The 288358-nt window shown below is 40.8% G+C and overlaps 4 protein-coding genes across 7 annotated transcripts; 1 reads left to right on the top strand and 3 right to left on the bottom strand.

Annotated features, from left to right (window-relative positions):
* Window positions 1–38304: 38304 nt before the first annotated feature.
* On the bottom strand, window positions 38305–69112 carry tent5c (terminal nucleotidyltransferase 5C). Of its 2 annotated transcripts, XM_048541366.2 has the most exons (3): window positions 68860–69112; window positions 55262–55356; window positions 38305–42537 (listed from the first exon to the last, which is right to left on the bottom strand). In XM_048541366.2, exon 3 carries the CDS (start codon window positions 42511–42513, stop codon window positions 41359–41361), a length of 1155 nt encoding a protein of 384 aa, XP_048397323.1. In that variant the 5' UTR covers window positions 42514–42537; window positions 55262–55356; window positions 68860–69112; the 3' UTR covers window positions 38305–41358. The 2 variants fall into 2 exon arrangements, with proteins under 2 accessions (XP_048397323.1, XP_048397321.1); XM_048541364.2 differs by lacking the exon at window positions 55262–55356.
* A 16080-nt stretch (window positions 69113–85192) lies between these two features.
* gdap2 (ganglioside induced differentiation associated protein 2) lies at window positions 85193–147012 on the bottom strand. Of its 2 annotated transcripts, XM_048540953.2 has the most exons (13): window positions 146656–147012; window positions 127043–127182; window positions 122937–123090; window positions 120259–120347; window positions 118314–118390; window positions 112888–113047; window positions 110817–110967; window positions 110089–110165; window positions 107148–107224; window positions 104606–104745; window positions 97334–97388; window positions 96968–97111; window positions 85193–95431 (listed from the first exon to the last, which is right to left on the bottom strand). In XM_048540953.2, the coding sequence occupies exons 1-13, from the start codon at window positions 146826–146828 to the stop codon at window positions 95384–95386; spliced, it is 1485 nt and encodes a 494-aa protein (XP_048396910.1). In that variant the 5' UTR covers window positions 146829–147012; the 3' UTR covers window positions 85193–95383. The 2 variants fall into 2 exon arrangements, with proteins under 2 accessions (XP_048396910.1, XP_048396911.1); XM_048540954.2 differs by lacking the exons at window positions 120259–120347; window positions 122937–123090.
* A 5126-nt stretch (window positions 147013–152138) lies between these two features.
* On the top strand, window positions 152139–221079 carry wdr3 (WD repeat domain 3). 2 transcript variants are annotated; one of them, XM_048541321.2, is made up of 27 exons: window positions 152139–152292; window positions 165998–166205; window positions 166864–167073; window positions 168372–168490; window positions 169869–169947; window positions 171904–171999; window positions 177659–177754; window positions 178867–178968; window positions 183278–183375; window positions 190694–190804; window positions 191928–192158; window positions 196012–196105; window positions 197211–197312; window positions 198189–198274; window positions 200195–200330; window positions 201883–201939; window positions 202918–203018; window positions 205991–206102; window positions 210769–210903; window positions 213802–213852; window positions 214515–214580; window positions 214691–214783; window positions 215956–216003; window positions 217127–217170; window positions 219365–219493; window positions 219696–219789; window positions 220636–221079. In XM_048541321.2, exons 2-27 carry the CDS (start codon window positions 166035–166037, stop codon window positions 220789–220791), a joined length of 2817 nt encoding a protein of 938 aa, XP_048397278.1. In that variant the 5' UTR covers window positions 152139–152292; window positions 165998–166034; the 3' UTR covers window positions 220792–221079. The 2 variants fall into 2 exon arrangements, with proteins under 2 accessions (XP_048397278.1, XP_048397277.1); XM_048541320.2 differs by having other exon boundaries at window positions 165995–166205.
* Window positions 221080–232648: 11569 nt separating this feature from the next.
* si:rp71-68n21.9 (kelch-like protein 13) lies at window positions 232649–260990 on the bottom strand. Its single transcript, XM_048540896.2, has 7 exons — window positions 260730–260990; window positions 247100–247244; window positions 246584–246716; window positions 245080–245276; window positions 243036–243831; window positions 235128–235241; window positions 232649–233711 (listed from the first exon to the last, which is right to left on the bottom strand). The coding sequence occupies exons 1-7, from the start codon at window positions 260828–260830 to the stop codon at window positions 233212–233214; spliced, it is 1986 nt and encodes a 661-aa protein (XP_048396853.2). The 5' UTR covers window positions 260831–260990; the 3' UTR covers window positions 232649–233211.
* Window positions 260991–288358: the final 27368 nt, after the last annotated feature.

Below are 288358 nucleotides of genomic sequence, written 5' to 3'. Positions count from 1 at the left end.
TTAAATTGAGATGCTGGACAGTCCTGAGCAGTAGCCCACAAAGCAGCTGTTACTTTCAACCTTGCTTATCAAGAACATTAGGCCTTGAGTTGCTATATTCAGCAACTTTTAAAAACATTTTGCAGCAAATTGTATTTGTTTTTCCGTATGAATGCTAGTATCAACTCATTATACACACATCTGTGGTAACACTGCACGTATTATAGATGATTAAGTAGTGAAATAATGTCACAGATATTCTCAGTCCATTTCAGCTGTCAAAAAAATAGCAAATCTGCTATTTTAGCTGAAGTGTTGTATCATTTAAAGTGGATTAACACCTGTATTGAAATAAGAGGCAAAACAAACATCATATAAATGTGTTGGTATAGTCAATATCAACACTAGCATAAATTTGTACCACTTCATCTACCAATAAAATGAAGATTCTGCAATGACACTGCATCAAACTCAAGGTTTGTCTCTAAGCTATAAGGAAACAATGCTGCGCCATTAACTCAAAAGAAAACTGAAATCCATATTCAGAAAGATGGGGCCCTGGTGTATTGGGTGCGAATTAAGGAGAACATTAGACTGGAAACATCCATGAAGTCTTGTGCTTCTAGTTAGGTCTATTAGCTGCACATTGAGACACCAGTCTGGAGTATCTGTGGGCTGTGAGTGTTGCACATTGTCCTGGAGGGAACTGGTTCGTTATCTTGAATTAAAAATTGTCAACTTCTTTTCTAGTGTAGCACTCTTTTATTTATATTTCACATAGTAGGTTCTCAAGTTCAGTCTCTAGTGTAGTGCCTAAGGCCTCTCTCTTCACTTTTCATTTGAGATTGCTACCTTCTTGCTGATAGATGTCAGGGTCATGCGATCCATTACACGATCATGATTTATCTGAATCTCATTTCACCGCACAATGACCCATGGTCAGACCCACAAAGCAGCAACAAAGGCTGTGCCTGTTACATCAACCAGTGTTCGAGGGACTTTCCCTCAGATTGTCCGGCTTGCCTGCTAGGTTCTGGCAAACATCTTCTGACACCAAACCTATCAGTGTGCTTATTTAACTGAAGCATTATCCTCTTAGTCAAAATAGCTTAATGTATCTGCTAAAATAACAGACAAAATAATTTCCCAGTGCACGTTATGGTGTGAAGATCATACTTCAGCACTTCAGTGCTGCATGGATGATGTGTCTTGGTAACATCGCCTAAATTAAGCACTAAGCAGGGCACTGCTCCACTAGAAGTGGGAAGACTAGAAGGCTCCAGCAACCCTTGTCCTCCGCTCACTGACCTTATCGTGAGGTACTGTTAACGGTATCAGACTAAGTCACTGGTCAATGGGAGTATTATGAGTCTGTGATTCTAGAACTGTCCCCCTAGATTGAAGAATGCAGGGATTTAACTCCTTAACTACAGCAGGATCAGCATAATAACGTTCAGTTATGAACAATGTTATCAAGAGAAAGGCAGGGTAAATATTAAAGGTAAAGCGCAGGCAGCAATTTACTGAACATGAGAGATATGCTTTCCATATCATACCTGGCTGGCAGAGTGCATTCCTTTCTCTGGTTTTTGGTTTACATTATTTTCCAGCTTCCTTTATCTTGTTTCTCGCTCATTTGACATTCCTTGCTTAGGAATGTCAATTAATGACTCATCAGTCTTCTCTAGATCATCAACCATGTAATTGAAGATATCATCCACAGTGCTAATTCACAGCTCCTATACAGCAACAACCTCCTCACTGGTGCTCAGTTTGGCTTCTGCCAGGACCATTTAACTCCTGACCTCATTACAGTTTTGTTCCAAATATGGATATAAGATCTAAACTCCAGGAATAAAGCAAGATGACTGTCCTTAGCATCAATGCAACATTTGATTGATATGGCATCAGAGATCCATAGTGAAATTAAAGTCTATGGAAGAAAATTTCAGGTTTGGATTGGTAAGTGGAATGTAACAATTATGCAACAGAAATGGCAGATGTGGCCATCTCCAACAAAAGAGCATCTAAGCATTTCTCTTTGATATTCAAGTATTCCTGAAACCTACCTGCTATCAACATGCTAGGGATTAACATTGATCAGAAACTGAGCTGGACAAGCCACATAATACTACAGTTGCAAAAGGTGGTCAGAGACTGGGAACTCTTCAGTAACTAACTCACCTTCTGTCTCGTCAATCTTCCCATCATTTGCAAGGCACAAAGTCTAAATACCATTCCATTCTCCCCTCTGCACTGCTCCCACAACAATCAAGAAATTCATAACCATCAATGATAAAGCAGCCTGATTGATGGGCATGGTTTTTAGCAATCTACGATCTGATGGCACCAGATTGAAGGTAAAAGAAAATACGACAATAATCCACTGAATGTGGAGTCTGATGTGACCTTTGTGGTGGCTCTGTGGGGCAGGTAAAAGGGATGGAAGCGGAAGTACAGGCAAGGGGATGCAGGGCACTTTAATCATGATGGGAGGGGGGGTCCCTCAACTCAGGAAAATGGGAAACATAGCACAGAACTAATATGGAAGGTACCGTCCTCAGAGTGGATGCAATGGAAACTAATAAATCCTGGAAGCACCATTGTAAAGTGCATTGTAATCATAATAGCCACCGGAGTTCAAGGAGTCAGTTAAAAGCCGGTTTGCTCAACATCAGCACTTTCAGCCCCTGTTTCAGGTTACAACAGTTGTTTAGTACAAGTGGGAAATTGTTTCCCCTGTGCGCTATCACATGACAAGGAATTTCCATCAATAATATGCAACATCAGTCACCCAGAGCAGGTTTAGAAACAGCACCAGGCAGGAACTGGAAAGAACAGTGAAAGGAAGATTTTCTAGTGAAAACAGTTCCACAAGAAAAATCTTGGCTGTTGTGGTCTATTTGTTCTGAGCTTTGTTTAAAACTGGAATTGCCAATGGCAACAAGCAATCCATTGTCAACTAATTACACGCAGTGATCCTGGGGAATTGCGAAAATTGGAAGATATTACTGTCGTGGCAGAGGAATTGTGGAGAAACTTTTTGGGAAAGTTTTTACCTGCTTTTCTCATTGTGATGTAATGTGGGTACAGCTAGGTGGCAGTGATTTAAAGTAGCAGAAATACAAATTATCAGAAAAGGTAAACAAAGTTAGTTTGACTTCTTTAGTTTTCCTGAAATCATGAAGTAATCAGAGAATGTCGGGCTTTTCAAATTTGCATATATTTTGATAGGAAGAAAAGTAGAGCCAATATAAAATAAAATGAAGGAGCTTCAGAAACAAAGGGCAGAATCCTATAGAAGCCTGAGTAACACGGGCAATTGCAAGATGTGCGGCAGAATTGAACAAGAACAAGGCCCACTTGTCTGGCAAGGTCCAAATCAGCGTAGAGGTCATCTCAAGAGATAATGGGAACTGCAGATGCTGGAGAATCCAAGATAACAAAGTGTGGGACTTGATGAATGCAGCAGGCCAAGCAGCATCTTAGGAGCACAAAGGCTGACGTTTCAGAATCCTCTGCCCATCCCCCTTTTCTGATGAAGGGTCTAGGCCCGAAACGTCAGCTTTTGTGCTCCTGAGATGCTGCTTGGCCTGCTGTGTTCATCCAGCTCCACACTTTGTTATCTAGAGATCATCTCAATCCATCTTTTATGCTTTTCAAAAAGCATAAGTGAGATTCTTACTGGGCAGTAGTAAGATGCCAACTGATGGAGATTAATGTTTTTTAACCAGCTTGGAAAACCATAACTTATCTCATTGAGGTCTATAAGAGCAGCAGGAGGATCAATAACAGAATGACTGATGGTATGAGAACTGGCAGGGAAGCAAAGGCATTTGTAACAGTTGGGATGAAGATGGTGACAGGCGATTCAAACTGAGTAGAGAGAATTTGGAACAGTTTCAGAGAGCATAGTAAGCTATGGGGGTAGGGGTGTAATGTTATTGACTGTGACATCCATCATGGCCTCCATAAGAGGAGTGTGAAGGACTAGGGTGGGCATCAGCAAGATGTAATGTTGGAGTTTGGGAGACAGGGAAGACTGTTGTAGGGGAAGCTCACAGTGGTGGGCCTCCAAAACTTGGGCCTTGAGTGGAAATTTTCTGTTGGGGTAATACGAGGGAAATGGGAACCTTGGGCTGGGGTACCTGGATACCAGGCAGTGCCAGATGCTGACATTGCCCTGTGCAATCTGAATTCTCAACCATCACTTCCCCTTCTCTAAATGCAATGTGCTACTTAGAATAGATGGAACAATGACCAGGGTGGACAACTAAGTGCAAGCGTAATGGCCAATAACGCAGGATCCATGTTTGCTGGGTGCTAGGACATTGTAGTGACAAAAACGTGAAGTGACCATTTGCAAAGCACAGCTACATTGGATTTGCAATAACTGGGTCACTCATTCTATATACGTTCAGTGTAGGGATGTTTAGTGGTCAGAAGCTGGTCAAAGACCATTTGTTGCATGCCATTCATACTTGTAAATTGAAGCTGGGCACCTTGATAATATTATGGTTGGAACTACTCCTCACAGCAACGGGATTCTGGGTTTGATTACAGCCTTGAGAGACCATCTGTGTGAGGTTTGCACATTCTCTCTGTGTCTGCATGGGTTTCCTCTGGGTGCTCTGGTTTCCTCCCACAGGTGGGTTGGTCACGCTAAATTGCCCATAGAGTCCAGGGATGTGTAGGCTAGGTGGTTTAGCCATGGGAAATTCAGGATTACAGGGAGTGGGTAGGGGGTTGGGTCTGGGTGGGATGCTGTGTAGACAGTCGGCATGAATTCGATGGGCTGATTGGCTTGCTTCCACACTGTAGGGATTCTATGACTCTATGAAAGTTAGCAGCAATGATGGTACAAAGTGATGCTGCTGAAGTGCAACTTCCTGTGTGAGCCGCACCAAGTTTGAGACGTCATTCATCATGAAGTATAACGGTGGCCAGAGCAGAATGCAGAGTAAGGTTCAGTGTTCTACATGGGTGCAGAGTTTGGAGGCTGTTATTATGCTGCAGGTACTCTCTTTTCTCTGACGTGTTATGGTCTCTCAGTTAGTGCAGCACCTTCAGCAAGTTGCTGTGCATTCTAAGGCAAGCTCCACCACACACTGAGACGTGCTCCATTGTTTGCATGCAGCGTGTCTCACTGCAGGACATGCCGCAATGACAGTTATGAGATATAAGAATCTCCCTTGTTCCTTCTGTGTCCACTTTAAATCTGTTCCATGGAGAGTGCTGGGCCCTGCAATTGGTGACGTCTGGGTCGTTCTGGCTGCCTATCTAAGAAGATGAAAAGAGATACAGGAGGGAATGGAGCTGATTGCAGACCTAAGAGGAGCAACAGAATGACACAGAGGCTGAGGAGCGCTCAGCTCAGCTCGAGGTCACTATCGCAGAGCCCCTCAGAATGCATAGGGTATGTAAATGGCCTGGAGATTTCTGGTCATCAGACCATTTCCTGAGCATGAATAAAGTCTGGTTCTGTGTGTCCTGGATTTAATGATGTCTTTCAAAAGGGAATTAGATAAGCACCTGAAAGGAAATAAAATCTTGGGCAATGGATAAGTGTGAGGGAATGGTATGAGCTAAGCAGGGCTTTTAGTCTTTGAAGTCTTGAAGGTTACTTTCATTCTGCAATTCAGCAATTCTACAGGCAGGATTTTCTGTCCCCTACTGACATGTTTAAAAGTGGGGAGGCTCCTGGTCTTTCCACAGCTCACATCTAGCACTGCTGCTATTTCAGAGTTGCCAGCTAATCATATTAGCCAGCGGCTCTCTAGGGTAGGACCTCTTTCTCAGATAAGGAAGAAATATCAACCTTAGGTGACGAACACTGCTTTGGCATAAAATGACTGCAGGGCAGCTCATTTTATTTGGGCTCGCAAAAGATTTTTAGTTCAATGAGTTGAACAGAGGAACATGGTAATGTGATGGAACTGAACATTCAGTTATATGAAGTTTGGCCTCTCAAATATCCTTGATTTTCATTTGTCCACCACTAGCAGGCAGCCCTTTAGCTGCCTAAGTGCTAACTTCCGAGTGGCTGTCAAAATGCATCTCTACGTCTTCACATCTAACTCCGCCTTTAAGATTTTCCTTAAGGAATCAAATGTTTGGCCACCTATCCCTTTGTAGCTTGGTGTCACCTTTATGAAGGATCCTGCACTGTTTTCTCTAAGTCAAATGATTTATATAAATATAAATCGTTATCGTTCAGAAACCTATGGAAGAGGAAAAGGCTTACTCAGTTCTAAAACTACCCCTGTTACTACCTTTCACTCATTATTTTACGTCCCAACCTCCATAGTTTAAATGTGATTATGAAGCTGAGGGACTGAATGGCTGAAACTAAACATATCCCACTCTCCTTTTGCCATAAACATGCATTATCATTTAAATCCTGTTTCAATAGGAAAGAAATTTGGCCTTCTCTGAGCAACATCAGATAGGTTTATCAACCCCATAGGTCAAAGGTGAGAAATCTCAACAAAGTGACAGGTATGCTTCAAATAATTTGAGAAAAGAAATTACTTACAGAATCTGAAAACAAACCAATTTTTTATGTCTCAAAGATACACTGTCTATATATAGATTTATGTTTAAGAATGTATTATATTTCAAACCAATGTCTGTTCAGACTTAAAATGCTCGTCCAGAAAGGCAGTTTGCCAATTTCATTATAGCATTCTGGGCCCCAGGTAATCAGGTTTAATCATGAACAGAACTGATCCTGCTCTTGAGTCCTACATGGATGTTATGACCGCAAATTATTATAATATTTCGTACTTATTATGGTGAAAGATGATATTGTTTTGTTTTTGAGTCACCATAGTCAAGGATTAAGTGCTTACCATGCAACACCAAAAACAGTTAAAATAAAAGTTAAATCAAGATGCAGTGATTAGATGGTACTCAGTTTGAGTTTCAAAAGCCTAGAAGCTGTCAGAGAAAGGGGATTCAGGGAAAACCAAATCTGTACAGAGCTGAAGCCCTGTGAAATAATGGGGATAATCGTTAAAGTCTTGTTGGCAACATGGCATGGTCCATTAATGACACCACAACTAATTCCCCCAAAGCTTGCTAGATTTCATTTATTTTAAATAGAATGAAAATTAGATAGAATTAACAATGGACAGGTCTCTCCTTTCCTGAACTACTGCTTAGATGGTGAAGTATTTTTATCTTGGCAAGTTGTGGCAAAATTTCTTTGATGGTTGGTATCGGGCAGTGAGATCTCTTCACAGATCTATTGAAATCCTTGGATCTATGCATATTCCCAGCTTTCCTTTTTTTTCCACTGATGCTATACTACTAATCCATTCTATAGACATTATTACTTTCTTGATTACTCCACACTTTCCCTGCTCCTTTATCCTGTCTTTCAAGCTGGACTTGAAGCAGCTGAAATTTCCTCAGTAGATGCTGAAATGGTCTCATAATCTCATCTACTTCGGACGTTATGCATCAAGAAGTCATCAAAGCTATAAAGTAATCTTTGTGATCTTTAGGGTCTGTTGAGCAGTCAACAGCTTAGTTGCCTGAGAAATCCTATAAATCTCTTCTAGAATGTGCAGAGTTACCAGGCCAAGTTTTAGATTTATTTCATCTGAGAAAAATTGATATGTTTAACTACTACCATCTAGATCTTCTTTCGTTCCATTTCACTGTGCTCCCAGCTTCATTTGTCCTCTTGGGGTGAGTGTTTTTCCATCATAGGCTTTTGAGGGATTTACATTCAGGCCACCACTTTGAGACGTTTTGGAAAGGCCTACAAAGCTGACAATATTGCACCAAGCACCAGTGACTATCTGGTACTTCACATTCTCTTCATGTTCCATTTCTGCAGTCATCATTATAACAGTTACGAACCATTTATCACCTTTAGACCAGAAAATGCCAATTTGCTCTAGAGTGAACCATCAGAATCATCATCATTGCATCGCTCTAGCAACCATTTTTATTGGCTTGGTTCGGTTGTTTCTAGGTAAAGTTTAGGTGCAAAGTGATACTGCTTCTTGCAGTTAGAGCACTGTTTTCGCTTCACTGAACGTGGTACCTTTTCTTGTACATGATATTTTCCACAATGTTTACGTCCTGTACTCTGACCTTGATTTTTCCGTTGGCCTTTCTGCCAATATTTATTCTTTTTTTTCCTCCCAATATGTTGTTCTTGATCAGCCTGGAATGACTCCCAGAATAATGGAAAGCCTCAACTGTTCTCCTATTAATACTTGCTAACTTTCCTGAGAGAGCATCTCTCTTCTCGCAGCAGACATGCTGTCATGCTGGGACTTCTTAAGCCTAAAACAATCTTATCTCTGATGAGTGATAATGGGAACTGCAGATGCTGAAGAATCCAAGATAACAAAGTGTGGAGCTGGATGAACACAGCAGGCCAAGCAGCATCTCAGGAGCACAAAAGCTGACGTTTCGGGCCTAGACCCTTATCACTGATGAGGTCATCTTCAAGTCGTTCAATATCACAGGTATCAGCTAAATGTTTAAATGTTATTACAAATTGATTTTAATACATACTATTCACAGGTAACACTAACAGAAGGTTCAGGATGTTCCTTAATGGCCTTCAAAACGTCTCCAGTCTGATTTCGCTAATCCACAGTCAGATCTAAGATGCAATATAGTTTATAACACTCTCTACCCAGCACCGGTAGGAAATTTGCAAATCATATTTGTGCAATTCTTTTTTAATAAAAATAATTCCACAGCTACTTCAAAACATTGCTACTCAGACTGGAAGAAATTCCAATATTACCTCAAATACCTTCCCTTTCTACAACAGCACTGAGTGGAAAATTCACAGCCATTCAAAATCATCCAGTAATTCAAAGTTGTAAACTGTCATTTGAGTTCTTCCTTGCTGTTTCTCATGGGAGCTGGCTATACACAATTTTAGTTCACCACTTCCAATGCCATTTTGTATTGTAATGTGGTTTAATGGATACGCAATTCAATAAATCACGTATCATTCTGACTTGGAACTATATGGCTGTTTCTCCATTGTCACTGGGTCAAAATTCTGGAGTGTTCTTTCTGACAGCACTGCAGCTGTTCTTATAAACTAGGAACTGCTGCAGTTCAAGACGATACTCACCATTACGTTTACCAGAGCATTTGGGGTGGGCAATAAGTGGTGACCTAGCCAGCAATCCTTTATTCAATTATTCATTAAGGGGATGAGAACGTCATTGGCCAGGCAGTATTTATTGTCCATCCCTAATTGCCCAGAGGGCAGTTCAGAGTCAACAACATTGCTGTGGGTCTGGAGTCACATGAAGGCCAGACCAGGTAAGGATGGCAGCTTCCTCCCCCAAAGGACAATAGTGAACCAGATGGCAATTGACAATGGGCTCATCATTAGATTCTTAATTCCAGATATTTTATTCAATTCAAATTCCACCATCTGCCATGGTGAGATCCAAACCCCAACCTGGGTCTCTGGATTAACAGTCCAGCGATAATACCACTAGGCCACTGCCTCCCCTAATATCCACATCCCATCAGCAAACAAAATCCAAAGTGAAGGAAGCTTACAGCTAAAATCACATGACCAACAAGTTATAAAATACATAATATTTCTCCAAACACTAACCTTATGTTATTTTGAATTTTTGGGTTTCTGGCAGACCATACAATACTCTGGCAACATGCAAAGGTCACTGGTGGAATATAATAGCACTCATAGCTCTGAAAGGACAGATAATCACTCTGAAACTGGCCTGGTTCCAAAAATTACAACTGAGGTAAAACTGCAATGGCCCAACTTGCCATTTTAGAGGTGCTTACTTGTCACAAGACACTCTTTCACATGGCTTACATCTTCGCATCACAGAGTTTCAAAACCACAGATAAAAGCTTTATCTGGTACATAAGGTAACTGTCCCCCACTTTTAGGAACTAGATTTCTAGCAATAAAGAGTCAAGATTTTTATCATGAACAATAGCCTAACTGTTTAATTAAAAGCTAATAATAAAAGAGTTACTGATTATCCAGTGATAGCAACCTTGGAAACACTTATGGAAATCTATTCAAGTACACAAGAGGCACTTGAAGGTGATCAACAGAATGAACTTCACCCTGTGAAAACTGGTTGATGAGAGGCATCCATTTCAGTTACTTCTGGGCCAACCACAAACTGAACATTCCAAATCAAAGAGCAGACTACTTCCTTTGATTCTCTGCTGGTTCTTGGTGCAATCCATACTTTTCGTGAAAAATTGTTAGTTCCGAGATAGACATTGGCTGAACGAGTGAATAAGAGTGTGCGAATCAGCAAAACGTAAGAATGAATGAGACACAATGAATGTGGCAGAGTATTGACCAGATTATTTCAGAGTTGTAGGGTCTCTCTGCCTTATCAACAATTGAATTGGAGGCTTGGATTCATAATTCAAGTAGGGAAAATGGAAAGTGAAGTGATACACGCATGGAGAACTCAAACTCGGTAGAACAGTCAATTTGTCAAGCTATTTAAAATCCCTGACGTTTAAATTTTGGAAAAAGGAAATACCTGCTATGTCTAAATGTGAAAAGAAAAATTAATGCCAGCTGTTTCAATGGTTGTTGATTGATATAATCCTATTTTTGACTGCTTCTACAGCTCTCATTATCACATTATGGGGGTTAGAAGTTCACAGCTTTAGTTGAAAGCTCCAAGAGATATTTAAAAGATTATCAATGCGATCAGTGGATCATACAATACAGAAGGGGCCTTTCACTTGTCAAGAATGTACAACCAAAAAATCCCACTAGAGACATTAGTCCCACTTACCTGGGCTAGGCCAATAGCCTTGAATGTTATGACATTTCAAGGGCTCATCCAATTACTTTTTAAAGGCTGTGAGATTTTCTACCTCAACTATCTTTACCAAGCAGCGCATTCCAGGCACCCACCATCCTCTAAGCAAAAGTGTTTTTTTTCTTCAAATTCTCTCCAAATCTCCTGCTTTTCATTTTAAAATTATGCTCCTTTGTTATTGACCTTTCAACTAAGGGGAACAACTGCTTTCTATTCACTCTATCTATGGCTCTCATAATCTTATACAACTCCATTAGGTCCCACCTCAAACTTATCTGCTCCAAAGAAAACAACCTGAGCCTCTCTTCATCACTGAAATGCTCCCTCCCATCCTGGTGAATCTCCTCTGCACTCCCTCCAGTACAATCATGTGCTTCCTACATTGCACTGACCAGAACTACACACTGTACTGCAGCTGTGGCCTAACTAAAGTCCTGTGCAGCTTCAACATAACCTTCCCACTCTAATAATCTATGCTTTAACTAAAAAAAGCCAAAACTCACACGACACCAGGTTATAGACCAACAGATTTATTTGAAAACACAAGCTTTCAGAGCACAGCTCCTTCCTTAGGTTGATAAAGGCAAGCATCCTGTATGCCTTCTTAACTACACAATTTATCTTTTCTGTTATCTTCAGGGATCTCTGGACAATCAGCCCAAGGCCCTTCTGTTCCTTTGAGCTTCCTAGCACCTTGCCATGTATTGAGTGTTCATATGTCTTATTCCTTCTTTCAAAGTGGATCACCTCACACTTACTAGTCTTAAGTTCCTTCTGCCACAAATCTACCCATCTGACCAATCCATCTGTATCCTTCCATAACCTAAAACCTTTCTCCTCACCATCAAACACCCTGTCAGTCTTTGTATCACTCGCAAACTTACTTGTCATCCCAATATTGTAAACAAAAGAGGCCCAGCACTGATCCTTGTGGTATAACAGGGCACATTGGACATCAGTCACACAAACAGGCTTCTGTCACCACCCTACCACTTAAGCCACTTGTGAATCCACATTACCAAGTTACTTTGAATCCCATGAGCTTTTACCATGTTATCATTTCCCCATCCAAGACCTTGTGAACAGCCTTGCTGAAATCCATACAAATTACATCAATTGCCCTACCCTCATCCAAACACTTGGTCATGTCCTTGAACAATTCCACCAGGTTTGTTAGGTGTGTGGAGTAATAAATACACAGATTTGTTTTATAACTGATTAAAGGACTTTAAATGTATTAAATGAGTTTTTATCCAATAGTATCTTAATATACATATAGTAAAGGTTGAAATAGATACTTTTGACCTCAGTATTTTCAGCTCAGCATGGATCCTACAGTGTGTTCATGGTGGATATTGCAAGAGTTTGTACAGAGAGTGTAAAGACAAAGCTTTGTGGTTGGAGTGCATGGGTTTGCATGAGTTAGTATAGGGGCAATAAGGTCTATGGAATGAATTTGTGAAATAAGTTTGCGTGAAGTGTATGAGCTGCCACCAGGCATTTGTTGAGGACATGGGATGACATTAATGGGGCATAGCTTGGGGGGGTGGTGAGATGAGGTCTTTGAAGTGGATGATGGGGTGAATGTGAGAGTGCCCACTATTCTACAAAACAGCTGTGATGAAGTCACTTGAACACCAAAGCAGGCCCTATTAACCAACCAACTTACAACTCAGCTGGCCTGTTTTACAGTTAGTGGCACAACCCTAACTTGGACCTATGCCCCTTCCCCCAGCCTACCAAAGCAAAAAAAAATCCTGTTATCTGCGACATTTGTTCCCAAGATGGATGGGATGAGTTGGGAAATTTCCTGCATTTGTTCACCCATTCTGCACACCCTTCAATTTCCCAGACTCCATAAATGTTTAAAACTCTGCAGCCAGGATCCTAACACTCTGACCTGTACTGTACACCTCTCTGACTTTACAACTCTATGAGTCTATGAATGGTAATATTTTTCAAGTAAGGATGATGAGAGGCTTGGAGAAGAATGTGCATGTGGTGGTTTTCCCACATATCTGCTGCCCTCATCCTTCTAGATGGTGGTGGCCCTGGATTGGGAAGGTGCTGAGGAGCTTTGGTGAATTTCTGCAGTGAATCTTGTGGATAGTACACACTGCTGCTACTCAGCATCAGTGATGGAGGGACTGGATGCTTGTGGGCTTGGTGTCGATCAAATGTGCTGTTTGGTCTGGGTGGTGTTCTTCTTGAGTGTTGTTGGAGCTGCACCCTGCCAGGCAAGTGGGATGTATTCCATCATTTTGCTGACGTGTGCCTTGTAGATGGTTAAAAGGTTTTGGAGAGTCAGGAAATGTGTTACTTACTGCAAGATTCCTAGCCTCTTATCTGTTTTTATAGCCACCGTACTTACATGGCTGACCTACATTAATTTTTAGTCAATGAATAGACCCAGTATGTTGATAGTTGGAGATTCAGTGATAGTAAAGCCGTTGAATGAAGAGGGGCGATGGTTAGGTTCTCTCATGTTTGAAATGGCCATTGCCTTGTGCTTCTATGGCAAGAAGGGAATTCATCACTTAACAATCTAAACCTAAATATTGTCATGCCTTGCTGCAAAAATTTGGAGATGAACACATTCTGCATCTGAGGAGTTGTGAATAGTACTGAACAGTGTGCCATCATGAGTAAATATCCCCATTCCTGACCTTATCATGGAGGGAAGATAATAAATGAAGATGTTGGGCCTAGTTCAGTGCCCTGTGGAATTCCTGCAGTGATATCCTGAAGCTGAGATGATTGACTTCCAACGACCACAACCATCTTGCTTTAGTCTAGGTATAACTTCAAAACAACAAAGAAATAACCCCGAACACAGTTTTGATTCCAGTTTTGCTAGGGTTCCTTGATGCCACATTGGGTCAAATACAGCCTTGATGTCAAGGGCTGTCACTGTCACTCTCATCTCACCTCTGAAATTCAGCTGTTTTGTCCATGTTTGAACAAAGGCAGTAATGAGATCAGGAGCTGAGTGGCCCTAGTGGAACTCAAACTGCGCATGAACAGTTAATTAGTAAGCAAGTGCTGCTTGAGCAGCACAGTCAATGACACCATCCATCTCTTTACTAATGATTGAAGGTAGACTGATAGGCAGTAATTTCTGGGTTAGGTTTGCCCTGCTGTTCATATATAGGATATGCCAGGGCAGTTTTCCACATTGTTGGATGGATTCCAATGTTATAGCTGTATTGGAACAGGCTGGCCATGGGAAAGACAAGTTCTGTTGTACAAGTCTTTATTACTACTGCCTGAATATTGTTAAGGCTCATAGCCTTTGTAGCATTCAATGTTGTCAGTTGTTTCGTGACATCACATGGAGTGACTCAAGTTGGTTGAAGACTGGCATCTGTGATGCAGTGAACATGTTAGGGAAGCCAAAATGAACCATCCACTCAGTCCTTTTCATTGAAGGTTATTGCAAATGCTTCAGCCTTTTATTTTTTGCACTGATTCCCTTCAAGATTTGTCCCTCCACATGTCCACAAATTCCTCCAGCCCTGAAATTCTCTAAGTTCTTAGGCATTGATTTTCTTTGCCCCAGCCACCTTTCCATTAGTAATTACATCTTCAGCTATCTAATCCTTAAACTCTGGTTCTCCCTTCCCAAAATCATCTTCCTTTTCATTCTTCTCTACTCCTTTCAGACTCTGTTGGAAACTATCTCTTTCACCAAGTTTTTGGTCACATATACCAATTATTCCTTATGTGGCTTGGTGTCAAATCTTGTTTGATACTGCTGTTGTGAAACATCAGATGTTTTATTATGTTAAATGATCTATGCAATTCCACCTTATTGCTGAATAATAATTGAGTTGTCATCTCGGAGACTATCATCAGATTCTGATCTCAGTGCTATCCTTCTCCCTTGTCTACTCTCCCATTGCCGTTACTGAGGGAGACAAAGGTTACAGATGACATTCAATTCTTAAAAATTCCAAATCTCACTTGACTACCTTGAGACTTTATTGCAGCTGAAGCATAGAAGTTTGTTTCAGAGTTTTCACATGGTTCACATTTTAAATGTCAAGCTGTATATAATCTTTTGATATCATTTGCTCTTGCACTATCCAACTGTTATCATTTTGTAAACTGCTTTGATATTGCATATTACAAACATGACTTTTCACAATCTAATGTGTGTAAATACGAACTAGATTAAATAAGTTGTGTTAGATATAATTTTATAAAAATGCTACACCCGTCCTCATTTCGTACTGTTTTGCACAGTTGTGGAGTATGGCCCTGAACTATCAAGAAAAGGAAGTTGCAGATTAGATTCCTGGTCAACTATAGAGGGGTGTTAAAAAACTGAAGCTTAAGGCAGCTGTAAAAACTATTTTCCGACCAGCCTGTTCAGAGATGTTATTACACACCTCTGGGAAAAGAAGGACTTGATCCCAGGCCTCCTAGGCTCAAGTTGCTGATCATTTAATGACCTACCAACGTTCTAATCTTCATCCCAATAACATTTTGTTTTTAACTTCCTTAAAGCAGTACCTATGCTCACTCTTTGTGCAGTGTGGAGTGCAGGAAGAGTCAAAAATAATAAAGACTATTATAACTGGGAAACAATAAATGTAAAGTTGGAGGATTATCTACAAAACAACTAATGCTGAAGGAAAAGGAGCGAAAAAAAAGCAAAAGCCACCCTTGATCCAACCTGAAGAGGTGTATTCAAGTAGGTTATACCTGACAAATGCTCACTTTTGATTGGAGCAGTTCAAGTTGTCTAAGAACCTAGCAAGAAGTCATAGTGCTGGGTTTTACAGATGTGGCTCAGTCCTGCTGCTTGGGCTAAAAGAGAAATGGGCTGTCAGGGTGGAGATTGTGGGGTGGAGTAGGAACTAGAAATGTGGAGTGGGGTGACCTGGATCTAACACTTTACTACCTGCAGCCAATTAAGTCCCTATTAAAACTGATCACAAGTGCCCAGGAGCACCCAGACCAATTGGATGCGACAAGCTTGGCGAAACTACCACAAATGATGTCCTGGAAGAAAATGCTGTACTCATGGTCAACCTTTCAAAGAGGGTTTAGCAAGATTGAGTGTAGCTCTGACCCATCTGGAACAGTCTCAGTAGACAGGCAGTACTATTGCTGTGGGGTTGACCATTGATCCTGGGGAGGTAGAGGAGGGTGTGGCATCTGGGGAGCCTTCCATGGGCCAAAGAGTGTGTCAAATAGAAGGATTTCCACCAGCCTGTTTCACTGGACAGTCTCCCATGTGGCATCAAGATCTAAAGAAAATGTCTGCAAGAAAATAAGAAATGGCCCTTAGCTGGTCACTTAAATGGCTCAGATGGGCATTGGTAGGTGGTTTTTCTGCCATCTTGATCTACGTACAGGCAAAATGGAACAGCAGCTCGAATATATCCGTCATACCACTACATCCCTCCCTGTGCTATTTTCCTAGCCTTCCTGCTTCCTGCTCTACCTTTAAAAGTCTCATAAAATTCAGTTTAAAAAATTATTGCATTTTAGCAGGAGTTAATGATCAAGGCACATTTTAAATGATAACAAGGCAAAAGCTTGAGTTTAAGATGGCTGGCAAAGTTACAGAAGCACAAACTCCAGTATTTAAATATTAACTGTGAAGGAAAATATGTTGTCATATCCTTGCTCTGACCTCATTCTAATTGACTGAACGGCCTCAGGTGACAACCCACGGAAATGAAAGTGCATCATAGTTGTCAAATCAAACACAGCAGTGGCAGGAATTGATCCTCACAAGCGCCAGTCATATCATGCACGCTGCTGACTGCACCAGATAATGTCAGCCAGGGGATAGGGATTCCCCTACTCTGGGCAAAATGGAAATTTGTCGTCAAGTTTCAACTCACAGTCACAGTTTTCTGCAGCGTTCCACACCTCCTTAAGTGGAATTCATTCCTATTCTATGTGATCATAAAAGAAAAACCTTTTCTTCAGTCAATCGGATTCTCCCACTCTCCCACGTAGAAAGGGGGTTCTGGCATTAATAAGCAATATTTCCAAATCCAGGTTTGCGATCTGCACAGGGAATCAAGTGCGCGAAGAGCTTTAAATAGCAGTAATGGCTTTTTTGGAGCAATTGCTTTCTGCACACAATTCAGCAATTAGTTACCTCGGGGTGGCCATGGAAACCTAGCACAGCAACAGGAGCCCTGTCTCCTACCATGTATGCCCTTGCAAGGTAACCTTCATGAGTTCATGAACATAATTTGGTTTTAATTTTTTTTATCAATTCAAATAATTGATGATTTTGGGCATAATGTTTCATGTAAGACTGCACACCACTTGTATACAAGTTATTTTTCTCTTAAAACATTGCCCAAAAATTCCGTACAAACTTAAGGCAACCAATGTTAGATAATCTTCAGCCCTGATAGGAGTTATTCAGCTTCAGACAAGGTCATGAAATCAAAGCCCCAGCCCACCCTGCTACTCTTTTAATCATTAAAACTTTAGGAAGTTTACAAGCCTCAAAATATACTTAAACTAATTCTAAACTTTGACAACTCATTCCTTGTCTGCCCAGTTATTGTTTTCTTTCCCAGGGCTACATCTCCACCTCTCTTTTCCTCCTCCCCCTTCACCATCCCATCCTCCGCATATATAACAACCTTTTGCGAGCTACAATCAGTTGTGAAGAAGGGTCACTAGACCCAAACAATAAACTCTGCATTCTCTCCATAGATGCTGCCAGACCTGCTGCATTTTCCCAGCATCTTCTGTTTTTGTTTCTAATTCTCAATTGCTATGAGTTAAGTGGTGGCATTTCAATGGGGTAAAATGTAGAATTTTCTAATGATCATGCCTAAATCATCCTGAATATCCCCAATAGGTTGACTGATAGCCAGATCTCCCCTTTCCAATCTTGAAGGAGATGAAAATGCCAAAAGCAAATGGAGTGAAACTTTAGCATAACTGTGTCTGTCCAAATTGCACCTTCCTCCCACGTCCGGCTCAAAGAATTTTGAGCTAGCTCAGATGAAGTGTTAACTAAATCACCAGGGATATCACTCTTAGCATCATTTCTGAATCAATTCAGTCAGAATTTTGTTCCTGTCATAATACCAAAAATGCCCTTCACAAAATTACATCCTGTACAGAGCTAACAAGGCTAGGCTATTATTCCTCACTCTTCTTGATCTGCCTGCAGCCTTTGACGCAGTTGACTTCGCAATCCTCCTCCCATGCCTCTTCACTGTCATTCAGCACAAATGGGGTTGCTTTCATCATGTTCCACTCTTACCCATCCAATCAAAGAGTACTGGGTTATGAAGGCTTCACTTCCTGCTTCAGCACAGTTACCTCTGGAATCCCGTAAGGAGCTATCCTCAGGCTTTTCTCTTTTTCAACTGCACACTACCTCAGTAACATGCTTTTTAACCACAACGTTAGTTTTCACTTATGCACTGATAAGACCCAGCACAACCAATTCACATGAACGTTCCATATCGTCAACATTGCCTGATTGCTTGTCCAACCTCCAGAAATTTCTTCCAGTTAAATATTGGAGAAAATCAAAGCAATTACCTTCAGCCCCCATTACAGGTTCTGTTCCTTAGCCACTGGCTCAATCCACTACCCTTCTGGGCTGAACAAAATGATTTACAACTTTTTCCCACGTTTAATCTTGAACTTATCCAAGCCACCACTAAGACTGTCAATTTATATCACCATAACACCACTCAACTTTGCCCAGCTCTAACTAGTTTACCATTGAAATCCTCATCCACCTGCCAACATGCCCCTGAATGACTTCTTATAAATCACCTCTCTAAACATAAGGTCATCCGAAACTATGCTGCCTGAATCCTGGCTCTCATCATATCCAGCTTACCCATCACCCCTGTATTCACTGATCTACACTAGCAACAAGTTAAGCAAGGCCATGAATTTAAAATTCTCATCCTTATATCTAAATCTAAATCTCCCTCAGCCCCACAACTGTCAGATATCAGCACTGCTCTCCTTCTGACCTCCTGAGCAGGACTGATTTTGACCTCTCTACCACACAGCTCATGCCTTCAGTTGTTCTGGAATTCATTCCCTGTCCAGAGTGAAAAGCTAGTACAGAAACAGTGATTCTTGGAAATGAATTTTACTGATTGTATTGGAGCACTTTCAGAGCATCTGTTTTTCTTTCTTCTCCACCTTGCATTGCTCCCTTAAGATACTTCCCAGACTTGTATATTTAGCTGAACCTACCTAATTCTTTCTTGAGTGTTCAGTGTTATTTTTCATAACAGCCTTGTGAATGCCTTATGAGAATTTATCACATTAAAGGCACTATACATATACAAGTTGTTGTTGTCCACTTCATCCTGAACTGCACGTATGCTCATATTCTGTCTTGAACTGTATGGGTAAGAATCCTAACTGTTTTCCTTCTTCTCCATTCAAGAAATACTGATTCTAAATGTGGAGACTCTCAGCATTTCTATTTGATTTCAGTTGTTTAACTTGGGAATTATGTTCTGCAGTCTCATTTACTCCAAAAGCTAAAATGGAATTTTGACAATACTGAACCTGAATCAGATCCGTTAACCATTACTCATATGTCCCTTTATGTAGCCTTTCCAATCTCCGATAGATTGTTCTATATAGACCATTTACAGCACTGAAAGGTCAGTTTCATATCGCACTTGTATTACTTTAAAAATCCTTATAAAAATGAAACATCTTTTCCCTACCATTTAAAAAAAAATTCATTGAAATAGGGGCAACTCCTAATAAGCTCCTGTTGGGATATTCAACATTTCACACAGTAGGATCAAAACTGTTCAGTTCAGGTGTGAGGTTGTCAACTTCAAACATTACGCCAGTTTCTCTCCCCTGCAGCAGGCTGAAATTGTTTTTATTCTTCCGAGGGATGTGGGTACTATTGGATAGGCCAGTGTTTATTGCTCATTGCTTATGAGGGGGCGGTAATGAGCTGCCTACTGGAACTGCTGGACTCCATGGGTGGATAGGTATACTGTTAAAAATGGCATTCCAGTAATGTCACCAGCAACACTGAGGGAATTTTCCAAGGCTTTCAAGGAGAGGCAACAGCCTAATGGTTTTATCACTGGAATTTTAACCCACAGGCTCAGTTTATATCCTGGTGACGCTGGTTTGAATCCTGACATAACAGATAGTGGAATTTGAACTCAATTAAAAGCATCTGGAATTAAGAGTCTAACAATGGCTTTAGATCCATTGCTTTTGTCAGGAAAAGCTCATCTGGTTCACTAATGTCCCTATACGGAAGGAAGCCATCATCCTCACCTAGTCTTGCCTACATGTGGCTCCAGATCCACAGCAATGTGATTGACTCTTACTTACCCTAGGGATGGACAAGAAATGCTGACCTCGTAAGTGATGACCTCTGACCACGAATGAATTTTAATAAAGTCAGGTTGGTGAGTAGCTTGGAGGGGAACTTGGGGGTGATGGTTCTCTCATGTATTTGCTGCCCTTGTTCTTTCTAAGCAGTGGATGTTACGAGTTTGAAAGGCACTGATGAAGGGAGCTTGGTGAATTACTACAGTGGATTTTTCAGATGGTACACACTGCAGACACTGCGTGTCAGTGATGAAAGGAATGAATGTTGTGGTGGTAGATTGGGTGACAATCTGATACGCCACTTTAATCTGAATTATGTCAAATGCCTAAGCGATGTTGGAGCTACATTCATTCAGACAACTGTGCCATGTATTATTGCTGTGACAGGAGGTCAGTTTTTGCAGATATATGATTTTCTGACTTGTATTTGTAGTCACCGAAATTATGACTGATCCTATTTAGTTGTTGATCACTGAGCTGATCAACTTATCAGTCCAAGCCTGGATGCTGTCCAGGTCTTTCTACATGTGAGCATAGACTGCTCCAGTCTCTGAGGAATAATGAATGGTACAGAACATTGTGCAATCATCAGTGAGCAATTCAACTTCTGATCTTATGATGGATGAAGCAGCCAAAGACAGTTGAACTGAGAACGCAACTTTGAGAAACCCTTGCAGTGATATCAGGAGCTAAGCTGATTGATTGCATGGCCCTGACCCAAATATCCCAATTTGTGCCCAACTTCAGCAACCCAGAAACTGGAAAATTTGGGCCAATTTTTTCAAGTCTGAGACCTTTCATAAGGACGATGTGATTCTTCTCTTAGCTACAGAGCTGGTGGAACAGAACTTTGATCAGTATTGACCCGTTATCCATTTGTATGTTGGGTTTCCAGTAGGCTTCCCAATTTCAAAGGTAGACTCAGCAGTACCAGAAGAAGAGAAAGACTAGGGGAAGGAAATTCTATTTAGATCAGTAAATATTATTTACCTGTCTGTGTGTCGTTTCAGTTTTGATTTCTTCAAGTGAAATTGTGAAGGAATATCATCCCTGTCTCTTCAGAAACATGTATTGTAAGTGAGTCCTGGTCTCAAGATGCCAGAACTACACTAACTAATTAATCCTTAGATCTCATTCAGCGTCAACTTTCATGGATTTTAATACATCAATATCTCATCCCAGTTTACTTATTCCAGTGCATTAAATCCCAGGAATTGTGGGTCTGCATTTTATTGGTTCTCTCTACTGACCACCTTAGAAGTCACTAAGAAGATGGTAGAAACAGGTTAAGTATCGAAAAAATGTAAGTCACATCTTTTGTTGCTGTAAGGGAACACCTCCAATTGTCATGGATGCATAAATTACCAACAATCAAGTTTAAAACCATTATGAAAAATCTCTAAAGGTTACTAAGCAACAGAATTTGCATTAATTGATATAGTTTGCGCATCCTGTTTGCTGAGTGTAACAGCAGTAATTCATAGATAATGAGAACTGCAGATGCTGGAGAATCCAAGATAATAAAATGTGAGGCTGGATGAACACAGCAGGCCAAGCAGCATCTCAGGAGCACAAAAGCTGACGTTTCAGGCCTAGACCCTTCATCAGAGAGGGGGATGGGGTGAGGCTTCTGGAATAAATAGGGAGAGAGGGGGAGGCGGACCGAAGATGGAGAGAAAAGAAGATAGGTGGAGAGAGTTTAGGTGGGGAGGTAGGGAGGGGATAGGTCAGTCCAGGGAAGACGGATAGGTCAAGGAGGTGGGATGAGGTTAGTAGGTAGATGGGGGTGCGGCTTGGGGTGGGAGGAAGGGATGGGTGAGAGGAAGAACAGGTTAGGGAGGCAAAGACAGGTTGGACTGGTTTTGGGATGCAGTGGGTGGAGGGGAAGAGCTGGGCTGGTTGTGTGGTGCAGTGGGGGGAGGGGACGAACTGGGCTGGTTTAGGGATGCGGTGGGGGAAGGGGAGATTTTGAAGCTGGTGAAGTCCACATTGATACCATTAGGCTGCAGGGTTCCCAGGCGAACTATGAGTTGCTGTTCCTGCAACCTTCGGGTGGCATCATTGTGGCACTGCAGGAGGGCCATGATGGACATGTCATCTAAAGAATGGGAGGGGGAGTTGAAATGGTTTGCGACTGGGAGGTGCAGTTGTTTGTTGCGAACTGAGCGGAGGTGTTCTGCAAAGCGGTCCCCAAGCCTCCGCTTGGTTTCCCCAATGTAGAGGAAGCCACACCGGGTACAGTGGATGCAGTATACCACATTGGCAGTAATTTATAGCCCATTTATGACACCTAAGCTATCACTCCATATTATTTTATGATAATGGGCTCTCTGCACTTAATTAAAATATAACTGATGAAGTTGATATGGCTTAATTATGTTGTTAATGTGCATATGTGTCGAAGGTTGCACAGCAGAAAGACACATAAGGCACTTAGAAGCATTTTCAGCTCGCTAAATTAATTTCTGTGGTTTTTTTGATTCAGGGTAATACAACTCACCTCTGAGAAAGCCATCAAACCTTACTAAAAAACAGAAAGTAAACAACTATCATCATCATGAGATGACAACTTATAGCTTCCATTCTATAAGCTCAGACCTGATCTGACTTTTAAAATGAAAAATAAATGTAAATTGACAAGAGCGCACAACTTGCTAAACTGTGCAAACGTGCATTTGAATGACAATTTCTCGACTGTTTTGTCTCACTGTACTAATTCCTAATCACAATGTGATACCCCCCACCCCTCAGGTTTACAATGTATTCTGCTATTTGCTGCCTCTCACAGTTTTATTGCCAACATCATTCATTCAGCAACTGGTAATGCAATTCCAGAAGCCTGTCACTGTCGATATCCGTTTCAAATATGACTGGCTCAAGAATGTTCTGTCTAATACTGCTTTTTATTTTCTTTTAAATTTTTTATGGAGGCCGTTAAAGGTTGACTGTTATTTTTTGACAGGGCAGTTCTGATACAATGAGATACAAAAGTGCGGGAAAATACCAGGTGGCTCACAGAGCCTGACCAACATCATTATGCTATTTAAATTTTTCCATGGATGTGGGTTTCGCTGGAAAGGCCAGCATTTATAACCCATTCCTAACTGTTCTTGACGATGAGCCACCTTTTTGAAGTCTATATGTAGGTATGACCACAGCACCATGAGAAAGGTATTTCCAGAATTTTGACCCAACAATGTGAAGGAATACATATAGTTCCATGTCAGGGTGGTATGCAACCCGAAGGGAAATTTGCAGATAGTGATGTTACTGTGCACTGCTGCTCTTGCCTTCTAGATATTAGAGATGTTTAAGGTTTTGAAGATGTTATTGAGGGAGACTTGATGATTTGCTACAGTATATCTGGTACATGGTACACAGCATTGGTATTGTTCACCTGTGATAGATGGAACGATGGTTTGTGATGGTGCTTACCTACCCGATCAGGTGGATGTTGAGGTTCTCACGTTCTTGGAATTGCACCATTCTATGAAACACTCCGGACTTGTGCATTGTGGAAGGTGACAGTCCTTGCATGGTCAGAAGGTGAGTTACTCACCACAGAATTCACAGCCTCTGACCTGTTCACAACTTCCATATTCCTGTTTCAATTAAGTTTCTGGTCAATGATAACACTAGAATGTTGATGGTGGGGGTGTCCATTATGATAACGTTGTTGAATGTCAAGGAGAAATGGTTGTATTGTCTCTTATTAGGGAGTCATTGCCTGGCATTCAAGGAGGATGAATATTGTTTACCTTTATTTTCTTGCATGCTGGAATGAGCTACTTCACTAGTTGAGGAGTTGCACTGAATATGGGAAGCCACCACAATCTACATTGAATGTTGCCACTTAAGACCATATGATGAAAGAAATATTCATCAGGTGGTTGGATCTGGACCTACCTCTTGCACAAATATCCTGGAAATGACTTGATTAAATTCTGTCAATCAAAACTACCTTCCTTTGTGCTAGATTTGACACCAACCAGTGGAATGTTCCCCCTGCCCCAAACAACTCCAATTCCCATTCACTTCCATGTTATTAGGGGTCCCCCTTGCCACAATTGGTCAAATGCTCAGATCAAGAGTCATCATTTAGACTTTAGCTCTGGAACTCAACTCATTAGCCCATGTTTGTATAATGGTTGCTTATGGTGTCTGTACTATTGTTCTTGTTCTTTGTTCTATCGAAACTAAGAACAAAGAACAATACAGCACAGGAATGAGCCTTTCAGCCCACTAAGCCTGCACCAACACATTTTGCCCTTCCATACCATAACTGTCTTCAGTTTCAAGATCCATATCCCTCTATTTCCTAATCATGTATTTGTCCAGATGCGCCCTGAATGCTGCTAATATGTCTGCTTCCACCACCACCTCTGATGTGGAGGTGTCAGCGTTGGACTGGGGTGGACAAGGTCAGAAATTGCACAACACCACCTTACAGTCCAACAGGCTCATTTGAAAACACAAACTTTTGGAGATTTGCTCCTTCTTCAAGTGTTAGTGAGACAGGTAGTATCAGACACAGAATTTATAAGTAAATGATCAAAGGTTTACACCACTGATGGGGATGTATTAAACAAACCTAAGATGCTGTGAAATCTTTAATTAGTTAGAAGGTTTTAATTGATTAATCTGTATATGTTAATCCTGGAATTCCTTTCAAGTCACTGTCCTGAGAGAACTAAAGGTTATATCAGTGTGAAGAAGAGGTGACATTTTAGGTCAGACAATGCATGTTAGGAGTGAGGCTTTGTTTAGAATCTGTTTGTGTTTTGGTTTGGAGTCAGACAGGTGTAATTTTTAAAGTAGGAATTTATAAAATGCCATGTTGACTGACTGTCTATAAATTGCATGCTTTATGAACAAAATAGGTTGTTTCTGCAAATACAAATTCACTCCATTGATTTACTTGTGTGTGTGTGTGTGTGTGTGTGTGTGTGTGTAAGAGAATGCACTATTTTAGAAACAAAAGCAATCTGACTCCAACCAAAACATAAACAGATTCTAAACAAAGCCTCACATCTAACATGCATTGTCTGACCTAAAATGCCACCTCTTCTTCACACTGATAAAACCTTTAGTTCTCTCCAGGCAGTGACTGGAAAGGAATTCAGGGATTTACTTTGATCTTTTACTTATAAATTCTGTGTCTGATACTACCTCTCTCACTAACACCTGAAGGAGAGAGGCTATGAAAGCTTGTGTTTTCAAATAAACCTGTTGGACTATAACCTGGTGTCGTGTGATTTCTGACCTTGACCACGCCATCTGGCAGCATGTGACAGACAGTCACCACCCTTTGTGTGAAAAACCTGCCTAACACATCTCTTTTAAACCATCCACCTCCGTCCCCAACCCCCACAATCAACCTGTTGTCCCCTCGTATTGAACCCTCCATCCTGGGAAAAAGCCTCATACTTTTCATTCTATCCATGCCTTTCACAGTCTTATAAACTTCTAAAAACCATAAGAACTGCGGATGCTGTAAATCAGAAACAAAAGCAAAGTTGCTGGAAAAGCTCAGCAGGTCTGGCAGCATCTGGCCTCAGTCCTTCTCTTCCCTCCCGCAACAGCGATAGGGTTCCCCTTATCCTCACCTACCATCCCACCAGCATCCACATGCCATCTGTGTCTTTCCTGGAACAAAGACCTGATCCACCCCACCCACCACCACCCTCCTCTGCTTGGCTGAGCTTGTCCTCACCCTCAACAACTTCTCTTTCAACTCTGCTCATTTTCTTCAGGTAAGAGGGATTGCCATGGGTACCGGCATGGGCCCTAGTTATGCCTGTCTCTTCGTGGGATACGTGGGACATTCCTTGTTCCATTCCTATTCCGGCCCCAACCCACAACTCTTTCTCCGATACATCAATTATATCATCGGTGCTGCTTCCCTCTCTCGTTGAAAATTGGAAAACTTCATCAGTTTCACCTCCAATTTCCACCCTTCCCTCACGTTCACCTGGTCTCTCTCTGACTCCTCCCTACCCTCCCTCAACATTTCTGTTTCCAGTTCTGGGGATAGACTGGCCACTAATATCCATTACAAACCTATCGACTCCCACAGCTACCTGGACCATACATCCTCACACCCTGCTTCCTGTAAAGACTCCATCCTATTCTCTCAGTTCCTCCGTCTCCTTTGCAAATGTTCAGATGAGGCCAACTTCGACAAGGGAGCCTCCAAAATGTTCACATCCTTCCTCAACTGAGGATTCCCCTGCTCTGTTGTCAACAAGGCCCTCAATCGGGTCTGACCCATCTCCTGCACTTCTACCGTCACCCCTTCTCTTCCCTCCCGCAACAGCGATAGGATTCCCCTTATCCTTACCTACCATTCCACCAGCATCCACATCCAGAAGATCATTAGATGCCATTTCCACCACCTCCAGTGAGATGACACCACCACCAGACACATATTCCCCTCCCCTCCCTTATCCACCTTCTGCAGGGACCGTTCCCTCAGGGACCCCTGGCCCATACTCCCTTCAGCCCCAACACCTTCCCACTGCCCTACCGCACTTTCCCCTGTAACCAGTGAAGGTGCATCACCTGCCCATTTACCTCCTCGCTCCCCAGTATCCAAGGGTCCAAGCATACCTTCCAGGTGATGCAACACCTCACCTGCACTTCCAAGAATCTAGTCTACTGCATTCGCTGCTCACAATGTTGTCTCCTCTACATTGGGGAAACAAAGCATAGACTTGGCGACCGCTTTGCAAAACATCTACATTCTGCTCGCAAAAAAGACCCTGAACTACCTGTTGCTTGCCATTTCAATGCACCACCTTGCTCCCTGGCTAACATCTCTGTCTCCGGCTTGCTGCAGTGTTCCAGTGAAGCCCAGCACAAGCTGGAGGAACAACACCTCATTTTCCGCTTAGGGACACTACAGCCCTCCGGACTCAATATTGAGTTCAATAATTTTGGGGCCTAAACTCTCCCATGTCCCAGCCCCCCACCCCACACACCAGGCCTTGTTATCACATAGCCTGTCACTACACACCCCCCTGTTGTTAGCAACCAACAGTCCCCATTAACAACTATTCCCACTCCCAGCCTGATCGTTAGCAACTCCTTTGTCTGTCCAACTGTCTTTCTCTCTCTTTCGGCTCTATCCTATCATTTACTCCCTACCCCACCCACCCCCCATTTTCTGCATGCAAACTGATATTTTCCCAGCCACTATCAGTTCTGAGGAAGGGTCACCGGACCCGAAACGTTAACTCTGTTTTCTCCTTCAGAGATGTTCCCAGACCTGCTGATCTTTTCCAGCAACTTTGTTTTTGTTATAAACTTCTATCAGGTCGCCCCTGAACCTCTTGCGCTCCAGTGAAAAAACGCAGTCTATCCAATCTTTCTTCATAGCTAAAAATCCCCCATGACAGGCAACATCCTGGTAAGCATTTTCTGTACCCCGTCCAAAGCATCTACATCGAACTGCCTACTGTCATTTTCAAGCTGTGTGGAGGAATCCAGCTCCAACCTTACACAGGCTTTAGAACTTAAAACCCATTCAACCAGCATGGAAGCGTTAGCCAACATCAAGGACAATTCTTGTGAACCAATCCAATATGCAGCAAGTAGTAGCCAGTATCTCTGGCAGCAGATGTCCCCTAATATCCCGGTTCTCCAAGATAGTTGAGAATGACATCATGAGAACATTTCCAGTTGCTTATAACAAACTGCCCCACCTTCACCTCAGTTAGAATTGTAGAGAATCAATTATTCCAGTTAACCAGTCAGTTCTGATACCATCCACAGGATTAAATGAGAGGATAACACTCCCCATCAAGGCACACTCAATAAATCGATCATCCGCACATTCCACTACCTGCAGGACCAGAAGGAGCAGAATGGAAACCAAAGACTGTTGCTGCAATATTGACATTTTGAGGTTAATCTTATTAAGACATTTGTATCATTTCTAAGATACAATTATTTGATATTGGAATGAGAAGGTTTCTCCAGCTCTTACAAAACTTAAACTTCTTTGACATTGCATTAATCCAAAAGGTTGAACCTGACAAATAAAGTATAAGTGGCAAATCCAGTTCACAAATTTATTGATATCAACATGGTTAGAATTAGAAATGATTAACTAACCGCAATTTGAAAACTATAAACATTAAAACTTTAAAGGGGACTTCTGGATATTGTTGGAGGTGCAATATGGACTGATATCATGACATCATTTTCATAGATTCAATTTCTTCAAGTAAGATATAAAAGTAATATAAATTGTCACATTCATGAAAATGTACAACCGTTTGTGATAATGATAATAACATATTTGGTGATGTTGCAGGACCCTGCTAATTAAAGGGATTTAAGACCAGGCATTTCTTTCAGAAAGGAAATAAATTTCTGTTATGGAGCAAATCAGGCAGTTTATAAAAATAAATGCCTGTTGCTATTGTACAACAAAAATGTCTCACATGGTTTTAGTACCGCATTGTGCCGTGGTCTATAAAATGTGGGGAAGATTCCCTGTCATGGTTGACAGAAGAACAATCAAAATAGCCTTACTTCAGCCTCTCAACTATACAATGCTCTTCCTTTTGGCACCTAAATCTACAACTGCCATAAGTCAAAAATGTTGCTGCATAAATTCTACCACCACTAAGTGCATTTACTATTGACCTTACATATCTCTCCATTCCCAATGCTGCTTTGCTATTTCTTAAGGGGTCTGCTGGCATTATGCCAAAGTTATAGTAAGAAATCATAGTAAGAAAGTATTTGTGTCTGAAAATGTTAGGACATTGTTGATTTTATTACCATAAATGATGTCTCTAGCTGAGTAAAATCAAAATCATTGCTGGAAATGTAACTCTCCACAATTTGTACAATAATACTTTGGCCTAAATCTTACTTTTATTTCAGTGTCAGTTTCATTGAGTTTTCTGAATGTTTTCTCGCAATGCCGCCTAGAGAATCTCCTCTCTGTATCTTACTAAACTTGCCTGATTGACTACAGAGCCAGCCTTATGATGCCACTCTCATGTGATTCTAGCTACATTTTACCAGTTGTCCTACCTGGAACAATTTGCCATTGCTGGGTTATCCCTGATGGCCTGGCATGCTTGGCACCATAGCTGTCTTTAAAAGGACATTACATCTGGATGTAACAGACAACGGAAAATTGGCACCCAGCTTTGTTAGCAGGCACCAATAGGTCCACTCTACTAACACAAATGTCACCATCTTCTCTCTGATACTTCACACTTGCTCTATCTGTACTACTGTGCCCACCTCCCATTGTGCTCATGCTCTACCACTCACATTATTACCTGCAACATCTTCCCTCAATCGCTGACACCTACCTCACACCCTGACACAACTAACCCTGCACTCCTGTCTACTATCTACTCACTTGCACAGGACAACCCCACCATGTGGAGCAAAAGTAACAGATGCATCTCCTACTTCTATCTCCCTTATTACCTGCCTTTCTCTCATTCCAGGAGGCAAACAGCTCACTTTCGTATAGAAAAACACAAGACTGTCAGTGGTAGGAAGGGGAGTGCGGGGTGGGGTAGGAGGGGATGTGGTAGGCAGGTGTGTGGGTGGTGAACTGCTGGACAATTGACTCCTCCATATTGTTTGGGACTGTACCCCACAACCCTGGGCTGGTGATGGAGACTGCCCTTGACTTACTGTTCTGGGACTCTCTGAGTGAAGGCTATCTCTCTTGCTTGACTGAGGACTGATGACAACCATGATGAGGGTCCTGGCTTTGTACCTGCACTACTGGGCACACTAGTACAGCAGTAATAAGAGCCTGGTGCCTCTCACTGAGGGACAAGGTGGGAAAAAACAAAGCAAGACATGGCAAGACAAGGAAAGATTGGGATGCTGTGAGCACAGGCTCAACGTGAGTGAGCTCCAAAATTGCATGCAAACAGCCTGAAGATGCCGTCTGTTTTAATCCATTTGCTGTGTTCCTAGGCATACACGGCATTACAAAGAGAGTTATTATTTGTCCCAAAGTGCAGCATTGCAATGCAGAAGTGTACTGTAAGTGGATCAGAAGAGTGCCATGAGGGTTCTTAGAGGATGGCACATGATGGAGGCCAAAGCTCTGTAATCCACAAGAACAGCTTCCTGGTTCCAAAAGTCCTCATCCTCCTCCTGCTGGACTGTTTCTGGACCTCAGCTCCTCAGTGTTCAATACATCGCCTGATTATCTGCTCCAATTGTGTGGAGCGTAACATGCTAGGATGATCTGGCATACACTGTCCAAAGTACAATGGAAGGTTACCTCCAGAACCAGGCTTGCTGCAGCCCTATCGCTGGCCAACCATGGTCGCAGCATTTGCCCCAATCAGATAAAAGTACCACACTGGCTGAGTGAACAATGCATAACATCCCAAAAGGTAATGCCCACCGCAGTCTGACCCCAATGGTAAAATCTGCGATATCTGCTGAGTGGTAAAGGTGTGGTGGGAACAGGAAGTCGCAAGATCGGATGGAAATCAGACATGAAAGATGCTAAGGGGGCATGGTAGAGAATTAATGGAATGTGTTTCGTAAGCTACAGTGAGGAAACTTCCTAGGCCTTTCTCCACAAATTTCGCCATAAAGCTCAACACAACACAAACATAACCAAGTAAAATGAGATTCAGCCCATAAAGATTTTTCTTCTTCCAAATCTTACCAAACAATGAAGAGGAAATGTTCATGATGTCTTGATACCACCTGGTGTAAGTTACCCACGAGTAAAGAAATGATCAAAAAGCAGACATATGGATTTTGCACTTGGGCAAATTCTGAATTTTTTGAATGGCGATTAACAATAACAGAAATGCTGCTAATGATTAAATTTTCAGGTTGACCAATAAACAAACTGTTTATTATTCCCGGATTGACTCTGAAATTTATTTTGACAGGCTGGGTCATTTCTTTATAAAGTATTCCCAGGAGAAATGCAAACTGTTCAAAGAAAGATTACAAATCATTATACAGCTCAGAAACAGGATGTTCAGTCCAACTGGTTTATCCCAACTTTTAAGTTCCATTTGAGCTTAGTCTAATCTTTCCTCATTTAACTGTATTAGCATAATTCTTTTTTCTTTCCCCTTATACTTATTTAGCTTCCCCGTGAATGTGTTTGCATCAATAGTATTCTCCGGTGTCAAGTTTCACATTCTCCTCAATTTGCATGGCTAAAGAATTTTCTCCTGCATTCCCCATTCTTGGTGAGTACCCTATTTGATAGTTTTTAGTTTTGCTTTACCTTGCAGGTAGAAACATTCCTTCTGTGTCGACTGAATTGAAACCTTTTAGAATTTTAAAGACCACAATTAGATTGCACCTCAGTCTTCCTTTTGCAGGAGAAGAGTGATCCAGCCTATATTCCTCTTCAGTTAAGTATACTGTCACATTTTAGGTACACGTACAATTTTGTAGTGTCTTGAATACAATTTTATCTTCTTTTATTATGTCCCAAAAGAACCAAAGAATGATACAGGTTTAGCACAACTTCTTGATTCTTCTATTCGGTCTGTCTGGAAATAAACCCTAGTGCTCTGTTTGCTTTATTTTAATGCTTTGTTAAACCTGTGTTACTAGTTCGAGTGATGTATATGCTGTACTTCCAGATCCTTTTGGTCTTCTTCCTCGTGTGGATTTGTACTTTCAAAATAATTTACCACCTCCTTATTTTTCTTGCCAAAATGCAATATCTTACATTTATCAATGTTGAAATGGATTTATCAACTACACATCAGGCTGCAAGGGGTTGGCATGATTCTCAGAGGATTAACACTCCTGTCTCACAGTGTTGGGGACCCGGGTTCAATTCTACTCTCTGGAGACTGTGTGGAGTTTGTGCATTCTGTCTGTGCCTGCATGGGTTTCCGCTGGGTGCTGTGATTTCCTCCCACGGTCCAAAGAGGTGCATGTGAAATTGACTATAGTGTCCAGAGATGTGCAGATTAGCCATGGGAAATGCAAGGTTGCAGAGATTCAGTTGGTCTGGGTGGGATGCTCTTCAGAGGGTCTGTGAGACTTGATAGGCTGAATGATCTACTTCCATACTGTAATGATTCTATGATTCTGAGTTACTTAAAATATTCTTGCAATTTGTCACGATTTTCAGTGTTGGTCATCCCCTACAATATGGTGCAATTTTAAGTACAGAAGTCATTTTCTGATTTGGAAGTCAAATTATTAAAATAAATTGCTTGTGGAGCACCAATGCCTGTGTTCTACCTTTGTAAGTTATCACACTCTACTACCATCTATGCTTTGTATTGGGGTCTAGGCCCGAAACGTCCGCTTTTGTGCTCCTGAGATACTGCTTGGCCTGTTGTGTCCATCCAGCTTCACACTTTGTTATCTTTGTATTCAACCTGGTTAGTTTTCCAATCTGCTTCTTGTCCTCTGACTCCATGTCCTTTGATACTATTCATTAGTCTTTTAGACTATACCTTAATTGATTACCTTTACAGTTCTAATAATTTATGGCTACTGCTTCAGTCACCTCTTCTAACAGTTCCACAGCAGTTCGTCAAATATCATCTTCCCTCTTGAAATCCATGTTGACTGTTTATTGTTAGATTTTTGATTTTTAGATTTAAACTCTCCCTACTAGTAGGCATTTCAATTATCTATTTTCCAATTATTTTCCATTATTTTATCACTTCTTTAAGTGACTCATCTCAGTGTCCTGGACTAACTCTATCTCCTCTGTAGAGCCAATGGGATCCAAGATAAAGGTTGAGAAGCAGGATGCAGAAGATGAACGCATGTTTCTGTGATTGAATGTCTATCTCTTTACTGGAGTTCAGCAGATTTCAGGACTGAGGCTCTTGCTGTTTGTAGTGCACATAAATGATTTGAATTTAAATGTGGGGTTATGATCAAGACATTCACTGAAGATACAAAAATTGACAGAGTGGTAAACAGTGAGGAAGATCCCCATAAAATGTGAGAGGAAACCAATGAACTGGTTAGGTGAACAGAGCAGTGCAGAAGGAATTCAAGCTGGAAAATCTTGAGGTGATGCAATTGGAAAAAGCCAACAATGCAAAGGATTACACAATTAATATAGGCCCCAGGAAAGTACTGTAGATCATGGGACTTTACTAGGCATATTCAAAGATCCCTGAAGATAGCAGGCAGGTGGATAAAGTCATTAAGAAGGTATACAAAATACTTGCCAAGGCACAGATTACTGGATTCCAGCAAGCCATGCTGGAATTATATAAAATACTGGTTAGGCCACCCTGACATATCGTATGCGGTTCTGGTTACGACACTATAAGAAGGCTATGATTGCGCTGGACAGAGTGCAGAGGAGATTTATCGGGATGCTCTCTAAGCTGATTGGCCTAAGCAATGAGGGAAATTTGAATAGACTGTCGTTCTTTTCCTGAGAGCTGTGAAGGTTGAGAGGGAAACTGATAAAGATCTATAAAAATCATGAGAGGCATGGATAATATGGACAGGAAAGCATTTCTTCCATTAGCAGAGAGGTCAATACCCAGAGGCACAGGTTAAAAGGCAATACGAGAGTTGATTTTTTTTTCACACAAAGAATTTTGGGAGTATGGAAGTCAGGGCTTAAAACACTTTGAGTCAGAAACTCTTTCAATATTTGAATAGCATTTAGATATTCACTGGTGTTGCCATTCCCTCCAAGGTTATGGGCAAAGAGCTGGAAAATGGAATGGTGTAATAAGATCTTTGTTGACCAGCATGAACATGATGGGTTGAATGCCCTTCTTTTGTGTTGCAAACGTCTATGCATAAAAGAGAAAGCCAAAGAGGTAACCAGGAGATCCAGCATGCCTCTTGTCCTCTATCTTGGACAGGAAAATGCAAGATCTCATGGTATGCTCCATGGTCAGTGACTGCAAAAATTCCCTATCCACCAAACCCTCCAAAGGGCATTTTATCCCTATTTCATATCTGACCCATTACTACACTTCATAGGTCCAATGCTCCTTCATTTGAGTCTAAATGAGCCTCCCAGCATTCACAAATAGGGCAAACTGCCACTTGTCTGAGTAGCAACCCAATCCTCCATTTATTACTGATGTTCTAACCTAACAAGTCCCTGGATGCACAGCTTAACAGCCATTTTTCTATCCAAGTCACCAATTCTGCAACCTCGGTAGCAAATCCAGCCCTTAAAGTAACATAGGAAGACAGTAACTGGTAAAGCCCTTGAGCCATACAGACTGTTCCACCATTCATTCAAATCATGGATTATCTGTTTCTAATTTCATGTAGTCAGTTTGACTTTACAATTTGTTTTGCATAACAGCCTTGCTGCTTAATCGCCTGTGATAAAATCCTCAATTAACCTAACATGGTACCACTATCCAAGGTCTGAACTGTCCAAACTGCCAGCAGGGCCCTCATCACCAGTTTACACCTCAATCTCTTCCCCTATTAGTCAGCAATGTTTTCTTCTTAAACGACTTAATCTCCAACTTTTAAACCCCTCACCAGTAAAAATAAAGAGACCGATATACAGTTTAAAGCCTAAGAGACAGCACAAGAGTTTACCGAAAAGGAAAGTCTGGGCTCTATATTCAAGTCCACTGGGCCACTGTTGGCCACCACACCTTTTCCTCTCATGGCCCCTGACATCACCATCAATTGCTACCGGCTCTGTCTCACTTCTGGCCTCTATTTAGTAATCTGATAACTGTTCTCCTACTTACATCTCACCCTGTCCATCCCGCACCATGGAATCCTTTAATGACTTATCTGAGGGTCAATGCTGGTAACAGCAGCCTGAACTTCATCTTTTTCTCTGGTGGGCTGCCTATTAATGGGAAGCTTTACAATTTGTTTTGCATAACAGCCTTGCTGCTTAATCGACTGTGATAAAATCCTCAATTAACCTAACATGGTACCACTATCCAAGATCTGAACTGTCCAAACTGCCAGCAGGGCCCTCATCACCAGCTTAACACCTCAATCTCTTCCCCTATTAGACATCTACAGTTTACTGAATGAATAAACTGAGGCCTGGAATTCAATAATGCTTGCACTTTGTACCTTGCCACGTGGATTTACGGCAACACCTACAGCCATTTTTGTTTATATAAATGGGCTTGATTTTCTTTGGCCAAATATGTACTTCAGACCCTAGGGCGTTACATTCTTACACACTCTGGTCCAATAATCATGTTGAAAGACTCAGGGAAATAGGAGTCCAGTTCCACATTCTTTTAAAAAATGTCAGGCTCAAGAAAATGATTGACAACATTGAACTTGCTCCTGTAATACTCTGTTACCTTTGAAGTAAAGGTGAATATTTCAATGGCCTTCCCCGTTATCCTCTGAAAATATATACTAAGTTTTTGTGATTCATGCACAAGGACCCCAAATCATTGTGTTGCTGCACTTTCCAGTCATTCTGCATTTAAATAACACAATTCCTCTTATTTGGATAAGTACATGAATAGAAAAGGTTTAGAGGGATATAGGTCAAACATAGACAAATGGGATTAGTTTAGTTTAGTTTGGGAAATTTGGTCAACATGGATGAGTTGGACCAAAGAGTCTGTTTTCACACTTTATGACTCTTAAGTCTGTGCCAACCTACCTATGACAATCCCACTTCCCAGCTCTTGGCCCATTGTCTTGAATGTTATTACATTTCAGCTGCTCACCCACATTTTTTTAAAATAATGATAATAACTATCCAAGAGCTGCATTCAAAATTTTCACCATCTTCCAGGTGAAAAAAAAAATCCCTCAGATCCCCTGTGAACCTCCTGTTGTTCACCTTAAAATTATTGACCCTTCCACTAAGGGAAACACCTGCTTCCTATCTACCCTGCCCCTGGCCTCTCATAATCTTACACACCTTAAATCAAGTTCCGCCCCTCAGCTTTCTCTGTTCTAGAAAAGATAACCCAGGCCTATCCAACATTTCTTCACAGCTGAAATGCTCCATTCCAGGCAACATTCTGGCGAATTGCACTTACCCACTTTCTAATGCAATCACATCCTTACTATAGTCAGGCAACCCAACTTCTCATGGTACTCCAGCTGTAGCCAAACCTGATATGCCTTCTTATCCACTCTATTGATCCTATGTTTTTACCTTCTTTGTCAACTTCCACGTAAATAGCTCTGATGGATCCCAAACAGAGCGTCACTCAGCAGGCTATTGCTAAGTGAGTGTTGCACCTTTCAAATCACTTTATCGAGTGTAAACTGATCAGGCAGCAATTAGCTGGGTGAGATTTACCCTGCATTGAATACAGGTCTCACCTGAGCAATTTTCTACATGGTCAAGTCGTTGCCAGGGTCATAGCCATACTGGAACTGTCCACAGGATGGGGCTAGTTCCGGAACAACAGTCTTCAATATAACTGCTGGAATGTTGCCAGGACCCATGTCCTATGCAGTATCCAGTGCTTTTGGCCATTTCTCACTCCATTTGGTGGAGTGATCCAAATTGACTGAAGCACGTGAGATGGTGGGGAACCACTTTATAACTCTGTGGCAGAACTGCAGAGAGAAGATCTAATCTCTTGTAGAATTGCTTATCTTTGTCATTTATGCTATCTGATATAAAAACGGTCCTAAATTGTCTCTGCACAAGGCTAACACATCAGAGCTGACACCTGACTTGATTTAAAAAAAGATAAGTATGGGATAGGCCAAGTCATGAGGATGCAAGTTGTTTTGTTATAGCATTGGCAGATGAAGCTGGTGGTCCGTAGCATCTCATGGATTCCTAGTTCTGATGCACTGGGATTTTATAGGCTTGGGGGCTCCAGTTACTGTTAAAGACACCCACTGCAGTTCTCTCCTGTCTATTAGCCACTGTGCAACCCCTTGTTCAGGAACGGCATGGGCATTGTCTGCAACATTTGAAATAATCAAAAGCTGCACTCCCAGCAGCTGTGGGAAAGGGGGACTGAAGGTTGACAGGGCTATGAGTGCCAGTCTTTCCCATAGCCCTGTTGATATCAGGTGATCTGTATGGTCTAATACTTTTTGAAATGTTTGGTACTGAGTGGCCAGGTAAGGACAACAGCTTTGCCTTCTCTGAACAGACATAAATAAAACCCATTTCTGTCACTAACAAATCAAGTTTCAGGGTGATCATTAGAGCTTTAAATTCCAGTGGCTTTTAAAAAAACTGAAAGCAGACCATATCAGCTGCTGGGATGGGCTTAGACTATAGGTGCCCAGACACTAATCCAACAACCAAAGAACTAACGACATCAGTTCCAACAGCTTACTTGCCAAAAATCTCAAACTCAAAGTGATTTTTGCATTATACCAACATAAATTTATGAATTTGTCAATTATTCCATAACCAGTCACATTGAAAACTCAGTTAGAAGTAGATGTTGCTTTATGCTTACGATCACAGAATCGATTGGAGGATGCAGGATAATTACTGCTAGTGTGGCTTGTACTCTATGCTGGTGAGTTAGCAAGTTGAGGTTTATCCTTTTGATGTGTGTCCCACTATGATTTTAGACATTTTGTACAATGTTGAAAAGGGAACCGATTCAGCTCAAAAAAAATTGAAGCTTTTTAGTAAAATGTTTTGATTTAGGTAACACCACAGACCTTGAAGATTAGTTTTCAGTCTTGACAGGTCAATTTGACATTTCCCCCAAAAGGCCAAACTGATACCAATAGCGTTTGATTAAATTTATAATACCAATAAAGGTTATCAGGTCAAATAATCCTCAGTTTACTTCTCTGTTGACCAATAGACAGTGTTCCATACCAGCCTGTGAAAGAGCATTGTACTGCATTTGATACAAAGTGTCAGACTTTAACATTAGCTTCAAGCTCCCTATTCATTTACTGAATGCAATTCGACAAAGACATCCCACACAAAAGGTATCATACAGCACTTAATAGCCTGCCTTTCTGATTAATGTCTAAGCAGCATGCTTAAAAGTTATAGCTGGTTAGAGACAAAGAATGTGTGGTTAGAAACTCAATCTTTTAAAAAATTGCATGAAAATTGGAACTAAAAGTTAAAAAAAAAACACGATAGAATTCATGATGATGGCTGAAATTTGTAAACTGACAGAGCAATTCTACGATTTTTTTCTACATGTCATGCAGTGGTTGTTTGACCTGGCACATACATCAAGTTTCTAGATTTTTCAGACAAATAAAAAAGTACAATCAAATTTGTTTAAAAAATAAATTCAGTTGAGTTGACCTTTTATTGGTTAGTCTTTATTGTCAAATAGGGACCAAAGGTCTACATATTCATACAAAGCGTGTACAGCAGCACAATCTGGAAACATTTTTAAATACAAATATTGCCAGTAATAGCTAAGTTAATCTGAAAATAAAAATACAATTTTCATTTCTCACAGGAGTAGAAGTCTCAGTCCCAATCATCTCTATACCTTATCATTTCAACCCAAAACAAAAAAAATTGAATAACATTAGTTGTTTTCTTCTTTTTGATGCCTGTCCCTAGTTACAAGAAAATAACTGAAATCAGGGTACAAAAAACCAAAACAAAAACATATACCAGCAAGAGAATTCCAATGCCTCATACACTCACTATTTACACAATCCTGAACTAAGCATTGAGTATCTGATTTCACTACATTTTGCATCATTAATATGTAGTAGCAAGCACTCAAGACTAGATGCTCAAAAAAAAAGGAAATACAAAAATATCCTTTAGACTTTCCTGCTGGTTGGGTGGGTAAATTTACCATGTGATAAGGCAACAAATCATACACATCAAGAATATCCCAGACTTAATGACTGTCTGTACTTTAGCACCTTTTACCTCCCCACTGTTTGGGAAATTCAACACTCCCATTTCATGTCACTACCTTGTGACTCTGCCAGAAAATGCATATTTAGGTGTCTATTTGAGAACAGAACCAAGTGCAACTGTGAAACCCTATGCAATAGTTGAACAGTTCAATATCATCCAGACTAGAAAATCTCACCAAGTTGTGCAATATATTAAGTTTGCCAATGCCTGTAGAAGAAGTTGCACTGCGATAGAAATCAACACTACAGACTTCTTTGTGCAATAAAAAGGTCTAAGGTACAACTTGAAAACTTATTTCTCCATTTTGCTTGATAAGATAGTTTCAAGACACACTGAGCAAGACTGACTTTCATGCACAATTCTGATCAGGATTCACTGAATTCATCTGAATCTGACCATGACTGACTGTGCAGCAAGATTTGTTCAACACCAAATTTGTTTTAAATCACAGTAACCGGCTTTCAAAAAGATACGCAAGTTCTATTCCTCACACCCTCTTACCAGTATTCTTTAACAAAAACATACACAAGTGTTCAAAAGGAGGTGTGTCAAAAATAAAGCCTTTACACTAGCAAAGTTATACCCTGCTACTTTCAATTCTATATAATTCAAAGCTGGTGTTGTGAAATTCAGTTTACAATTTATTTAAGTTGCAATTTTCAAATGTCCCCTGCACTTAAATGCAGCAATACTATGTTCACACTGAACTGGAATGTGTGCTGGACCAGTACTCATCCTAGATAGACTGCATTTAACACTTTGCATAATGAAATCTCAACAACAAAAAAGGCCTCACCAATAGTACACTGTGTTTTTGTTTATTTAAGTGACAGGAGTTACTCTTTCCCAGTGTTATCATTAATTTAAATACTAAATGGAAACAAGTTATTTGATGTACTTCATTATTGACATTCCCCAGATAAATTCAATTTAAGCTGTTCCTGCCTGCTCTCTCTTACAATATTTTATAAATCAGCTCAAACATTTCTAGGCCTGTGAGGTGTTTCAGGAAATGTTCACACTGTTCCAGTTGCAGAGTTCTATCTATTCACAAACTGCACTCATTGAAGGATGACGCAATCTGGTTCAGAGCAAAATGTGAATAAAAATTTCAATTCACACATCACCTCACTGTGCTTTAATATTGGAAGTCTATATTTTAGCTCAGAACACAAGATACTCAATTCAGGCAAAGCTTAACATTACTGTACAAACAAGTTTCTGCACCTGGAACTTACCAAAATTTGCATTTCTTTCACACCACGAACTACACATTTGACAGCCAGCCTGCCACATATTGGCCAGCTTAGAATTCAGCAAATTCAAATTACACTCTCCTAACTCCAGTGTACTTACTGGAGTGGTAAAGGACACAGTTTAAAAATTGACACTTGTTAGATTTAGACTTTCCTCCAACCCAGTAAAGCTGTGTTTTAAGAGAGTACAATACTTTCAGCACAAACTTCCATTGCCTGGGAATGTGGTTTAGATTAAAAGGCTGATGCTGCAGCCATGAAAGATTATCTATACACCATTATGATGCAGAAGCAAAAATATAGCACATTTTCTGCATCAAAATAATTCAACATTGCAGCTCACTCAACAGAAGACTTTACTGTAACAGCAACTAACTCAGGATAGTGTGCAACTGATCTTGTAAGATCACTCTCAGCTCATTTTCCTGAGCTGTAGCTCTTGTACAAAACCAGGAACTAACCAGTTCTGCATTTTCTAAAATTTTTTTTGCAAATGTAGACTTCCCTTCAAAAATCAATTAACTGTCATTTACTCACGAGGTAGAAATTTCCAGATTACACATTTTCATTTCTTGATAAACTAATGGCCTGCTTGTCTGCAAACTTGTTTTGCAGATGTGTAGTGGACCTTTGCAGCTTTATACACAAGCACACCAATTCTTTCTTCACACCCACTGCCTTCCCCCTACTGAGCCACTACAGGAGCAACTTACAATTTGAAGTGTGAACTATAATCTACATGTTTCTAATTGTGTCTCATTTTAAAAAGAGTCACTGTGCAACCCCTATACTTCTATTTGCAAAATTATCTATTTACTTACTTCTTTAAACAGATTTATTGTGAATTCTTTTGTATGTTTGCTCAAAAATTAACAATTGTTCCTAGTACAGTGTGAAGATAGATAACCCTTTACAGAAAAATCAAAGTTACATTTCCAGAACACTATGACACAGTGTACTATCAGGACTTTTGATAGCATTGTTGGTAATCATAAAATTTATGTACCGTCCATCATTAGTGACTTTTTTGGATTTTCCTATAGCAAAAATTAATGTGTGCATATTATCCTTGTATTTTCATTGCAGTTTAATACGTGCAACATTTACAACAGCCATGGGGTTTGCTCCCTTCTCAGCTAATGTGAATGAAAGAAGCCACAATGGTGAGCTGAGCTGCATCAATCTGCACACAAGTCAACTGTGAACATAGCATTACTTATTAGTTGCAGGGAAGCCAGGTAGGATACGATTGTTGGTATGAGGTGGCAGTGTGCGCTACATAGTAGTTGCTAAAGTTTGCATCACTGACATATGGAGCAGGCTGGTAATAACAAGTGACATTGGTGACATTAGGGATGACGTTTTGCTCTGCCAGCACCTTGAGAGCTAGGAGGCTGATGAGGTTGAGAGTTTGGCGCCTTTCATGTCCCATCAAACAAACAGTGCTCTCATTTACAACATTCCTCAGGATCATCAGGTAATCGTATTTGCTTTTCTCCTCCCCGATGAAATGGTTCTGCAGGTAGACTTCCAGCTTTCTCTGTTGTTCAGTGATGTCTGGGAAATCAATAAAGAAACGAGAGCACATGTACCGCTCTAAGGATTTAATTACTTCTTCACTGGCTGGTTTGAATTCTCTAACCAGAAGATTGCAGTATTTAAGCAGTCCTCCTCCTCTGATTTCTTCTGGAGTCTTGGTTGCAATCAGTGTATTCCTGAGGTGACCTAATGCTTCCTCAAAGTCCCCGTATACACTTTCCCCAATTACTGTTGGATGGAAGTGCTCACTCATTGGGTTCTCAGAGTAATCATAATAAAATAAGAGAGAATCCAAGATGATCTGGAAGGAATCAACACTAAACTCAAACTGTCGGCGGAGGGAGTCCACAAATTTCAACTCTACGTTCTTGCCATTATTGTTGGAAAGGGAGATCAAGCTCCAACGATCTGTATCTGTGCAGACTTTCACCATTTTTTGCACATAGACCTCTTTGAGTGTAAGGGGTGTGATTTTTTCTTTGTTGACTCCTTCCGGAAGGAACTCCAACAGACAGCCCAGCACCACATCTTTTACCAACTGGAATTCAGTTTCCCCTGGGAGATAAACCCCAAAAATTAAGTCCAAATCTTTGTAGTTCAAGCCATTATTCTTTACTAGGACATGGCTGGCTGCTGACCCATTAAGCCGGACGTCTCGTACTAGAATTCCACTTTCAAACAGCCTGGTCCTTACAGTCTTAACCACATCTTTGAGTCTGACCTCTAATGTTGGAAAATTTCCACGGCCATGAATGAGGACCACCTCAGTGAGGACATCATTCAAACTGCTCACTTGATCCCAGCTCAGCACACTAGTGGCTTTACTTTCGGCCATTTTGGGTCTTTGGGCTTCAATTCACTGAAAAAACAAAAACAAATACATTAAATACATGCACTCTCACGCAAAATAAGAACCTCTGAAAAAAGTTTGCAAATAAATGCACCAGGGGAAAAAGTGCCCCAAATATTCAAAAATAATAATTAAGGACTAGTAAATTTCTAAACTGTTTGTTCTGCATCAGGTTACAAAAGTTGTAAACGTCACTTTTGGGATATGCCAACAGTGTAATGAATTATTTGAGATATTTAAAAAAATCTCTGGTTTACAGCACCGTTAGACCAAAATTAACTGAGTAGCAGAATGTTTAGTAAGTGCCAGCTCAGCTGATTCACTTGTTTACAAAGCAGGTTAATTTATTACATGGCACAGTATGGACACAGCAAATAACCAATAAAGGTCACCTAAGCTCATGTCAGGTTATCTTGACAGTAGTTCTTTTATAGCCACAGGTCAAAGAAACTCAACTGACTGTTGCAACTATTCTTGTTTTGTTGTGATTTTTGTCAATTTGTTATTGTGATTATTGCAACTATTCTTCCCATGCTGAAATGAAATGTCAAATATGAAGTCATTATTTTGTTGCATAGAATCTAAAGAACTTCAATGTTTTTCAAAAAAGCTTTTTCAGCAAGACAAGCCATTTGTAGGGTTATGCAAGCATAAGCCCCAAATGTTCAAAAAGATGACTGCATGGTAGCATTTAGGCTAGCAAACTCAGTGTTCTAGTAGGCCCTACAGCTAAACAAATTGTCTTTTAAAGAGAGAGTGATCACTATTATAATGTAGACAGTGCAATAATTTAAGCAATCACCCACAAACACAAGTTCAAGTGACCAGAGATAGATATCAAAGGAAAATGAGACATGAACTTCTAAGATTAAAGCTTTGTAAAAACTCATTTCCTGCACAGTGAAAGTTTATGTATGAGCAGTACAGCTGGTTCAATTTTGAACTGCTCAGTTATAAGCCACTGGCTCTTTGGTACTATCAGCCCAAAGCTACAAATGTGTATTCCACATATGAATTTATTGCAGAAACCTATTGACTTTGCCTCAATGTTGAACTATTGCTCTCATTTACATTTCAAAATTCAAGTTTTCTTTAAAATTATGAGAGAAGTTTAAGTATTAGTTAACAGATCCTGTAGATTGTGTTAGTGTTTTCCCAGACTAATTAAAAACCAAAAGAACTGTAGATGCTGTAAATCAGAAACAAACAAATTACTGCAAAAAGCTCAGTGGATCTGGCAGCATCTGTGGAGAGAAATCAGACAGAACATTTTGGGTTGAGTGACCCTTCCTCAAACTCTTCTCAGGAAGGGTCAATTGATCCAAAACGTTAATGGATTTCGCTTCACAGATGCTGCAGGTTTTCCAGGATTCTCTCTTCAACCCTGTTGCTTCCCATATTTCATATTTAAATGTGTTTCCTTTAAAAAGAGGCACTGTTCCAAGCCAAACTGCTAATTCCACTGCTGAGGGATTTTAAGCTTATGGCCATTCCTCAGTGACTTCCCGCCAGCTTGCAATGACATTACTTTGTTTTTAAAAACGTCACCAGTTTGCAATATCTGCATCAGTGAAGACAGTTCATGACAAGTTCTTCATTCTTTTCCAATCCTAGCATCACCCTCCCCTGGTAAGCTTGTTTTTTTTTTAAAATCAAAAAATATTTTAAAAATGGCATTTACTATTGCATATGCGTGTGTCATTTACATACCCCAAGACGCTGTTTCCTTTTAAAGAAAAGTGTTAAATCTGGTCATAGTCCTGATTATTTGGACTGAGACACTGTTCACATGCATCATTCAGTATTTTTCGTTAATCATTTAGTTCCATTCATTTCCCTCCAATGAAAGGAACTTGAGCTATGTACATTAAGTGTACCCATCATCTTTTCTTTGTCCTTTTGAAAAATTTCATAGCTTTTTCACTTACTATTGTATTGTCACATAATCAAGGTGCTGTTCCTAATTCTGTTTCCACTATACAAAAATGAAACTAAGTTTGAAATACTGCAAGTTACCAACCATAATGCCTCTCCAATCTAACATCCCACCTCCTATTAATTATGTGGCTTCAGTGAATTCACAAATTTGAACTGTTTACCAAGTTTTTGTTTATCACTGAACAACCTCCTGAAAATTGATTAACTCAAACAAACATTTTGCTTATCTTGTGACCTTGTCAAATATTTTATACATTAAAAATTTGTGTTTGATTACCTATGTATTTCTAAATGCATACTAATTGATCTTGAAGTACCAACTACAAGTTAGTCACAAAGGGAAAGTCATTATAATCCTATTGGAATACAGGACTGCCCTCTCATCAGACAGGTGGCCAGTGGTGGCTTACTGGAAGGTCACTATGCCTCAGGTCAGGGAGAAGCAGTTGAAAAGGAGAGCTCTTCATGTTAACTTCAGCTGGTCTGGGAATTGAACCTACACTGTCAGTATCACATTGTAAACCAACCATCCAAACAAACTAACCAACTCTCCAGTCCACAATAAAAATTAAACTAATGAATTCCTTCTTGAGCAGGACCTTATGCTAGCTACTCTGCAGTTCCACAATTTTAATATCCACAAGGATCAGGAAGGAAAACAGGCTTGGAGACTGCTTCGTGGAGCACCTACGCTCAGTTCGTGACAAACAACAATACCTCCCAATCATGAACTACTTCAACTCCAACTCCACCTCCACCTCCACTCCTCAAACGACATGTCTGTCCTGGGCCTCCTGCAGTGCCACTACGATGCTACCCAAAGGCTAGAGGAATAGCAGCTCACATTCTGCCTGGGAACCCTGCAGCCCAACGGTCTCTGGATTTTACAAGCTTCAAAAATCTCCCCTCCCTGACCTCAACCAAGACCAGCCCCCCTCATCCCCACCACCTTGATCTGTCCGTCTTTTCTCCCACCTATCTGTTCCTCCCACCTAACTGACCAACCTTTACCCCGCCCCCCCCACCTCCTACCTACTCACCTCATCCCCACCTTCATGACCTGTCCATCTTCCCTCCCACTGACCCACTCCTTCCTCCTAAAATGACCAGCCCCCATCCCAACTCCCTGCCTACACTCACCTGTACTGGCTTCATCCCTGCCTCCTTGATGTGTCTGTCTTCTCTCCACCTATCAGCTCCTCTTTCCACCTATCATTGCCTCCCCCACAACTCTATTTGTTTCACAGCCCACTTCCCCTCCCCCATTTCTGAAGAGGGTCCAGACCCAAAATGTTAGCTTTTCTGCTCCTCTGATGCTGCCTGGCCAGCTGTGTTCATTCGGCTCCGCATCTTGTCATCTCACATGCCAGCATCAGCAGTTCCTACTATCTCTTAGAAGGAAAGAATAAAACACTACTGGGTTAATTTAAGTCCCTAAGCCAATTAGTTTTGCAAAAACACATCTACTCACAATTAACACAACTGTATCACATCACTAGGCATCTCAGAAATGCAACTAAATTTTAATATCAATTCATAAATTGACAACTTTTTAACTTTCATTTTTTACAGCCACTTAGACAACTTCTTTGCCAACAAGCACATATTTCTGAAATACTGAAAACATTTAAGTAAATCAAAGATGATTCATAACTATTTGCTTGTTGAATAAGCAAATAAATTTGTAATAGCTGCTGCAATTAAGATAGTGACTAAAGCATTTTATTCCAAAGTGAATTTCAAAAATTCAAATCCCAAATCAAATTGCAATCAAATTTAAAAAGAAAATTGTTCTACATAGATACAAAAACTTAAAACTATATATATTGCCCTTACTAAACATAGACAAGTCAATGGGGCCACTTTGGAACTCACCAGAAAGTTGGAGTGCAAACAGACAAGCAAACATTTATATTGCTATTTTATAAGAAAAGTTAAATGGCACATTACATTATTGTAAGGTTGTTAAATTGAATTAATTTCAGTCTTCAAAGTGAAAGAATTAAGAACATCTGATCTGCCCTGAAAGTGCTGAATATAAAAATGTTACTAATAACATTGTTAGTGAAACTGCCAAATATATCTGACCTAATTGGGATTTACATGAAGCATTAGGTGTTTAATACCAGTGAACAAACTTTTTTTTAAAAAAGCTTTATTTTGGTGGGCACAGGGCAGCAAAGTTTTAACTAAAACTTCCTTTTATAGCTCCTATTCCTCAATAATGCAAACATCAACGGACAAAACTGGTAAAACAAACTAATAGCTGTGTATCTTCAAGGTTAAAAGCTAGATTACAATCTAATTAGTTTCTGAAAGTAACTTTTATCGACTGGCAAGACAACAAAAATACAAAACAGAACACCTTGGTGGACTAGAAACACAAATTACAATTTCTCATCTTACAAAATTGTATTTAAACCAAACTATAAAAACAAGAGTTACTGGCACCACCCACATTTCCAAAACTGTTACAATCCAATGAGTACTTCACTGCCTCGGCTGCTGCAATTTATAGATTTCAGACCCCTTCACAGACTAAACATTTGCTGTACCATTCCACCGCACAAACACACCGCAGCTCATACTCGCAAAAGCCAAACCCGATCCACAATAGACAGCCGTTCAACTTTGGTCATGCAGCACTTTTTGTGATATGGACAAAACATTATTAATGCGGTTTAGCTCTTTGTTTGCACTATTTTGTCGCGAAAGGTTCCAGCTAATTGGGATTAATCGGAGTGACCTTTCTGATTGGATGCTAGTTCACGTGCATTAGGGAGAAGCTGAAATGTTAGAGGTCGTTTTGAGCTTGTACTTTTCAAAAGGTATGATGGCAAGTTGAATTATTTCGATCGAACACAATTTCATTTCGTATTGGCGACTACACAGCAACGTTAGGGGCACTTTGCTCAACCAATTACAAAATGCAATAAATAGCAACATTTGCCCGGGGGTAAAAAGTCAGAGTTGGATACATTCTGAGTCTGATATAATGTAAACTCAATAAGATCAGGCCATTTCTGTTATTTCCAAGTTGTACTGGCTTTTCATAAGTTCATATCTTCACTAATCAAACGTCAGCTTTCTTATGTGTAAAACTTTATCTGTACTCCTTTTCAAAACCATATTATGATCTAACAACAGCCCAGTGTGCTTAACATAGAAGGTACTGAAAGAATTAGCCAGGTGGAGTTGAAAGAATGTTTTGCGGGCAAAACTAGAATTAAGGGTCACAGTTTAAAAAATAAGGGGTTGCCGATTTAAAACAGTGGGAGTTGTGAATCTTTGGAATTCTATTCCTCAAAGTGGATGTAGAGTCTTTAAGTAGTCTTAAGGCGAAGCTAAATAGATATTTAATTACCATGGGGATGAAAGATAATTGGGAACAAAAACAGAAGTTGCTGAGAAAGCTCAGCTGGTCTGGCAGCATCTGTGAGGTGAAGTCAGAGTTAGTGTTTCAGGTCCAGTGACCCTTCCTCAGTCACCAGACAGGAAACATTGACTGTGATTTCTCTTCATGGATGGTCAAATTTTCCAACAATTTCTGGGTTTTTTTGTTTCTGATTTAGAGCATCTGCAGTTCTTTTGGTCTTATAAAGATGATTAGGGGTGTGCGGATATGTAGATTGAGGTTAAAATCAGATCAGTCACGATTTTCTAGAATTGCGGAATGGGTTTGAAGAGCTCAACCAACAAAAAGTTTTGAAATGTAGCTATTTTTGTACTGTAAGGAGAGACTTACAGCAGCATGATTTGTTTACATAAAGAAAAGAGTCTTGGCTAGGACACCAGAAGAACTCCTCAACTCTTCTTTGAATAATACCATGTGATTTTAAATCCATCTGCCTCGGTTCATCACCAGTTAAACCGATGGTCCCTTGGACAATCCCTCACTACCTCAATACTGTGTGAGCATGGGTGATGTGATCAAATCCTGGAATGGGAGTTGAATCTACAAGCTTGGGCCAGATCACTACTACTGTTATTGACAACTAATAACACATATTAGATAAACAAAAAGTTGATTCTCGCAGAAATTAAAACACAATTAGGCAACATCTTCAATTTAAAAGGAAAATTGCTTTATTTAGTCTATGACAAATTAATCAGATTTTGGCTACTTTTATTATTGGACAGGTAGAGGTTTATGTAAGCCTGTTGTAATGTGATAAGTCAAATTAATACATCACAAGACCAATCTGAGACTCGAGTCCTGGGAATGCCTTAGACTGGATTTGTTTTAGACTGAAGTGTCTGGAATTAAATAAGGTTATCAATTAGAACTTTGTGTGATAGGATAAGCATGGAATATTCTAGTTCAAGATTGATACCTCCACTGTTATTTAATGTACATATCATCAAGAATGAGAGAACCTGCATTTATACAAACACATTTTACTTTCTCAAAATGTTCCAAAGCACCTTTCAATCAATTAGATATTTAAAGTCTGTTCAATACCTAACACAAAATGCAAATGTCAATTTGCACTTGTCACTTTTCCACAACCACCGTGGTATAACATGACAAGGTGTGTGGTTGGTGGGATTGGTTTGAGGGATAAATTTGGGATCGAGCAGTAAGAGATGGATGGTGTTATACATCATCAGAAAGGTAGCATTACTTCCAATATATTTCATTAACACTGTACGGAAGTGACACCTTAGGTTCCTTTGTTCAAGTACCCACGATGGGGCTTAGGTCCATGACTTTCTGATCAAACAATGATAGATTACCACTGAAGCAAGTGAACACACAAATCCAAATAGAAAGATCAAGTACTGTACTATTGAGAGAAAAAATTGTCATGATACCAAACAACCCTAGTACATGGAGAGAGGGAGAAAGCAAAATAAAACAAGAATTTGTTTGTTGCTGTTGTTCATCTCCAAGATCCTGAAGATGTTGGTTCCTTGCTGGAGAACCATTTCACTGTAATTAGAAATTCTCCAGTACACTGCTGAATAAGGTTTTCTTTATCTTTGAGCTTAGGCAAAGTCAACAGTCTAATTGGCTATGATACCAAAATCAATTGTATTTTCAATCCACATGCAGTCAAACACATGTACAACAGGAATCCTTGAATGGTGATCAGGAGCAGAATGTCAGGCAATACTATACATTGTGGCACTCGCCATCCTCATTCCAATGCAATCAGCTGATTAGCAAAGATTAGCAATTAAACCTCGGACACCTCTTGCATGGCACACTGACTTCAACTAAAGAGTCAAAGATTTAGATGCAGAGGGAGGCTATTTTGGCATGCTGAGTCCAACCTGCTTCTGTGCAAAGCAATCCAGTCAACCTCATTTCTCAATTATAGCTACATCACCCTTCCAACTGCCCATCCATGTTCATTTTGAAGTCACTGATCATAGACTGCAAGTTCCAGTTCATTATCACTGCTGCGTAAAACAGTTCTTTCTTAAATTCCCCATATATCTTGCCCAAAATAACACAAGGATTAGAAGCATAAGTTGGCCATATTGCTGTCTGACTGGCTCCTCTGATTTGGTCTTAGCTCTACTTTCCTATCTGCTCCCAACAACACCCAGCCTAACTCTTGACTCTTCTGCCAATCAAAAATTTACTCAATTCAGTGTTCAAGATATTCAATGATCCAGTCTCCACCACTCTTTGGGGAGAAGAATTCTATAGACTGATGACCCTCTGAGAGAAAACAAAAGCGTAAACCAGTGTCCACGATCCTTGCACCATCAACTAATGGGAACAGTTTTTCGTTATCTGTAATACTGCTGGTATTGGAGCGTTTGTCCCATAGGGAGAGGCTGAATAGGCTTGGTTCTTTCGATGGAGCATTGGAGGCTGAGAAGTGACTTTATAGAGGTTTATAAAATCATGAGGTGCATGCATAGGGTGAACTGTCAAGGTCGTTTCCTGGGGGTAAGGGAGTACAAGAGAGGTAAGAAAGGGCATAGAATTAATGTGAGAGGGGAAAAGTTTTAAAAGGGACCTAAGGGACAACTTTTTCATGCAAAGGGGTGTGCGTGTCTGGAACGAGCTGCCAGAGGAAGTAGTGGAAGCATGTACAATTATGGCAGTCAAAAGGCATCTGGACAGGTACATTAATAGGAAGGGTTGAGAGGGATATGAGCCAAATGCTGGCAAATGGGGCTAGATCAGTTTAGGGTATCTGGTCAGCAAAGGCAAGTTGGACCTAAAGGTCTGTTTCTCTGCTGTATAATTTTATGACTCTGCAACTGTATAAATCTCAACTCAATCTCTTTGTTCTAAGGTGGCTGTCCCAACTTCTCCATATTAACGTTGCACATAAATTCCTAAAAACATGCTGGTATATCTCCTTGGGACTTTCACATTCCTCTCAATGTCTGGTGACTGAATACAATACTGTTGTTGTGGCCTAAATCAAGCTTTATAAAAATTCAGGATAACCTCCCCTATTTTATACTCAATAACTATATGAATGAATTCTAAGATCCCATATATGTTGTCCTGCCATCTCCAAAATTCCAAGCTCATTGGCGTACTAGATTCTCTGAACCCACGCCTTCCTTAAAAATGTGTCATTAAGTTTCCATTGTCTCTTCCCAGCTGTTCTTCTACAGTGCATCATGTCATTACTTTTCTGTATTAAATTCCATCTGCCACATCACTGTCATCCTGCAAGTCTCTTTATGCCATGTTGCAGCTGAATGGTACTATCCTCATTATCACAGCTCCAAGTTTGGTATTGTCAGCAAATTTTGAAATGTTTAAGGTGTATTCCAAAATATATCAAAAAGGCAGTGGACCTAGCTCTGACCCTTGACAACCACCACTATATACCATTCTCCAACCTGACAATATTTCATTTACCACTCATGGATGTTTTCTGTTCTTAAAATAATTTTTCATTGTGTCACATGAGCCTCAATGTTGCTAATCAGCCTTTTACATGTTACTTTATTAAAAACTTATAGTGTAGGTTAGATGGGCTTGAGATCGGTATGACAGGTCGGCACAACATCGAGGACCGAAGGGCCTGTACTGTGCTGTAATGTTCTATGTTCTATGTAAATTTCATTTAGGTAATATCCACTACATTCCGCTCAATAACATTCCCTATTTCTTTATCAAAACATTCAATTAAATTATTCAAGCATGATCTGCCATTACAAATTGAGGTTGGCTGTCCTTAATTAATTCAAAACTCTCCAAGTACCACTGATGTTAAACTGACTGCCTAGATGTTCTTACATCCCTTCTCAAATAAGGATGTCAAATTTACCACTCACCAATCCTTTGGCATGTTCCTGATATCTACTGAAGACAGGAAGAATGGAACATTATGACAAGGCTTTTGCTATCTCCAGCCTCACTTTACTTTGCAAGTTGGGAATGCCAGCCATCTGGATGAGACAATTTCCAGTATATTCTGATCTATCAATTTATCCACATCCATTACCTTCAGCATCTCTGCTTCCAACAACATTTCATCAGCTACCATTTCTCTAATAATCTAACGTAAAGTGTCTTTTAAATATTAAAAACCAAAAGAACTGCAGATGCTGTAAATCAGGAACAAAAACAAAGTTGCTGGAAAAGCTCAGCAGGTCTGGCAGCATCTGTGCAGGAGAAACAGAGTTAACGTTTTGGGTCCAGTGACCCTTCCTCAAAACAGTTCTGAGGAAGGGTCACTGGATCTGAAACGTTAACTTTTTTTCCTTCACAGATGCTGCCAGACCTGGTGAGCTTTTCCAGCAACTTTGTTTTTCTGCCCTTTAAGTATTCTAGCATTGTCCTTTGTCTCTAGGCAGATATCATCTCTTTCCTCAGAAGACCCCAGCCCATCTCTTACCAACCACTTTACATGCTGGCAATGATTTTTGAACGATATTATGAATTACTCAGGTTAAACACTTCAGAAAGTTATATATTTTATATCAAATAAAAAATGTGCCAGTAAAATGCAACAATATTTTTTCCAAGGTTGCTGTTTCATATTTGCAATATGGTACTTTAAATATCATTTTATTAAAAAAATTACAGTGGCTAGAGTTTAGTAACTACTGGGGAAGAATGGATCTCAAACTGACCTGTTTCAATAAACGATTACATTACTGCTTGAAAAGTGAGAATTGGAGCCATTCAGGCGCAGTTTAGTTTTCACACATCTTAAAAAGATGGAAACTCCATACCCTGGATGGTTAAATTACCCTGGTTTTAACACTTAAAAAGAAAGGTAACAGGAGGAATAAAAATATTTCCATAGCAATGACATCACAGCGACATCATAAACCAGTTTTAACTGATTTCATCAGCTACAAAATTATTGATTATATTTTTCCACTTTTCATAAGACATTGGCATGTGTTAGAGATGGAATATGTCATAGATCTCAATATGATGCAAATTACTGACATTTATGAGAACGACAATGATTCACAATTAATTTAAAAATTTACATGTGAGCTTCACTCATGAAGCTATTCATTAAGTAACACTGTCCTTGAGATCATTTACTAAGTACATTTTGGATTGTTCCAATTGATTTTTCAGTGACTTTGTTCATCAAGAAAAGAAAGAAAACAATTTTATGTCTCCCTTTCGGCAACAATCTCGTCAATTCTTCCTATCTCCCTTAAATAATCTTTCTGTTCATTGCCTTCTTTATGCCCACCTTTTTTCCTTTATCTCTTTGGTTCTTAAATGCTTTGTTTCAATGATTTCTTTAACTATCTCCTATAAATATTATACATGTCAGGAAACATTGACATGCCACTCATACACTCTGACCTCATGTGTGTGCAGAACCATTGAGCAATCAGGTCCATTCTGATTTATTTCAGATAAATCACTATTATTGAATAAATATCCTCTCTAATTCCAGTTAAATTCCTTGCATGAAAATCCTACAATTTCTGCATGCAATTGAATAACTTCCTACTAAAATTACATGCTGAAAGTATGCATTCTTTTTTCATTTAACACAGGTTTTATACTAAGCTGTATGCTAAATATTATAAGGTGTAGTTAGTATTATTTCGATTGGAGCCAGATCTTTGTAGAATCCTGGAGTGTCTACCCTCAGTGCATAGAATAAACAGACCTAACTTTTACTTGAGAAGCACTGATTGCCTTTTACCAAGATACCCTCCCCAAGACAAACAGTCTGCATTATTTCCACCTGTTATACATGCCACATGGTGACAGGCCTGCCTACTGCTGCCTCAATACCTGCAGGTCTGCAATGACCTCTTTAAGAGGTCATGAATTAGCAAATTAAGAACCAGTATTGACAGCCAGATGAGAAGATCAGCAATGGACCTTCTCACCTGGAACTTTAATTCTGGTGGAGGTGGGAAAGGCAACAAGATTCATATATGCATCTGGTCTAAATAAATGCTCTTCCTGTCTCCAAACTTGTCATCAGCAACAGCAGAAGTTTCTGTTCTGAGTCTGTAGACCAGCATTGAAGCCTGGTCATCAATGCTCAGTAGACAGCCCAGCTAAGCAACATACTTGAACAAACCATGGTTAGTGCAAAAATCACCATCTTCTCAGAGCAATAAATGCAACCTAGCCATTCCACTATTCCCTACAACACGAATGCCATTTATTTAACGTCAATGGCAATATATCTTTGAGAAGCTTTTGTTTTTCTCCAGCATAGTGACTATTGGCAATATTAAATTCACAGAAGACTCATTTTTCTAAAGCCACTTTTTAGTGAAACACAGTTTGTTTTTGATCGCAAACAAAAAAAGCTGGCATGTAGTCATTGATCTGCCAGGAGCTGATTTACAGAAGCACCAAGTGTAAGATGCCTATATATAAACAAGCTCAGAAGTAATTGCCATTAGACAGTGGATCCCACCAGAAGGCAATGACGTTAGGACAAAAGTTGAGGGTGTGGGGGGGTGGAGAAGAATTTGGAAGGGAATTTGTAATTGAGAACACCTTGATATCGAGAGTGGGTGGACTAAAAGTTAACACTTTGCTGTGACTCAAAGTTTTTTATATTGTTCTTCACACTCGCTCTCAGTATGGAAGTCTTTTGTAATGGTACAACACTGTTCTAAACCTACTGGAATTGGCAATCCAGAAGACTCATGTTTATTGGTACTTACTGATACTTGTTTACTTGGTTCCAGTAACCATGCAGACCCCATTGCAGTGTAATTTCCTTGTCACAGTCTTGTAATGCTACAGTGAACAATTACAATATAGAGGATAACCCCAATGACTGTAATCATTTGTGGTCAGTTGCACTCACTGCAAGCTGGAGCCCATTTACAGCAGTACCTTGAAAATTGATTTATCTTCTCAGACCTCAGCAGCAATCTAAAATAGATTTATTATCCACTATACAAGTAGTCACAAATAAAGAGAAAAACCTTGCAATTCTATGGTGCCTTTCATGTCTTCAGGGCATCGTAGACTGCTTTAAAGCCAAGGAAATACTTCTTACTTTCTGAGGATGGATCACTGGAACCAAAACGTCAACTTTGATTTTCTTCTTCACAGATGCTGCCAGACCTGCTGAGCTTATCCAGCAACTTCTGTTTTTGTATCTTCTTAGATGGTGTAAGGTAGGAAACACAGATCATAAAAAAACACTACAACCAGAATGAAGTCTCACAAATGACCAGTCATCTGCTGAGTGTAAATTGAGGGGTCAGTGTTGACCAAAGACATTTAGAGGGTAACCCCGCCCTTCTTTGAATAGTGCCATGTGATCTTTTACATCTCTCTGAAGAAGCGTATAGAGCTTCAGATTGACAACAGATTTGAAAGATGGCTGCTTACGTATGCATATGCCCGATCACATACCTTTATGTGAGTGTGTGCTTATAACGTGTTACTTCTTACAGTTCAACCTGGAATCAATCCTTAGATCTCTACCTCCTACAATCCACCAAAATGACCTAAATGAAGGATTAAAAGCAGAAATTCTAGGTTTGCTGATGACACAAAATAGCTATGGTTAACAACAGAGCGTCAAGATGAAATCTATAAAAACTCAGCAGGTATGAAAGAACAAGCATGCTCATAGATGGTGCCTATCAATCCTCAGGACATCTCAAAACACTTCTGACTTGCAATCACATTAGCCAGTTAATCATTTTATTTTGTTAGGATTGATTGAGTTTGACACTATGGAAACTTTTTAGCTCTCTGAATAAGGCTACAGAATCTTTAAGGTCCACCAGGATGTAATTAGTTTTATATCTCATGTTAGTTATCCTTTTATGTCTAATTAAATAGAACTGAAGATGTATCAACAAATTCTGTGTACTTTTACTTTGTGGTCAATGCCTAAAATGAAATGAATCATCATTAAAGGATCATAAGTATTCAAGTTAAGGTTGTTTCCATAAGGAAAATAAAACAAGGAATAGTAGTAATATTTGCTATCAAACACATCTATTACACAATAATGAGATAACAAGGTGTAGAGCTGGATGAACACAGCAGGCCAAGAGTATGCTGCTTGGCCTGCTTTGTTCATCCAGCTCTATACCTTATTATCTCAGATTCTCCAGCATCTACAATTCCTATTATCTATATTACACTATAATTTTTTAAAAATAAAAGTTACATTAGCAAATCAGATCTGTAGACAATACATTATTGCTATACCAGACTTTTGCTCCACTTCGATTCTTTGAAGCAAATGCTAGACCCCTGAAATTGAATACAATATTTGAATATGTTATAAGTATCTGTATTGTAGATCAGTTAGTGGCCAGAATGTTTGTACTAGTTGAAAAATTATCACTGAATTGATTCCAACTCAAACTCCTCAATCTGCCATTCTACCTGCCGTGATGCTACTAAAATCCTTTCAGTTTTTTAATTGTATATTTAACTTCTTTCCTTAATACTCTCCATAACATCCTTTCAAGACATGAGGCAAAGGATGTGAACTTTTTGAACTTTTTTCCATGAACTCTATTAACTTTTTAAATGGTGGATCCATATCGTCCTTAATTCTTATGTTCTTATTTTCTTTGTCTATGCATCATAGAGATGCAGATCCAAATAGCTATCAGTAAACCACTTTGAGAGCCACATTTCCTGCTTTCAGTGACTTATAGATGTATATATACCCTGACATGTGGAGACTGCTTCCAGTGAATGGGCTGATCAGATAATTCTAGGTCCAGCATTCTTGAAGATGGATCAGCACTGTGTTATAGAATGCACAGAGCTTGACAAAACACAGAAGATGCCCTTGTCATGCACTGCATCCAGATCTACCTCCAGCATTTGGACTCAGCACCTAACCATGTTATGTTTAATGAGCAAGGCTGATGTTGCACAACTCTCCCTCAATATAACCTAAGTAACAGGCAAGATACGGTCATTATCTGACTGTCATCTTGTCATCCATCTGTCACATGTCCCGTGGAGATTGGTGAGTGATGTAGCAGCAGGTGTGGATTCCCTGGCAGTTGTAGCTGTGAGCCTGTAGAGGAGCAGCTCAGGTCAGAGGGTTGCTTTTTCACTGGGGGGAATTAGAAGTCCTAACCCCCAACACTGTTTCCCACCCCACGAAACTGAGCACTCCTTTTCAGGACCAAACTGCTCATCTCCCTAGTTTTATTGAAACAGACAAGTTTCTAAGTGGGTTTGACAGAGTGGAATGTGGAACAGATGTTGACTCTGAGTGGGAGACATTAGAACATAAGAAAAAGGGAAGGAATAAGAAGACCTCTTTTTTTCTCATTTAGCCGACTCTTAATTATCCTGTGAAAGAAATTACCAAACCATTCAGTTCAAGGGGAATATAGGCCCTGGTCTAATGGTTTATCAACTATTTCCCAGTGCCAGCCAGTCAACAATGCTCAGAGAAAAGCTCAAGTTCTAGAAAGTTGGGCAGAACATTTTGACCAGTCTCAATCAGCCTTCATGCTTCAATGAAGAAGTAACCAACAGTCTGCCAACAAAACTGTTCTCTTAATATCCCTCCTAAACAGTTAGAAATGAAAAAAAAAATCATCGAACTTGTAACCCCGAGCCAATGGATTATCCAAAAAGCATTGCCTGTGGTTTCCCATTGGTTTACAGCAGAACCTTCTGGGCACAAATCAGCCATTTAATAGTTACTTATGTATCCATTGGAAACCTACCAAATATTCCAGGCAATGAACGTAATCATTGGCTTTTTGAGGGACAAACTACATGCACCATAAACTCAAACCTGTGGAAAATTCTGGGTTTTGTATCCACCTATTCCAACAGCATCAATGGGATCATACTCCCCACATGTCAAGTCCCGATCATCATTTGTAAATTTTTAAAATGGCTTTGCCCTATTTTTCTGCAATTTACTTCTGTCATATATTCTATCCTATAAACGTTACTTCCCTTCTATGACATCCTGTGCACCTGTACACCCCTCTCTCCCTTTGCTTTCTCACTTGGCACAGCCTTTAACCATCTTGATACAACTACAACATCTCCTCTGATTATTACCCTCTTCTTCTCAGTTTGAACCTCAGTTAAACTGAGTGTCTACTCATCAGCTTACGTGGATGAAAAAGGTTCCATGACACGACATCAAGAAAGGGTAGGGGTAGGATCTGTGGTATCCCAGCCAATTTTTATCCCTCATTCAAGATTATTCACTGAACAACTCACTCAATAAAAATGGAAATTATCTGATCATTACTGCATTGCTGTTTGAGGAAGTTTGTTCAGCTTAAATTAGTTGCTCTGTTTCCTGCAATGCAACAGTGATTACAAAGCAAAAAGTATTTCATTTTACTGTAAAGTGCTTTCAGAATGAAAGCTTGTGAAAAGCATTACATGAATGCAAAGCTTTTTCTTTAAAAACATTCACAAAATGTAACTCTCTGGGTACTGTATGCATTTTCATGTTTGTTTATGAAGTAGCTCAGGATATTTTTAATGTCAAAGACAGTACATAGTCATACATGATTCATGATTTATTAAAATATAATAGATTTAAAGTGGACATGGCTCCAGGACCGGATGAGATGCACCAGGGATTCTGAAGGAAGTGAAAGTGGAATTTACAGAGGCACTGGCCATAATCTTTCAGGCTTACCTAGACTCAGGGTAGGTGCCAGAAGACAGGAAAATTGTAAACATTACAGATTTGTTCAAGAAAGCTTGTGAAGATAAGCGCGGCAATTACAGACCAGTCAGTTTAACTTCAGAGATAATTATTCAAGATAGAATTAGTAGCTACATGGTAATAGGCAGAGTCAGCATGGATTTCTAAAGGGGAAAGCACATTTAACTAAGTCACTGGAGATGAGGGTAATGCTTATGATGTAGCACAAGTGGGTTTCCATAAGGCACTTGGTATTGTGCCACACAACAGATTTATGAGGAAAGTTATAAGAATAAAAGGGGCACTAGTAATGTAGATACAAAATTGGTGAAGTGACAGGAAACAGAGAGTAACAGTCAATAGATACTTTTTGAGCTGATGGAAAATTTGTGGTAGATTTCCACAAGGTTTAGTACTGGGACCTTTGCTTTTGCTGGTATATATTAATGTTCTGGATGTTGATGCGTAGGGACAGTTTCAAACTTATCAGATGACACAAAACTTGAATGAATTGTAAACCGTGAGGAGGGCAGTGTAGAACTCCAGAAAGACATTGACAAGTCGGTGGAGCTGGCAGATTGGTGGTAGATGGGTTTTAATGCAGAGAAGAGTGATGTGGTATATTTTGGGTAGGAAGAACTTTGAAAGACAATACAAAATAGGAATTACACCTCGAAGGGAGGCAGCAGGAGCAGAGACACCGATGTGTAGATGTACACAGATCATTTAAAGTGACAGGATGGGGTGACAAGAGTAGTAAGTAAAGAATACAACATCCTCAGTTTTCTTAAATAGGGACATAGAGTACAAGAGCATGGATGTGATGTGAACTTGTATTAGACACTTCTTGGACCTCAGCTGCAGTATTGAAAGAACGATATGCCACATTGAAAGAAGGATGTGCACATATTGGAGAAAGTGCAGAAGAAGTCTACAGGAATGGTTCAATGAATGTCGATTTCAGTTATGAGAATAGATTAGTCATTGAGACATAGAGTCATACAGCACCGTAACAGGCCCCCGGTCCAAGCAGTCCATGTGGACCATAAACTAGCCCCACCTGCCTGCACTTGGCGCACATGCCTCCAAGTATTTTTTATTCATGTACTTGTCCAGATTGAAGAAGTTGGGAGTCTCCTTGGAGACAGGAAGTCTTAGAGGATCTCTGATAGAGGTCTTCAAAATCAAGAACAAGCTGGACAGAAGAGAGAAGGAGAAACTGTTCTCTCCTGTAAAAGGGACAAGAGGGCCTCCATTTAAATCGATCAGCTAAAGAAATAAAGGTGAAGAGAGGAAAAACATTTTCACCCAAAAGTAGTTGGGCTACGGAATGCACTGCATGTAAATGTAGTGAAGGCAGGTTCAGTCAAGGTCTTCAAGACAACATTGTTTTCATCCAAATAATCATCCAATGTGCAAGGACATGGGGAGAAACCAGAAAGTAAGGATGCTTATTTAATGATCTAACACAGGCATGATGGACCAAACGGCCTCCTTCTGCACTATAACGATTGTGATGCTTTAATTGGTAATTACTTATAGTAAATTAACTGTCTATAAAAAAGCAAAGTTACAATTGAGAACAATGAAATTCAACTGGACACTTCGGGTAAATTGAAGTAATTAGGTTTAAAGTGTAGGTTATAACGAAAATTAAGATTCAAGATACAAAATGAATGGAAGATGGTTATTATTTCAGCGAAGAGATATAAAATCTATTTAATAATTTAAATTGTGTCAATAAATAGGGATTTTAAATCAGGTTATTGCATAGTTGCTAATTTGTGGAAAGCAAACAGATAAATTTTACCTAGATCGCTGACCAATCCTACTTGTAGCCTACAAGCTTCTGGTTGTCTACTTTAATAATGATCTTCTCACTATCCAGTGCCCTCTCACAAAAAAGATTGCAACTGAGAACTTGCCATCTGGAGAAATCATTGAACAGTGCTGTTATTTGATGATACAGTATAGCTAAAAGCCTTTACAGGCCCTATTTTTCTTTAGATTGTTTATGTCTTTATAAAGTTGTTGTAATATGAATGAAAAACAGTTTCATAGCACAATGTGAATATGTCCTTGCTTCAACTCTGATACACTAGTGAAAACTTGTTGTGGAAGTGCCAGTGGGTGGACAAGGTCAGAAATCACACAATGCTAGGTTATAGTCCAACAGGTTAATTTGAAAACATAAGCTTTGGGAGTCTTACTGTTTTTTCAGGTGTTGGTGAGAGAGGTTGTAACAGTACAATTTATAAGTAAAAGATTAAAGGGTCACACCCCTGCTGAGGATGTGTTAAACAAACCGAAGATGCTGAAAAATCTTTAATCAGTTAGAAGGTTTTAATTGATAAATATGTGTATGTAATTCCCCAAATTCCTTTCAAGTCACTGTCCTGAGAGAACTAAAGGTTTTATTTGTGTAAAGAGGTCTCTCTCTCTCTCTAACACACACACACACACACACACACAATTCTTTCTCTACCCCCCCCCCACAAATATGTGCATACACACCACACTCATTCCTTCTCTCTCCCCGACAAATGCGTGCGCATACACACACACACACACACACACACGACTCTGTGGGGTGAATTGTATATTTTGTTTTGTTTGAAAAGAGCACAGTTTATAGACAATCAGTCAGTGTGGCGTTTCATTAATTCATACTTTAGAAATACAACCAATCTGACTCGGAACCAAAACACAAACAGATTCTAAACAAGGCCTCACTCCTAATATGCATTGTCTGACCTAAAATGTCACGTCTTCTTCACACTGATAAAACCTATAGATCTCAGGACAGTGATTTGAAACGAATTTGGGGAATTACATACACATATTTATCAATTAAAACCTCCTAACTGATTAAAGATTTTTCAGCATCTTCGGTTTGTTTAACACATCCTCAGCAGGGGTGTGACCCTTTGATCATTTACTTATAAATTGCACTGTTACAACCTCTCTCACCAACACCTGAAGAAGGAGGAAGGCTCCGCTTGAGTTTTCAAATAAACCTGTCGGAATCTAACCTGGTGTCAAGAGTTGTTAGCAAATATATTGAAATGACAATATTAATGATAAAACGTGTAACATCGATTTTAGTTTCACGTAGTTATAGTCGAAACAACGTGTGCATCCAGGTGTGTAGTAAATGTTATATTTGCAACTCTGGACGTATTATGCGAATATCATCACATGACCTTCACCTCCCTCCCTCCTTATATGTTTCCGCTGCCATTGGCTGTCTGACCTGTACATCCCTGTATTGTCCAGCCTTATTTAAATAAATCACTTGGAAAGTCAACGGCTTCTGTTACGAGAGATAATGGGGACTGCAGATGCTGGAGAATTCCAAGATAATAAAATGTGAGGCTGGATGAACACAGCAGGCTAAGCAGCATCTCAGGAGCACAAAAGCTGACGTTTCGGGCCTAGACCCTTCATCAGAGAACATGGTTACGAACATGGATAATTCTTGAAACTTTACAAGCTGCAAAACATGTACAAGGAACAGAAGTACATGAAACGAAGCCACATTTTAAACGTCTCAGATTTAATTTCTGGACATACCAACGCCATCCTGCAATATTGGCAATCCTGGGTTACCTACAATAATTCAATTCTTTTTAACCAACCTGCTAGAACATGTACACATTGTTAGAGCAGATGGGACTTGAACCTGGACATAGGAATATTACCACTGCACCACAAGACTCGCTACCAAGGCATTGCTTTGAACTGATCATAAAGAATATTTTGTAATTATGCATATTTACATTTATGTTGTCACTTTAATGTACTAATTATATTAAACATATTTACATTTGCAAATAACTTGTGCAGATAATATGTATAACGTGTTGGAGCGGCTTTAGCTTTTGTTTTCTTTTAGTGAAGCTTTGGTTCTATTTGAGGAAGCCTAAAAATTCAGCTCGGTTTAAAACGCCAATTGTCACATTACTCATTCTCAAAACTTAAACGACTTTGCCCGGATATCCGGGGATCTGGATATGGCAGCTTTGCGCACCTGGATTTATTGGAATACCAGCAATAGCTTTTAAGTTTAAGGCTACAGGGCTGTGCAATAAAACAAAAGCGCTGGTCCGCTCGCAGTGGCGGCGAATAAATACAGGGCGAGACAACAAGCCGGAATCTGAATTCCCCTCGCAGAATGTTGTTGGAACTGAAAGAATTGTTTGTTCCCGTATTTGGCAGATTTCTTTCAAGGTGTTAAAAAAGAGATTTCCAACATTCTTCAGTTCCAAAATAACATTACAGAACTTACTGAATTGCACCTGAAGTGAACAAGTGAGGAGGAGGGTAACACTAAAAAGTCACAAATCTGAACCCAGAGAATGGCTGAGACTAGTGCGGCCGACCCTTCCTCCCGCCCGCTCCCCACCCCCGAGCTTGTGCAAAAAAAGAGACAGCAGGCAGGTTTTTCTGTTCAGAATTGCGGTTAGCATTTTTTCCCCAAGCACCCCAATGTTGAATCATTTTATACGAATGGAGCGAAACTGCATTTTCCCTGCAATCCCGAGTTCTAAAAAAAATACATTCAAGCGCCTCAATCAGTCAGACTAACAGTGCACATCAAGCCAATTCACAGCATTACGGAATTATTATGGAGTAGACGGAGGCCGTTCGGCCCGACGAGTCTGCACCGGCCCTTTTATGCTGCAATGCAAATCATTTTATTTGTTTAAGGAACACACCCTTTATCACTCGAGCCCCCAATGCCCTCTGGCAGTTTTAGGCTGGACTTTGGTAAGTTACTTGGAAATGGAAACTCAAAGGATTCGTTGAATGGAAGAACCAATTAAGATAGGCTCGGAGGGGAAATCCTCTTTTTTTGGATTCGTTTGAGGAAATGGCAACCCATACTATCAGCGGTAAACATTATGTCCCGCCTTGCGTTCACTCAGTTTCTCTATAGGCGGTAACATTAAACTCAAGAGTGGTGGGGATGAGTGAGCTGGACGAAACCTTCGAATGAATAAGAAACTTGCTGAACAGTAAGGTCAAAACTGCTCAATCTCTCTACGTAAGAAAAACTCCTCGTCTCTGGAATCCATCTAGTGAACTTTCTCTGAATTGCCTCGAAAGCTGATATATCCCTCTCTAAGTTAGGGGGACTATAACTACGCAGTGGTCCAGGTACGGACTCACTAATACCTTCTACAGTTACAGTAACACCAATATTTTTATACTCTTATCCCTTGAACAATGTGCTCCTGAGATGCTGCTTGGCCTGCTGTGTTCATCCAGCCTCACATTTTATTATCTTGGAATCTCCAGCATCTGCAGTTCCCATTATCTCTAATACCGAAAGTCCATTTGTTTTCCTTAATATACGATGTACATGCATACTAATTTTCTGCAATTCGTGCCGAGGACACCCATATCTCTCTACCCTGAAACACATGGAGGTTTCTCTCCATTTAGTTAACATTCCGTTGTTCTATTCTTCTGACCGAACTAGACAACACTACATTTATTCATATTTAACTCCATATGCCAAATTTTTGCCCCTTAACCTAACCTAACCATATCCATTTGTAAATTTAAGATAATGAAATGTGAGGCTGGATGAACACAGCAGGCCCAGCAGCATCTCAGGAGCACAAAAGCTGATGTTTCAGGCCTAGACCCTTCATCAGAGAGGGGGATGGAGAGAGGGAACTGGAATAAATAGGGAGAGAGTGGGAGGCGGACCGAAGATGGAGAGAAAAGAAGATAGGTGGAGAGGAGAGTATAGGTGGGAAGGTAGGGAGGGGATAGGTCAGTCCAGGGAAGACGGACAGGTCAAGGAGGTGGGATGAGGTTAGTAGGTAGGAGTTGGAGGTGCGGCTTGGGGTGGGAGGAAAGGATGGGTGAGAGGAAGAACAGGTTAGGGAGGCAAAGACAGGTTGGACTGGTTTTGGGATGCAGTGGGTGGAGGGGAAGAGCTGGGCTGGTTGTGTGGTGCAGTGGGGGGAGGGGAGGAACTGGGCTGGTTTTGGGATGTGGTGGGGGTAGGGGAGATTTTGAAGCTGGTGAAGTCCACATTGATACCATTGGGCTGCAGCGTTCCCAAGCGGAATATGAGTTGCTGTTCCTGCAACCTTCGGGTGGCATCATTGTGGCACTGCAGGAGGCCCATGATGGACATGTCATCTAAAGAATGGGAGGGGGAGTGGAAATGGTTTGTGACTGGGAAGTGCAGTTGTTTATTGCGAACCGAGCGGAGGTGTTCTGCAAAGCGGTCTCCAAGCCTCCGCTTGGTTTCCCCAATGTAGAGGAATGCCACACCGGGTACAGTGGATGCAGTATACCACATTGGCAGATGTGCAGGTGAACCTCTGCTTAATGTGGAAAGTCATCTTGGGGCCTGGGATAGGGGTGAGGGAGGAGGTGTGGGGCAAGTGTAGCATTTCCTGCAGTTGCAGGGGAAGGTGCCGGGTGTGGTGGGGTTGGAGGGCAGTGTGGAGCGAACAAGGGAGTCACGGAGTGAATGGTCTCTCTGGAAAGCAGACGGGGTGGGGATGGAAAAATGTGTTGGGTGGTGGGGTCGGATTGTAGATGGCGGAAGTGTTGGAGGATGATGCGTTGTATCCGGAGGTTGGTGGGGTGGTGTGTGAGAACGAGGGGGGATACTCTTTGGGCAGTTGTGGCGGGGGCCGGGTGTGAGGGATGTGTTGCGGGAGATGCGGTCAAGGGCGTTCTCGATCACTGTGGGGGGAAAGTTGCGGTCCTTGAAGAACTTGGACATCTGGGATGTGCGGGAGTGGAATGCCTCATCGTGGGAGCAGATGCGGCGGAGGCGGAGGAATTGGGAATAGGGGATGGAATTTTTGCAGGAGGGTGGGTGGGAGGAGGTGTATTCTAGGTAGCTGTGGGAGTCGGTGGGCTTGAAATGGACATCAGTTACAAGCTGGTTGCCTGAGATGGAGACTGAGAGGTTCAGGAAGGTGAGGGATGTGCTGGAGATGGCCCAGGTGAACTGAAGGTTGGGGTGGAAGGTGTTGGTGAAGTGGATGAACTATTCGAGCTCCTTTGGGGAGCAAGAGGCGGCGCCGATACAGTCATCAATGTAACGGAGGAAGAGGTGGGGTTTGGGGCCTGTGTAGGTGCGGAAGAGGGACTGTTCCATGTAACCTACAAAGAGGCAGGCATAGTTGAGGCCGATGCGGGTGCCCATGGCCACCCCCTTAGTCTGTAGGAAGAGGGAGGAATTGAAAGAGACTTTTGTAAATTTCTTTTTTATTATTAATTACAACTCATTTTCCCATCTGTTTTAGTATCATCTGTAAATTTGACTATAGTACTTTCCATCCCCACATCCAATTGTATGGATTGGAGCTGAGGACTGAGCACCGTGGCTCCCTACCAGTTATGTCTTCCCAACCTGAAAAAGACATTTATTCTGACTCTATGTTTTCTGTTGGCTAGCCAATCCTCTATCCAAGATAATAAATGACCCACAACCCCATGTGACTTCCCTTGTGTATTAAGCTTTTGTGTGGCATTTTATGAAATGCCTTATGGAAGTCCAGCCTGGGTTCAAGTCCCACCTGCTCCAGAGGTGTGTCATAACATCACTGATCATTGACCCCATTTTTGAAAGATATCCAACTATCTCAGGGTGAAGTTGAAAGAGGCTTTGTTTCTTAATAGGTTCCACTTTATGCAAGTCGAACCAATGTGAGCCAACCATCATCCTGCCATGGGACATAGGTCTGAGGATCAAATTGTGACCTGCTCTATTTCAATCCCCATCTATAATGTTGCATTCAGAGCTGACCGACAAACAAGAAAAATAATCAGGCTCCATAGACAGTTTCAAAAGCAGAAATTGCTGGAAAGGCACAGTAGGTCTCACAGCATCTGTGAAGAGAAATCAGAGGTAATGTTTTGGTTTCAGTGATCTTTCCTCAGAGGAAGGATCTGACAAAGGGTCACTGAACCTGAAACTTTTTTTTCCACCAATGCTACCAGACCTGTTGTGCCTTTCCTGTAATTTCTGCTTTTGTAGACAGTGTTTCTGTGCAATTTGCCTGAACCCCAGTGCCAGGAATCTGAATTGTCAAAGAAATATCAGCTTTTCAAACAAAAATGGAAATCTTGCAGGTGATTATATGGTGTTCTAAAAGCGTGTTAAGGTTACTAAAAGAAAGTTAACCCTTCACATTAAACTGAGAGTAGAGCCAAGGCAAACAAGTCTCATACCTTGGCGTACGTTGACATTTACAGGTTAATGCTCAACCTGTTTGCTTGTGCTATGTGGTATGAATGCATCTTCCTTGACATCAACCCCTGGACTAGGCTTTAAACACAGAGCTCTGGTTCAATGGCACAGACCCTGCCAGCTGTGCCACAAGACTTTCTGGGTATCTAGTAAAATGTAAATGTCGGTGTGATATCGGGAAACTCTTCTTCATAAAAACGATTCAATTTATTTTCATTGATTTAACAACGAAAGAAGTAGTAGACTGAATAATTCAAACTGTTACAAACAATTTGAGGGCATTAGAATATCTTCCTTAGATGAATTATAATCATTAAAGAGAACTTTGTAAATCGTTATCCCGCCATCCTTTGAAGCAATAAACAACAAGAAGTTACACTGAAATACCGTTTCTCTCAAAGAAACGTTGCAAGGCGCTTTACAGGTGCAATACAAAGCAACGTATTGAATTATAAATGCTGCTCTCATTAGTATGGGAGACTATTTTCTCTAACACAAAAATATCTCGGTACAGATACCTCCTTACTATCGTAAAGCGCTCAGGATTTTTTAAAGTTGCTTGTTGATGTAAATTTGGGGATTGTGGCACAGTTGGCAGGGTCTGTGCCATTGAACCAGAGCTCTGTGTTTAAAGCCTAGTCCAGGGGTTGATGTCAAGGAAGATGCATTCATAGCACATAGCACAAGCAAACAGGTTGAGCATTAACCTGTAAATGCCAAAACGTAACATTCACTGCTGTCGCTCGTGTACTGCTGTTCCTTCACAGTGAGAACTTCATAACTCCAGTGCCATGTATTACCACTTCCTGCCACCAGGCTGCACTCCGCCTTCTCAGTTCCAGGATCTAAGTTTAAGTCGTCCAAGACCGTCTGCTGTTACAAAGTGTTCTTGTCTTGTTAATCAGATTTGTAAAGGACCTTGCCTTTTTAAATTTTTTTTACATTTAATACTGTACACACAGATCTCGCCAAAGTACATTCAGTTCGTATTTTTCGCCGAATTACCAATTCCACAGAATGTCTTTGATAGGATTAAAGATATCAATTTTTCTCATTTTTTTTACAGTTTGACGCAAATGTACATGGACTTAGCATGGAACTGTTTCAAACAATCGTTTATTGTGAGGCGGGATGGGGTGTATGTACAAGTGACTGATAATTTACATGTATCATTCCCAATGAGCTGTGTATCGGGTCCAACTGGTCGCTATTTCTAGCCCCGTGGCCCCCCACATCATACGCTATTTTAAAATAAGGATCTTACTCGCAGCCCAAAATACAAAATCGGAACAGACCTCAGATGTGCTTTATTTATATTTCACTTTGAATATGTTGCAGAACGATGTGTTCTTTTAAAAATAAATCCATCACCAGATAGCAATTTGCACATCGTAAAATTTTGAAAGCGACTCTTACTTATTGTGCTCGCTGTTAGTCTCATAATCTGGGCATATGTGTGTCCATACAAAGATAAAGCTTGGTATATGTAATCATCTTAGATTCTTGTAAAAGAGCCTGCTACTTCATATCTTCATAAAATTATCTTTCAAACTATTTCGGACGAAAGTGAACTTTTACAATTTAGCGTTCGCTTTACATCTTAACATTTTTCGGAGAAAAATAAACTTTCGGTGGAATTAAAGGTCAGTGGATAATGCACCAATAAGATTTACCATTCACAAAATTCTTTTTTTAAAAAAAAGACAAGGATTGTGCCTGCAACTGCATCAGAGATCCGTCTTACCTGTTCGTTGGAATGCCATAATTTACACACTTATTACATGATTATATTCTACTTACATTCATACATTTTATCGTAATTTTTTCAAGTTGAAATAGGTGTTGCCTGACACTTATTAGAAAAGGCACACATGCCTTTCGAGGTACACCGCAGTAAAACACATAGCTAGCAATTTTACTGGAAGTTGTTAATTAACGTTCCCTTATTTAAGCATTTCTATTATATATAGACACGCGCTCTGAATGTATAAATTAGGTGTTCGTATCCTTGTCTGACACTGTTTAAAAATAGTATTTGCTGATTCAGGACATTAATGGTGGCGCTGTCTGCGGTGAAATGTGACAGATTACAGCTAGCTCTGCGGTCTTACTCACCCCTGCAAATAGTGCAATGGAATTGCTGACCAAACTTTCTTTGCTGCTCAGAAAGTCAGAGGCAACGCTTCGTAAGTGAACCGAAACATGATGTTTGTTTTAGAATTAAAAGTGTCCTGGGTGCAGTTCCACGTGAAGTCCTTGTCGGGCAACTTGTGAGGATCCTCCTCAGTCTGGGCGCTTCTCTGTCCGCCGCTCAGTACGATCAATGTGTCCGCATCAGCCTGTATAAATGGGATCTCAGCTGCAGACCTCGCCGTGATCTGTACGTAAACATATCTCCATGGAGATAGAATCGTCAGACCTGTGGGCGGAAAGCCAACCTGTCAGCCTGAAGCTAGTAGCAACACCCCCTCTGCTGTCGGCACAAGCAAACAGCAGCAACTCCAGACCCAATGTCACCTTCGCCACCGGATACGGTCCAGCTCCTGCCTCCAATCTTCCCTTCAACAACTTGGCTTCCTCGTCTGCCTATCCTCACTTCAACTCGAGTATTCCACAGGAATGATCACAATTGAAGTTGCTTCGTGCAGGATTTTGGAAACTTTCTATTGAATCCAATAAAATCGGTTGGGTGTGAAAAGGGGGAAGAAATGTAAATTAGAGTCCGTGGCTATCAATCTTTTAGTTTCTAACATAGCAATTCTCACTACTTTTTTTGATGAAACTGATATTTTCCTTCTTTTCCGCGATTGTGTCGTTAAAGTTGCGAAAATTAAAAATAAGGGACGCGCTTTTCTTTTAAAACTGAGATGAGATTATTTTCTTAGAGTCAGAGGTTTGTCAGTGGAAATCGCTTTGAAAGTAGTGGAGGCTGGGCCTTTCAATTTACTCAAGGCAGTGTCAGATAAATCTTTGATAAACAAGGAAGTCAAGGTTTATGGAAAGCAAGCAGGAAAGTACAACCTGATCAACCATTATCCTATTAAGAGGCAAACAGCAGGTTGGAAGTATGAATAGCCTACGCTTGCTCCTGAGTCTGACACTGCTATTTGTATTTGAATTTGTTGTACATTTTCAGCAATATTTCACCTTTCCTGCCAATTCACCGTCTTTAAACCCAGCACCGGAGTTGACATTCCTTCCAGTGTTAGTAAATCAATAGTTGACATGTTGCAGATTTGACGATGATGAAAGCTGTTAGCAGTTGGCTTACTTAGCTGAGAAAAATGTGTTTTTATTTCAAATCAGCTGCACAGGAATGTAAAACTAATTATAAATGAGAAATTGATTCTTTTTCACCAGAACAACTTTGTAGCAGAGAATCTATATTATAAATGGATACAGCACTCACAAATACTGACATTCATGGGGAAATTTAAAATGTGGAAGTTCACTCACTTTTAACATGCGACTACACACCATGAAAACCACCAGATTAGAAACACAGGAATAGACAAGTCAACATCAGACTCTGTGCAAAAGTTTCATTGCTTTAAGTCAAACAAAGCAAAAAAAAATCTGCAGATGGCCAACAACTATTCTGATGGGTTGAGATAACACAATGTGGAGCTAGAGGAACACAGCTGGCCAGGCAGTATCAGAGCAGCAGGAAAGTTGATGTTTCACGTCAATAGATGATTAGAGAACAGAAGAGAGAAACCAAATTGTTTTCATCCAGACCAAGCTACCTGTTGAAAGTGCATCAGTTCATGACAGTCTTACTAGAACTGACTACAGTTCTATAGACAGAGCTACTTCATGGTACAACCAGCAAAACAGAGCTAAGCTCTGCAGTCCTATCATACCCAGTCATGAATGATGGACCATCACGGATTATTTCATGATTTTTAACAGTTTTGGTTTGGAACAGTGAGCTGAAATTGAGAGTTGAACTTTAGACAAGCAGCTTTTTTTAGAAAGAGCAATGAACAAAATTTCTGATATGGAAATTGGCTTTAAAAAATAATTGCAGCTTAGTTATTGTTCTCTGAATACTGAAGATGTTGTGGTACTGGAGATGTATTATGATATTAAAAAGGACAAAGGAAGGCCAGTGCCAGCCAGTCAAACAAAGATAAAATGACAAAAAAAAGCAACTATATATTTAACTGGTTTGGACTGGGTTTTGTATAGAAGGCAGTGTGGCTCTAAAAGCTGCTGGACAGAGTTTTGGTTGCTGTGTAGTCATTCTCTAATAGAATTATTGAAAGTTCTGAGAAAAGAACCCCAGTCTATGAGACTTAAGTAAGTGTCTCCAGCAGTTTGCGGAAGCTGAATAGATTGACTGGTGATTTTGGAATTCAAGTACAATGTACAGTCACGTGCCTGTGAACAACTCATTATTCAGGACTGCATGAAGACTTAGCAACCATTGTTAAAAACTGCTTAAGTGAACTGGCCAGTTACAACACTTTTATTTTCTTTCTAATTTAACCTTAATTGTGTTTGTCTGTCCATGTATGTGTGTGAGTGGGAATATGATCAAAGAAGATTGGGTTTAAATTTTAGACATTAATTAGATTACTTTGTTGTTTAACTGAGCTAAACTTGAGGTACTACTAATAAATTGTTAAACTTTGTTTAAACTATGAATTTAGTGTTCAATACCTGTTATTCATAAAATCTGGTTAGGAGCAATTCTGTGATTTTGAGGGTCATTGAATATTTTAATTTCACTGTGTTGCCATTTCCAATGTTGTTGAGTCTGATTAATCTGACTTATTATCCCTGTATTGTTACAGTGAATAGCTAAATCACTCCATGGAGAAGGAGGCTCCACAGTTTTCCTCATCCTCAATTACTGGGAATTATTGAGCTCATATTAGTGCAAAATACAAGTCTGAAGTATTTGCAACCATCTCAAGCAAAAAGTGCAGAGTGCTTATTCCAACTCAACCTCCTCCTGAAGTTTCCAAGATCTTAAATGCCAGTCCTCAGTTGATTTGATTTATTCCATGTAATGTAAAGGAGTGGTTGAAAGCATTGACTGTTACAAAAGTTATGGGCCCTGACAGCAATCTGGCAATAGTACTGAAAACCTATGCTACAAAACTGGCTGTGCCCCTAGCCAATTTGGTCCAATATATGGACTGCAGTGGGTGAAAAAGGCAGCTTACCACCATCTTCTGAAGGGCTGCTAAGGATGGGAAATAAATTCTGGCCATCCAGTGACTCCTATGTCCTATGAGTGAAAAAAAATAAATAAAGTACAGCACTGGCATCTGCTCAGCAATGTGGGAAAATTTCCCTGGTTAAGACTTGTCCACAAAAAAAAGGATGAAACCAAACCAGTCAATTACTGTTCATTGATCTACTCTCAATCATTAGTATACTGACAGAAGCCACCATCAAGATGCAATGAAGGAGCTTTTTCATCACAATAATCTGCTCATTGGTGCTCTTTTAGATTTAGTCAAGCCCTTTTCAAACATCTCCACACTGTATTCTAGTCTTGATCCAACATGAGCAAAAGAGTCGAAGTCCAGAAATGAGATGTGAGTCACTGTACTTGACAATAGCATTTAACCTAAAATGGTATCAAGGAGCACTTATAAAATTAGGCAATGGCAATCAGGGGAAAACTCTGCACTAGTTTGACTTATACCTAACACAAAGGAAGATGGTGCGATTGTTGGATGTCAACCAGGGAATGGCTATGGATCTCCATAAGGTAGTGTCCTAGACTTAAGCATCGTCAATTACCTTGCTTCCAAAATACTGTTGGGTTGCTTGCTGATGATAGTAATGTTCAGTATCAATTACAACTTGTCAGATACAGAGTAACCTGTACCATATGCAACAACATTTTGGTTTGATCTGATAAGCGGCAAATAATATTCATTCCATACAAATGCCAAGTAATGACCATCCAACAAAAAATGATCGAACCATCTTTCCTTGACATTCAAAAGCATTACTATTGTAGAACTACTTTTAATTATGACACCCTCCCTAATATTGTGTGGAATTATCATTGTTTAAGTGGGTTGGACACCCAACAGATTTAGCATCTCAAAATTAGGCACCCACGTGGTGCAGCAGCTATCATCAGCAGCAAAATTGTATTTTAACACAATCTGTAATGTTAGAGCTCACCAGTACTTTCCGAACTCAACCATAACTATCAAGCAAGGGAATCAACCTCAGTTCAATGAAGAGTGTAAAAGATTGTATCAAGACGAGGTATAACTGAATATGAGTAGCCTCACTGGTGAAGCTACAACCCAATGGAAGCAGCATGCTCTAAACAATGCTGTGCAATCCATATCAATCCCAGCCAGGATAAATAAAAATGAAGAAGAGACTCTGTAAACATGATCACGAAGCCCAGGGAGCATGTGGGAAAGATAAGGCTGAAGGATCTGCAACCATCTTCAGACAGAAGTGCTGAGTAGCTGATCCATTAAAAGCATCCAACTGAAATCCTCAGCATCACAGATGTCAGATTTTACTGAATTCACTTTGGTTCATGTGATATCAAGGAATGGCTGAACGCACCGGAGAGTGCAAAGGTGTTAGGCGCCACCAACATCCCAGCTGCAGTGTTGAAAACAAGTGCTCGAGATGGCTGATCAGAGATAATGGGAACTGCAGATGCTGTAGAATCCAAGATAACAAAGTGTGAAGCTGGATGAACACAGCAGGCCAAGCAGCATCTTAGGAGCACAGAAGCTGACACAGAAGCCCAGACCCTTCCAGGCCCGAAATGTCAGCTTTTGTGCTCCTGAGATGCTGCTTGGCCTGCTGTGTTCATCCAGCTTCACGCTTTGTTATCTTGCTCTAGACGGCTTGTGCCTACCACCAAGCTTTTCCAGTATAGGTGCCACACTAGCATCACACAGAAAGTGGAAACTTGTTCAGGTATATCCTGTTCACAGAAGCTAATTATCACCCCCCATCAGTCTGCTCTCAATTATAAGAACATATAAGCTGCGGTGGGCCACTTAGCTCCTAGAGCCAATTCCAGCATTGAAACCATCTGCAATCTAACTTCATATTACCACCTTCAACCCATAGTTTTGAATATATCTGAAGAGCAGGTGTGCATGCTGGAATGGATAGAGATAGAGGAAGCTGATGTGCTGAAAATTTTGTCAAACATTAAGATTGACAAGTCGCCAGGGCTGGACCAGATTTGTCCTCAGCTGCTTTGGGAAGGATCTTTGCATCCTCGCTCTCCACTGGAGTCGTACCTAAGGACTGGAGAGAGGCAAATGTAATTCCTCTCTTCACGAAAGGAAATAGGGAAATCCCCAGCAATTACAGACCAGTAAGTCTCATGTCTGTCGTCTGCAAGGTGTTAGAAAGGATTCTGAGGGATAGGATTTATGACCATCTGGAAGAGCATGGCTTGATCAAATGCAGTCAACACGGCTTTGTGAGGGACAGGTCATGCCTCACAAACCTTATCGAGTTCTTTGAGGATGTGACTAGAAAAGTTGATGAGGGTCGAGCTGTGGATGTGGTGTATATGGACTTCAGTAAGGCATTTGATAAGGTTCCCCATGGTAGGCTCATTCAGAAGGTCAGGAGGAATGGGATACAGGGGAACTTAGCTGTCTGGATACAGAATTGGCTGGCCAACAGAAGGCAGCGAGTGGTAGTAGAAGGAAAATATTCTGCCTGGAAGTCAGTGGTGAATGGTGTTCCACAGGGCTCTGTCCTTGGGCCTCTACTATTTGTAATTTTTATTAGTGACATGGATGAGGGGATTGAAGGATGGGTCAGCAAGTTTGCAGACGACACAAAGGTTGGAGGTGTCGTTGACAGTATAGAGGGCTGTTGTAGGCTGCAGCGGGACATTGACAGGATGCAGAGATGGGCTGAGAGGTGGCAGATGGAGTTCAACCTGGATAAATGCGAGGTGATGCATTTTGGAAGGTCGAATTTGAAAGCTGAGTACAGGATTAAGGATAGGATTCTTGGCAGTGTGGAGGAACAAAGGGATCTTGGTGTGCTAATACATAGATCCCTTAAAATGGCCACCCAAGTGGACAGGGTTGTTAAGAAAGCACATGGTGTTTTGGCTTTCATTAACAGGGGGATTGAGTTTAAGAGTTGTGAGATCTTGTTGCAGCTCTATAAAACTTTGGTTAGACCGCACTTGGAATACTGCGTGAGTGATAATGGGAACTGCAGATGCTGGAGAATCCAAGATAATAAAATGTGAAGCTGGATGAACACAGCAGGCTCAGCAGCATCTCAGGAGCACAAAAGCTGACGTTTCGGGCCTAGACCCTTCATCAGAGAGGGGGATGGGGTGAGGGTTCTGGAATAAATAGGGAGAGAGGGGGAGGCGGACCGAAGATGGAGAGAAAAGAAGATAGGTGGGGAGGAGAGTATAGGTGGGGAGGTAGGGAGGGGATAGGTCAGTCCAGGGAAGACGGACAGGTCAAGGAGGTGGGATGAGGTTAGTAGGTAGGAGATGGAGGTGCGGCTTGGGGTGGGAGGAAGGGATAGGTGAGAGGAAGAACAGGTTAGGGAGGCAGAGACTGGTTGGACTGGTTTTGGGATGCAGTGGGTTGGGGGGGAAGAGCTGGGCTGGTTGTGTGGTGCAGTGGGGGGAGGGGAGGAACTGGGCTGGTTTTGGGATGTGGTGGGGGAAGGGGAGATTTTGAAGCTGGTGAAGTCCACATTGATACCATTGGGCTGCAGGGTTCCCAAGCGGAATATGAGTTGCTGTTCCTGCTGCTGGAATACTGCGTCCAGTTCTGGTCGCCCTATTATAGGAAAGATGTGGATGCTTTGGAGAGGGTTCAGAGGAGGTTTACCAGGATGCTGCCTGGACTGGAGGGCTTATCTTATGAAGAGCGGTTGACTGAGCTCGGACTTTTTTCATTGGAGAAAAGGAGGAGGAGAGGGGACCTAATTGAGGTATACAAGATAATGAGAGGCATAGATAGAGTTGATAGCCAGAGACTATTTCCCAGGACAGAAATGGCTAACATGAGGGGTCATAGTTTTAAGCTGGTTGGAGGAAAGTATAGAGGGGATGTCAGAGGCGGGTTCTTTGCACAGAGAGTTGTGAGAGCATGGAATGCGTTGCCAGCAGCAGTTGTGGAAGCAAGGTCATTGGGGTCATTTAAGAGACTGCTGGACATGCATATGGCCACTGAAATTTGAGGGTGCATACATGAGGATCAATGGTCGGCACAACATTGTGGGCTGAAGGGCCTGTTCTGTGCTGTACTGTTCTATGTTCTATGTTCTAATAAAATGTATCAATCCATTTTAAAATTAACAGTTGTGCAATTTCTATTGTCATTTGCAGAAGAGAGTTTCAAAATTCTACCACCCTTTTTTTTGGCAATATTAGTTACTGGTGGTGTACTGCAAGGGTCAGTGTTGGGTCCACTGCTGTTTGTCATTTTTATAAATGACCTGGATGAGGGCATAGAAGGATGGGTTAGTAAATTTGCAGACAACACTAAGGTCGGTGGAGTTGTGGATAGTGACGAAGGATGCTGTAGGTTGCAGAGAGACATAGATAAGCTGCAGAGCTGGGCTGAGAGGTGGCAAATGGAGTTTAATGCAGACAAGTGTGAGGTGATGCACTTTGGTAGGAGTAACCAGAAGGCAAAGTACAGGGCTAATGGTAAGATTCTTAGCAGTGTAGATGACCAGAGAGATCTCGGTGTCCATGTACACAGATCTTTGAAAGTTGCCACCCAGGTTGACAGGGTTGTTAAGAAGGCATACAGTGTTTTAGCTTTTATTAATAGAGGGATCGAGTTCCGGAACCAAGAGGTTATGGTGAAGTTGTACAAAACTCTGGTGCGGCCGCACTTGGAGTATTTTGTACAGTTCTGGTCACTGCATTATAAGAAGAATGTGGAAGCTTTGGAAAGGGTGCAGAGGAGATTTACTAGGATGTTGCCTGGTATGGAGGGAGGGTCTTACGAGGAAAGGCTGAGGGACTTGAGGCTGTTTTCATTAGAGAGAAGAAGGTTGAGAGGTGACTTAATTGAAACATATAAAATAATCAGAGTGTTAGATAGGGTGGATAGGGAGAGCCTTTTTCCTAGGATGGCGACGGCGAGCACGAGGGGGCATAGCTTTAAATTGAGGGGTGAAAGATATAGGACAGATGTCAGAGGTAGTTTCTTTACTCAGAGAGTAGTAAGGGAATGGAACGCTTTACCTGCAATGGTAGTAGATTTGTCAACTTTAGGTACATTTAGGTGGTCATTGGATAAGCATATGGACATACATGGAATAGTATAGGTTAGATGGGCTTGAGATCGGTATGACAGGTCGGCACAACATCGAGGGCCGAAGGGCCTGTACTGTGCTGTAATGTTCTATGTTCTATGTTCTATGTTCTATGTAAGCGCTATACTCTGCAACTAGCACAAGTTTTTACCCTTGGTAGACAAACAGGAGGTTGGAAGAGCACAGCAGGCCAGGCAGCATCTGGAGGAAAGGAGCAGCTAATGTTTCAGGTATTCTCCAGAACTCAGAAACTTTTCCCTGCCTGGTTTCGCCTCAATGTCTTGAAAACTTTGATAAAACCACCACTAACCTTCTAAATGTCAGGGAATATAACCACACTTTGTTTAATATTAGCTTGTATCTTAGTCTGAAGAGTCCAGGTGTTATTCTAGTAAATCGACAGTACACTTTGCCAAAGGTCAATATATCCTTTCTGAGGTGCGGGACCCAGAATTATGCATAGTGACCAAGGTCATAGAGTAATACAGCACAGAATGCCAACCAAGTTTTCCAAATTAAACTGGTCCCACCTGCCTGTTATTGGCTCATATCCTTCTAAACATTTCCCATTCAAGTACTTATCCAAACGTCTTTTAAATGTTATAACTGCATTGACCATTTCCTCTGGTAGTTCATTCCGCATACACACCACCCTCTGTGTGAAAAAGTTGCCCATCAGGTCCCTTTTAAAACTTGATCCTCTCACCTTAAAAATATTCCCTCTAGTTTTGAACTCCCCCAACCTCGGGAAAAGACTTTTGCTATTCACCTTATCTCTGCCCTGCATGATTTTATTAACCTCCATAACGTCACCACTCAACCTCCTACGCTCCAGCAAAAGAAGTCCCAGCCTATCCAGCCTCTCGTTATAATTCAAACCCTCCAGTGCTGGCAACGTCCTTGTAATTGTTTTCTGAACCCTCCCCAGTTTAATGATGTGCTTCCTGTAGCAGGCTGATCAGAGCTGTACACATTACTTCAGAAGTAGCCTCACCAACATCACATACAACCTCAACATGATGTCCCAACTCTTGAAGAAAGTTTTTCTGGCTTTTCCAGTGTGGCACTGTTTTGGCCAATTACTTGCATTAGTGGTAAACTCGGATGCAGTCTTCATCTTGCATCTGTGTATGATCAGTTACTATGACTTTTTAAGTGCTTGCCAGCTATTGTTCTGCAATATCCAGAGCATGGCTCAATTTCAATCAATAAACTCATATCCTACTCAGTGGGACTACCCACAGTTACTCTGCTTTATTTGCAGTTTACTTGCTGCTGCTTATAGCATTTCTTTAGCATTTAAATTCTAGTCCAATTGAAGCTTTATATAACAAATACAATCATCAGAGTAATAAAAAATATTGTTGACATTACTGTAAAGCCAGACTTACTCACTTGCTCGGCTGCTGACTAAGGCTCTACTTCAATTCTGCTAGGCACTAGCCTTCATTGCAGCTTTGATCCAAACATGAACAAAACAGTTCTGTGCCAGCGGTGAGGTGCGAATGACTATTCTTCAGAACATTATTACATTTGACCACGTGTCAAAAGGAACCCTTGCAAAATTAAATTCAGAGGGATGAGGAGTGAGGATGGAGGAAATGGCTGATTCTTACCTAGTACAAAGGAAGTTATAGAGTCATGGAGTCGTACGGCGCAGAGACAAGCCCTTTGGCCCAAACTGGTCCACGCTGACCAAAATCTCTATCCACCCTAACTCAACTTCTCTGCACTTGGCCCATATCCTTCTAAACCTTTCCTACCTATGTATTCATCCAAATGCCTTTTAAATGCTTTTAATGTACCTGCCTCAACCACTTCCACTGGCAGTTCATTCAATGTGTGTACCACCCTCTGTGTAAAAACGTTGCCCTCAGGTTCCCAACTATTCTTTCCACTCTTACCTTAAACTGATCCCTTCTATCCTCGAGTCCACAACCTTGGGGAAAAGGACTGAGTGCATTCACCCTATCCATGTTTCTCATAATCTTATACACTTCTATAAGTTTCCCACTTGGTCTCCTACACTCCAAGGAAGAAAGTCCTAGATTGTCCAACTTCTCCCTATAACTCAGTCCCTTGATTCCTGGCAACATTCTTGTAAATGCCTTCTGCACATTTCCAGTTTAATAAAATCCTTCCTACAGCAAGGTGACCAAAACTGAACATAATACGCCAAGTGCAGACCCACTAACGTCCTGTACAACTACAACATAACTTTCCAAGTTCTATACTCAATGCCCTCACTGATGAAGGTCAGTGAAAAGCCTTCTTCACTAACCTGTCTACCTGTGACTCCACTTTCAGCGAACTGTGCACCTGAACTTCAAGATCCCTCTGTTCCACTACAGTCCTTTAGGCACTACTGTTCACCATGAAACTCCTACCTTTATTTGACTTTCCAAAATGCAACCCCTCACACTTAGCTATATTAAACTCTACTTGCCATTTCTCGGCCCACTTCTCCAGCTGATCAAGACCCTGCTGCAATTTCTGATAACCCTCCCGACTATCTTCAATATCGCCTATTTTAGTGTCATCCGCAAACTTACTAATCATGCCTTGTACATTCTCATCCAAATCATTGATATGCATAACAAGGAGCAATGGGCCCAGCACCAACCCCTGAGGCATACTACTAGTCACAGGCTTCCAGCCTAATAAGCTGCTTTCTGTTATTACTCTCTGCTTCCTACCATCAAGCCACTTGTGTGTCCAAGTGGCCAGCTCTCCCTGCATTCCATGTGATCTTACCTTCCAGAGCAGCCTGCCATGCAGAACCTGATCGAAAGCCTTACTGAAACCTATGCAGACTACGTCTACCACCCTACTCTCATCAACCTTCCTGGTTACTTCATCAAAGAACTTTAACAAATTGTAAGGCATGATCTCCCATACACAAAGCCATGATGACTACTCCTAATCAAACCCTGTCTTATAAATCTTATCCCTCAGGATCTTCTCAAGTAATTTACCTACCACGGACGTTAGGCTTACTGGTCTATAATTCCAGGTTTTTCTTTGCAACCCTTCTTGAATAAAGGCACAACATTTGCTACCCTCTAGTCTTCCAGGACTTCACCCATGGCTAACAATGATGCAAATAACAATGGTTTATTCCTTATTGAAATACTTACAGACCAGTTAGTCTGTGGGATTAATGATGTAGCTATGCAAAAGTGCTTACTAGCTAAGGCCCAACTGCACAGTCAGATACAATCAGAGATAATGGGAACCGCAGTGAGTGAAGGATCTAGGCCCGAAACGTAAGCTTTTCTGCTCCTGAGATGCTGCTTGGCCTGCTGTGTTCATCCAGCTGCACACTTTGTTATCTTGCACAGTCAGATTCAACTGGTTTTATCATTGCAAAATGCAGCAAGTGGAACATTTCAGTTGCAAGGTATTCCTATGGAAAAGGGGATACTTTTGCCAATCCAACAGATTTGGGATCACCACATGAGTGCAGGTAATTGCGTAGCCTTACTCAGGACCTATGCTGAACAGAAGGTCCTTCGGTCAGCCCACAGCAAAACTCCAAAACAAAGTCATGCCTCGGCCAAATGTTTAAAATTTCCTTCATGATATGGGCCAGCAAGCGATTGTAGTTGCTGCTGGTATGTGAATTTCAGATGGCAAAATGGTTCTACTGGAACTAAATTGAGAAAGATAACTCATAGGCTGACATCCAAGAGAGTGCACACCCTGGAAAATCCACTACACCTGCATTAGAACATTTGGATTGGTTATGGTTTAGATGTTGCTAAGCAATAAGAATAAACTTCTGGTTAAATGGTCACTCAGTTCTAATGGAGGTCGATACTAATGTGGCTGTTCCCTCTGGACTCCAACCCTTAAGTTTGCAAAAGGTGTTGGCTAGTCTGAGAACTTATACCAGGAAACCATTACCGATTAAGGGTAAAACCTCGATTCTGGTCTCTTATGAGCAGTAGTTGGTACAGTTACCACTCAATGTAGCAAAAGGGTCAGGCCCAAGCTTGAGAGGGTGAAAGATTGGTTGATTCACCTAGATTGACTCTGTGTTGGTCACAGATAATGGGCCATCATTTAACAGCAGGGAATTTCCTAAAGATGAATGGGATTTGACATATAAGGACAGCTCCCTACCATCCAACATCCAATGGCCTGGAAGAAAGAGCAATTGAAACTTTGAAGGCAGGCTTGAAGAAACAACTTACATCCTTGCTAGAAATCAAGCTGTCATGGTCCTTATTTGATTGTAAGACCACACACATGCAACTATAGGGATACCAGTGGCAGAATTGCTAATGGAAAGGAATCTGCACCAGGTTAAATCTCATCTTCCTGCTTGTGGTGGGAGGTTGTAATGGCATCAGAAATGGCAGTGCCAGACCCAAGACTCTGCCAAATGAGAGACAATGTTTACTATGGGGATGAAACTTAACGTAAGAACCATGGAAGTGACTCCGCATGGGTAAGAGATACGGTGGCACAAGGTCAGGACCAGTGATCTATAAACTTCAGGCTGATGCAACAGTCTTGAATAAGCATATGGACCATATGAAAGCCAAGAATCTGCAAGCCGCGTGGGAGCAAAATGTGTCCCACTGTTTGGAATAGAGGGTTTCAAGCCCATGGGATCCCAGTCTCAGTTCAAGTGCTGATGAGACTTCTGAATCCGAGGTGGACATGATGGATATAGCCATATTAATTCCTTTGCCGGCTGAAGAAGAGTGAATTCTTCAGCGTGCGATACACACTGCCCGTATAGGACACTGAGTTGGAGGAACAAAAGAAACAAACAAAGAAACAAAGAAACCTACAGCACAGGAACAGGCCCTTCGGCCCTCCAAGCCTGTGCCGATCGAGATCCTCTGTCTAACCTGTCATCTATTTTCTAACGGTCTGTGTCCATTTGCTCCCTGCCCATCCATGTACCTGTCCAAATATATCTTAAAAGACGCTAACATGTCTGCGTCTACCACCTCCGCTGGCAATGCGTTCCAGGCACCCACCACCCTCTGTGTAAAGAACTTTCCACACATATCTCCCTGATCCAATGCTAAAATAGCCCCAGAGGCTCCCCAAGAAAAAAGGATGGGCTTATGTCCTCAGGCTCAGGGGAGGAGAGATCAAGTAATTACAAGTCAGCCAGCTGAACATCATAGAATTGGAGTCCTCTGAAGGGAGCTGTTAATCTGGTCCAATCAGGGAACCCTGGTTGACAAATATAAAACAGGAGTGTCCGAGATTCTGACACTCAGGGTATTGACTCTGATGGTACTGTGTCAGAGTCAAGGACTTTCAATAAAGGGTGACTTGATGACAGGATACCGGACTCTGCGGAGTTATTTAAGATCTCTTCTCCTTCAAACAAGCTACTGTTTAAAGTTCAACTCTTAACTTCAATTCACAGTTCCAAACCAAAAAAGAAACATAGTGAGGGGGTCTATATAATGCCTAAAAGAAGAGACAAGAAACTGGGTATTTTGTAAAGAGTGACCCACTTCCTGACACCCCCCCCCAACCACCCCCCACCAAAGCCTGTCACCCATCAGCTGGGCATAAATCAGGAGTGAGACGGAATTCTCTTTGTGACCTGGATGAGGCAGCTACAACAGATTCTTGAGAAAACTCAACACAATTCATGACAAAGCAGTCTGCTCAATTTGCAATTTATCTACCATTATAAACATTGACTTTCTCTCCTGCTGCCTACAAGGGCAACACGGTGGCTCAGTGGCTAGGGCTGCTGCCTCCCAGTGTCAGGGACCTTGGTTCAATTCCAGCCTTGGTTGACTGTGGAGTTTGCATGTTCTCCCTGTGTCTGTGTGGGTTTCCTCTGACTGCTCTGCGTTCCTTGCCACAGTCCAAAAATGTGCAGATTAGGTGGATCGGCTGTGCTAAATTGCCCACAGTGCCCAGGGATGTGTAGGTTTAGTGGATTGGCCATACGAAATACAGGAATAGGTTAGGGGGTGAATCTGTGTGGGATACTCTTCAGAGAGTCAGTGTGGACTTGTTGGTCCAAATGGCCTGTTCCCACACCATAGGGATTCTATGAAGCAAGTGGGCAAGGCTTCAAGCTGAACCTCAAAACTCCCAAATTAATTTAAGATTAAATCAATTTTGAGTAGAGTCATTCAGACACAAAATGTGACTGAAAGAACTGCAAATGCTGCCAATCAGAGACAGAAATAGAAATTGATGGAGAAGCTCAGCAGGTCTGCCAGCATCTGTGGGGAGAAATCAGAGTCGAGTTTCAGGTTGAGTGACCCTTCCTCAGAATATAAAATGTGACCATTTGGCACAGAACTCTATGTCAGCTTTCTGAACAGAAACTCAGTTCATGCTATTTTCACGCCCTATCCTCCCAACCATATAAGTTTATTCCTTTCAAAGGCAAGAAGTTCTCGGTCAGTACCGTTCACTGCGTAAACATGTTTTTCCTTACATATTTACTTGCCTAAAACTTTATATCTTGCTCCAATACTTAAAGAATTTCTATTTTCCATTCAGCTCAATCGACAGAAGAAAGTTAATTTGTGAAGCGACGGTTCCACATCAGTTGCATTTTCTGCAAGTATGACACAAGTACAAAATCATTCTACTTTGCGCTGACTTTCCCTTGCCATATCAATTCAGAGTTGGATCTCAGTTCAATTCTAGGATGAAGTAAAGAAAAAAAATGTTTGGAATCACAGGGATAGTCTCACATTTCCTTTCAGCCTAGTTACCAGAAATAACACAGCGGTGGTGCCATGATTTGTTTGTAAAGTTCTCAAACATTAAATGCTATAAAGTGAACTAACACTATTTACAAAGTTGAGTGGAGACTTCCTAGTTTCTTTATATAAATGTTTCGAAGCTTGTGCAAGACAAGTGTGCAATGAACATCTCCAAACATGTGCAGAATTTTCTCTCTCAAGGACATTTACGAGTTCCTGGCCAACAGAAACTGAGCAATTTAAACAAGGCTCTGCCTAACAGAGACAGGCTTCAGATATCTATCGTATAAAGGCATATTCAAATTGAACTAACATTAAAACACAAAACTGAAACAGTTTCTCATGTCCTAAACTGAAACACCAAATTACACTGTAGTGCTGATAGACCGGGCTTATATATCTTATTAGTGATTCTTGGGTTAAAGCTTCTGCCCTAAGTAGAACTCATAAATTATTCATCCAATCCACTTCATTCCAATTTTTCATCACTACCAGTCATTTTGGAAAAAATCAATCTCAAATGTTTAGCTAATTTGCTTCCTCATCCTAATGCAGTCACAGGTTTGATGGGTCGCCTGACTTGCAGTCGAGATGATTCTAGAGTTTCTTGCTGTGTGTCACTAGGAGTCATCTAATGAGCAGCAACTTTAATTGTCCCTTCTATTTTTGCCACATGTGTGGTTAGAACCATGCATTCCCCACTGAATGTGCATGCGTACTTGCCTGCAGCTGGCAGTGTCAGCAAAAACTGCCTTACAAAAGTGGTGCAGACTAGAAAGGAAAGTAAGGGAATGTAAGAGATTTCTCACCTTCCACAATGTGTATTGCTGCCATTGAGATTAGGCTCCATGTGGTACAGTAGTAAAAGTCAGTGAAAGGTCCAAGAATTTATACGCAGCTTACAGAACCAGAAAGGCCTCAGAATTTAGTTAAGATGAAAAAGACCAAAGTTACAGGAATCCAGTGAAATAGTCTAACAAAAGGAAAATCAGAAGAAATTAAAGATTTGAATAGACTCAAACTCAAATTATAATGACACTTCATTGGGTGATTTATAAGGGCCTCAGGCAGATAAACCTTTTTAAAAACGTGTGGAAGTATTGTATATTGGGCAATGAAAGGAGAAATGTTTTCAATTTACCTTGGAAGAAATAGGAGAGCTTCATTTTGGCTACTGAATGTGCAAAAACCCTAAGAGAATTTTGTGCCATCATTTTGATAAATATAAAGTATGAGATAGCCCTAAAAAAGATAGGAAAACCCGTTAAGCAATACAGCAGTACTACAAATAAACAGATTTTAAAAAGCTTGAAAGCAATGAATTACTGCACATCAGGTAATAATACAATGTAAAGTTTTATTGAATAATTTAATAAACTCATAGAGTAATATCAAGTTTTAAAAATCTGGCAAATATAGGGAATTTATGCAGAGAATAGTAAACTCCGTATTTCAAAATGTAAAAAAAGCATTAGTGAATACAATACACATTAAGAAGCAGTGAAATTTAAGCAATTAAGTAGATGTAAATCAGCTTTATTGTAATAAATTAGTCAGAATATTGAGGGACAAAGTGGAAATACATAATCCCAGCAGATTCAAGTCCTGTGAGGGGACTACATAGATTGGACATTAAGGAAGCAACAGTTCTTAAGATTCAGCTATAACTCCAAATCAAACACAAAGTGCAGCAGTTATCAAACACTAAATACACAGAGTTACTAAGCTGCAGAAAAGGGGAAGGTTACACATGGAAAAACGTGATATGGTATTATTGCTTTAGAAAAGATAACAAAGTCTCCATGGGGGAAATTGATAATCTAAATGCATTCACAGAACATGTTTGCATCAATAGATAGCCTCCTGAATTTAAGATTGATACTAATGCCAAGGCCATCATCTTTTCAGACCAGTTATTCTGGTAGAAGAAGCAGGTGGCCCAGCCTACAGATATGATACTTCATGAGGTGAGTGGAGTAACTGTCAGCAGTATAGAAATGCTGCAAGTTATGGTGCAGAACAAGACAGGTGAAAATGAGTATGTAGTTTTCAATCAACATGCCTTACTTTTGAGTCAGCACGCATTTTTAGTCCTTAACTTCCTTAAGAATTCAGTAAGAATTCCATTAATTGTAAGAGAATAACTGATCCAGAATCATATATTTGCCAGATCATTGGTCCAGAAGCAATCAGTGTTCAAAACGCCAGTCCAGCAACAAATCATGATCAACTGACTGATCAAGGGACAGCCAGTAGAAAGGGATAACAAGGTGCAGAGCTGGATGACCACAGCAGGCCAAGCAGCATCAGGGGAGCAGGAAGACTAGACCCTTCTTCAGAATTTCAGGATTTCTGAGGAAAGGTCTTTGCCCGAAATGTCAGCTTTCCTGCTCCTCTGATGCTGCTTGGCCTGCTGTGTTCATCCAGCTCTACACCTTGTTATCTCAGATTCTCCAGCATCTGCAGTTCCTAATATCTCCGCAGCCAGTGGAAAGTTTACGTGGGCTGCCTAGACTCATGGCAGAACTCAAAACAAAGAAATAATCTGTTGAAATTACATCAAATAGATGCTTCGAAGGGCAGTGATCAGACATTGGCAACTGAACCAAAATGCAACTCAACCAAATTGATTAGAGATAGTCAGCATGGTTTTGAATGAGGAAAATCTTGTCTCACAAACTTTTGAGGAAATTACCAATAAGATTGATGATGGCAGAGCTGTAGATGTTGTTTATTTGGATTTTAATAAAGTCTTTGACAAGGTTCTGCATGATAGACTAATTAGACCATAAGACTATAAGACATAGGAGCAGAAATTGGGCCATTCAGCCCATCGAGTCTGCTCCACCATTCAATCATGGCTGATATATTTCTCAACCTCATTCTCCCGCTTTCTTCCCATAACCCTTGATCTCCTTTGACAATCAAGAACTTATCTATTTCTGTCTTACATATACTCAATGACCTGGCCTCCACACCCTTCTGTAACAATGAATTCCATGGATTCACCAATATCTGGTTGAAGAATTTTAAAGGGTCTTCCCTTTACTCTAAGGCTGTGTCCTCAGGTCCTAGTCTCTCCAACCAATGGAAACATCTCCCCAATGTCCACTCTGTTCAGGCCATTCAGTATTCTGTAAGTTTCAATTAGATCTCCTCCTCATCTTTCTAAATTTCATCGAGTATGGACCCAGAGTCCTTAAACTTTCCTCATATCTTAAGCCGTCCTTTCCTTGGATTATTATTCTGAACCTTCTCTTGACCCACTTCAAGGCCAATACATTCTTCCTGAGGTATGGGCCCAAAATTGCTCACAATATTAGTAAAGTTAGGTCACATCTGATTCAGTCTGAACTTGCCAATTGGATACATAATTGACAGAGAGTAACGGTGGAGGGTTGCTTTTTGGAGTGGAGGCCTGTGACCAGTGGTATTCCAGAGGGAATGCTTCTGGGTCCTCTTTTGTTTGTCATTTATGTGAACAATTTGGATGAGTTAATAGGAGGAATGGTTAATAAGTTTGCAGATGACACCAAAATTGGTGGCATAGTAGACAGTTAAGAAGGTTTTCTAAGATTGCAAAAGGATCTTGATCAAATGGGTCAATGGACTGAAAAATGGCAGATGGAGTTCAATCTGGATAAATGCTAGGTGTTGCATTTTGGTAACAAGGATAGGGCTTATACAATTAATGGTAGGGTTTTAGGTAGTCTTGTAGAACAGAGGGACTTAGAATGCAGGTGCATGATTCTTTGAAGTCTGTGTCACACATAGACAGGATGGTTAAAAAAGTGTCTGGCACACTTGCTTTCACTGCTCCGTCCTTTGGCTGTAGGAGTTGGGAAGTTGTGTTGAGGTTCTACAGGAAATTGGTGAGGCCATTTTTGGAACGCTGCGTATAGTTCTGGTCACCTTGTTACAGAAAGAATATTATCAAGCTGGAGAGGGTTCAGAAGAGATTTATCAGGATGTTGCTGGGTATGGAAGGTTTGAGTTATAAAGAAAGGTTGGATATGGTGGGACATTTTTGACTGGAGAATAGAAGGTTGAGCAGCATCCTGATAGAATTGTATAAAATATTAAGGGGTAGAGGTAGAGTTAATGGTAGTTGTCATGTCCCTAGGATGGAGAATTTCAGGACAAGGGGACAGATTTAAAAAAGTCATGAGGGACAGATTTTTTACACTGAGGATGTTTCACTGGAGGAATGAACTTGCTGAGGAAGTGGTGGATATGGGCGCAATTACGATGTTTAAAAGACATTTGGATACATACATGGCTAGGAAAGGTTTGGAGTGAAATGGGCCAGGTGGGATTAGTTTAGTTTAGAACATAGAACAATACGGCACAGAACGGGCCCTTCGGCCCTCGATTTTGGGCCAACCTGTGAGTTAATCTAAGCTATTCCCCCTACACTATCCCATCATCATCCATATGCTTATCCAAAGACTGTTTAAATGCCCCTAATGTGGCTGAGTTAACTACATTGCCAGGCAGAGCGTTCCACGCCCTTACCACTCTCCGAGTAAAGAACCTGCCTCTGACATCTGTCTTAAATCTATCACCCCTCAATTTGTAGCTATGCCCCCTTGTATAAGCTAACGTCGTCATCCTCGGAAAAAGGCTCTCGCTGTCCACCCTATCTAATCCTCTGATCATCTTGTATGTCTCTATTAAATCCCCCTCTTAGCCTTCTTCTCTCCAATGAGAACAGACCCAAGTCCTTCAACCTTTCTTCATAAGGCCTTCGCTCCAGACCAGTCAACAAACTGGTAAATCTCCTCTGCACCTTTTCCAATGTTTCCACATCCTTCCTGTAATGGGGCGATCAGGACTGCACACAATATTCCAAATGAGGCCACACTAGTGTTTTGTACAATTGCATCATGACATCACGGCTCCAGAACTCAATCCCGCTACCAATAAAACCTAACACACCATAAGCCTTCTAAACAGCACTGTCAACCTGGGTGGCAACTTTCAGGGATCTATGTACATGGACACCAAGATCCCTCTGCACATCCACACTAACAAGAATCTTTCCATTGACCCAGTATTCTGCCTTCCTATTATTCTTCGCTAAGTGAATCACCTCACATTTATCCGCATTAAACTCCATTTGCCACCTTTCAGTTCAATGCTGCAGTTTATCCAAGTCTTCCTGCAACATTCTTTCACACTGTCCACCACTCCACCGACTTTAGTGTCATCTGCAAACTTACTAACCCATCCACCTATGCCTGCATCTAGGTCATTTATAAAAATGACAAACAGCAGTGGACCCAAAACAGATCCTTGGGGTACACCACTAGTAACCAGACTCCAGGCTGAATATTTTCCATAAACCACCACTCGTTGCCTTCTTACAGAAAGCCAGTTTCTCATCCAAACTGCTAAATCTCCCTCAATCCCATGCCTCTGTATTTTCTCCAATAGCCTACCATGTGGAACCTGATCAAAGGCTTTACTGAAGCCCATGTACACCACGGCAACTGCCCTACCCTCATCCACATGCTTGGTCACCTTCTCAAAAAACTCAGAGGTTTGTGAGACACGACCTGCCCCTTGACAAATCCATGCTGACTATCTCCAATGAAATTGTTGCTTGCTAGATGATTATAAACACTATCTCTTATAATCCTTTCCAAAATTTTTCCTACAACAGACGTAAGGCTCATAGGTCTATAATTACCTGGGTCATCCCTACTGCCCTTCTTGAACAAAGGCACAACATTTGCAATCCTCCAGTCCTCTGGTACTAAGCCTGTAGACAATGAGGACTCAAAGATCAAGGCCAAAGGCTCCACCACCTCCTCCCTAGCTTCCTAGACAATCCTCTGAAAAATCCCATCCGGCCCAAGGTATTTATCCACCTTTACACCTTCTCGAATTGATAACCCCTCCTCCTTACTAACCTTAATCCTTTCAATTCTAGTAGACCGTAACTCAGTCATCTCCTCTACAATATTTTTCTGTTACTCAGTGAAAACAGATGAGAAATATTTGTTTAGCACCTCTCTGATCTCCACAGGGTCCACACACAACTTCCAACTTCTGTCTTTGACTGGCCCTATTCCTACCCTGGTCATCCTCTTATTCCTCACATACCTATAGGAAGCTATAGGGTTCTCCTTTATTCTACCTGCTAATGTCTGCTCATGTCCCCTCCTTGATCTTCTTCACTCTCTCTTTAATTCCTTCCTAGCTAATCTGTAACTCTCCATCGCCTCATCTGAACCATCTCGTCTCATCGTCACATAAGCCTCCCTCTTCCACTTAACAAGAGATACAATTTCTTTAGTAACCCATGGTTCCCTTATCGCTTCCTCCCTGCCTGACAGGGACAGACCTATCAAGGACACTCAATATCTGTTCATTAAACCAACTCCGCATTTCAATCGTCCCCATCCCCTGCATTTTGCTAATCCATTCTATGCCTCCTACGTCTTGCCTAATTGCATTATAATTGCCCTTCCCCCATCTATAACTCTTGGCCTGTGGCATGTTCCTATCCCTTTCCATTGCTAAAGTAAACATAATCGAATTATGGTCACTCTGTCCAAAGTGTTCACCTACCAGTAAATCAAACACCTGGCCTGGTTCATTACCAAATACCAGATCTAGCGTGGCCTCCCCCCTTGTCACCCCTTCGACATACTGTGTCAGGAAACCCTCCTGCACACATTGGACAAAAACTGATCCATCCAACGTACTAGAGTTATAGCATTTCCAGCCAATGTTGGGGAAGTTAAAGTCTCCCATAATGACCACCCTGTTCTTTTCACTCCTGCCCAGAATAGTTTTGCCGATCCTCTCGCCCCACATCCCTGGAACTTTGCGGAGGCCTATAAAAAACTCCCAGCAGTGTGACCTCTCCTTTCCCGTTTCTGACCTCAGCCCATACCACCTCAGTAGACGAGTCCGCATCAAAAGTTCTTTCAGCCACCGTCATACTGTCCTTGATTAACAAAGCCGCACCTCCCCCTCTCTTACCACCTTCCCTGATCTTAATGAAAGATCTAAACCCTGGAACCTGCAACATCCATTCCTGACCCTGCTCTATCCATGTCTCCGAAATGGCCACAACATTGAAGTCTCAGGTACCTATCCAAGTTGCAAGCTCACCTACCTTATTCCGGATACTCCTGTTGTTGAAGTAGACACACTTCAAACCAGCTTGCTGTCTGCCAGCACACTCCTGTGACAGTGAGATCCTTCCTTCCTACTCTCTTCCTCCTGTGTACTGGAACTACACCTCAGTTTCCCATCCCCTTTCTGAGCTAGTTTAAATCCACCCGAATAGCACTAGCTATTCTTTTGTGAATGTTATGCCAGTAAGGGTATTATTGATGGTCTTGAATGTTTCCTCTAATTTGTTTTGTTTAGTGATGACAAAGGTGTCACCCACATAGCGGACCCAAAGTTTGGGCTGGATGATTGGCAGAGTTGTTTGTTCGAGTCTCTGCATTACTGCCTCTGCTAAGAACCCTGATATCGGAGATCCCGTGGGTGTACCGTTGGTTTTGGGTCGGCTATGTGGATGACATCCCAAACTTTGGGTCCGCTAGAATCTGGATTCAAATTTTTGAAATGATTCATGCGGGACATGCAAATTGAGAATTAATTGGGTAACCAGAAATAGGAAATTGAAAATAAGACAGACTATTGGCCTATTGAACCTGCTTCATTCTTTAATAAGATCATAGGCAATGACCATAACCTCAAGTCCATATTCCTAATTTACCCCAATAACATTTAATTCCCTTGCAGTGAGCACACATCTACATACTTTAAAGAAAAACAACTGTTTATATATGATTGATAAGTGTTTTATTAACTTAAAATAAAACTTTCTGCCCATATAGAACAAGTTTTTAATCTCTAAAATACAAGATGAATGCATTGGTACTTGCCAAAAGAAACATGAAGTGAAACCAATTTTAACACAAATGAAAGCAAAACTAATACACATATACATGAACAATTGTGGGGAGCCATGAGATGTATTAGTGAGTGAGGTTTAACTCCAAGCATTAAATATTTAAACTGACAAATAAAAGGAAGAGGCTTGCATGTGTAAGTACGACTTTGCATATGTAAGTGACCTGGCATCAGTATTGTTCACCATACAACACTGATTGTAGATTCAAACTTTTTGGCACAAACAGCATTTGGCTAGGTCTAAGTAGGTGAACCAGTTCTTTTCCATACTGCTGAACAATTGTCCTCTCCTTCCAAATGAATGCTAAAGAAAGCAGCAAGATGTTTCCAAGTATCATGGGGGAGAAAGTGAAACAGTTCAATCTTGTTAAGCATATCAAGTGAATGACTATTATTTTACAATGCAGAATCAAAGTCAACAATCATATTATGACCAGTGAGAGTATCCTCTTTGAATTTAAGCAGCTCATATTCTGTAACGTTTGCAATGAACAAATTTGCTGCTGAATGTCAGTTGTTTTAGGATACTTTGAATTGCATCAAAATTGTGATAACGACTACAATTTAAACAAACTTCTCTGCTTTTTATTCAAATGCATATTTTGAAGGTGTGCCACTGAAAATAATTTGTATAGTATTTAGAGTTTAAGACATTAAAATATTAGTCTGTACTTTGAACAATTGATTTTTCCCCATTCCTCAAGGCTCACTATTCTCAAAGTAATTGTTCTCTTTGCCCTTTCCTGAAAGGGTGATATCCCATAGTAATATCTTTGACTTTGAAAAGAAATTGGAAATTAATGCTCCTTTGAGGTAATAGCTCCCTCATATAATGCACAAGATAAGATTCTACTTCAGTGTTAGAATATATTTCGATAGTGGTGCAAACACATTAAGTGGAAAAAAAGACATTTCAAATTTGGATAAATGTACAGAGCAATTAACAGTTAGTGTGAAGATTGGCTAAATGAATTAAACTATGAATTTTTTTAAAAAACATGCTGAGCTTTTTGTACATTTTTGTATAAAGGTTGTGCATTAAGCAGTAAGTGATTAAACAAAGAACATCCATCTTTTGGACTTTCCACTGTTTGCAGTTCACTCCTAATTCAGCAAAAATGTTTATATTAAGATTTATATTAAAGGAAAGACCAAGTTCCTCTTAAAATGGGAAAAAAACCTAAAATACATAGAATCACAAACTAGAACTGTCAGGATTTACTGCCAAGAATATTACTGATTATATTACCTCAAAAAAATGCACATTATTTGTGCTTTTCAAATTAGGAGAAACACACTTACTCAAAGCCACAACTGTCAGTACACTTGGAGACATGTTGGCATCAAAATTGTTTACAATTACAAATTAAAATACAAAATTGTCTCAGAGTTGAGAAGGGACCTTTTTTAAAAAAAAAAACTCTTTCCCAGAGAGGCAGGAGGAATTCCACTCAACTGAAAAGTTGATACTGGCCATCATGCAAAATCACATTCATTGGCCTGTTTTATGTTCTTCAATGAAAACGATGAATCACAACCTCAGAGCAACACAATTCATTTTCCAACCCAAAAGAACCAACTACTATTATCTAAAAGAAAGGAACAAGGCCCTCAATTTCAAACTGCTTCAGCACAGAATAGCTTATTTTAAGTTTAAAGCGACCATAAAACAAATGTACGATCTTAAATTAACAAAGTGGAAACATTACCATAACAGAAGTTAAAATATTCAATATACAAAAGATAAAATAAATGCTCTTAATTTACAGTGGTTCACTAATTTTACATATGTATTTGCAGTTGTATTGTAAACAAAGGATATTTACAACATGGATGGGACAAATTTAGCTGTTGATTGGAATAACAAAATAAAACACATTTTCAATCCTCTGAACAGTATGATGCTATTTAAGTTTTAGAAGACTTCCTCTAAATCTTTAGACAAAAAATGTCCTCTGGTCAGAAACAATGCATCTTAAACCTAATTTTATTTGAGCTTCTTGTTGAACAGTGTGAAACTTGCAGAACCATTTTGTTCTGAGTGACTTAAGAAACTAAGCTCCAAAATGAGTACCTAATTTATTTTATGCGACTAAGTTCTGCCCAGTAGTCAGCTGAAAGGATGTAGCATGGACTTTCATCCTACCAGCCAGGAATGAATTCAAACCTGGCACTGAGCATTTAACTTTATGCTCGAAAATCAGTGAACAATTTAAACTATGCAGCATGTTTTGATTATGCTTCATAGTAACTAAACTCCTGAAGATAAAGTACCTGAGGCATTTTAGATTTCTCCTTTCTAAATATGCTGTGAATCAAAGATTTAAAATGAGGCATCATTGTGCAAATAAAAGTTACTGTGCATTGTGTTTAATACAGGTAATAGTGCCTACTGTTAAGCAGCTGCAACTGCAGTTCAATAATTTAAGATTTGAATGCCACTCAAAAACTGTTAAAGTAACTATTTTGAAAGAATTGTAAGACAATACAATAAAAAAGTTGAGTATTAATGTCTTGTTGCACAGCAAAATTATTCAATGCAATTTTATCTAGGAATTGTCTGGGAAACAATCCACAAAGTCAAAACTTACTGACAATCACTCATGAAATAAAGACTATCATATACTAGATTAACTGTTTTGAGCAGGAATGACTAAATATAGATGAAACTTTCCAGTAGTGAAATCTTTATACATTTTCCCAAAAAGTTAATTCTGACTTTGTTTATTTACCAATGTATTAATGTGTCTCAAGGCTGAATAATTGCCTTTGCAATTTGCAGTGTAAAATGTGAGGAAGTGTGAGAAATGGAAGATTACTTTACCACACTAAAACGTTAGCGTACAGATAACTGCTGACCTTAATTTTGCAGGACATTCACTTTAGCTTCAGTTGTTTACATTACAACTGAGCAGAGATATTTATGATTACAGATTAATTCACTTCATTTCTTTTCCAATTCAGGCATAGCTTGATGTGGTTGTTTTAGGCTTCGAATAATTACATATACTTTTAAGTCATTTGTAAGTTATCATTACTAAAAACTGATGAAAAAATATTCTATGTCCTAACAAAATGTCAAAATATTATTTATCCTGCACTCAGATAAATGTTGTATATATCAAAGGTTTATTATATATTTTACACTACCAGGCACAAATTTTAAAAGTAATAAAATGTATAAATTCATAATGATACCGCAAGAACTGCAGATGCTGAAGTCAGAAGTATGGAATGGCGAAACACAGCATGCCAGGCAGTATCAGAGAAACAGGACAGCTGACATTGTGCGTCAGGACCCTTCTTCAGAAAATGAAAAAGGATCCTGATCCCAAACGTCAGCTTTCCTGTTTTTCTGATGCTGTCTGGCCTGCTGTGTTCCCTCAGTTCTACACTTTTATCTCAAATTCACAATGCAAATCCTCAGAACAAAGTTAAGCCTCCACCATACTCTTCCAGGATTTTGACTATATTGACAAGCCTTAGCTAGTGGAATCAATAACACATGTATCAGAATTCAAAACACATGATTCTAAAAATTAAACAAAAATAGTAAAATATTTGCATTCTAAAGGCAACTGCTGTGCAATTGTAAGTTGATTGCTACTCTTCAAAAATTTCGAAAAAATTGAGGAAGAAAGGCCTCCTGAATATCAACATCCATTTAGAACATCCAATTCCTGATACAAACTGGATGTAGAAACCAATGACATGCTGATTTTTCATAGGTCGGGAGAGGACGGGCATGAATATTGGTAAGGTCCATTAACCTGTAAATAAAATGTAGAGATGGTCATTATGACATCCTTCAATTTAGGTAAGAAAGCTGCCCTATTCTACGAGTCCAAGGTTAAATTCTGAGTATCAATTGTATTTTATTCAATAATTTTGAAAATTAGTTAGATTTAAAACAGATGATTTAAAAAGGAACAATGAACTCAATTGGACAAATCGTAGCCAGTTTGCTGATTTGTCCATTAGTGGGTTAATAATTTAATGCTCAAAATTTTGTTCAAACCTTATTTACTTTCAACTCAAGAACAGCATCAAGAGTTTTGGATGTTTTTGGCTTGGAACAATTGGGCTCTCACGAGGCTGTTACATTCGAATCCTTTCCTCAACGCAAAGTATATTCATGTGTTCACAGATAGATTCAAGTTAAACAATTGCATTATGTTTTCTTTTGGGAAAATGGTGTCGAGATGCATAGAAGGAAAGAGAGGTGGTGTGGCGTTTTACATTGCCTACACTACTGGACATACAAATATAGGAGTGAGTTACAGTAAAGACAGTTTTTACAGACTGAAATTAATGCAGGAAATATTCTAATTTAAAATTCAATTTTGGTTCTCTTATACTGAAATTCAATAATGGCACCACTCCAGTTTCTTATAACTTCGCTCAATTATTCACTCATTTATTCCACTAGTGGTGAAATATGACTGTTTTATTACCATTTGCAGTTTCTGATGAGAAAGAGTTAGGTATAAAACAAGCTGTAAAGGAGAAATTAAAATGAACACTTGAAAGTTGGCTTAGGGAATCCATTTACATTTACGAGCAGAGAACCTGCAAATGTTTCTTCACTTAAAGAAATGAAAATCAGACAGGTATGTTGCACTACTACAGTCAGGCTTAATTAAAAAATACAAAATATAAAATGATTAAATTAATAATTGCTTTAATGACTGACATTTATTTTTCACCAATTCGGACCAGTTTTTTGCTATCTATGCATTATAATTGCTCAAAGAATTGAAACTGAATTTCAAAACTATACTCGTTCATGAAGTGAGTGTTATTTGCTTGGCTAACATTTATTGCCCATTCCATGAATTGAATGGCTTTGCTAAAGCCATTTCACAGGTCAGTTGAGGGCCTGGAGTCACATGTAGGCTAGAACTGTTGTCCCTTCACTAAAGGACATTAGCAAACTAGATGGGTTATCAATTGACTGTCATATGATTGTCATTAGGTTAGCTGTTAATTCCAGTTTTTATTGAATTAAAATTTCACCATTGGCCATGGTGGAATTAAACCCATCTCCCAGGGCATTAACTTGGGAATCTGTATCACATTACCACCACCTCCCCTGCCACCAAGCTACAGGCCAAAACTGAAAAGTAAATGCTGAAGGATCTAGAATCTGAACAATCAATTTTCAAATTGTAAAAAGTAAATGAACATTCAAAAGAAATTTAATGTTTGGCATTAAAATGTAACACTACTTTTTTCTCTCTTCCCCCCACTAACCCAAGTTTTTTTTTTAAAAGAAAGTATTAGGACTGAATAACCTGCTCACTTACCCTAGCATCATATTCTAACACGAAGGGTGGAATATCAATCTGTTCTGGGGAAATAAACGTAAACAACTGAGGTAGGCTCTCAACATGATGAACTTTGTCCTTTAACCCAGAGACAGAAAAGGTTGTGAACATCCAGGTCATCACCTAGGTAAGCAAAAATAGAAAATGATGCCATGCATTTGAAATCTGCAATTTTAGTACATTATATTTCAATTAGATTAGCTTTAGATTGAAAACAATGCAGGAATAACATTTTTCTGATTTAACAATTACTCTCTAGAGCTGTATGTAACACTTTAGTGCTGATTGTCAATTTAGTTTTCCTAACATTGCATCAGCACTAAATTTATTAGGTGAAACACATACCTTAGACCGAAATGTTGGGTGCACAAAGTAAAATGCCTTCATGTTTTTCTTGTACCTGGGGAGCAACCAGAGACATTTCACATCAAGAAATTTCCACTGACATCAGTGCCTGCAAAATTGCTCCCTACGAAGGACGTTTTTAATGAAGCATATGGAAGTTTCTGTTGTATATTTCTCCATTAAAGACACTGACGTCACTCTACCCTTCGGATTTAGCACAGAATGACCAGACCAATTTATTCTACAGGATAGGTTAACTGGTGTGTGAATAAAGACTAGTCAAAAGTATGGCATTACAAATGTCAATCATTCAGGCATCTCATTCTCTATGAGAGATTATAAACCACAGTTAAGTCTTTTACAAAAGCTGACAAACTTTACAAGAAAGTGAAGTTCCAAAAAAGACTTCTTGAAACTTCAGGTTGAATGAATTTCTTACTATTACAATTTCCTAAGTTAGAAGAATTAATAAGTAAAGCTTTAAGTCATTTAAATCACAGTTACCTATTTATTGAATCTCCTTTGCAAAATTAGAAAATTGTAATTTTGTCTGAGGCCCCAATGCTGTTTTCAAGTTCTGTTAATTGGTAAAGTTTGCTAATTACTAGTGGTCTATGACAGCGCAAATGGTTGAGTGAAAAAATGAAACAAAGGCAGGAAGTCAGGTATCACTGTGAAATGACTTCAAAAAGTCAAAGTAAAATTGTAAAACATTAGGAGTTTGAGGACTGGCATTAAGCAGATCAAAGACACTTAGCACAGAATTTGAAACTGGGTTATATTCAAATGAGCATTTGTATTTGGTGAAGCTCAAATTATGCGTGTTACTCAATGAGCTACAGATTTGTTAACAGGACAAAATATTTCAAAATAATTGAACACATTAATTTGAATTCTACAATTCAAAATGATTCCTTTAAACTGATTTTATTGTGTGTTAAGATACATTTAAACTGATCTTTTTTGAAAACTTTCCTCACTAAAATTTGGCAATGAAATCAGACATATGGCTCCATTTTAAACTAATTTAAGAATTAGAAAAACTTCACTGCTGAACCATATTAGTTTTACATCTTTTTCCTATGATAAAAGCCCCTGCCTCTTCAAGTTTTTCCCATGTTACACGTGATCATCACAATGCTATTCATCATCCTTCATACGCATTAGTGGTACACTCTTCTGTTACTAACATTTTGTTGTGGGGACTTGAACTCAGGGCCTTTTGGCTGAAATAGCATTAGCATTATTAACTGCATTGCTTTGGATTATTGTTCTTTGCAAAATGAAAAAGGACAAGGAGCATAATTTTGTAAAACAATACCCAATAGTCGAGCCTTGAAAGTCAAATTACAAAACCTAATTAAATATTTCATGAAAATTATTCAGAGATGTAGGTACTTGATCAATAAAACAAATTGACAATAAGACAAATTACTTTCATTTCATATATTAATAGATCTCAATCCCACACCTTTCCCCTATGGTTCTCCAGGTACATTCACTTTAGACAATCACCCAATGCCCACATGAAGCCCACAAGTGCATCTGCCTCGACTACATCCTCAGCAGCACCTCTTGATCTCAATTACTTGTTGCATAAACAATGTGAAGACACCATTTTTGCAATTTCTTTGCTATATCTTAAATTGGTGCTCCCAGATTTGCATCCATTCCCCTAATGGGAATGGTTTCTCCTTATCTGCTCCATACAGATCCCCGATGATGGACTTAATCAAATAATTTCTCAACCTCCCCAAAGGGGAATGGCTAACGTCTCCAACTGATCCACATATCTGAATTTCCTTAACCTAGCAAATAGTCTCATACGTTGAAGTGATCATAACAAGGTCAAACAGGTGAACCTCAAAATAGGAGTTCCCTGACTGGACCAGATTGACAGCCCCAATCAGGGAGCCCTGAGAGATAAAAACAGGACTGTCGGACATTCTCACACTCTGAAAACCAGCTCCAAGGGAGCTGGATCAGTGTCAAGGACTTTTCACGTGCAAATAAAAAGGTGACTTGGTGACAAGATATCAGCCTCTGTGGAGTTATTCCAATGGTGACGAGATTAATGATGTAACGTGCCAAAGCACCTACTAGGTGAAGCCCAAATGAATTTCAAACAGACACCACAATTAGCTTTACTATCAGGAAAATGCACAAAATACAGCATGAGTTCCTGCATATACCAATGGAAATGGATACCCTCACCAGTCTAACTGAGTTTAGAGAATGTCAAGAGTGAATGCATTAGCATAGCCCCACTCAGGGTATTTCCTGAACTTAGGGACTGTAGGTCAGCCAACAGCAGAACTCCAAAACGTAGCTAAGTCTTGGCCAAATGGTTAGAATTGTCTTCAGGATACAGGCTGGCATGCCATTGTAGTTGCTGCTGGCATGCGGATTTGAAACAGCTGAAGAGTCATTTGAGACCCAAACTGAGCAAGAGGCTGGTATCCGGGAGAGTGCATACCCTGGAAAGTCTACTTACATTTGGTGTGGTACGGTTAAATAGCTTAACATCCAAATCAGAGACAAAACAAACATCTAGTTAAAATGGTTACCCAATCCCAATGGAGGTTGATACTGCCACAGCAGTTTGAGATTGTACAACCAGCTTTTACCAAAAAAATTTGCTGTGGACTCCAAAACTTAGGTTTGCACAAGTCCTCGACTAGACTGAGAATTTACTGCAGGGAACTTTTACAGATTAAGTTGAACTTCAGTTCTGGTCTCTTACAAGCAGCTGGTTCAATTTCACTGATTATTCCCCCCCCACCCTCTTCATTTTGTGGGTTGTGGGTGTCGCTGGCTGGCCAGCATTTCTTGCCCATCCCTAGTTGCCCTTGAGAAGGTGGTGCTGAGCTGCCTTCTTCAACCACTGCATTCCTCCTGCTGTGGGTTGACCCACTATGCTTTCAGGGAGGGAATTCCAGGATTTTGACCCAGCGACAGTGAAAGAACAGAGACATATTTCCAAGTCAGGATGGTGAATAACTTGGAGGGGGAGCTTGGAGGTGGTGGTGTTCCCATATGTCTGCTGCCCTTGTCTTTCGAGATGGAAGTGGTTGTGGGTTTGGAAGGTGTAGTTGGAGGACCTTTGGTGAACTTCTGCAGCGCATCTTGTAGATAGTACACACTGCTACTACTGAGCATTGGAGGAGGAGGAAGTGAATGTTTGTCGATGTAGTGTTAATCAGGCAGGCTGTGTCCTGGATGATGTCAAGCTTCGAGTGTCGTTGGGGCAGCACTCATCCAGGCAAATGGGGAGTATTCCGTCACATTTCTGACCTGTGCCTTGTAGATGGTAGACAGGCTTTGAGGAGTCCTACTCTTTAGATTAGATTAGCGAGTTTTGAGAAGATTTGTAGGTCAGGTTGAGGTTCTGGATGGGAGTTTGCTCGCTGAGCTGGAAGGTTAGTTTTCAGACGTTTCGTCACCATTCTAGGTAACATCAGTGAGCCTCCGACGAAGCGCTGGTGTTATGTCCCGCTTTCTATTTATCTGGTTAGGTTTCCTTGGGAAGTGAAGAAACAGCCGTCATCCTTGAAGGTGTTGGTATAATTATCCCAAGCGAGATCTGGTATTTGTCATGTGATGCCTCCGCATACAGTATTGCGGTAGTCCGAGTTTATACGTGGCCCAAAGGGAAGTTACACCCAATAGTGTTTGCATCCTGTACTTTGGTTAATGCAGAGTGTAAATACACCCAGACACAGAAGGAAGGCTTGGCAGTCATATTTGGAAGCAAGAAGTCCATCTATAGCTTTAGAGAGTGGATTTATAACAATAATGAACCACAAACCCTGCTCAGACTAAATGACAATGACGAGGCTGTGCCACCCATAGTTTCAGACTGAATTCAGTGACAGGCTCCAATATTATTTCACACAAAATTACAAGTTGAATAACCGTTCAGGAACTGAAGTAGCATATTCAGAGTGCCTCCCACATGCAGATACACCATCAGCGATATCACCAATGAAAGAGTCTGTATTGGTTCTAAAATTTTCTGGATCCACTTCCAGAAGTCTCAGTTGACAATATCAGTGTGAATGGAAAAAGATCTGATCCTGGAAAAAGTGAAACAACTGGTGATGGGCAAAACCAAAGAGCCATCACAACCAGAACTGAAACCTTTTTGGACCCAGAGAGACCAGATCACAGGGGGAGCAAGTGCGATTGTCCTGAGCAAAGGTTCCCACCAGATGCTGGCTGAATTCCACCAGGATCTGGCAAGACATTATGTCTGGTGGCCAGGTTTGGATGTAGATACAGCCCAAGTTTGTGGGGCAGTGCCCAGAGTGCCAACAAGTCAAAAATTGCCACCAGCAACTCCCACATAATTGTGGGAATAGCAGATAAACGCCGGACTTGGTTACAAGTCAATGATGCAGGCCCTTTCATGGGCTGAATGTCCTTAGTCATTGTGGACACCCATTCAAAGTGGGGATGATAGAAAACTGAGCACATCTTGTGCACAGACTCCTGGAAGCAGTGGTCACAGAGCATGGGCCATCTTTTACCAGAGAATTTGAATATTTCCTAAAGTTGAATGCCACTCAACACCCAAAGACAGCTCCATGCCATCCACCAATCAATGGTGTGGTAAAGTCTAACTTTGAATGCAGGCTTAAAGAAACAGCCTACAGCTTCACTAGATAGCAAACTGCCCTGGTTCCTATTTGATTATACAACCACCTTTCATGCAACTATAAGGATAGCTCCAGCAGAATTGCCAACGGACAGAAGATTCTGCACCAGGTTAAATTTCACTTTGTTAGACCTTGGAGGGGTGTTGAAACAGCATGAGGAACACGGTTTACTTCAGGGGATGAAGTGTAGGAACCATGGGAATGGCCCTGCATGGGTAAGAGGCATGGTTGATGTGCGGTTGGGTATGTTCAAAGTTTAGGTGGGTGCAATAGTCCTGAACAAGCACGTGAACCATACGAGAGCTGCGAATTCACAAAACGCAGGAGCAAAACATAACCCACTCAAAAATGTTGGAAAGACTGGCAGAACCCATGGGTTCTCCCTCAAGCGTTGGAGACCTTGGAATCTGGGATGGGCATAGCAGATATTGCTGCCTCAATAGAATTTCTTCAGATGCTTCAGGTACACGAGGCAAACTACTGTTACACACTGCCTGTATCTAAGGCAGAGTCAGAAGAATCTGATCCTGTGCAAAAACACCTCAAGGGAGCTTAATAAAAGCCAGCTTATGTCCTCAGATTCAGAGGGTGAGGGATACAGAGATGTAATGAGGTCAGTCAAGTGGACATCGGAATATTAATTCATTGATTAGGGCTGTTAATCTGGTCCAATCAGGGAGCCTTGGCTGACAGATAAGAATGAGAATGAGAATGTCAGTTGAAAAGGCGGAAAAAAACAAGATTGTCACATCCTCACACTCAGGCTGGCTTTGTGGGAACTGGATCAGTATCAGGGACTCTCCACATATAAATAAAGGGTAACTTGGTGATGGGATACCAGATTTATTCCATATATGTAAGATTTTAAAAAAAATGCATGTTCTGTCCCACACCTTGAATGCAACATGTTTGAATCTCAGATTGGATTACTACAGCACTAAAAACCTACTGAAAGTTAACACACTTATTCGGTGCACTATACTCATGTAATTTGCATATGATCTTCTGATGCAGCTGAGTAAAACATTCTCAAATATCTTTGTTGTCAAATTCCATGGAATTGCTCTTGCAAGGTTCCATTTTTAGTCAAAGGCAATAAGAATCTAACAATGGTTTCTCTTGCTGCCAAGTTACTTGTCATGCCCCCAAGCAACCATCCTATGTTATTCCATTTCTTCCTCTTGGGTAACTTCTTTGGAGATGGAGCATACCAAATGACACCTCTCCAGGTCTCTTGAACACAGCCACTTCAAATAATGCTGTTGGTATGCTTGTTCAATATCCATTCTTGGAACTGATCATTGGGAAAACCGAAACCATAATCTTTCAGCTTCTCAAACTTCATTTCCTCACATATTCAAAGCCCTTCAGTCACTATTTGACACTTTTGTTCTTGACTTCAGCTACCAATTATGTAATTCGATGAGAAAGCCTACCGATTTCAATCAAGATAACAAAACCTGTGTTTGTCCCACCTCTGCCCATCTTCTGCTGAAACCAGCATCCATGTCTTTGCTACCACCAATGTGGAAGTGCAGGTGTAGGCTTCACATGCACATGGTCAGGAATTAGGTGATATCAGTTAAAGTCCAACAGGGTTATTTGAAATCAAGCTTTGAGTATAGCCCCTTCGGCAGGTGAAGTCACTTCACCTGATGAAGGCGCTATGCTCCAAAAGCTTGGTGATTTCAATTAAACCTTTTGGAATATAATCTGGTGTCATCGGATTCCTGACTTTTGCCATCTTCAATCTTGAATAGTCCAATACTCTTTTGGTTAGATTTTTAATGACATGTAGTCTTTTAACTCATCCAAAATACCACTGACCTGATCATAACCTACATTAAGTTATACTCCCTGTCACCCCGTGCTTGCTGAGCTATATTGGCTCCAATGTTTCAAACATAAAATTCACATCTTATTCAAATGCCATCATACCCTTGAATCATGGTCTCCACATCTGTATGAATCCTTCAAACTTCTATTCTTTGAATATCTGTTTCATTACTTTGGGCGATGTATAAGAAAATCAAATTTTTCCCATTGTTACTAGCTATGTTTTCAACTGTCTCAGTCCTCCATGTCCTCAACTGTCTCAAAACATGTCTGCTACTCCAAATTCCTGTCCTGTTTATACACCCTTCTTAAAGCTCTTTTACTTCTTCCCAAAATCAGACTATATTTTGCAAGTTAATGGCTTCTGGGTATTTATTTTCAACAAAATAACAAAAATAAAAACAGATTCAGAGATAGTAGAAACTGCCGATGCTAGAGAATCTGAGATATCAAGGTGTAGAGCTGGATGAACACAGCATGTCAAGCAGCATCATAAGAGCAGGAAATCTGATGTTTATGGTCTGGACCCAATTTCTGAAGGATCCAGACCCAAAACGTCAGCATTCCTGTTCTTGATCATCCAGCTCTACACCTTGTTATATCAAAAATAAAAAATGGTCATCTTTTCATTTCATTGTTATCAGAAATCAAATAAATTGAATTTGAATGTTCCAATCTGACACATTTACAATGTCAAGAACAGGCAATTATGAGGTAAATTTTTTTGTGGTAATAAGGTGGACTGAGTAAACATGCAAAAATGGGATCATTAACTTACTTTACATCAACAATGTCGTACAATTTCTTGATGAACTCTGAGTCAGGATGGTTGTGTTCACTGGTCAAAGTATGAAAATACACCAAGACAAACTCTCTTGCAGCAATGTGGTCCATAATATGAATAAAATACAGTAGAGCCTAAAAATAATTACAAATCATTACAACTACAGTACATCACTTAATCATGTTTATCTTCACTGCTTTCAAAGGGAATGGAGTGCAAAAACTGAGCTTTTGCTAAAACCACACAAGGTCAGAACACAGCTGGAATACATTAAACAGTTTTAAGCCCTTTAAGGAAAGATATGCTGGCTTCTGAGGCTGTCCAAAGATTCACAAGGCTGAACCCAAATATGGGGGACTCTCTTATGAGGGCAGGATGTGTAGGTTGAGCCTGTACTCATTAGAGTTCAAAAGAAATGAGAGATGACCTCATTGAAACATTTAAGATTCTGAGGGGACTTGACAGGATAGGTGTGGAAAGATCATTTTCCTTTATGGCAGAGTCACAGAATCTCAGTACAGAACAGGCCCTTCCCCCCCATTAGGTCTGTACTGACAAAAACAAAAACATACTACTAGTGCCACTTTGCCCCCACTAATCCCATTAATTAGCCTTGAATGTTGTGACACCTCTGGCGCACATCTAAATATGATTTAAAGGTAGAGAGGTTTCCTGCCTCACCTATCATTCCAGGAAGTATATTCCAAACTCTCACCACCCTCGATGAAAAGATTTTTCTCAAATCCCCTCTAAATGTCCAGCCTTCCACTTTAAAATTATGTTCCCTTGGTACTAACATTGGCTAACGAGAACAGTTTTCTTTTACCCCAACTTTGTGCAGTTCTGGTTACCAAATGGTAAACCAAAGTTCTGTACCTTGCTTCTACTATAATCTACACCACGACTGAAAAAGGCAAGTTTCCCCCTATGCTTTGACTACTGTATTAATCTGTCTTGCCGCCTTCATGAATGTGTGGACAGCACCCCAAGATCCCTCTGAGCTTCTCCGTGCCTTGACATTCACCGGGTACTCCCTTGTCTTACTCCTTCTTCCAAACTGTACCACTGTGACATTTATCAGGGTTAACTTCCATCTGCTACTGATCTGCCCATCTGACTAATCCATTATATCCTCCTTTGATCTACCATCTTTTGGTTTCGGATCAGAGGACATAATGTAAGAGGGGTGGTAGTCACCCATTTAAGACACAGACGAGGAGGAAATTCACTCAAAAGGTCAGCAAATCTGCGGAATTCTTTACTGTTGAATTCTGTTGAGACGAGATCATTAAAAGATATTCAAGACAAAGACAGGCAGATTTTTAATCAGTAAGGGAATCAAGGGTTTTGAGGAAAAGGCAAAGTGTGGTTGGACTTTATTAAAGCAACCACAATCTCAACAAATGGCGGAGCAACCTTGAGGGGCTTAATAATCCCCTTCCACTGCTGTCTTAGGGGTTTCAAAACAAATTTTAAAAACCCTGTCTTCAAATCAAATATATTGTAAACAGGTTTTAGTGAAGAGCGAAATAAACTGTCCCCTAAGCTGGATTTTTACTTACGATTGGAAGTGTTTGGAGAAAACCAGAAGTCAGAATTCCACTGTACATTTGGGGTTTGGGATGGGGAGAGGAAGTAGGATCGGCTGTAAGATCATTAGCTTCTCAGGTGGGAATGCTGGATCTAGCAGATAGGTCTAACAGTATTTATCTGCTGGGAATGGCACCCCCTGTCGTCATGTTGCTGTCAGGAAGCCCAGTTAATTCAAAAAGCTTAAAATTGATGAGGTTTGCAGCTTCAACACCCCATCAGAATGGTTAAAAGCACTATACCACCACCTGGGAGCAAGTTAGTCACCTGCTCAAATTCTTCCATCAATTAAAGCCAACACTGGGTGGACTGGCAGAACAAAGAATGTAAGATAGATTTACATCAGGAACTTTTCCGCCCAATCTGAATCAAACTCCACACTTTGGGTAAAATTTAATTCTCCCTGACAAGTAGCAAGCATGTGAAAACCAATTTAGCAATACACTGAATAACGTGCTGATAAAATGAATTCTCTATGATGGAAACGAAGGAAAGAAATGTATTGCTTTGCTTGGTTGGCTAAATGGCAGATGCACACTAACGAATGGCTTCAATCTCTGTTCCAGATTAGGTAGACCAAAATTTTATTTCATCAGCCTTTTGCAAAACCACAGAATATACTGTGGTTCAGTGACCCTCATTGAGGATGCTGCTTAAAGAATAGAAAAAGACAATGTGAAAGTCACTGATAAACAATGAGGAGGAGATTGAATATTTGATATAATCTGATGAAACAGATCTTACTCAGTAAAAGTACAGTAAGTTGAGGGCACAGTAAAATGTATTTGAATTAATGCAGTGGTCAGCCTGTAATTATGGATTACTTATTTAGGAACTATTCTGAAAGGAAAATTGAGCGCTTTATTTTATGTTTCAAGCTGTTCCTGCAGCAAATATTTGTCCAAAGCAAACAGACAATAATGTCATTTTAAAAATCAAGTCTTACCTTATCTGGGTCTATTAGAGTTACAGGAATATTCCTTCCTACGATCACCACCACTGTACGTCCACATTTATCATATCCTGCCGAAATACAAATTGTTTACACTGTTAGGAGTGCACACTAAGCTTGTTGGAAAATGTTTTCATTTTTAAAACCAAGTAACAGAATTACAGAAATGGAAGTAAAATTGTAAATGCTGAAAATGTAACAACAAAAAATGGTGTTACATTACAGTGTGTTCATCAATACCTGTAGAAATACAGCAAAAAAGTCAATATTTTAGGTGTATCATTTTTCATCAGAAGGGGTTTTTAAAGTGCTCATGTCCCAGACAATTACATGTGAAAAGTTTGTTAGTTGGAGGAGCTTGAGTTGTAGCCTTTGGAGTTTAAGTACAGACTGGTGCTACTCGAGTGATATGCAAGGCTGAGATCAACACAGATAGCACGTTTCTGGTGCAGTCAGCCCACTCCTTAAGGATGTGGAGACAGAGAGGAAATGGGTGACTGCCAGGTAAGCACGAAGGACCAGAGAGGCAGCACAAGAGTCCCAGTGTGCCATCTACTAGATTCGGAATAGTGATGAGTGAGGGCTTCTTTGTGAGGGTAGCCGAAGCCAAGGCCATGGTGCTACAGGTGGCTCAGCAATATGGAGTTCTGAAGGAATGTTTAGAAGAGCAATAGTGATAGGCGATTTCTTAGTTAGGGGAACAGACAGCTTTTCTCCAGTATGAATCAAGATGAAATGTTGCTTTACCAGTACTAGGGTCAAGGATGTTACTAATCACCTGCAGTGCACCCATGCAGGAGGGTGAATAGTCTTTAGTCATGGTTTATATTGGTACCAATGATTTTGATCCACTTTCTACCCAAGTTCTACAGGCAGATTTAAAAGTGAGGGGTTTGGGGGTAGGTGGGTGGGAAGAAATGGTGGTGGATATCGAAGACTAGAAACTAGCTATATAAATACCGTGGCTACAAGTGCAGGCCAGAGGCTAGAAATCCTGTAGAGTAATTAATCTTCTGACTGCCCAAAGCCTGTTCACCATCTACAAAACATGTGTCAGGAATGTGATGGAATATCTCCACTTGATTATTGGGGGTGCACTCATCCAACACTCAAGAAACCTGGCAACATCCAGGAGAAAAGCTTATTGGCACCACATCCACATACATTCTCACTCATCCAAATCAGTACTTCTCAGCAGCAGTGTGTACCATCTACAAAATGCAATGTAAAAATTGCCGAAGGTGACTTAGACAGCATCTGAAAACCCACGACCACTTCACCTCGCAGGACAACTGTAGATACATAGGAAAAACATCAGCTTCAGGTTCCATTCCAAGTTAGTCACCAGCCCGAGTTGCTGCTCCTTCAGTGCCACTGGGTCAATTTCCTGGAAGTCTTCAACAGCTTCATGGGTCTACCTATACCAAACGGACTGCAGTAGTTCAAGGCAGTATCTGGTTACCAGGTTCTCAAGCACAACATAGCAATAAAATGTTGACCCAACCAGCAATGCACCTGTATCACACATGACTAATAAAAGTTCCGCACAGCCAGATGGGGTCAGATTTGGGTTAGAACAGGAGTAGAATAGAGTAGAAACAACGTCCTTGCAGGGTGGATTGTAGTGCTTTTGGAAAAACTTAACCTAACTTTGTGGACAGACGAAGGCTGGAGAATGTGAGCTAGGAGATAAAATTAAAAGCAAAAATGAATTAGAGACAAATTCTGAGTGTCAAATAATAAAAGGCACTGGATGTGAAAAGGAATGAAGCCCAGCCTATATTTAGTATACTGTGCATATACGTGAATGCATGAAGTGTAATAAATCAGTTGCAAGCAGTCAAATGAATGCATGTTCTGATAGTTACATATACCTGGTTCAAAAAAAAATCAGAGGACTGGCTGCTAAATATTTCTGAAAACAAGTCCAGAAAAGATAACTAAGATTTTAAAAAAAGCAAAGGGAGGGAAGAAAGATGAAGGATAAGATTTCACGCTACCAATTAGCAGGGAAGAACAAAATTATAGAAAATTGCAAGATATATGCAGTTAAAATGAGGGCTGTCATAATTAGAATAATAACAGTTTAAAGGGCAGAAAGTGTTGGGGGTGGGGTAGTTTTCCTGTTATTGGGTGCTGTCTAAAATTCCACTGAAATGCACTTGGATTAACAGGTTAGGATAGAATTGGAATTGGGCTCAGTTGCCTTAACCAAAAACTTAACACTTGCTGTTCAGACCTGCACAGAAATAGGAAGAAGGGCCCTTAAAGCAAGTAGCTTTGAATCCTAGGATGGTGGAACCAAATGGAGTTTGAATCGCAAACTTCAAAATTAGTCTCAACACAAAGCATATTTTACCTGTAGGTGGATTACTACTATTAATGGCTGTTACAAGCATGAAATCTAAATGAAAGACTGACTGAACAATCACCCACACCATGAAGTAGCAAACTAGTAGATCTGGGAGATTTTGAAACCCAGATTCATAAGTGTTGAATCTCCCCTCCAAAGGTCCAAACCTATCCTATACAACTCAACTCTGATGCAGAGTGCTAAGATTGGCTAAGTAGCTGATCTCAGACATGCCGTTGTAGGAAGCGGCAAGAAGAGACTGCACTTTTTAAAAAAGATAAATTGCCAAGCCACCATTCTGAGAAGGAAAACTAAGTGCACAGATACGGGTGGAAGGAGAGATGGAGGAAGTATGAGGGATTGAGACAGCAAGAGAAAATTGAGCAGACGTTCTGACTTGTTATTTTGTAGCTTACTAGATCATATTTGGAAAAATAACTTGTAGGCATTAAAAGGAATGTTTTGAGGAATATCTCATGTGATTGCACTGAGCCTTCCAGATTAGGAAATTATAGAATATCTGTTGAGAATAACTGTCTTGTCCTCACTATAGCCTTTCACAGTCTTAAAGCACTTACTTACCAGTTTGATATAATGCTTTTAATGAAGCAACACCCGACAGGTCATCTGCTCTCGCTCTGCACAACCACCGGTTATAGCTAAAAGGAAGTAGTGTAATTCTGTGAGTAATATTGAACAAACAGAATAAACATAAAACATATGGCTACTAGACAATTTCATGATGTGGTTGCCTGGAACTTGCAAGAAATGTAGTGCAATTACAACTTCAGCAACTTAGTACATCTCAGGGTTAACATTGCCAACAAGTTAATAACAAAACTAGCTAAGATAAAATAGGATTCTCTGAAAGCAAACACATTGTGGAAAACCAAAGGTAAAGCTAGTGTGACTGTGCAGACAAATGCTGTTCCTTGCTCTCAATTCCCCATGCTTTGAATGTTAAGTGTGGTATCAAGGAGAATGGCTGTGTACAAGTTTATTTTCTCTCCCAGAAAAAGGAAGAATTCATACAGACGAAATGAATTAAGTAACAGCTTATAGCTACCTTAAACTTGAAAGTGACACTGAAATGATACATACTGCACACCAGTGTTTTATTCAGGGCACATTACCTGCACAAAAATCTGAAAACAGCACAGAGAAATGTTTGGTAATGTATTTGAATGTGGAGAATCGATTGTGACGGAAGTGGGGTTTCTTTTTGCAGCTGTATTCATATCGACCCAAGGCTAAGATAAGAGAATATGGAATATTTGTTTTTATGTTTTATATGCTCAGTCACTACTCACTTTCGTTGATGTGCTTTTTGAACTGCTGCTTCAGACATTTGCCCTTGAAGAATCAGCCGCCTCTGTTTATCAATATCTCCTTCCATCTTAGCAAATGCATGTGTTCCAATATACTCTAGCTCAAGGTGTTCCTCATCAGATTCATCTTCATCTAAAAGAATGACGAAGTGGCATGCCTTAGGCCAAAAAGACTTAAAACTGACAGCATTCAAAAGCAGTTTACATTTTTTGCACTTTTATAAAACATGATCATACTAACATTAACTTTTAACACATCAAGTAACAAGCTCTTTAGCATTTGCTCACAAATCCAAGTTTCAAGGTAGAACATTAAACAGAAAAGGCAATGTTTCTAAAAGAAATTAAACAGGTTAAGCACACGCTACAAAATGGTTGACAGTGGTACTTTCCATTAACAGGATGATGGAATCAGTCCAAAAAGACAGTCTGCTTACCACACAATTGCATTAAGTTCTGTTTGTATTTCAATGCCAGTATGAATGCTAGGTACATATGCTATATGTTCAATGACTGGTTGATTAAATCAAACAATGGCTACTTGCAATAGAGTGTAGTCTGTATCAAACAGCACGTACATGGAGAATGCAAAATAAAACATTCTAAGTCAGACGTGCTTCTGCAATTGGGTAGTGGTTGCTGAATAAAAAATAATCAGGTGAGCTTGTAACATGGCACAGTTGTGCAGTCTGGAAACCAACATGTACACCACACATATACAGGGGTCCACTCTTTACAAATAATGCGCCCTTTTTCAAAGGTTACTCAGGAACTTGGGAAGCCAAAAAACTTTTCCCTCAGCGCTTTCTCTTTGGCAACACCTCTGCCAATTAACATCCCCTTCTTATGTATGGCTGCATTCGTTGACACTTATATATGCAGATCTTGCAGGGGCAAGGTTGATGATAAAGGATCAGGACCTTGAGGGGACAGGGAGGAAGAGCGAGCAGGAATCTCACTTGAGCTTCCACTGACCTCCAGCAGGCAGAATTCCAGAAGATTCACTATTCAGTATGAACAATTTCCTCTTCACTTCAGTCTTAGCTTGAGACTGACCCATAATCTAGACACTGCATCTTTCCTGCACTTACCTTGACAAGACCAGAGAATTCTACCAAGATCTACTTTGAATCCTGTAAAAATTGAATATCTCAATGTGGTTCCTGCTTATTCTTCTAAAGCATGGAGAATAGAAGCCCAGTCATTTTAATCAGCCCTCAGAGGAGAATTCTACCATTCAAGCAATTAGCCTGGAGAACATTGTTGCATTCCTTCTACGGCAAACATAGACTCCTTCAGTTAAAGTGACTAGAAGGGACATAGTTCATCAGATACAGCGTCTCACAAAGACACTGTACAAATATAGCAAGACGTTATTACTCCGGTACTCAAATCCTCTTGCAATAAATGCCAATATATCACTTGCCTTCTGAATTATACCCTTCATGAGTCAATCAACAGTTCGCAATCTCTAACTACATAAAAGAGATACCAAGTTTCTGCTTCTTCACTTACTCTTCAAGGGGTCAGTCAATCCGGACATGATTACCTACATGTTTAAGGTCTGGGTTCCAAACATTAGTGAGGTCTATACACTTTGCCAATCAAGATTAGATGCTAGCAATCTACAAGTTTTAACTGATTAAATTTCTCATGAATTATTGACTAATATCAAAAATGGCAAAAGTAGACAAATAAGCTAGAATTCTACAATTGATGCAAAATTGTAAGGCGAGACTCCAGTTACTTGACAAGGAAACAGAAGAATGCTAAACATTGAAGTTTCATCATCTTATAAAAAAAAATCACACTTCGATCTAATAACCATAGAATAATAAAATATTACTTCCCTGAGCACAGCCTAATCCAGGGAGGAAAAACCTTTGAACATAAAGCAAGATTCAGACTTACTAAAATACCTTTCAAACCAGCCTAATGGAGCAATTATGCTTTTGATCATACAGCTGAAGTATGCAACCTAAGGGATGTGTGTTAACAAGGACATCACTATTTTTCAAGGTTTCTTTCCAAGAAATCATATAGTAACACTCACGAGAAGGAATGCCTGGTTTGTCCAATATACGGATCTGACGTTCGGCAATGACTGGCTCTCCTTCAGCATTCCCTACATCGGCAGGGAGGAATGGTAGAGACCTCTTTTCTTCCTCCAAAGATCGTGGAAAATAAAGAGGCATCAACCTCACGTATGTGGCCTATGGGAAATCATACCAATTGTTACCTGTAGATTCCACTGCCACCTGGTCGCAACAGATCTTGTTTGAGCTTCTATGATTAGAATATTATGGAAGGCATTTCAGAGAATGGTCTAGAATAGGCTCATGCTATCAAAGTAGTCCCACGGCTTCAGAACCCAATGTATCTTAAATATTCTTTAAAATGTATACACTGGTCTGGTAGAATCCTGATCCTTCGTGTCTAAATATGTATTGCTTTTGTGATGCATGATGTGAAATTTTGAACTAGCAGCATGAGTTTTCTGTGACAGGAGAGATTCAATGATTAACTCAAATATTTCTGTAGCCATGCTGTTTTGAAAAATAAACCCTAAGTAGAAAGTTAGGCCAGACTAATGGAAATTAAAAACACATGGGGGGCTTTTACAAGCAAAGTTAAGCACTAGAATTTTAATTCAAAAGATCAGCGAGTGATTTTTTTTTGGTAAATACCTATAGCTTGGGGGGAAAAGCATTTTAGTTTCAGTTTATGTCATATGTTACACCTTCAATTTTAGGTTCATTGCTGAAATCTTGGCTAAAGTTGGATGTATGAAACAGTTGCTCAAAAAAGTAATTTGGGACCGTTAAGAAATCTCAGTGTAAGGAGTTTTGTTTAAATTTCCACACCAGAAGAATTTAGACCTCAGGAAGTTATGTGAACCTTGAGAAAGTCTTAATTCAGTTGTGTGAAGACTCTAGGATGAGGGTCAGATTCTCAAAGTGGGGAATTGTGAAAACATCTGAGCTCTTAAAATAGGATAGAAGGGTGTACTCCTTGGTGTGAATACTATTAAAGGAATGCTTTGGGATTAATAGTTATGTATTTTACCAGGTGTTGCTAACTCTTTAAATTTGTGTTGTAAATAGATTCTATTTTGTTTTTACTACTTTGCATACTAAGCTTAATCATACAGCACAGAAACAGGCTGTTTGGATCAACTCAGCCATACTGACCAGGCTTCCTAAACTGAACTAGCCCCATCTGCCTGCATTTGGCCCAGATCCATTCAAGCATTTCCTATCAATGTAATTGTCCAAATTTCTTTTTAATGCTGTAATTGTACCCTCCTCTGACTTCCTGTGGCAGCTCATCTGACAAATAATGAGAAAAAGTTGCCCCTCAGGTCCCTTTTAAATCTTACCCCTCTCCACTACCCTGGAAAAAGACCTCGCCATCCACTTTGTCTATTCCTCTAATGATTTCATAAACCTCTAAGGTTAACCACCGCTCCCCCACACCGCCCACCACCTCCTATACTCCAGTGAGAAAAGTTCCAGCCTTTCCTTGCAACTCTAATCTTCCAGTCTCAGTAACATCTCAAATCTTTGTTGCGCCTTTTCCAGGGTAATAAATCACTCCTATAGCAGAGCGACCAGGATTGTACACAATTTACCTACTGATTTTTAAATCAAGAAAATACTATGATCTACCAAGCTTTATTTCAGCCTGGGATCGGACTGGTCATAACATCCACAGATTTGAAGACGCCTGATAGTAAATTTACTAACATTACATCTTGTAGCCATTATCCAAGTCCAGAGGGAACAATGCCCCCCACTTCAGCTTGTGAATCTGTTCTTGAAAGCAAAGCATGTCAGCACTGAGGAAAGAAAACATGCAGTCTACACAAAATGATAGGTAGACAAAGGAGCAAACAAATAAATCCCAATCAAGTCTGCAAAAATAAAATGTGCCTTGAATAAATGCTACAAGGTAACAGAGATTAGGAGAAGTTATGTTTTATTTTTCATGGGATGTTTCTCACTGGTAAGACCAGCATTAAATTTTCCAGCCCTGATTGCCCTTGCCATGCTTAGCCGATTCAGAGGGCAGTTACGAGTAAATGACATTGCTAAGAGTCTACACTCTCGTAGGCCAGACCAGGTAAGGACAGCATGTTTCCCTCCCAAAAAGGAAATTAGTAAACCAGATGGATTTTTACTACAATTGATAGTAGTTCCACGTCACTATTACTGAGAGTAGTTTTCAATTCCAGGTTGATTAGTTGAATTTAAATTCCACCAGCTTCCCTATTAGGATTCAAACATGAGGCCTCTAGATTAATAATCCAGTAACACACCGTCTTCCCTGGGTTCATGTCCCACCTGCTCCAGGGGTGTGGAAAAACACCTTCAACCACATTGATTATCAAGTATCTACCCAAGGGCATCCTGCAGAGATGTTCTTGGACTGTGGTGAATGACCTTCAACAATGACAGCCATCTTCCTTTCTGCTAGATATGAGTCCAATCAGTGAAGAGATTTCTCCCCATTCCCCTTTACTCCAATTTTGTTTGGGCTCCTTCATGCCACACACACATGCTATCTTGATGTCCAGGACAGTCACCAACATACTGCTGGAGTGCAGCACCTTTAATCAAAGTTGTAATGAGATCAGACGCTGAGTGGGCCCAGGGGAAACTGAAGTGAGAATCAGTGAGCAGATTATTCCTTTGCAGTTGACAGTTGGTAGCATTGTCAATGACCCCTTCTTTGGTGTCTGTTGTTCTTTTTCTTCCTCTTAGTGCTTTTCTTTCCTTCGTCTCATGTGGTCTCTGGCGAGTGGTAGCCTCCTGGTGTAGTGTGGTGCCAGAGCAGTCTGGAGCCTGGCCCCAGTGAGGATTGGAAGCTAGGTGCCAGCATGGTCTGCTGTGCTGAACTTTTATTTCTGTAATGCTGGGCATTTTATTCTTCTATCATTTAAGACCATGTAAGTAAAGAAGCTGTACCTAACCACTTTTAAGTAAACCAGCACTGTAAATGATAATGTATAAACTTTTCACTGTACTCATTGAGTATGTACGTGACAATAAAAGCTAATGTTGTTACTTTGTTGATGATTGAAAGTAGACTAATTGTTCTGGTTAATTTCTCAAATCACTACCCTGTTTTTTTAGGCACAGAACATGTCTGGACAATTTTACAGATCATTGCATATTACCATTATTACAAATCCACTGGACCAGCTTTATTAGGGGCACAGCTAGGTCTACAGCACAAGTCTTCAACACTATCACTGCAGCATTGTCAGGATCTAGTCTTCAGCTGTTTCTTAGATTGAATTGAATTGATTACGTCTGGCATCCATGATACTGTGGTGCTCAGGGACAGGCAGAGTCAGACGGTCACTTGGCACTCGTGACTGAAGATGAATGCAAAAAACTTTAGCTTCATCTCTTTCAGGCATGCTGGGCTCCTCCAGCATTAAGACTTGATATATGTAGAGTTTTCACATCCTGTTAGTTGTTTAATTTCCACTGCCATTCTTGGCTGGACGTGGCAGGAATGCAGAGCTTAGAACGGATCTATTCATGATAGAAATCATATGTTGCATGCTACCTATGCTGTTGGACATGCAAGTTTGACTTGGAGTAGCTCCCATGTGTTGACAGCTCACTTTTAGGTATACCTGGTATCGTTCCTGCAAGCTTCATTAACTAGGGTTGATCTTCTAATTGAATGGTAGTGGTCGAGTGTGGGATGTGTCAGCCTGAGGTTACAGATTTGGTTGAATATAATTCTGCTGCTGCTGATGCCCACTGTCTCATGGATATCCAGTTCTGATTTAATAGATTAGTTCCAAGTTTGTCCTATTTACCATGGTGGTAGTGCAACATGATGGAGAAGATCTTCAATTTGAATATGGGACTTATCTTGACAAGGACTGTCTGGTGGTCACTCCAACCATCATTTTCATGACAGATGCATCATGACAGGAAGATTGGTACAGATGAGGTCATGTAGATATTTCTCTCTTGTTGGTTCCCTCACCACCTACTACAAACCCAATCCAGTAGCTACATCCTTCTGCCGGTTTGGTCAGCAGTGATGATACCAAGCCATTTGTGGGAACGGATATTGTGTTTGCTCATCCAGAATATATTTTGTGCCCTTACCAGCCTCAGTGCTCTCTAAGTGGTTTTCACCACGGAGGAATATGGATTCATTAGGGTTGAAGGTAGCATTCAGGAGAATTCCTTACCCACATTTGAGCTGATACCATGAGACTTCATGAGGGAGGTCTAGAGTCAATTGTTGATGACACCCCAGGCAACTCCATGGATGATACAGCACTGTGCCACTTGTGGTTTTATGATACAAACATACCAGGATGCTGATGGCAATGCCCATGGTATCATCTGCAAGGTCAATAGGGCTGTGCATGCAGTTGTTGTTTCCAGTATTTAAGTACGTGCCAGATAGCCTGTCCAGTTTTGTTCCTTTGTTAGGCACTGCAGCAGTTTTTATATAAATGAGTGGCTTGTTCGGCCTTCTTAGGCAGTAGTTCAAAATCAACCAGATTTCTGAGTCTAGAGTCACATGTAGGCCAAATCAGTTTAGAATGGCAGGTTTCCTTTGCTGAAGAAAAATAGTGAACCATGGTAACCATTTTTCTAGGTTTTAATTCTATTTAAAATTTCAACACCTCACATGGTTGGATTGAAATCCACGTCTGTGGTCCTGGATGACCAGGCCACTGATATTACCCCTGTGCCCTGACCCCTCCTATTTATTATGATGCAGCAACGACCCTTCTGGTTAGGAATTGCCAAATTCTTGCCACTTTGATGCAGGCAGCCGTGAACTCAGTAGAATATTTCAATTTTTAGCCATCTCAATTGATTGCCTAGCCACTAAATAGTAGATTTTTTAAAAAAAACAAAAAAGTTTGGAAACTTTGTTTTTGTGTCCAGTTATTTTCTGTTCTGCTGGTGAATCTTAACTCAAACCATAACTGTTAAGTGTCCTCCTTCAATGATGTGCATTTTTACATTTAATCTGAAATTGGACACAATGGCAATACAGCGCATGCTGGAAAAATGGCACACTTTACACGTGTTTAAAATTCCCATGTTTTTAAAAGTCTTTTTGTTGAAGACCATTACCTCCACTAGTGCTAGGGACAATCCATAAAGATCAGCTTAAATTAAAGTTTCATCGCCTGCACAAGGCTGCAATAAACAATGGTCCAAAACAACCATAACTGATCACAAATCACTGCAGGAAGAAGTATTGTCAAAGTAGTAGGCTAACACTGCCTCTGCTGTCACCAATGTGTTTGTTGTCATTGACAGAAATGGCAGTTGCTCTTTAAGGCCTTTCTTTCTACACAGATCAACATGCGTAAATGACAACTCATTTCACAGAAAAATGCAGCCAGAAAAATGACTAAGGATATTCCAGTTATTTGAGCTTCACAGTTAAAGTTTAAGACCTCAACTAAAATAATGGATAATTTACCTCTTCTAGATCTGTAACTGCAAAAACAACAGTCTCAATAGTGTCTCCATGTTTCTCCAAAAATCGTCTAACTGTTCCTGAGAATCAAAATATAGGAGAAAAATTATACATGTTGTAAACTTGTACTAAATTTCCACGTTCCTTCAGAGGAAAAAAAATAATTAATTTGGCCTCTCTTTAAACTTTGATGATCTTCTGGTAGCATTGCAATGAAATGTGCCAGATTCAGGTTCATTTGTTTTAGCATAAAACACTTCAATTCCTAAATTTGAAGGTAAGCGTAAAAAGTGGGATAAATGCAAGTACCTTGTAGTCTAATACAATTACCAACTTGGGACCCTGTGTTAATGGCTAGAAAGGCAGAATCCTATAATAGCGGAGATATTGGGAACTGCTGATGCTGGAGAATCTGATATAACAAAGTGTAGAGTTGGACGAACACAGCAGGTCAAACAGCAGAGGAGCAGGAAAGCTGATGTTTCGGGTCTGGACCCTTCTTCAGATTTCTGAAGGGTCCAGACCCGAAACATCAGCTTTCCTGCTCCTCTGATGCTGCTTAGCCTGTGTGCCCGTTCTACATCCTGTTATTGCTATTAAAATGTTTAACTGTTTTTAATAACGAGTCCTAAACACTAACAAATAGTGTCTACTTCAATCACCAAATTCTCATGTTTGCCATTTTTGCTGAATTTGAATTATTGGGTAATTTGAGATCAATACTAAAATTGGTAGTGCTAAAAATCTATGGATAAGTCAACAGTTTGAATGTGACATGAACACTGATAACAAGAACATGAAACAAATGTATCAATAATACAAGCATCTTCAGCTATCTCGCAATTTTAACTACAATAGCTTCCTCATGCTGTATGACTAAACGATCAGGTTTTGCTGAATCTTCAATACCACTAATAGTTAAATAAGCATACATTCTTAAAAATGAAAATGAAGATTGACATGTCAATTATAAAAATCAAAAAGTATTGTAGAACAGGAGATGACCAGCTTATGGTACCTGTACTGGATCTTTGATGCAATTATTAAATTCCTATATGCCAGTCTTTCTTCCTTAACCTTGCGAATTAGCACTCTTACAAGACTGCTGTCCAATTGACTTCTGAAAACGCACAGAGTCTGCTTTGATTGCATTTCAGGTAATGCATCCCATCTTTTGTGATAAAGATTTTCCCATCTTGCAGTTAGGTTAAACCTAGTATCTCTAGTTACTATACTTAACGAAAGTTTCTGCCTATTTGCTGCAAATTTAACATTTTGAAAATCTCTATTGCCCTTTAAATTTCTCTGCTTCAAACAAATTTAACTTCAATAAGCTCACTACATTTCTGAAGACCTTCATCCTCAATCACCCTGATATTCTCTCTCGTGCCTTCTTTTAAGCCTTCCTCCAACATCTTTAGACAAAGTGACAATGGAAGGTCATTTATCCAAGAAATTTTTTCAGAGTTCCTTTCTAATTTTTCTTCTGATAAATCCCATAGTTCTGCAGTTTTAATGAAAACCAGATAAGAATACCGAAAGCAGAAGAGGCTTTTTAAACATGACCTACACTGTGATACATGAAGCGGACATCTAAGCATAGAAGTTAGTTAATCTTTAAGAAAACCATAAATCAATATTTTAAAAATTCAAATATTTAAATGAAGGAAAGCAGGTTAAGGCTTACCAAACCAACAAAATATACCTTAGCAGCAGTAATCCTTAGATACCCTTATTTTAATTCACTATAGTCCCTATAAAGGTTGGTCATTTGAAAAATGATCCACTAAGTTCAAGAGTTTTACGAGTTGAGTAAAACTTGCATGTATCTCACATGGCAGAAAGGAGGCATCACTTTGAAAAACTGGTAAAAAGTTTTGATGCCTTCTCTTAAATTACTTTCGTGAAATAGCAGCAAAAGGTATCACAGATAATAAGCAATACATACTCAAAGCAATATTGGTAGCATCCTCCAAAGGGTAGCCTCTTTTTGGTGTATTAATGACACACAATCCTACTGATGACATTGAATGCTCCCTGCAGCAGATCAGAATAAATAAATCAGGATGGCTCAAATTTCCTGCCATCATTTGCAGGATGAATATGGCCAATTTCACTTTGAATGCACACAAACATGAACAAACATCTAAAATTATAATACACAACACCAGAAGGTGCATAATACAATTGTTACAGCTATGAATTTAAAAAAGGACAGCAATGTTAAGATAACTTGCTATACTACACTGTGAACTGAGTTAGCTTTTAGAAGAATGGGCCACTAATATTTTTTCTGAAGCACATGTCAAATCAGGCACGCATTTACAACACACTTCTAACCAGTTTGCTTTAACATCCAAATAATGGTTTTGCTTAATAGTAATTCTCTGCACAAGTATTGCAGCTCAATTCTCAATAAATTGTCATTGTGCTTTTCTTTCCCGAGTCAGGGTGAGATAGAATGAATACGATTATGTTGTGTAAACCAACATCACTACTTGGCCAGCACATGGAACTAATAGCAACAACTGAATTCTGGAATTGAGAGAAAATGCCTGTCAAATCAGGAGCAAAATAATTAAAGCCCAAAACATACTTTGGGCATTTTACTGCATTCATTTTTGTATTTACTTCATATTGAAGTCTCCAGTGAAAATAAGAAATAGTACAAAGAGTGAAGGGGCATTAAGAGGGAAATCAGGAAGCAAAGAGAGGATATGACAGACTTCGTAGATAAGGTTAAGGATAATGTAAAGAGGTTCTACAAATACATTATGAGCAAAAGAGCAACTGGAGACAGAGCAGGGTTCCTTAAGATTAATAATGTCTTCTTCATGCAGAACCTCAAGAGATGGAAGGGATATTAAATGAATATTTTGTGCCAGTTTCTTTTGTGAAGAAAGAAATGGAGGCTAGAGAACTCGGAAATAAATACTGATGTTTTCAAGACAATTCTCTTCACAGAAAAGGAAGTGCTGGACAAATCTCTGTGACTTGATCAACTGCATTCCAGGAGTTATGGAAGTTAGGGAGGAAGTTGCAGGGCCCCTAACAAATATTTGTATCCTCTATAACCATATCTGACATACCCGAGAACTAGAAAGTGGCCAAACTTATGCCATTAATTAAGAAAGGCAGCAAGGAGAAGCTCGGAAAATACAGGCCAGTGGCCCTGACACTGGTGACTGCTAAGTTGCTGGAGGGGATTCTGGAAGAAACAAATTGTTTACATTGAGAGACAACAAATGATTAGGGACAGTCGGCACAGTTTTGTGCAAGGGAAAGCATGTCTTACAAACTTGATTGAATTTTTTTTGAGGCAGTAACTAAAAAAGATTGATGACAGAGCACCAGTTGTTGTTTAGTTGCACTTTAGTAAAGCCTTTGACGAGGTTCTGTGCGGTAGACTAATTAGTAAAGTTAGATCACAAGATTCTGGGTCAGCTTGCCAATTGGATACAAAACGGGCTTTATAGCAGGAGACAGATGGTGGTGATGGAAGTTGTTTGTCAAACTGGAGGCCGATGACCAACGGTGTTCCACAGGGATCAGGACTGGGCCACTTTTGATTATCATTTATACAAATGATGCAGATGAGACCATAGGAGGTATTCTTACTAAGTTTGTGAATGGCACCACACTTGGTGGTACAGTGGACAATGAAGAAGGTTATTAAGATTACAAAGATCTTGGTTCAACTGGATCAATGGACTGAGGAGTGGCTGACGGAGTTTAATTTGGATAAGTGTAAGGTTTGTTTTACCAAAATGCAATAAAAGATCAGGACTTATACAACTAATGGTAGGGCCTTGAGTAGTGTTGAGAACAGAGACACCTAGGAGGTTCAGCTAGATCATTCTTTGAAATTTGCATCACGGGTAAACGGTGGTTATGAAGGCAGTTTGCATGCTTGACTTCATTGCTCAGACCTTTGAGTACACAGAGTTGGATCATGTTGAGGTTGCACAAGATGTTGGTGAGACTTCTTCTGGAGTACTGCACACAGTTCTGGTCACTGTTACAGGAAGGTTATCACCAGGAGAGGGTTTATAAAAAATTTACCAGGATGTTGCTGGGACTGGAGGGTTTGAGTTGGGACTTTTTTTCCCCCCACTGGAACATAGGAGGTTGAGGGATGACCTTATAGAGGTTTATATTATCATGACAGGAATTGATTAGGTGAGTAGCAATGACCTTTGCCCTAAAGTCGGCAAGTTTAAAACAAGGGTGCATATTTTTAAGACAAGATGAAAAAATTTTTTTAGGAAGGACAAGGGGGTAACTTTTTTCTTACAGAAAGTGGTTTGCATACAGAATGAGCTGCCAGAGGAAATGGTGCATGCAGGTACAATTACAACGCTTAAGAGACATTTCAATAATTAGGTTAATATGAAAGATTGAGGGACACAGGCCAAATGCAGGCAGGTTGGACGAGTTTAATTTGCAAACATGGTCAGTGTGGACTAGTTGAACAGAAGGGATTGCTTCTATGACTATCTCTGTGGATTTCCAGAAAAACAGAATTCAACCCCTGTTCATATATAAGAGAATCGACAGCTGAGACACTAACTTTTCTTCTTCTCCCCTCTGTAGCTACGAAACCAAATAATAATCAAGTCTGTTTACCTGGCTAATAGGAGTACACTCCTGTAGCAGCTATATAAGGAGCTTTCAGCGGCTGTTCTGTACTTCGCATTGTATCGTGGTCCAACTGTATGGATAATAAACCTTGCAGCTAAGTTAAAGCCTTTGGTCATCTTCGCCTCTCCTGTGCGACAACCTTAAAATACAAGTTGTTCTGCATTTCAGATTCCAGAAATACAACAGCAATTGCTCGTGGTACGCAACATTGTCTGAGGTGTCAGCAAGCTGAGCTTCCAACAACTTGTCATCTATTAGATAACATATGTTGATTCATAAGCTCAACTGTAGGTGAAATTGCATTGTGTGCTTACTTTAAAGCTCAATCATGAGCAAACACAAGAATGCTGGCTGCTGAGATGCAGGGTGTGATGAAGTCAAGGGAGGGGTTAGAGATAGCCCTACAGAGACTGATACCACAAGGTAAAACAAAGTAGCCCATGTAAAGACAATTGGAGGAATAACGGTAGGAACGTTTGCACGGATGAAGAATTTAAGGATGACAGCAAAGCTACAAATTTGGAGGGGAGAAAAGGAGAGTCAGGACCGCAATCAAAATCTCAATGTTGCAAATTTTCAAAATCTCAATGTTGCAAATTTTCTCAGCAAAGAAACTGAAAGAGGGAAGAATGATATTTCAAAGAGGAAGGCAGATTGTGGTTTTGGGAGGAAAACAGGGAAAATATTTCTAATTTGAAATGACAAATTTGACAGCTTGAAGGAGAAAGTGCCAGAAGAATAGGAAGAAAGAAGTGTTAGATTTGATGAGAATCGCGTTAACACTGCAGCAAATTAGGAATTAACTAGCAGAACAGAGAAGAGAGAAAGCTTCTGTAATAGACAAACCAAAAATACAAATATAAATTATCCAGCACAAAATAGGACATCAAGTGCATTAATTACAAGTTAATGAACATTTTGGACTGCAAATAAACAGTGTGAATTATTTTGCATACTGGGTTCAATGGAGGGTTGGGTGAGAGAAAGAGAAGATTGCTCTCTAATGAAGGGTCTAGGCCTGAAACATCAGCTTTTGTGCTTCTAAGGTGCTGCTCAGCCTGCTGTGCTCATTCAGCTCCACACTGTTATCTCGGATTCTCCAGCATCTGCAGTTCCCTTTATCTCAGAAGATTGATCATACTAGCTTCTGGTGTACATGCCAGACAGTTTGATGGGGTGATGGAGTGGCGGGGGGGGTCTCAATAAGTGAAGATATGGCCATGAATTTATTCAAGAGTTAATGCTTGTGAGAAGAGCAGTTGAGTAGAAAGACGAAATAGTGCATATGCGAAAGGGATCAGACGGGCAGGGGATAATATAGTACCCAACAGTGAGAAGTGCGAAGTAGTATAGCTGGGTGACAGGAAGATGCCCAACTAGCATTCAACCTAAAAACATAAAAGGACACAGTCTAAAGTAGCAGCCATAGTACAACAATAAATTAATCAGGTTATGGAAGCTTGACATAGCTCAGAGACATGCCAGTCATCAACAGAAGGCAGAAATGAGATTGTATGAAACCGTTCAAAATTAAACTCAAGTGCTTGGATAGGGTGAAGTAGACTGAAAACAGCATGAGAAACACACAAAGCAATTTCCAACAAGATATTAGAAGGTAAAGGGCAAATGCATCAGCTCTGTGCAGTTTCATAGTTAGTCTGAGGAACAGCTGCAGAACAGCAATTGGAGTTGGATTGAAAATAGCAGGAAGAGTTTTGAAGAGTCAATATAACCTAGTGCAGCAAAAGGTGAGGCAGCTGTCAAAAGGATGACCTTTGCAGAAGAGAATCAGCAGCTACAGGAAGCAAGCATTTAACAACCATAGATCATTCAGCATTATTGGAGTAACATGAGAGAAACAGTAGAAACAAGACAGCTGGCTAAATAGTGCCAAAACCACCTTAAAAAAAGAAAGCAACTGGATTAGGTTAAATGCTGGACATAGTGGAATATCATGTATAAGTGACAATGACCGCTGTGCATTAGTTTTCACAATTAAATCTACTCTTTCACTTCAGAAAAAGGACATCGCTATCGCTGAGATAGCAACAACTGCAGATGCTGGAGTCAGAGACACAGTGTGGAGCTAGAGGAACACAGCAGACCAGGCAGCATCAGAGGGGCAGGAAAGCTGACATTTCAGGTCAGGACCCTTTATCTACGTTCAGACTGAACTATCCATTGGCTCTTCAAAGTTTAACTTAATCATTTTCTGCTTGCCTTCCTCTGCAAAGCCACAATTAAATTTAATCGCACTAATGCCTTCCTGGAACTCACTATTTTGCTCTCACTGGACTCAGTATGAGAGATTTGCTGCATTTGGAGCAAATGTTGCATTGATAATCTCTTACATGGCAGGGAGGTGAGGGGGTGCTTTGATACTTTATTTAAAACTCTAGGTCAACCTTTACTGTTATTCTAAGTCTGCATTTATGTTGCTGAAATCAACTGCTACCCATGGTAAGGCAGCTTCAATTCAGGACCCACCATGCTGTCATCCAACTCAATTACAGTTTGTACGCGGGTTATATACTTACTGTTACCCTAATTATGAGGCATACTGAATACTTGCCTCAAACACTTCCCCATTCAATTTTGCAAATATAAATTACTAGACAAGTACTAAATCATTAAAGGCCAATCCTTGAAAACATGACTCTGAAGCTAAAACTAAAGCTGCAAGAGGGAAGAGGGGTTAAAAAAAATTGATTTTTTGCCAGAGGAGGGAAAGAGGGAGTGACAATTCAATTGAGAACCAATGGTCATGTTAATCTGAATACTATGAATCCAATAATACATTTATTTTACAGCCAACATGCATCAACTGTGAACTTAAAAATGACGCATTTTTAATGCAGAAATTCAAATTCTGGGGAGGTATGCTCTGACAGATGAAGAAATGTATATACCAATAAACACAGGAGCAATATTTGAAACAATATATACAATTTTTGATTCTCTGCTCATATCTCCAATTCCAGGATCAAATCATTTTGAAGTAAGAGGGGAATAAAGGCACAAAGTTAAAAGCAAATAAACAATACTTTGACAGAATCATAGAATCCCCAGTGTGGAAACAAGCCCTTCGGCCCAACCAGTCCACACCGAACCTCACAGCATCCCACCAGACCCATTCCCCTTTAAACCACCTAATCTATACATTACTGAAGACTAAGGGCAATTTAGTACAGCCAACCCCCTTAGCCCGTGCAACTTTGGACTGTAGGTGGAAAACAGAGAACCCAGAGGAAACCTTTTGATTCAGCCTTAACTGTCATGTGGCTAAGTATCAAAATTGGTTGAGTATGAGTCAGAGGATATCATGTCAGCTCAGAAGCTGGTCAGATAAGATGAAGAGTATCGAGAGCCCAGTTTTGACCGCAGAGCGGCAGCACAAAAAAAAGCAGCTATTTCAGGACAGCCATGGAGTCAATCTTTAAATCTCTTTCACAGCTCAGTAATTTATTAAGAAATGCAGAAAAACATGGTCTCCACATAGCCAAAAAGAAATTGAAATGGGATGATCAAGGCACACAAGAGAATAAACAGCAGCAGTCAATATAACGTAAAACACTTCAAAATAAACAGACGACATATCAGGGACTGTATGACAGTTCAGTCTGAATACAGAAACTGGTGACTGATACTAGATAATTCTCTATTGCAGAAACTGATAAAACATGTGGAATGAAATCAACATGGTGTTAGGATAATGGGAGTAAACACTGAAATAACTTAACATTTAAATACAATATGGACATAAAATTCCATCAATGGACTAAAGTGGCCGTCACTGCACGTCTTGTGATTTGGAGGAGAAAAATGGCTTCATTAAGATGAATTAAATTTTAAAGCTCACTAATACTCATATGACTTGGGCTGTTAAGCAATTTAAAAATGAAATAAATTAAGGTGAAAATATTATTACATTCAGAATACTAAGAGCATTAAAGGGAACTCCCTGCAAAACTGGGACACATTTATTGTGCGAGTAAATCCAAGTATCCTGGTTTAGAAGTAATTTATGGCATCAAGAAACCCAGAAGGTGCACTTGTATTTTCCAGCTTTAATGATGTTATGTGAACCTTACCTTTCAATTTCTGTAACTCCTCCTTGAGGTCTGGTCCTGCATGTAAGTGGATACTTTCACTAATAGTGTTTTTGTCAGACAGCACTTCATTACTTGTGTTCACAATGGCTGTGCAGTTTAGCAAGGTGACATCTCCCTTCCTAAAAAACAATATTAATAATTGGACATTTTGCTGGTGATTAAAAAAGGACACTGTTCATTCAAACGTAGGCACACACTCAGAACAGCTGTCTAAAAGAGTTGCCCAAAAAAATCAGACCCTTAGTACATGCTATACATTGTCCAAGTAAATTGTTTTAATTTACTCAGACAGTTTGGCTAGGCACTGAACAGGACTTGTCCCCAGTTTTAACATTTAAATGTGAATCTATTTTTGTTCAAGAAATCAAATCAAAGACTCCACCTTACACAGAATAGACTAAATTCCCCACTGACAATTAGCCAGACAAGCACCACTCTAGAATAATCCAAATGGGTTAAAGCCTGTCTTGAAGTTGCCAGTTTTGGGAATATGTGCCACATATTAGCATCCCTAAGTTACAACAAAATTATGCTGACATCATTTTACTTAGTATCAAAATGTTAAATTTTTCAACAGGCTACAGATCACAGGTTTTAAATTATTGCAAGAACAAAAAAAAGGGCATAAAGAAAACAGCAAGACCAGAAAGCTGGGTGACCAAAAGTTGGCTTTAAGAGATAGGGTTGAGAAAGCTTTGTAGGGAGAGTTGTTAAAAGCGATTAGGAATTTCAGCATAAGATGCAAGCAAGGGTTCAGTAACCACCATGGTGCAAGTAATTGTGGATGCAGGAAAATGCAAAGTAAGAAGAATATTTGTGATGTCAATAACTGAAGAGGTACATAATTTCCATTTGAATGAAAGTAGAACACAAGTAGATGTCAGCCTCGAGCTCGTTAGTCATTCTAGATAATAGTCAATCTACTTAAATACCACATTCCTGCATGATTTGTATCTGTTGATATCGATAATAGCAATATATCTGTATTTTGGTCTTAATGACTAATTAAAACAGCCCTTTTTGAGTGCAGAATTCCAAACATTCACTGACTGTACGAAGACGTGCCTCCTCACCTCAGTCCTAAATGGCTTGCATTTTATTGTGGGGTTCTGTCTCAAGGTTCTAGACACCAGTTAGGCAAAACATTTTTGCATCTATATGATCTATTCCTTTAAGAATTTGTAAGTTTCTGTGAGACTGCCTCATTGAGACTTCAGAAAATACACAGCCTGTCTAACCCATTTCTTCTCCTAAGAGTATCCCACCATTCCAGGCATCAATCTGGTGAGGCTCAACTGGACTTCCTCTATGACAAGCACAACCCAAGATAGCAGGACCAAAAGGCAAGACAATATTGCAGGTGCAGTTCCACCAGTACTCAATACAACAGAAGTAAGATCTTTCTGTTCCTGTACTTGAATCCTCTTGCAATGATTGCTAACAATGCCTGTCTCCCAAACTGCCTGCTGCGCCAGAAAGCTAGCTCAGTGATTTACAAACAATGATATCACAAATCCCTTCGGGCATCAGCATTTTTCAGTCTCACATTATTTACAAAACACTCCATCTTTGTTCCTCCCACCAATGTTGATAACCTCATACTATATTCTAATATGGTATTAGAGATACACCCCTGTCAAAATCCTCAAAACCTCTCTTCATCATCCACACAATCTTACCAAGTTTTATATCTTTTGCAATTTCAAAATATTTTAAGTGGCCTTCACATCCAAATTGTTGACATACATTGAGGACAGCTGGGATCCAAGCACTTATCCATGTGGAGCCCCACTGGTTACATCCTGCCAACTTAAGAATTACCCATTTATTTCTACTCTCCGGTTTGCTTGTTAACCGATCCTCAATCCACATTAGTTTATTACCCAATCCCACATACACTGGCTTTGATATTTTAACTCCAAGTGTGGGACTTTATAAAAAGCTTGCTGAAAATCCAAATATACCACATCTACAGTTACCCAATGACTATTACTAACAACCTCAAAAACCGTTTGTCATTTCATTTTTTAAAAAAATAAATCCATGGTGACCCTGTCCGATCAGAATTATTTTCTGAATATCCACTATACATACTTCTAGTATTTCTTCCATGTAGTACTTTCCCTAATGTTTGGTTAATAGGTCTGCAGTTTGCTCACCCTCCTTCATAAAATCGGATGGTTATATCTGCAACTTTCTAATCTGCAGGCACCGTTACATAACTAATTGCATTGATCATCTTTCACTCACTATTTCTGTCACAATGTTTGACCACTAAAAAATAAAGGCCAATGGGTCTAGATGTTTGTCAACCTTCATCCCCATTAATTTCTCCGATACTACATTTTACTGCACCGAATTCTCATTACCACCTGCAGATTGGTGTGTAACACAATAAAAACAGCAGTTTGCACAATATGAATCCTTCATCTAATTATTTCAGGGATCCTTCTGTGTTTCCCTTTGAAACCAGGCACAAAGTAAAATTTAGCTTCTGTCATTTCTTGATTTCCCCATTTTAAATTCTGCTGTCTCTGCAATGCAATGAAGCCACATTTGCAAATCTTTTCCCTTTTACAAAACTATAGTCACTTTTATAGTTCATTTCCGTATTTCACACATTTTACATTCTATTTGTTTCTTCGTTCTTCTTTGCCAATTCTCCCAATCCTCAAGCTTGTGATTTAAGACTCCTCCTCTAATCTAGTACTACTTTTTCACAGCACACTGGCTTTTACTGTTAGGATATTTTTGCTAACGAGGCATTAATTTTTTTAAATACTAGCTATGGTCTATTTGCCAAACATTTTAATCTATTTAAAATCTACCAAGCCAATTTTCTCTTCACATCATAATTGTCCATGTTAGGCTTAAGACCCTTTCAGATTGAACTACATTTTTCAAACTTAATCCTTAAATTCTACCAAACTGTGCTCAGTATTCTCTAAATGTTTTTAGAACAAGATTAATTAGCCCTTTCTCATTACAAAATATAGATCTAAGTACCAAGTGACATAGTTGATTCCTCAGCATACTGTTCCAGAAAACCCTTCTTTTCCCAATTTTAAATGGGGATGTAGGAGTTGCCTATCCCCAGTTGCCACTGAGGGTGGTGATCAGCTGCCTTCCTGAAATCACTTCAAGATATGTGCTTGAGATCGACCCAGAATGCAGTCAGGGAGTGTGTTTCTGGATTTTGATCCAGCAACTGAAGCATATTTCCGGAAACTCTTCCTTCAGAGCACTGGAGCACATAATATTCAGTCTGTGCAGATTGAAGCCATCTATGATTATTACATTTCTTTTGCTACATGCACTTCTAATTTCCTGATTTATACCGTGCCCCACAATACCACTAATACTTGGTTCTTAGTTTCACCCAAACTTCATCCATAACCTATTATGCCCTAGCATATTAAGTGCTCATCCAGATGCTTCAATTTTGGGAGAGTACTTGCCTCCACCACCCATTCAACAGTAGGTTTCATATTTTTACCATCCCCTGGGTGAAATAATTTTTGCCTCAGATCCCCTCTAAATCACTTACTCCTCACCTTAAACTTATGCCCTCTGGTTTTACTACCCTAAAAAGCCTCTCAAACCTTGTACATCTCAATCAGATCTCTCCTTAACCTCCTCTGCTCCAGGGAAACAAATCCATTGCATTGTCTTTCCTCAAAATTAAGACTTTCATATCAGGCAATATCCTGGTGAATCTCCTCCACAACCTCTCCAGTACAATCATGTCCTTCCAGTAGTGTGACAACCAGAACAGCATACGGTATTGCTTCTGCAGCCTAACCAATAAAGTTTCAATAAGATACCTGCTCTAATATTATACAATACAGCTAATGAAGGCAAACATCCCACATGTCTTGCTCAACATAAATTTTCCTACGCTAACACCTTCAAGAATTTACAGATTTGCTCACCTAGGGATCTACCATTCGTTATGGACATCATTCCCTTATTAGGCCTCCCAAAATGCTTTACCTCACACTTATCAGGATTAAATTCCAGTCATTGCTCCGTCCAACTTACCAGCTGATAAATATCAGATTGTAGCCCGAGACCATTCTCCCCACTATCAACAGAACACAAATTTGTCTATGTGCAAATTTACTAACCATGCCTTCAACATTCACATCCAAATCAATAATGTACATTACAAACAGCAAGAATCCCAAAACCAATCCTGGTGGTGCACCAATCATGCACTTCCAATCTCCATACTAATCCTCCACCCTTATCTTTGGCCTCCTACTAGCAAACCAATTTTGGATCCAGTTTGCAAACTTGCTTTGCATCCCATGGGTTTACATTTTGGACCAGCATTCTGTGTGGGAACTTGTCGAAAGCCTTACAGAAGTCCACATAAACCTCAATTACAACAGCCACATCAAAACATGAAGTCATGTACATAAGTTTTACATATATGAACACTGAGTCAGATATGTACCAATAAATCTGTGCTATCCCTGATCAATCCACTCTTGATTCACCCTGCCCCTCAAATCTTTCCAATTTCCCAAGCTGATGTCAGACTACTGGTCTGTAATTACCTAGTCTGTGCATGCTATTCTTGAACACATGAACCACATTAGCTATCCACCAGTCATGTGTCACTCCACCTATGCCTAACAAAGTATTAAATATATCCGCCAGGGCCCCTGCAATATTGTCCCTTGCCTTTCATAGCAGCCTGAGATACATCTCATCAATTCCTGGGAATCTGGAACCTTTATGCCATTAAAGCATCTAAATACTGCCTCCTCTTTAAGCATATCATGGTCTAGAGCCTCATTCTCCCAAATGAAATTTCCAGCTCCCATGATTTTCTCCCTTGTGAATATAAATAGGAAACATTTAAAGAGCTCACCACACCTGCTGACTCCTTCTACAGACTGCCCTTTGTGTCTCTAATAGACCCAACTCATTTCCTAATCATCCCCTTAATATACTTTTAAGACATGTTGGGGTTTTTCTTAACCTTGTCTGCCAAAAACAGACCCCTCTTTGTCTTTCTACTTTAAAGCACACTACCACAATCTAAACATCTGAAGGGCTCCCTGTTTTAATGCTTTGCACCTAACATATGCTTCCTTTTTGCTTCTTGTGGTATCCCTTGACATCCATGGCTTCCTGGCTTTGCTGCACTTGCCTTTCATTTTCAGAGGAAATCTGCTGGCCCTGAACACACACAACACTACTAGAGGAGAGGGAGAACAGTCAAAATAATTGACAAGTCTCACACAGTCAAAGGTAATGTCTTAAAGATGTAAAGCAGCACAGGGAGGCAAAGGTGGAGGAATGCAGAGTTCTTGGAAGTTTGTAGAGCTGAAGGGGGGAGAGGAATAACTTTAACAGATTTAATCACATGGATGTGGTTTAAATTTCAAACATATGTAAAACCAGGAGCTAATGAAGGTCAGCAAGGAAAGATGATTTGGTGCAAGACACCATAATGAATTTCAGCTTATTCAAATTCTGCCAATTATGAAATTAAAGATAGCAGAAAGGCCAGAGATTGTTAAGGGTTTCAGCAAATGAGCTAGGATAGCAGAAAATGCAAGCCAGCTAACCAAGGTGGAAGTACGTCATGTGTGATATGGGCAAAATCTGTTTAAAGGAGGTTTAAGTGCAGAAAGACTGAAATAATGCTGTTTTATTTTATTCACTCATGAGGTGTGGGTACCATTGGCTGGTCCTGTATTTACAGCTCAGCTCTAAATGCTAAGAGATGACCTACTGCAATCTATTTGATTAGATCTACAATGCTATAAGCGAGGGAGTTCCAGAATTTTGACCCGATAACAATGAAGGAACTGCAATATATTTCCAAGTCAAGATGATAAGTGGATCAGAGGGGAAATTGCAGATGATGGTACTCACACATATCTACTGCTATTGCTTCTAGACTGCAGTGGTTGAGAGTTTAGAAGGTACACCACATAAGGAGCCTTAGTGAATTTCTGCATTACATTCTGATGGTGGTACACACTGCTGCTACTGAGTATCAGCGATAGAGGGAGTGGCTGTTTGTAGATATAGTGTAAATCAAGTAGGCTGTCATCTCCTGGACAGTCAAGCTTGAGTATTGTGTGGATGAGTACAGGTTCAACAAGGGGAACAATTCCACCACTTCTGCCTTGTAGATTGTGGACAACCTCTGGGAAAGTAGGTGATGAGTTCGTCCAACATTTCTAGCCTCTGAACTATTGTTGTATTTGTATGACAGTTCAGTTTCTGGTCAATAGTAAACCCAGGATATCAATAGTGATTAGATGGTTAGTTTTTCTCTTGCTAGAGATAGTCATTGCTTGGCGCTTTTGTGCATGCATATTACTTGCCACTGATCAGTCCAAATCTGGATATTGTCTGACATCTTGTTGCATTTGGATATCACACATCACAAAAAGTGCACATCATACAATAATCAGTATACACCCTACTTCAGGTGGGGACACTGTCCCAAGGAGCACAACAGAAATGTCCTGTAGCTGAGATGACCGACCTCCACTAAACACAATCATCTTCCTTTATGCTATGTATGACTCCAACCAGTGAAGGGCAGTTGAGGAGGAAATAGAATCAATTTTCAAACTGCTCTTATGTTTCAGGGACGAAGATAAATACAGTAGCTAATAAAAATTGCAGGTCATCCAAGGTTAGACAACGGAGACAATGGAAATGTTCAGAAAGGTGATGGAAGGATAGCTTAGTTCTCAATGCACACATCAAACCTGACCTCGTGTTTGGATGAGGTACTGAAGTGCCAGCATGGAGGCAAGAAAGGGGAGGGGGTTGGGCAGTGATGGGTAGGTTGTAAAATGACTCCAGATATAACTGAGAAAGAGTGAGAATAAGTGTTAGAATTATATTGAGGAATTTATAAAGAACCACGAAATTATAAGTACAGAAAAGAGGCAGAAACTTAGGTCAAACAAGTTGGTCTTTATAAAGGGAGCAGCTATGGGATCTGAACAGGGTGCCCAGATGTCATCCAAGCAGTTTGTTGTTCAGAGGAGAACTTGGGTAGATGTAGATGTAAAACAAAAAAAAACAACCACTGACAATGGAGCAGTATTTGTCAGCAAAAGCCAGTTATGATGGGCATTTTTTTTTAAAACTTTGAGCTGGAAGCAACACCAAGTTCGAAGCTGAGTTAGTGAAGGCAAGAGGCATCTGTTGACTCCTACAGTTCAACATGTATGGTTTTCAAAACATCTGCAATGATTAGAAATGATCTATGCCTTCAAAAAGACGACATTTTGATCTCAATTGTTTTCAGAGGATTGACTTTCAATGCATTGTTTCATAAAGACTTGAGCTTGTGACCAAATAAAAATTCAATAGTACAGCAAACTTTGTTTTAAGCAGCACCTTATCAACTGGCACAATTGATAAACTGGCAAAAATTTACATACCACAATGATCTACCATGCTGTGAGTATTTATGCTGGAAATAAAGTGTAACTGTGATGTGTATAGCGTCTACGCAATGTTTATATTACTTACGGTGAGTTTATACATTGATTTTAGGAGGTGGGTTAATTATAGATCAATTTTTTGAGGAATGTTGATGTTTCAAAGATTCGCTGACAGAAAGGTTGGGAGAGTCTTTGACGTTGGCGGCCTCTCTGTGGCAACAAGAAGTGCAAATTGAGTCCGTGGATGGAAGGTTGGCTTCTATAATTGTCTAGGCTATGCATGCAACTCTCTATAGTTTAAGGTCCTGGGCAGAGCAGTTGCTGTACCAAGCCAATTTGCACCCAGATAGAATCCTTTCTGTGGCATATCTGTAAAAGTTGGTGACAGTCCTTACGGACATACTGAATCTCCTAAGCCATTTGAGGAAGGCTCATTATCGTGTGTTCTTAACCGTTGCATCTATGTGGTTATCATCACTCCTAGTAATTTGCTGCTCTCCACCTCTGCTCCATTGATGTACATGGGGGTGAGTCCTCCACCTTTCTGAAAGAAATGGTCCGTTCTTTTTCTTTTGCTGACAGAGATTGTTACCATTGCAACACAACAGCAAGTACTATCTCCTTTCTATATTTTGACTCATCGTTTGATATCAGGCCGACAATGGTGGTGTCATCAGCAAACTTGCAGATGGCATTCGTATGGAATTTGGCTACACAGTCCTGGGTGTATACAGCGCTGCAGGGGGCTGGGTACACATCCTTGCAGGGTGCCACTTGACAATTATCGTGGAGGAGCTGTTGTCTATCTTCACTATGGCAGTCTCTGGGTCAGGAAGCTGATTATACAATTGCAGAAGGCAGAACCGAGACCCAAGTCTGTGTTTCGAGATTAGTCTGGTAGGGATTATGGTGCTGTAGTCGATGAATAACAGCCTGATGTGATTTGAAAAGGTACATCCTGATCTAAAGCTCTGACTGTTCATTATCCTCATCCTTGCCCGATTAGATTGGCACCTTATTCTCCATGTGCCAAATTCAAAGACTCCAGGATCAGATTCACATTAAAGAGATGTTAACCTGCACAACTGCTAGTGTGGTATACTGTATCCACTGTTCCCGATGTGGCCTCCTGTACATCACAGAAACCAAGGCTTGGAAGAGACCACTTTGTGGAACACCTGTGCTCAGTTCACAACAAACTGCACCTCCCAGTCATGAACCACTTCAACACCCCGGATGACGTCCATCCTGGGCCTCCTCCAGTGCCACAATGAGGCCACCCAAAGGTTGCAGGAACAGTACCTCATTTCACTTGGGAACCCTGCAGCCCAATGGTATAAACGTGGACTTCACAAGCTTCAAAATCTCCCCAGCCCCGACATCATCCTAAAACCAACCCAACTCGTTGTTGTCTGCCTGACCTGTCCGTCTTTTCTCCCACCTATCCGCTCCTTCCATCTCAACCCCCACTCCGTACCTGGCAGCCTCCCTGCCTCTTGACCTGTCTGTCTTCCTTTTACTGGCCAAACTCCTTCCAACTCCCCACCTACACTCACCTTTATTGGCTCCATCCTCGCCTCTGATCTGTCTCTTCTCCACCTACCTGCTCGTTTATCCATCTTCCATCTGCCTCCCCCCCTCTATTTATTTCAGAATCTCATTCCCCTCCCCCATTTCTGAAGAAGGGTCCAGACCCAAAATAATAAAATGTGAGGCTGGATGAACACAGCAGGCCAAGCAGCATCTCAGGAGCACAAAAGCTGACGTTTCGGGCCTAGACCCTTCATCAGAGAGGGGGATGGGGGGAGGGAACTGGAATAAATAGGGAGAGAGGGGGAGGCGGACCGAAGATGGAGAGCAAAGAAGATAGGTGGAGAGGGTGTAGGTGGGGAGGTAGGGAGGGGATAGGTCAGTCCAGGGAAGACGGACAGGTCAAGGAGGTGGGATGAGGTTAGTAGGTAGCTGGGGGTGCGGCTGGGGGTGGGAGGAAGGGATGGGTGAGAGGAAGAACCTGTTAGGGAGGCAGAGACAGGTTGGACTGGTTTTGGGATGCAGTGGGTGGGGGGGAAGAGCTGGGCTGGTTGTGTGGTGCAGTGGGGGGAGGGGATGAACTGGGCTGGTTTAGGGATGCAGTGGGGGAAGGGGAGATTTTGAAACTGGTGAAGTCCACATTGATACCATATGGCTGCAGGGTTCCCAGGCGGAATATGAGTTGCTGTTCCTGCAACCTTCGGGTGGCATCATTGTGGCAGTGCAGGAGGCCCATGATGGACATGTCATCAAGAGAATGGGAGGGGGAGTGGAAATGATTTGCGACTGGGAGGTGCAGTTGTTTGTTGCGAACTGAGCGGAGGTGTTCTGCAAAGCGGTCCCCAAGCCTCCGCTTGGTTTCCCCAATGTAGAGAAAGCCGCACCGGGTACAGTGGATGCAGTATACCACATTGGCAGATGTGCAGGTGAACCTCTGCTTAATGTGGAATGTCATCTTGGGGCCTGGGATGGGGGTGAGGGAGGAGGTGTGGGGACAAGTGTAGCATTTCCTGCGGTTGCAGGGGAAGGTGCCGGGTGTGGTGGGGTTGGAGGGCAGTGTGGAGCGAACAAGGGAGTCACGGAGAGAGTGGTCTCTCCGGAAAGCAGACAGGGGTGGGGATGGAAAAATGTCTTGGGTGGTGGGGTCGGATTGTAAATGGCGGAAGTGTCGGAGGATAATGCGTTGTATCCGGAGGTTGGTAGGGTGGTGTGTGAGAACGAGGGGGATCCTCTTGGGGCGGTTGTGGCGGGGGCGGGGTGTGAGGGATGTGTCGCGGGAAATGCGGGAGACGCGGTCAAGGGCGTTCTCAATCACCGTGGGGGGGAAGTTGCGGTCCTTAAAGAACTTGGACATCTGGGATGTGCGGGAGTGGAATGTCTTATCGTGGGAGCAGATGCGGCGGAGGCGGAGGAATTGGGAATAGGGGATGGAGTTTTTGCAGGAGGGTGGGTGGGAGGAGGTGTATTCTAGGTAGCTGTGGGAGTCGGTGGGCTTGAAATGGACATCAGTTACAAGCTGGTTGCCTGAGATGGAGACTGAGAGGTCCAGGAAGGTGAGGGATGTGCTGGAGATGGCCCAGGTGAACTGAAGGTTGGGGTGGAAGGTGTTGGTGAAGTGGATGAACTGTTCGAGCTCCTCTGGGGAGCAAGAGGCGGCGCCGATACAGTCATCAATGTACCGGAGGAAGAGGTGGGGTTTGGGGCCTGTGTAGGTGCGGAAGATGGACTGTTCCACGTAACCTACAAAGAGGCAGGCATAGCTGGGGCCCATGCGGGTGCCCATGGCCACCCCCTTAGTCTGTAGGAAGTGGGAGGAGTCAAAAGAGAAGTTGTTGAGTGTGAGGACGAGTTCCGCTAGGCGGATGAGAGTGTCGGTGGAGGGGGCCTGGTCGGGCCTGCGGGACAGGAAGAAGCGGAGGGCCTTGAGGCCATCTCCATGCGGAATGCAGGTGTACAGGGACTGGACGTCCATGGTGAATATGAGGTGTTGGGGGCCAGGGAATTGGAAGTCCTGGAGGAGGTGGAGGGCGTGGGTGGTGTCACGGACATAGGTGGGGAGTTCCTGGACCAAAGGGGAGAAAATGGAGTCCAGATAGGTGGAGATGAGTTTGGTGGGGCAGGAGCAGGCTGAGACGATGGGTCGACCAGGGCAGGCAGGTTTGTGGATTTTGGGAAGGAGATAGAAACGGGCTGTGCGGGGTTGGGGAACAATGAGGTTGGAGGCTGTGGGTGCACCACCCTACCAACCTCCGGATACAACGCATTATCCTCCGACACTTCCGCCATTTACAATCCGACCCCACCACCCAAGACATTTTTCCATCCCCACCCCTGTCTGCTTTCCGGAGAGACCACTCTCTCCGTGACTCCCTTGTTCGCTCCACACTGCCCTCCAACCCCACCACACCCGGCACCTTCCCCTGCAACCGCAGGAAATGCTACACTTGTCCCCACACCTCCTCCCTCACCCCCATCCCAGGCCCCAAGATGACATTCCACATTAAGCAGAGGTTCACCTGCACATCTGCCAATGTGGTATACTGCATCCACTGTACCCGGTGCGGCTTTCTCTACACTGGGGAAACCAAGCGGAGGCTTGGGGACCGCTTTGCAGAACACCTCCGCTCAGTTCGCAACAAACAACTGCACCTCCCAGTCGCAAACCATTTCCACTCCCCCTCCCATTCTCTTGATGACATGTCCATCATGGGCCTCCTGCACAGCCACAATGATGCCACCCGAAGGTTGCAGGAACAGCAACTCATATTCCGCCTGGGAACCCTGCAGCCATATGGTATCAATGTGGACTTCACCAGTTTCAAAATCTCCCCTTCCCCCACTGCATCCCTAAACCAGCCCAGTTCATCCCCTCCCCCCACTGCACCACACAACCAGCCCAGCTCTTCCCCCCCACCCACTGCATCCCAAAACCAGTCCAACCTGTCTCTGCCTCCCTAACCGGTTCTTCCTCTCACCCATCCCTTCCTCCCACCCCCAGCCGCACCCCCAGCTACCTACTAACCTCATCCCACCTCCTTGACCTGTCCGTCTTCCCTGGACTGACCTATCCCCTCCCTACCTCCCCACCTACACCCTCTCCACCTATCTTCTTTGCTCTCCATCTTCGGTCCGCCTCCCCCTCTCTCCCTATTTATTCCAGTTCCCTCCCCCCATCCCCCTCTCTGATGAAGGGTCTAGGCCCGAAACGTCAGCTTTTGTGCTCCTGAGATGCTGCTTGGCCTGCTGTGTTCATCCAGCCTCACATTTTATTATCTTGGAATCTCCAGCATCTGCAGTTCCCATTATCTCCAGACCCAAAATGTCAGCTTTCCTGCTCGGCCTGTGTTCATCCAGGTCTACACCTTATCTAGGATCAGATTCAGCTTGTATTGCAACCTTTTCCAGTCACATGTCCCCAGTTTTCCATTGCTTACAGTCAGATCATTTCTGGGACTTTTGTTCCAAACAACCTCAATTTACATGCCCAGACTTTTAATACTTCGGCCTTCATCTCAAGCACTCTGCCTGTCCATTTTCATCTTTTACCCTAACTTGTATCGCTTAAAAGCTAAAAGCCAAACTATTTAATCATAATAGCAAGTTTTGAGAAGATTTGTAGCTCAGGTTGAGGTTCTGGATGTGAGTTTACTCGCTGAGCTGGAAGGTTCGTTTTCAGACGTTTCGTCACCATTCTAGGTAACATCATCAGTGAGCCTCCGACGAAGCGCTGGTGTTATGTCCCGCTTTCTATTTATCTGGTTAGGTTATTTATCATACTTTTCATTGCTAACCACTGCCACACATGCGTAGAAGAGCCAAGGTTAATCCCTCTCCAGTTCTGAAGCATCCCTTGGATGCTCTTATCACATTAAATGCATTTACTTTATCAACTGTTGAGGGAGAGGAAAAGACCGTTCAAAAAAAGGGGGCAGGCAAAATAAACTAACTACACCTCAGAGTTAACATGAGGCGCAAACTTTGAAAATACACAGCAGACATGAAGGCCTGTCTATCGTGCCTACGCTGGCCGAATAAAAGCTATCCAGTTTAGTTCAACCTTTTGACTCTTCGTTTATAGCTATCTGCTTGACGTGGGAATCTATGGACTAAGTTTTTTTTTAAAAGCATCATAAGGATTTCTCGCTCTATCACAATTTCAAACAAGATCCGGACCCCATTACCCTCGGTTGAAAACTCTCAACTCTCTTGTAAGCATTCCACTGATTTCTTTAAACATATTGCCTCTGGTTACTGACCTCTGCTTCCTTTCCACTGTATCTAAGCACTTTATGATTTTATGGACCTTAATTCTCCCCTTAGCTTTCTTTGTTCCAAGGAAAATCTTAGAACCCATTTTTCCGCATCATTAAAATTCCTCATTCTTGGCAACACTCTCAAATCTCTTCTATTCACTCGACAGCGTTTGAACATCCTAACTGTAATGTGGTGACCATGACACTCAGTACTCTTACTGCAATCTAATTAGTGCTTTAAACAGCTCTAGCTTTACTTGGTCAAGAAAAGGAAGCACCCCACCTCTTTCGAGTTATGCTTTAGGCATCTGGGAGCATAATCCCCCGAGGCTCCTCCATTCTTTTCATCTCGGTATCCTACCAACTTGTGTACTCCCTTGTCTGCTGTCCCAAGACTATCTCCTTATGCTTTCCTGGATTGATTTCATACCAATTAACTGCCTTGCTGACCAATCCATTAATATCTTCCCACAGTCTACAGCTTTCTTGCTTACTATCAACCACACCATCCTTTTTAAGGATCAGTAAGACCATTAGATAATAAAGGAGAATTGGGCCATTCAACTCATCAAATCTCCACCACCAAATCACAGCTGATAAGTTTTTCAACCCCACTCTCCAGCCTTCTCCCTGTGACCCTTGATTACCTTACTAATCAAAGAATGTCTCTATCTTAAAGACACTCAGTGACTTGGCCTTCTGCAGCAATGGGCTCCAATGATTCACCATGCTCTGGCTGAAGAAATTTCTCATCTCAGTTCTAAATGGTCATCCCTTCACTGCCCTCAGGTCCTAGTCTCTCCCTCTAGTGGGAGCATTATCTCCATGTGCACTGTATTCATGCCTCTATTCTGCAAATTAGAACATTTACAGTCCTCCAGCAACAAGCATTTAAGCAAATGATTGGAAGATTTTCTTAGCTACCCAGCTAAACATTCAGGATTTAAGTATTAAACAACGTGTCAAAAAAAGTTAGCTTTTTAAGCATACAAGGCACCTTTCATATAGTAAACAACTTGTTTTGTTCTATCTTAACCAACGGGTTCCAAACAAAATAAGATTTTGAAATGACAAAGGAGGGGGCAGGTTGATTTAAAAAACCTTGAGAGAAACTGGAACACAGATTTAGGAGGGACTACCACACAATGGTTGCCCACTGAGAGGATGGGGGACAGTGAATAGGGCAGAGACAAAAGCAGTGTGTGTTCAGGTACTAAGTCATCCTTACTGCCTCTATGAGGTGACATTAAAAAACAGCACACACCCCCACTCATTCTCTGCCGAATTCTTGGGTACTCCAGGTGAAAAAGGGTTACTTGCTTAACTACATACTGTGAACAAGTTACTCTGCATAATATAATTTACAAAAAGCAGGCATAATCAAAAATAATGGTGCTGTATTTAAAATAATGCTGCTGGAATATTATAGCATGTTTAAATTAGATAGCTTGTTTGCCTAAATCTCTCAGTACTTCAACTGATTCCTGAATGAGTTAATCTGCACTAGATGACACCAGATGATCTGCATGGCATGACACTACGTATACATACTGTAGCACCTTAGATGCTTTATGTTAAGACAGCATATAAACACAAGTTGGGACAATTTAAGAAATCATGGAGATTGTGATCACATGGATAGTGATTGAAGAATAGGAATAAGGGAACTTAGAACAGAAAGATGGGCTAAGTGGTGTTTTGTGAGACTGCACCAAGACTTCAGTTATTAACTAACACTTGTATACATCATTTAAACTTATTCAGAGAACATCAATTTGTGCTATTCAAGTCAAATCTGCAGGTTGTTTTGTTGACAAATTGCAAAACTATGAAAGATTACAGATGGCCACTGACAAAGTAGCAGCTTGAGTAGGTAGACAGATACAATTTCCTGATAAATCGCAAATAAAGGGAAACAATGGATCAAGATAGAGCAAAATGACCGTTGCATGCATGCAGAGGTCATTAAAAAGGTAGGAATGAACAAAGAGGCAAATGAAATCATTGGTCTGCTACCTAGTTACTGAATACAAAAGCAAGGCCATGACTTGCATAATGCTCAGATTAGTTTACAATTAGAAAACTGTACCTGTTTGGGTAACCCGATGTAGGAAGGGAAAATGTAATGACAAAAAAGATGCAGCATAGTTTCACTACAGCATTGCATTGGAGATTATAGTTATCAAGGAAATCTTAAGAAATGAGTATTTTCTTCCATGAGAACCAATAAGTGAAATTAAGGTCTGCAAGTTTATTGTAAGAAATAGCACAATCTTTGTCAATGGCCAGCAAGATAGTAATGAAGAATCAGAAAAATGTTCTTCCAGAGGTTGAAAGTTTGAAAATTGAATTCTGTGCCACAACCAATTTTGTCGTACCCAAAGATTCTAATTAGAAAGCTCTGTCAAAGAGGAATAGAGATAGCAGCAACTGCAGATGCTGGAGAATCTGAGATAACAAGGTGTAGGGCTGGATGAACACAGCAGGCCAACCAGCAGAGGAGCAGGAAAGTTATCGTTTCGGGCCTCGACCCTTCAGAAAAAAATAGAGGTCTGAAGAAGGGACCAGGCCCAAAATGTCAGCTTTCCTGCTTGGCCTGCTGCGTTCATCCAGCTCTACATCTTGTTATCAAAGAGGAATATCAGTGTTTCAGAAGTGAATATCCAATGAGTTCTGTCAATGGTATTTTCATGAAGAAAATCATTGGCTAAGGTTAACACCCAAGTTAGCCAGTCCCTGTCCTCTAACTTTTTATAATTATACAAGACTATATAAACAACCTTATTAACAGAATTTAACAATCCATATCAGCACCCAATCCAAACATCATTCACCGCCCCAAGTAACAATGGTAGAGGTAAATTTGGAAAACTACCTGCAATCAACCGTGTATGATTTTAGCCAAACTCTCTTCAGTTACAAACTTCTGATCAAAATACACAAGTAATTTTTCACATAGGGAACAAATTTGCACAGTAAAGAAAATGATACTCATTATATCAGAACACTTAAGCAAAATATATAAATCAAGAAAATAGCGCTGCTAGATAGCAGAACCTCTCATTGGGGTTCAAAGATTAATAAATCAGCACACAGCTTGAGTCAACACTTTAGTTCAAAGTAACTTGTCTAACAGGCTTTTATAATGGAGCTAACACCATCTGCTCTAAACAAACTGATCTTCTACAGTGACAACAGCACTACCAGACTTGATAATGCGAGGGAATTTTCCCATCTAACAATGCTTTCTAAAATAAGAACACTAGTCTAGATTCTCTTATACAATTCAAAAATGTTTTACTAAAAGGTCAGTTTATTTGGTATTAGTGCAGTTTGGTTATTTTACATAATGAAATAGCACTACACAGACCTCAGGACTATGACAGCTACAGTTGATATAATTTTGTTTGCTGATTTCAGCTTTACTGTAACTGGCTTAATAAAAAGCAACTTTTCAATTCTGCTCTTAATCTTAAAAGGTCAGTGCAACAAACAGGGTGCATTTCAAGGCAAATTAGACAGTCAAATGTGTATGGTCAATGATGCAACAGACCAAGTTTAATTATGCTGATATCAAAAATAAACTGATTTAGTTACACAGCACCCTTCACAACAAACAAGATGACTCAAAGGATTGTGAAGAAGTCATTGGAATTGAAAGACTAACTGTCCACAAAATGCTGCGTTTTGCTTTTAGGTTCAGATATGCTCCATGGCATTTTGCTTGTATCCCCAAGGGCTTTACAGCCAATACGGTATATTGAAGTGTACTGTAGGAAACATAGCTGCCAATTTGCAATCAGCAAACTCCCAGTGTGATAATGGCCATATAATCTGTTTTGTAATGTTGTTAAGAAATAGTTAGACAGGTCATTAAGAATATCTTGTCGGCTTAAAATTGTGCCATTAGATCTTTTACATGGACCCAAACGGGCAGGTGGCCTCCCTTTAACATTTCATCTGAAAGATGACCTGTGACAGTGCAGTACTTCCTCAGTACTGCACTCGGATGTCAGCCTTCCTTTGTTCTCAGGTCCTGGAGTGGGACTTGAACCCAGACCACTGTAGCTCAGATGAAAGTATGAAGATGAGGTCACAGCTGACAATAGTGAATAACCAGACATTAACTCACACCTTAAGCTAAAATAGTGAGGAAAAAAAGTTTTTAAAGAAGTTTTTGAAACCAGCCCAGCAATTCTCCAGACAGTGGGGAATAAACCACTACACGAATATTTCATATTTTTCAGTGTGTCTGGATGAAGAATCTACACTTGAAAGGGCAACTTACCTACGTTGGGGAAATGGTAAAGCAAACACTAGGTGTAATTAAACATCTAAACTAGAGTTTGTAGAGTGCCCAGAAAACAACTCACACCTCCTAATGCTGGTATGAGCCTTGATGAATTGCCTAAATGGTCACAGCCAAAGTGAGAGATCATTAAAGTAGTAAGGCCCAGAAAAGGAACAGAAGTTCAGGAAAGTGGCAGATATCACATAATACAAAATTAGAAAAAGGACATACAAACAGGACTATCAAGGTCTGAAGAGTGATATGAAATGAGATAAATGAAACAGAGGGATTTATTGCACTTGAAGAGGAAAAGCATCAGGAAATTAAATGGTTACAGCCACTCCATACAGAAAAACTGCATAACTGCAGCATAGCAACAAGGAAGTGAAATCATCAAGTGAAGCAATAACAGTTCCATGTGTTTAACCACCAATAACAAAACACAGCTAGCAGTGTGAACTGCACACTGGCTTGGATTTCAGCTATTTTTCACCTGGTTAGGTGAAGGTGACCTTCAACAGCAGAAATCTTGCATGTACATTTAAAAAATAGACATATCAGATCGGAGCAATAAGAACTATCATTCCTGCTGCAGAACTGTGCACTGCATAGGGTCTTAAAATACTTACATAAAAGTGAATTTTTTAAAAAGGATAAAAGACTCAAACATAAAATGAGATTTTTTTTGTTTAAGTAGTCCTGGTTTAATATATCTACATTCTTACTCCTACTGTTAATTTTCCCATGTTTTGGATACATTGGCTGGCCGAGACCTCCTAGTCAGCTGGGAAGCAGTGGCAGTTGATACTAATCTTAAATTAGAAGGCATGACAACAAAGAAAATATAAAGATATAAATAAGGTTGCAAAGCTTCAAACATTTCAGTGAACAAGGATGACTGAAAATTATATACTGCACTCAATTTCATTCACAACCTACAAAAGGTGGAAACCCAACTTGAAAGATGAGAGTTTGGAGTTGTAGGACAAGGTAATACTGATTTGGTAGTTCACACCACATTAAAGGACACTGAACATAAATTTACAGGGTTACAGAGTCAAGTGTGAATTTTCAGAGGAATTAGACTACAGCCATTGTGAAAGAATTAATGTTTAAGGAAAAAGCCTTATCAGCTCAATTGCCCAACAATAGTATTTCCTAAAGCATAAAATTGGAGAGAATTACCAATAATTGAAATCCAAGGAGTAATCCTCTATATAGTAGTGGAGACAGCAGGAACAAAAGGTCAAGCAGTAACAAAGAGGAATGTTTAATGTAAGAAGCAGTTAGAATTGTAACACCTTAATGTTCTCTAACCTAGGTCAAAAATTACAGGAGGGGGTGGGCACTCAATCTTTGCTAGCAATTGCAAACCCTAATCCAGTAGTTACATAGAGGTGTAGAGCTGGATGAACACAGCAGGCCGAGCAGCATCACAGCAGCAGGAAAGCTGACGTTTCGGGCATAGACCCTTCTTCAGCCCGAAACGTCAGCTTTCCTGCTCCTGTGAAGCTGCTCGGTCTGCTGTGTTCATCCAGCTCCATTCCTTGTTATCTCAGATTCTCCAGCATCGGCCGTTCCTACTGTCTCAGTAATTACATACAACCTGGATACTGGAGTGCGCGGTGATGACAACTCACGGCAGTGAAAAAGGAAGTGAAAAATATTTCAAAACAAAGCAATATTACTTGCTCAAAATGATAACAAGCCTACGGAAATCGCTGGGTTCACTAGCAATATTAAACGATGCCATGAATATGAATTTGATCTGATACTTAACATATTAGAGAAGTCTGCTTAAATAAAGTAGAGGTATTAACTAGAAACTCGACTGAGAAAAAGGGAAGATCGCATTCTCTAGTGTCACCCCGGAGTGACCGAGAACAGCACAGGGATCTAGGAAATCCCATTACCTCAGCATTGAACACCTTCAGAAGAGGGGAGCAGTAAACTCACATGAATTCCGGCGACAGGTACAACAAGTTGAAAAACAACAATTCCTCACGGCTACTATCGAGGAGAGAGTGCCTGCAGGCTCCGCTTGGTGCAGATACAGGTACAGAATAAGAAACCTGAGTGCACACGTACCAGAGAATAACTTTGTTGTTAATATCTTTCCTGTGAGGGAAAGGAGAGGAGATGGACGTGTCCGGCTGCAGCTCACCGCCGACCCCAGTCTCCAGCAGCGGCTCCGGGCCACGAGCCCAACACGGCAAGGTCTGAATGTCGACGGTGGGGGAGCGGGCCCCCAGGGGATCCATATCGAGGGAGGCAGCGCGGAAGGCGAAATCCCGCCCACTGCAGCGCTGGATGGTGCCGGGGAACCGGCCTGTTCGCCAGAGGCCCCGGACTAGCTGGGCTCACCGGGAACACAGACACTCACGCCCTCACTCCGTCCGTCCGCCCGCCCACCTGGAAAACTCACACAGCAACCGTTACCGGAAATCGTCACCAACTCCACACGTCACTTCCTCCCCTTCCCCGGCCCGCGGACTGGGGTGGGGGTCACGAGGGAAAACAGGCTCTTCGTGTCAGACTCGATCAGACGATGAGGATGAAGATCGACGGTTCCTGTCCGTGTTCAGGGAGCTCACTGTGACCTTGGACAGTGGGTCAGCTCCCCGCAACCCCGGGGAAATTCTCATAGTGTCCCGACACATGGTATATCATCTCCAGCAGCAAGGCCAGCGCCGTGGGCTGTGCTCCTATTAAACCCCCTGCACGGTTCATGGACATAGAACATAGAACATAGAACATAGAACAGTACAGCACAGAACAGGCCCTTCAGCCCACAATGTTGTGCCGACCATTGATCCTCATGGATGCACCCTCAAATTTCTGTGACCATATGCATGTCCAGCAGTCTCTTAAATGACCCCAATGACCTTGCTTCCACAACTGCTGCTGGCAACGCATTCCATGCTCTCACAACTCTCTGCGTAAAGAACCTGCCTCTGACATCCCCTCTATACTTTCCACCAACCAGCTTAAAACTATGACCCCTCGTGCTAGCCATTTCTGCCCTGGGAAATAGTCTCTGGCTATCGACTCTATCTATGCCTCTCATTATCTTGTATACCTCAATTAGGTCCCCTCTCCTCCTCCTTTTCTCCAATGAAAAGAGACCGAGCTCAGTCAACCTCTCTTCATAAGATAAGCCCTCCAGTCCAGGCAGCATCCTGGTAAACCTCCTCTGAACCCTCTCCAAAGCATCCACATCTTTCCTATAATAGGGCGCCCAGAACTGGACGCAGTATTCCAAGTGCGGTCTAACCAAAGTTTTATAGAGCTGCAACAAGATCTCACGACTCTTAAACTCAATCCCCCTGTTAATGAAAGCCAAAACACCATATGCTTTCTTAACAACCCTGTCCACTTGGGTGGCCATTTTAAGGGATCTATGTATCTGCACACCAAGATCCCTCTGTTCCTCCACGCTGCCAAGAATCCTATCCTTAATCCTGTACTCAGCTTTCAAATTCGACCTTCCAAAATGCATCACCTCGCATTTATCCAGGTTGAACTCCATCTGCCACCTCTCAGCCCATCTCTGCATCCTGTCAATGTCCCGCTGCAGCCTACAACAGCCCTCTACACTGTCAACGACACCTCCGACCTTTGTGTCGTCTGCAAACTTGCTGACCCATCCTTCAATTCCCTCGTCCAAGTCATTAATAAAAATTACAAACAGTAGAGGCCCAAGGACAGAGCCCTGTGGAACCCCACTCACCACTGACTTCCAGGCAGAATATTTTCCTTCTACTACCACTCGCTGTCTTCTGTTGGCCAGCCAATTCTGTATCCAAGCAGCTAAGTTCCCCTGTATCCCATTCCTCCTGACCTTCTGAATGAGCCTTCCATGGGGAACCTTATCAAATGCCTTACTGAAGTCCATATACACCACATCCACAGCTTGACCCTCATCAACCTTACTAGTCACATCCTCAAAAAACTCGATAAGGTTTGTAAGGCATGACCTACCCCTCACAAAGCCGTGTTGACTGTATTTGATCAAGCCATGCTCTTCCAGATGGTCATAAATCTTATCCCTCAGAATCCTTTCTAACACCTTGCAGACGACAGACGTGAGACTTACCGGTCTATAATTGCCGGGGATTTCCCTATTTCCTTTCTTGAAGAGAGGAATTACATTTGCCTCTCTCCAGTCCTCAGGTACGACTCCAGTGGAGAGCGAGGATGCAAAGATCTTCGCAAGTGGCGAAGCAATTGCATTTCTCGCTTCCCAAAGCAGCCGAGGACAAATCTGATCCGGGCCTGGCGACTTGTCAATCTTAATGTTTGACAAAATTTTCAGTACATCAGCTTCCTCTATCTCTATCCATTCCAGCATGCACACCTGCTCTTCAAAGGTTTCATTCACTACACAGGTCGTTTCTTTCGTAAAGACAGAAGCAAAAAACTCATTTAGGGCTTCCCCTACCTCCTCAGGCTCCACACACAAGTTCCCTATGCTATCCCTGATCGGCCCTACTCTTTCTTTGACCATTCTCTTATTCCTCACGTAAGTGTAAAATGCCTTTGTGTTTTCCCGGATTCCTTCTGCCAAGCCTTTCTCGTGCCCCCTCCTGGCTCTCCTCAGACCATTTTTGAGCTCCTTCCTTGCCTGCATGTAATCCTCTCTAGCTGAACTTGACCCTAGCTTCCTCCACCTTATGTAAGCTACCTTCTTCCTTTTCACTAGAAGCTCCACCGCTCTCGTCATCCAAGGTTCCTTTATCTTACCCCGTCTTGCCTGTCTCAGAGGGACATATTTACTCATCACTCCCAACAACTGTTCCTTAAACAATCTCCACATGTCTATAGTTCCCTTACCATGGAACAACTGCTCCCAGTCCATGCTTCCTAACTCGTGTCTAATCGCATCATAAACAGAGTCATCTCAGTCTCTGGGATGAGGTTCACAATACAGTACCAGGAACACTGTGATAAGGAGATCAACCTATTAAGTGACATGTGTCCAGCCTGCACAACCAAGAGTTTCCACTCATTCCAGTGAAAATAAATCAGTGTAGAGCTCTGTGAACACAGCAGGCCAGGCAGCATCAGAAGAATAGAAAAGCTGACATTTCGGGTCTAGACCCTTCTTCAGAAAGAACTTTCCTGCTGCTCTGATGCTGCCTGGCCTGCTGTGTTCCTCCAGTACCACACTGTGTCATCTCATACTGAATGTTGGCGTTTTAGTCTTAAAAATTAAACTTTTGAAGCTCAACTTGCAGATCTCTGTGTCTTTACAAAAGTGTAGTGACATGGTTTGCTGCAGAAAATGTTATAGGAACGGAAACACGCTCGAATTATTTCAGATTTCGGTCAAATGCAGTCTTTTGGCTTTGTTAAAAATATTTGCTGTATTTGTTCATACTCGACATTGTTATTTAAGTCACGTTAATTTATATTTTAGTGGTGTTCTTTCCTGTCTGGAACAATTGGAATGCCAAGTTCCACCAGGGCTTGAAGATCATGGCCATTTTTCCAACAGTTTGACATTTATATCAGGAGCTGTAGAAGATACTCAAAATGTTGTACCACAGAACACAATTTGGCGGATGCTATTTGGGCTGATCTTCTGAAAGAGAAATTCACCTCTTTCCACTCTTCATAGCTGCAGTTTTGTTTTTCATTTTCAGACGAGTGCTTCCCTTTCCAAAACCTCAGTTGATGGTCTCCAATGTTATCAGTCAAGGCATTGTCTCCATTGTTTTTGTCAGGTACTTTAAATCTATGCTGTCTGTTCATCAATGGGAGCAGTCTATTTACTGTGTCCAGTTCCTTCACAATTTGAATACTTTGATTAAGTCTCCTCCCAACCTTTTATTTGCCAAGTAGCTTTGCTGTGTAACCAAAGTTCCTTATCACCGGAACCAATTCCCGTATATGTTTCCTACACCCCCTCTAATACTTACAAAATGTTCTTTCATTTATTAAAGGATATAGTTTCCTTGGCTTTATTAATAAAGGCATAAAGAACAATGACAAGGAGCTACAGAGGGTGGTGGTGGAGGGCTGCTTTTCAGATTGGACGCCTGTGATCAGCGGTGCGCAACAAGGATTGATGCTGGATCCACTGCTTTTCATCATTTATATAAATGATTTGGATGTGAACATAGGAGGTATGATTAGTAAGTTTGCAGATGACACCAGAATTGGAGGTGTAGTGGACAGCAAAGATGGTTACCTCAGAATGCAATGGGATCTTGATGAGATGAGCCATTGGGCTGAGGTGTGGCAGATGGAGTTTAATTTTGGTAAAAGGTGGGGTGCTGCAATTTGGAAAGGAAAATCAAGGCAGCTCTTATACACTTAATGTACAGGTCCTGGGGAGTGTTGCTAAACAGAGACCATGAAGTGCAGGTTCATTGTTCCTTGACAGTGGAGGCACAGATAGACAGGATAGTGAAGGTGTTTGGTTTGCTTGCCTTTTTTGGTCAGTGCATTGAGTATAGGAGTTGGGAGGTCATGTTGTGGCTGTACAGTGCATTGGTTAGGCCACTATTGGAATACTGTGTGCAGTTCTTGTCTTCCTGATTTGGGAAGGATATTGTGAATATGGAATGGTTCAGAAAAGATTTACAAGGATGTTGCAAGGGTTGGAGAGATTGAGCTATAGGGAGAGGCTGAATAGGCTGGGACTGTTTTCCTTGGAGCATTGGAAGCTGAGGGGTGACCTCATGGCGGTTTATAAAATCATGAGGGGCATACATAGGGAAAATAGATAAGGTCTACTCCCTGGTGTGGGAGAGCCCAAAACGAGAGCACATGGATTTAAGCTGAGAGGGGAAAGATTTAAAAGAGGCCGAAGGGGCAAAGTTCTCATGCAGAGGTTGGTGCGTGTGTGGAATGAGCTGTCAGAAGTGGTGGAGGCTGGTAAAATTATAACATTTAAAAGGCATCTGGAGGGGTATATGAATAGGAATGGTTTAGAGGGTTATAGGCCAAATGCTGACAAATGGGGCTAGATTTATTTAGGATATCTGGTCGGCATGGATGACTTGGACTGAAGGATATGCTTCTGCACTGTATACCTCTATGACTGTAAAAGAAAGGAAATCCTAAAGTTCCCTATGGTGGTATAAATGGTAACAAGTGAGATAACAGCGGTGTGACTGTTAGGGTCTAAAAAAGGCATTAATGCATGTCAATGTTGAATTAACTTCCCTTTTAGATTAACATACATATTGGGCTGAAGTGCCTTCTGGAAATACACGAGTACATAGAACACTACGATTATCAACAAAAAAAAACATTGAGTATCACGTTTGTACTTCTCCATTAAAACCAAAAGAATTTCAGATGCTGCAATTCTGGAACAAAAACAAAGTTGCTGGAAAAGCTCAGCAGGTCTGGCAGCATCTGTGAAAGAGAGAACAGAGGTAATGTTTTGGGTCTTGTGACCCTTCATCAGCACGTTAACTCTGAGTTTTTCCTTCACAGATGCTGTCAGACCTGCAATGTAATTCTGCATGCTTGGGACGACGAAATAATTCGTGATATTCGAATGTAATTTGCAACCATTTCAAGAGACAGGAGGAGAATCTGTGATAACACGGTGTAGAGCTGGATGAACACAGCAGGCCAAGCAGCAATCAGAGCCGCACAAAAGCTTGTCTCCCGCTTCTGCAGTTCCCATTATCTCTGTCATCGAGCCATCGGGTCTGACTCGTGTGTTTCCGGGAAGCTTCAGGCATTTACAACGGCGGCGCAAGGAAGGTGAGAGAGGAGGAGGGAAGGTGGGGTTAGAGAGAGAGGGGGGAATGTGGCATTAGAGAGAGAGAGAAGGGGGGGAATGTGGGATTAGAGAGAGAGAAGGGGGGAATGTGGGATTAGAGAGAGAGAGAGAAGGGGGGAATGTGGGATTAGAGAGAGAGAGAGAAGGGGGGAATGGGATCAGAGAGAGAGAGAAGGGGGGAATGTGGGATTAGAGAGAGAGAGAAGGGGGGAATGTGGGATTAGAGAGAGAGAGAAGGAGGGAATGTGGGATGAGAGAGAGAGAGAGAAGGGGGGAATGTGGGATGAGAGAGAAGGGGGGAATGTGGGATTAGAGAGAGAGAGAGAAGGGGGGAATGTGGGATGAGAGAGAAGGGGGGAATGTGGGATTAGAGAGAGAGAGAGAGAAGGGGGGAATGTGGGATGAGAGAGAGAAGGGGGGAATGTGGCATCAGAGAGAGAGAGAGAAGGGGGGAATGTGGCATGAGAGAGAGAGAGAAGGGGGGAATGTGGCATGAGAGAGAGAGGGAAGGGGGAATGTGGGATTAGAGAGAGAGAGAAGGGGGGAATGTGGGATTAGAGAGAGAGAGAAGGGGGGAATGTGGGATTAGAGAGAGAGAGAAGGGGGGAATGTGGGATTAGAGAGAGAGAAGGGGGGAATGTGGGATTAGAGAGAGAGAGAGAAGGGGGGAATGTGGGATTAGAGAGAGAGAGAGAGAGAGAGAAGGGGGGAATGTGGGATGAGAGAGAGAGAGAAGGGGGGAATGTGGGATGAGAGAGAGAAGGGAGGAATGTGGGATGAGAGAGAGAGAGAGAGAAGGCAGGAATGTGGGATGAGAGAGAGTGAGAAGGGGGGAATGTGGGATTAGAGAGAGAGAAGGGGGGAATGTGGGATTAGAGAGAGAGGGAGAGAGAAGGGGGGAATGTGGGATTAGAGAGAGAGAGAGAGAGAGAGAAGGGGGGAATGTGGGATTACAGAGAGAGAGAGAGAGAGCGGGGGGAATATGCGATGACAGAGAGAGGGGGGGGAATGTGGGATTAGAGAGAGAGAGAAGGGGGGAATGTGGGATTAGAGAGAGAGAGAAGGGGGGAATGTGGGATTAGAGAGAGAGAGAAGGGGGGAATGTGGGATGAGAGAGAGAGAAGGGGGGAATGTGGGATTAGAGAGAGAGAGAAGGGGGGGAATGTGGGATTAGAGAGAGAGAGAAGGGGGGGAATGTGGGATGAGAGAGAGTGAGAAGGGGGGAATGTGGGATTAGAGAGAGAGAAGGGGGGAATGTGGGATTAGAGAGAGAGGGAGAGAGAAGGGGGGAATGTGGGATTAGAGAGAGAGAGAGAGAAGGGGGGAATGTGGGATTACAGAGAGAGAGAGAGAGCGGGGGGAATATGCGATTACAGAGAGAGAGAGGGGGGGGGGAATGTGGGATTAGAGAGAGAGAGAAGGGGGGAATGTGGGATGAGAGAGAGAGAAGGGGGGAATGTGGGATGAGAGAGAGAAGGGGGGAATGTGGCATGAGAGAGAGAGAAGGGGGGAATGTGGGATGAGAGAGAGTGAGAAGGGGGGAATGTGGGATTAGAGAGAGAGAAGGGGGGAATGTGGGATTAGAGAGAGAGAGAAGGGGGGAATGTGGGATTAGAGAGAGAGAGAGAAGGGGGGAATGTGGGATGAGAGAGAGAGAGAGAAGGGGGGAATGTGGGATGAGAGAGAAGGGGGGAATGTGGGATGAGAGAGAGAGAGAGAGAAGGGGGGGATGTGGGATGAGAGAGAGAAGGGGGGAATGGGATCAGAGAGAGAGAGAAGGGGGGAATGTGGGATTAGAGAGAGAGAGAGAGAGAAGGGGGGAAAGTGGGATTAGAGAGAGAGAGAAGGGGGGAATGTGGGATTAGAGAGAGAGAGAGAGAGAAGGGGGGAATGTGGGATTAGAGAGAGAGAGAAGGGGGGAATGTGGGATTAGAGAGAGAGAGAAGGGGGGAATGTGGGATTAGAGAGAGAGAGAAGGGGGGAATGTGGGATTAGAGAGAGAGAGAAGGAGGGAATGTGGGATGAGAGAGAGAGAGAGAAGGGGGGAATGTGGGATGAGAGAGAAGGGGGGAATGAGGGATTAGAGAGAGAGAGAGAGAAGGGGGGAATGTGGGATGAGAGAGAAGGGGGGAATGTGGGATTAGAGAGAGAGAGAGAGAAGGGGGGAATGTGGGATGAGAGAGAGAAGGGGGGAATGTGGCATGAGAGAGAGAGAGAGAAGGGGAGAATGTGGCATGAGAGAGAGAGAGAAGGGGGGAATGTGGCATGAGAGAGAGAGGGAAGGGGGGAATGTGGGATTAGAGAGAGAGAGAAGGGGGGAATGTGGGATTAGAGAGAGAGAGAGAGAGAAGGGGGGAATGTGGGATTAGAGAGAGAGAGAGAAGGGGGGAATGTGGGATTAGAGAGAGAGAGAGAAGGGGGGAATGTGGGATGAGAGAGAGAGAGAGAAGGGGGGAATGTGGGATGAGAGAGAAGGGGGGAATGTGGGATGAGAGAGAAGGGGGGAATGTGGGATTAGAGAGAGAGAGAGAGAAGGGGGGAATGTGGGATGAGAGAGAGAAGGGGGGAATGGGATCAGAGAGAGAGAGAAGGGGGGAATGTGGGATTAGAGAGAGAGAGAGAAGGGGGGAATGTGGGATTAGAGAGAGAGAGAGAAGGGGGGAATGTGGGATTAGAGAGAGAGAGAAGGGGGGAATGTGGGATTAGAGAGAGAGAGAAGGAGGGAATGTGGGATGAGAGAGAGAGAAGGGGGAATGTGGGATGAGAGAGAAGGGGGGAATGTGGGATTAGAGAGAGAGAGAGAGAAGGGGGGAATGTGGGATGAGAGAGAAGGGGGGAATGTGGGATTAGAGAGAGAGAGAGAGAAGGGGGGAATGTGGGATGAGAGAGAGAAGGGGGGAATGTGGCATGAGAGAGAGAGAGAGAAGGGGGGAATGTGGCATGAGAGAGAGAGAGAAGGGGGGAATGTGGCATGAGAGAGAGAGGGAAGGGGGGAATGTGGGATTAGAGAGAGAGAGAAGGGGGGAATGTGGGATTAGAGAGAGAGAGAGAGAGAAGGGGGGAATGTGGGATTAGAGAGAGAGAGAGAAGGGGGGAATGTGGGATTAGAGAGAGAGAGAGAGAGAAGGGGGGAATGTGGGATTAGAGAGAGAGAGAGAAGGGGGGAATGTGGGATTAGAGAGAGAGAGAGAAGGGGGGAATGTGGGATTAGAGAGAGAGAGAGAGAGAAGGGGGGAATGTGGGATTAGAGAGAGAGAGAGAAGGGGGGAATGTGGGATTAGAGAGAGAGAGAGAAGGGGGGAATGTGGGATTAGAGAGAGAGAGAGAAGGGGGGAATGTGGGATTAGAGAGAGAGAGAGAGAAGGGGGGAATGTGGGATTAGAGAGAGAGAGAAGGGGGGAATGTGGGATTAGAGAGAGAGAGAAGGGGGGAATGTGGGATTAGAGAGAGAGAGAGAAGGGGGGAATGTGGGATTAGAGAGAGAAGGGGGGAATGTGGGATTAGAGAGAGAGAGAGAGAGAAGGGGGGAATGTGGGATGAGAGAGAGAGAGAAGGGGGGAATGTGGGATGAGAGAGAGAAGGGAGGAATGTGGGATGAGAGAGAGAGAGAGAAGGGGGCAATGTGGGATTAGAGAGAGAGAGAGAAGGGGGGAATGTGGGATTAGAGAGAGAGAGAGAGAATGGGGGAATGTGGGATGAGAGAGAGAAGGGGGGAATGTGGGATGAGAGAGAGAGAGAAGGGGGGAATGTGGGATGAGAGAGAGAGAGAAGGGGGGAATGTGGGATGAGAGAGAGAAGGGAGGAATGTGGGATGAGAGAGAGAGAGAGAGAAGGGAGGAATGTGGGATGAGAGAGAGTGAGAAGGGGGGAATGTGGGATTAGAGAGAAAAGGGGGGAATGTGGGATTAGAGAGAGAGGGAGAGAGAAGGGGGGAATGTGGGATTAGAGAGAGAGAGAGAGAGAGAGAAGGGGGGAATGTGGCATGAGAGAGAGAGAAGGGGGGAATGTGGCATGAGAGAGAGAGAAGGGGGGAATGTGGGATGAGAGAGAGTGAGAAGGGGGGAATGTGGGATGAGAGAGAGTGAGAAGGGGGGAATGTGGGATTAGAGAGAGAGAAGGGGGGAATGTGGGATTAGAGAGAGAGGGAGAGAGAAGGGGGGAATGTGGGATGAGAGAGAGAGAGAAGGGGGGAATGTGGGATTACAGAGAGAGAGCGGGGGGAATATGCGATTACAGAGAGAGAGATGGGGGGGGGAATGTGGGATGAGAGAGAGAAGGGGGGAATGTGGGATGAGAGAGAGAGAAGGGGGGAATGTGGGATTAGAGAGAGAGAGAGAGAAGGGGGGAATGTGGGATGAGAGAGAGAGAGAAGGGGGGAATGTGGCATGAGAGAGAGAGAAGGGGGGAATGTGGGATGAGAGAGAGAGAGAAGGGGGAATGTGGGATTAGAGAGAGAGAGAAGGGGGGAATGTGGGATTAGAGAGAGAGAGAAGGGGGGAATGTGGGATTAGAGAGAGAGAAGGGGGGAATGTGGGATTAGAGAGAGAGAGAAGGGGGGAATGTGGGATTAGAGAGAGAGAGAGAAGGGGGGAATGTGGGATTAGAGAGAGAGAGAGAGAGAGAAGGGGGGAATGTGGGATTAGAGAGAGAGAGAGAGAAGGGGGGAATGTGGGATTAGAGAGAGAGAGAGAGGGGGGGGAATGTGGGATTAGAGAGATAGAGAAGGGGGGAATGTGGGATGAGAGAGAGAGAGAGAAGGGGGGAATGTGGGATTAGAGAGAGAGAGAGAGAGAGAAGGGGGGAATGTGGGATGAGAGAGAGAGAGAGAAGGGGGGAATGTGGGATGAGAGAGAGAGAGAAGGGGGGAATGTGGGATTAGAGAGAGAGAGAGAGAGAGAAGGGGGGAATGTGGGATGAGAGAGAGAGAGAAGGGGGGAATGTGGGATGAGAGAGAGAGAGAAGGGGGGAATGTGGGATTAGAGAGAGAGAGAGAGAAGGGGGGAATTTGGGATTAGAGAGAGAGAAGGGGGGAATTTGGGATTAGAGAGAGAGAAGGGGGGAATGTGGGATTAGAGAGAGAGAGAGAGAAGGGGGGAATGTGGGATCAGAGAGAGAGAGAAGGGGGGAATGTGGGATTAGAGAGAGAGAGAGAAGGGGGGAATGTGGGATTAGAGAGAGAGCGAGAAGGGGGGAATGTGGGATTAGAGAGAGAGAGAAGGGGGTACGTGGGATTAGAGAGAGAGAGAGAAGGGGGGAATGTGGGATTAGAGAGAGAGAGAAGGGGGGAATGTGGGATTAGAGAGAGAGAGAGAAGGGGGGAATGTGGGATTAGAGAGAGAGAGAAGGGGGGAATGTGGGATTAGAGAGAGAGAGAAGGGGGGAACGTGGGATTAGAGAGAGAGAGAGAAGGGGGGAATGTGGGATTTGAGAGAGAGAAGGGGGGAACATGGGATTAGAGAGAGTGAGTGAGAGAGAGAGAAGGGGGGATCGTGGGATTAGAGAGAGAGAGAGCTGGGGGGAATGTGGGATTAGAGAAAGAGAGCGGGAAGTGGGGAACATGGGATTAGAGAAAGAGAGCGAGAAGTGGGGAACGTGTGATTAGAGAGAGTGAGAGAGCGAGAAGGGGGGAACATGGGATTAGAGTGAGAGACCGAGAAGGGGGGAACATGGGATTAGAGAGAGAGAGCAGGGGGGAACGTGGGATTAGAGAGAGAGAAGGGGGGAATATGGGATTAGAGAGAGAGAGAAGGGGGGAATTTGGGATGAGAGAGAGAGAGGGGGAATGTGGGATTAGAGAGAGAGAAGGGGGGAACGTGGGATTAGAGAGAGATAGAGAGAGATGGGGGGAACGTGGGATTAGAGAGAGAGAGATGGGGGGAACGTGGGATTAGAGAGAGAGAGAAGGGGGGAACGTGGGATTAGAGAGAGAGAGAAGGGGGGAACGTGGGATTAGAGAGAGAGAGAAGGGGGGAATTTGGGATTAGAGAGAGAGAGGGGGAATGTGGGATTAGAGAGAGAGAAGGGGGGAACGTGGGATTAGAGAGAGATAGAGAGAGAGATGGGGGGAACGTGGGATTAGAGAGAGAGAAAAGGGGGGAACGTGGGATTAGAGAGAGAGGGGGGGGAACGTGGGATTTGAGAGAGAAGGGGGGAATGTGGGATTTGAGAGAGAAGGGGGGAATGTGGGATTAGAGAGAGAGGGGGGGAACGTGGAATTAGAGAGAGAGAGAAGGGGGGAATGTGGGATTAGAGAGAGAGGGAAGGGGGGAATGTGGGATTAGAGAGAGAGAGAAGGGGGGAACGTGGGATTAGAGAGAGAGAGAAGGGGGGAACGTGGGATTAGAGAGAGAGAGAAGGGGGGAACGTGGGATTAGAGAGAGAGAGAGAAGGGGGGAACGTGGGATTAGAGAGAGAGAAGGGGGGAACGTGGGATTAGAGAGAGAGAAGGGGGGAACGTGGGATTAGAGAGAGAGAGAGAAGGGGGGAACGTGGGATTAGAGAGAGAGAGAGAAGGGGGAACGTGGGATTAGAGAGAGAGAGAGAAGGGGGGAACGTGGGATTAGAGAGAGATAGAGAGAGAAAAGGGGGGAACGTGGGATTAGAGAGAGAGGGGGGGGAATGTGGGATGAGAGAGAGAGAAGGGGGGAATGTGGGATGAGAGAGAGAGAGAGAGGGGGGAATGTGGGATTAGAGAGAGAGGGAGAGTGAAGGGGGGAATGTGGGATTAGAGAGAGAGAGAAGGGGGGAATGTGGGATGAGAGAGAGAGAAGGGGGGAATGTGGGATTAGAGAGAGAGAGAGAGAGAAGGGGGGAATGTGGGATGAGAGAGAGTGAGAAGGGGGGAATGTGGGATTAGGGAGAGAGAAGGGGGGAATGTGGGATGAGAGAGAGAGAGAAGGGGGGAATGTGGGATTACAGAGAGAGAGCGGGGGGAATATGCGATTACAGAGAGAGAGAGGGGGGGGGAATGTGGGATTAGAGAGAGAGAGAAGGGGGGAATGTGGGATGAGAGAGAGAAGGGGGGAATGTGGGATTAGAGAGAGAGAGAAGGGGGGAATGTGGGATGAGAGAGAGAGAAGGGGGGAATGTGGCATGAGAGAGAGAAGGGGGGAATGTGGGATGAGAGAGAGAGAGAAGGGGGAATGTGGGATTAGAGAGAGAGAGAGAAGGGGGGAATGTGGGATTAGAGAGAGAGAAGGGGGGAATGTGGGATTAGAGAGAGAGAGAGAAGGGGGGAATGTGGGATGAGAGAGAGAGAAGGGGGGAATGTGGGATTAGAGAGAGAGAGAGAGAGAAGGGGGGAATGTGGGATGAGAGAGAGAGAGAAGGGGGGAATGTGGGATTAGAGAGTGAGAGAGAGAGAAGGGGGGAATTTGGGATTAGAGAGAGAAGGGGGGAATGTGGGATCAGAGAGAGAGAGAAGGGGGGAATGTGGGATCAGAGAGAGAGAGAAGGGGGGAATGTGGGATTAGAGAGAGAGAGAAGGGGGGAATGTGGGATTAGAGAGAGAGCGAGAAGGGGGGAATGTGGGATTAGAGAGAGAGAAGGGGGTACGTGGGATTAGAGAGAGAGAGAAGGGGGTACGTGGGATTAGAGAGAGAGAGAGAAGGGGGGAATGTGGGATTAGAGAGAGAGAGAAGGGGGGAATGTGGGATTAGAGAGAGAGAGAGAAGCGGGGAAACGTGGGATTAGAGAGAGAGAAGCGGGGAAACGTGGGATTAGAGAGAGAGAAGGGGGGAACGTGGGATTAGAGAGAGAGAAGGGGGGAACGTGGGATTAGAGAGAGAGAAGGGGGGGAACGTGGGATTAGAGAGAGAGAGAGAGAAGGGGGGAACGTGGGATTAGAGAGAGAGAGAGAAGGGGGGAATGTGGGATTTGAGAGAGAGAAGGGGGGAACATGGGATTAGAGAGAGTGAGTGAGAGAGAGAGAGAGTTGGGGGAACGTGGGATTAGAGAGAGTGAGTGAGAGAGAGAGAAGGGGGGAACGTGGGATTAGAGAGAGAGAGAGCTGGGGGGAACGTGGGATTAGAGAGAGAGAAGGGGGGAATGTGGGATTAGAGAAAGAGAGCGGGAAGTGGGGAACATGGGATTAGAGAAAGAGAGCGAGAAGTGGGGAACGTGTGATTAGAGAGAGTGAGAGAGCGAGAAGGGGGGAACATGGGATTAGAGTGAGAGACCGAGAAGGGGGGAACGTGGGATTAGAGAGAGAGAGAAGGGGGGAACGTGGGATTAGAGAGAGAGAAGGTGGGAATGTGGGATTAAAGAAAGAGAGCAAGAAGTGGGAAATGTGTGATTAGAGAGAGTGAGAGAGCGAGAAGGGGGGAACATGGGATTAGAGAGAGAGAGAGAAGGGGGGAATGTGGGATTAGAGAGAGAGGGAGAGTGAAGGGGGGAATGTGGGATTAGAGAGAGAGAGAAGGGGGGAATGTGGGATGAGAGAGAGAGAAGGGGGGAATGTGGGATTAGAGAGAGAGAGAAGGGGGGAATGTGGGATGAGAGAGAGTGAGAAGGGGGGAATGTGGGATTACAGAGAGAGAGCGGGGGGAATATGCGATTACAGAGAGAGAGAGGGGGGGGGAATGTGGGATTAGAGAGAGAGAGAAGGGGGGAATGTGGGATGAGAGAGAGAAGGGGGGAATGTGGGATTAGAGAGAGAGAGAAGGGGGGAATGTGGCATGAGAGAGAGAAGGGGGGAATGTGGGATGAGAGAGAGAGAGAAGGGGGAATGTGGGATTAGAGAGAGAGAGAGAAGGGGGGAATGTGGGATTAGAGAGAGAGAGAAGGGGGGAATGTGGGATGAGAGAGAGAGAGAAGGGGGGAATGTGGGATTAGAGAGAGAGAGAGAGAAGGGGGGAATGTGGGATGAGAGAGAGAGAGAAGGGGGGAATGTGGGATTAGAGAGTGAGAGAGAGAGAAGGGGGGAATTTGGGATTAGAGAGAGAGAAGGGGGGAATGTGGGATCAGAGAGAGAGAGAAGGGGGGAATGTGGGATCAGAGAGAGAGAGAAGGGGGGAATGTGGGATTAGAGAGAGAGAGAAGGGGGGAATGTGGGATTAGAGAGAGAGCGAGAAGGGGGGAATGTGGGATTAGAGAGAGAGAGAAGGGGGTACGTGGGATTAGAGAGAGAGAGAGAAGGGGGGAATGTGGGATTAGAGAGAGAGAGAAGGGGGGAATGTGGGATTAGAGAGAGAGAGAAGCGGGGAAACGTGGGATTAGAGAGAGAGAAGGGGGGAACGTGGGATTAGAGAGAGAGAAGGGGGGAACGTGGGATTAGAGAGAGAGAAGGGGGGAACGTGGGATTAGAGAGAGAGAAGGGGGGAACGTGGGATTAGAGAGAGAGAGAGAGAAGGGGGGAACGTGGGATTAGAGAGAGAGAGAGAAGGGGGGAATGTGGGATTTGAGAGAGAGAAGGGGGGAACATGGGATTAGAGAGAGTGAGTGAGAGAGAGAGAGTTGGGGGAACGTGGGATTAGAGAGAGTGAGTGAGAGAGAGAGAAGGGGGGAACGTGGGATTAGAGAGAGAGAGAGCTGGGGGGAACGTGGGATTAGAGAGAGAGAAGGGGGGAATGTGGGATTAGAGAAAGAGAGCGGGAAGTGGGGAACATGGGATTAGAGAAAGAGAGCGAGAAGTGGGGAACGTGTGATTAGAGAGAGTGAGAGAGCGAGAAGGGGGGAACATGGGATTAGAGTGAGAGACCGAGAAGGGGGGAACGTGGGATTAGAGAGAGAGAGAAGGGGGGAACGTGGGATTAGAGAGAGAGAAGGTGGGAATGTGGGATTAAAGAAAGAGAGCAAGAAGTGGGAAATGTGTGATTAGAGAGAGTGAGAGAGCGAGAAGGGGGGAACATGGGATTAGAGAGAGAGAGAGAAGGGGGGAACGTGGGATTAGAGAGAGAGAAGGGGGGAATATGGGATTAGAGAGAGAGAGAAGGGGGGAATTTGGGATTAGAGAGAGAAAGAGAGGGGGAATGTGGGATTAGAGAGAGAGAGAGAAGGGAGGAACGTGGGATTAGAGAGAGAGAGAAGGGGGGAACGTGGGATTAGAGAGAGAGAGAGAAGGGGGAACATGGGATTAGAGAGAGAAGGGGTGAACGTGGGATTAGAGACAGTGAGAGCAGGGGGGAACGTGGGATTAGAGAGAGAGAAGGGGGGAACGTGGGATTAGAGAGAGAAAGAAGGGGGGAATTTGGGATTAGAGAGAGAAAGAGAGGGGGAATGTGGGATTAGAGAGAGAGAGAGAAGGGGGGAACGTGGGATTAGAGAGAGATAGAGAGAGAAAAGGGGGGAACGTGGGATTAGAGAGAGAGGGGGGGAACGTGGGATTTGAGAGAGAAGGGGGGAACGTGGGATTAGAGAGAGAGAGAAGGGGGGAACGTGGGATTAGAGAGAGAGAGAAGGGGGAACATGGTATTAGAGAGAGAAGGGGTGAACGTGGGATTAGAGACAGTGAGAGCAGGGGGGAACGTGGGATTAGAGAGAGAGAAGGGGGGAACATGGGATTAGAGAGAGTGAGAGAGAGAGAGATGGGGGAACGTGGGATTAGAGAGAGAAGGGGGGAATGTGGGATTAGAGAGAGAGAGAAGGGGGGAATGTGGGATTAGAGAGAGAGAGAGAAGTGGGGAACGTGGGATTAGAGAGAGAGAGAGAGAAGGGGGGAACGTGGGATTAGAGAGAGAGAGAAGGGGGGTATGTGGGATTAGAGAGAGAGAGAGAAGGGGGGAAACGTGGGATTAGAGAGAGAGAAGGGGGGAACGTGGGATTAGAGAGAGAGAAGGGGGGAACGTGGGATTAGAGAGAGAGAAGGGGGGAACGTGGGATTAGAGAGAGATAGAGAGAGAAAAGGGGGGAACGTGGGATTAGAGAGAGAAGGGGGGAACGTGGGATTTGAGAGAGAGAGAAGGGGGGAACGTGGGATTAGAGAGAGAGAGAAGGGGGAACATGGTATTAGAGAGAGAAGGGGTGAACGTGGGATTAGAGACAGTGAGAGCAGGGGGGAACGTGGGATTAGAGAGAGAGAGAAGGGGGGAAACGTGGGATTAGAGAGAGAGAAGGGGGGAACGTGGGATTAGAGAGAGAGAAGGGGGGAACGTGGGATTAGAGAGAGAGAGAGAGAAGGGGGGAACGTGGGAATAGAGAGAGAGAGAAGGGGGGAATGTGGGATTTGAGAGAGAGAAGGGGGGAACATGGGATTAGAGAGAGTGAGAGAGAGAGAGATGGGGGAACGTGGGATTAGAGAGAGAAGGGGGGAATGTGGGATTAGAGAGAGAGAGAAGGGGGGAATGTGGGATTAGAGAGAGAGAGAGAAGGGGGGAAACGTGGGATTAGAGAGAGAGAAGGGGGGAACGTGGGATTAGAGAGAGAGAAGGGGGGAACGTGGGATTAGAGAGAGAGAGAGAAGGGGGGAACGTGGGAATAGAGAGAGAGAGAGAGAGAAGGGGGGAATGTGGGATTTGAGAGAGAGAAGGGGGGGAACATGGGATTAGAGAGAGTGAGAGACAGAGAGATTGGGGGAACGTGGGATTAGAGAGAGAGAGAGAGCTGGGGGAACGTGGGATTAGAGAGAGAGAAGGGGGGAATGTGGGATTAGAGAAAGAGAGCGGGAAGTGGGGAACATGGGATTAGAGAAAGAGAGCGAGAAGTGGGGAACGTGTGATTAGAGAGAGTGAGAGAGCGAGAAGGGGGGAACATGGGATTAGAGTGAGAGACCGAGAAGGGGGGAACGTGGGATTAGAGAGAGAGAGAGAGAGAAGGGGGGAACGTGGGATTAGAGAGAGAGAAGGTGGGAATGTGGGATTAAAGAAAGAGAGCAAGAAGTGGGAAATGTGTGATTAGAGAGAGTGAGAGAGCGAGAAGGGGGGAACATGGGTTTCGAGAGAGAGAGAGAGAGAAGGGGGGAACATGGGATTAGAGAGAGAGAAGGGGGGAATGTGGGATTAGAGAGAGAGAAGGGGAGAATGTGGGATTAGAGAGAGAGAGTGAAGGGGGGAACGAGGGATTAGAGAGAGAGAGAGAAGGGGGGAACGTGGGATTAGAGAGAGAGAAGGGGGGGAACGTGGGATTAGAGAGAGAGAGCGAGAATGGGGGAAACGTGGGTTTAGAGAGAGAGCAAGAAGGGGGGAATGTGGGATTAGAGAGAGCGAGAAGTGGGGAACGTGGGATTAGAGAGAGAGAGCAAGAAGGGGGGAACGTGGGATTAGAGAGAGAGCGAGTAGGGGGGAACGGGGCCTTAGAGAGAGAGAGCGAGAAGTTGCGAACGTGGGATTAGAGAGAGAGAGAGCGAGAAGGGGGGAATGTGGGATTAGAGAGAGAGAGAGCGAGAATGGGGGAAACGTGGGATTAGAGAGAGAGCGAGAAGGGGGGAACGTGGGATTAGAGAGAGCGAGAAGGGGGGAACGTGGGATTAGAGAGAGCGAGAAGTGGGGAACATGGGATTAGAGAGAGAGAGCGCGAGAAAGGAGGCAACGTGGGATTAGGGAGAGAGAGATCGAGAAGGGGGGAACGTGGCATTGGAGAGAGCGAGAATGTGGGAACGTGGCATTAGAGAGAGCGAGAGTGAGAAGGGTGAACGTGGGAATAGAGAGAGAGCGAGAAGGTGGGAACGGGGCATGAGAGAGAGAGAGCGAGAAGTTGCGAACGTGGGATTAGAGAGAGACCGAGAAGGGAGGAACCTGGGATTAGAGAGAGAGTGAGAGCTGGTTTTGGGGGAGGGGAGAGGGAGACAGCGAGCATGCCTCAACCCGAACCTGTTCTATCCTCATAGCTCTACAAGTTTATTTCACTTAAATGCCTGTCAAATTTCCGTTCGAAATCATTGATAATCAATCAAAGTTTGAAGTCCAAATTTTGATACAATTTTCTAACTACTCAAGATGGCATGCCTGCTTCAATGACTTGTGCAAGAACAAGTCTGCGTGTCCTTACAGACTCTTTTGAGCTGTGCAATTAAGTCCATTTCCTCACCACACACACCTTCTGCCCAAATGCATTGCTTCTCTGTCGTAGATTCTAAATGTCGCAGTTCTGTCTGTTCTGCCGCTGTATCTAAGGGTGTTTCAATTTGTGCTCCCATTTGACTTGGGACTTTGTTACTCTTGACTGAAGAGTAACCATGTAGATAAGGTGCTGACTTTTCTTGATTGGTGACAGTAACAGGTCTGGCCTCAGTACATGTTCACTATCTATACAGATGTGAGTGGCTGGATTTATACCAAACAAACGGAAAAATATTTTGTAATTTGAGGTCAATCGTCACTGTGTAAGACACTGTTGCTAACTTACCTCAGTTGTCATTTTTTTAAATCAGTTTCCTTACCTGCTTTGTCATCATTAGAAATCAGCTTGTTCTCTTACGATTGAATGCATTGCACCCTACACAACTATTTGGAGAATGGAGCTAACCTACAATGATTGGGGTGGGGGCAGTGAGCGGGGACATCCAGACTTGGGCTAACAAATGGGTGATAACATTTAACTGGAAAATGCCATTGCTATAATACAAAATGATTGGTTGAAAGAAAGCTAAGAATTGACTGAGTTTTTGAAAGACCATAGTTACTTTTGCCACTTGAATATATTTATTTTTCATCCATAAATTTACCCCATTTCTCCTTTGCCATCAGTTGGGAAAACAAGAATATTCCAAAACATTGAGTTTCATTGATTTGTTTGGTATTTTTATTTCAGCAGATTTTTAAATTGCTCATGTTAAGCTTTAACCTTTGTCATGGGATTGACAAAGCAGTACCTACGCTATGTTGCCAGTGCAGTTTTTGGAGTCATTGCAAGTCAGAAAGCGAATATTGCTTTTGTACAGCTGCGGGGAGAGAGAGGTCGATACATAGCTGTTGCTGCCTGTGAGCATGTATTCATCTGGGATATTCGAAAAGGAGAGAAGGTTAGTTTAACATCCTGTAAACTGGTGGGCTTGTTAATGTTTTTATATGTATATGTGATCAAACTGAGCAATTACCTTTTTGTCGCAAACACTTTAATAAGAGAGAAAGGATGCCATTCATAATCAAGTAATGATTGATCTCCTGTAAAGGTAGACCCCTTACTCTCACACAATAATAATTCCGTTTCATAAAACTCATGTATATGTTGCGCCCTGAATTTTAGCCAAAAAAAATTGAAACTCTTTGTACTGAACACCCATGTACTGTGGTATTCAGGCCACCTTGATGGAAACTTACCTAATTAAATTCTAGAATAGCGTACCATTTGAAAGGACAACTCCTCATTTTTGTGCACACGTGATGTCGAGGCTATGACTGCACAGTTTTGTCCTATGTTTGCCCTGGGTTTGCCAGTAGCAGCACCTGATCTGCCACTCTGCAATTGTGAAACCAAGACAGCAGATTTCAGCCCCTCCAAAATATTACTCACATGAATATCAGCCCCTTTTTAGTGGGAAATTTATCCATAGAAACTTCTGTACATTGTTTTTGTGTTTCTGTTCAAATTTCATTAGCTCGAACTTACAAAAAGTTTCTTGAATTAAACTGATGTATTTGTTTTAATGTCTCAATGCGTTGATTGTGTTGTATTTGCAGGTATTAATTCTTCAGGGCAATAAACGTGAAGTAACCTACCTGTGTGCTGCTCCTGATGGACATCACCTAGCAGTTGGATATGAAGATGGCTCAATACGTATCTTCAATGTAATGACAGGCGAGAGTCATGTCACCTTCAATGGGCACAAAGCCTCAGTAACAGTTCTCAACTATGATAGCCTTGGAGCACGGCTTGTTTCGGGGTCAAAGGTAAATTACTCTCTTCAGGTTTCTAATGTCATAGACTCAACCAGCATCGAAACACGCCTGCACTGTGTCTATGCTGACCAACAAATACCAAACTATATTAATCCCATTTACCTGCACTTGAACCATGGCCTACTGTGCCATGGCAGTGAAAGTACTCGCCCTGATGCTTCTTCAATGTTGTGAGAGTACCTGCCTCCGCCACTTTTTCAAGCAGTATGCTCTATATTTCCACCACTCTCTGGGTTTAGAAAAAATTTGTCCGATCTCTCTAAAGGACTAAGTCCTCACCTGAAATTTGTGCCCTCTGGTCTTAGACAATCTGCCATTGGGGAAAAAACTCTTGCAATCCACCCTACTGATGCATTTCATAATTTTGCATACCTCAATCAGTCTGCCCAATCACCTCCAACCTCACACCACTCCCCTAAGGTCTCCGCTGCTCCAGGGAAAACAAACCCAGCCTGTCAAATCTCTCCTCATAATGGAGATTTTCTATCCCAGACATCATCCTGGTGAATCCCCGCTGCACCCTCTCCAGTACTTTTTAACCTGATAGTGTGGCAACCAGAACTGCATGCAGTGTTGCATCTGCAACCTAATCAATGCTCTATAAAGTTGCAACAAGACTTCCTTGCTTCCTCTAAGACTTCCTTGAAGGCTGGCATCCCATATGCCTTCTTCAACACGCTGCCTTCCTGCACTAGCACCTTCAGGGATCTATGGACTTGTACACCAAGATCCCGTTGTTCATCTGATCTCTTTATCTTGGTGGGAATAAATGGGGATGTCTTTTGGGTTGAAGGATGAACTGGTGACATTGTGTACTGTGTGACCATAGTAAACATGGTTGTTCCTGCTTATCCACAGACTACAGTGCTGCATCATCCAGTACTAATCTTCACTCCAAGATGAAGGCAGATGTTTTGTTTCTGTTTCAGTTTCAAGCAATATTACGTTGGCCTTTTGCAACATCTTTGCGAGAAGAGGATGATGATTTTCCTGTTCCCTGATTTAGACACAAAGAACTAACTGATTTCAGTACGCAGAATAGGTGTTCCCCTGTCATCTTTATTTTTCTGAAGGTGATCCTTTATCCAAAACACCAAACAAAGTCCACACTGATATGCACTTGCTTTGTGTTAGTTTAAGGCACCTTTTGGTTTACTTTGATGGATCATTAGCTTGGTGCTTTTTGTGTGGCAAGTCTATGGCATTAGTCAAAGCTTCTTTAATGTTGATGAAAGCTTCATTTAAAGTGATTCGGTTAAGGGAAATCTCTTACATTTCTTATACTACAGGACACTGAAATCATCATCTGGGACGTTATCAATGAGAGTGGCTTATACAGACTGAAAGGACATAAAGATGCCATTACAAATGTAGCATTTTTGAAAGGCAGAAATTTTCTGGTATCCAGGTAACGTAAGAGAAAAATAGTCATTTTTTTCCTTTTAAATTGAGAAAACCATTCCCCTGGGCTAAAGTCCTGCAGCACAGTGCCGTCGTAGGAACAGAATAGGAGAAGGCAGGATAAAATAAAGTTATGATTGACAGAGCCAAGCTTGTGGGGCCCTTAAAACGAACTAAAGTTCATAATGAGAAAAGTCAGAATAGGGTTGGGAATTCCATTATACTCAGACTCTGAATTAATCTGCTGTTTAATACGTCTTAATTTAACCAGGATGCAAGGGAACAAGATGTGAGGATGCAAAGGGAAAGAACAACACAAGCCATATTAATAATATTGTTAACATAGAATTTGAGTAAATTCAGTGGAGGTAGATAGAGTTAGAAATTCAATGCTTCAGGGGTTAGGACAGGAATTGCTAGACAAAAAAAAATCATGATCTTGCGAGTCACACACCATGGTGGTAAAGCCAGTTTACACATCGTAGCAATCAATCAATATTAGTTTGCAACACATTCAAAGGGCTCTTGTGGTGCAGTAGTAGTGCCCCTGCCTCTGGGCCAGGAAGTCTGTGTTGAAGATCTGCCATCCCCAGATGTTTGTCGTAACATGTCCAGAAAGGTTGGTTAAAACAACTACAACACACTCAACAAAAGTGTGATGAAATTGCTGGTGATTATGAGCTTAGAGAATCAAATTCACAGTATTCCTCCCAAGTGTATCATGCTTACCGCAAGTTATGTCTCAAATTATAATTTTATATTGTAACCCCAAATGAAGATTATTTTAGAAAGAAATCTATTTTGAGTTTCATCTTAATGGATCACCCTGTCTTCAAGAGCTTTGTTCCATAAGTTAGCCAGTCATTTACTGAAATATTGTGGCTTCAATTTTGCAGCAATATTATTACATTGATTGGAGAGAGGACACCCTCCTGTAGATTGTAATGATCCTTTTGTTGTTATTGTGCTTAACAGTTTGAAGCCACATTTCATGTACTAATGGCATCGACCAGTAATGAAAAGGGATGGAGTACAGTATGAGAAAACAATTAAGTTAAATTAAGAGAAGTAGATCTTGAATATTAACTGAGATGACAGAGTGGACTGAATTTAATTTTCTTTTGTACCTGCTTGTTACAAAACTCAGGAATGATGGGCAGTGGATATTCAGATTTGCAAAGTGGTAATTTGCATCTCACTACCACTTTGCAAATCTGAATCACAGCAGCGATTGGCTGACTGAAGTAGTACGAGGATTTTTAATAATTTGTCGCACACCACAGGTAGTTCACTGATTTCACATTATTTTATTTTAACATTCAATAAATGATCGTTAGTTAAGTAAGTTGCAATTTTCTTTTGTATTTTTTCTTTTCTTCCTTTAGTTCCAAGGACACATTGGTTAAGTGGTGGGACTTGGATACACACCATTGCTTCCAGACTATGGTTGGTCATCGCAGTGAGGTTAGCAATGTTATTTTGATCATTTTTAGTGTCTCCGTGCTGCTGTCACAAGGGTCATGCAGGAGATTTGGCAATTTTATAGATGTCTGAACAGATTTAATGTCTAGATTTGAGTATGACAAGCATAATATTTGTCTTCAAAAAGAGACAATATACTCCATTGGGATCTGGATTGTTGTAATTTATGCTACAGTAGCCCCTTCATCCAGTCAAATACGAAATGTGTATTCCTATTTTTCTTTGAAGTAGGCATATTTTAAATCATGTTGTCCAGATTCCAGTAATTTTAAATTATGCTTTTACAAAAGAAAAATTGTGTGGATGTAATTGCTTGCATGCTGTACTCCTAGTCTTTATATCTCTGTCCTCAGCTTGTAACACCGTTCATATGAAATTCAAGCAACAAGACAGCACAGTACCTCAGTGGTTAGCAATGTAGTCTCGCAGCGCTATGAACTCGGGTTCACTTCCAGGCTCATGCAACTGCCTGTGTGGAGTTTGTACGTTTTCTCCATGCCTGTGTGGATTTCTGCCAGATTTAATAACATCTCTGAATGGGTCAATTAGAAATATAAGTTAAAATAAAAAGAAATTAATACACCTGTACACATTTTGATCTTGAATTTCTGAGGAATAGCAATACAGATTGCAACTCCACTTTTGTCATATTAGGAAAGCAGTCAGCATTTTTGACACTAGCACTCAAACTAGGGATCCTTCAGAAATGACAAAATCTAACAGATCCCTTCTAATACAGGATATCCAGGTGCAGGCAGATCATAGCATTTTCCACAGCATTCGGTTGTGGTCCAATATCACAGCTACTTTGGCAACTCCTGTGAATGGATGAGTATGTAAAGTTAACATTAGGAGGGTAGTGTGCCAAGTTGAAAAGGAGTCAAATAAATGATGAGGTGGAGGGGGTGGGGTGGGGTCAGGGGGAGGTGGGGATATGTCAGTCTTTGGGGTGAAGACAGACATTTGATTCAATGTTCCGTGTAAATTGTGTGGCTCAGAGATCCCTTGCACACTGATTGGCATGTTGCTGCATTGCCCCACACAGAGGCCTGTGTGGCAGGAGAAAGATGAGTGGGAACATAGGTCAGGTCTGGTGGTGGGGCTGTCCACTTCTGGGCCTGAGTTAAATGTCAGATGCCAAATGGAGAGGGGAGACATGGATCAGGGTCTGTAGGTTGTAAGGAGGTCGGGGGGGCTGTTGTACCTAGTATCTCCGTTGTTAGTTGAGGGTCAGGTTAGTAATTACTCAGGAGTTAGAATAGGTTTTTATTATTCTAGCTTTTCCTTGCTAAGTATTGCTTAACAGCAGCAGAAACATCTGAATTCTCTAATGTTAAGTAGATACTTTTGAATGTTTCTAGGCATAGGGAAATTGCCCAGCAGAATTTTCAATTTCCAGGGTAGTTCCCTCAGAGTATGTTACATCAGGACTTCTGCCGAGGCCCTATGACAACTCCTGTCTACCCGACAAAAATGATTAACTCACCATCGGAAAACCCAGGCATTTACTTCTCTACATTTTTCTATTCCCATCCCTTCTTGACTTGTCTGACCTACAGTTTTGCCATTTATTATCTTTGCCTTCCACCCTTTCACAGAATTTCTCATTTTCTTCTTTCGGCCATTTTAACCGATTTTTGTAATGCTGAAAATGTGTTTTATTTGTTACTTTTTGCAGTTTTGATGCACTGTTCATATGGTTTCTCTGCTGCCTGAGTATTACTGAGTATTTCCAGCAATTTCTGCTTTTATTTTGGATTATAGCATTCCCTGAATAAATTGAGATGCTTGCATTTTTTAATTGAACAAATATTTTAAATTGTTTCCTTAATTTCAAATGCAATTCTATCCTACATGGAAATTGTTGAATCAGGATGGTCTAATTTAAGGTTTGTTTGACAAAGTGAAATAAGCTGTTGCTTTCTGTGTTTACTCAAGGTGTGGGGCTTTGTGCTACTGTCAGATGAAAAGAGAATAATGACTGGATCAGCTGATAGTGAACTGAGGACCTGGGACATTTGTTACCTGGATGAGGTGAAAAACTTCATGCAAATACAAAGAAAGACAAAAATAACTTTTGTAATTGGTGATTTCTTTGATTGTTGTAGTTACTTAGAATCATAGATCTGTATAACATGAAAACAGACCCTTTGGTCCAACTCGTCCATGCTGACCAGTTATGCTAAATTAATGTAGTCCCGTTTGCCAGAATTTGATCCAAATCTCTCTAAACCTTTCCTATTTATACACCCAACCCGATGCCTTTTAAATGATGTAACTGTACCAGCCTCCACCACTTCCTGTGGCAGCTCGTTCCATACACGCACCACCCTCTGTGTGCAAAAGTTGCCCCTTAGATCCCTTTTAAATCTTTCCCCTCTCATCTTAAACCTCTGCCCTCTAGTTTTGGACTCCCTTGCTCTGAGAAATAGACCTTGACTATTTATCCTATCTATGCCCCTCATGATTTTACAAACTTGTATAAGGTCATCTCTCTGCCTCCAGCGCATCAGGGAAAATAGCCCCAATCTATCCAGCCTCTACCGATAGCTCAAACTCTCCAAACCTGGCAACATCCTTGTAAATCTTTTCTGAACCCTTTCAAGTTTCACAACATTCTTATTTTTGCAGAGACCAAATTGGTTAGGCCATTTCTAGAATATTGCATTCAATGTCCTGTACAGCAGCAACATGACCTCCGGACTCCTATATTTTATGCACCAATAAAGGCAAGCAAACCAAATGCCTTCTTCGCTGCCCTGTCTACCTGCGATTCTGCTTTTATGGAACTATGAACATGCATCCCAAGGTCTCTGTTCAGCAGAATTCACTAGAACCTTATCATTAAGAGTAATTGTTCTAATTTGCCTTTCCAAAATGCAGGACTTCACATTTATCTAAATTAAAACGCCATTTGCTACTCCTCAGCCCACCTGATCAAGGTCCCGATGTATTCTGAGGTAACCTTCATCACTGTCCACTAGAACACCGATTTTGGCGTCATCTGCAAACTTACTAACCATACATCCAAATCATTTATATAAATGACAAATAGCGGTGGACCCAGTACCAATCACTGTGGCACACGGCTAGACATAAGCCTCCATTCTGCAAAGCTACCCTCTGTTTCTTACCTTCGAGCCAATTCTGTATCCAAATGGCTAGTTCTTCCTGTATTCCATGTGATCTAACCTTGCTAACCAGTCTACCATGCAGAAACTTGTCGAACGCCTTACTGAAGTCCATACGGATCACATCCACTTCCCTGTCTTTATCAGTCCTCCTCATTACTTCTTCAAAAAACTCAATGAATTTAGACAGACATGATTTGCCGCACATAAAGCCGTGTTGACTATTCCTAATCAGCCCTTGCCTTTCCAAATACCCACACATTCTGTCCCTCAGGATCCTCTCCAACAACTTGCCCACTACTGATGTCAGGCTTACCAGTCTGTAGTTCTTTGGCTTTTCCGTACTATCTTTCGCAAATAATGGTGTCACATTGATCGATCTCCAATATTCTGACACCCCACCTGTGGCTATTGATTATATCAATATCTCAGCAATGGGCCCAGTAATCTCTTCCATAGCTTCCCAAAGAATTCTAGGGTTCACCAGATCAGGTCCTAGGCATTTATCCACCTTATCCAGCACCACATCTTCTGCAATATGGATATTTTTTCAAGGTGTTGCTATTTAATTCCCCAAGTTGTCTAGCTTCCATATCCTTTTCCAAAAATACTAATTTAGTATCTCCCCTATCTCTCGTGGTTCCACACATAGGTCGCCTTGCTGATCTTTAAGGAGCCTTATTTTCTCCCTAATTTTCTTTGTGTCCTTAATGTATTTGTAGAATCACTTTGGATTCCCCTTAACCCTCTTTGCCAAAGTTATCTCACGTTCCCTTTTTGCCCTCCTGATTTTCTTTTTAAGTATTCTTACACTGCCTTTATAATCTTTTAGGGAATCGCTCAATTCCTGCTATCTATCCCTGACATATGCTTCCTTCTTTTTCTTGACCAGAACTTCAATTTCTCTAGTCATCCAGTATTCCCTACACCTACTAGCCTTGCCCTTCACCCTAATAAGAGCAGACTGTCTCTGGACTCTTGTTATCATATTTTTGGAAGGCTTCCCACTTTCCAGCCGCCCTTTTATCTGCGAACATCTGCCCCCAATCAACTTTTGAAAGTTCTTGCCTAATACCTGGCCTTCCTCCAGCTTAGAACTTGAACTTTTAGATCTGGTCTATCCTTTTCCATCACTATTTTAAAACTAATAGAATTATGGTCACTGATCCCAAAGTGCTCCCCCACTGGCACCTCAATCAGCTCCTTATTTCCCAAGTGTAGGTCAAGTTTCGCTCCTTCTCTAATTGGTACGTCCACATACTGAATTGGAAAATTTTCATGTACACACATAACAAATTCCTGTCCATCCAAGCCCTTAACTCTGTGGCAATCCCAATCTATGTTTGGAAAGTTAAAATCCCCGACCTATCCACCCTATTATTTCTACAGATAAACTGAGATCTCCTTACCAATTTGCTTCTCAATTTCCTGCTGACTATTGGGAGCCTATAGTACAGCCCCAATAAGGTGATCATCCCTTTCTTGTTTCTCAGTTCCACCCAAATAACTTCCTTGGATTTGTTCCCAGGGATTTCCTAGCTAAGTACAGCTGTAATGTTATTGCTAATTAAAAACGCCACTCCCCCCCCCCTCTCTTGCCCCCTTTCTATCCTTCCTACAGCACCTATACCCTGGAACATTAAAGCTGCCGATCCTGTCTCCTCTTGAGCCACATCTCTGTAATTACTAATATATTCCAGTGCACGTTCCCAGTTATGCCCTGAGATTGTCTACCTTACCTGTTAGGCGTCTTGCATTGAAATAAATGCAGTTTAATTTATCAGCACTACCATGTCCTCTACTTTGTTCGTGCCTGCCCTGACTGTTTGGCTTGCTCCTGACTGATCTTTGTTCACATTAATCCTGTGCCCCCACAAGAGATGTGGGTAAGGGCCTTTTCCATCACTTCGAAAAAGGAGGACATCTGGGATGTTTGGAAGTGGATTCCTCCATCTAGGGAGCAGATGCAGTGGAGGCAGCGGATTTGGGAGTAAGGGATCACATTCTTGCAGGAGGGTGGGTGAGAGCAGGTGTAGTCCACGTTACTGTGGGAATCACTGGGCTTGAAATAGATATCGGTGTTGAAGTGGTTACCAGAATTCAACCCTAACCTCATCATCAAACCTGTGGATAAGTGGTGGTGGGGGTGGGGCGGAGATGCTTGAGTGATATGGCGCACTGACCTTTACACAACCGAGGCCCGGCGCCAACTGTCTGACACCTCCTCCTACTGCCCCTCCATTAAGACCCCACCCTGACCACCAAACCATCATCTCTCAGACCATTCATGACAATATCACCTCGGATGACTTCCCATCTACAGCCTCCAACTTCATCGTTCCCCGCACCACCTGTTTCTATCTCCTTCCCAAAATCCACAAACCTGACTGCCCCAGCCAACCCGTTGTCTCTGTCTGCTCCTGCCCCATTGAACTTATCTCCACTTACCTTGACTCTGTTTTGTCCCCTTGGTCCAGAACTCTGCACCTACATCCGAGACACCACCCACGCCCTCCACCACCTCCAAAACTTACAATTCCCTGGCCCTCAACACCTCATCTTCACTATGGACATCTAATTCGGTACACTTGTATCCCCCAAGTGTAACCCCAACACCTGCTGTGTTCCTCCAGCTGCACACTGTTGTCTCTGACCCCAGCATCTGCAATTCTTGCCACCTCCAAGTTATTTAGTCCCTTTCAGATTATTGTTCCAAAAGGCCCTACATTTTCCCTAATCAATCATTTCATTTTTCATTTCTTCACTGACCCAGAATTTTTTTGTCTCTAGCTGGGAGACAATTCTCTGAATTGATCACTCTTTTTGTAAAAACAAACTGAACTTGCCCTCAATTTATCTTTTATTAAATTGAACTAATGTCTCCATACCCTTCAGTTGGCAATTTAGTCTGAAACATCATTCTCAGTTTGGTGGTATAGAACTTGAAGATTGCTGAGGAAAGACATCATTTTATTGAAGCTTTTCATCTTTGCAATCAAAGGAGGTTGAAAAATAGGAGCAGGAATAGGCCATTCAGCCTCTCATTGATCTGATTAGGATCACCATTATCCCGCAGGTTTTCTTTCATGCACCCTATTTACACACATTGCACCTGTTTCAACGCGTCAGGAGACAACCATTCTGTGGTTCATTTCTTAGGGAAATGCATTGACAAAACAGGGTCAACCTGCTTAGTTTAAAATTTAAACAAAGCTTTACAGTTCACCGTCAATCATCATTAACTGGTGCATTCCCCATGACAATGCCTGTGCTGATCAGTCCATTTGCCAACCAATCAGCACTCTTCTTCCAAACAGTATAAACATCTTTATTATCTTTATGTTCATAATTTGTGTGAAATGTCCTGTGTGTGCACAATGAAAAACTTGGGCAAAATGGGAATTTTTTTTCAGCAGTACTCAAATGCTCAATTTTCCTTTTTCCACATTAAATTCCCCAGCCAGCAGAAACCAACCTCCAAGTGTCAATCCAGTCAAGTTCCATATTGTTAATAATAAATGATAGCCTGATGTAACTCATCAGAAATGCTAAGTTTCCAATTGTTCTCGGTTTTCCCTCTCCCTTCTTGAATTGTTGTGTTGCATGTCTTCAGCTCTCAAGTGCTGGTAATATGCCAGAAATAGGGAACTTTGGAAAACCATAACCACTCCTTCTGCAACTATTTATTTTAGAAAGCTAGAATGAAGTTTCCCAGGTCCTGGAGATTTGTCTGATTTTTGTCTCTTAAGTTTCTCCAGTACATTTTCTCTAGTAACATTAATTCCTTTAATTGCCTAACTCTGTTTAGGACCTCGGTTACCCTCCCTTTCTGATTTGCAATCTGTGTCTATTACAGTGAAACTCGACACAAAATATTTGTTCCTCAGAATCATAGAAAAGTTACACACAGAAAGGGCCCTTTTAGCCAATCATGTTTCTGTTGGTTGGTTAAACTAAAAACCCATTCTAATCCTATTTTTCAGGTTACAATGCTTCAGGTGCAAATCTAGGTACCTTTGATACAAGCTGAGCCCTAACCTATCCAATCTTTCCTTTATAGCTGCAAATTTGCAACCCCTGGCCACATTCTTGTAAATCTCCTCAGTACTCTTAGATTGCAGTTATGTCTTTGCTGTAATGTGGTGACCCTAGTTGTGCACCAAACTCCAGCTATGGCTGAAGGAATGTCCTAGTAATTGCAGCATTACATCCCTGCTTTTGTATATTCACCTAAAGCAAGAAAGCACCTCATATCAAATCCTTCTGCTGGACAACCAGATTCACTTTAAACTAGTTCAGCAACTTTTATGCCATTTGATGTCCCTCTCCTGGGGAGATGAAAATTCAAGAACTTAAGCAAGGACAGAACATGCTATTTCTAGCTTAGTGACGTTGATTTGCAAAACCTAAGCCTGTTCATTGTGTTTCCTTTTCAAGACATGATAGAGACTGCAGGAATTCTGAAATGACCATTTGGATTAACCTTTGACAATTTAGCTGTGTCCAGAAACAGAAAGGAGTCTATTTATCTTTTATTTTCTACTTTGTGAATTATTTTTCAGGAGAGGGAAGCTGGAGAACCTAATGTTAAAAAGATGAAGAGTCCATTTGAAAACACTGAAGTAACTGAAGAGGAGTTGAATGAAAATCCAGAGGACGTGAGTCCTACCTCTATAATTGCATTCTTTCTTTAACAATTACGTTTTAGATCAATTTGAACAGAAAAGAACAGGATTGTTAATAGTCTTTAAAATACACTGTGCTACAATCTTGTATTCAGACTAGAAAAACAATTTGTGTTAGAACTACCTTAATCTGAACATGCAACCTTTTTTTCTTCTTTAGTGATGGTATGAGGTGAGCTTTTAATTTCAAATTCTGATTCAAAGGTCACCATCTGCTGTGGTGGAATTTGAATGCAAATCCCTGGAGCATTAGCCAGAGTCTCTGGATTACTAGTCTAATAATAATACCTCCACCTCACCACTGTCAATCGCACTCAGCTTTGTGTCAGCAGCTAACTTGAAAAGATTACATTTAATTCCCTAATCCACATTGTTGATTTATATTGTGCGTAGCTGTGTCTGAAGCACAATTGCAGTGGTCCCGCACATTTTGCTGCCTTTTTAATTCAAAGAAGAGCCAATAATTCCTTTTCTGTTTCCAATCTACTAACCAATTCCCAATCCATGCCAGTATTTTATTATCAATCCTATGTGCTTTTAATTTTGCACATTAACCTCTCAGATGGGACTTCCTGAAAATTCAAGCACAGTACATTCACAGGTTTTCTCTTAGTTATTTCACCAACTGCATCCTCAAAAAGCACTAGAAGGTTTGTCAAACATGATTTCCCTTTGATTAATCCGTGTTAACCTTGCCTTGTATCTGAGATATTTATGTGAATGGTCCAGTAAAGTTTCTGATGAATAGTAACCCCCAGGATATTGACAATGGGGAATTCAGAAACTGAATTATGGAACAGTGCTACTGAAGAGCATGAGGCAGAATGTGGTTCAGACATTGTTTACTGGAGATAAGAGCGTTGGAATGAGCATCTGGACTAGAGACAAACAAAGGGAAAAATGGTGAATAAAATTGAAGTTGATTATCGATTTGAAATTTAAATGGCCAGTGAAAGTGAAAGGTCAATTCCAACTGTGAGCTAAGACCTGTTTTGATTTAGGTTTTTAGTTAAGACACATTTATACCGAGTGGCTCTTGGATGAAAGCCGGTTGTTCTCGTAATCCTTTTATGTTTTCTTTACAGCATCTACTGAAGTGTCAGAAGATTGGCTCTATATTTCGGCAGGGCAGAGATCGTGTTGTTTCCTTAGCAACGGATGCCAGTAACAAAATTATTGCCTGTCATGTAAGTTTCATTATGTTTATAAATATGCTAATTGAATGCACAAGAACCAAATCAATATTTTGTAATATTCAGACATTTAAAATAACTGCTAATTAACTTTGGCAAGAGTTTTTCATATTAATTGACTTTTTGAGTAGTTCAAGCTATACTTGTATGTAATGCTTGCAGTGAAGTAAGTGCTCAAATTTATTACAAATCTAGACAAACAACTCTGAAATAAGCGCAAGATCAACTTAACATTTCAGCACAAGTTGATAGTATATACTGCTTCTAACTATAATAATGCTTGTCTTTCAAAAATTAAGAAGTGACTGAAGTACTTTGTGGTATCAACATGACTTGGAAATGCTATATAAATACAAGTATTTTTAGAGCAGCAATGAGGCTCAGGAAAATTGCTAATTGAGATGTCTGACTGTCTTTTTGAATTTTATTATTAAAATTGTTTTAAATCAGTTCTGTAATATAAGGTGACCCTCAAATAACAGCTTAAAATCCATTTAGATAGTGAATCATCCTCTTTCACAGAGTCCCTTCAATGTAGAAAAAGTCCATTCAGTCCCTTGAGTCTGCACTGACCCTCTAAAGACCATTCCACCCTGCTCCCCCACCCTGTCTCTGTAACGGCACATTTACTGCAGCTAATCTACCTAGCCTATACATCCCTGGACACCATGAAGCAATTTTAGCATGGCACGCTTTTGGACTGTGGAAGGAAACCGGAACACAGCAGAAATCAACACAAACAGAAGGAGAAAGTGCAGACTCCATACAGACAGTGACTGAAGGATAGAATTGAGCCCTGGCGCTGTGAGGCAGCAGTGCTAACCACTATGCCACCCATTTCCATTCATCTCCCCTACCCTCCTCCCTGCCAACTTCTCACTTAAAATTACTACTTTTACTGCTCTTTTAAACTTCTTGCCCAATCTCTATATCGTTGTGTCACCTTTCTGTGTTACCACAGATCTCATCTTTACCTTTCTATTCATTGCTTTCTTCACTCATTCTCTCCTATGAACAGGTGGTGAAAAATCATCACCTTAAACATTTGCTCACTCCATCATTCTTATTTTCCGCTCCCTTTCTAACTGCTCACTTTAAACAAATTTTGTTCTTTTTTTAAGTCAAACAAAGGTACTAATTCTATATGAGCAGCATCTTATAGGGGCCTGAATGATGTGGGCAATGGTGACATTTGTGGCAGAATCACACAAAAAGCCCTGTGCGGCTTAGTTAGACGTTGAGAGCAACTCACTGCATGTCTTGTGGCAGGATCCTCGCTCAGCTGCGGTGAGTTGCCAATTTAGGGGGATTAAAGCTTGGTAAGTGCTACATTAATGCCACAACTTTCCTTATTAATACCGAACACGCCGAACAGGCCAGATGTGGAGAATTCTTAACGTGGAAGTCAGTTTGGGTAGCAGCAACCACAATTTGCCACTTCCTCCAAAGTAATTCCATGTTGCACCCCAAGCACTGACATCGCAGGACATGCTGCATGGCCACTAGCAACATATACCCCATGTCCATGGACATTGACATCCACAATGAGAAAGCCTCTAAGATCCCACATACAACATATTCAATCCAGGCACAGAATGCTTCTGCACTCAAATGACGCACCTCATAATGAACAGGCACCCATTGTTGTAGTGCTGCTGCAGACGACATTAAGAGCTCAGGGATACTCTCCTATCTCTCAAGGACAGGACAAGGCTGCATCTCTGGCCTGCTGGCTTGCTGTCGCAGCACTCGTTCAGTCTAATTATGTCTATGCAGTCACAGCATCCCTGCATTGTACTTGCCTGGCCTGGCCTGGCATTTTTGTTCTTTTCCCCCTCAGCCAGGAATACCAGATTCAAATTGTTTTGCCATTTAGTGTATACACAAAGCCAGGAACCTTGTCAGCTTTCCGTAGTCAATTTGAGTCTTTGTTTAGAGGCTCCCAGCGCAGTAAGTTAGGGGCAGTCTGTGTTACCAGTCCAGGGCCTTGGATATGGGTAGTCACCCCACTCTGAGCAGTCACAATCAGGATATTCTCCATATAAGAGTTGAGTGAAGGACAACCCAACACCAGTCCTACTCTTCCTGCCTGATTATGGTCTCTTTTCCTTCTGGAAAGAGAGCGAGACAAGTATAACTGGAGACAAAAATGGGTGGCACTTGGAGGAACTCTGATTTTGAATAAGATAAGTGTACCTTTTTACGAACATATAAAGACACAAAGGAGGAGCAGAAGTAGGCCATTCAGCCCCTGGTATGTGCTGCGCCATGGCTGATCTGATGACATTACATTCACACCCATGCCGTTTCCCAATAATCTTTCACCCACTTCCTCATCAGGAATCTGCCAACTTCCACCCTACAAATATACAGAGTTAGTTTCCTCCTGTTTTGAGAAAATCTCTCAAAAACACAACTACCTGTGGGAGAAAAAAATTTCCTCATCCGTCTTATAGAACATAGAACATAGAACATAGAACAATACAGCACAGAACAGGCCCTTCAGCCCACAATGTTGTGCCGACCATTGATCCTCATGTATGCACCCTCAAATTTCTGTGACCATATGCATGTCCAGCAGTCTCTTAAATGACCCCAATGACCTTGCTTCCACAACTGCTGCTGGCAACGCATTCCATGCTCTCACAACTCTCTGCGTAAAGAACCTGCCTCTGACATCCCCTCTATACTTTCCACCAACCAGCTTAAAACTATGACCCCTCGTGCTAGCCATTTCTGCCCTGGGAAATAGTCTCTGGCTATCAACTCTATCTATGCCTCTCATTATCTTGTATACCTCAATTAGGTCCCCTCTCCTCCTCCTTTTCTCCAATGACAACTCCTTTTTTTTTAAACAGCACTAGTCGTGAGATTCTTGTTATGCACCCAACCTCTGCTTTCCCCTTGGCTCTGCCACCTTGACCTACGCCAAAACCAGGAGGAGGAAAAGAATCTCAGAAACCTCAGAAAATGTCTTTCTGTGAAAAAGGCCAAGAGTAGGGTCAGTTGAACTGCCACTCATCCTACCAGGAGGGCATGTTCTGCCTATGGTCACTTAGCAAATCCGTGGAGATGGGAGGGTTGGAGGTCGTGGTTTTGGCAGACCCAGTGTGTGGGGTGGGATGAAACAGATCTGGGGATCGGAAGATCTAGGAGGTTGGGAGCAGATCACCATCATATGGCAGACCCAGATGGTGGGGGTCGAATAGGAAAGACAGTTCTTCACTCTGTTCGGTAGTCCTGGGAATTGGAGCAGCAGAGCCTTAGGCCTGATGCAGAAGTTTTTTTTTCTCCTTGGCTGTAAGTAATATATAATTCAGTACTTCACCATATCTGATATTCTACTCCAATGTGGCACAGTACAAATTCAATACTCTGGATGCTCTCAATGTACATCCATTGTCAGTAATGGAGCCTGAAGGGTATCTGAAGATATTTGAGATAAATATACCTATAGTATAACTGAGATAATGCTGATACAATGTGCCATATTAGATACATTAGACAAGCTCTGACTATACAACTGAAATTGATTTCCAAACATTACAGCACTGGGAACAAAAATCAGCTCAAAAGACTAGGGTTTTGGAAAAAAGTGATGTTTTCAAGCAAAAACTTGAAAATCACAAGACTATTCCATTAATTCATGTAATCATGTCTTTGTAATTTCTATTTTTACAACTCTGTTCAGACCTTATTTTGGGCATTGGGAATTCGGATTCGTTTATCAGAAAGCATGTCAAGTGGCTTTTGATACATGTAACATTGAAAATCCAATTCCAGTATCATCCACAAGTATTGTAAAGAAATGTAGAGAATTTTACAATTGTATTCCCTTCTTATTGATATAGAGATGCCCCGTGTCTGAATTTCATGCTTATCTGATATGTAGACTTAAATAAAATAGGCAATAAATATCTATAGAAACTAATCAGTACCATACCATTGTGATTGCAGAAAAAATATGTTCTTCATTAAACTTAAATACTGCTCACACTCTTACACACCTAAACTAGTCATGTTTTAAGAAAAAAAGCAAAATTGGCACAGCTATCATTAATATTGCAATTATGAAGAATTGAAGTATCTTTTGAATCACATTACTTGTTTTTGTGTGAATAATTACTATTAAAGAAGGGAGAAGTGACATGGGATAAAATAAGTTAAAAGACAGTTACAATTTTACTTCTCAGATAAGTGGAAATTCATCGTTCTAGCTCCTAAATTGAGCAAAACTAAGCTTGCAAGACCAAACTATGCTGTACAAACCACATTAATCTTGCGTTTGACAATTGTGTTACAGGGCACAGATGGTGTTCTTGAGGTTTTTAAAATCCTCAGTGAAGACGAAGTGAATAAAATGATTAACAAGAAACAAAAGAAAGCAAAGAAAAAGGCAAAGTGAGTGGAAGTATAATTAATTTGCCTGAGTAAATGTTATTATGGGAGGTGCGAAGCTGGATCATCACAGCAGGCCAAGCAGGAATTCAGGAGCACAAAAGCTGATGTTTCAGGCCTAGACCCTTCATCAGAGGTCTCTGATGAAGGGTCCAGGCCCAAAATGTCAGCTTTTGTGCTCCTGAGATGCTGCTGGGCCTGCTGTGTTCATCCAACTCCACACTTTGTTATCTTGGATTCTCCAGCATCTGCATTTCCCATTATCTCTGATCACAAGTTGTTACGGGAGGTTCCCAATTTACAGATGTCCAACTTATGATCATTCATAGTTACGAACCCAATCCTCTACAAGGGTGTATTAATATTAATTTTAAATATCCAACAAACTAATGTTTTTGTGTACTTAAGACAGCTATTTTATATTGTCCTGCATTGTGTTCCAACTTGTGTACAAATTAAGAACAGATTCAAGAATGGAACCTGTTCACAACTCATGGACCGACTATAAAGGGAAACTTCCTTGGTTGTCATTTCTCATATTAGCAAATCTGCAAATAATTCTCCGTTACGTAATGGAATACAAACATCTCACAGGCAAATATTTCTTCAAATTGAATCAGCAGTTATGGAGTCAGAGAGTCATAGAGTTATACAGTGTGGAAACAGACTCTTTGATCCAACTAATTCATGCTGACCATGTTTCCAAACTAAACTAGCCCTATTTGCCTGCATTTGGCCCATATCCCCCCAGACCTTTCCTATTCATGTTGTGCCCAAATGTCTTTTAAATTCGTACCTGTATCTACATCCACCACTTCCTCTGGCAATTCATTCTGTAGACAAACCACTCCCTGGCTAGAAAAGAAGTTGCCCCTCATGTTCTTTTTAAATCTTTCTCCTCACAATGAAAGAATACGGCCCCTGGTTTTGAACACGCTCACGCGAGGGAAAAGAGCCTTGCTATTCACCTTACCTGTGCTCCCCATGCTTTCATAAACTTTTATAAGGTCACCCCTCAAACTCCCCTGCTCCAGTGAAAAATATTCAAATCTATTCGGCCTTCCTTTAAGTCAAACCTGCCATTCCCACCAACATCCAATCTTTTGTGAACCGTCTCCAATTTAATAATATTCTCTCTATAACAGGGCAATCAGAACTGTACATAGTACTGCAGGAGAGGCCTCATCAACGTCCTGTACAACCTCAGCAGAATGCCCCAACTCCTATACTCAAAAGATCTGAGCAATGAAGGCAACCGTGTTGTATAGCAAGCTAGAAATAGAAAAAATAGAAATAAAATAGAAATTGTTGCTCGGCTTCATCAACATGTCATTCTGATGTCAATTGCAGTGTTAGAAACAACTGCATTTCAAACATAACCAACATTTATGTTTAATCTGCATCCATGTTGCAGAAAACATGATACTTTGAGATATTTAGATTTCTTCCTCACTAGCTGCTGTTGAAGCACGAGCAACATTTCACAAGACTTAATTTTAATCAATGATAATTTATTGTCACTTGTACTATACAATGAGCAACACAGTGAAATATAGTGAAAAGCTTCAACTGTTTCCATAAACTGGCACCATTTTGAATAGTTTAAGAATAAAAAGATATTGGTGAATGAGAGTCAGTCTTTGTTCTGCTGTGTCCGCCATGAGTCCAGATCCCTGAGCTAGCTCACCACCACTGCCTGCAGTGGACCTACAAACGACAGAGTCGCTACTGTTCAGGCACCATCTCTTCATCGCTGGGCCCACCTCACCAATGGACCACCAATGCCAGGTGCCGTGCTTGACCCACAATCGCCCCACAACCACGAGACCCTGGCTCCAGGCCTACCGCAACCAGGAGCTGCTGCCTCCATTGCCGCCTCACTGACAACCAGATAACCCCGCTCTGGGCCTCCTGCAGCCAGGAATCCCTGGGTCCGCATCAGCCACCACGTCGCCCAGGGCTGGAGACCCGGTTCCAGGCAAACCACAACCAGAGCCCCTGGGCCATGGCCAAGTCAGTCTGGGCCGCTGCCTTGCCAAGTGCACCGTTCCAGCCACCCTCCTACACAATGTCACCTTCACTGCCGCTGACAGGGAGAAGATGGAGAAAAAGAAAGAAGACAAGCCTTGTGGTAAAAGTTGACATGTTAAGATAATGGCTGAATCATACAGTATTTTGATCAAACGTCACTTTTGTCCAGTTTATCTCTGTGAAGTCGAGTCTTGCCCTGTTGTTCCAAACTCAATTCATCAACTCCCTCTCTATGGTATGCCTCTTGTGCAGCGTGGCTTGATTCGCCCGCTTGCCATTTTTGGAAGTACTTGCCACTGGTGGGATATCTCAGGATTCCAGGTGCTGGTACCATCTTTAAAATGCTGTTGTGTTCCTGTTTAAGCATTGTTATTCAGCTTTTTCCTGCATGATTTGTGGCATTTGCCTGATCGTGGCAGAAAAGAGGAAATTGGCACCCAGCTTTGTGGACAAAGACGTGGAGATCCTGATTATTTTCGTGGTTCAGTGGAGGGACATTTTCTTTGCGCAGAGCTGGCAGAGAAGTCCACGACACCAGGCCACCCAGGTTAGTGTAGTCTTAGCCGTTTGGAGGAATGCCCAGCAGTGTAGGAAGAAGGTTAATGACTTTCTCCAATGACATTGTCTTCCCTTTACTATCCCACACTCACTCCATTCCTGCTACTGAATAGGAATGTGTTTATCAATGAGCTGAGATGAAGTAATAGTGAGGGTCATAACAATCGATAATCCCTGTTAATAGGTCCACCACAACTCACTGATGAGAATCGATTCTCAACATTCACAACTTAGCTGGAAAATGTGACATTTTTCTCCCAAAGTCAACAAAGATAGACTTTTCAAACAATTTTCCCAAAGTTCTCATCGTAGTACATGTTATTTAGGGCCTGGGAAGTTTTTGGCAGATATTTGAAATGTTACAGATTCTCACATTAAGTTAATAAGTTCATAAAGTCAACACTTCCAATGTTAACTCATTGGAACAAGGCAAGCATCATCTTCGAGGGCATCATCCAAAGAGTAGAGTGACAGTGGAGACCACGTTTAAATTGCACAATGGTTGTAGATTCGCCAACTTTAAGTACATTTGAGTCGTCATTGGATAAGCATATGAACGTACATGGAATAGTGTAGGTTAGGTGGGCTTCAGGTTGGTATGACAGATCGGCACAACATCGAGGGCCGAAGGGCCTGTACTGTGCTGTAATGTTCTATGTTCTATATTGCTCTGGTCAGGTCATATCTGGAATGTCTAATTGTCACAGTTCAGAAAGTAAACATTCAAAACCTTGCTGTGGGACAGAGGACAGAAATAAAACGAATACCTTGTGTTAATATAAGGCTTTAAAATTTGGCTTTGTTCATCAAGGAAAGGCTGCTAGTACTCCTGAGGTAGTAAGCATTCAGAATGGGTAAATGTGGAATGCCAAATCAAATTAAACTACCGAAACAGAGACTGGGAGTGAAGGTTAAACTGGCAAATGACAAAGGCCTATGTTGCAAGTTTTTTCATGTTAAAGATGATCAACATATGAAATAATTATGCCAAAAATGTGGAGGCATAAAATCTGCAATCATTTAACTAGTAATTGGAGAATGGTAACTTTTTTTCTGAATTGTTGAGCGAAGTCTGGGTTTGTGGTCTTTCACATCCATATATATCTTGTACGTTAGAGTAATGAATGTTGGTGAGCTAGAATTTTAACTGTACTAAACACCAGCTCTTTTTGAAGAATACAGTGGTCTGCTCTGACCATAAATTTCAGTGACTTTGAGGTAATGTTGAGGGTAAAAATTTGACTAATAAGAATTAAAGATTTTTTTTCCCCCAGTGACTTCTAGTAAATTCACAATTTGAGATTGGTATATGAAAGAATTTATTTAACATATATCCACTGTGAGACTTTTCCTTTTCCATCTCTCATCTAATGTCTGCTGGTGAGGTTACTGTGTGTTGTGGCAGTGAATTGAGAGGTTTCAGGCTTGTTTCCAGTTTGTGATAAATTAGTTAATTCCATGAAATTATTGGTGAAGTAACTGCAATTGGTTTCAGTGGTTCTGAGCTAGAGAGAAAAGGAATTGTTTAGGGTGCCTATTCTAATCATTTATGATTGTATCTGAGAAGTGTGTGTGAAAAATCGACAGACGCTATCAGGTTTAGCTGCTATGCTAGATTGAAAAACACTTATTATTAAGGCACTGGACAGCCAGTAGCTGATCATGGAAACAAGCCCACCTTCAGATATCGCTCTCAAGCATGACCAGAAAGTAAAATCAGAAAAAATTGAATAGAGGAAACATATTGGTAAGATTTACAACACGCAAAATGACATGGTGACAGAATCCAAATCAAGTGAATTGTCATGCTTTAAAATGAAGCAGTAAGGAACATTCAGTCTTTGGCCGGCTTCTGTTCATGTTCTGCTATAACATTGTATTTGGCAGGCTCCCATATCATTCTATAGACATTTTATGTTTGCTTTTGTACAACTTAAAATGCAAATCATCCAAATATCTTTTGGTTATTAATTTCTCAACTTTATTTTGCCTGTGATCATTGCTAGGAACATCTTATTAAAAACTGCGCATTCAGGCACTTCTAAAACTGTTGAAAATTATTGTTACTTAAGCAAGTAATTTAATGCAGTGCAGGCATTCTTGCTGGCAGAAGATGTGTGACAGTGGCCAGGAATGTGGCGAGTTGAATATGTGATATAAATTCAAATGGATTTTTTCCTGACATCAACTTTCTGACAAAGTGTTAATGGTGTTACATACCATTGCCGTATACCTTCAGTCCCATTGTTTCCTAGATAATTGCTGATCAAAGGAGAAATCCGTAGATTTTATATGCAGTGTGGTACCTGGGTTAGATTCCTGTCTGTCTTAATTCTGTAAACAGCTTCTGTTTTACTGAATATCTATGGAAGTTTATTACGCCAAAGGTTTCTTTCATTGCTCTTCATGTAATTGACTTTAAAAAATACAGGGGCATGGAAAAGATGGAACCAGAACTGTACAGTTCACCCTACTGTTTTGCACTGGCTGTATCTATGTTCCCATACACATCTATCTAGTACAGAATGAGGATTGCTGAATCTGCAATTGATAGCATTTTGAGTTGCTCATTGCTTCTGGAAGGATTGCAGTTGCTGTAATTTTTTTTAAATAGATTGAACCAAACTATAGTTTTAGTTGTGGCCTTACCAGGCTGGTGGTTCCAGCTTTCCCACTATGTGAAAACAGGATGAAGAGAATTTCTGGTCCAGATGAGACCATTCACAGCAAGTTGCTTTTATATTTGTAGTGGTTTTATTTTTTGCCCGATAAGGAAAGCTTAGGTCTCCTCTGGCCCAGGCCTTTGCCCACTTCCTTCAAGATGTCAAAAGTTGGACCAGTTCAAATAAACATTTCAGAAAACTTTAATAAAAATGCTTGCAAATAAATCAATTTGAGTAAAACATTTATTACCTCTCCTGTTAAATCTTTAATTGTATTATCTAGTTGTTTTTGCAAGTCTTGCCATGGGTTAACTATAATTTCAGCCAGATATTTTGTTACAAGTATTCATGTACAATAAACTCCTTTTGGGTGCTAGCCACTAGCTCAACAGTAAACTCTGTTGTTGCACCATACTGCCATCTACATCCAAAGTTTGGGACAGTTTTAAAATCAATTTTATAACTTTATAACGTGTACATATCTAAATTAAGTATTCATAGAAAGTGTGGTAAACTGTTTTAAAAGTTGCTCCTTAAATTAATTTCTAACGTGTAAATAAACTAATTTAAAATGAATAAATATAGGATAATGAGGTAGAAACTTATGTTGGATGAGTTTCTGTTCACTTCTAGGCTATTTGGGCCGACAAATCTTGGTTTTCGCCTGGCAGGCCTCAACTTACGCATATACTAAAGTGAACAGGTGATAACTGTCAGGACTGAGGAACACAGCAGTTAGAATGCCTTGACATTCTTTAAAATTCTAGCTAAGCAGCCAACACCAGCATTAACATTACTCACATTCCTCATACTTAGAATAATGGCCAAACCTACAACAAGGGTTCATAAAGTGCGTTAATGCTGCAAAACAGCTCATGGTACTTCACAGGACACATTTTTAAGACACAGTTTGATACCAAGCCAGATAATGGACTAAGAGGGCAGTTGGCCCAAAGCTTAAGTGTGCTTTATAGGAAAAAAAAATTCCAAAGTTTGAGATTTTGGCACTTGAAGACACAGCCTCAAATGGAGAACCTTTTGAATTTGGTAATGCTTAACCAGAATGGGAAGGGGGAAGCTGTCTGGAGTGTTGTTGGGCAAGAGAAGAATACGGAGGGGTGAGGCTGTGGAGGAATTTGAAAACTAGAATAAAGATTTTAATATTAAGGTAACCAGAAGCTAGTATACCTCACTGAGCACAGAGGTATTGTGTGGACATGATATAGTGCAAGTTATGACATGGACAGCAGAGTTTTAAATTACCTCAAGTTTACAGAGTGCAGAACTTGAGAGAAAGGCAAAATACATTGGAATAGTCAAGTCTGGAGCTGGCAAATTCATGAATGAGGATTTCGGCATCAGATAAGCTGAGTCAGGGACAGAGTTTGGCAAGGTTATAGAAATGGAGGTAACAAACTTGATTAAATGTTACTCTTGGACTGTGGAATAATTACAATGTGCTAGCACATTGATTTCTGAATTTATTAATGGACTATAATGATTAGATCAAATGTAAACATGAGTGGGGTAAAATGAGGACTGCATCTGTTTCTGTGCAGATCACTCCCAATCTTAATGGCTCCCTTTTGCATCTTGTTACTCCATCAGTTCAGTATTCTCAGTCTTGCCTTTCCAGAGGCTCTAAGTTACCTGCAAATCATTGTCTGATTCTTTTCCAGTGCTTCCCTGGTACGTTATCTCTAATGATCAGCGTAAAATCTAGTTGTAAGTACATGGAGCAATGTCAGTGAGGATGTGAAACCATGTAAGAATCATATGAAATTACTCAATAATGGAACACCATGGCTCATTGAACCATGTGTTTCAGAATCTATTGTCTGTGTCTAACTTCTCACTTTGCTTGTATAATGAAAGTGGGCTGGACATTAGTATTCAGGTAAGTGAAGACATTAAAGGGAATCAGTTAAAGTAATGGAAGGACAGAAGGAAGTTGAAATTGTGGTTTTGAAATAAAGGCATCTGACAATACTGATAGAAATGTTTTGCATATGGAATTATTTATTTTATTGTGCTGTGTTTAATTGCATATTTTATGGATTATTTAACAGGCAAAAGGCTGAGTCAGGGGAATCTGATGTTAACTTGGAGCCTGAAGTGGAACGAACTCTAAAGGATGAGATTCAGAAAGTCACAAATATAAAAGCTTCAGGAAAAATCAGGTGACACCTTGTGTGGCCAACTGCAAAGAATATAATTTCTTCAAAACAATAAATAAAATTATTTTCTCTAGTCAGTGCTAAGAAAGTTATCATTCATAGAGACTTGATGTATTTACAAAAATTATGGAGCAGTTCAGATAAATAATTATTCTTTACTGAAAATTTGGTAAATTGCTGAAATGGTAGAACAGCATTTCACCAGTATGATTTTAAAAGTTGTCCTGATTTCTGGGAGAAGATTAAAGTGAAGATGTTTATATTCAAAACAAAAAGCTATAAAAATATCTGAGGCAGATGGGAATGTGGTGTTGAGGTTGCAATCAAATCAGCCATGATCTTATTTAATATAGAATACGTTAGAGAGACTGACTGACCGACTCCTAATTAATATTCAAATTTAGTTTAATTTCTGAAACATCTGAAAGGATGTTGGACTTTGTCCTTAATGTTTTAGGCATTATTCTACCATTAAGAGATAATCTGTTGATTGCAAAATCATTTCTCTCGTACAGCGTACCTTCCTGCTGTTTACTTTTGACTTTATACATGTTTAAGAAAATATATTGTATATAATTCCAGTGTGACATGTTTGGGCATTTCACTCATTGTGAGCAATATTACCATTCTATAAAGGCCAGTGCATAAATTCCTGCAGCTAGTGTTGGCATAGCTTTAATGTATTAAAACTAGGAATGAAATACAGTTTAGATTTGTTGTTTTGCTGAGCAGCCATAAAACCATAAGGAACATATGACTTAGCAGAATGTGGCTGTTCAGCCCTTCAAGCCCATTCACTGAGATCGTAGTTGATCTTCTATACAAATATCATTTTCTTATCCTTTAATATGTGGGAGTCTTTCGATCTCTGAATATAATCAATGATTGAGCTTCCACAGCCCGCTGGCACAGAAAATTCCAAAGATTCACCATTTTCTGAGTGAAGAAGTTCCTCCTCATCTTAGTCCCAAATGGCCTGCTCATTATTGTCATTATTGCTTCCACCTTTAGTGGATTTCTTTAATCTTGAATTAACGTGAGCAAATTCTAGTTTAGTTTGTTTAACCCTGTGGCATAACTTACAAGTTATTGTAACTTTGGCCTTTTGATTTTGATTTTGTTTTAGATCGTTCAATTTTCTTTTATTGCCAAACGGAGAGCTTAAGGTTGTGATGCTGTTACAAAACAACACTGTTGAAGCTTACAGCCTGAACTTAAAGGTGAAAATGCCAGAGTGCACAAAGATAGCCAGGATAACTATTGCAGGTCACAGAACAGATGCAAGAACCATCGCCTTCAGTTCTGACAATATTGCAGTACTCTCTGCATCTGCTGAAACAGTCAAGATATGGAACAGGTTTGAATATGTTTGTGCGTTAAATGCGTGTGTCGTGTGTGTGTGTGTGTGTGTGTGTGTGTAAAAGAGAGAGACAGACGAATAATCTTACATCTGCAGGTGCTTATTTTGCTACTTCAGTGGCACCTATTTTGTGTCATTCTTGTATCTAAATTTAATGTGGATTTTACCTTTGCAAACTTTTAAGCAAAGAAGAGAGCGTGCAGTTGTAGCCGTGTCTCACAGTTTGGCTTGGTCAGCCTGGTTTTGTTCCACTGCTTAATTTTCTACTTTTAAATGTAAGATTATATCAGTGTTAAATTTTTAAGCTATTCACTTCAACTCTAATGGTTCAAAATGTTCTATCTTCAGCTGGATTCAAGCAGTTATTCCATTTCTTAGCTGCTGTGAATGCATAAACCACCTTCACTTTGTAAATACCTCACACATCATGCTTCATACACTGCCTAACCTTCCCCATCTCGTGGGGATGCCATATAAACTGCTGTGAGATGTTAAAAACCCAAGCCAATTAAGTAAGGGAAAAAATATTGGGAAATTCCTCTCTGATCCCTTTCAATGATTAACACTAGTCCAAGGGATCTCTCTGACTTTCACTGATCCTCTAAAATACCTAATTTTGTGTGGTTTAATCTCCACCCTGACCAGAAATGTGTTCAGTTTAATTTGAAGAAATTCAGAGATTCTGTGTTAACTGCATGTGTTTGCAGCCCGTTTCAGATATGCACAACTCCTGGGCAAATAACCACCTTCTGACAGCACCCTAATTTGGCCTTTCATCATACAAGATTGTGACTTATTAACCTCCCTAACCTATTTGAAAAACTGTTGATGAAAGCATAATTTGGATCTTTCTTTGTCCTATGTATGTTGCTCAAATTACTTCTTGGTCTATGCTTTTCTGAAATATGGAGACCAACCTCTTTTTGACCTTGTTTTGGCAACGAAGTTGCTTTAAATGCTAAATGAATATTGTGAACCATCCTCTATTTTTATAAAGTCTTAAGATCACTCACCTGCATTGAATCAAAAATTGAGCACGATATGCTGAGCTCAGACCAATGTCTTATATAAGGACAAATAGTTTCTTTACCTCAAAGGTTTTGTAAAAAACGAATATTTCTCTGAAAGTTTTAAGAAGCTGTCATTTTATATTTCCAAATACAAAAAGCTCTTGTAACATTTTACTTTAGGCTACTTTGCTATCCTGTGACTTTGTCTGAAATCACCATGCATGTGGTTTGACTTTAGGCAATATTTGCAAGGTGGATAAAGTGTGTTCATTCATGCAAAGCAGGTGCCTATTATGCTAAAAGGACTGTAGTACCATTCTAATCAGGGCCTGAACCGGGTGAATGCTGTGGCTCTTTTATCAGGTTAATTACAAGTTAGTGTCTGACAATGATAACGAAGACCTCTAGATAAATCATTCATTAGAAAATTCTTTGTGCGCTCCTAAGCAGTAGTTGTGCTTCTCTGAGTTCTGCAGGGAAAGTTGTGATATCCTAGTCTGGCATTCCCCATTTCCCTTCTGAAATTTCTTCCCCCATTACATGCTTAGAAAGTGACTACCTCATTTTTGCTTGCAGACATCTGCTCCCTGTCCTTGCCTGATGATCTCCTTTAGCTTCAGCACCTTTCCAAGTGAGAAGTTAACTGGTCAGTTATATTAGACTTGGCAGTTTTACTATTTGTGGACAGAAACTTCTATATTCTATGCCTGCTATAAAGTTGTTCTGGATGAAAATCAGCCTTTGGCATTGACTTCACATGTGTTAGTGCCACAAGAGATCAACTAACTTAAGTGAAAGGATGTTTAATACTGAGGTGCATATCAGATGTGTAACATTAATTATCAACAGATGAGGACATCATTTTATTCATTTTTGCAATTTCAGGATCTAGTTGACTAGCATAGTACTAACAGAAAACTTTTTGCATCCAATCACTGAGGGTGCATGGTACCGTTGCATATAAACTGTGGACAATGATGCAATGGGAACTTCAGGGCATTCATTTTAAAATACAAAAAAGCTTGAATTATTACTAATTTCATTAAGCCACAGAAAATGAAAGCACAGTGGAAATCCACTGCACAAAATAAGCTGCAATGTGGTAACAGTTTACCTTCCTGTTAAAGATTGGCAGAGTTACATACTTTTCCAATCCAGTTATTCTGTATTTATGACTTAGTACTCTCCTAGGAAGTCGGAACTGTTGTTGCTTGTGTCTGCGGATGTGGTACCCTACCTTGGTAGGATGTGCCCTCCACAGAAAATAAAAATTGATCAGATTTTGAATTGTTGCACATTGAAAATTAGTGCATTTAGCTTATCATGAAGTATTTTCCTCTGTTTTGAAAATGAATTGAAGTAATTGTGTGTATCTGCTGTAACCAGCAGAATCATGTTGGGACCATTACTGGTTTATTATTGCAATACATGTTCCTGTGTCAGTTCTGCATATGTAACTGTTGTTAGTGTTGTACTACAATTCCTACTACTCAACATTCTGGACAGTATTCCTGGTGAATTGGCATCATAGTTTTCTGATGAGGTAACAGAAAGGGTTAATGAGGATATCGATGAAATGGTGTACATGGACTTCCAAAAAACATTTGATAAAGTGGGCACAGCAGATGTTAGTGCTCATGGAATAAAAAGGACAGTAAAAAAATTGGTTAACAAACTATGGAGCTGGATGAACACAGCAGGCCAAGCAGCATCCTCGGAGCCCAAAAGCTGACATTTCGGGCCTAGACCCTTCATCAGCTTTTCTGATGAAGAGTCTAGGCCTGAAACGTCAGCTGCTGTGCTCCTGAGATGCTGCTTGGCCTGCTGTGTTCATCCAGCTCCACGTTTTGTTATCTCGGATTCTCCAGCATCTGCAGTTCCCATTATCTCTGACACAAAACTGTTGATTGACAACAAATGCAGAGGAGCGTTTAATGGATGTTTATAGCGAAGTTCCCTAGGGTAAGTGCTGTTCTTCATCTCGGATAATGACATAGGCCTTGGTGCAAAGGGCAAATTTTCAAAATTTGCGGTGATATAAAATTTAGAAGCATATTGAAATATGAGTTGATTAACATAGAACTTCAAAAGGGCACATAAAACCAGAAAGTGCTGAAGAAACTCATCAGTTTTAGAAGCATCTGTGGAGAAAGAAACAGAACATTTTGAGTCCAGTATGATTCTTTGAACTCTGAACTGTTTCTCTACCTGCAGACGTTGTCAAACCTGATGCGTTTCCCCAGCATTTTGTTCTTTTATTTTTGTTTCAGTCCTCTAGCATTCATAGTATTTCATTTTTTGTCAAAGGATAGATACAGGCTGGTAGAATAGATGGACACATGGAAAATTAAATGTACTGCAGAGAGGTGTAAAATGATTTGTTTTGGTAGGAAGAACACAGAGGTCCAACATCACATAAGGGGCACACTTCTAGAGCAGTTTCAGCTGTTGAAGACCTTGGTGTTTTTAAGATATTGAAGCTGACAAGACAGGTTGACAAAGCAGTTAATAAAGCATACAGCATTCTAACTGTTATTAATAGGGGAAAACAGCAAGGAGGTTATGTTGAGCATGTCTAGAACACTGGTTTGGCATCAACTGGAGTATTGTGTCCAACTCTAGCATATACCTTTGTAGGTTTATTGTTATTACACTGGTATACATGTAGATTTAATTCCTATGGTTTCTATTACTATTCTAGATAACCTATTTGAAAATGTGATAATAAATTGAATTATACTGTCTACTCCAAAACAGTTTTCAAGTGCGTATTTTGTTTTAAAAGCTGTTTTAAATGCTTGACTATTAGATCCTGAGAATTATGTTTTGCCTATCCTCAGATCTACACTACAGTGTATCAGGACCATGGCTTGCGAATACGCTCTCTGCTCTCTCTTTGTTCCTGGGGATAGACAAATTATCTTGGGAACGAAGGTAAGAAACTAAAGATTCTCTACAATTCCCTGCACCTTAATTTGAGCTGTGTGTGAGGTAATTACAAATCATGTAGCAATACTTTGCTTATTGTTAATATGAACTGAAATAAATTGGGAACAATTGCTCTTGGCTATGAGGAAGCCAAAAATCTTTCCTTCTGAAGATGTCAACTCACAAATATGAGGATGCCCTGATCTGCGTTTGTATGACTCTGATACTCATAGGAGTGTATTTACCAATGGACCATAACATGGGATCCAATAAAAATGTCATTTAACTACCCACTTGAGAAGGGTATTGAGATCTACTTACTATAACTAAAGGAAGTGAAGGGAAATATATACTTACAGTGAGTATTAATCATAGTTCATGTAATCGTGATGGTTTCAACTTCTGATCTTTTCTGTAGACCATCTTTCATTTTAGAAACAAATCATTTGATCATTTTTCATTAGTTCTTGACTTTGAATAGAATTGACATAGGCTGACAATGATGTATTGAAAGCCTGCACAAGACTAGTGGTTGTTGCTTGGAAACTTTATATTGCTGCCATTGGATGTTCTTCAAGGAAGTGAAGATTATGTTAAAGTGAAATTTTGTCCTTTGTTTATCACCCATTAAACTTCAGACACTTCAGTTTGTCAGGGGCTGTCACTTCTGTTGGCTCCAGGTGGAATTTAAGTTTGTATATGTGCCTCCATTGAATCTTCCAGAGGTTCAATATCCTAGAACATACTATAATTGCTATCTCAGTAGGGAGTTCACTGCATATTTGTGAAGACCTGATCAACTCATTGTAAGTGAATCGATCAGTGAAAAAAAAGGGGATTGAGGAAACTTTTTTTTTGAAGCTTTTCATCTGAAAATGTTTTGAGATTTGTCTTGATAATTTAGATTGTTAATGTTTTGTATCAAAGCTTGCAACACTTAAACACTCTTAATCATCAACAGGTGTGACTTTGTGATAAAAAATAATAGGCAACATATAAAAGGCATTAGTCTATGTAACATCTAAGTGACGTCTCTGAATACTAGTGTACATCTGCAGTAGATTATTCATTGGCTGCAATTGTATTCACTATCTCTGCTTTTTCTCTGTAGTCTGGAAAGCTACAGCTCTTTGATTTATCTTCTGGGAATTTGTTGGAAACAGTTGATGCCCATGATGGAGCAGTGTGGTCCATTTCATTGGCACCAGATCAGGTAATGCATTCTGCAAGACTTTAGCTGAATACTTTATTTCAGATAAGATTTAAAAATTGCCCTTGTGTTGCCCTTACTCAAATTTCCTTGTAATCCATATCAAGCAAACTGTTCAAGTCACAAATCTGGTAAATGTACTGTTTAAAAATCAGTCCGTTGAAAATGAGGCCAATCTTTTGTTCGCAGCTAAGGATGTGTGTGGAAATTCAATACAGTTTATACACATAGTAGTAATCTAAAACTTAAATTAGAGGAACCAATATATAATTCAATACGTCAGTATGTAATATTCTGGATGAGCGTGTAGCACGACTGCTAACTCCTGAGTAAATCAATTACATCAGTATTAGTTAGGCTGTAGGTCTCAGCAGCATAGGTATGTGCCATCTATGCAGATAGCAGTAACATCATTGACTGCATTTTGTTAAAAGAGGTTTTACCAGTGCTTTCCTGAAATAAATTAAAGATAGATAACAAGTGCTGGTTTTGCCAATGATGCCTTTTCTCTGGAAAAGCAAACATTTATAAAGGAAGTCCTGCTCTTCTACCCTTTTTCTCAGTTTAACATTTTTTTTTGATTTCAAAAGATATTCAAAAACACTCCAGCATGTTGACCACTGATTTTTTTAAATAAAATGGGTTCTCAGTGGCACTAGTAAAATAAAGTACTGTGGTTAGATAATGTATCTCATCTCTGTCATCCCTTCACAGTAAATACAAAACTTCATGATCACAGGATGAAACTGCCATTGTCTCTGGGTTAAATTGCAATTGTAAGCCAAGACGGCAAAATAATTTTTTTTATTTGAAAAACTTTATCCATTTACACATGTTTTAATAATGTTTTAAAATTTTGTGCATCATTCTTTATTCTAGCATGGTTTTGTTACTGGAAGTGCTGACAAGGTGGTGAAGTTTTGGGAATTTGAATTGGTGAAGGACGAAAATACAACACAGACAAGGTATGTAATGAGAGGTCAAAGAAAATTGAGCTGCTTAATTAAATAACAAATAATTGTTAAAGCCGATTAAGCTGTCATGATAGCTAAGCATATTTATCCACTTTTATTGTCAAGCTATGTATTTCAGGAAGGCCTCAGTTCTGACCATCACTTTGTGCTGAGAAATTGATCTCATCTGGTTTCAGAAGAAAATCTGTTGACATTTCTCCATGTAATCACCACTGTGGCAATATTCAACAAGGCCGATTTAAAACATCATTGGTGCTTTAGTTTCTTTTCAAGTGAAAATGTGAAATTGATAATTCATAAAAGTGCATGTAGATATTAAATAAAGATAGAATCACTTCAAGTATACACTCCTTCCAGTCAGCCAGTTAACATTGAACATAGCCTTTTTAAAAATTTGCATTTCTACAGCACCTTTAATGTTTAGAAAAGTCCCATAATGCTTCAGCGAGATGATAGAAAATAGAGCACTGAGCCAAAGAAAGACTCATTTGGGAGAGCGATCAAAAGTTTGAACAAATAAGTGAGATTAAAGGAAGAAATGAAAATGAAAAGGCAGAGGAATCCAGAGAGGGATTTTGTAACCAGAAGAACAACTTTCAGTGTTGAGGGAAAGAAGGAATCGGAATACAAGAGTTTGGAGCAAGTCGGTTGGGAAGTTTGAGAATGTGTTCCTTTGGAACTGGAGGAGGTTAATTTAAACATGAGGACTTATAAGACTTGTAATTTACAATATTGGGAGGCTGGGAATTAATGTACTTTAGGAAGAAGGGCGATTACATATGAGCAGGAATTGATGTATTGTAGAATGTCAGCTGTAGGGTTTTACATGGACTATTAAAAGTTGAAAAGAGAACAGGGCTCTGGCATTAGAAAATCAGTTCTGGGTGATGTATTCCTTGACAGTTCAGTCCTTGGGCTTGAGAATTTGGAGGATGTGCTAAAGGGAGCAGCTAAAATGAGAAGCCGTGAAAATTTTGCTGGTGATGAGGGCATAAAATTTGTAGTTAGCAGCAGTGGAATTATTACAGCAAATGATTGAACAAAGCTAGGTAATTGGAAAACAAAGGATGTGTCTGTAAGTAATATGGTAGAAGTTTGCCATCCTAGATGGATTACAAATGGCCCCGGCAGGGACTAGGCAGATGTGGGTGGTAAGAATTCCAAGTAAATGATCAGAGGTATCTTTGTTAATGATCAAGTCCACAGGAGATGTTGACATTTAGAGAATTGTCATGATTATTGGTGGGATAGTTTATATGGAAGGAGAGCTTTAGGAATCATTACACTGCAGTGAACTTGGAATGCTGCTGAGCATGTTTTGAGCAGACCAAGAGAGGCACAATGGGTAACTATGTTTAAGTTGAAGGGGTGTCTGGTGGTTCAAGCCTCAGGCAACAACAGCAAGAGAATACACAGTGGTAAGATTAGTAGTAAGTTAAGAGTCAGAATTGGAAGGAGCAAGGGGATTGAGGAGAAAGAGATAACAAATAGAAGGAAGGAATTACAGAAAAGGGAGAAGAGAAAAGCTGAATCTATAAAAATAAGAACCAACCGTCTATCTACATAAGCCAACCATTTCATCAATGATTCTGGATTTTTTAACTCCCCTTCTCTATCCAGTGTTTGGTCCCAGAGTCTGAAGAACATCGTGACATCATTCCTAAATTTTCCTTTTGGTAATTTAAATCAATGCTTCCTAATCCTGCTACATTAGTTTAGTTATATTCCAAATATATCATTTCTATTCCATTTACTAATGCAAATACATCTTTCCCAATTGTGTCCTTTTGAGCACAGGTCTTTGCAATGTTTTTTTAATTACCATAATTGATCATATTGATTTTGCATATACAATGTAGCAACTTGTAGGTTGCTAATCTTCTCCAATGTTCTGTTATGCCTTAATTACAGACTCTCTTTGCATCATATTCGCACTCTGCAGCTCGATGAAGACATCTTGTCTGTCTGTTACAGCCCTAATCAGCGGCTGCTAGCAGTATCTCTGCTTGATTGTACTGTTAAAGTATTCTACACAGACACACTGAAGGTAAAATATTGCTTATAAGGTCCCCTGAAAACCTGGTGAAATGCATCTGGAAAATAAGTCCTTCCTCACTGAACAAAAGCTGCCACTTGCTTATCTGAAGTGGACAGATGTTTAAAATCAAACAGCCAAGCTGAGAGCAGTTTTTAAATTCTGGATGTGAGATTGCTCGCTGAGCTGGAAGGTTAGTTTTCAGACGTTTCGTCACCATTCTAGGTAACATCATCAGTGAGCCTCCGACGAAGTGCTGGTGTTATGTCCCGCTTTCTATTTATCTGTTTAGGCTTAGGAAACCTAAACAGATAAATAGAAAGTGGGACATAACACCAGCTCTTCGTCGGAGGCTCACTGATGATGTTACCTAGGATGGTGACGAAATGTCTGAAAACTAACCTTCCAGCTCAGCGAGCAATCTGACATCCAGAACCTCAACCTGAGCTACAAATCTTCTCAAAACTCGCTAGTTTTTAAATTTTTAAAAATGTACTTAACAAGCAAAATTTTTGCTACCCCAAATTCATACCTTCAAAATATGATACATGATTTAAAAGGTGGCCTCGTAACCCCATTGTGATATATCTATCCAATTAGTCACACTACCTATAACACTACCAGTGTTTTTCTTGGGTAATTATTCAATTCATTTTTAAGAGTTATTATTAAATCTACTTCACAACTGTTTCCATCAAAGGAAGATAAGGTAATTCAAATCTATAATATCATGGCTTTTTCTTTGTTTTGTATTATTACATAAGAATAAGTGGGTATGTAGTGTGTTAGTTATTCTGCCAGATTAACAAACTTAAAGTTTAAATTCAACCATGATAAATTATGAAGCAGGCGAAGTATACAACTATAAATTAGAAACTAGCATGAAAAACAAACACAAATGATTCTGGGTTGTCAGGAACCATCGACTGGTTCACTAATGAGCTTCACGAATTAAGACCTGTCACCCTATTAAAATATGACCTACAGACTCAGAGCTCAGCCTGGTGCTAGATCAAAGAGAACTGAGACTGGAGAAGATGGTGTCAGTCCACTTCAATTCAGAGCCACCTGGCAAAGGACTTTAATGATAGTATGAAATGCTTTTTATTTTGCACTGGCACTAAACTTGTAAAGTACACTTTCAACAGATCTTTGCAACAGAGGCATATTTGGAATTACAATGCTTTAAAATCCTCCAAGAAGTAGGCCAGTACTCCAGGCTGTGGTTTGCCTTTAATAGACTATACAGATCACATCTTCAATGATAGCACAAGATGGGAAGAGAAACAAAACGTGTCAAGTTCATGGTTGAGGAAAAAATGATTGCATTTATTGTGATGACTTACAGTGATGACTCAAGTGCTGCAGAAATGAGGCAGCTTTGTAAAATATTTGTAAATATTTCCAGATGCTAAGTGTAGCGAATTTTACACTTATTCAAGCTGACATTTTTGAAAAAATGAAATGATCTTTCACTCTTGTAGTGGAAGAAAACAAAAGGAGATAATGTGATTTTTAACTAATAGCCAGTTCTAATATTTTATTCTTTTTGTTTTATTTCTAGTTTTTCCTTTCTCTTTATGGACATAAGCTCCCTGTGCTCTGTATGGATATCTCCGATGTAAGTTTGTGCATCTTTGTGACATCTGTTCAACGTTAGTGTTTGTTATGGAATAAAAGGATAATAAATTTCAAGACATTCGGGACAAATTAAAAGACAAATTTGGGCACATCTTTTATCTCATTGCACTTTGGAATATGGTAGCTTCCACCACCAGAAATATGAAGGAGATGGATTTTTCATGAAAACAAAGCAAAGTAAATAAGCACATCATTGAGTGGTTATTTCATTTCAAATAATTTAGCAAGCCTACTGGGTAAGTTTTATTATCTTGTGCTCCTAGTAGAGATTGCTCTTAAAATGTCAAAGATACAGCTGCAACACAATCATTCGGATTATTGATCTGCATTTGTATCATGCAGGATTCCTGCTGTGAACACATGAAGTACTGACATGATACTATTTTTGATGAGGTATAGGTCTAAAAACATAATTGAGCTGCCTACTCATGATTCCTTTGTTACACAAATAATTTTCTTTTAAGTGTACGTAGAGGGGAATGTTTTGTGTGTATTATTCACATACCTGCAAGAACAGCTGTGTATTCCATTCGCTTCTGTTGCCTCCCACTTCAGCAGTGGAATTTCCTGTGTTGGAAAGAATATAGTGAACAATTGTTTGCATAATTCTTCGAAATGCAGAGAATTTGACTTTTATTGTTTAAAAATAATCTTCTGCTTTTGGAAATCATAACACAAATAAAAGACTGGAAAGCAAGATTGACATAATAGTTGTAGATCACCATTCTGTAAGCATATATACAGTAATAGGCTTGACATTTCTTTTTGGGACAGATATAATGGGTGCAGGACTGTGTTTGTTTTGGGCTGTGGTGGAGAAGAACTTGGCTTAACAAAATTATTTGAAAAAGTATTATTTCTTTATTAATATGAGCACGTTTTACTTCTCAATTCTCCTTTGTATAATTTTTTCTCTTACTTTTGTTTTGCAATTCACTGTTCTTCATGTCTTTTGTAGGACAGCAATCTGATCGCAACTGGGTCAGCTGACCGGAATGTAAAAATTTGGGGATTGGAATTCGGTGACTGTCACAGATCTCTCTTCGCTCATGATGACAGGCATGTTTTAATTTTCTGATAGACTTAAATGTTTTGCAGCCAATGTTGACTTCATGTGATCTAAGGAGTAGTGAGACTGATTTTGTTAATAGCACTGTTCCTGTTCCAGATCTTGCTGGGAAATTCTGTAAAAGTCTGTGCCAGTTTAATAATGTTCTCATCAATGTAAAGGCACGCTATCAATTTAATGACTTTAGATTAATTCCAGAGATTGGTGAAGTTGTGCATAGACTTTTATTGCAAGGGGAATTCAGAACAAGAGTCAGGATGCCATGTTGTGGCTTTATAAGACTTTGGTTAGGCCACACTTTGTACATGGCATTCAATTTTGGTCACCACATTACAGAAAGCATGTGGGGGCTTTGGAGAGGATGCAGGAGAAGTTTACCAGGTTGCTGCCTGGATTAGAGGGAGTGAGCTTTAAGGAGAGGCTGGAAAATCTTGGGTTGTTTTGTGTTGAGCAGTGAAGGCTGAGGAGAGACTTGCTAGAAGTCTATAAAATTAAGGTACAAAGATAAGGATGACGGTCAGATTCTTTTTCTAGAGTTGAAATGCCTAATACTGGGAACATGCAATTAAGGTAAGGGGGAGAAAGTTCAAAGGGGACGTGAGGGGCAAGTTTTTTTACGCAGAGACTAGTAAGAGTCTGGAAGGGATGCCAGGGATGGTTGTTGAGGCAGATATGATAAGGGCATTTAAGGAAGAGTCTGAGGACCCTCATTCTGAGGAAGGGTCACTGGACCCGAAACGTTAACTCTGTTTTCTCCTCCACAGATGCTGCCAGGCCCATTGAGCTTTTCCAGCAACTTTGTTTTTATTCCATTTAAGGAACTTTTTGGATAAGCATATGTATATGCAAGGGATGGAGGGAATCGGACCAAGGGCCGACAGAAGTGATTAGTTTCATTTGATATCATGTTTGGCACGACAGTGTGGGCTGATGAGTCCATTCCTGTGCTGTATTGTTCTATGTTCTATGTACAGTTGTTGCATTCACACAGTTATGCCTGCTTTGGGCAGTCTTGTCATTTAAATGGGTATCATTTGTATCTCATGTTGTGGATTTAGTGAAATGTAATGCATATCTTACTTTGAAGCGTGAATTTAAGTAATGTAATTTCCTACTCTTTTTAATCTAAGTTTAGATTTACATTTGTTGAACATTAGCTAGGATTAATCTATGTTGGTCTTGTCATTCTGTTTCTGAACATGTGTAGAAATAGATGACGTTTGATAAGAGAGAGTGGAAGAAATATTGTGATTGATACATGGAAAGAGTAATTTGTATGATGAGTATTCCAATCAAGTTTAACATTTGTGTAAAAAGATTTCTGAGTTTTGAGAAATGTATGTTAACAAGCATCAAAATGAACCAGCTCACATTATAAGAATCCTGAACAATTAGAAGTGCTGACCTGTGCAGGTATATTCCATAGTGTCAATCAAGTATTATATTGGGATTAATCTAAAGTCATTACAATTGCTGTTAAATGTTTCAACTGGTTCTAATTACTGGAACAGAAATTTTGCAGTTCTGCTAGTTTTTTTTTAAACTTAAATGCTGTTACTTTTAAATGGGTACAACTTTAAATTTAAGCTGAAATAATTACAAGTTCAGAATGAGAATGGTGATTTTGCAGTGGCAGAGTGAAAAATAGAATAACCTGTTTGTGAGCACATTGAATAATAGTCAATTATTAAAATTTCACTTTGAGTGTGTTGAAATACAACGGGAACGCACTTAATTATGAATGGACCTATATTTTAACATTCATTGAACACATTGAGTACATAGAATTGGAATATGCTGAAGTATCCAGTTGACTTTTGCTTGACATTCAATTGGAGCCATTTAATAATTTAGTCATTTTTAATTTGTAAATGTAGCTTATTTGTTGAATTATATAAACAGCTGGCACACATTTAAAAACTGAAATGCTCTTCAGTTAATATGCGTTTAATGTACAACGGGAATATGTTACAAGTTCCTCCAAGAAAATATTAGGAGACAAAGATTGGTGTCTCTGGACCTTGCCACAAACTCTGTTTAGAACTGCATTTCCCTCCCTGTCAACTGCCTGAGGTTGAACTACATTCTTTCCAACTTTGGAGTATTTTTGACCACCAGGTGAACTTCTGACTATACACATGCATCATCACCATAGCTGCTTATTCCCAACTACTTGAAGTTGTCCACCTTGAGCCCTGACACTGCTCTTTTCCTGCTGAAAGCTTCATCTGTGTCTTTTTACCCTAGAGTTGAGTACTCCTGGTTGGCCTCCTTATACTTGAGATCATCTATATCTCTGATGCCTACGTAGTAGACTCATGTCACAATCATCCTGACTATAATCACCAACGTACACGGACCTCTTGGTTAAGTAACAGCTCTTTAAAACTTTTACGTTTCCCTATCTTTATAAATTTCTTCAGATCCATGGATCTAAGATGTCTGTTTTCCTCTAATTCTGGCATCTTCAGTATATCCAGTTTTTATTGAGGATAGTGTTGTAGTATTTCCAAAATTCCAGTTCCAGTTCTGTATACTTGATATCTTGAATGCATATTAAATATAACTCTGTTTCTAATGAAATGTGTTCCAGCTGTAGTATTTACAAAATCTGTCCTCCACCTTTCATTCTTCCTTTAAGTTGCTCCTTAAGGTCTCACATTTGATCAAGCTTTTGATTATCTACGCTAACATTTTCTAACGTAGTTGGTTTCAAAGTGCTTCAAAATACACCAGGTAAGTATCTCGGGACAAACTATTACCTTACGGGTGTTAAATAAATTTTAGCCATTATGTAATCAACACACACTAAAGACAGCACTTGCAAAATTCTGCAGTCATGTACAATTTAAGTGTTTCATGTACAAAAAAAAGCTTGAGGTTAATTACTAAGAAAAGGACTATTTTGTAGCAAAATCAAAAAGATCCAATCATCGCTTTTTTGCTTGCTGTTTCCCTGCAGTGTTATGTGTTTGAGGTTTGTGCCTAAAACTCACCTCCTATTTACTGCTGGAAAAGATCGGAAGATCAAGCAATGGGATGCTGACAAGTTTGAGCACATTCAGACATTGGAAGTGAGTATAGATTCAGCTAAACGAACATCAGCCTATATAAATGGTAAAGAGTATTGCTTACAAATGGAAGTTACTAAGTTGTTTTTCCATCTGAATGGTGGTGATTTGCTTTGGAAAGACTTTTCTATTTATATTTGTTCTAATAGTTACTTAGGGTACTGTCATCACACAAATAATTAGAAAAGAAGACTGCCAGAAAAGAAATACTTGTTTTGAATTCATATTCATAACTAATTAACACGTTACCACAGAGCAAAGTAGTTAGAAGGTAGACTGCAGTACAAAATCTACATGTTTTAGTGATGCTTTAATATTCAATTATTGGTCAAACTTAAATTTTCCTTTTAAATACAATGCACCTATTAGCGAAGCAGTATTGTTTTCGACTCTTATTCAGTGATGTTCGTGTGTAAAAGATGTATGTCCCTATTGGAAAGGCTGTACTTTATACTTAATCATCTATTAAAGCTCTTGTAATTCTACAGACTAGCTGACTATCCCCTCAGTTTTGAGGAAGGGTCACCAGACCCAAAATGTTAACTGATTTTGCCTTTGCAGATGCTGCCAGACCGGCTGGGCTTTTGCAGCAGCTTTGTATTTGTACACTATTTTGTACAACGGGTGTGATTCATCTTGTGGAAAATGGGTGATGTCTGCGGTAATAAGCCATTATCCAATGCATGGAGGCTGAGGGTGACTTTATAGGGGTTTGTAAAATCATGAGGGGCAAAGATATGGTGACTAGTAAAGATCTTTTCTCTGGGGTGGGGGAGTTCAAAACTGGAGAGCAGAGTTTTAAGGTAATAGGAGAAAGATTTAAAAGGAACCTGAATGTGAAAAAGTTGCCTTGGAGGCCGGTTTGTATGTGACTGAACTGCTAGAGGAAGTGGTAGATGCAGTTGCAGTCAAAACTTTTAACAGAAATGTGGATAGGTACATGAATAGATAAGGTTTGGAAGGAGATGAGCTAAGTACAGGTAAATAGAACTAGTTTAGTGGGGAGAGAGAGTAGGAACTGCAGATGCTGGAGAATCTGAGAATGACAACGTGTAGAGCTGGATGAACACAGCAGGCAAAGCGTCATCAGAGGAGCAGGAAAGCTGACGTTTCAGGCCTAGACCCTTCTTCAGAAATGGGGGAGGGGAAGGGGGTTCTGAAATAAATAGGGAGGGATGGGGAGGCAGATAGAAGATGGATAAAGGAGAAGATAGTTGGAGATGGGGGTGGGAGGAGGGGATAGGTGGGAGGAAAGACAGGTTAGAGAGGCGGGGACAAGCTGGGCTGGTTTTGGGATGTGGTTGGGGGAGGAGAGATTTTGAAACTTGTGAAGTCCACATTGATACCATTGGGCTGCAGGGTTCCCAAGTGAAATATGAGGTGCTGTTCCTGAAACCTTCGAGAGGCATCGTTGTGGCACTGCAGGAGGCCCAGGATGGGCATGTCGTCTGAGGAATGCGAGGGGGACTTGAAATGTTTCGCGACTGGGAGCTGCAGTTGTTTATTGTGAACCAAGCGTAGGTGTTGTGCAAAGCAGTCCCCAAGCCTCTGCTTGGTTTCCCCGATGTAGAGGAGGCCTCTGCAGGAACAGCGGATGTAGTATACCACATTAGCAGATGTGCAGGTGAACATTTGCTTGATGTGGAAAGTCTTCTTGGGGCCTGAGATGTGGGTGAGGGAGGAGGTGTGGGGGCAAGTGTAGCATTTCCTGCGGTTGCAGGAAAAAATGCCATGTGTGATGGGGCTGGAGGGGAGTGTGGAGCGGACAAGGCATTCACAGAGAGAGTGGCCCCTCTGGAAAGCAGATAAGGGTGGGGAGGAGAAAATGTCTTTGGTGGTGGGGTCGGATTGCAGATGGCGGAAGTGTCGGAGGATGATGCATTGGATCTGGAGGTTGGTGGGGTGGTACGTGAGGATGAGGGGGATTCTGTTTTGGTGTGAGAGATGAGTTGCAGGAAATGCGGGAGACACGGTCGAAGGCATTTCTCGACCACTGAGGGGGGCGGTTTGCAGTCATTGAAACACGAGGACTTCTGAATGTTCAGGAATGCAATGCCTCATCCTGGGAGCAGATGCGGCAGAGGTGAAGGAATTGGGAATAGGGGATGGCATTTTTGCAGGAAGGTGGGTGAGAGGAGGTGTATTCTAGATAGTTGTGGGAGTCAGTGAGCTTGAAATGGAGATAATGGGAACTGCAGATGCTGGAGATTCCAAGATAATAAAATGTGAGGCTGGATGAACACAGCAGGCCAAGCAGCATCTCAGGAGCACAAAAGCTGACGTTTCGGGCCTAGACCCTTCATCAGAGAGCCACAAAAGCTGACGTTTCGGGCCTAGACCCTTCATCAGAGGGTCTAGGCCCGAAACGTCAGCTTTTGTGCTCCTGAGATGCTGCTTGGCCTGCTGTGTTCATCCAGCCTCACATTTTATGAGCTTGAAATGGATATAGGTTTCTAGGTGGTTGCTAGAGTTGGAAACAGAGAGGTCCAGGAAGGAGGAAGAGGTATTAGAGATGGTCCAGGTGAACTTAAGGTTGGGGTGGAAGGTGTTGGTGAAGTGGATGAACTGTTCGAGCTCCTTGTGGGAGCACGAGGTGGCGCCGATACAGTCATCGAAGTAATGGAGGAAGAGGTGGGGTTTAGGGCCAGTGTAGCTACAGAAGAGGGATTGTTTCATGTAACCTACAAAGAGGTGGGTATAGCTTGGGCCCTTGCGAATACCCATGGCCACCCCTTGTCTTTAGGAAGTGGGAGGAATTGAAAGGGAAGTTGTTGAGGGTGAGGACGAGTTCGGCTAGGTGGATGAGGGTGTCAGTGGAGGGGGACTGGTCGGGCCTGTGGGACAGGAAGAGCTGGAGGGCCTTCAGGCTGTCTGCATGGGGGACGTATACGGACTTTTCTCCCCCTTGGCCCAGCAACTTCCCACCTACGGCCGTGACACCACCCGCTCACTCCATCACTGGTCCCCAACACCTCATCTTTACCATGCACGTCCAGTCCCTATACACCTGCATTCCTCATGCAGATTGCCTTGTCTGCTCCACACTCTCCTCCAGCCCCACCACACCTGGCCCTTTTCCCTGCAACCGCAGGAAGTGCTACACCTCCCACTTCACTCCATTCCTAGGCCCCAAGATGCCCTTCCACATCAAGCTGATGTTCACCTGCACATCTGCTAATGTGGTATACTACATCTGCTGTTCCAGATGTTGCCGCCTCTACATCGGGGAAACTAAGTGAAGGCTTGGGGACCGCTTTGCAGAACACCTACGCCCGGTTCGCAACAAACAACAGCAGCTCCCAGTCGCGAACCATTTCAACTCCTCCCATTCCTCAGACGATATGTCCATCCCTGGGCCTCCTGCAGTGCCACAACGATGCCCCTCGAAGGTTTCAGGAACAGCACCTCATATTTCACTTTGATACCATTGGGCTGCAGGGTTCCCATGTGAACTTCACAAGCTTCAAAATCTCTCCTTCCCCCAACTGCATCCCAAAACCAGCCCAGCTTGTCACTGCCTCCCTAACCTGTCTTTCCTCCCACCTATTGCCTCCTCCCACCCCCATCTCCTACCTACTAGCCTCATCCCGCCCCCTTGACCTCCCTGGACTGACATATCCCCTCCCTAATTCCCCACCTAATCTCACCTTTATTGGCTCCACGCCCACCTAAATTACCTGTCTGTCTCCTCTCCACCTATCTTCCCCTCTATCCATCTTCTACACGCCTCCCCCTCTCTCCTATTTATTTCAGAATCTACTGCCCCCCCCCTCCATTTCTGAAGGAGGGTCTAGGCCCGAAATGTCAGCTTTCCTGCTCCTCTGATGCCGCTTGGCCTGCTGTGTTCACCCAACTCGACACCTTGTTTTCTTAGTTTAGTGGGGAACCTGGTCAGCACAGATGAGTTGGACCATGGGCCTGTGTTGACTGGTAATGAAAGTATCCCTGAATTTAAGGAAGAGGTAGTCTCATAAGGCAGCCATGACATCCTTAAAGGACAAAAATGCTGAAAAATATAAACTCACGAAGAACATGTCTTTGTAAGAAATAAATTTTAGAGATCACTAAGTTATAAGATTAGTTTGAGAGTTCTTCATTTATTGTTTTACTTCACTGAACAGTTCTGCAGCACAGAATCTTAATCTCGTCATTCTCAATATCAGTCCTTTAGTGAGTTAACTGCCTACTGGAATCCAGCTGGTGCTGATCTTGTAGTTGTGGAGGTCTTAAACATCAACAATATTGTAAACAAACTAAAAAACAAATTGCTGGAAAAACTCAGCTGGTCTGACAGCATCAGTGGTGAGAAAACATTGTTAATGTTTCTCGCCCAGTGATCCTTGTTCAGAGCTCTGGACTCAGAATGTTCATGCTGTTTTCTCTCCCCAGATGCTGCCAAACCTGCTGAGTTTCTCCAGCAGTTTTTGTTTTTGTTCGTTTCAGATCGCCAGCATCTACATTTCTTTGCTTTATATAACTATTGTAAATATTGATTCGTATTCCACATGAATTAGTTTTCGTGTTATCAGCAGACTAAATGCCTCTATCGATTTATGTGCTCCTGAAGTTGTTTGCAAATTATGATTGCTTTTCTTTATATATTTGTGAAGCCGGTATAATTGCCAATAAGTCTGGTTATTGCGTTTTTTAAAATTTGTTTTCCTAACAGGGTCATCATGGAGAGGTATGGTGTATTGCCATTAGTCCAAATGGAGATCACATTGTTTCTTCCTCTCATGATAAATCTTTACGGTTGTGGGAACGAACAAGAGAGCCAATCATCCTGGAGGAAGAGAGAGAAATGGTAAAGTGTCTTTAACTGTGTTGGAGGCTGAAACAAGTTATTGTGCTTTATTTAAAGTAAGCCTGTGAAGGGAAAGGTTGTGGGTAATGTGTGTTGCTCAAGGAAAATATGTTTGTTGTGGAGAAACTTTACCTTTTGGAACCTGGGCTAGACTGTTGGCTGCGAACTTGTGCTTTTGAGAATCTAGGTAGAGACTGGTTAAATTTAGCCTGCCCATGTTTCAACATGCTCCTCTCGGAAATATGTTAATAAAACAAAAAATTAATTTATACAATGTCATTATCTTGGGAAAACGTCACACAGCAAGTCTTATTCATTCAAGGGATTTGCATGTCGCTGGCTGGGCCAGCATTTTTGCCCATCACTATTTATTTTTGCGAAGGTGTTGGTGAACTGCCTTCTTAGACCTCTGCAGTCTTTAGGGTTAGGGACACTCACAGTACTATCACAAAAGGGGCTGAAGGATTTTGACTAAAAAACAGTGGCCACCACAGGTGGAACAAGAAAAACAAAGACCAGAATTAGAGGAGTGCGGACAAAGATAAGGCTAAGAAACTTAGTCAAGGAGGGGTTAGGGAAGTGGGAGATGAAGTAAAACAACAAAGGGCTTTTAAAGCAGGTTGAGAGTTTTAAAATTTAGGAATTAATGGTTCAAGAGCCAATATATGTTAGCAAACGTGGGTGATAAGGGAATAAAACACGCTAATTAAGATGTGGGCTGTAGAATTCTGAATGAGCTCAGGTTTTTAGAAGATGCAACGTCAGAGGTTGGCAAAGGAAGATTGAAATGGGTGAGTCCAAAGGTAACAAAAGTATAGCTTAGCATTTCAGCAGCAAATGAGTTGGGCAGTAATAATCAGGTAATCATACGGGTGTCATAGTGAGAGAAGACAAATTGGTGAAAAGCACATCTTGGATCAGATATCAGAGAAATTGCCTAATTCTGCGTAATGGTGGTAACTAGGTAGAGAGTGGAATCCGTATTGTAGGAAGGATATTGTATCAGAAAGAGTTTATTCCAGCACCATTCACAACTCTTTAGATGTTGAAGCAATCTGTGTCAGTCTGCAGCTAGACCTGGATAATGACCATGCTGATATGCCATTTGTGCCACAGAAGTGCCAGACTATGACCACGTCCAAAAAGAGAGAAGCCTCCCCCATCATCTCTTGACATTCAATGACATTACCGTCAGTGAATTCTTCACTGTCAAAATCCTTTGGATTATCATTGGCCCCAGAAACTGAACAAGACCAGCCATATACATTATGTGGCAGGTCAGAGTCTAAGAATTTTGCATCAAGTAACTCTCCTCCTGTCTCCCCAATACTCTGCATCAACTACACAGCAACGGTCAGGTGTGCAATGCCATACTCACCGTTTCCCTGGGTGAGTGCAGCTGTACCAACATTTGAAGAGCTTGACACAACTCAGACAAAGCATCCTGCTTGACTGGCATTCTATCTACTGCCCATCAACATTCAGTCCCTGTGCCACTGGCAGCAGTTTGTACTTTATGTAAGATGCAATGCACTAACTCACCAAATTTTCTTTGACAGCACCTTCTAAACCTACGACCTCTAACATCTTGAAGGACAGTAAAAGTAAATATATGGGAACATCACGAGCTACAAGTTTCCTATCAAGTCTCACCATCCAGAGTTAGAAATATATCACTGTTTGTTCATCAAAATCCTTCAACCCCATTTTTGACAGTATTGTGACTGTCCCTACACCCCAAAAACTGCAGACTTTCAAGAGACCAGTTCACCACCATCTTTGCAAAGGTGATGAGCAAAAAGTTTGGCCCAGTCAGTGAGGTCCAAATCCTTTCAATGAATACGAAAAAAAACTGCCCTTTCAATAGTCCCACTATGTAATTGGAGAAAATTTACACGAATACTGGAAGTCAAGCAGACAGTATGACAAACCAGAGAGGTGCTGGTGAGATAGAGATTTGTGTCATCTGTGCTTATCTAGAACTGGTGTATTATGAAGATCCACATGTAGATGAGAAATAGGTGAGGTCAAGGATAAATCATTAGAGGATCTGCTTTGCATATGGGAAGAGAAGTTATATCTGATTACTTTCCTGCTCCTCCGATGCTCCCTGACCTGCTGTGTTCCTCCTGTTCCACACTGTGTTATCCCTGACTCCAGCATCTGCAATTCTTGCTATCTCATATCTGATGATTGTCTGGATAGATGACATTGGAATCAAGTTTGAATATTCCAATTCAACGTAAACATCATGAGAGAAAGGCGTCAGCAGTTATAAAGGTGAATTAACATCCTAGAGGCTAAAGTTCAAACTCCACCTTGCCAAGCTATGAAAGAAAGTGAAATAAGTATGGTCATTTGTAATCAGGCCCTAAAAAGTTGTGGGATATTGTAAAAACCCATTTGCTTCGCTAATGCCATTGAGGCAAGAGAAACAACCATCCCATCCTTGGCCTATGTGGAACTCTGGGCTTTACTCACTGTAGTCCACTGCTCTCTCTCAGATAATGCCTAGCACTAGTCATTGGTCAAATGGTATAAAGACCCTGAAGTGTCCTGATGAAACACTGGGATATATAGCGACCTACTATCCCTGAATTTTTCTACCATCCTTACTAAAGGACTTTTGACTTTGAAGATTTACACCCCTCTAAGGGGCTTGGTTTAATTGCCTTAGTCAATAATCAAGAAACTGAGTTGGAATACTTTTAGTATTGGTTACTCTGGCGGAAGATGCAGCCAACTCTGTAGAGGTACGAGGAGGCTGCTCAGGCCCTAGGTAATCCCTGCTAGATGTATGGTGACTTGAACTGCTAGTTTTGTGTTGAAGGGTTTGTCATTTGGTTTATAGTTATTGCAATTTTCAAATCAAGTCTTAATAAATCCTCTTTCCCACAGCAAAGGGAAGCCGAATTTGAAGAGAGTATGGCAAAAGGGAATGAACCTTTGGTGAGTGTCTTGTCGATGGAGCAATCTCCTATGTTTATTTTTATGATGTACCATTGGAAATCTCATGTCAGAGTTGAGATAAAGCCTATGAGCTTCTGCTGGCAACAATTATTAAAAAATAGTGACTAGTTCTGTACTCTGTACACTAGTCCAGTTATCTTCTGCATTGTAACTGTAGCTGAAGGCTACGTAAAACATCATGAAGATTGGCCTGTACTATTTCATTCTTTTGAACAGATTATACAGGTATGTTTTATTAAATGAGGTCCTTGTTCTTTATCAAACTCCATTGGAAATCTTCCTAAAATCTTTCTATATATGATACTGATGTGGGCAAATTTCAATGGCTATCTTTTCTTCTTACTGAATTTGATTCTTGCGACTGCTGTCCTGATTGTGGAACTTGATTGCAATGTTAGGGGCATGGAAGTGCAAGATTTTTCTATTGTTAACTTAGCTCTTTGTTTCATCTCTAGTACTGTAGAATTATATGTGAGGCATCTGTGAAAATAGTTTTTCTCATTGGAAGATTAAAGCCATTTTACCGTTTTTCTAGTCTGTTAACCATTTGCCTAACTGTGAAGTCTGGATAGTTGCTGTAGAGTCTATTAGTCATAAACCAATACAGCAGAGGAGCTTTCTCTGAATCTTTCGCCTTGCAGGTTCCTGGAGAGAAAGAAGGAGAAGCAGGCTTAGCTGGGAAGAAGACAATAGAAACTGTTAAAGCTGTAAGTGTGCCCAACCCCAATAACATGTTACAAAATTAACAGAATACTCGTGATTTCTAAAATGAGAAACACAAGCCCCATTGTAATTATTTGTTGAATGTTCTTGGCAGGCTGAGCGGATCATGGAAGCTGTTGAACTGTACAGGGAAGAAAGCAAGAAACTGGCAGAATACAAACAAGCATGTGAAGTTGCGGGCAAAAAGGTTGGGTTTGTGCATATTGCAGTTCCATAGTTCCTTACTTGGACAACTATTTGTCAAAACAATGTAGTATGAATGCCATATAGCTCAGCAAATTCCAGATCTGCTAGGGAAGGGAAGAATCTATCTGGCCCAATGGAAATTAGATTTGAAGGTGATACCGGGAGCAAACTTGGGCATCACAAGATTAACCAGCTCTTCTGTCTCGTTGAACTCCAGAAGTAATTTTGTAACTGAACTACATTTGCCTTTAGATTTGAGAAATGAAATGGAGTAAATAACTAATGTGGGATTGGAAAGCCCATTTGAAAACAGTGATCAGAACATTGTAATGTTTGAAAGCTAATGAATCATAGATAAATCTGTTGGACTGGAAAAAAAATAGAATTCAGTCACATAAAAGAAAAACTGGCCAAAAATGTTCCCATTACAGATCAACAGCAGAACATCTTCAGGATGGAAAGAATCTCTTTGGTTTTGCTCTGTCTTTTCATTCTCAGAACTGTTTGCATATTCTTTTGTCCTTTCAGTTTCTTTTCAGCACATCAGTGATGATATTTAAATTGTCTCTTAGTTTTCTATGAACGAGATAATTCAGTGCTTTAGCTATTTCCGGTTGTTTCATCTGCTGATTAACTTCTACTTTCTGACTAAAACGTTTGTTGTTCATAGTTTTCAGTTGTGATGAAGGATTCACACCCAAACTGTTCACATTATTTTGATTTTTCTCTTGCTAGATTTGACTGGTCTCCCTCCAGTAATTCTTGGCTCACATCTCCAATGTTCAACATTTGCATTTTCTTCCTTTTAGCAAGTCATTGGGTGCTTTTGTGTTTCTGGTGGTGCCAAAGTAACATAGCGTCTTCAATTCCAAGAAATGGATTGTACAATTATAAGTTTCTCTTGCTTATGTCTAACTTATGGTGAAGCTTATTAAGGGAAAGTGAGTGTAATTTAGGTAGAGGAGAATATGGTGATAGCTTCTTCAAAACATAGCTCTGAAGCTGCACATTACGTACCCATTTGTAAATAAAACTCCTCATCAGAACTTTGTCAGATATTGAGAATGATAGTCTCTCCTTGCAATGTGTTGCTGAAGAGTATAGTATCTCTGGCTTTGCTATTTAGCATTGATGGTGTGTGGAAAATAATTTGAATAAATTTTACATTCCCAGCTGCCTCTATCTACTAACCCTATACTGGCTGCGTGTGGAAACGTTTCAGTAAGTACTTCTTATTGTTTGTTTATCATTTATAATTTTTACTCTGCTGTCCTATTTAACAGTCTGTGTAAGTTTTAAGTTATTTTGTAGATGTATTTCTCATACAAAATCAGAACATAGTAAATATAATGTTTTGCAATTTTAGGGCAAGTATGAAACTTTTTGATGTTATGCCATATATAAGCTTAACAGGAATAGAGGTGTGTCCAAGGGTGCAATCCACCATGTTTCTGTCTGTCCCTTTGCTCAGAAAGCAGGTATCTGCTGCAAAAGGAGGTAAAAGCAATGCAGCCTGAAGATATTTTTTCTCCACATTTTACATCCGGAACTTATGGTTTTACACTGTGACCCATTTCCAATTACTTCTTCAACAGTTCCTATTGTGATCTTTGCCTACAGGCACACCATAACACCAGGCTCAAACTAAGCAAGAGACAAATTTCAGTGGGGCCTGTTTCCCTTATTGAAGTGTTATTTGCTTTGCTTGTTTTTGCATTCACTGAAATGATCCTTTAGAAATGGCAGTAGGGAGAGGTAGAATTCAGATTTCTAAGCCCATTACCAACTTACCTGAGACCAGTTCAGTTACAATAGGGTGAATAAGGAAGGAAAGGTATGGTTAGTCAGTTAAAATTCTTGCAAGTGAATTCATTCATTGCTAAAACATATCTTGCTCATAAATACCTTATGGTTAAAATTGTATTGCTACTATTTTAAGTCATCAATACTTTAATTTTTATATCTTTTTGAAGTAAGATTGTATCAGGATTCTGCTGCATCTGATTTAAGTTAATTGTATGTGTTGGTCTTATTACATTAAATTTAGGAAATTATGTTTCCTGTAATTTGCATATTTGAGGCTTTGCCATCTTTCCAAAATATTTTGTTTCAAGGCTGTAGCAGTTATTAAGGTTGGAAAGGAAATTGTCAATTCTAAGCCATTTTGTTTACCTTTCCCAGGCATTTCAATAACTAATTGTAAAGTAATTTAAACTCATTGTGTAAAAATTGCTTAATTGAATCACATAACACGTGCTGCAGGAAACATTTAGCTGGTGTTATATTGAATAATTATGTGTCAGGTTGATTTTGGTATGTATATAATTTCTTATATCTTTCTCAGCCGTCCCGCTATGTCTTGGATGTCATTCGAAAAGTCAAATCAAGGTGAGTAATAATTTAATAGGCATCTACATGTCAACAAAACTTGTAGCAAATTAAGCCCACAAACGTCTGAAATCAGATGAGTTTACTTCTGAGTCAACGGTTTTTGGGCTCTAGTCCCATGCCAGGTATCTGAGCGCAAAAAGTAGACTGATAACCTAGTGCGATACTACAGGGAAACATCATTGTCCAGGGTGCTGCTGTTTGGATGAGACATAGCTTTTAGCTCAGTGACCTGACAAAGGGGCTACACACTGAAAGCTTGTGTTTTCAAATAAACTTTTTGGATTATAACCTAGCTTTTGTGATCCTAAGATGCCGCTTGGCCTGCCGTGTTCATGCAGCTCCACACTTTGTTATCTCGGACTATAACCTGGTGTTGTGTAATTTCTGACCTTGTCCACCCAGTCCAACACCGGCATATCAGTTTTTTGACAAAGTGCAGAAGAATTCTGGTTTCACGGCCAAAGTTTCGTCCCTCATCAATATTACATAAAACATAATCCTCTCTTGTCTAATATTATGAGGCACTTAGGGATATCCTGAGATGATGAAAATCCCCATGTAATTGCAATTTAATAGTGATTTATAATGTCATTACTTCTATTTTCCAAAGCTGCAGGATAGGTTTTTATTTAAATCAGCTTGTTCAAAGATGTTATTATGTACCTCTGAAGCAGGTGGGACTTGAACCCAGGCCTCCTGGGACATTATCACTGTGCCACACAAAGCTGGAGACTAGATATTTTCTAATCAATCTGTTCAGAGATGTTACTGCACACTCGTGAAGCTTGAATCCAGGCCTCCTGGCTCAGAGCAAAGAACAGTACGACGCAGGAGTAGGCCCTACAGTCCACTAAGTCTGCATGGACACATGATGTCTTTTCTAAACCAAAAACCCTTTGCCTTTATGCTGTCTGTGTCCCTCTATTCCCTGTCTATACATGTATCTGTTACAATTACCCTTAAATTGCTATTGTATCAGCTTTTACCACCTCCTCTGGTAGAGCATTGCAGGCACTTACCACGTTCTGTGTAAACAAAAAAATTGTCTCAGATTTCCTTTAAACTTACCCTCTTTTACTTTAAACCCTTTGTCTCCTAGTAATGGACATTTCTACCCTGGGAGAAAGACTCTGACTATCCGTGCTATCCATACCTCTCATAAGTTTGTAAACCTCTATTATAAAGTCACCGCTCAGCCTCCTATGTACAAGTGGAAGCAAGCCAAATTTGCCCAGTCTCTCCTTGTAGTTAATACTTTCCAAATCAGGCAGCATTCTAGTGAACATTTTCTGTACCCTGTCCAAAGCCCCTGGATCCTTCTGGTAGTGTGGTGACCAGAACTGTCAGTAATATTTCAGACGTGGCCTAACTAAAGTTCTATACAGCTGCAACATGACTTGCCAGTTTTTATACTTTATGCCCTGACTGATGAAGGCAAGCATGTGATATGTCTTCTTTACCCCTTACTCATATGTTGCCATTTTAAGGGAGCTGTGGACCTGTATGCTGAGATCTCTTTGTATGTTAATGCTTCTAAGGCACATAACCACTGTACCACAAGAGCCCCCCAACACTGCAGGATACTCAATATAAATCAAACTATTCAACTGCTTATCTCCAAATCCAGTTCACCTGTTATTTTATTTCTATTAGCACCACAACCGATTTCTATATGGCTTTTGCTCTGAAAAATTTGTAGTAAAGACAGTCATTGCAACGTAGACGTTTTTTTAGTGATGATAAGGATCAACAGTCAACATTTTGCACTGGCTTTGTTTGCACTGTTCTTGACCACCCAAATCTAGGGACCTCAGTGACAGATGCATCAAGATGGCAGAAAATTCTGTCTCCTTTGGCTGAGCAACTGGGTTAAGCAACTATGATATCATAAGATTTCTATCATAAAGTGAATTAATTTTCATTATATGTTTACATTTGTAAAATTACTTCTGGAATGAAAGTCTTGTTATTTTAGAATTATTCAGAATTAACATGTTTGATTGCAGTTCAATTTATTCCTTTTTCTGAACTCAAAGAATTATTATGTTATATGCTAAAACATTTTGGTATCATAGCAAAAGCACGTTTGTAAATACTTACTGAAGGGAGATATTCTACTCTTAGAATTATGCGCGCTTACAGTTTGAAACATGTACATTTTTTGGTTACTTGTGTCTTTGCTTTTTTCTAGTGAAATGGAGGAATCCCTGCTTGTCCTACCATTTTCATACATTCCTGATCTGCTCACACTTTTTAATGAGTACATTCAATCTTCTCTAGAGGTTGAACTCATTTGCCGCTGCCTTTTCTTTCTGCTGAGGTAAGACAACACTTTTACTCCCTTTTCCCCACCACTATAAAGGATAGCTGTTTTGCCCCTTTAGGCTCTTTCAAGTGGTAGAGGGATGGATAAGTTATTGTTTCATTTAGTTTTATTTTAAAATAGGTCAAAATTCAAATTGGACAAGAATAGTAGAGATGTGGTGCAATGCTGGTGTTATTCCACTTTTTCTTTTCTTCAGGATTCATTTTGGACAGATCACAAGCAACCAAATGCTCCTTACAGTCATTGACAGTTTGAGAAAAAACACAATTGGAAAGATTAATGAAATGAAGGTAAGGCTGCAGTTCTTCCATCACGAAGTAAAAGTTAATGAGCATAAACAAAGTCAATTCCAATGTGGTAGCCCCTAAAAAATTGAAATTTTGGACCCAATTCTGTTTGAATTATTATCCTATTGTTTATAAAACTATGACTTTCATATGTATAAGACATGGAATAAAGTTACCCTGACTTTCAGAGGAGTATCTAGAACTATTACTTATAGCATAGAGTTAACACACCATCAGTTTGTTAGGGCTCACCTTTTTCGATTGCAGCTCGTCTTTTTAGAGGATACCGTTAGGCTGCAAGCTGCTCGGCATTTTTCAAACAAATTGACAATAGCAAGCATATTTTTTGAATATGTTTGAAATTCTCACTTTATTGCCTTGGCGTATGAAGGGAGACTTCCATCAGTTAGGACTACATTCACTGGATTCTAGAAGAATGAGGAGCAGATTGAAACCTATAAAATTTGAACAGGAATATATGAGGTAAATGCAGGAAAGATGTTACTAATGACCAGGGAATCCAGAAGCAGGGATTGCAGTCTAGGGATATGGAATAGGTAATTCAGGATTGAGATGAGAAGAAATTCCTTTATCAAGGGAGTAGTACACCTGTGGAATTCTCTGCCACAGGAAGTGGTTGATGCCAAAACGTTGAATGTTTTCAAGAAGGAGTTGGATATAGTTCTTTGAGCTATAGAAACCAAAGTGTATGGGAAGAAAGCAGGGACAGTATACTGAATCAGCTTATTAGCCATGATCATATTGAATAGTAGAGTGTACTTGAAGTATTGAATGGTGTACTCTTAATCCCATTTTCTGTGTTTTATTTATATTTCTGCTTTGTAACAGGATGTAATTGGCTTTAATATGGCTGGACTACAATTTTTACAAAGAGAGATAGAAGCTAAAGAAGATGTAAGCTTTTTTGCTGATGCAACTGAGAGATTCCGAGAGAAGAAAAGAAAAAGAAAGAAACAAGAGAGAGCTATTCTGATGGTCATGTAGGATTCATACAAGGACCTTCAAACTTTATTTAATGTTCCACCATTTAATGTCACATAAGGCTGAGGAGGCTGGTATAACAGCATTGAAAGAAAAAAAGTGCACCTCATTCAGAAACCTGGAAAAATGTCACCTCCCCATTCTACACTATCATTTGAAGTTATACCACATACAACATGATTACCTTTTTGACAATTAATTACGTATCTGTTTGAATTCTTTTATACACAAACATCAGCTGAGCAACTCATTTGTAAATGTGGTTTAATAAATGCTTAGTTTTTGTTTTAAGTGTTCCTTCTGTGAAATATAATACTATGCAACAAGTTACCCACTTTGGTTATGCTATTTGGGACGGTCACCAGGAATTCCTGCAAAAAGTTAGATATAATTTCTACCCGTTCTGGCTGCATTTATCCTCAACATTTAGAGAACATGAGTTCTTATTTCAACAGGTAGTTTAAAAGTTTTAGTTTAATTTTTAAAAGGAAAACCTTAAATCGGTAAAAGTGATCAGATTTTTACAAAAAAGCAGCTGTATCATCCATATCCCTTCAGGTTAAAATAAAGGCCCCGGCTTTTCTTCCTTGATCTAATTTATAGGATTCTAATTCCACATCATTGTAGTTGACTCTTAATTGCACCTTGAAGTGGCCATCCATTTGCAAATGCTGACTTTTATCAGTGACCTCCACATTTTTCGAGCTTTCCAACAATTTCTAACTAACTTCTAAATGACCAGTGTGAGCTAAACATGGAAGTAGACTCGGAGAAACATTCAGTATCATTGTGAAACTGACTGGAAGGATTGTGTTGGCATGACTGAAGCAGACCTGTGTGAGAAGGGCAGCAGCGGCAGGAGCTGAAAACTCCAATCAGTTTTTACCTGTAAGATCTGAAGTACAAGAGTGTAGGAAAACATGAAGGTGATTCTGTGTCTCTTGATTTGTCAGTTGGTTTAATTAAGGAGACTTTATTCCAGTTCAAGAACTTAGTAAGGAATTTGACTTGCAAAATATTAAACATGCAAATTTATGAAATAATTAGAATAGAGATGGCAGAGTAGGCATTGTGTGGCAGTTGTAGTATGTGGAAGCTGTTGGACACCAAAACAATCTGCTGTGATTACGTCTGCAGCCAGTGTTAGCTGATCGGGGAACCACAGCTCAGTGTTGATGAGCTGAAGGCCAAGTCGCGGACACTGCAACATTTCAGAGAGGAGGAATCTTTGTTAGATTAATTATATCATACTCAGTCCGTGATCAGGAACAGGATGATATGACTGCAAGTGACACAGGTATAGGAATCCAGAATATAACTTCAGAGGAGACTCGGACAATGTTCTTACCCAATAGGTCCTTGCTGCTGACGTTGACGAGAGCACAAACTGCAGTGAGGCTAAACAAACAGAGAGATCCTGCCTTTTGGGCTGGAGAGGGAGTTGGAACAAGAGGGGAAGGATCGAGTTGTTGTGGTCCACGTCATGTCCTACTGATGCTGTTGGCATAGGAAAGAGGTTCTACCGAGCAATGACAAACAGTTCAGCGCTAAACTTAAAAAGCAGAACCACAAAGGTGATAAGTCCCAAATTATTATCTGAGCCGCATGCAAATTTGCGTAAACAGGAGTAGAGAGGTAAATGCATGCTTCTGAGATCATGAGTGGAATGCATTCTAATTCATGAGGCACTGGCTCCATTTCTGGAGAGAGAGAGAAAGAGGTGTTCCATTGAGGTGGGCTTCATTTGAACCAAGCTGATATCTGTCCTGGTGAATAGTGTACCTTGGGTTGTCGACAGAGACCTCAATCAAGTAGTAAGGGGTGATGGTCACTAATTAAGTAAAGACCCTGTCTACAATCCTAGATACACAACTCAAGCCTAGGTTCAATTTAAGGGAAATTTTTCAAATCTTAAAAAAAAAGAGCGGAAGTGTGGGGTAGTGAAGAGACAAACGATGAGGTGTGACCGGAAGAGGCAGAAAATATAAGCAGAAGAGTGCTGTAGAAATTAGAACAAGAGACAAATAATAGTTAAAAAATTAAAGCTTAAGGATCGTTATTTGAATACATGCAACATTTGTTACAAGATAGATAAGTTGGCAGCATAAATAGAAACAAATGAGGATGATTTGTTAGCAATTATGGAAATATGGATGCAGGGTGATCAAGACCAGGAACTCAACATTCAAGTATATTCCACATTTTGGAAAAATAGGCCAAAGGAGCTGAGGTAATGCTATTAATAAGGGAAAGTCCAGTGGTTAACAGTAATATAGGTGCAATAGATCATGATGTGGAATCACTTTGGGCAGAAATGAACAACAGCAAGTGAAAGAAGTCACAGGTAGGTATCTTCTATAGATCTGAGGAACTGCCTCATTGTAGAACAAAATGTAAATTAGGAAAAGCTGGAAGTATGTAAGAAGGGCACGACAATTGTAATGGGTGATTTTGATCCACAAATTGACTGGGCAAAACGGATAGACGAGGGAGGACATTTGTAGAGTGCACCAGAGATTGTTTCTTAAAGCAGTATGTTGCACAACTTATCAGGGAATGGGCTATTTAAGACTTATTAATCCTACCTAAACATTACTAAGGGATGTGTTAGTAAAGGATCCTTTAGGAGGTAATGGTCACAACGTGACAGAATTTTAAATTCAGTTGAAGATGCAGCAACTCTAGTTTCATACCAGTGTGCTCAACTTAATTACAGAGGTATGAAGAAAGAATTGTCTACAGCAGCCTGAGAAAATAGACTGAAGGGAAGATCAATAGATGAGCAGGAACAGACATTTAAGCAAATATTTCATAATTTTCAGCAAAATGTTTATTTCAGTTTAAAAAGAGACTTGATGAAATTCTTTGCTAACAAAGGCAGTTAAGAAAAGCATCCAAACACACTTTTTTTATATTCATTTGCGGGATGTTAACATGGAAAGTCCAATATTTATTTCCCATCCGTAATTGCCCAGATTGACCGTTGAGAGTCAACCACGTTGCTGTTGATCTGGATTCACAGACTGGGTCAAGATTTCCTTCCTTCTAGGCTATTAGTGAACCAGGCGGTTTTACCCAACAATCGGCAGTGCTTTCCTGGTCATTAGACTCTTCATCCCAGACTTTATTGAATTTACATTCTACCATCTGCCATCTGGGATTGGAACCTGTGTCCCCAGGACATTACCTAAGTTTCGAGATTAATAGTCCACTGCTAGGCCATCACCTCCCCAGTAAGATATACAGCCCCATGAAAAGAAAGGGTGGATCAGTGCATGACCATGAAGTTAGCAAGCAGGTGTCGCTAGTAACTAAGGCAAAAGGAATTTTGGCTATTACTAGGTGTTGGAGTTTAAAAATAGGGCTATCTTTTTCAACTATAGATGAGGTGTTGGTGTGTCATAACCTGGAGTAATGTGTATTTGGTTCCCATATTTATGACAGGCTATACTGGTATTGGAGACAATTCAAAAGTGATTCACTGGGATGAAAAACTTGACTTCTCAAGAATGGCTAAACTGAACTTAATTCAGTAGGTTTTAGATAAATGAGTGATATTTTTGAAACATACAAGATTCTGAGGGGGTCTGACCAGCTGGATGCTGTGAAGAGGTTTCCACTAGTAGGCGGGCATCTTGAATTAGGAGATATTGTTACAAAATATGGGGACTTTCATTTAAAACAGAGAAACAAAGTAATTTCTTCTCTGTGCCAGAGTCATATAGCACTGAAACAGATCCTTCGGTCCAATGTGTCCATGCCAAACATACTCTCAAACTAAGCTGGTCCCATCAGACTGCTCCTAGTCCATATCCCTCCAAACCTTTCATGTCCTTATCCAAATGGCAGTGAATGCCTGGAATTCTCTAACCCAGAGAATTGTGGAAGCTGGATCACTGAAATTATTTAAAAAGGAAGTATACAGACTTGTAAAATATTGAAGACTCCAGGGCTGTGAGGAGCTAGCACAAGGAGTTGAGGCCTTTGGTAGATCTATCATGATTTTATAGAATGGTAACAGGCTTGAGGGGCTGAATGGTTTACTCTTACTTCTATTACTTGGGCACTGGGGAAGTGCGTTTAGAGAAAGCTGTCAGAAGCACAATTTGGGATTTTTGGGAAAGAAGAACAATTTGGGATTTTCCTGGGTGAACAAGCAATGGATCATAAATCCGGTGATGCTCAGATTATCTTTGTATGACCTAGAGCAAGACTCCTAACCTTCTGGACTCACAAAGCATTTTCATTTTATCGTAAAGGGCTTTGCTGGGTTCTTCAGTGCTTCACCCAGCTCTGAGTTTGTAATGACTAGTTAGGGTCCTGTCAGATCTCAGCAGGAGCCTCACCTGCAGCCAATCAATCCTAACCCTGTGATGGGCAAAGGAAGAAATGGACCTGTTCTATTTTATGGCTTCTCACTCTATAGCCACCAATCAAGAAGAGTCAAAGTGTCCTTTTAAATGTCGGTGAGCTGTTGTACCAGAATGGTCACCACTTCTAAGCCTTTCCCATTCCTTCAGGGACTGCAAGATTGTGATCAATATCAGGAAGGTGCTGATTAATATCAGAAAGATTATGGTCAGTATCAGGAAAACATTGCTCTTTTATGACGTAGTATAGAATGACCACAACACAATTTAGAAAGAGTTCAAGATAACATAGTGTGGAGCTGGAGGAACACGGCAGGCCAGGTAGCCTCAGAGGAGCAGGTCCTGACCCGAAACATCAACTTTCCTGCTGTTCTGATGCTGCCTGGCCTGCTGTGCTCCTTTAGCTCCGCACTGTTATCTTGGACTCCAGCATCTGCAGTTCTTACTGTCTCTTAGGAAGAGTTCAAGTTTTGTTTGACTTCAGGGTGAAGTAGACCTACAATTCTCAAATCAGTGTTGAGTTTTAATTAAAAAAAATTTAGTAGATGCATTTCCCATTTGCTTATTAAAATGCACAACACACAAAGGGCCATTTTAGTTATTTAAGGGATGCTCCAGATGACGATAATGCCTCAAGTATTTTTGTATTGCAGCGGACTGCAAGTGGACTTGACACCAGAGGGGGCTATTGCTTTGATAAAGGTTATTGAGAAACACAGAGGCATCTTTGCTTTTGGCAATATCATATGCACAAGTGGGAGAGAGAATGGTGACAGAAAAGGCCATACCTTGGCCAGGTATATGCATTCTGTTTAAATATTTGTCCAAGTAGCTCAATCTGAACAGAATCAAATAAGAGTGCAGGATCTGAAACAGCTAAAGTTATGCCCAATTCTATTTTTGCTCAAGTTTTCCTGATCTTGCACACTGGTTCACAAATCAATTTGCTCAATCCACAATATTTTACTTATGCCTTCATGGTGAGTTTCTAGCAATTATGCCTGTCTATTGCCATTCAAAACTCTGCACTTAGAATTTTGGGTTCTCAAGCATCCAGGGTCACACTAATCCATTTCTAATAACCTGCAACTGCTCTGAGCAGGGTTTAAATCCTAGCATCTATCAATTCCATACTTATGTTAATACATCAGGAACGTATTATACGATGAACCTTAAACCTAACCCAGGTGACCAGGCCTACTTGTATTCTAATCCTAGGGTAAAATTATTGAACCAATTCATGAAATAACGAGGGAGTTCTATTTTTCAGGAAAGTTGGTTACTTGTTGTTCTGTAACTGCAAACAGAACATTGATAATGATCAGGTCATCTGTATTCGTGAAGTTGAATGAAGGTTATTTAACTTCCAGGGCACAAGGGATAACTCTTCTTCAAAGTCCCAATGAAGCAGACTGTTTCATAGATTTTTATAATTTCAAAAATAATCTTTAATTCGTAAAAAAAATCAGCTATAAGTGCAAACAGATGTTCTAAATCAATTCTTTGCAGAAGCAAAATAAACACAAAACCATGACCGGTAGGCAATTCTCACCTTCCCTCAATATTTTAGAACAACCTTCTTGACAAGAAACGGCTGGTTCAGTACCAGCTTGTCATTTAGAAACCATTTTAAAATGACCCAGTAGCTGACCTGTTTTCTGCTACATGGTCTTAACCAACAACACCCCAAACAAATTTTTGAGCATTCAATTCACTGCCAAATGCATGATTTTGTTTCAGGCAAGTTGGTAGCTTTGCATTCCCAATACAGACTATAACAATTAAAGCCGCCATCGTCCCACTGTCTCATTAGAGACAGAGCCAACAGGTGGTGAGTTTAATTGAGGATCACTCCACCTCCAGTCAGGGTGAGGCCAAGAAGACAGGACCTTCACAGTAACCCTGGTGAGTACAGGAATTAAACCTGTGCTTTTGGTGTCACACTGCATTGCAAATCAGCCATCCAGCTAACCAAGCCCCAACTGCAGTCATCAATTTATAAATTGCTTTGGCTCATAACGTGCATCTTAGAAAAGCTGAGTTTTTTTTGTTTCATCATAATAGAAATGAGGAAAAACTGGCTGCATTGTCATTGTTGATAGTTATTTATTTGGAAGAAATTCAAATTGTCATTGGAAATTAAGTGGCTTGCTTCTTTCTTGATTCACCAAGGAGGTTATGGGCTAAGAAGTTTTATCAAGGTCAGAATGTTCTCAGCTGCTGGAAATATTACCATAGTATGTGGGTGATGGTGGGATCTTCAGTGACCACATCTGCAGCAAGTGTCGGCTGCTTGAGGAACTTCAGTTCAGAGGTGATGAGCTGAAGTCTGAGCTGTGGACACTGACACATCAGGAAGGGAACTGTTACAGACACTCACACCCCTCAGATTAATTACAGCAAATTTGGTTATGGTCAGTAACAGAAGGGCATGACTGAGTGCGGCAGGTATGGTGTTCCAAAATTTAACTCTGGAGGAGACTCAGCCTCTATTCTTGTGCAATAGGTACAAAGTTCTTGCTCCAGTTTTGAGCAGGGCATAATTTGCTGGGGGATGAGCAAACTGACTTTGGCATTGTATTTCAGAGCACTATTCAAACATAGGGAGAAAATGGAAATGTAGTAATGTGTGATAACATAGTTAGGGGAATAGGTACTGTTCAATGCAGCTAAGTCAGTGTCCCAAAGTCCGTGAGAGATAGTAGGAACTGCAGATGCTGGCGAATCCAAGATAACAAAGTGTAGAGCTGGATGAACATAGCAAACCAAGCAGCATCATAGGAGCAAGAAAGCTGACGTTTTGGGCCTAGACCCTTCAGCAAGAGAATGTGTTCTGATTCATGAGGCACCGGTACCAGTTCAGGGTAAAGAGGCGGCTGTTCCTCTGGAGTAGGCTTCATTTGAACGATGCTGGGACCAGCCCCCTAATGGAGTGTCTAACCAGGGATGTGGTTAGTTCCATAGACTAATTAGTGGGGGCGAGAGAGGGGGTGGAGTTCAATTTAAGCAATGTTTAAAAAATCCAGAAGAAACACGAGCGAGCAAAGATGCAGGGAAGTGAAGTAGCACAAGATAATCAGTGTGTCAGCAAAGGGTAGAAAATATATACAGAAGAGAGCAGCAGAAATTAAAATCAAAGTAATAATGTTAATAAGTCAAAGCTTATGGCTCTTTATCTTTAATTCATACAACATTTGTAACAAGATCATTGGGTTGATAATATAAATATAAATAAATGAATGTGACTTTACAGTATTAGAGATTTGCTTGAAGAGTGGGGCTGAATATTCAAGGGAATTCAATGTTCCAGAAAAATAAATAGAAATGAAAATGAGGGGGCCATTTGTGAAGAAAAGGAAGGTATCATTGCAATAGTGAGTTATAAGTGCAACAGATCATTGTGCACAATCAGTTTGGGTGAAATAAAGATTAGCATGGATAAGAAATCATGGGTGTGAGTCATCTACTGATCCCTAAAGAGTTGCCTCACTGTAGGACAAAGTGTAAATCAGGAAATGATGGAGACTAGTGAGAAGGGCACTGTATTTTTAATGGATAATTTTAAGCTGCATATTGATTGGTCAAATCAGATTGGCAAGGGAATTATTGAAACAGCATTTGTAGTGTGCATCAGGGTTTGTTTCTTAGAGCAGTGTATTGCAAAGACTACACATGAACAGACTATTTGAGATCTAGTAATGTATGATGAGTTCGGATCAATAAGTGATCTCAAAGTTTATAATCTTTTAGACAGTAGTGATCACGGCATGAAGGAATTTCAAATTCAGTTTTGGAGAATAACATTACAGGTCTCGAACTAATGTTCTCAATTTAAACCAGGGCATTTACAGAAGTGTGGAGAAAGAGTTGTCTAAAACAAAAAAAAAGACTAAGGGTAAAGTCAATAGGTGAGGGGCGACAGATATTTAAGCAAATATTTCATGATGCTTCCCATAAAAGTTCTAGTCAAAGGGAAGGACTTGACAATGACCCCTCGAATTAACAAAGGCAGTAAAGGAGAATATCCAAAGTGGCAAAAACTAATGACAGGCCAGAGGATTGGAATTTTTTTAGGAACCAGCAGCAGATGACTTAAAAACCTAATAAAGAAGGAGACAATTTGATTCTGACAGTTGAATGATTTATTTATTGTCATTTGTATTGTGCAGTAACAAAAGCAGTAAATAGAGTGAAAAGGTTTTTCAATGTCGCCATGATCTGGCACATTTTGAATAAAATAAGAATAAGGAAGATTAAAAGAGCTTAAAAAGAATCCATCATTCTTGATGCAGCTCATCGGTATCAATGATGCCTGTACCTCCATCGCCTCACCGCTGTCTACGCTGGACCCAGCTAATGCCGAAGTTGCTAATCCTGAATTGCCATCTTTTGTCGTTGGGCCAATTTTCCTCTGCCACAATCTCACCACTTCCTGCACTGGACCCGACAATGTCAGAGTGGCGTCTCTCACCACTGGGCACACATCGATGTCGATGTTACGTCCTTCCACCGCCGCTTCGCTGCTGCTAGCACTGGATCCAACCAACAACGGTATCACTGATCCTCAGGCACCTTCGATCACAACCTGGCCTACCTTGCTGATGTCCCCTCCACCAATGTAGCAGCCATCGATTCTGATATCACGTGCTGTGCTTGTCCCACAAAAGTAAGTAAGGGATAACTAGATGTCCATGACATCCAATGTCATCTGAGCTCAAGAAGTAAGTACTGAAAATGGAAAAAAAAATCACAAGGGAAGAGAAAGAAAGGAAAAGATTGATGATGTCCAAATGAGGGGTTTTACTTCACCATGTTTGGAGCTTGGAAAGTCAGTTGGAAAGAAACATAAATATAAACAGAAATAGCATCTGAGTATATGAAAAGACAGATAGGATGTGAAGTAAGTTTGGAACTCTGAAGAATGAATAACAGAGATTAAGGAAAGAGCAGACAATTTAAGCTAACATTCTTTTTATTAGTCCACACTGAATGATATTATAAACATCTCAAAGGGAACTGATGATAGAGATACTAATGGAAGGAGAAATCTTGCAACAATGTCTATCACAAGGGACAAAGTATTTGACAACATAATGGGAGCTGATTGCCTGCATCCAAGAGTCAGCTGGATCTTGTTGAATGGTTGGAGCTGCTAACCTGGCTGAATCAGAGACCTGGCTGACATTTAGAAAGCGGAGGGTCAGACATACTGACACTCTGGTAACTGTGTCCATCTAAGGCAGCATTATAAGCCAAGGCTGCTTATCTAGAAATGAGGGCTGACGTGGTGTTGGGATACTGGCTGCTGTGGGGTTATTTCATATTGGTCAAAACAGTTCCAAACTCACTGGATTATGTGAGAATTCCAATGGATTGGAAAACCACAAATGTGATGCCCTGTTCAAAAAGGGAGGGAGGAGACAGAGTAGGAAATTATAGGTCAGCTAGCTTAACAGCTCTCATTGGGGAAAATGCTAGAGTCCATTTTTAAGGAAGAAATAGCAAGACATTTGGAAAAGTTTAAAGCAATCGAGCAGGGCCATGTGTTTTTGCGAAACGACAATCATGTTTGACAAATTTTCTTGAGTTTCTTGAGTACACATCAAACCAATTGATAAAGGCAAATTGGTAGATGCAACATCGTTAGATTTCCAAAATGCATTCAATAAAGTGCCACGTAAAAGGCTATTGCACGAAATAGGAGCCCATGGTTTTGTTGGTAATGTATTAGCATGGATTGAAGATTGGTTGATACACAGAGGCAAAGTCAGGGTTGTTGGGCCCTTTCAGGTTAGAAAGACATAGCTAGTGAGTGATACAAGGTTCATGCCTAGTGCCTCAAATATTTACTATCTATATTAATAGCTTAGAGAAGGAAGTAGAGTATAATGTATCCACAATTGGTGATGATACAAAAACTGTGGGAAGGCACGTTGTGATGAAGGCATAAGGAATTGGCAAAGGAATGTAAATCAGTCGAGTAAGTTGGCAAAAACTTGGTGGATGGAGTTTAAAATGGAAATGTGTAATGTTTGATAGGAAAAAAATTGAAAGGCACCTGCATTAGGATGCTGTTGCAATAAGTGATGATGAAGGATTTGGCTTTTATTGCTGAAGGCTTGGTGTTTACAAATGGGAAAGCTTTGTTATAATTGTGCAGAGTGTGGGTGAAGCTGCACATGGAGTGCTATGTGGAATTTTGGACACCTCCAATTAAGAAATGTAATACTGGCTTTGCAGGCATTTCAAAAGAAATGCATTAAATTGATTCCTGTGATAAGAGTTGACATTTGAGAATGGCTAAACAGCTAGGACCTTTTTATTAATTAGACTTTAGTCGAATGAGGCTGATCTGATTGAAACATATAAGATTTTGAGTGGATTTGATAGGGCAGATATTGAGAAGTTGTTTCCATGAGAGGGCAAATCTTGAACAAGGGGATTTAATTGCAAAACAAAGGTGTATTAATTTATGCCTGTGATGGAAAGGAATTTGTTCTGCGGGGAGTGAATGTCTGTATTCTCTTCCAGGTGAGCTGTGGGGACTAGGTAAATGTAAGCGTTTAAAGAGGAGGTAGATAGATTTGATTGCTAAGCTGAGCTGTCACAAACATGGAATCAAGGCCTAGGGAAAATTAGCCATAATCTTATAGAATTTATTTTTTATCTCAAAACTCCGTGACCCTGATGTCGGCTCTGCCCCCTGCAACTGGACCCTCAGCTTTCTGACCCACAGGCTGCAATCAGTGAAGGTAGGTAACTGCACCCCCTCCACAATAATATTCAACACTGGGGCGTCCAACACCCCAACCCCAACCCCTGCCAAGGATGCATTCTCACCCTCTTACTATATGTCTCCACTGGACATTAGGGATGGGATAGCTCTGACTTAGATGGTGTACAGATGGTGTGTTCGGAAATACTGGTAAAGTGTGTGGTCTGGTGAATAAACAATGACTAGGATGACAGGATGTGTTTTACGTGCGAGGCAGTGTCAGCCATGCCGGCAGTGAGCCGTGAGCAATGTGATGTTATGGCTGCTTTCCACCATTATGTTGCTGGTGAGGTGCCAGATGGCCAACATTTTATTTTGTTGCGGCACAGCCTTTTTAAGATGGTTTGAGTGCAAATGATAACAGTTTTCAGCAGACATCTACTGTGTGGTGAGTTGTTCTTGGAATGGCGCATGGTAAGCTGAGGCAGGTTAGAAGCTGAAAAGGCTCCTCAACAGCCTGAAAACTTACAAAATCAGCACAGATAAGCAAACTCCATGGGGCAGAAATGCATCGAGGAACTGCCCTAACATGTGCTCCTTCTAATTTTCACTGATCCCACCTTCAAATTCACCATCAAAGTGCCAGGAAATTTCTGACATTATTTTGATGAACAGTTTGTGTTGATAAGACAGAGTGTGTAATTTGTTGAAACCCAGCTGAGAAAGCCTCCTGAAGAATTGAAAAGAGTCAATAACTTCTGGTTTAATTCAAATGTTTATTTTTACTTGCCATTTAAAACATGTTTTGAAAACACAATGATCAAATGTACTATATTACCACAAAGTAAACTTCTTCATCTATAGCTTAAAAACTCAAAATACAAAGACCATATTCATTATGCCTCCTTTATGTATGAAGACAGCAAGTCAGTTTTAGTAGTCCTCCAACTAATGAATGATAATGCAACAAGGTGGCAAATGTCTGTAATATAAAAGTTTCAGAGAAGTTTCATGTTAGTAAAGTAGCAAGAATTACATTGAATTTGAATTTCCGGATAGTACAGATACAACATCCAGAGATTCAGAAATGTTTAGCATTTTCTTTTCACCCTGTAGTGAATGATACTGGTTATATTGCAGTTTGAACAAATTTCATTAGTTTACAGCAATTGTGAACCAATTCACTAAGTTCACATGGGATAACTCTACTTTCATAAACAAGGGTATTTTAGACTATTGGACCATATTAAATAGAGCTTTTTGAATGAACACAATGAACACAATGAATAATTGGCATAATAAGAAGAAGTCCTTCGCAGTCACTGGTTAAGATACAAATCACAAAGTGGCGTGTGAAGTCACTAGTGGAGATTCACGAGACTGCAGTTCCAAGTCATCCTCTGGCATGTGGATTGTCAGGGTACATGCTCGAATACCACCGAGTGGTTCAGGCACATCAAAAACTTTCTTCCACTCATTATTTTCAGGATCATACTTCTGGACAATTTCTACCATACAACGATTGTTCCATGAGTAGCCCCCAATGACATATATGTTATTGTTAAAAACTGTTACACCAACATCACTCTGTCCACGTAGCATTGGAGCAATGTGAGTCCATTGATCTGCAACAGGTCTATAGTACTCACAAGACAGTACGTCATCATAGTCATTTATCCCTTGGAAATGGTTCCCTCCAATAACATAAAGTCGATCTTCAACTGAGCACATACAATGTAGCCCACGGACCGTAGACATGTCTGATTTTTGGGACCAGCAATTAGTTTTGGGATCATAGCACTGTAGTTCTTTCTGAAATGTATCATGAGTAATTCCACCTATAGGTATACATCAATAGAGGTTATAAGTTGTTATAATTAGGAAGGTAATGGTTATTTTGACTAGATTGTTGTTATATTTGCAGATCGCCTAATCTTTCAATCATCTTAGAAAATTCAATTCTTCCGGTTGACTAAATTGTGATCTAATTTTAGATGAGTTGCTTATGTGTTGAGCTACTTGAATTACCATTGTCCTTGTACAACAACAGGGAATGCATGCCATGGGTTTTTTTTCCAAATTGAAACTTTTGATATATTTACCGTAAATGATAAATTCTACTCCAGGTATGCACCTCAAATGTTATAACCTGGATGGCTTGACAAAAAATGCTGGAAAGTGTCATCAGGTAGCCAGCACAGCCACAATGGGCCAACTAACTCATTTTGTGCTATAAATATGATTTATTTTAGACATAAGAATCATCTACAATACATTACACATAATATGTGTAAATGTCTCACAGTGATGTACAGAAAATGTGAAATATATCCACAGAAAATAGTCTGATACTCTTATTACAGGTCTTGCCAACCCTGTATAGACATGAAAAAACAATGAGCTTTAACGCCATTAAATTTTTGTTGAATTATTGACCAAGTGAAAAGTGACAGAAAGGAAATGAATGCAAAATTTGATGATTAAAATGATGAAAAAAGAGACTTGCATTCATCCAGCATTTTTCATAAACACCATGTTTCGAGGCACTTTCCGACTTATCAAGTACTTTTTGAAGTATTGTAGGAAACATCATTGCTAACTTGCACTTTGTGAAACCCCACAGGCAGCAATTAATGACCAGATAACTTCTTTGGGGGACTTGGAGATGGTAAGGACTGCAGATGCTGGAAGCCAGGGTCAATACGTGGAGCTGGAAAAGCACAGCAGATCGGACAACATCTGAGAAGCGGGAAAGTCAACATTTTGGGCTGAAACACTTTGTCAGGACTGGAGTCTGCTATGCTGTTCTTTTATTAACCAGTTTGGGGATGTTGACAGAGAGGATGGATAATTAGACAGGACATCAGTTATAACAAAATTGATTTTTAGTACCATTGGACTTTTTGCATCTACTCAGGCAATGACTTGGGTCCTCTGTTTAAAGTCTCATCAAATTCAACACCTCCAAGAGTGCAACACTCTCTCTGCACTGCAACAGCATGTAAACTTTGAATATTTGTTTGCTCAGGCCTCAGAGAGAGTCTTAAATCTGGAACCTTGGGGCTCAGAGGTGAGGGTGCTGCCAATTGAGCTGACATTCAAATATTCTCATATCTGCATAAACATTGATACAGAATTAATCATGTTGATGTTATGATAGAAAAGAACAATTATTTTCTCGTAAGTAAAAGAGTGTTACGGCAACTTGTTATGCTGCAACGTATCAGAGTGCTGTTAGTTCTTTTTCTATCTACCTGATATGTACATGTATCCCCCGTAAACTGTTCCAGCATGTCCATAGTGAGGCTCATTCATTCGGGTGGCATAACTCCATTCATTGGTAGCTAGGTTGTATCGTTCAACTGTTGCTGTTAAAACACAATAATAACAGACATTTTAAAAATCTGTATTCCTCCACAATCGATGCCTTCGCTGGTGAACAACAAAAGAAATAGTTTCACCCTATTTAAAAGTAATAGTCTAAAGTAGCAATCGTTCACAAACAAAGCATGCAGCACTGAGCCTTTCAGACTCCTTCCCAGTAGAATAATATTGAAAATACCAACTGTAATGTCAGAATTAACCAAATAACCACCCATGAGTTAGTTGAATAGATAATTTCACTCCCTGCCAATGTCATTGAGCAAAAAAATTGGATTGTGTTTTGTACGGTATTCATACTTATTTTGCAACCTATTGATACCTCATATTGTTCGATATGCATGTATCTGGAATGTCGCATCATTCACCACTACACTGCACCAAAGTAACAAAACACCTCTCTGCAGAATATGGCGAGATCAGAGAGGTACATTTGGCATCATCTCATGTATCTGTGTAAAATAATTTTTTGTTTTGAACTTCTGAGAATGACAAGTTGGCAGTAAGTGTCTATCTATGCTTAATCCCCAAACAATTTAAAAAGATTTAGTGTTGAATTTGGTTGAGAAAATTCAACCTGAACTAGGGCTAGAGAAATAGAAAAAATCTGAGAGTGATGTGCGTCAAAATGACCATAGGAATGCACATGAAGATATGTGGGAAATTTAAATAAAAATGCAGAGTAACACTCAGTGGTTTTCGAAAGGCGTCAGTGAAGACGAAGTGGTCAACTACACTCTTTGCGGGCAGGAAAGAAAAGTTTGGATCTTTTTATGAGCTAAGCAAGTAAGGATGACAATACAAATTCAGACAAAAGTTTTGAGAACATCAGTGCACCAGGCATAGTTAAAGTGAATAGGAAAGGTCTTTTCCCTAGGGTAGGGCAGTTCAGAACTAGAGGGTGTAGAGCTGAATGAACACAGGAGCAGAAGAAGGGTCCAGACCCAAAACGTCAGCTTTTCTGCTCCTCTGCTGTTTGGCCTGCTGTGTTCATCCAGGTCTACACCTTTGTTATCTCAGATTCTCCAGCATCTGCAGTTCCTACTATCTCTAAACTAGAGGGTGCATTTTTAAGGTGTGAAGAAAGATTTAAAAAAGGACCTGAGAGGCAACTTTTTTCACAGAGGGTGGTTTGTACATGGAATGAACTGCCAGGGGAAGTGGAAGAAGCTGGTACAATTACAACATTTAAAAGACATTTGGACAGTTAAATGGTTCGGAAAGGTTTAGAGGGATACGGGCCAAATGCAGGCAAATGGAACTACTTTAGTTTGGGAAACTTGGTCAGTATAGGCGAGTTGGACTGAAACGTCTGTTTCCGTGCTGTATGACTGACTGTCCAGGTATTTGCAAAAGGTTGGATCTACAGGTACGATTTCTGAGCTTGAGGCAGGAAGTGGGTGAGACCACTGAGAACTACTGAATGGTGAAGAAATATGTAAATGTAAATTTAAAGAACGGATTGGATTAATCTACCAGACTTTCAATTAGGGCTCTTCACATCCTAATATGCAAAAAATTCTAATTGCAAAGGACAAGGTAACAATATAACATGCCTTAGAGACTGCAAAGCACGTGAAGCCCTGAGTAGACAGATGAAGTGCTAACTACTCATTTGGCTGTTTTGCAGTCACTTCCATGGAGATTGCTGTGACACTGCATCAGCAACAAAATAATATATCAAATGGGAGAGAAAAATGTGTAAAAGCTATGAATGACAGTGTTAATTCACCGACAAGAAACGTGAGGTTCAAACTGCTGAGCTTGTGGAAAGCCCAGTGTTTTGATCTCTGTAGAGACCATTAATGTTTAAAGCACAATTTAATACAAAATGATTAACTGACAGAAGTTATGCCACATGATTTCCTATTTTTAAACAATAACAAATTTTACTGTACTTTATAAGCGAAGCAGGCACCATTAACATTACAGTTTGTCAAGAATCAGTATGTTTTTTCTATATTCTTCCATGGGATTTGGGTGTTGCTCACAGGATGAGTATTTGGTGCCAATCTGTAATTGCTCTTGAAGCAATTTGCCATTTCAGAGGACAGTTAGGAATTGACCACATTATTGTGGTTCTGGAGTCATGCAGAGATTTCTTTCTACAACTCTTGGTGGTAATTTCATGACAGCATTACTGAAACTTGCTTTATTCCAGATTGACAAATGGGTTTTAATTGCCTCCAGTTGTCATGGTCAGGTTGTTATCCATATCTCCAGGGCAATTAGTCTGGCCCCTGATTACTATTGATGTTGCCACTATGCCATCATTTTCTCTTTTACTTCCTACATCTGTCCCAGAGTTAAACATTACAAGATCTTGATCATTCCATTCTCCTTCTCAATCCACACCAAGTATTCCAGAACTCTTTGGAATGCACTTTGAATTCTCCTCAGTGTTCCAGCTATTCTCTGAGCAATGAGATTTCATGGGGATCTCTCCATAAACTTTCTGCAAGCTGACTTTCCAATATTTCTCTTCTTTAAAATTTTCTCAACTGTGGGCTTCTCAGCTCAAACATGAACCTCGTTTTATTTCTGCTTAATGGTTTAAAAATCAGTAACAACATTATTCCAAATCTTCTAGCTCCTGAAATTGGCTTTGGACAAGTAGAAATAACAAGGTGTGGAGCTGGATGAACACAGCAGGCCAAGCAGCATCAGAGGAGCAGGAAAGCTGATGTTTTGGATTGGGACCCTTTTTCAGAAATGGACAGGTAGCGACTGCTTTACAGCTCCTATACAGATTGTATTTCTGCTGCGTCTCAAACTGAACTACTTGTTGTCACTTTGAGTGTTACTCTAAGTTTTCTTTAGCTACAAGCTAGATAAATCCAGCATTGTTTTCCCTCAGTTCCTTAATTCTTTCACTCACTTGACTCTCAAAACACAGAGATTAGGGTGGCACAGGGGCTCAGTGGTTAGCACTGCTGCCTCACAGCTCCAGGACCTGTATTCAATTCCACCTTCTGGTGACGGTCTGTGTGGAGTTTGCACATTCTCCCTGCGTCTGTGTGGGTTTCCTCTGGATGCTCTGATTTTGTTTGACAGTCCAAAGATGTGCAGTCTAGGTGGATTGGTCATGCTAAATTACCCACAGTTTTCAGGGATTTGTACATTAGTTGGGTTATAGGGGGATGGGTTTGGGTGCGTGCTCTGAAGGTTGGTATGGCTTTATTGGGCCGAAGGGTCTGTTTTCACACTGCAAGGGTTCTATGATCTTCTAAGGACACACTGTGGACCTTTACATATGGAAGCTGAAACCCAATTCTGAGTGCCCAAACTTTCACCAAGGTTGAATAAGAGTACAGGCAGGTGTGATCCCAAGCTCTCACCCTCTACTCCCACCTGGTTGATTCCTTTACAAAGACAGGATTCCTTGCCCTTACCAATTTTCAGTAGTTAGGTCAGCTTCGAAAAATGTCATGGTTCATGGCCCCTCATAAGTATTATGAGCTATAGCTTGGATGAGAGAGCTTTCTAAAAAGTTTACATGTGCCCCCATGCCAACCTATATCTCCTTACTCTATCATTGGCCCCTCATAATGCCAATCTATGCAAGTCCACCCACCTAAATGGTCCCTTATACTCTCTAATGCTAGGCTACATCTCTCCACCCACTGTCCATGGTGCTTCACATTGTCCATGTTTACCTATGATTCATCCATACCCATTCATCCAGGACCTATGCTGTTTAGTAAAAATATCGGAAAAAACATTTTAAAATAGTCATTCATAACTTTATTTAAAAACTCTTTTACTACAGCCTTATACAAGGTTGAAGCAACCAGGCATATATAGTAACAATAGTAGAAACTGCACCACTTGACAACTCTTTTCCTTGTGTAAATACACATTGACAGATTTTAAGAAATAGATCTAAGATAAATCTGTCCAGCAAATAACTTTCTTTTTACCCTTGGATGTACCTGTTTTGACAGACTAATAGATATCTGGGCTCTCAATCAAGAAGGTAGAAAGAGGTTTTCAGCTTCCTTGGTTTAGAAACTGCATGAGTATTTTAGATCGTTATTGAAGTAACTTTAGAATTCATGTCCTTATTAAAAGTTCAGAGATGGGTCATCCACTGTTAAATTTTCTTATTTCTAACTCTTACCTTATTAAATAAATATAGATTAGTCGACGAAGTATAATTATTACAGCTCCATCTCCCAGTTCCTGAATAAAGTGTCCCATCCATATTTAAATTAAGTTTCTAAACTAAAAGTTCTATTCCTTAACAAAATCAGCAATTTCTAGCATCAATCACTGGCAAAGTATATGCAAAAGTAAGTTAAAAGATCGCAAATTGGGTACTGGGTTAGAGCAATAGGGCGAATAAGAAGGAAAAGTAAACCAAAACATCATATTCTGAGAAATGTGTGTTTAAGAACAGAACAGACATAGGAACCATCAAAGCACATGAAATATTTTGATGTGTCAGTTCCCAGAAAAAATGAAATTCATAAAACTATCCAGATCAGGAAAAATATGACCAAAGAATCCACAAGCATAAATTTGAAACTGAAGCTTGATATAGGGTGTTATGGATCAGACCAAGCCCACTCAAATATATTTAGAACTTCTTCTTTTAAAGGTAAGGCTTTCCATTTCCTAATGCAATTCGATTGGTCAAACTGTTTGACTTTAAGCGAAACACGTTATTTTTAGACTACAGTTAAATAATGACTAAAGGATTGGCTTAATTGTAACTCTATTGACATGTTTAGATTGTCTCACGAGCAATTTTAGCAGCAGGAAGAGAGCCCCAGCTTTTATTTCTAACAGAGAGAGGAGTAAGAGTTTTCTCAACCAGCTTCAAGACCCCAGCAACTGCTGAACGCTAAAACTAAAAATCCTGGTTCTGTAGGAGCATCAACCCAGCACAATTTTAAAAATAACTCAAAGGCCTCAGAAGCTGTTTGCTTGTTTGGCTTTGAGCAGTGTGCTCAGCACCTTGGTCTCAAACTTACTTTGTAAAAATAAAGGACAAAGTACACCTCACTACTGGCCTATAGATAACTGAGATTGAATCGCAAGGAACAACCCAAATCAAAATGTTGCACAAAGGAAAAGATGGTAACAGGAAGCTCTACATCATCAAACAAAAACATCTCCTGCAATAATGGAAAAGTTGTAAGAACTGCAGTTGATCTTGGTCCGTTATAAGGTGATGAACACAGCTCTAAGGTTTGAAAGTAGTACATCAGAAAGTATGGATCTGGTCTCAAAATATCCAACGCGTTTTGACAGATGGTCAAAGGATTTGAAGATTTTGTGTCTCACATCACCATTGATTCTGACAAGAAACCGGTGATAAAATGCCAAACATCCTTTGAGGTGAAAATGACCTGGTTAATCATGCTAGCATTCAATCATGGCTGACTGCACCCTAAGGATTCTGCTACAAATAAGACAGGATATAACAAATGATTGGGGTTTGGCAATTCCTCTGTTCATGTTTTCTCTCAATCTCTGTGTTTCCTTTCAAAGGTGTAGCAATGCTGTGCAGTTTCTCCCAAAACTCAAAAGCAACTTCAAAACTAAATAAAGGCTTCTGAATATCCTTATAGTGTTCACTTTGATTGCCATGACAGCATGAGTTCCCAACAAAAGATTTATAAGGGCTGCGAATGTCAGGCATTCTGGTAAGCTACAGAAAGGCTGGGACTATTTATCCCAGAGCATTAGCTGCTGAAGGCTGACCTTACAGAGGTTTATAAAATCATGCAGGGCATAGGGTGAGTAGCCAAGGTCTTTTTATTTTCCCCAGGGTAGGGTAGCCCAAAACTAGAAGGCATAGTTTTATGGTGAGAGGGGAAAGATTTAAAAGTGACCTAAGGACAACTTTTTCACTCAGGAGTTGGTAAGTGTATGGAATGAGCTGCCAGAGGAAGTGGTGGAGGCTGGTACAATTGTAACATTTAAAAGGCATCTGGATGGGTGCATGAATGGGAAGGATTTACAGTGATATGGGCCAAATGCTGGCTCTAGATTAATGTAGGATATCTGGTTGGCATGGATAAGTTGAATTGAAGGATCTGTTTCCATGCTGTACAACTTCATGACTCTGTGACTCTACCTGAGCAGCCCAATTCAGTTTGGCTGTTTCAATATGACATGGATGAGGAATACTGAGATGAGTAACGCACCTCCTGACTCCCCAAAGTCTGTTCACTATCTTCAAGTCACACGTCAGGTGTGTGATTGAACACTCCCTACTTGCTTGGATGAGTACAACTCAAACAGCACTCAAGGAGCCTAACACCATCTAGGACAAAACAACCCAGTCAATGGCATCAACTCTCCTCATTTATCATTCATGCTCTGATTGTCTATTGTCACTTCCTATCATCATCTTAAATACTATGATGCAATGATCACTGTTTCCTAAATGATCCCCTACTGACACTCAATCTACTTGACCCACATCATTTACAAGAATCAGGCCAAACAATGTATCCTTTCTCCTTGGACTGGACACATACTGTTGTAGGATATTCAACTGAACACAATTTAGGAATGATAACCCTCATCATCATTTACAGTACCATTGTCTACTACGTTAAGTAGTTAAAGACCTCGTTATAACTATTGTATAACGTTGGCATCTGTGATTTCCTTGCAAATGTATTGCTCTAATACCTTTCCACTACATAGTGGTCTATAACCTATATTGAGCAAAGTAATTGTGCCTTTTTTCCCCTAGCTCGAAGCAGATTGAAACTGTCCTTGAACTTCTTGGGATATCTTCATTGATCTTTGTCTAACAGCTTGTACCCAAGATTATTTGACACTTAATCCTTCCCTTTCTTGATTCCTGTCTCTGTTATTGTTACAATGTGATTTGGGAATATGACAATCTGTGTCTGTAACTCCTCAATCTTATCGACTAAAGTCTGTGCATGCACATACATATGTGCAGCAACCCTGATTTAGATTTCAGTACTTTTTTACTTACATCAACATCACCTGTTGTTTCTCCATTCTCTACACTAGAGTTTCTGTCTTTCCCAGTATTGTGTGAAGCCTGGTATCCCTTTCTAACATTCTCTCTCAATTCCTACAACAGTGCTGAGTTAGTTTAAAGTTCCATCAACAACACTAGCAAAATATACCACAAGGAACTCAGTCACAGCTATGCCCAGTTGCAGTCTGTCCAGAGAGCGAATGAAATTGCTTGCTTTTTCCCATGGGAGCTCTAGCATTATTAGGATAAAGCAGAAGTGATTATTTTAATTATATATTTTTGAAGAAATAAGCCAGGAAGAATCTAAATCGCAGGAGGTATTCTTGATATTGTACAGTTCCCAGTCACAATCGATAGCCAGAGACATTTCCCCAGGGCAGGATTGACTGCCACGAGGGGTCATAGTTTTAAGGTGTTAGGAGGAAGGTATAGAGGAGACGTCAGAGGGAGGTTCTTCACCCAGAGAGTTGTGAGCGCATGGAATAGTTTGCCAGTGGTAGTCGTGGAAGCAGAGTCATTAGTGACATTTAAGCGACTGCTGGACATGCACATGGACAGCAGTGAATTGAGGGGAATGTAGGTTAGGTTATTTTATTTTTGGATTAGGATTATTCCACGGCACAACATCGTGGGCCGAAGGGCCTGTACTGTGCTGTACTTTTCTATGTTCCATGTTCTAATTGCAATTTGCAACCTGCAACTAAGATTGACAGATGGAATTTATATTCATTTTCCTCTGCATTAACAGTAAAACTTTTTCCAAAGCTCCAACTGAGCAGTAAGTGGATATAGATAGATCATACTTTACCTAATTCTCCAGCAACATTTCGGCCTCCCACTGCATACAGATTTCCCTCAAGAGCACTTAAGTGGAAGAAAGTTCTTTTCTCATTTAGGGAGCCCATCTGCTTCCACTTGTTGTAGCGGGGGTCATATCGATACGTTGTGTCAACTGCTGTTTTCCCTTTTGTGTCATAGTTGCTCTGCCCTCCAACTACAAAGAGGAAATTTCCAATTACAGCTACACCATGCTGGTAACGTGGCACATCCATGGGAGCCAATGATTTCCACATATGCGTGTTCTCATCAAACAAGCGCAGCTCCTTGCTCACCAGAAGCTGCTGGCGCAGAACACCACCCAGAGTGACCAGGTGTGTGGAGTTGGAACGGATCCTAGTCCTTTCTGATTGCATGATTGGTTGCATGTAGGGCAACATCTGGTAGTTACTGGCTTCAAGTAGAAGGTTAACACAAGTGGTATCAGTCCGCATGAACTCCACTTTCTGAACATGTTCAAGAAGCTCCTCTGGTGACATCAATGGGAAGCGAATGTGCTTCATCAGTTTTGCAGCAAACTGCATTCGACATTCCTCGTGCTGTAGCCACTGACAGGCAGCTTTAAATAGCTGAAGCTCAGTGCAGTTCTTCAGGCCATCATTGCCAAGCGCAAAAACAAGCTGGTCGTAAGACAGCAAAATAAATTCCCCACTGCTTAACATTGTTGAGAAGTTCTTCAGGATACAGTCTTTGATATACTCATCTACTGTTGTCAAGTGGTACGCGTTGGCAATGCGACCAATTTCAACACAGTTTTCAAAAGAAACCTGGGAAATGAATTCAAGAATAGTTACTTACTACACACAAACTGCCAGCAATAGTGCAAGTGGCATAACTCTACATTATCTCAATGTCATGGGCCATGCAACATCTTATTTCAATGTAAGGTCTTATAGGATGCAAAGTTCCTACATTACTACGTTAAGCATCAGATGTGAATCTATATTTCTAATGACTTTTGCTGGGCTTTTATAGAATGTATATTTGAACAACAATTAATTAGTCTGTCGATCCATAAAGCAAATAGCTCATTCATTGGTTGCTCATATTATTATGGTAGGGCGTCAGGGGTAGCAAGATTTCTATGCATTACAGCTCTAGCATAAAATATAATTACTGAAATGACATCTTTATTGTCTGAATAGAAGACAATGACGTGAATTTCAAAACATCCTCAACTTCAAATGTGCATGAAAAATGCTGTAGAGTTTCATTTTCTTTTGCTGGGTTAATGTACATGGGAGATTTTTCTATTTTGAAATGTTAATGCATTCAGGTTTACATTTACTCTTTTAATAGTGTCCTGGAACCTGAAATATGTCATTCAGTGCCTTAGGCAAAACTGAACTTTATTTTACTCAACAGTGCAAGGAACCATTTCAGACAGTTGAATAAATTCATGAGATAATTTAAATTAATTACTTGTGTGGTATTGCAATTTTGTTGGAGCAGAAGTGATTTCATTGCTTACTCTCGAACACGATGCTACTTCCATAAACAACAGTTTTGCTTGAAATTGAACAATGCTGAACATGTGAACAGATGAAAAAGATGGCCAAATTTTGCACAGGACCAAGTCAAAGAATTGACTGAAACAAAGGGATGTCATACGGATTCCAAACATCTATCCAATGTGTAAAAAATTTGAAAAATTGCAGCTTGTTTGTTGGCTGTATGGGATTGCTTGTTTAAATGAAGAACAACACCACCGCACAAAAATGAGCATGCACACCTCACATTTCTACTGGGAGTGGAATCATTTTATTGTAATCCAAAATTTCAACACCGCAAATTATCAGGGTCTCTGAAAAGGAGATTGGCAAAGGCAAAACTAACCAGCCTGGAAGTTGGGCAGCGTCCCAAATCTCCGAGACAGACCATAGAGAAGATAATGGAAAATGATAACATCGCAAAGCGAAGCTAAAGGCCTTTCCAACACAAATCCCCACATGGAAGGTAATTGGAAAATTGAAGCCGTCATTTTGTCAGGGTATCAAAGAAGTAGTGACACAAACCTGAGAAGTTAGAAACTCTTTACAGAACTCAATGATAGGCATTATCTGGAGGAAGCTGGCAGCTTCTAGGATATCCTGGAGATTGTCCATATCGAGAGATAGCTTTGATGTATAGGTGAACTCTATGATACTTTTCAGTCCTATTTTGCTTACTCCATGTAGTTTGATTGACATCTGTTCCTGTTCTTTCATGCCACCTAAACAGTAATTGAACTTGAGGTGAGATATACAATGGTTCCAAAAACTACAGCCATACTTATTAACTTGCTCTAGTCCCACACATTCAATCTATAAGCACTCATTAGAAACAGCATTGAAAAGCAAAGAAATCCTGGTTACTAGACTCCTTTTAAAAGCCAGAAGAATGACTTATAATTCGTGTTATAAAATAAAAGATGTGGAACTTCTTATAGAAGCACAAAAGAAAATGAGATGAACTGCTTTATAAAATTGAAAAAACAGAATAAAAGGAGCAAGGCAATAAAGGCCCTGGCCTTGAAATTCTTTAGTAGCACCAATTAGAATCAAACATCACAGTGCCTTCCTCTGATGGGTCACAAGAGAGCATATAATTTACAGAGGGCAGGTGAAAGCAGACAATATCAAATGCACATATACAGCTAATACAGTAGGTTTCTATGTTTGCTGGACACTCTGTATCTATTCATGGAGGAACAGACTGTTGATTTTACCATGGGAATCAACCACCAAGCCATTGATCCCTGATGGCATATATCTGCAAAATATTTTCTGTGTTCCCGAAGAGGTTTGGAGGGCTTCAAGTTTGAATTACAGCAGCAGACTCTCCGGCCTCTTCGAAAGTAAAGTCAGGTATTTTTCTTATACTAATTCCTGGTAAAAACTAGCATCCAATGGGTTTTACAGATTGTGAACTGATTTTTCTTTTACACTGCAGAAAGTAATGAAAAATGCATAGGTGATACGCATTGTCCATCTTACTGTATGCAAAGTCACTGGAAGAACTGAAGGTGAGTAAAACATCTGAAAAAGAAACTGGTTGAAAGATGAATTGCTGAAATAAGCAGGTGGATGGGAACAATAAGTAAGGTGTGTGGTTGTATTGTTTTATTTTAAGAATGTTCTTAAAAATAAGAGTGGCTCATCTGGCTAGTGGAAGGTCAGGGGAGAGTTTGCGTGACAATGACAGGTACTAACACTAGTCGTGGCTCATCTAGAAATTTCTCATTGAGACTCAGTCTGAACAGTAGCTGGCTGAGAAACTGAAATGCATCCTTATAGTTTGGCCATACATTTCTTGCTAACGTCATCTTAAAATAATTTTGGTGTATGATTTGCATAAATCTAATTGAAATAGTTTAAATAAAGGTTGTGCTGGCATTGCAGAAGGCAGACATTTTACCTCATGGCTGTTGGAAGGTATGGATCTTGCTGGCAATTTATTGTTTATGTTCTTGTTGATCTTACTTTATTGTAAAGCCAGAGCTTGTCTACCCAATTGATGACTGACAAAAATGCTCAATACCTGTGAACATAGCCTTAAAATAATCACTTGCTGATGCCATCATGGCTCTGTGAACAGGAAACTTTTCATCTCCATCTGCTGGCACTAGACTGACATCACAGAGCAAATCATTATTCCGCAGATTATTAAATCCCTGCAAAGGGAGGAACATAAGAACACGTAAATTAGAATTTAATTAATGAAAACATTAATAGCAAGAACATAAACACAGAAGAGGTAAACATAAATGAACCAAAGCTCTTGTCTAAAGATTAGCAAACTATTATATGAACACTAAGCGACAAAATTTAACCCATTATTGTCAACACAATAAAACAGTCTTAAACGATGAACAATTCTTATCGGAGATCTAAGCTCAATCCCTAGTATTTGTCTGCTCAGTAATAAACACAACTGGTGTACAAGAACGGATTGACTTCTCAAAATCTGCTGGGTATGACTACCCAGAAATGATTTATTTTACTCATAGATACAAAACTACATGCGTTAGAGCAGTAAAAAAGTTTTTGAATATACCTGTAGTACTGCTGAGCTGTGTGTCTCACTACTGAAGTCTTGAGTGCTGCCAAGAGATGTAGAAGACTGGCAATTTTTTGCTACTCCCATCCTACTCTGGTTCAAAGACACTTTCAGAGGCAAGGTGTCCTCTTCTAATAGTGAACTGAAAAACAGGATAATATGGAAAAACATTTACTTAACTTATAAGGGTAAGTTAACACTTTTCCTGTTTCTCTGTCACAAGAAAAAAATTAGATGTAATTGTTTTATATTAGCATTTGTAATTGCAAAGGAATCACTAAAGATTGCTATAGCCCAAGTTATCAGCAGATGAGATTACTCAAGTTCTTAAGGAGAGTCGTATTTGACTTGAAACTAATTCAGTTTCTCTCCACAAATGCTGCTAGACCTGCTGAAGTATTTGCAGCATATTTTGTTTTATTTCATAGTCTCAGCATCCCTGGTATTTTTCTTTTACTGTATAAGGAATACTAAAGATCTTTACAAATTCACATTCACTGCCTCTCACCCATTTGCTTCCGTTGAGTGGCATTGAACTGGCATTTAATTTGCTCTTCAAAGTGTTTTTTTTTTAACTTGCCATTGAGAGTTTACAGATTTCCAGATGCAATCCTTACTCTGGGTACAAAATTCATCTTCAAATTTATTCTGATTCATCCGCCAATTACTTTTAATTTATGCCCCCTGTTTTTTGACTCCTCTACTGAAGGACATAGGTCTTTCCTATCCACTCTATCTGAGCCCCTCATAATTTTATGTAGCTCAGTTAAACAGTCACAGTCATAGAGTTGGACATCGAGAAAACATCCCCTCAACTCCCTTCATTGCATAGAAAACAGCTCCAGCATGGCCAACTTTTCCTCATAACTAGCATTTTCCACTTTTTTAGCAACATGTTTGGAAATCTTCTCTCTCTGTTTCCCAATCCTTCTTGTAATGTAGTAACCAGAAATATCTGCAGTACTCTAGCTATGATCTAACTAGTGCCTTATGTTGTTCCAACATGAGCCCCCTCTATCCTTTCCTGGAGGTAATAAATAATCAAAGTATGTAGCATGCCTTCTTGATCTTATTCTCATTCATTGATACTTTTCCACTGTTTACAGCTTTCCTCCCTGCTATCAATCACATTGTCCATTGATGCATCATCCGTAAACCTCTTAAGCATTGAAATCATTTATTGATATAGTGCAAGAATATGAAGGGATCTAGACTGAACCCTGTAGATTCCCATGGGAAACAATGTTTCAGGCATGAAAACACCAGAACCATTTCCCTACTACTTCCCTTTGGAACTCGTGACTTTTCAGACCAGTCTGTCATGTAGGACTTTGTCAAAAGCTTTGTTTAACTCCAAATAGGCTATGTCAAACACACTAGCCTCATTGACCTTCCTTGCTACTTCCTCAAATGACACAGTAACTGAAGAGATTTTTCTGAACAATTTCCCAAACATTATATTGTAATTTCTCCCCAAACATACATGCAAGCGATATATTGTAAACTTTCCACCCAAATCTACACAGTATATTGAGCACAATTTTCCCTGCCCTGGTGTTGCTCAGCAAAGTGATATGAAGGGGAAATAAATAAGCATTGAAGAGATAATCACCCCCTTCTCACCACCTTGTAATTAAGTGCTGAGTCAGAAGGTCAATTCATGGTCACCAAAGGGCTTTGTTTTCCAGTTGCCTGATTAACCTGCCTTCCCAGCAGGCATGAGAAACGTATGGTTTCCTGACTGGAAACACATTTTGACCTGTTTTCTCAGTTTGGGCTGGGATTTCCATTTATCCCAATGTGGGGCTATTTCGAGGTAGATATGGAATGTTAGAAGGTGGTCACTGAAAGGCACTCCTATGCAATTGTTTATGACCTCACCACGATCCCCACACCAACAGAGTGGCCACATTCACACCATCACCTGAAGATCAGGTCTCCAGTATCCATTTCCAGGGTGCAGAAGCTGCTAGCATTTATCAAGGTCAATCAAGTTAGAGCAAGATTTTAGCACCGGAGCCTATGATTTCTGAGATCCTCATTATCAGTTCCTACTTACATGATTAGTGTTTAATCCAGTGAGCTTGGTGCACCAAATCTCAGGTTTGTAATCTCTCCCTCAAATTTACACACACACCAGCACATTGTAATCTCTATCCCCAAATACACATAAAACCTACTGTAATCTCTGCCCCAAATTTACAAGTACAGAGCAATGTAATGCACTGTTTCCTAAACTTATTCCTTTTGTTGCCCTCACTTGGACCTTTGCCTTGTTCCTGGTTGGCAGTGCAGATTTGAAACAATTTCTGCCTCCACAGTTCAGAAAGTTATGTGACAAATAATATTTAAATGTGTTTATTATGAAACTATTATATTTGTTTTTATTTCTACACGATTATACCATCAGCAATATATTTTGGCACTAACCCATGAATGAGTTTGAAAACATCAGCAGAAGAATTTAGTCATTTAACATACCTGTTTTATCCAGGTTTGTTTGACAGGGTCTCAATAGAGCAGGTTGAGGGGAATTTTGATTTGATTATTATTGTCACATGTACCAAAGTACAGTAAAAAGTTTTGTTTTGTGTTCAGTACAACACATCATAACATACAAGGATGTACAGCTCATAGGGTGATTAAACAGAGCAAGAATTACAAAGTTATGGCTGCAAAGAAGGTGTATAAAAAGCAAAATCGGTATGAGGTCTGAAATTCAAGAGGTTCATTCAAAATTCTACCAATAGTGGGGAAGGTTCTTTTCTTGAACGTGATAGTACGTATATTTAAGCTTTTGTATTTTCTGACTGATAGAAGAGGTTGGAGGATATTTATGGCTGAGCTGGGAGGGATCTTTTTTGTTGGCTATCTTTCTGAGTTTTGAGAAGATTTGTAGCTCAGGTTGAGGTTCTGGATATGAGTTTGCTCGCTGAGCTGGAAGGTTAGTTTTCAGACATTTCGTCACCATTGAAGGTAACATCATCAGTGAGCCTCCGACGAAGTGCTGGTGTTATGTCCCGCTTTTTATTTATCTGGTTAGGTTTCCTTGGGTTACCTTGGGTGACGAAATGTCTGAAAACTAACCTTCCAGCTCAGCGAACAAACTCACCTCCAGGCTTTCTTTCCATTGTAACAAGAAGTGTAGATGGAGTCCATGGATGGAAGGTTGGCTTGTGTGATGATCTGGATTGTGTTCACAACTTTCTGTAGTTTCTTACAGCTCTGGGCAGAGCAATTGCCATACCAAGCCATGATGCACCCAGATAGAATGCTTTCCATGGTGCATCTGTAAACATTGGTGTGGGTTCTTATGGACATGCTGAACTTCCTTAGCCTCCTGAGGAAGAAGAGGTGTTGTGTATTATTGACCGTTGCATCTTGAGTGAGAGAGAGGATGGTAGCAAAGGCATTGAATGCCTAGACTTTCCTTATGCAACTTTTTCCCTTCTTGGCCCCACCAAAGAAATTTTAAGACTGGCCTAGGCCAAGGCTTAGACTTCTATCAGCACATTCAATGGCTGTGGCAAAAGTCCTGTACAGTAAGCAGTTAAAATGTCTTTGGGGTTCTGTGAGCATTGTAAATGTATAAAACTCCTGTTACATGTGGGAGGAAATCAAGTTCATCCAACAAATTGCAGAACTGAGTTGGGGGAATGGAGGAGAAAAATTACCTTGTTCCATTTTTTTAAACCACAGCTGGATCCACCAGATTGCTGTAGTTGAAAGAGTTAGCATTCTTTTTTAAAACATTACAGCACAGTACAGGCCCTTCGGCCCTCGATGTTGTGCCAACCTGTCATACCGATCTCAAGCCCATCTAACCATGTACGTCCATATGCTAATCCAATGACAACTTAAATGTCTCTGTTAAGAAATAGAGTAGGTTTTTTTGAAATTATTATTTGAACAAATTACTATTATTATCATCCAAGATAGTATCATAACAAAGCCAAGAATTGTGGATGTTGGAAATCTGAAACAAAGACAGAATTTACTGGAGAAATTCAGCAGATCCGGGAGCGTCTATGGAAGGAGCATTGGAACTGAAACATTAACGTTAAATTTGATTTTTCTTCACAGATGCTGCTAGACCTGCTGAGCTTTTCCAGCAACTTCTGTTTATGTCCTTGAGGTTTATGTTGATTATAGCACCAGTCATTCAGGATAGGGAATAACTGTGAAAAACTGATATTATTTCGCCACCATTTTGTTAAAGGAAATTTTATCAGCTACCAACTTTGAAGTCATTAGAATTGGGACTAAATGTCAATTGTTAAAGAGCATGACACAGTTGAAAGATTGCAGGGTCAATTTGGAAAGACATGCCCTTTCACTAAAGTTTCACTTCTATGTTCAACTGAAGATGAACTCTGGTAAAATTAGCTCCCCGTGTAAGAGATTATTAATCCTCTACTGTCAGCTTTCAGCATGGCTCCATTGAATTACTTTAAAATAATTCATTGGAGAATACAGGAAAGAAACTGAGATGCAGCGTCTGAATCTTTGATTGTAACATGAAAAGATGCCTATTGATCACTCCAGTTTAATTCTTAATCAGCTCACCTGAGCAAGAAAAGATAACCCATGTTCTTTAATTGTGTTGGCAGTGAAATAATTGAATAGATTTTAGGATTGATTTATTGTCATATGTACCAAAGTATGGAGAAAAGCATTGTTTATGAGTGGTACAAGCAGATCATAGTAAGCAATGGTGTACCGGTCAAAAAGACAGAGTCACGCACATTACATTGCACAGGGCATGTGCTTGGCAAGATCAACGTTAGCAAGATCAGCATTATTTTAGGCTAGAGAGTCCATTCATCAGTCCAATAATGGCTAGGAAGTAGCTGTTGCTGAACCTATTGGCCTGTGTGTTCAGGCTTCTGTATCTTCTGCCTGACTGAAGAGATTGTAGGAGATCATCACAGGAACAATTATCAAGACCAAAAGATGTAGGAGCTATTCTAAGCTTCTCAGCTTTGGCAAATACTTTGTAACCAATGGAAAGATCTCATAACACCTTGATCAGATGGTGTTGGCAGAGCCCCCTCACCCACCTATTCACTTAGCTACAGTTTGTAAAAAAACTGAGATTACCAGGTGTAAAGGAGGATGTAAATAACAAATTCAGTATGTGCCATCATAATAACAAAGGGAGAAATCTGATGTTTATGTGGAATTAGCTCCAAACAAAAAAATGTTTTGTTAACAGATTGTAACCTCCAGCAATTGAAATTGTGTAAGCATACATTAAAGCTCCTTTATTAGCAATTATGCCTTAGGCATGACAATAGTAATCTCTGTTTCTGAAAAATGTGTAAACCACTTATTCCAAAAAAGCCTACTTTTTGATTTAACCAGCTAAACATTGAGGGAAAGTGAATGTTCTTTCCCTAAACATGTTCACAATAGCAACAAATGTATAAACCTGGACTCAGTTAAAACTCAAAGGTATACCTCCTTCTCTGATCAGTATTTTAGCAGTGACTTACTAATTTGCTAATCAGTTAGCTCTTACAAAATGAATAGAGGCATTGCCTCTGTAATAGAATTCCCTCAATTGATAGGTACCAAACTCTAAAGTATATTATTGGAAATGAGCTTTCCTTTGTGCATTTCACATAAAAACTTTGCATATGTGCTTGTAGAAATGGATTTACAGTTCTGTTATATGCAGAGGAAACCTTAATTAGTGAACCAGGCAATTTCAGAGTGTTTATTGAAATAAAGAAAACTTTGGATATAAACGTACCACATACCGTACCTGGCTAAGAGAGAGAGAAAATGTTCAGCATGCAAGCCCCTGCTATAACAGTCTTTGAAATCATCGATAACAGAACTGTACAGGAGAAACTCAGATAATTCTCTTTCTAACTTTTGCCTCTACTTCATAAGGTTTCTGGCCTCAGCTTGTCATAAAACTCAACAGCTGAGATTGCAGACTTGGAATATAAATGTGCATCTTGTAGTTCCATACAATGTGTGCTAAAGGTCTGATCTACGAAGGCATCACAGATTTTTCAACTCTATTGGATTCTGTGATTACTGAATGGTGGAGCATGCCTGATCAGCAGTTCTGTGTTCAATTTGGACTGTGCAAGATTAATTACAGACTCACTGATATAGTCTCATAAAATTCCAATTACAAGTTAACTCATTTCAAGCAAAATAGGTTAATGCTTCTATTAATATAATATATAAATGTGTTTTGTACAAATATGCAAGATATTCATTATTAATACTGCATATAGTAATGTAAGCAACTTACAAACAGCAGCCATGACCCTCTGGTATAGAACTTCTCAGAGACAGAATGATGTTGGCAGGCATGTCAATATGGTCAATCAGTCAGGAATATGTTGTGATATTGACAGGTACGAGATTATTGATGTTAAGAAAATAAAGTCTGATTCTGCCACAAGATTTTAAACAGAAAATTGAGAATCTTGCTTGTGAGAGATGAGAGGCATGTTATTAGTACATAATCTTGCCTTATTGAAATGCACTTCCTATTCTCCCAGGTTACTATTCTTGGCATGAAAGTCAAAGCAAGTATCTGCCAACTCCATCTTGCCCCTTGCTCCTCCTGTCAAAGTGGAGGCCTGTAGACACTAATATCTCAGGCTACCCTCTACGGGTGGGGACCAAATGCACCTAACCCTAACCCAGGTCACATGCACCATCTGTCCAAAGAACTTGACATTAGTAGTGCACTAGTCTCTCCACATTATTATGGCACATCTCCAACTCACTCACAATACACTTCTCCAGTTTGTGGTTGCAATTTGGAGTGTGCCAGCACCTTTCATTTGAATGCCAATGCTAGGACATGTGTGTACAAACAATCTTTTATCTCCTGGATTGGGCCGGGGTACATCTCAAGGCTCCTCAATTACTGTCTTCACGCTTGCTCACATCATACCCAATTGGATGTTTGCAATATCTTTGTCCTGCTTTGCCTTTCTGTGCTTTGCCTCCTCATTCAGAACTTAAAGGACCACAGTACTTCTGGATTGCCTTACCATTTTATACAGACACAAAGGCAGACGGCTTGTTGTGGTTGTCAGCAATAATCATACAAGGGGGAAACCATGTTGTTGTAGAGCATTGAGCTACGCCAGTATTACATCTTTACGTGGCAGCAGCTTGTGCAGTAAACACGCTGCAATCAAATAGCCACATCTCAAAGTGTAAGGGAAACAGTCCTTGGTTCATTAAAGGAAATTAGCCTTCAATCAGGGTTTGAAGAAGTCAATTCTGGGAATTGGAGGCAGTATTCTGGGACAATAATTGTGACGGGGAGCAACTCAATTGTGATGTAGACTGCGTGATTTATGTATATTTTTAATATGATTTATTGTAATTTGTGATTTTAGTTTTGAGTTAGTAATGTGGGCTTTCTGGGTGTCTAAAGTTAATAAACAACTTGCAAGTATTTCTGTAGCCATTGTGATTTCTTTTAAAACGGATTTTATGACCTAGATTTAGAATTAATGGTTTTTATTGCACCATTAATGGAATTTTTTTGTTTATCTGAGGTTGCCAAAGGGCCATGTAGAGGTATTCCTTGGAGGAGTACACTAAGATGGTCACCAGGAGACAAGGACTACCCTCTGCAGCCATAGCAGATTACTGTGTTAGGTACCTCCTGACTGAAGGCAAGCGTAGTTACAATCAGAGATAGTAGGAACTGCTGATGCTGGAGAATCTGAGATAACCAGGTGTAGATCTGGATGAACACAGCAGGCCAGGCAGCACCAAAGGAGCAGGAAAGCTGACATTTTGGGTCTGGACCCTTCCTCAGACCCTTCTTCTCAGTTACAATGCTGCCCACTCTTTGATCCTGGACATCATGAAGCAGGTGGAGATAGCGTTCTGATGCTTGGATCAGTCTGAGGTAAGGGCAGGGGGCTTTACAGTACAGATCAGGCACTGTGTGCTGCATAATAATCATATGCAGTGCTCTACACAACTGGAGCAGGCAGAGAAGGGATGTGATGGATGCTGAAGAGCTCAGAGCTCAGCAGCAATGTTTAGAGGATTACGATGAAGACATTGAACAGGAGGAACTTCTGCAAAGATAGAGCATAGCAGCATTAGGCTCAAAAGCCAGACTGAATTGACACCTGAATCCATACTTGAATCCAATAGATATGAGCAAGGTGCAGTGATCACTCATTGACTGACTCTCATTTGTTGTTGACTGAAAGGCAAGTAGACCCTATCTGTTCCCAAAAGCAAATGTAGTTTTTAGAACATAGAACATAGAACAGTACAGCACAGGACAGGCCCTTCAGCCCACAATGTTGTGCCGACCATTGATCCTCATGTATGCACCCTCAAATTTCTGTGACCTTATGTATGTCCAGCAGTCTCTTAAATGACCCCAACGACCTTGCTTCCACAACTGCTGCTGGCAACGCATTCCATGCTCTCACAACTCTCTGTATAAAGAACCCGCCTCTGACATCCCCTCTATACTTTCCTCCAACCAGCTTAAAAACTATGACCTCTCGTGCTAGCCATTTCTGCCCTGGGAAATAGTCTCTGGCTTTCGACTCTATCTATGCCTCTCATTATCTTGTATACCTCAATTAGGTCCCCTCTCCTCCTCCTTTTCTCCAATGAAAAGAGACCGAGCTCAGTCAACCTCTCTTCATAAGATAAGCCCTCCAGTCCAGGCAGCATCCTGGTAAACCACCTCTGAACCCTCTCCAAAGCATCCACATCTTTCCTATAGTAGGGCGACCAGAACTGGACGCAGTATTCCAAGTGCGGTCTAACCAAAGTTTTATAGAGCTGCAACAAGATCTCACGACTCTTAAACTCAATCCCCCTGTTAATGAAAGCCAAAACTCCATATGCTTTCTTAACAACCCTGTCCACTTGGGTGGCCATTTTAAGGGATCTATGTATCTGCACACCAAGATCCCTCTGTTCCTCCACATTGCCAAGAATCCTATCCTTAATCCTGTACTCAGCTTTCAAATTCGACCTTCCAAAATGCATCACCTCGCATTTATCCAGGTTGAACTCCATCTGCCACCTCTCAGCCCATCTCTGCATCCTGTCAATGTCCTGCTGCAGCCTACAACAGCCCTCTATACTGTCAACGACGCCTCCGACCTTTGTGTCATCTGCAAACTTGCTGACCCATCCTTCAATCCCCTCATCCAAGTCATTAATAAAAATTACAAACAGTAGAGGCCCAAGGACAGAGCCCTGTGGAACCCCACTCACCACTGACTTCCAGGCAGAATATTTTCCTTTTTCTTTGTTGTTTTCTTTGTTTTTGTTGTTGCTGAATAAAAGTGAACGTTTCCAGTCATTTGAAGCCTTTTCAGAATATGATCCTCCCATATTGAATTATGAGGAGATATTAGGCTACACTGGACATTAGGGAAAGAGCAGTATTCCCGAAAATGGGATAATGCGAAGGATGGGTAATCTATGTAACTTGATTCTTATTGCTTCTGTTGCAAAGACTGTCAATCAGGCGCAAAATAGCAATTCAGTGAGGAACATACATATGTATTGGCAACGAATTGTTCGCTGTGCCACCTATGTGCCCTCAGAAGCACTTCTTACAGTCCCCCTCCTACTACGTGCAATGGGAAAGGGCAACTCCTCTCTGACAGTGCTTGACTTGGTGCATGGTTGGACTTTATGGATGCTAGCACTGGGAATCACAGATGGTCCTGGCCATAATAAATGCTTCCACCATTGCTGAGCAGATGGTGGTGCGAATGAAGTGTCATAGAGGCATGGTGCATGGGTAATGAGGCTAACTGCAGAGAACCAGCATGAGAAAACACACTGGGGCTCATGGAGAGAATCCCTCCATAGAATTAACACAATGAATTTCTAGAAAGATTCATCCTTAGAATTTGTTTTGAAGTAAAGAAGAGTCGCATAGGGTTAATATTTAAAGCCTTCAATAATTTCATGTAAATTGAAAAGTCAAGGTAATGATATATATTGCATAGAACATGACTAGCATGGCTTGCAGACTGAAAATGTGCTATGTCAACTAAAAGACATTTGCTGATATTGAAATGAATACATTGGGCATACATAGAAAGTAACCTAATGGTTTTAGTTATCACTAAATTGTCACTAACATAGAATGCAATTAAAGGTATTTAGACATAAACAAGTTATTTTGGATTGTGAATGCTGACAGGTCCATTGGGGGAACATATCTGCTTTGCCAGGAGAATTCTTCTTAAGGCAGGAGACCCCAAGGTCTGTTGTTGGGTTGTGACCAAATTGCATACCTATTTCTTCCTGGTTAATGGCATATTTCCATTATTTAACTTATTTATGTAACTTTCCTTTTTTCCAGGAAATATTGGAATGCTATCTAATGAATAAAGTGTTTACTAAGATGTTTTTAATCACCTATCATTAACAATCTTGGAACTATTATTTAAAATTTCTACTGCCCTCAAACAGTATAACTGTATAAAGAGTTTTTACACTGACAATGCAGCCTCCATGCATCCCTGGTCAATAACTAAATTTTTAAAAAAAGTTAGTTTAAAGCCAAACATTGTTGACATTTTTCTGGTGGAAAAAAGACGATTTATTATTGCTAAAAATATTGTCCTACCTATGCTGTTCCATGGTGCTGATCAAACATGGCCTAATTATATCCTAGGCTGAACTGATTTATCATCTGGAACAACAACAGATGCTGTTCATTAGTAGTACGACACACTTATCTCATAATACTGTTCCTCAAAAATGTGTTTGATGCAAGGGCCACAGAACTACAACTGGATATTGAGAATGGAGATCAGTAGATAATTTAAATCAAACTGTCAACAATAAGCTAACTTATGCATTTTTTAAAATATTGTAGCATTTTGAGAGTTTGCCTATTCCAGAGATATATCTTACTGTGCTTGATGCTTCCATCAAGGCCCGTCCTCTCTCACAAACTCTAACTAAGTTTGCTGAAAAAAATGTTCAACTTTATTTTACATTGTACAATGGGCACAAGAAATATCATGTTTTAAAATATCATATTGGAGCATTGCATCCACATATGCATTAACCAGGCCTGAAATATTCATTGTCTATAGGTAAAATGATACTTTTCCAAAAGCATATTGTGCAAATTTGTTTGATTGCTTTCATTACATTATGGTCATTACATATCCAATGTAGGTATATAGTTTTATGGAGCAACCTGCGTCAGGTCTATGTGCATCCTTTCATTGGCATTAAGTTGTGTCTTCAGTATTGTGGAACAGAGCACAAAGAAAACTGTTGTGCCAGATTACACCACTCAAACCTACTACATTCTATAACAGTTAGCTGAATACTTAGCTGACATTAGACTCCAGATTTGATATTGTTCCAAATTCCTTTTTATTCTAGCATTTATCTGAGATGTGTGGGAGCTGGCAATCTATGAATTGTAACATTTAAAGAATCAGGTTTCCGATCGTTGCTAATGTCCACATTTTAACATGCGTAAGGGTGGGGCTTGTTGTGAGGTTTTGAACAGGTCCCTCAGGACTGAGGAACAGTTCAAACATGACAGGCAGTTAGTGGAGATACAATGAGAGAGAAAGAAACAGAAATAGGTTTCATAATAAGTAGAACTGTTGGTTAGCTGGGCTGCTGAGAAGGTAACAGAACTACATTGGTTCTGTGTGTTAGGCCTTAGGAAGAAATCTCATAAATATTTGGATCATTCAGTGCCATTTTCACTTAGTCGTGATGTGGGGATGCCGGTGTTGGATGGGAGTGGAAAAGGTCAGAGGTCATACAACACAAGCTTACAGTCCGACAGGTTTATTTGAAATCACAAGCTTTCAAATCTTGCTGATGCTCCACTCACACCTTTAACCTTAGATCCTTGCCTGATCAAAGCATAAATTTGGTGGTCAGGTCCAGGGTGATAACAATATTTACTGTTCCTGCCAGGAGGATAGTTAATGCAAATAGAAAGTTGAGTTGGGTGTAAAATGAGGGATCGTCTTGCTGTCACCCATTTCCTATCTTGGAAGAATTGTTAAAATCAACCCCATAAATAGTATTTGAACTTCAACAGTTAAGGAGAAGGCAATGAAGGCAATGAAGAAAGAATAAGAGAGTTGCACTGATTGGGTTAGATAACAGGGCATGCAAAGCAGAACAATGCATAGACTAGTTCAGCATTTTGCCTTGTTTCTGTGTAACGGATTCTATGTGAAACTTTACTTGTTGCAAATTTAGACAAAACAAATCTTGTGTGATAGAAAATGTGACACTTTTCCTCTCCTTTCCTAAAGATGCTGACTATTGCTGGAATTACTTCATTGGCACTATAGTACATTGTCCAAGCAAACCACATGTGGAATTTGAGAGATGTCAGAAATAAGCCCAATTTAACTTCAACTCATATCAGTAGACATGTAATTACAGCAGGTTTAATTGGATAGTGATCAGAAGTTGAAAGCCTGACTTATTTCTTTCAACTTCAAACCAAGAGGTGGTCTGGCTAATTGGCACATCTCCATGAGGATCAGAAAGCTCATTATTCCATCGTAACTTTCTCTATCTGTATAGCTGTACACAAGTGCATTTATTTGCTGAGCCATTTAGTGTGTTTGAGCATCACCTCTTATCTGGCATATTGAGGGTAACAGAGGAAGTCAAGGTGAGCAGGAAAAAGGCCAAGTGATCCCAGGGATTTCCACAAAGTTCCTTCTGTCCAAGAACATTTCACCATTTGTAAACTCTATTGTACAGGTATTTTGCACAAAGGATCAGAAAGCAGAAATTCAAAGCCAAACACGAGAAATACAAGATAATAAAATGTGAGGCTGGATGAACACAGCAGGCCAAGCAGCATCTCAGGAGCACAAAAGCTGACGTTTCGGGCCTAGACCCGAAACGTCAGCTTTTGTGCTCCTGAGATGCTGCTTGGCCTGCTGTGTTCATCCAGCCTCACATTTTATTATCTTGGAATCTCCAGCATCTGCAGTTCCCATTATCTCACGAGAAATACAACTTGATAGTGTCACTTTATGTTAAAAGCCAAACATAGAAGATATCCATTAACAGCTGGAAGTGGTAAGTGGATATGTTTAAAAAAAGGCTATGGTCAAATAAAATACACTGGATAAAGGAGAACCATTTGTTCGTTATTCCAATGTTGTCATTTAAGGACATTCACTGTATATTTTCCAAAATATAAACAATGTAGTTGTGGATGTTTAAAAGGGAAGTCGGCAATCAAAGAGTTAAGGAATCAATCCAGAATAATACAATTCATTCATATTTAAAATAATTAAAATCTTGAGAACTATGTGTATAAATATGGGCCACAGTCAGACAAACACAGGAAAATTACTGTCACATCACACCAAATTAACAGGATGATTGCTTTTGATCAACATTATCAGAACCCTGTCATGTTTTCAGAAAGACGTCTCTCACTTCCCAATTCATAAGAAGTCTGTATGAAAGCACTATTATCAAAATAATTCCATAATGCTTTTTCTTTAATTCTTACTTACAAATTTTTTTAGGTAGTTTGTACACATTTTGTGTCAGTAGCTTATAGATCCTGTTCTGATCATCTGGTCACAGACACATGCTAGCTGATGAGAAATAAATTTTCACTTACATGTATGTTGGAGAGGCTGTGGCTGTTCTGGAAGCCTTGAGAATAGAAACCAGAAACCTTCTGTCACTGGGGCTATTACAGAGTTTCCATTTCAATGGCATGGTGAGTTCGATAAGGCAGCAAACAATGCCATGCGTTTCTAATTACAGCAGCTTCTATCCTTTCACTTCCTCGGTTTAGTCCTTCTCCCCTCTAGGTAACTTAATTCTGAAGCCTATTCTAAAAATAGCAGGACATGATCGAGGTAACACCATCAGCTTCTAAACTAGGCAGATTGAGGAACATAAGCTTGCAATTGTCAGAAGCTTTTCTCACTGGCTCCCTCTCTCTTTGCTTCTCTATTCTGTGTTATTGACAAACTGTTCACTGTAGATCTATCTGTGGGAACATCTCATAGTTGTTTCAATAAGTTCACATAGGAACATTCCCTAAGTTTTCCCCTTTTAGGCTTTATGGGACAGGAAGGGGAGTGTTGAAGAACGATAACCATTGGTAAGTAATATACATATGAAATCCAGAGAATGCCGGAAAACCCTATAGAAATTTAACCTAAATAATCATGGGGAGAGAATGTTGGAAACAATGACTATTGTTTTATTCTCACTAAATGGGCATAATTTTAACAGATTACATAATTTTTACAGATATACTTCTCAAGAAGTGAATATGATTTTAACAAGTGAATAAAGGGATGCCATCTGCAATCATTGTGGTAATAAATCTGCATTCTGAAGTGAAAAAAAAAGCACAATGAAAAGGACAGTATGGGATTCACTAGGTGATAGATATTAAAACCCAATTGTTACATGGTTGTCCAAATTTTCCTTTAGAATGCCCTTTATGCTGAAGCAAGAGAACTCAGCAAAATTTTCAGAGTTACTCCTAAACTTTGGGAAAATGTTTACTTTCAATCTTAGTGAGCTGGAAAAGAAAACTATCATTGTGAGTATATGCATGTTACATCATACAGTGCAGAATCAAGCATTTACATTCTAATTGCAATTTTCCACATCCTCCAGCAGCCTGTCATCTGTACTCCCAGTGTTGGTTTTTATAAGTTTAAATGATCTTGGATCATATGCCCAGCATTTTAAATTGAGCATGGTGATAATTGGCAACATGGACACTTCTATCATTGCTTTCCCTGGACGTTTCAGTATTGGCTTTTATTTAAACAATGTGGAGGGCATGTTACAGTGATTGGACTAACAAATCCACATTACACAATGTATATTACAAATAATTGTGGAGAAAGTAAATGAATTTATTAGTTGCAATGGCAGAACTGTTTCAGAATATACTTTCAGTGGAAACTTGATTTAATTAGAAGCTCTCTCACATTTGATTTGGAAAGATATGTGATTAAATTCCACTCCAAGGCTTTAAAACAAAATCGAGACACAAGATCAGCCTTCTTGAGAGTGAACCCACGGAATGTCACTGGCCCAGATGGAGTCGTTGGCCATGCACTCAGATCCTGTGTGGACCCGCTGTTGAGAATACTTGCAGGCTTCTTTAACGTCTCCTTACTACAGTGTGAGGTTGTCACCTGCTTCAAGAAGATCAATATCGTCCCAGTGCCAAAGAAAAATCAAGCAACATGCCTTAATGACAACTGTCCAATAGCTCTGACCTCCATAAGTATGTTTTGAGAGGTTAGTCATGGCTCACTTCATCTTGAGCCTCCCAGATTGCTTTGATTCCTTGCAATTCACCTTCTAGTGCAACAGATCAATGGCAGAAGCCATCTCCCTGACCCTACACTCTTCCTTGAGACATCTGAATAACAAGGCCACCTATGTCAGATTCCTATTATTACTTTAGCTCTGCCTTCAACACCATAATTCCAGCCAAGCCCCTCTCCAAATTCTGAGACCTAGGACACTGCTCCTACTTCGCAACCGGAGGCTCGACTTCCTGACCTGCAGACTGCAGTCACTAAGGATAGGAGACAACACCACCTTCGTGGTAATCCTCAACACCAGTGCCTCACAAGACTGCATACTTACCCCTTTACTATACTTCCTTTACACTCACAACTGTGTAACCAATTTCATCTTTAACTTCATGTACAAATTTGCTGATGACAAAGTGAGCTAGATTTCAAAGAATGACGAGACAGAGTATAGGAAGGAGATAGACAGCTTAGAGGCATGATGTGAAGACAACAATCTCTCCCTCAATGTCAGAAAAACAAAGGAGCTGGTCATCGACTTCAGGAAGCTTAGTGGAGGACATGCCCCTATCTGTATCAATGGTGCTGAGGTGGAGAAGATCAAGAGCTTCAAGTTGGAGTAGGAGTAGTAGGAGTGAATATCTACTCCTGTCCGTCATGGTCCATCCACGTCAAAACTGCAGTCAAGAAAGCACATCAATGCTTCTACTTCCTCATAATGCAAAGAAAATTCAGCATGTCTACAATGACTCTTACCAATTCTTATAGATGCGCCATAGAAATCATCCCATCTGCATGCATCACAACGTGGTATGGCAACTGCAGTGCCCAAGACTGCAAGAAACTTCAGAGAGTTGTGAATGCAGCCCAGTCCACCATGCAAACTAACCTTCCTTCTATTGACTGCATCTACACTTCCCACTGCATCCAGAAAGCCCCCCACTCTGGTTATACTCTCTTCTACCCTCTTCCATCCGGCAGAAGATACAAGAGTTTGAAAACATGTACCAACAGATTTAAGAAAGCTTCTTCCCCACTGTTAACAGGTTTATGAGGGTGCCTCTGTTATATATAAGAATTGATTTTTGATTTCCTATCTGGACCTTCTCTGTAGCTGTAACATCATATTCTGCAATCTGTTCTATTACCCTGATGTATTTTTATCAGGCGTGATTTGTCTGGTTAGCACACAATACAATGCTCTTCACGGTATCTCTGTATGTGTGACAGTAACACATCAAAACAAAATCATGTAATTTGCCTGACTTCCTCATGGGGGATGGGCACAGTAGCAGCGATAGAGGTGAGAATGAGTAATTGGAGAAAAAACATAGAACAGTAAGTACTAGAACAGGCCCTTTGGCCCACCAAGCCTGTACTGTCCATGATGCCATTCTAAACTAATGCCATCTGTTTGCCCATGGTCTGTATCCCTCTAATCCCTGTATCCCTGTTCATGTGCCCACCTAAATGCCTCTTAAATACTGCTATCGTATCTGCTTCTAACACCTTCCCTGGCAGCACCTTCCAGGCACCTATGACAAGCTATGTAAAAAACTTACCTTTTACATCTCCTTTAAACTTTTCTCTTCTTACTTTAAACCTATGCCCCCTGCATTTGACATTCCTCCCTGGGATGGGGACTCCAACTATGCATCCTATTCATGCCTCTCATAGATTTATAAACTTATTTCAGGTTGTCCCTCGGCCTCTGATGCTCTAGCAAAAACGATCCAAGTTTGTCCCACCTCTCCTTATAGCTATTACATGCCAACCCACACAACATCCTGGTGAATCTCTTTTGCACCTTCTCCAAGGCGTTCACATTCTTCCAATTGTGTGGGAACCGAAACTGCACACAATATTCCAAATGTAGCCTGACCAAAGTTTTATCCACCTGCAACATGACTTGCCAACTTTTAGACTCAATACCCCAAGAGATGAAAGCAAGCATACTGTACACCTTCTTTATCACCTTATCCAATTGTGTTGCCACTTTCGGAAGCTACGGACCTGCACCCCAAGATCCCTCTGTATGTCAATTCTCCTAAGAATCCTGCCATTTACTGTACATTTTCTTCTTGCTTTAGACTTCCCAAAATGCATCACTTCATGTTTGTCTGGATTAAACTCCATCTGCCATTTCTATGGTGGCATTTACACTGGCAGAGTGCGAAACAATATTTACCTTCTTCCTACAGTACTGGGCATCTCTCCAGATGGCTGAGACTGCTCTAACCCTGGAGAGTGACTTTGGATCAGTCTGGCATGCTCTGGTGCCATGGCCTCCACTGCTAATCCTGCCTGTGCACCACCTCTTCCAGCAGGAAGTCCAATATCATGTTCTCCAAAAGGGGGCGCTGATTTTCCCTGGGTAGCACCACACTGATGGTGCTTGTCTGGGTGCACAACTGCCTTTTGGAGATGGCTCCTGGGCCAGGGAAGCAAGTCAATTCTGGGATCTGCAATGAGTAGAAAGTTGCTTCAGAAACTTCATATGGTAATGATTTAAATTAGATACTGTACTTGCCTTAAGGGCTGAAATACTGATTAAATTGACAAAATTGGTAAGACACAGTGAGAAATTTGCTTGGCCATGAAGTAAGAACCATTCCTCCAAACACAGAGCGTCCACAAAATGTTGAGACTCAGCCCTATATCCTTCTGCCTGAAAAACACAATGGTGACTTAATTTCAAAGTGATCAATGTGAACAAAATGCTTTGGGATTTTTAATGCAGCCATGTTCAGGCTCTATTTAAATTCAAGCTCTTTCTTAAAATGGTAATACCATTCCCTCGCCACCTTCCTATACAAATGAAATAGCCAGAATTGCTTTGCATTCACTGTATTGATCGATCTGAAATAAGTATCTTTTTAGAGCTGTTGATCAAAGTACAAAGTTTCTTTCAAGTGCAAATGAGTGAATTTTAAATAAAAATTGTTGGAAAGGCACAAACATCTGAAAAAAAATCTGGAGAAGGACCCCAACCCAAAACGTCAGTTTTCCTGCTCCTTTGTGGCTGCCTGGCCTGCTGTGTTCCTCCAGCTCCACACTGTATTAACCCTGACTCCAGCATCTGCAGCTCTTACTATCTGTGAGGGTGTTATATTGTGGGTGTGGCGGATTTTGAGAACTATATGTATGTCAGATATAACAAGGTGTAGAGCTGGATGAATATCACAAGCCAAGCAGCATCAGAGGAGCAGGAAAGTGGATGTTTTGGGTCTAGACCCTTCTTCAGAAATTTCTGAAGAAGGGTCTAGACCCAAAACATCAACTTTCCTGCTCCTCTGAAACTGCTTGGCTTGCGGTATTCATCGAGCTCTACACCTTGTTATCTCAGATTCTCCAGCATCGGCAGTTCCCACTGTCTCTCTATATATGTCAGCTGTCATTGCACTCCAGCGATAATTCATTGCATGAAGCATTATCAAACTTCACAATCTGACAAGAAAAATTGCAAACCTTATGAAAAGTTGCAGCCAGAACATTGTATCAGAGATAATAGGAACTGCAGGTGCTGGAGAATCCGAGATAACAAGGTATGGAGCTGGGTGAACACAGCAGGTCAAACAGCATCTTAGAAGCAGGAAAGCTGACGTTTCTGGTCTAGACCCTTCATCAGAAATGGGGCACTTTTCTTCCTCTTTCAAATGCCCCCATGCATTTCCAGCAAATCCTTAGTAGTTATTTCAGCTGGTATTGTATTTATGTTATAAACTGAAAGGAGTGGGAAGCTCAGCACGATGGTTGTTACTAAGAACTTCCATTTTAAACAGCCCAAAGGTTTCACTCCCAGAGCTGGCTGCTACTCAGACATGGCTTCCCTGGAGAAGCCTTTGTCCAAGATCATTTAATCCTCCTGACTGGGACACAGCTTCACAGCCTGTGGCACTATTGAGAAGCTGAGAGGGGGAGGGGAGCAGCAGGATAGATATGGTAATAAGGCAACAGAGATACAATTCTGGACAAAGATGTTTAGCACAGTTTTTGCTTTAGCTTGTTAAAATAAATAGAAACTAATCAGTCTAAATATCAGTTAAGGCTGTCAACGAATCAAGCAGCTGTTGATTGACGTGTTATTAGACGTGGATTCCCCATGAACAGAAGCAATTGCACGGTTGCCAAGCAAGTTCTGCTAGAGCAAACGTCTTCTTTAAACTAAGCAGCCACCATCTCGATTTAAACTAACTGTCATGGATTGAGGACAAGATACGCACCTCATCTATCTCCACAGCATCCAGTTGTCATCTGTGGTGATGCTTGTGTTTTAGATCAGACATTTTTTATTTTATTCATTTGCTGGATGAGGGTGCTGCTGGTTAGGTCAATACTTATTGCCCATCTGGAGTCAAACGTAGGCTGGTCTAGGTAAGGATGGCAGTTTCCTTCCTTAAAGGACATTTGTGAATTATCTGATTGAGTTTAAACAATTGTCTATAATTAATTTATTAAACTTCAATGATTGTCACCTCTTAGTTCAAAAAATTAAACTAAAGACTGTAGTTGCACATTTTATGCATTATAATTAAATAAAGAACTTGAAAATACATTAGAAATCTTGCCTTAAAGCATCAGATTTTAGTTCAGGTAAAGATTTTCAGTATTGAAAATTTAAAGGGCAATTTAACTATTCATAACATCTGGCAAATGTTTCTATTTAATTACTAACAAAATGCTGGGCTGCATTGCATTAGTGCCTTTAGCTTCCTTCCTTTCTGAATAATACACAGGAGGAAAGGCAATGGTCGTCATGTTTTTTTAAAGCAATGACATGCTTGATGTAATTGCGATGATTTCGGACAGCTTCGAATATCCACACTTTAGATCAAATCTCGTATCTGGAGTCACTTCAAAAATATAAAGAGAGAGATGTTTCTTTTGTTTTTTTAGTTATTTCCAGTGAAAAGTCTAACTCACAAGAAATGTTTGTTTTACACATTTCCCCACAAGTAGTGAACAGGGAGATCTTCACCATAAAATCTTTAATATAAAAACTATTCCACCTCTGTAATCAGCTTGGAATTCACACTAAGTAGAACCAAAGACCATTCCAAGCTTTACAAGCATGGACTCACTACCCATTCTTTGCTGTACAAATTATTGTTGAGTGGCAGAAGGAGTTTAGATAAACATGAGGTGTTAAGCTTTGGTATGGCAAACCAGAGCAGGGTTTATTTAGTTAATGGTAGGTCCCTGGGGAGTGTTGCCAAACAGAGAGACTGAGGGGTGCTGGTCCATAATTCCTTAAAAGGGGAATCACAGGTAGACAGGGTGGTGAAGAAGGGGCTTGGCACCATTGCCCTCATTGGTCAATGCATTGTGTGTAGGATTATAGGAGTTGTGATGTCATGGCGCTGTGGTACGGGACATTAGTGAGGCCACTTTTGGAATACTGTGTTCAGTTCTGGTCTCCATGCTGTAGGAAAGATGTTGAAATGGTTCAGAAAAGATTTAAAAGGATGTTGCTGGGATTGGGGGGTTTGGGCAATAGATAGAGGCTGAATAGACTAGGGTTTCCTTTCCCTGGAGTGTCAGAGACTCAGGGTGACTTTATAGAGGTTTGTAATATCATGAGGGGCATGGATGGGTGGAATAGACAAGTCTCTTTCCCAACATAGGGAAGTCAAAAACTAGAGGGCAAACGTTTAAGGTGAGAGGGGAAGGGACCTATCGTGCAACATTTTCACACAGAGGGTGGTGCATGTATGGAATAAACTGCCAGAGGAAATGATGGAATCCGGTACAACTACAACATTTAAAAAGCATCTGGATGGGTAGATTTATAGAAAGGGTTTAAAGGTATACGGGCCAAATGCTAGCAAAAACAGCTAGATCAGTTCAGGACATCTGGTCGACATGGAAGAGTTGGACTAAAGGGTCTGTTTCTGTGATGTACAATTCAATGACTCTCGAATTCTAGTTGTTTTTGGTTCTGAATCTGCATTAACTGAGCATTTGCTGGCTTCAGTGATTGTGTTCTAAGAGCCCAGTGCAGGTTTGCCATCTATTCTTTGGTCACTAATACCTAATTTAGTATGATTTCTTTTTCTCAGGTTTAGTGTCACAGTTTTCATGGAGATTCTTAATAGTCACAGCTGATTCAAAATTTTGACCTTGTCAAAAAAATATTGTCGCATATGGCAGCTTTACAGCGAAATTGTATGATAGCTTGAGTTTAACGCATCACTTTCGTCTTGCTCCAATCAAAAGTAACATTCAATGTCAAACTACTGAATTTCTTTCAGCTGCATTTCATATAAAAATCCTAAGCACTGTGTTGGTCTTTTGGCTTAGTTTCTAGGCCAGTAATTAGGATGCACTACTTCGAGTCAGTCTATAAGCCACCCCATCCAATTTTTGTGATTGGGTCTTGTTTAATTTGGAGTGGCGAGCTGTCAGAAAGAATCGTGCCAACTAGGAAAGAAAGATGTCTGGCAGGCATACCTGTAATGCCTGTCCACACTTTTTAATGTGGAATGATTTTATTAGTGATTACTATTCAATGCACTGCAATTGTCAGTTATTGCACTGGTTTGGGGATGGGATGAGGCATTTGTGAGAGGTGGGGGTAAGAGTGTGGAATCTGAGCTGGTTTTGAAGATCTTACGGGAGTGCTGGTTCACTTCATGGTCCATCTTGAAAACAATGGAAAGTTAATATCCAGCCAGTTCAAGATAATAAAGTGTGGAGCTGGATGAACACAGCAGGCCAAGCAGCATCTCAGGAGCACAAAAGCTGACATTTCAGGCCTAGACCCTTCATCAGAGAGAAGGGTCTAGGCCCAAAACGTCAGCTTTTGTGCTCCTGAGATGCTGCTTGGCCTGCAGTGTTCATCCAGCTTCACGCTTTATTATCTTGGATTCTCCAGTATCTGCAGTTCCCATTATCTCTAAACCAGCCAGTTCAACTGGATCACGAACATTCAATACAAGCTTCACCCAATCGTATTATAAAATGGGCATCCGAGTCTTAAGTATGTCATGTGATCCTAGCCTGCATATTGAAAGGGCAACTTAAGCAGGTACTCCGATTACTGGCAGAGGGACAGTTGAATCTAAAAATATAGCAGTGGTCACACTGTCAGTAGGAACATGGTTGAAAAAAGACATACGCTGCAGAAGGTTTTTATCTCACACTCAACAAAACAAAACTGCACAAGAAGTGTTTACTGATTGATTGACTCATGAATTCTATTTGGTGGAAATTTTGTCATGGGGACAGTTAACTCCAAGGGTTTGTTTGAATTCAAACCAGGCAAGTTAACTCTGATTGGCTATGGTGTTGCTATGGGAAATGCAACAAGGGATAGATTTCCCCCAAAGCTTTTGTTTAGTTGAAAAAAAAGTATAATGCATGGATATATGTGTAATAGACAAGGACCCTGTGTATCAATAAATGCAATTTCCAGAAAGCATACAGTGCTGCTAGCTCAACTGATAGTAATTAATTAGTTGTTCGTGCAATGCTTAGCACTATCAGGAATACTTATTAAGTATTGTTCAATCATGAATTACATTTAATGTTGGACACAATGAATTTGAAAGTGCTTTGTAATGTGTTTCTTTCTGAATTTGTAAGTGTTGGCTGGTTGACCACAGTCAACACTCTTACTAATGTGAATAGCTGTAGAAACGTACAATTTAACAAAATTTTCCTGTCACTGGTGTGCACGGCCTACACACTTGATTCACACCAGCACTGAAATTCATTTACCACATAACTCATTGTGTGGTAGGTATCACATATTTATGGAGTGACAACAGCATCTTGCTAATGAAGAATGTCACTCGTATTGCTATTCTATAGTAGCAGTGTCAAGCAGCTCGCTAGTTTCACTTGTAGGACAGAATAATGGCTACCCCAAACAGACCATGGTTACTGCATATCACACAAATTAATGAATGAGCCAAAAAATGCCATATTTGACTCTGAAAAGTGCCAAATTTATCTCAGAGTACCTAGGAATGTCAGTTTCTCAGAATAAAATTGAGTAACAGGTGATGCTAGTCATTTCACATGAAAAGGTCACCAATTCAGAGGTCCTGTAACATTTTAATTCCATCAGTGTACACTCATTCCTAAGCTAATAACGTCTCTGTTGGCTTGGTCAAACTAATTGGCTTGGTGACAGTGATATACCCAAACACCACCTGTGCAACTGCACCTCCCAGTCGCAAACCATTTCCACTCCCCCTCCCATTCTCTTGATGACATGTCCATCATGGGCCTCCTGCACTGCCACAATGATGCCACCCGAAGGTTGCAGGAACAGCAACTCATATTCCGCCTGGGAACCCTGCAGCCATATGGTATCAATGTGGACTTCACCAGTTTCAAAATCTCCCCTTCCCCTACTGCATCCCTAAACCAGCCCAGTTCATCCCCTCCCCCCACTGCACCACACAACCAGCCCAGCTCTTCCCCTCCACCCACTGCATCCCAAAACCAGTCCAACCTGTCTCTGCCTCCCTAACCGGTTCTTCCTCTCACCCATCCCTTCCTCCCACCCCAAGCCGCACCCCCAGCTACCTACTAACCTCATCCCACCTCCTTGACCTGTCCGTCTTCCCTGGACTGACCTATCCCCTCCCTACCTCCCACCTACACTCTCTCCACCTATCTTCTTTACTCTCCATCTTCGGTCCGCCTCCCCCTCTCTCCCTATTTATTCCAGTTCCCTCCCCCCATCCCCCTCTCTGATGAAGGGTCTAGGCCCAAAACGTCAGCTTTTGTGCTCCTGAGATGCTGCTTGGCCTGCTGTGTTCATCCAGCCTCACATTTTATTATCTACCACCTGTGCAGTGAACTGGCCACTGAGTCAGAACCTCCCGAGCTTCCATGCCTTTTCTTGCACCTGGAAGTGAGATATGAAGATGGAGGACATTGACATTGACAAGTGGAAGATTGTCACTGATGGCTGTGCCTCTCGGAGGCTGACTTTGGTTGAATGCTGAAGAGGAGACAGAAACTAAAAGGTCAGCTGGCTAAGAAGACGGCTGAAGGAAAATTGCGGCCAATGAGTCATGCACCTTTTCAATCGACTGACTCATCCATAGGAAATGCAGCAGGGAGCACTATGACACGATGGACATTCTGAGCCCCAACACGTGATGCCTCAGAATTGACTATCATGGAGACAATCAACATTTTAGGAAACTGAAGGCTTCCATCACTTAACCTATTTAAGAAACTAGATGGCAACTAATTTTCAAATTGATAATCAACTTCTGAGATGTTGTTCCTTTCTTACGACCAAAAGTTTACATTGAGCTTCAAATGTGTACACAGGCAATGATGACTCAATGTTAATCACAGTTCACACCTGAATTAAGCAGTTTTTGAAGTGAGATTTTAGTAAGGTTAGTTTAAAAGTGAGATGATCCAAAATAAAGCACAAAATTTGCTCTTGCAGGCTAATGGCCATGACTGTTGCCCATCGGAATTTGGACAAGTGCTGGCGTGTTTAATGTTGATAATATTCTGATGGAAGTGGCACCGATACCCTCCATAGGACAGCTGGGATCTGAGAATCTGACAAGCTAATGTGTATTCATGAACTTAATAAATTTGATGGGAGGACTGTGAATGGAAAAATGCAAGGTGAGAACATATGGATATTAAATCAATCCTCAAAATTTAGCAAGTGGGTGAATTTAATAAAAATCAGATATATAGAAAGGAAGAAAATGAGGGAGGATTAAGAGAGAGGTAAAAAGACAAAGAAAGAAAATGAACAATATTTAACTTTCTAAAATCTCCAAAAATAATTATAACCTGAAGAAGTAAGATCAACATATTTCATAGGTGCTCTAGAGGGGTTGCTTTGCAAAAAAGTGTAACGTTTATCATGCAGCTAAAATAATACTTGGACTGCTATCCTAAATGTAATTTGTATCTATCATCTAAACAGCAACTTCCCGTGACTTAATGCATTTGAATGGAGTCTCGGGCTTCAAGAAGCTGTTTTTAAGAGAACAAACCAGGACAAAACTTTGATAGCAATTCAGATTTCCTTGTTTAATTGTGCATCTGTCCTTGTCTGCAGATGCTGTTGTATTTACAATTAAATAATCATGAAGGCTGATTGTCATTGTGATATTGACAGATATTATCACTGTTGGTCACTCATTTTCAATAGTTAATAAACAATATAATTCATTACTTGGAACATAAGAATGAAGTTGATTTGTAATCCTAATAATATTTTTATTCAAAATTGCTTCTTTTAATATTCTATCTGCCAACTTCCAGTCACTCTCTGATGATTATGTGTCGATGATTTGTTAATATTTCACTCAGTTTATATATGATTTTTATGTTTCTTTTGTTGCAAGTTACTGTGCATTCAGCTTTTGGCAGTGAACATTTTTCTGAATAAAATGTTGTTAATCAATTACCTTTATCTAAGATGGGATGGTTTGTTCGGTTATTCAGTTCATTATCTCGAAAATGTATATTAAAATCAAGCAGTTTCAAAGCTTATCAAACAAAAGTAAAGAGAACTTTATATAATTAAATATGTTTAAAAATACAATGTGGGCTGAACAGGTTGCTAGTTTTAACTTTACAGAACGAATGAGCTCACCCTAATCTTTGGCAACAAGTGCCTGTGTGGTTAACATGATGTGGGTCAGAACCACTTGTCAGGATCTCAACCCGTGTCAATTCAGTTTAAGTCCACCCCAACAGTATTAGCAAACATGCATACCAGGATGTTGGTTCCATTCCTATACAGATGTGACCCAGCCAACTTGTACCTGTGTCACATCCCCCAGGAATGGTCCCAATGCCTCAAGAATCTAAAGCCTTCCCTTCTACACCAACTCTACTGCCATACATTCCTCTGCTCTTTCCTTCTATTCAGCACTCTTCTTCCAGGCACCAGGAGTAATTTGTGGTTGCTATTTTTGAAGTCCTGCTTTTGAATTTTTACCTAATTTTCTGAAAGTCTGTTTACAGAACACCGTTTCACTTTCTTCCAATGCAGCTGATTCCATCATGGACCATGAACTCTGGCTGTTCACCCTCCCCATTCAGCATGTCCTGCAGCCATTTTTCAAAGTCCTTGACCCTTACACCTAAAAGAAAGCACATCATCCTGGAGTCACTGCTACAGCCACAGAAGTGGCTGTCTACTCACCTCACTAGTTCTTTGAGAAGGTGACCAGTTCTTTGAGAAGGTGACCAAACAGGTAGATGAGAGTAAACCGGTTGATGTGGTGTATATGGATTTCAGCAAGGCGTTCGATAAGGTTCCCCACAATAGGCTATTGTACAAAATGCGGAGGAATGGAATTGTGGGAGATATAGCAGTTTGGATCAGAAATTGGCTTGCTGAAAGTAGACAGAGGGTGGTAGTTGATGGGAAATGTTCATCCTGGAGACCACTTACTAGTGGTGTACCGCAAGGGTCGGTGTTGGGTCCACTGCTGTTTGTCATTTTTATGAATGACTTGGATGAGGGCGTAAAAGGATGGGTTAGTAAATTTGCAGACAACACTAAGGTCGGTGGAGTTGTGGATAGTGACGAAGGATGCTGTAGGTTGCAGAGAGACATAGATAAACTGCAGAGCTGGGCTGAGAGGTGGCAAATGGAGTTTAATGCAGACAAGTGTGAGGTGATGCACTTTGGTAGGAGTAACTGGAAGGCAAAGTACAGGGCTAATGGTAAGATTCTTAGCAGTATAGATGAGCAGAGAGATCTCGGTGTCCATGTACACAGATCCTTGAAAGTTGCCACCCAGGTTGACAGGGCTGTTAAGAAGGGATACAGTGTTTTAGCTTTTATTAATAGAGGGATCGAGTTCCGGAACCAAGAGGTTATGGTGAAGCTGTACAAAACTCTGGTGCGACCGCACTTGGAGTATTGTGTACAGTTCTGGTCACCGCATTATAAGAAGGACGTGGAAGCTTTGGAAAGGGTGCAGAGTAGATTTACTAGGATGTTGCCTGGTATGGAGGGAGGGTCTTACGAGGAAAGGCTGAGGGACTTGAGGCTGTTTTCGTTAGAGAGAAGAAGGTTGAGAGGTGACTTAATTGAAACATATAAAATAATCAGAGGGTTAGGTAGGGTGGATAGGGAGAGCCTTTTTCCTAGGATGGTGACGGCGAGCACGAGGGAGCATAGCTTTAAATTGAGGGGTGAAAGATATAGGACAGATGTCAGAGGTAGTTTCTTTACTCAGAGAGTAGTAAGGGAATGGAACGCTTTGCCTGCAATGGTAGTAGATTTGCCAACTTTAAGTACATTTAAGTCGTCATTGGATAAGCTTATGGACGTACATGGAATAGTGTAGGTTAGATGGGCTTGAGATCGGTATGACAGGTCGGCACAACATCGAGGGATAAAGGGCCTGTACTGTGCTGTAATGTTCTATGTTCTATGTTCTATGATCACTAAAACATCCCTGACCACAATTGCCTCAAAACTTCTTCCTTCCGAGCTGAGCAGCTGCTCCACTCGCAGCACCTTGTCCCCTGGCTGTGCCTGATCTGCACAGAATGACTGTCCCTCTTCCAAGGCCACCAATGAGTTACATGCATTCAGGGGACTTCCTGACCAGTTGCCTGGTTTCCCTCCTTCTGTCTGGTGGTCCACCATTCCGTCTCTTCCCAATGTTGTGAATAAATCATGTTATCCATAAATCTCTCCAGCCTCTCAAGCTGCAAAACCTGAAGCTGGAGTTGCACCAGCTGCAAGCACCTCCTGCTCACTTGGCCATTCAAAGACTTCCCACACTGTGCAAATCATAGCTGAGCTGCCAAGGCATAACTTAAATAAATAGAACTTGGAATCTTATTCTTACTTCACTCTTACTCCAATTTAAGTACAGACTAGAAACATCTTATTCTTGGACAAACATTAATAATTCCTTAACTCTATCAAGTGAAGAAAATTAGCTGCAAAGTTACAAAATATTAATTATCTATGTAAAGTTTTTAATCTGTACTTGAGATCTTAACATTCATCACTGTCAGGCCACAAGAGACAAGAGAGGAGTATCCAAAAATTATTTACCTGCTCACTGCGATGTTGCCCTTTGATTTTGTTGAAGCAGCTCTACTGCCAGACTGCCTACTTGTGGGATCCTTCCACTCTTGCTGTTTGTCTTCCTCTCACTCCTGTTCCTGAGGCCCAAACAGCTCCACTGCCAGTCTAACCTCTATCCCACTTATTTAGGTGCTGGTGACTGTGTCCAGGCCTCTTGTCTTGCTGTGGATTTGCACAATTTTGACTCTGTAAGAAGAAAGGAACAATTATATACTTCCATGTCAGGATTTTGTTTCATATAAAAGAGAACTTAGAGCTGGTGGTGATTCCTGCAGCCAACTTCTTTGTCCTTCTCGCGAGCAGTAGTTTGGGTTTGAGAAATGTTGCTGAAGAAGTCTTGACAAGTTATTATAGTTTATCTTGGGAACAGCCACGCTGGAGCCACACTGAACCTCTGGTGGGAGGAATGAATGTTTAGGGGTAGTGTTAGATGGGGTCCTGATGAAATGGTTAGCTTTTGATCTGGATGTATTGGGGCTTTGTGAGTGGCTAGGCACCTGCGTTCATCCAGGCAACTGGAGAGTATTGTATTATACTAGATGTACGTGGTGGTCAGGATATGGGGAGACAACAGATGAGCCACTCACCCCAAAATACCCAGCTTCTGAGCTGCCCTGGCAACCACAGTGTTTATGTGTTTTATACAGTAAGATTTGCTGCTCGATGTTGATTGTGGTGGAAAACAGAAATATAAGGGCATTGAATGTCAAGTAATGTTCTTCGACTCTTTTCTGGTTGGTGATGGTAATACAGACATTCTGAGGTGTGAATGTTGCTTAGCAATTAACCACCCAAATCCAAATGTCATCCAAGACTATAATATTACTGATTTTGTCAGTGGGCATTATTTTTGTGGAAGCCCAACTAATAATTGAAGTCATGGTCCCACGTTCCGGTTAGAACAGGGATGTTATTTTAACCCGGTCCTGGGTGAAGCCCTGACCTAAGTGAAACTGTCAGACTGATACATTTTGCATTTAGGGGAAGGTGGGAGCATAGGGGAACAGTTACTGGACTGATGTTCCAGGACCCAATGTTTGCAGGCTATTCTACATTTAAACCACACCAGGGCACAGTGAAACTTCACAGCACATTTGAAAAAAAAGGAATTAAACATTGGTCTAATGGTGACCGTGTAATTAGTGTCAATTTTTGTGAATGCCCATGTTTCAAGCATGAAATCTGCTATCAGTAGCTGGCCCAGTTTATGCGTGAGTCCAGACCCTTCTCAATGTAGTTGATGCTTAACTACCCTCTGAAATGGTTCAGTAAGTTGTATCAAATGGCTACAAAGTCATAAGAAAGGATAGAAACCAGATGGATCACCTAGTATCAGTTAATTACTGGAAATGACAGTGACAAACAGCTTGTGCCAAAATTGCGCTGTCTCACTGACCATTCAAGGAACAGTCGGACATAGGCATATTCTGGAATTGTACCCCACAAACAATGTCCCAGGCACCACCAAACACCGGAATATGTCCTGTCCTACTGGCAGGACAGACCCAGTACATGTTGTACCACAGTGATACACAATTGGGTGGCAATTGCGCTGGGTGACCTCTGGTCCCTTTGACATCTCACGGAATCAGGTTGAACATGGGTAAGAAAACTTGCTGCAGTTCACTACCTGTTGCAGCTGATGACTCTTCCATGTTGAACACCACTGCAGGACTTAAGGGTGGAGAATGTACTCAATGGACTTCAATGCCGATCACCAAGTGTTGCTTTGGCGGTACGATGACTGACTGAGCTGGTGGGATCCTAAAGGAAGTAACTGCTAGACAGGTACTGCAGTAAGTGGTGAAGGAACTAAGCTCAGAATTATCTTCCGATGTGAACTGTTCACCAATCCATTTGTTACAATGCATCCATCCACGACAGTATTGATAGGAGTGTCCACTGCATAGAATTTGAGGAAATGAAGCCTTGTCTTATCTTTAAGTTCCTTCATATTGTATGGGACTACCATCCTGCCATGCGGGATGGATGTTGAACCGATAACATTCATTTCTGTTTGCCACATTACAGGAAGGATGTGGAGGCTTTTCAAAGGGTGCAGAGGAGGTTTATCAGGATGCTGCCTGGATTAGACAGCATAAACTACATGGAAAGGCCAGAAAAACAGCAGGCCAAGCAGCATCAGGGGAGCAGGAAAGCTGATGTTTTGGGTCTAGACCCTTCTTTAGAAATGGGGGAGGGGAAGGGGATTCTGAAATAAATAGGGAGACAGGGGGAGGTGGATAGAAGATGGATAAAGGAGAAGATAGGTGGAGAGGAGACGGACATGTTGGGGCCAGTAAAGGTGAGCGTAAGTGGGGAGGTAGGGAGGAGATAGGTCAGGCCAGGGAAGACAGACAAGTCGAGGGGGTGGGATGAAGCTAGTAGGTAAGATGGGGGTGGGGCTTGAGGTGGGAGGACAGGTTAGGGAGGCAGGTATGAGTTGGACTGGTTTTGGGATGCGGTTTGGGGAGGGGAGATTTTGAAGCTTGTGAAGTCCACATTGATACCATTGGGCTGCAGGTTTCCCAAGTGGAATGTGAGATGCTGTTCCTGCAGCCTTCGGGTGGCATTGTTGTGGCACTGCAGGAGGCCCAGGATGGACATGTCGTCCAAGGAGTGAGAGGGGGAGTTGAAATAGTTCGCAACTGGGAGGTGCAGTTGCTTGGTGCGAACCGAGCTTAGGTGTTCCACAAAGCAGTCCCAAGCCTTGTTTTGTCTGGAGTAGCAGTGGCTGAAGGGAGAAGTGATAGAAGTCTATAAAACTGAGATGTATTGATAGGGTTGAAAGTCAGAATCTTTTTCCCAGAGTTGAGATGTCTAATACTAGGGGGTACGCATTTAAGGTGAGAAAGGGAAAGTTCGAAGGAGACTGTGGGGCAAGTTTTTTTCACACAGAGACTGGAAGGGGGTCTGGAACATGCTGAAAGGCGTGGCGGAGGAGTCAAATACAACAGGGGAATTTAAAGGACTTTTAGGTAAGCACTTGAATATGTAAGGAATTGGAGGGATATGAACTAAGTGCAGGTAGAAGGGATTAGTTTAATTTGTTATCATGCTCAGCACAATATTGTGGGCCAAAGGGCCCTTTCCTATGCTGTACTATTCTACGATCTATGTTCTGGATCCAGCAAATTGAATCAAGCATCCCTGAGGTCCTGTGGTCCGTCAGTAGTGGCAGAGTTGTATTGCAGAACAATCTGTAAGTCATGATGCAGTATATCCCCACTCTATCATTAGCATCAAGACAGAAAATCAACCCTATCTCACTGACAAATGCAGGAGGGCATGTCAAGACCAACACTAGATATATCAAAAAATGAGATGTCAATTTGGTGAATCCACAATAAAGGACGACTTGCATGCAAAATAATGGAAGAAGTTTTCTACAGACGGGAAAAATGAACTCATAGCCAACAATCCGCAGATCTGCCACATCCAGTCACAAATTGTGTCGATAATTAAACAACTAACAGGCCATGGATGCATTATAAATATCCCCATCCTTAACAATAAAGGTATCCATTACTTCAGTGCAAAAGGCTGAAGCATTTACAATAACCTTCAGTCAAAAGTGCCTAGTGCTGTATTTTGTCACATCTTTAAGCATAATGGTCTGTCTTAAATAACAGAATTATCCCACATATAACAATTGATCAGACCATGAGCTAGCAATCCAGTTATAATTTATAGCATTATCTAAACTCTAAAAACTGTTAGACTGAAATCTGTTACATCATACTTTATCCAGTAACAAGCCATGTCTTCTTTCTAAACCAAAAACAAACTGTTTTTTGAGTTACACTGAAATTATTTTTGGCAGATTTTCAGTTATCCATTTACATTTTCTGTGCATTTCAGTTTGCCATGGTTTGACCTGGGATGGACCATATTAAACAAAAAGTATGTGCGAGCTATTTTGGCACTGTTTCAGTTATGAATATGATAAAGCTGCCCTAATTGAGCATAAAATATGCTGAAAAGTAAATCCAAGCAGCATGTAATAATATGCATTTATTTGTCGCCAAGCTGAGTAACATACTTGTTTAATAATTTCGATTACATCAAGACATTGATAAATTGGCTTCTGGAAAGGTAACTGTCTATCCAGACATTAATGTAATAGGCGTCTAGCTCCTAATTAATGCAACAAAACTCCAGATATCAATGTTTTGACAATAAAATCAAATTAAATGAATTTTGCAAAATTAATCAGGTCCATAAAATTTTGTATTTACTAAAGTTAGATTTATGAGAGTATGTTCCTTTGCAATGCAAAGCTGTAGATAAGTAGAACAAAACACTATTCAAATAAATAAAATGCCACATTCCATGCCTTTACTTATTTGCACAAGTAAAATTAACAGGCATATGTTGGATAGCACTTGCCAAAGGAGAAACTGAAAGAAAGTCAATGTGCTGATTTTCATCACACACTGGGTAATGGTCACTCTGCGTGAGGGTGTAAAACAGTCATGGTTCTATGCTGGTGACATTGTGATAATATCTCTAAACTAGTAATTCACAGATCCCAGGCATGATTTTTAAATCCTTTGACGCAAAAAATCAGTTTGGAATTTTGAAATACATTGTAAAAACCCACCTGGTTTACTCATGCCCTTTTAGGGAAGAAAGTCTGCTATCTTTACCTGGTCTTGCCCACATGTGACTTCAGAACCACAACAATGTGTTTAACTACCTCTTGGACAATTAGAGAAAGGCAGTAAATGCTGACATAGCCAACTCCATCTACATCTCATGAATGAATATAAAGAAAAATTCATTTCAAATATTGAGGTGACAATAAACATAGTTGCTTGGATAATGTATCATGTTCATGGATTTCCAGATGGCAGAAAGTAACACTTTATACAAAGAATCATCAGCTTTCAGAATTAAATGTCAGGAATTGTGGTAGGATTAAGACAAGGCACTAAACCATTTTAAGTTACTTTTTCTTCCATGAATACAGAGCACAATTGCTTATGTGAAAGTTGATTTGCACCTAGTTCAATAAAACCCAAAACACCTGCAGATGCTGTAAATCAGGAACAAAAACAGAAGTTGCTGGAGAAGCTCAGCAGGTCTGGCAGCATCGGCGAAGGAAAAAACAGAGTTAATGTTTTGGGTCTGGTGACCCTTCCTCAGAACAGACCCTTCCCATTCTGAGGAAGTGTCACCGGGCCCAAAATGTTAACTGTTTTTTCCTTCACAGATGCTGCCAGACCTGCTGAGCTTTTCCAGCAACTTCTGTTTTTGTTGCATCTAGTTCAATGTCGCAGGTGTTCACAGGTCAAAGTGAGAACAAAATGACAACCTGCATTATTGTTTGCTCAATTTTCTATTGCTGGAAGAGAAATTGAACAGAGTGTGGAATGTGTGGTTAAATCACCACAGCTCAGTTTGTGCTATTTGCTACTAGTCCAAATTCAGCAGAAGTGTAGATTAGGAAGAATTCTGTAACATCATGGAGGTGAAACAAAGTAGTCTTTTTGGCCTATAGGATCTAAGGTTATCAGGTCAGTTATGCATTGATTATGATGCCAGGGTTCTGCATGGCCTGATGTGGATGTAACGTCAATAGCAGGAGAGCAGAGCATACAATGGAAATCAAAATAGATGGTCTAGAAATACAATTACTCTCTCATTCTGAGGCGGTCACCATTAGACTAGTGATGCTACTATGAGAATTGGCTCACCAGCTTCATTAGCTTAGCTGTGGGTGCTATGCATGGCCCCAGAGAGACATGGAATAAGGCAATAGTCAGTAGTGGCTGAGAGTTTCTGAGGCTTTGCTTCAATGGCAGCAGCAACCACTAAAGAAAGTTGCCAGTTTCACTAAAGCTTAGAAGGACCACTTTAAATGTGAGAAACTGATTTTGTAACTTAAGGGTTAAATTGTTTGCACCAGCATTATCCTCCCACACTGTGCAATAATTATATGCCTAACAGTAGATAAGATCATAAGAATAGATGTTGTTCAGACCACTCGCCTAATCAGTTTCCTGTGTTATCCACCTGCAGCCAGAAGTAGGTTAGGCATTTCTCAGTAACATTTACAATTTTTATTGTCCTCATTAGAATGTTCTCACAGTGCATATCTCAAAAACAGGTGCTATAAGGACTAATCTCTACAGCATTGTGTTTAACATTAAAGAGGGGTTGATTTCTGTGGCAGTCAGGTTTAATAACCAAAATGAAACTGCAGATATATATATCAGTTTCAATGAATAACAATACCAGCATTTTTCAATCCTGGATCTTTTGAACTCAAGGTAATAATTTAAAGTCCAAATCAATCAGGGGATTAAATCTGTTCCATTTTTAATGTGATACAATGTATATTCTACAGTCAAGTAATCAGATGATTAATTGGAAGCAGAAGTGGAAAACATTTGGACAGGTGCAAGAAGAGGCGATTTAGCACCATCAGCCTAATCTACACTCAACACGATTATGACTGAAATCTGCTCTGTAGCCTTGACACCCTTACCTAACAAAAATCCATCAATCACAGTCTTAAATATCTATTGATTCAGTTCAACTCTTTTGAAATGTATTTTCATCAGAGTTATTCACCATAATAACACTTCTATCATTTCATTGTGAAGAGATCCTATGATTTGCAGATATTAAAAGGTAGATAGTAAACCTCACTGTGCTCATTTTACAGAATACAAAAAAGCTGCAATGCCATCTAGGTTCGGCAACCAATATGTGGTACCCAAGGTTACTTAAAAAATGGTTGATGCAGGGCATTTCTGAAACTTTCCTGCCTGTCACCTAAAACATGCAAGAAGTTCATTAGATTGGCAACTAAGGTGTCTAACACCAGTGTTAAATAATCTGAAAGAAATTAAGCAAGGATGCTTGTTGAGCCTGGTTGGTTCAGGATTATGGCTTCAACTCTGCATAAAAATGTTTGTGTTGTGTCTGCAAAAATCTTTCTCTGGAGCCCAAAAATAGCAGTAATGCTCTTGTGTTTCCACAGTCATCTGCTTACTCCTCACCCATTGCTTCTCTCCCATTGCCCAGTCGTCACACTTCCCCAGTTAAACAAAAAAAGGAAAGATCACACTAGTTGGGATAGTCTTTCGACCTCTATAAAGCATGACCGAGTGAGGAGCACATTTACAGGAGGATTTACAGGGATTATAAAGTGACAATAGTGACATAAATTACTCAAATAGCAATTAGGATAGTCATAGCATAAAGCTTAAGAAATTCAGGAAAACATCCTTAATAAATACATTCTGTGAGACCAGATAGAAAGGAGGCATTGTTGGATCAGGTACTGTGGAATAAGGTGAGTCATATGGACCAAGTGTCTGTGGAGGAACATCTGGGCAAAATTGATCATCATATCATATAGTTTAGTTTAGCAATAGAGGAAAACACTTAACAGTCTGATATAGGGTGAATATAAATTGGAAGAGGGGTCATTTCAATGTGACAAAAAGCGATGGAACTGGGATAAAATGAAACTAGAGACTGACAGGGAAAACAGTACTAGAACAAAGGTAGGAGATGATTCAGGTACAGGCTATGTACATTCCAACAGGTGTGAAATTTTAAGGGAGTAAAGAAATGAATGATGTGGGAGAAAGAGATTATGATGAACCAAAGAAAAGGAGAATAAATGATGCATATCAGATAATTCGCCAAGTGGAATTCAGGTCAAATTTAATACAAGTTGAGGGGGAGGCAAAGAGGAAAGAATAACATAATGAAAGAATATGAGTATAGAATAGAAGCCAACATAAAAATGAACTCCAAAACCAATTACCAAGTATGTAAATAATAAATGGATAGTAAGGGGTGACACTAGCACTAAGAGAGACAAAGACAGTGATGTAAATTCACAGGTATCGGGCAAGGCTACAACATTTAACGATTAATAAGTGCTTTGTATTTGTGTTTACTAAGGAGTTTACTAACAAATTATAGTAAGACTTTGGAGATAATGGATCATGTGAAATTTGAAAGGGAGAAGACACTGGAAAAGTTGGCTATTTCAGGTAAATTAGTTATTGTATCTGGATGGTTTGTATCCCAGATTGCAAAATAGCAAGGAAGAGGAGATAAGGAAAAGCATTACTTCAATTATTCAATTTTTCTTAGATGGGGGAAAGTACACGATTCTGGCGTTCAGAGGACTGTCAGAGTCCAGGCATCTGCTCAGCCCTGGGCAAGAGAGGAACCCATGGTGTCGGCAAGAGGTACATGGTTGATGTGGACAACCAGACATGGGCCGTGGATACATTTGGAACGAAAACAGAAAGTGCTAGAGAAACTCATCAGGCTTGGCAGCATCTGTGGGGAGGAAAATGGGGTTAACGTTTCATGTCCAGTGACCCTTTGTCAAACTGTTTTCATTTTCTTTCCATTGTTTTCATGAAGTTGGATCATGATTTCATTCAACATGTACACTTTTGAAACAGAAACAAATCAGCCACCACCTTAGTGAATGGCAAAACAGGCTTGAGGGGCTGCGTGATGTACTTCATCTTTTCATATAATACTTGCTAACAGATTCAAGTTCAGAGAAGGTCTAACTAGAACATGAAATTAGACTTCATGGAGTGACTGAAGCTGAGAAAGTTAATACAATGGATCCAATTGTCAATGATATTACTAAAGGACAAAACATCAAAGAGAGTACAGATACTTGAAAATCTCTAAAGACTTTTGAGAAATATTTCAAATTAAGAACATTTAAATTATTGAATGAACAAGATTTAACCAAAAATATCAACTTCCAGAAGAATCTGTAAACCATCTCTTTAATGGCCTCTGCAGATTAGTAGAAAGTTGTGAATATAGACCATTGAAATCAGAGCTCAAGTGACGGAACTGTGTCAGAATTCTTGATGAACTTTTATCAGATTTTTTTATAATGCAACTAAGATTTAATTTTGGAGAAAGCTGTTTAAAATGTGCTGGAAGAAGAAATTAACAAAGTGTTTTGATTGATCCTGAGGGGAGGAAATCAATGTTAATGTAGAAAAGATTCCATTAGAATATGGACACCCTAAAGAGCCATGTGTGAAACCTACACCAAAAACATGCTGAACATCTGATGTTAAGAATCAGTGTCAGTGCTGTCAGACTGTCACTGGCCCCATAGATGCAAACATTATCTAGCCATTTCCAGCAGTGCTACATTTTCCGAAGATGCATAAATGACACATTTTCATGACAGCAGACATATTGATGTCATACATGTAAAGAAGTCTACATATTAGAACATCCATGAGCATGTGATGGGATACCTCCATTGGATCATATTCAAGGCACTGGGTAATCAAATATAGTTGTACTTATTGCTGTCATACAACATACCTTCTTGCTATCTGAGAATGGTGCCCCTTCGGTAGAATCTCAACAATGAGTATCCTCATCCACTAATCACTAGAAAAGCCCAAGATAAAAAAAATGATGGCAGCAAACTAGCTCAAACAATCCTAAACAGTACCACATACTGGTTGAGGTAGCAAATTTCACAAAGTATCAGGAGAGGTCATCAAGATGGCGCTATCGTCTCCTCACCTACACTTCTATCTGCCACTTTACTCAATCACCTGCCACCTGACCATCTAATCCAAATATCTACCTACTCCCTGACACAGCTATTTGCCACTCTACACCCACACCTTCCCATTTGACCTTCAACCCTAACGTTGTCTCCTCTTCCCTTTATCTCTCATTTAACAAGGGGTAGAGCTGGATGAACACGGGAGGCCAAGCAGCATCAGAAGAACAGGTCTGCTTGGCCTGCTGGATTCTTCCAGCTCTACACATTGTTACCTCAGACTCTCCAGTATCAGCAGTTGCTACTATCCCTTTATCCCTTTCTCTGCTACTTTACGGTCCCAGATTAGAGCCTGGGGAAACAGATTTACCTGCACCTTACCCAACGAGCCTCATTCTGATTATTCGGAGCTTCATGATACCAAACAACACCTGCTCCCCACCCATCTAATTCCATCTGCACAGCCCTGCTCTGAATTCCTCAATCTAGCATGCAAGTTAATATTGAGACCAATGATTCCACAGACTAGTTGGAAGTTACTTCCTTTCAAGTACAGGTTGTGCAACCTAATCTTGTTGTTTTTGACAAGATGATACCAGCTTGTCATGTTTACTGCTGAGTAACTTCATAACAATCAGAAGGGTGAGTGTCCCTATGCAAACTGTCACGCCTGTCCCCAGGATGTCTCAGTCTGCAGTACTGCCCTTCCCAAGGTCTAACCTTTCTCCAGCTCTAATTCCCAATTCAGCCACTTTGATCTTCAGATTCGGGCTCAGCTCCACTCTTGATGGTGGAGCCTTCAACCATACCCTGGAATTGTTTGATTCGATCTCTCCTCCTTGTACATTTCTCTGTGCAACATTATTTAATTTTAACCTTGGTCTTCCTCCCATTTCCTTTATAACAAATGGTTGCTAAATGGAATGGCTTGAGATGTCTCACTATCACTGGAACCTTCCAATCAATGGCGACATGCTCGGGGGAAAAAAATGCTTGGTCAGCTCTTTTACACACCACCAGAAAGTTTGTGAAATTTCTACCCTGAGTTGCAATTTTAGTAGAGATTGACAATATTTCCAGATCAGCCTGATGGATTTTTTTTGTTTTGTTTTTGCTCCTGTCACAATTATTTATTTAGTTTAATGTACTGTTACATAAAACCTGAGTGCCTTGCAGTTTAGTCAATCCCTGATGTTGCAGCTCTTTCTCCATTTCCGCTCACAAAACACAATTCTAGACTGGCGTTAATGAGTTTTCTCAATCGCTGCTGTCCCACCTCTATAAGATACGGTTGCCTGCTAGTTCCTGGGGCAAGGTAGGGGACATTCAGGTTATACTTTTATCTGACTTAACACAGTAAGTAGGTTTTCCCCTGCACTATTAACAAAACAATGCAAATAAACTAGAGCAAATCCAAAAAAGATGTCCTGGTCCTGAACTCCTACTGAATAATAGCCAAAGTTATAATTTAACTATGCGGGGCTGCTGTGAGTGAATAGTTACCATAGTCTACAGGAGAACATTTTCTCTATTCACTCACTTGGTATAGATGACAAAGCCAAGGCAAGTATTTGTTGTGTATGTCTGACTACATTTGAGATGCAACTAAGTGAACAAACCATTCGGGGTACAAGCCTGCAGTGACAAATAGATACAATAGCGAATCAGATTTGTATTTGCAACAAGTGGTCAGTTTCATGATTTGCATTGCTGACATTTTTATTTGACTGAACTTAATTTTTTCAATGGCATAATAGGTCCTGAATTCATGTCTCTGAATCATTCATTCAGGATCACTAACCCAGCAACTTATCACAAATCTGCTTACAGTGCTTTATTTAGGTTGTCAAAGTGTTGACAAATTGTCCCACTTTGAGCATTTTATTTCAGTTTGGGGATTTGGTTACTCTTTAATTTATTTTCATTTAGATGCCTTTTTCTCAGAAGAATAGCAATTCCAGACAGTAGCAACTGGTGGATGTTGTTAATGTCATTATTAAATTTTGAGAACATGTTAGAAGAATACCATAGAAACATAGAACATAGAACATAGAACATAGAACAGTACAGCACAGAACAGGCCCTTCAGCCCACAATGTTGTGCCGACCATTGATCCTCATGTATGCACCCTCAAATTTCTGTGACCATATACATGTCCAGCAGTCTCTTAAATGACCCCAATGACCTTGCTTCCACAACTGCTGCTGGCAACGCATTCCATGCTCTCACAACTCTCTGCGTAAAGAACCTGCCTCTGACATCCCCTCGATACTTTCCACCAACCAGCTTAAAACTATGACCCCTCGTGCTAGCCATTTCTGCCCTGGGAAATAGTCTCTGGCTATCAACTCTATCTATGCCTCTCATTATCTTGTATACCTCAATTAGGTCCCCTCTCCTCCTCCTTTTCTCCAATGAAAAGAGACCGAGCTCAGTCAACCTCTCTTCATAAGATAAGCCCTCCAGTCCAGGCAGCATCCTGGTAAACCTCCTCTGAACCCTCTCCAAAGCATCCACATCTTTCCTATAATAGGGCGCCCAGAACTGGACGCAGTATTCCAAGTGCGGTCTAACCAAAGTTTTATAGAGCTGCAACAAGATCTCACGACTCTTAAACTCAATCCCCCTGTTAATGAAAGCCAAAACACCATATGCTTTCTTAACAACCCTGTCCACTTGGGTGGCCATTTTAAGGGATCTATGTATCTGCACACCAAGATCCCTCTGTTCCTCCACGCTGCCAAGAATCCTATCCTTAATCCTGTACTCAGCTTTCAAATTCGACCTTCCAAAATGCATCACCTCGCATTTATCCAGGTTGAACTCCATCTGCCATCTCTCAGCCCATCTCTGCATCCTGTCAGTGTCCCGCTGCAGCCTACGACAGCCCTCTACACTGTCAACGACACCTCCGACCTTTGTGTCGTCTGCAAACTTGCTGACCCATCCTTCAATTCCCTTGTCCAAGTCATTAATAAAAATTACAAACAGTAGAGGCCCAAGGACAGAGCCCTGTGGAACTCCACTCACCACTGACTTCCAGGCAGAATATTTTCCTTCTACTACCACTCGCTGTCTTCTGTTGGCCAGCCAATTCTGTATCCAAGCAGCTAAGTTCCCCTGTATCCCATTCCTCCTGACCTTCTGAATGAGCCTACCATGGGGAACCTTATCAAATGCCTTACTGAAGTCCATATACACCACATCCACAGCTCGACCCTCATCAACCTTTCTAGTCACATCCTCAAAAAACTCGATAAGGTTTGTAAGGCATGACCTACCCCTCACAAAGCCGTGTTGACTGTATTTGATCAAGCCATGCTCTTCCAGATGGTCATAAATCTTATCCCTCAGAATCCTTTCT

This window comes from Stegostoma tigrinum, chromosome 12, assembly GCF_030684315.1.
Source record: "Stegostoma tigrinum isolate sSteTig4 chromosome 12, sSteTig4.hap1, whole genome shotgun sequence".
Classification (NCBI taxonomy): Eukaryota; Metazoa; Chordata; class Chondrichthyes; order Orectolobiformes; family Stegostomatidae; genus Stegostoma; species Stegostoma tigrinum.
Note: the sequence above shows the minus strand (reverse complement) of the source record. Positions and strands in the feature narration are given on the sequence as shown.

Excerpts from the sequence above, each read along its gene's own strand:
- tent5c (XM_048541366.2), bottom strand. The coding sequence starts at position 42,513 with ATGGCCGAAAGTAAAGCCACTAGTGTGCTGAGCTGGGATCAAGTGAGC.
- gdap2 (XM_048540953.2), bottom strand. The coding sequence starts at position 146,828 with ATGGATCCCCTGGGGGCCCGCTCCCCCACCGTCGACATTCAGACCTTG. Across the intron at positions 110,166-110,816 it reads CAAAAAGCACATCAACGAAA|CTATAACCGGTGGTTGTGCA; the intron begins GTGAGTAGTGAC and ends ACTTCCTTTTAG. Across the intron at positions 104,746-107,147 it reads CTCTAATAGACCCAGATAAG|GCTCTACTGTATTTTATTCA; the intron begins GTAAGACTTGAT and ends AATTATTTTTAG.
- wdr3 (XM_048541321.2), top strand. The coding sequence starts at position 166,035 with ATGGGATTGACAAAGCAGTACCTACGCTATGTTGCCAGTGCAGTTTTT. Across the intron at positions 201,940-202,917 it reads TCTGTATGGATATCTCCGAT|GACAGCAATCTGATCGCAAC; the intron begins GTAAGTTTGTGC and ends TGTCTTTTGTAG. Across the intron at positions 217,171-219,364 it reads ATTCGAAAAGTCAAATCAAG|TGAAATGGAGGAATCCCTGC; the intron begins GTGAGTAATAAT and ends GCTTTTTTCTAG.
- si:rp71-68n21.9 (XM_048540896.2), bottom strand. The coding sequence starts at position 260,830 with ATGCCATTGAAATGGAAACTCTGTAATAGCCCCAGTGACAGAAGGTTT. Across the intron at positions 243,832-245,079 it reads AAGAGTTTCTAACTTCTCAG|GTTTCTTTTGAAAACTGTGT; the intron begins GTTTGTGTCACT and ends TTCATTTCCCAG. Across the intron at positions 235,242-243,035 it reads AAATGTTGCTGGAGAATTAG|CAACAGTTGAACGATACAAC; the intron begins GTAAAGTATGAT and ends GTGTTTTAACAG.